Source organism: Passer domesticus, chromosome 17 (genome assembly GCF_036417665.1).
Source record: "Passer domesticus isolate bPasDom1 chromosome 17, bPasDom1.hap1, whole genome shotgun sequence".
Classification (NCBI taxonomy): domain Eukaryota; kingdom Metazoa; phylum Chordata; class Aves; order Passeriformes; family Passeridae; genus Passer; species Passer domesticus.
In genome coordinates, this window is record NC_087490.1 from 5,050,303 (window position 1) to 5,338,660 (window position 288,358).

The 288,358-nt window shown below is 43.1% G+C and overlaps 1 protein-coding gene and 5 long non-coding RNA genes across 10 annotated transcripts; 3 read left to right on the top strand and 3 right to left on the bottom strand.

Annotated features, from left to right (window-relative positions):
* Nucleotides 1-421: 421 nt before the first annotated feature.
* LOC135282779 (uncharacterized) lies at nucleotides 422-6,891 on the bottom strand. The gene is made up of 5 exons (XR_010348828.1): nucleotides 6,850-6,891; nucleotides 4,464-4,567; nucleotides 1,919-2,034; nucleotides 862-906; nucleotides 422-710 (listed from the first exon to the last, which is right to left on the bottom strand). It is a non-coding gene; the product is annotated as an uncharacterized LOC135282779 (long non-coding RNA).
* Nucleotides 6,892-18,943: 12,052 nt separating this feature from the next.
* Nucleotides 18,944-67,990, top strand: LOC135282690 (uncharacterized). 4 transcript variants are annotated; one of them, XR_010348755.1, is made up of 8 exons: nucleotides 18,944-19,009; nucleotides 39,573-39,689; nucleotides 54,098-55,302; nucleotides 55,414-55,600; nucleotides 57,020-57,222; nucleotides 59,147-59,470; nucleotides 65,217-65,437; nucleotides 67,123-67,990. It is a non-coding gene; the product is annotated as an uncharacterized LOC135282690 (long non-coding RNA). The 4 variants fall into 4 exon arrangements; XR_010348753.1 differs by having other exon boundaries at nucleotides 54,098-55,600; XR_010348754.1 differs by lacking the exon at nucleotides 18,944-19,009 and adding an exon at nucleotides 21,636-22,427 and having other exon boundaries at nucleotides 54,098-55,600.
* On the top strand, nucleotides 59,498-63,918 carry LOC135282691 (uncharacterized). Its single transcript, XR_010348757.1, has 2 exons — nucleotides 59,498-60,441; nucleotides 61,777-63,918. It is a non-coding gene; the product is annotated as an uncharacterized LOC135282691 (long non-coding RNA).
* Nucleotides 67,991-68,396: 406 nt separating the features above from the next.
* MED13L (mediator complex subunit 13L) lies at nucleotides 68,397-237,542 on the bottom strand. Of its 2 annotated transcripts, XM_064393120.1 has the most exons (32): nucleotides 236,767-237,542; nucleotides 217,547-217,784; nucleotides 206,747-206,851; nucleotides 156,005-156,089; nucleotides 151,701-151,784; nucleotides 115,377-115,522; nucleotides 114,058-114,252; nucleotides 113,482-113,673; nucleotides 109,740-109,902; nucleotides 108,804-108,908; nucleotides 105,857-106,585; nucleotides 104,977-105,199; nucleotides 104,441-104,546; nucleotides 103,730-103,854; nucleotides 102,455-102,554; nucleotides 97,761-97,981; nucleotides 94,535-94,740; nucleotides 91,327-92,273; nucleotides 90,510-90,689; nucleotides 88,710-88,933; nucleotides 87,932-88,124; nucleotides 85,918-86,353; nucleotides 84,422-84,641; nucleotides 81,910-82,098; nucleotides 80,270-80,493; nucleotides 79,651-79,793; nucleotides 78,339-78,497; nucleotides 76,976-77,152; nucleotides 74,717-74,871; nucleotides 72,680-72,841; nucleotides 72,264-72,376; nucleotides 68,397-71,241 (listed from the first exon to the last, which is right to left on the bottom strand). In XM_064393120.1, the coding sequence occupies exons 1-32, from the start codon at nucleotides 236,836-236,838 to the stop codon at nucleotides 71,109-71,111; spliced, it is 6,750 nt and encodes a 2,249-aa protein (XP_064249190.1). In that variant the 5' UTR covers nucleotides 236,839-237,542; the 3' UTR covers nucleotides 68,397-71,108. The 2 variants fall into 2 exon arrangements, with proteins under 2 accessions (XP_064249190.1, XP_064249191.1); XM_064393121.1 differs by lacking the exon at nucleotides 206,747-206,851.
* Nucleotides 233,897-236,034, top strand: LOC135282901 (uncharacterized). The gene is made up of 3 exons (XR_010348884.1): nucleotides 233,897-233,996; nucleotides 235,134-235,562; nucleotides 235,746-236,034. It is a non-coding gene; the product is annotated as an uncharacterized LOC135282901 (long non-coding RNA).
* A 1,665-nt stretch (nucleotides 237,543-239,207) lies between the features above and the next one.
* LOC135282497 (uncharacterized) lies at nucleotides 239,208-240,855 on the bottom strand. The gene is made up of 3 exons (XR_010348630.1): nucleotides 240,787-240,855; nucleotides 240,099-240,211; nucleotides 239,208-239,457 (listed from the first exon to the last, which is right to left on the bottom strand). It is a non-coding gene; the product is annotated as an uncharacterized LOC135282497 (long non-coding RNA).
* Between the last annotated feature and the right edge of the window lie 47,503 nt (nucleotides 240,856-288,358).

Here is a 288,358-nt window from a genome sequence, read left to right on the forward strand (position 1 = left end):
GGCTGAGTGCTACAAAACTCCCAGGCACCAGGTCAGCTCCTACGGGGATGCTGAACTTCTAGCAGCCAGTGTGAGGAACAAGGAGGTTCACATGACACAGGTCCCACAAAATCCCCCACTTTTATTTGTCTCAGTCATGGCTTCTGCTGACTCTCCATCCAGGTGCCCCTCCTGCAGCACAGGAGACATTCTAACATTCCTTAAGCCTCCTTCCAAACGACTTTGTGAGGCATGGAGACTGCTATTAATTGCACATTTTGAAATTATATGAAGTACAGAAATTGCCCTTCACGTCTAACAAATGCCTGGGTAAAACAAACCTTTTGTGGGCAGCTGTGAAATATCTCAACCATCACAAAATATTCATAATAATCCTTTATTGTCACAAATAGAACAGCACATCCGTTGATAAGGATCAGGTGTGTGGAATGGTGCAGAGAAACTACACCTCTTGGGGCACTAAGAGGTGGTTCTGCAACTGTGAGGAGAAATGAGAAAGGAACAACACAGCCAGCAGTTTTCTTGGCAAACCTCAACTTTAACTAGAGTGTTTGCTGTGCCAGAGGCAAGGTGGCAATCACACCATTTCCTTACCTCGCAGGGGTGTGAGGTGAGCTAGTTAATGTCTGCAGAGTACAAAGTCAAAGCTGACTATTATTGCTGGGGTATTACGTCCTACCAAGTTTCTCTGCGCAGTAGGACAGGGAACACTGAGTGGAAAATTGCAAATGTAATAGCTGAAGTTATTCATTTTACAAGTTACCTCAATGTTTTTCTTTTCAGCTGTCAAAGTGCTTTATAAAAAGCAGCTCAGCTAAGCAACTCTCACCCTCTACAATTTGGTTTTGTTTGCTTCCTAACCTGGAAATGGGCATCTCTTGTCTTTATTTCATTTCCAAGTCAAGCCTGAAAAGAAAAATGCTTGTAGAAAAATCGTGTAATTACTGGATCTGATTTTCATTTGAACTTTTTCTTAATTTGTATGGTACCAACAACTTCTGAAATTCAATGAAACTAATGTAATTACAATTTATATGGAAGAATGAGTGGGAAAGTCTTTAAGTGGGCACATATATGATAGACTGTATGTCCATACAAGAAAAAAAAATACTTACAGGATTAATAGAGAGTCATAGGAATAGTAATATATGAACCAGCTTTCCTGAAGAATCCAGCCTCCATTTGGGCATTAAAATAAGTGGCTAGATTTTCAAAACTCCCTAGCTTCCACCATGCTGAGCAATTTTGATTATCTGGCCATAAAAATGTCTCAGTGAGAACTGCTGGGTGCCAAGCACTTTTGGAAATCTGGGCTCAATTGTGGGCTCTGAGCATTTGAGAAACTACTAGCTCCAAATGTAAATAGTGGTTGTATGAAGCAATGGGTGAAAGTCATATAAAAAGCATATATGTGTCTGAAAGTATATGTATTTTCTTAGCTTCCCATAAACATCTAATCTGCATCCTACTCCTGCATGTTACCATGCAAAAAAGACAATCATGTTGCAAGTCTTTCTTCTGAAATGGAAACAAATCTCAAAATTCAACTGTGTCCTAAATAAGTTCTGCTTCAATGCATAATCTCACAGGAAAACTGTGAGGATGTTCCTTAATTTTCTGTATTCATCCAAATGACACAGGTTGGTGCCAGTAGAGGATAAACTTTACCATTGGAGGAGAAGTTCATAAAGTCATTAAGAGCTAGACTGTGACGGACAAATTCATAACACATTTGAAAGAGACACCTCCTTTCTGATGCCACCAAAAAAACCCAAATATACAAAAGAAATAATGTGATTGGAAACAACAAACACTGAAGTCTATCACACCAGTGAGTGCATGCTTATGAGCCAAGCAAGTCCTGCACCAGTGATCTTTTTAGCCACCATGAGCCTGTGTGGATTTGCTTTGCAGTTACCTGGTTGCTTCAGACACCAGCTCACCACAGCCCAACTTCTCTGGACAGGTCTGGTGAAGCCAACTCGTTCAGCAGTGACATGTAAAACTTGTCAGTCACCACTCCTTTGTTCTGAGCTATTTAACCAAAATGGAACAGAAAGAGGATCATGTGATCTAGATGGCCAGTAGGATAAAAAAAAATTTAATACTTAAGAAAAAAAGTCTCTGAAAACAGTTTGTAAACAACGCACAGCTTGAAGTATATTCATGTGCAATATTTGTTAGTGTTTTCCAGTGACAGGTATAATTATATCAATAGTTATGGAATATTGATAGATGGGATTTGACAAAATTGTCAACATTTTTCTTAAAAATAGTTTTCCCAGCTCAATTTGCAGCTGTATTACAGTAATGTTGTATTTAACTCCATCATCTTTAATAATCTACAAGAAAGTGAGTAAATATCAGCTGATGCAGAAAGCTGCAAAGCATTTGCAGTCACTTTATGAAGAGATACTTTCTGCTAACCCTACATGCCAGTCACTTTGATTTTGTGAAAAAAAAAAAGTGTTGCTCAGTGCCCCAAGGGACTCTGCAGCTTTGTACAGATGCTGCTAATCTCAATGGTCAGGCTAGAATCACAAAAAGAAATCAAACTCCCCACACAGACAGAGCGTCATTAAACATTAAATTAAACTGGCATTAATTAGCAAAGCGTTGGTTAGTAATTTAATGAAAAAGATGGAAAAAGAGATAAGAAGGTAAAACAGGAAAACAAAAGATGAGTGGTAAAAGAAAAGAGCGGCATGAAACATTTTCTTCAATTGCTTTTGATGCTTTCAGAAGAGAATAACAATTCAATGAAGTAACGTGAACAAAGAGTATATTTTTGTTCCAATAAATGCTTCATTTCCCTCAAATCTGGATGGCAATGCTTCCTCTTTTAAAAGTGCCTCTTATTGACTGGTAATAGTTAATCCCCTCATTTTTAGGTGACTTTGCTGAAGGGGGTGGAGGGGAATCAAGGAAAAGTGTTTTGTTACTAATTTTACTTCCCTCACTGTTCTCCAAGAGCTTATGAGAAGTATATTTTTACCTGTACCAAGCTTTCCAACAACTGTGATTTAAATGTGCTAATGGAAATGCTGGGAAAAAATCTGGCAACTTTTTAGTGTGTAACTATTTCTAAATTAAAACAATGAAACTTTTGTGGTGAAAGCCTTGGCCAGGGTTTGTTTGCCCCCCTCTCCTCCACTCTCCAGCCCCTGCCTCTCCTTCTCTCCAGGTGCTTAAGAAATCAAGTGGCTGTTTTGTGCTTCATTGTAGTAGCTCATAAGGCAAATGGATCAGATAGTGCAGATGATGCCCTTTAGGCCTTTACAACCCAAACCAATTTTTGCTTTTTAACTGTATAAGGCAAACATTTCTTCAAAGCACAACTATTAAGCTACATCAAACCCCTCTCATCTGTATCAGTCAGAGAGTAACAATCATATGCCAGAAGAGGATTGGTGCACTTCCACTCACCAGCTTTAATGAGGATGAGAAATTGTCTGAAGTTCAAGTGTGCAAAGCATTTGGAAATTTTCTCTTACTACTGCTGTAAACCATTCTCAGTAGGGACTGTTGGACAGAAAGGGCTTCTAGACAGCAGCATGACCTCATATGTGGACTGACTCAGCAAGCAATCCAAGTGTTCTCCACAATCCAAGAGAAGCTGGGCTCATGGTGCCTGCTCAGATCCCTGTGCAGCATGAGACAACCTACACGGGAGTTCAACACAGCAGCTGCTTCTCCCATAGCCGTGAATATTCAGCAACTGCAGCAAAACTACAATTCCAGAAAGGCTGTTGAATGTCAGGAAATCCTGGGCAAACAGGCAGAGCACAAAGTTCCTTTTCATTTATAAACAACATTTCAGGACAATTCAGATATATGGTAGCCCACACTGACAGTTATAGGGCACAGATTACAAATGATCACCACTTGAAAAAAGGAGCCCTTGGCAGCCCAGCATGGATGGTCCGCGTGTGCTTTTTTGGCACAAGTAAACATGCTTACACTGTGCTCCATTCTGCACAAATGGTCAGATTTTCAGAATGGCTAAGCTGCCTTTTAGGGTGACTAGACAGATTTTTGGAATGAGTTAAACCCACCTGATGTGTCCTGGATGGAGAAAATATTTTGAATCCTTTTTTATTTGCCCAGGTGAGAAGTGAAGCCTTTAGAAAATATGTTCCCCTAACATCAGATCGCAGTCAGAAACATACTTTGTTTTTGGCATCAGACAAGCCAAAACTTTTTAAATCAGGCCTTGCTAGTACAACTTCTACTAAATCAGATTGTGAAAGGTAAACCATCAGTTTATCTTTTTGCACTTCTTTGCTACTTTTTGCATTGAATTGCCTTGCAAGTCCCATAGAAGGAAAAGGGTCAAGACCCAGGTTATTATGCATTCTTGCAGTCCAGAGCTAGTCTGGTTGTTTTATCCTAGAAGGAGCCGCGTTTTAGTCGTGACTGATAGAACGTATCATATCTAATCCTATCCAGAGTGGCCACAGTACCTTCTCAGGAGGGAACTCTGAGGAAGCAGCGACTCCCACGATGGCTGAGCAGAAGCTGCGGGCAGAAGCTGCAAAGCTCCACACCCCTTTCATTCGGTGAAGACCTACAGAGACACAAAAATTTACACAGTAGCTCCCAGCATTGCACACCACAGACTTTCAGCAAGGAAAAGAGAACAGATCTTTTCCTTCTTCCCCGTCCATGCTTCTATCATGAACTTTTCACACACAGACATCACCAGACTGCATGGGGTTAAACTTACAAATACTTTCTCTCTGAAGTGCCTACGAATATATGCAGATATCTATTTTTTTAAAAAACTGGTCACACTACTCACAAAAGTGAGCAAATTTACTGGCAAGTATTTTTTACATATCAGGACAATCATGCCTATATCATTAAACAAAAAATCATATGCACAGAAAAGTGATCTGCCTTTTACAGCAGCCTGGTGACAATTTGTTTCATTTCATTTAGCTTTGTTTTCATTTTTATCTCAAGAAAACAAAAAAATGCATTTATCATCTCTGTGCATTCTTTCATCCCAGACATGCTAGGTCAGAGTCATAATGCTGAGAATGGCTCTATTTTTTTTAATTGTTTTAATACTTATTAATAATTAATGCCATGGAATTATAGGTAGAATTAATTAGAGGCTCATTGTGGGTGCAAAAGAAATTTTATGAGATGTGCTATATTTATGTGTGGATGCTGCTGACAAGCAAAGATAAAGGCAAAGCTATTTTTAGTGTTTGCAGAAGATAAAATTTGTCCGCATACATAAATATATGTGCCTGTAAACAACATGCAGAGGGAATTGGTGCCTTTGGCTGCTCATCAGCATGAGCACCAAGAGACCTTTCAGAACATCTTTGGACTCCTTTAGAGCATCTGAGTTTCACCGTCCAAAAGTAAAAATTACATCAAACCACTAACAGCCTTCCAAAATTTAATCAGCTGTGCATTCATATAATTTCAGTGTATAAGACTCCATTTTATGCTGAATTTCAGTTCTGTATCTCAGAAGAGTCCACTACTCTGCCCATTTTTCATTAAGTACACAATTATTAAAAAAAGCTATTTTTTAAAATTCGCCATTCAAATGTCTTAACAAAAATATGAAAATATAAATAAAACCACCAAGATTTCAATTGCAGCAAAAAAAAAAAAAAAGAAAAAGTATTTCTTAAACTGTCTTCCATCTTTTACTGTAATTGTTCTTCCAAACTATACTGATTTCTTTGTTGCTCATTATCACACAATGTTCCTAAGCCGGGTTTGTAAAGCTATGCATAAGATTTGAAAGGAAAAAGAGAATGTGAAGTGTGGATTTAAGTTGGCCAAAAGAGATATCTAAATAAATGCCCAAGAATTTTGTTCAGAAAAATAAAAGTTATTTCAAACCTGCCCCAAATATCTATGCATTTTACACAAAATTTATACACATAGGATCCTCTTTCAATGGTTTTCAGAGGCAGCAACATCATCTGCATTTAGCAGTTAGCTGCCAGCAAAGAGCCGTGATGGATTTGCAGTGTATATTTCTTTCCTATCTATTTCTGAACACTGCAAACATTGACGGTACCTTTGAATTTGATTTCCTCTGTCACTGGCTTTTAACCTGAGAGAAAAAGGAATATGAGCCCTTCTCTCTTGTGTACTTTCATGATTTGAGATATATGGAGGCAGAGGGTCTGTTTAATGGGAAATTATTTCCTAGTATTTTCTGCCTTGCTTGGATTTCCTTTCTTTCTAGTATTTTTAGATCCCAAGATAAAAAAACCCTTGGTTTATTTGTGTTGTAAGACAATCCACCAAATAAAGCACGGATCACTGGGAGACTTTCTTCAATGAAAGGTCCAGTTTAACTGGTTCACTTTTAATTTAATGAATGGCTCTCTCCCTCAGACAAGGAGAAACCGCCACAGACATTTACAAAGACACAAAGCCAACACTGGGCTGTTTTATGTTAGTGTCTTTTCTTAAAACATTTGTTTTTAACTTGAAATGTTCAAGGCAGAACTTGCAGATACAAATCCTTCCCCTAATAGAAACAAAAGTGTTTATATAGCCCACAGTAAATAAACCCTAATTAAATGTATGCATCAACTATATTCTTTTATATCATTTATTATTTGTTTCCAGAATGTAAGATAATGTTTGATGGAGACCTATAATTAAATCTTTATCATATAGCAAATGCCATTTTTCTTTTGAATATTACATAGCTTTTTCTTCTTTAGAAGGTTATAATGTCTGATAGATGCAGCTTCTTAACACCAAATCCAGTACTTTCTGTCCTGTTTGGATGTATTTTGACATAAAATATAACTACTTCATGCCATCAGTTGCTGCCTCTAGTGTAGTCCAAGTAGTGGTACTTACTGCGTATTTTTACCAAACATTATTTTCTCTTTTCCTCCTCCTGCAAAGTTAAAATGCAAACAGCTCAATGAATATAACAGAAAGGGAGGGGGGAAAGGGGAAAAAAATAAAAGAGAAAAAGAAGAAACAAGAAACAGGCCATCTAATACAGTCCAGAATTTTTTTCATTGTTTTTACAGAGGTTTACAGTGAAAAAGGAAGGAAAAATTCATATTTTGTTTTCTGCCTTTCTAGTGGTTTGTGCTTGTTGTAGAAATAAAGTATTACAAATAGAAACCAGAGAGAGAGAAAGGGGGGGCGGGGGAAAGCTCGTTTAGTTTCCCTTTTTCATTTCCTTTGCTGGAATCCTGGTTTGGAACATCTGAAGACGAAAAGGATTTCAAAGTTGGATGTTTTGTTGTTGTTTAAAGCAGCCCTTAGAGCAGCACGGCCCGGGGTTCGTGGTGTCACAGCGGCCCCTGGAGGCCGCGGGCCGGGGCACGGCGGCTCTCGGCCCGGAGCTCCCGAACGATGGCACACTGCTCCCAAACCATGGCACACTGCTCCCAAACCATGGCACACTGCTCCCAAACGATGGCACATTGCTCACAAACGATGGCACATTGCCCCCAAACGATGGCACATTGCTCACAATCGATGGCACATTGCTCCCAAACAATGCCACATTGCTCCCAAACGATGCCACATTGCTCCCAAACCATGGCACACTGCTCCCAAACGATGCCACATTGCTCCCAAACGATGCCACATTGCTTCCAAATGATGGCACATTGCTCACAAACGATGCCACATTGCTCCCAAACCATGGCACATTGCTCCCAAACGATGCCACATTGCTCCCAAACCATGGCACATTGCTCCCAAAGGATGGCACATTGCTCCCAAACGATGGCACATTGCTCCCAAACGATGGCACATGGCTCCCAAACGATGCCACATTGCTCACAAACGATGGCACATGGCTCACAAACGCTCTTCCCTTTTCCCCTTCAGCCCCCTTTAGTTGGGCTCTGACCTTGGCCGCTTCCCATAGATTTTAATCTGCTACCCGAGGAACTAGCGAAGGTGGGAGCATGCATGGAGAACTGCCCGGAGTTAGTTAAAGTCTTCATGACCAAACTGCTTTGGCTCTGTCCGTGTAGCTTAACCCCTATAGTTACAGACTTCACACATGTTTTTTAAACTCTTATGTTTAACAGCACCATACTAAAGCAGAGAAAGTGTTCATCATATAAAGCAAAGTCTGTCATATTTAAATATGATCCGTTTTTAAAATATACTGAATACAAACCTGGTAGTCAGATACAGGTCTAAATACCTGCATTACCCGACTGCCAATTCTAATTTGGGTTCAAACGGTGAAATTCAGTTACTTTTCTGAGAAATAAATATATCTAAAGTGGGGTAGACTATCAGAATCTAGCTTATTGTTTCATTAAGACACAATTCACTATGCAAAATATCTTGGAGGGTGCAGAGCAGAAAATGAATCATTCTGTTTTTGAGACATGAGTATCTGTTGATCCCAAGACTTTTGTTTATCTAATAAAAATTGCTAGAGAGGCAGAGAGATAACTTCATTATAATGTTTTAACATTAAAACATGTGTAATCAATCACAAAATTGGGCCAATAGATGCACAATTTTTATTGTTATAGAATTCCAGTTATTGCCTTCCCTGTTCTTCTTAATATTGTATCAACACTTTTCCAAACCATTCTTTCTGGAAAAATGGATAGAAGCTCACTACAGCAGGAAATGTGACTGTTTAAATTTTAGATTACTAGCACACATATTTGTTTTCAATGGTAAAGAGAATACTGGGCTCAAGAATTCTTAATTGGATATTTCATGTTCATATCCATAACTTAGATACTTCATGCGATGTTGATATTTCTGGTAATTTTTTCCTGCTCTTTATATATTTAAAGAAAATTTAAATACACATTAAATAAACCTAATATTATAGTATTTCAAAATGTTTACTTAAAGTGAGTAATCACAATAATGTCTCCCAGTGAGAACCTGTACAAATATTGTACATCCTCTATATGATCCTGCTTTATAGGACAACTAAGTGCAAAAACATCTATTTGTGCTTACAGTTATGCTTTTAAAGAATCTGTATAATTTAAACAAGGTTTAATATAGAATCAGTGGAGGTGTCTGCCTCATACACTGTCCAAGGAGTTACAAATGTAACAAAATGTGCACATGTGAAAGTATTTCAAACTCTGTTAACAAAATCATGAAATAGAAAAAACTCCAGCTATGTCAGATAAAAATGACCATGACTTGTCACTCATGCAGTTATGAATATACACCAGCTCCATTTTCCTTCCACACCAACAACGGAACAAGGATCTCGTCCTTCAGTTCTGCCACAACCAGGACCTGCATTTCTTACTGCAGCAGCTCCTGGATCCAACCTAAGCATTGTTCTGGGAAGGACAAAACAGATCCCACTCCTTCCATCTGACCTCCCAGCTTCCAAGCAAGTTCTGTGCTTCCTAAACCCGCCAGGAGAAAAGAAACGGACTCAGTGGCTCTAAATCAAATAAAAGCAGACCACCACTGAACCTTAGAAATCATTTGTAAAAACACCTTTAGTGGGTGTTTAATGAAAGGTACTGCTCCACTGGGAGGAGGAATTTTTTGGTCTCCAACAGCCATTTAAATATCAGATGGAAATTACAAACTAAAGTAACTGTACTTAAACACAGCTGGAAAATACAGGAGAGATTTTTCTGAGAAAATCATGGCAAATTCTCATTCTACTCCTGCAATAGCCAATGTTCTGCCTGGACAGATAAATTATGTTTGTATATAATACACCACTCTGGAAAATATATTTGCCCCCTTTTTGAGGAAACTAAAGACAATTTTTTAGCACTGCGACACAAACCAACAAAAGCCAGGAAATGCAGTGTTAGGACTGACGTGGTGCTCTTACCTCTCTCATCATTGTGCTTTTTCCTCACAATAGCATGAGGCAAGTGGGGAATATCAGTCTTAACTTACATTTCCTGGCTTCTTCCAGCTGCTGTCCAAAACCTTACAGTTGTTTAGACAGAACTGAGTTCTTTTGTATTTCAAGTTTGTCTTGTGCATGCAGGAACACAAAATGCATCTAATTATGAAGTCAACTAAAAGACTGAATACACAACCTTTTGCTGAGTAAAGAAAAACAGATAAATCATGGCTTTATTTCTATGTTAGGAATTGGAAATAACTAACAGGAATAGCTACCAATGAGAAACAAACCCTTTTCTGTCATGAATGCCACAATGCCGTGTACTATTTAACATCACAGAGCATTTTGAACTACATTATTTACCAAGGATAACAATGTGATGTAAAAAGAAGACCTCAACCTCTAAAGATTTTTGTTTAAGAGTACAATTGGTGAAACATCCAGGTATATTTGAAGTGAGTTGTCCAAAAGACAAGCTAAAAAGGGGAAAAAACAAGAAAACAAACAAACAAAAAAGACAGCTTGAATGCTAACACTATTACTTAGTGTTTAATACTTCAATAATACTGAGTGATGAAAGACTGAACATACAGGTTTTCTCCATGTTGATTCTCTGAAAGTTCTTTTACATATCTTCTTCTGCAAAATGTTTAAACTTTAACTACATTTTAGCATTTGAAGCATGATATATGTGCATGTAAAACTTCCAGTGTGTACATAGTTATTCATTAAAACAAGCTTTATGACACTCTCAGTTAATTTTTGCATTTTTAAGGTGCAAGCAGAAAGTTGTGGGGTTTTTTTTAACACATTTCGGTTGGATTTCCTTGAATGTGTTGTACACCTTGACATTTTAGGTACTTTAATGGGGGTTTTCTTAGTTACAAAAACGAAGTTCTTGAAAGAGAGGTTGAGAAAGGGGGAAATCCTTTTAGGAAAAAAGAGGGGGGCGGTATGGGTAAAAGGACTTTATTTTCTAAAGCTCAAATTCCAAAGGAGGAAGACGGGGAGAAATAGGAACTGAAACTAATTTACCTGCATTCCTTTGTCACTGCTTGGCCCTTGACTAGTAAATGATTCCTTTCACTAGCCAATAAAACCAAATCAAAAGCAGGCTTAGGGAGCAGAGGGGGAAGGGGGGCAAGAGAGTAGATGAGAGAATCAACTTAAACTTTGACAAAAAAAAAAGAAAAAGGGAAGAAAGCAAACTCACTCTTGCTTTCCAGAAGCTCTCAGGAGCTGTATGCCTGACTCCTTGTGCTAACTTCCCAGCATTAGCACAGCACAAAGACATTCCCTACCTGCTTTCTTGCAGCACTAGCTAAGGTTGTTCCATTGTTCCCCAGGACAGATAGAGCTGCTTTTGTCTCCATGCCATGCTGGTCCCAGCCCTGCCAATTTAGGTACGGGGGGAGGCCTGTAGAGCGGCTTCAGAGGTGAATGGTATCTCAGGATGGGTTTGCTCAGCACAAACCTGATGCCTCAGCAGCGGATCCGCGAGACCTGGGAAATGTTCACTTCAAAGGAGGCACGTTCAGTAACATGACAGCAGCACTAAGAGCTCTGAGGATGAGAGCCTGGGATCGTGGATACTGTGCAAACATGTGCCCTGGTATCTTCTCCCCTAGAGCACTTCACATTCTAGAGAAGCAAGACAGGGGTTTAGAGAAGACACAGAATGTGCTGACAGGGTCAAATTTTCAAAAGTGCCCACATGCTTAAGGTATATTGAAGTCCACTGAAAGATACTTTGAATTCTGATTTTAATTTTACCCTATTAATTATTTTTAATAAATGATTGGTGGAAAAATAGGCAAGATAAGCTCCTCAAAACCAGACAACAGTACGATATGGACATATTTTGTTCTTGAAACCATTACATCATATTTTTAGCATCAAAGGGGTTTCCTCAGAGCTCAGTATATAGCTTTTTTCAGAACTGGATTTTGTTTTCTTCTTTCATGCCTCTCTTGACTAAAAAGAAGAGTTGATTAGAATGACAAGGAGGCAGTAAAGAGCATAATGAACAGAAAAGCCAAATAGATCTCTTAGTAACACGCACATATTCAAGTGGTTGTAGCGCTGCCAAATACAAGTCAGGACGTACAAGCACAAGTGGAAATAACTGCTTTAAGTCCTGTCAAGGTCAGGATAATTTAAAACTTTGTATTTTAATTTTAAGGCATTATATTTTAATTTTAAGGTGTTACAAGTCTGTGGAGAGAGAGTGCAGGGACTGGGTCAGACAGAAGCAGAGCCTACCAGCTGCTCCAGCACCCTACATGTGTTGCTTCACCGACACTCACAAGAAGTCCTAAGGAGTACGAACCCACAATGACGTGGATCAGCAACAGAGTGCAAATTGGACCAGATTTTACCAAGACATCAGCCCTAAACACTCTCCGTGACCCTGTGGTACCTCTACAATAGAGGTTAAGATACAGTCAGACAAATACTTACCTATTTTCTTCCTGCCTAAATTAGTGGGTTGTGCCCAAATGACCTGTATTCATCCCCGTGGCAAACACCATTGGTGTATGCAAAGCCATGTGGTATTGTTGTCTATATCTGTACTGAAAAAGATATAGGTCCACCTTGGGGAACCTGGATGAACTTCCTTCTCAGGAGAGGGGGAGAGCCACCTCAGGAGACTGTGACAGTTCTAGCTGTGGTCAATCAGCAAAATCTTTTTAAGCTTTCCACCTTAGGGAAAAGCTTCCTCAATAAATTAGGTCAGCATTCGAATAGCAGGTGAAGCAAGCATACTTTCAACTTTCAGGGGTAGGGAATACTCAAGATTGCCATTGAGCAGTGTTTGGAATTTCATGCAGACTACAGGGTACTTATTCTAATAAGCAGTAAATATAACACATACCGTAAAGAATTCTAATAATTCAAAATTTCCCTTTCTATAGTATGTGTATATATAAAAACACACCAGGTTTTACAGTTCTGCTTTCCCAGATACTCAAGCAAACAATTACAAATAGAGGTGTAGCCTTGAACAACTTGTTAAAATGTTTAATATGGGAAAAAGATTACAGTAAGTATCAGTGTGACAGAAGATTTCAGGAGCTCTGGGTAAAATAAAATGAGAGCACTGTACCTGCAAAGGAACTATGCTCTGTAATAAAGGGTTCCATTGATAGTGATGAAGAAATAGAAAACTAAAATTCCTTGGTGTAGCTTGAAGCTGCACCTAGACAGGTGTACACACTTTGCGGTGTGAACAAAGAACGAGCTGTGGTGCACAAAGCACCCAAATATCAGACAGGATAAAGGTTAGTGATATCAGTCATAATCACCAGAGGGTGTAAGATCTAAGAGTTGCATAAAGATCAGTACAGTGACACTTATGTGCAGATTTATTCTGGAAATGACAGAGACACGTGCCAGCTCATACATCTGAATTCACTGGGGTCCCAAATGAGGACAGCAGAAACTCTGGACTGGTGACTACCTCAGTGAAATCCCATGGAAAGAAGGCTGCAAAAGAAAGTTATCACAGAAGAAAACCCATGGAACACAGGGTCACACTTCTTCCTGGCATCTCAGAAAATACATCACAGAAATTTCAGCTTTTCAGTGCAGATATTAATAAACAAAGTATATTTTTCCTTCTGTCAGAAGACCTTGACCAAATTTACATGTATGTCAGATATTCAGACTCATATGGAAGAATGGTAATGGGCAATAAAAATTATTATTAAGAGCAAATTAAATCAGTAGGAATCTATGATGTCTGTAGCCTACCTGAGAGGAGGTGTTAGGAGCTTGGTTCAAATGAAAGTCACTAAGCTCATGGCAGAGCTGTGTAACATAAATATGAACAGCTGAAGGAACTGCAGTCATGAAAATGCAATGGGAATGCTGGGAAAATCTTAGACATTTACTCTAACAAAAGAAATAGTGAAAAGATGGAGTATATAAGAAACAGGTAAAAAAAATCTCTTTTGAAAATAAATTAGTATACGCAGGAAAAGCATTGCCCAGACAACCAAATTCAGTCCAGACTGAGACACTGTTCTATTAAGCATGGTAGGAACATATAAGAAATCCTGGCCCCGTCTTGAAGTATTTGCATTTAAGATGATGAAAGGAATTCATAAAAGCTGAATAGTTGGGATGTTCTATGGTCTGTTTGCAGACAAACCATGAACAAAAATAGGGATGGAAAAAATTAAATTAATCAGGAGAAAATATGCACTATTATTTATCCTAGCAGACCTCAACAAAGCCAAGGATTTGGGTTTTTTTTTCAAAACACGTCACTGATCAATGACAAATATTTTTAACAATATCAGTGTACAAACATGTATTTCTTTGTGCATTCTTGGACACTAACTTGGAAGGTGGAGTGAGTCAGTCATCAAGTGTAGCTGTAGGAACTTCAGCATATTTAAGGCCTCTAATTTTTCCCACTGAATTCTGCAAAGTTTGTAAGACTAGCAAATTACAATAATATTTTGCTTTGTGAAATAATCTTCCTTGCTCTCCCTAATCTCTTTGTCTCCACAAAGTCTATAATTTAATGGAGCAGGATGCTTCAAAATATTGCCAAGGCCATTATCTCCAGTGGTATTAATAAACTTGCCTCCAAGACATGCCCATACTCACATTCCCACATGCACCCATTTCACATGGAAGGCACAGAGAATGCCTCAGCCCCTGCGGGCAACGTTTCCGAGTGCTATGAAAGAAACAGTGCTAAAGCAAAAATAGGTAGGGCATGGCAAACAAATGAAAAACCACTCTCATCTCCACGAGAAAACAGGCTGAGCAGCCCATTTGCCAAGCTCGAAGTTTCCTGGAGCAAACAAGTTGCAGGAAACTCCTCAAACAAGCCAGAGCTGGCCACACAAAAAGCATAACCCCTCCCTTTGGTTGTTACGTTGATAATGGGGCAATCCCTGGCCAGAGGGTTTGAGGAATAGGAAGGCAGGAACAGGAAATTTCAAAATCCAGTTCATGGGATACCATAATGAAACACTGGCTACCAGAGCACAGAAAAATACATATCCCCATCAACTTCCCCTGATCTAAAAGCATAAAATAAATGGTTCAGGGAGATAAAGTCTTCTCAAAAATGTATAGAACTGCTTTTTCAGTTACCCATAATTTGTCTAATAAATACACCAATACACAGCAGGTTAATACAGGCAGACACACTCAGAGAGGCAAGCAGTGAGCATCTCCATCTGCACAGGTAGCCAGTTGGCTTTCTTGGTTCCACAGAAACAGGTGATGAGGCTGGTCAGATACAATCATTCCTGCAGGAGGAAAACACCACTGATTTCTGCCACACAGTTCTGCTCTGAGCTGCAGTGCAAGTTCTTATTCACTGAAAAAAATACAGACACAACAGATCTCTTAGACCAACCTAGTACTCGTCATACCCTACTCTCTTCTAGATGCTTTAGGACAGCCTTGGCTTTAGCTAATAGCAGGATTACTTGCAAACACTCAAGATCTTGTAGCCTTTTTCCTCCTCTTTCTGCAATCAGGATTGTTCTCTTTGCTGGCTCTTAAACCATCTCCTAACTCACATCAGACACTTCACCTCTTCTCCACACTTTCTAGAGTGTCTGGTCTCTTAGATCAATGCAAGAGGTGTTCATCTTTATCCCCAGCTTCTCCATGCTCCCCTCACAGACCCTCCTTGCCACTGGGTAGAGCCCTGTGATACAGTGCAACAGCAGCAAAGCAGTACTTGCATAGTTTCACACACAAAAGCACTGAATTTACTGATGACAATGACTTCTCTGCCATTTCACACCTCACTGCTTCCTACCTGTTTCCCCTGCATCCTTTAGCACCCCTATACCCATTCCACCTTTGGCTTCCCCACAAACACTATCCAGGATGGTACAATCAGTCCTTAAACCACCTGCCTGCTAAAAACTGCAGAAGAATTGCAGATACTTTATTTTCTCTTAGGAATTCACAAAAATCCCTCTGTGCAGGCACTAGAGAGCTGGGCCAAGACACCATGTTAAAATAACCAAGCTTTGGGGTTTAGTTTTCACCCAGAGAAGGAAGTACATTCCATGCTTTGCCGTTTCCAGGCCTTTCTTTGAAAATCCTTTCTTTTCTTTAAATAACAAGGGGTAGCAGTCAAGTGAAAGCAAGGGCTACTTGATCCATTGTTTGGCCCCCAGCCAGGTTGTGCTGGTCCCGCTTTCCCTCTCAACCACCCGTTTTTCTATCGGTCCTGTAATTTGGGGAGATTAAGATGTATAGCCTGTAAATTGGCTAAACTTTTCCAGGCTGCTTTAATGAGACTTCATATAATAGGGTTGGCTTTTTTTTTTTTTTTTAATATTTTCCTTAACGTGACCCATATGGAAATAAAAAGATATATTTTTTAATGTATGCTAGATTACGGCCGACATTTTCCTCAAATTAAAATCCATGCTTCAGCAGCAGCATACATTTTCAATGATGTCAAATATATTTTTTCAGCCAACTGGCTGGGGTCACCCTTATAACTCAAAGTTTAAGTGTGCTGGATAATCAGTAGAACATGTGAGACTCTGTAGGGCACTGTGGCTGCCTCGGTGCCTGCTCAGGAGCACACAGGGCCTATTCTACTCCAAGGCACTCGAGGCAGGAGATAGGGAATGACACAGGGATAAAGCTCTGCCTCGGAACGGGCTGACAGCACATGGCTCACAGCAGGAACCATGTGGCTCCAGCCCAGGCTGGCATCAAGCTCTTCCAGCAGAGATCTCCAGGACACGATCACCACGCTCAGCTATAGGCTAAGACTAAATTTACAGGCTGAGCTAAAACCACCAGCGCTTCTCCATTGAAGATGGGGTGTCCTTTGTTCAGAGATGCCATACAAGCCTTGTCAACCTTTCCTGTTATTATTTTGTTGGGAATGACGCCCAGTGGGAGCAGCCACAACCTAAACAAGGGCTGTTCTTAGCTTTGTTCATAACATTACATGACTGAAGTACTTATTTACCTGATCTTCTCACCTGAAGAATAAAGTCAGAATATTACCTATATCATAGCAAATGTCTGGGCCCATTGACACCATGCTTTTAAACCTTGTTTGAAAGCAACTTGCATAGATTGCAACTGAGGCTGAATCAGAATTTAAATAAATTTCGTCTGACATATCTGTAGAGGATAAATTCAAAAAACCTGGAGAAACATTTTCCAAATACTAAAGCAAAAGTGAGAACTCAAACAATTTCCATGCAGAAGTTCAGTTTTCTAACAACTCTTTTAACTCACAAGAAGATGATAATGAATCCACAATTGCGTGGGGAGCCACAAGAAACACTGGGCTTTCAGCTTTAAATGGGTTTTCCTCTTTTTGTGGTTAGAAATTGCATTGTCATACAATTCAGCCTAAAATTCCCACTTCCATCAAAAGGATGTCCATTCAGCTTTACAGAAAAATATGTTTTAAGTTATTTCATAGCTAGCACAGGTAGAAATAGCTTAGAATGGAAAACTGAAACCTGGCCTATACTTTAAAAGTTGCATAAGAACACTGGTATTGACTGGGGGTAGAGAGTTTCTCCTGTAACCCTAATATGGATGAATTCAAAAATGGGCAAAACACCCAAAAGCAAACAACCAAAGTCAATTTGCTGCCAGGGCTTGCCTCGGGCATGAGGAAATCCTTATAAACTATGTAGACAAATGGTTCTTTTAAAGCTGTGGCTCCACTCAGAAGATTCAGTGATACAATTGTATCAGGGCATTTATGGCAGCAAATACTTTGTAGTTAACACATAAAACCCCATCAAAACCTAATTTACAGTGGAAATGACAGGTAATTAAGATACAAGGGATTATGTCACTTCAAATAAGATTCAAGAAAGTTATGGGATACAAGTATCAGGCTTCCCCCATAAATAAATTTGTTCAGTCACACCTGGCTTGCCCAATCTCTCCATCTTCCCATCACTATTCTACTCCTCTTCTGTTTAAATATTCATGCTGTGAAATATTCATTTTTAGCTCAGGTTGCAGAGAAATTGAGCTCGCTGGGGCCTTGCTCTATCACTGTACAGTTCTAATGGGGTTTTTTTACTAAACAACAACAAAGTTATTACTAAATAACTGTACTAAGAACATATTTGTGACTGCATAGATTCAGATTTCCTGGAGAAGCCAGTCCCACCTTACTGAGTGGAGCCCAGATGAGCCACCAACGGCTCTGGAGCAATTTTATCCCAGGATGCAGAGGACACAGTAGGAATTAAGGAGAAAATCATGCAGCCCTAAAGGTATGGATCTGTTGAACAAGAATAAAATAGTTTTGATATAAACTGTCTATAGTCATAAACAGAAATAACCACAGTATTGGAAATGCAGACTAGGACACAACCAAACCTTCAGAGAGGTTGTCATTGAAACAAACATGAAATTGACTGTTGATACCGAAACAGACAACCAAGGGTTTCAAAGTCATTTTAGCATTTCACAAACAGTACCCACGCGAACGGCCAGGAACTACAACACAAAAAGTTCCACCTCAGCATGAGGAAGAACTTCTTTCCATGGAGGGTGGCAGAGCTGGAACACCTGAAGTCTCCCTCTCTGGAGACATTCCAAAGCCACCTGGGACATGTTCCAAACCCCCAAAGGACATGTTCCTTCGTCACCCACACCAGGTGACAGGGGAGTGTGACTGGGTGATCTGCAGCGGTCCCTTCCAACCCTGGCTGTCCCGTGAGTGTGTGAAAGCCACACTCGCTGCTCCGAGGTCACATCCTCACCCTCAGCCCCTTCCCGCCGCCAGCGCTCCCTGAGGGGCCGCATCACCGCCGCCATCACCAACAGCGCTGCGTGTCCCTCCGCGCCTCACGGCCTCGCGCGCTGGAGACCTGGGGCCGCATCACCGCGTGGCGTACCCCTCCGCGCCTCATGGCTTCACGCGCTCGAGGCCGTGCCTCATGTCCCTCCGCGCCTCATGGCTTCACACGCTCGAGGCGTGGGGTCTGGTCGCCGTGCCTCGTGTCCCTCCCTCCACGCCTCATGGCTTCACGCGCTCGAGGCCGTGCCTCGTGTCCCTCCGCGCCTCATGGCTTTGCGCGCTCGAGGCGTGGGGTCTGGTCGCCGTGCCTCGTGTCCCTCCAGGCCTCGGCCGCCATCGCCCTGCCCCGCCGCAGCAAGTCACCCGTGTCCTGCCAGCAGCACCCTCCAGCACCAGGGACGTCCCAGGTGGGTTTGAGGAAGAGATCATCTTTGGGTGTTAGAGAAACACAGAATGGTTTGGGTTGGAAGGGATCTGTAAGTTTCATCTCGTCCCAAGCCCTGCCATGGGCAGAGACACCTTCCGCAATCCCAGGTTGCTCCGAGCCCCTTCCAGCCTGGCTTTGGGCACTTCCATGGATGGGGCAGCCACAGCTTCTCTGGGCATCCTGTGCCAGGGCTTCGCCTCACAGTGTTGGGATCCTGGAGGAGGAGAATGTGGCTACCCTCAGGTAGGTGATGAGGGTGACAATTATTTCCCAAACTCAGCTTTGTGGCATTCTGTTAAACTCGCTCATGGCATTGAATCAAATAAAATAAATCTAATTGATTAAATAAATTTGTCACCAGAAAATAGACAGAAAATGCTTTGGTTTCTTCTCCCATTGTGAGAGCTTGAGTGGCCTTTCCCCATCTCCTAATCCACACTGGCACTAGCAAGATTGAATAATTCAGATATTAAAGGCTGAAACTGAGGCAAGTAACAAGAATCTAGATGATTCCCAATAAAATTAGTTTCACTCTTGGTTATAGCTTGATGCTAGTAACATCAAGGTTGAAGGTTCTATCCCTGTACGGGCCATATATATTTAAGAGTTGGACTTAATGATCCTTGTAGGTACCTTCCAACTCAGAATATTCTATGAATCAAAATCAGTGTTTACTCTATACTGTTATATTGGTTGAAATGAAGCAAAAATACAGAAGGTAATTGAGGCAGTTTCCTGAAAATCATAAAATTCTCTCTGGGGTTCTCATTGTTCTGAAGTTTGTTCTCCTGTGTTTCTCCCTAAACTCTGTATTTAATCAACTTATTGTCATTGATCAGCTGCAGTTCTGATTGGATATTACTGCATTTTAGCTGAGCACCATAAATATTTCTTAATGATAGAAATGTTAGGCAGTTGCACTCTCTCTTCCAATGGAACTCACAGAGGCCCTGTTATTACAGCCAATGGCATATTCATTGTAAAAAATACTCAGTAGGCAGCGGTTTCAGGACAAAACTAAACTGATGTTCTCTCTCCAGGATTTTGGGGAGTTGCTCTATGAACCCTGGGAGCTGTGAAGAAGCTGGGGTTTCCTAGCTGCCTTGCCTAGATTGCTTACACCTGTGAATAATTAAGAGTTCAGTTCTGTAAGCTCTTCAGAACTTTCTGGAAGGTCACAAGTAGTTGACTCACCAGATCGTTGAAATTGTTCAATTTTCAGTGGCAGAGAAGGGTTGTATTCAGCAGAATCAGGTTCCTAATAAAATGCAGGACTGGGCAAGAGCAGTCTTGATTCAAAATTTGAGTATAGCATTGATATATTTATTTCTTTTGATCGTGAACTTTTTCACACTCTACAGTAGTAACAAAAATCATTACATTTGCATTTAAATCTCCTTATTCCATAGCTAACACGCTGAACTGTGAAAAATATTCCAGACTATTTTTCTCAGATAACTTCTAGGTGTCCTGTATCTGCTGATTTCATTTAGGAGCTGAAAGATGAAATGGAACTAAAAACTGGAGTGGTATCTTGAAATTGTCTGATACCCAGGTACACCAGAAATCTCATTAAAATATTATGTATCAGAGTTCCATAAAATGTTCTCCATCAAACGTGTCTATGGAAATATCCCTAACTATCAAAGTACAATACAGAAAAGGGTGAAGAGAAGGAAGGATGCAGATTTTTAAAGAACTTTGGGAATGCTGAACAGAATAGATCTCCAGTAAGAAACAGGGGAAAAAAATCAAGTAATTATTTTTTGCCTCAACACTAAGTATTACAGAAATACCCTGCTCTGGCTGATGACAGGAAAAGACAGGGAAAGAGAAGATGTTTTGAATGTTCCCTGCCCAGGCAGTCGGGTGGTTTGAAATGTGCTCTGGTACAGCTGTGTTTTGTCACGCAGCCGTGTGCAGGCAGCCTTTGGTGTGCCTGCCAGGACTCGCAGGTAAGAGTGAGCAGTGTCAGCTCCTGCCACCTCCCAGCCCTGGCTGTGCACTGCAGGTGCTGCAGGCTCGCTGCCAGCTGAAAGCCACCTTGTTTGCCCAGTCAGGCATTCCACAGGGTTACTGGAAAACTGCTTCAAGTGGCCATCCAGTACTAGGGAGTGTTTTTCACAACATGAACTGATTCTAATGGACCCTAGAGGGCAACTGGTATTTTCTAGTATTTGCTATGGCACTTCAGGAATGAAAATAACTCTTGCCAGACTAAACAAGGCTAAATTAATGAAAAAAGATCCAGTCTCTAGGACAAGTGCAATAACTTGTAGTTATAGGGCAGTGGAGGAACTGACAGAATAGTTTCTTTTGGATACGATGATGTCACAGTGCACAGCTTTGGTCTGTTGACTGAGGTGGATTTTGTATTCCCATGTATCTTATCATCAGCACTTTCAAATCAGCTTTACCCTTTTGAGGAAGGGAAGTGAGAGTTGGAGGTTGGATTTTTATTAGGCACAGCTGGTCCAAGGGACGTCATTTATTCCTAAAGCCAGGGCTGTCTTTCATATGAAACCGTGGGGTGGATGGTGGGCAGGGGGAATCACTCGAAGTGGTTTCAACAGCTGGGGGTCAAATTATAGGGAAAAATGGAGAGAAGGGAAATTTATAATCTATAATTTGAAACCAAAATAAGAATGAGACAAGCTTATTTGAAGGACTGGAAGGAAAAGGATGTGATATATGGCCTGATACAGCCAAGCAAAATGAACACTGCCATTGCACTATTACTTTGCAGACAATCCAAAAAAACCAAAAGGGCCTATTAAGGCTGTCTCTGTGGCGATCTAATTAGGTCATACAAACAATCTCTGTTGTTAATAGGACCCTTTAACTGTACGTGGACACCTTAAGAAGTCTGTAGCAGATATAGGAAAGATTCTGATCCATGATGGGAATAAGAAGTGAATAAGAGCAAAGAAATAACAGATGAGAAATTGGCACAGGAATTAAAAAAGGTCTATAAATAGAATTATTGAAGTAGGAGAGGAATGTGAGAGCCTTATTCTTCCCTAGAGGTTATGTTGGCCTATTCTGTGAGACACAATCTGCTTTGTTTGCTTGAAGTTAAGGGAATGGAGAAGAGGAATTGGTAGGAAACAATGCATTTTGAGGGCAAAGAAAAAGCTTCCAAGGGAAAGTGTGGGAAAGGTCATGTTGAAAGAATGTGTGTGCCTAGAGGGACTGATAGCAGTGACTACCTGTATCATCCTAGTGAAGAAGAGCTAGAGGACAGCTGGGTGTAAATTAAAATAGAATCACAACAAGTGCAGTGGGACCACTTCTGGCTTCAGGACATCATGCCAGACAGGTGTCAAATGTGTGTGGCTCCTCACTCAGTGCAGACTGGACTTGAGACAACAACACCAAGTGATCCACTCACCCTGAAGGTATGGTCCCTCTTTACACTTATCTTCTCTCCCTCTAAAGTTTCCAGATAGCAAATAACTGTTTCTCACCTGTTACTCCCATTATGTCCCAATAATATTCTGACCACTTCTCTAGCACAGAACCCCACTACTGTACTTGTTATAGCTAAGGGTTGAGTAATATTTTTATGAACATATCCTATAATCTTGAAAGAGTTATGGACTTAATCATAGCAGGATACTCTGTGGGCCAGCAAATGTTCATTGTATAGAGCAGTGTACCTGGATAAAGGAGAATTTAATATCTGAATATCTGCAGAAAGCACACACTGAATGAGCAGTTGTTCATGGCATACTTGGAATGTGCTGTTCAGTCACCGGTGGGTGTACAGTATTTCTGTCACCTGAGTCCTGTAACTGGCTCACTGGGGATGAATTTGCAGGTGGGATATTCACAGTGGCCTGGTTCTGAGCTATTTGCAACAAGCAATATTGCACACTAACACTTACAGGTAGTAAAGCATCAGAAATTTCAGAATGTCACAATCCACTTACCAGTGGTTCAATACTATAAAGAGCCTAATTCAGTACTCAGACAGAATCTTCCCTTGGGTATTTAAGTCCCAATGAATCAGATGCTAAGAGAGTCAAAACCATGAGAAAAAAACCACTTTGGACACCTTTATATGCATTTCAATCCAGCAGTGCATGGCCCTACAGCATTTCATCAGCAGTATTTATGCTCAATATCCATATGAAAACCAGAGGGGTCATACAGCTTTGCTTATGCTATGCTGAATAATTCCTGAAGATTGTGTAGGTAACCTGTAGTTCAGCTGGTTAAAAGCATCCCATCCCTCCCCAATCCTTCATTCCTCATTGAGGAAGACTGCAAGTATGGCTGTCCCAGGGAAAGAGATGGCTTAGGAGATTTGTTAGGCTTCCTTTCTGGCCTGTTTTCTAGGACTCTGTGCTGTGTTCCATAAAATAAGTCTGACACTCCACTGCTTGGATTTTGGAGCAGCCAAGTTATAACTAGTTGAAAAACCCCAGTGAAGGGACTGTGTCTACTCATCACCCTGGACAGTTTTTACTAGTATAAAACTGGTAACTTGCCTAGAACCAAGGGCAAAATAGGAATACTGCTAGTCTCAGGAGGAAGCCAGGAATTTTAGAAGCAGCATTGAAAATAAGATGAGCTACTTGTAGCAGAATTTCCTCAAACTCAACTACATCTGCATAGTAGTCTACAGAAAAGTACCCTCATTTTACATCACTTTATTCGCAAGTCTGTCATCTGTTGTTCTGTCTGCAAAGGAAGCAGTCAAAGAGCTGCCTGGGAGTTCACCCTGCCATGACTGAGCTGCATTTCACTTTAGATTGGGTTGGAACATCTTTACAATAGATCTTTGTGACCAGGGGTTTCAAGAAGGCCAAAAATAACAGATTTTAATAGTCCAAAAGCTAATTTTAAGTATTTATAACAAAATAAGTAATCTATATGCCAGTTATATACAGGCACTCTGTATATCAGCAGGTGCCACCACATATAGGAAACTCAAGGCAGTGATTTGCTAGCAAACCAACTGAGCTGATACCATGTTTTGTTGGTGACATCATCACTGCTGGATGGTTCTTTGGAACAAATAACCTCTTCCACATGCCCCTAAGCACACAGCTCCCAAAATAAATTTCAATTGCTGTAAGGCTCAAGAACGCCTTAAATCACCTTGGGTTAATAAGCAGCAGAAATGGAGAAAGAAGGAGTCCAGGATTTGTTTTTATTTCACTAGAAATACTTCAGATGAAGCAATTGTTAAATGCATTAAATACTATGCAGGGCAAGCAGGAAATAAAAGCATGAAGGTGGGAGAGATGTTTATATCAGATTAACATACTGAAAACCTGGCAGGAAATACTGCTCTAACTGGTGTATTGCCAGACTGGAAACCATGGCAGCATTCAAGATAAGTTGAGGTTCTGTAACTGTTTAATGAGCACTAGTTTTGTCAGGAGTCTTTGCAGAGGGTTGTGCTAAATATTTCAGAATATAGAGGAAGTTTAATGTGAAACTTCCCTGAGGAAAGAAAACGCCACAAGAATACTTGCATTCTCACTGACAAACAGCAAAATGAATTCCCAAGTAGATGATCAGTGAAGGATGAGCAAATATAACTTCCACTTAGACCTAGTCTGTAATTCTGGAGTGTAAATGGTGCCTTTATCTCTTGCTCTGAACAGGGAGAATTTAAGAAAGTATGAATAGATGTGTTATGGATGAGTAACATCAGTTTATTTAGAAGTGTCCAGAGTAGTTGGTCTTCCAGGAACTAACAGGTGAAAATGAGTCCTTAGCCAGTTTATGCTGCTTCTCTTTTTAAAGTTGGGTTTAATTATTCTGATGTGGTCTTTGCTTATCACTCTGTAATACTGTCTAGAGACACTTTTGCATTTAACATACCCTGTCATTGCAGCAAAAGGTAAACCCTATTTTAATAGTTAGCTTGTGTTTCACTGAGTTTTTGAGAACTTTGCTGCTTCAAGCCTTGCACATCTGTGTGATGCACCACAGAGAATAGCATGGTTGCGTTCCCAGAGACTTTTTGAAGCTGGAATTTTATTTAAATAATAATTGGAATGTTATTATTATTAATATTGATTATGTTCTAGTTTCTAAAGACATACAAAGCATAAGGAGTAGAGGTGTAAATAAATTATGAGTGCACAATATACAAAAGATCTTGTCCCTACAGCTAGAGAAGAGATGAGGGATTTCTCTCTGAATGTAGTGGATGCTTTCTAAACATCAGGTTTGCCTCCTCCCTCTGCTCTGTTATAGCTTTTTTCTTCTTACAACAGATAATAACAAAGCATAAAAACACACGAACCTGCCCTGAGTAGTGTTTTACTCTCAATAGCTATAGGGAAACCATTTACAGGAGTTGCTACCTCTGTACAAAACTGAGAAGGAAATAAAATCTCATGAAGTTGGAACCATCTTTCTGCTTTTTGTGAGAAAAACCAGGCTTAGCTTACAAGTGCAATGGGAGAAGTGACCAGTGTCCAACACAGATTCCCTTTTTCTTTTTCACATGTTGCATTCTGGAGCCCAACACCATTTTTGTTCATGAGAGAAAATTAAAAAGACTACAAGTGTAGAAAAACCACTTGCTAACCTGAACGGTGGGTGGTTTTTGATGGGTATCATGTGGCTTGTCCAAATAGTGGTGTGCAGCTGAACTGGACTGAGAAGCTGTGACAGACAGGCTTTCAGAGAAGTGGTACATTCAGAAGTCCCATTACACCACTCATCTCTGCTGATTTTTTCCTCACAATGCAGTATTTTCTCTTGTTCTTTGTTCAATGCTGTCTTGAAACAATCTGAACATAGTTTCACAAGTCCCTTGCAGACTGCACTTATCATTTTGCATTTCATCCCATCCTACTTGTTCTACTCCCCAGAGAAGCTGAGGCAATCCCTTCCACTGCCTGGTGTGTTCCCCTTGCCCACCATGGCTGGGGCAGCTGCCAGAGGTGGAGGTGAGCAGGAAGCAGTGATGGAGAGAGCAGAGGGGAGCATCTGGCACTGTGAGATCACACTAGTAAGAGCTGGTTTAAAATTTCTGTCAATGAAAGGCAGTTCAGAGACACTTGACAGTTTTATCACAGCAGAGCACACTGTAATTTCACTGTTTACATGGTGCATGTGCTTGCATTTTACTGGTGTTTGTCCACCTCCCCACCACAGTTACCTGAATGGTGTGACTTGAGTCACAAAGTTACTTTGCTCTCATTCTCTCTGTTCTGTACCACATCACACTGAAAATCCAGTAGGGAAGAATGCCATCTATTTATCCTATCTCCCAGGAAATACTGGCAAAGACTGCATGTTTTAAAAACTCTAAATAGCACAGGAGTTTGGGTGTTGCACTAAGTGGAATTTTCATGTCAGTTGAATTTTTTTTTAGAGACTTGTGCCTTTTATGAGTGTTTCACCACGTATTTGCTGTGTTGAAATGGTTCTCCCTGTCCCAAATCCAACTCCATATCCTCTGTCCCACCTCCCATGTTTACAGAGAATGCCATAATCATATGGTGCTATTATTGTGCCTGTCACAAAGCAGATATGTCTAAATGGCAGCCTTTCAGGATTTTAGCTCCCTCTTCCAGAAACTGCAGTTGCAATTGTTTTCAGCTGCATATCCTCAGCTCAAATCAGCTGAGATAGAGACCTTGGCAATCATTTCTTAGACGAAGAAGTGCCAAAGATGCCTGCATTGAGGCAGATTCTTGTAAGCCTTTAGCTGTTCCACAATCCTTCCACAAACAGTGGGACTTGTGTGGCAGACTGTAAGTGAGTCAAGATTCTTAGTGTATGACACCAGCACCATGCTTTTCCCTGGCAGCAGGCTCAGTGCCTGGGACATAGAGGGAGCAGAGCTGGTGGGTGACCGGGGTGTGCTCCCTGACCTCCCAAGAAGAGAACCCAAGTAGTCTCTGACAAGCCTCGTCCTTCACACCCCGAGACCTTGCTGTAAGCACTGTTCCTCCAGACCAGTCAGGGCAGCAGAGGAGGGCTGGGACAGAGGACAGCAAGCCCAGGGAAGTTTAGTTTAGCAGGCTATAAATCCCCTTTCCCCTCCTCCCTTCTTTATTGCCTGTCTTTGGAAAACACAATCCGATATAAACCAGAGAGAGTGGAAGCAGGGCAATAAAACTGTACGGCAGGAGCACGAGTGTCACAGGGGTGTTATATTACTGGCATTCCAAGTGGCTGATGTCAGGCAATGAGCAGCAGGGCCCACAAACCCACCAGGGCAAAGAAATGTCCCAACTGTCCTTTTCGTCCCTGTGACATCCCTTCAGATCCATTCTCAACTCTTATGCTATTCATCTCTTCTGCCCTTTGCTACTCCCAAGTCCTTGTGTTATGATTTCAGGGGTTCTGGTTTCCAGGCTGCTCAAGTTGAGCACTCAGGCTTCTGACCACGAGTCAAGAAATTCTTGAAACACACGATGTGTTGCCTGATCCTTGGGTAACAGGATCAGCAGTGCCACACATACAAAAAATATTTCTTGATGTGCACTTTTGGATTAAAATATATGTATTGATTTATTTTAAGGTTAATTTATGCAAACTCAACTCCTTTTAGATAGGCCCAAGAGTCTCAAAACTGGTTAGCAGTTCTGATTGCCCTACGTGAGTGATGGTTTTCACAGGACTGGATCCCAGCATTTTCTGAAAACCAGGTCTCTTTAAGGTACTATTAATTGTGCACTTAAAAGAGTTTTCAACTGTCTTTTCAATGTTTGCTGTTAAAAATTGAAGGAAAGACACTTAACCACAAGTTCTGAGGTATAAATATTGCTCAGAAACTCACATGTAGTTCCATTCATAGGAGCTGGCACAAGTATGATTTCTTGGGGCTAAGTTTCTTTCTCCTCAGTTGTCTTCAGTTAGGTGTTTGCTATAAATTAACTTGCAAAGCTCATATAATTGGTAGACTGAAAGAAATATCTCTGGAAAAGAATTCATCCTGCTTTTTTTTTCGGATACGGTCGCACAATCAAAATTAAGCCAGCTTAAGTCAAGATGCATAACTCATGTTTTTCTCTCTCTTCTCGTTGTTGGTATTGTTCAGAGTTGGTTTGGGTTGGATCAGTTTCCCGACTTGATTTGTTCCGCAGCTGTATGAATGTTTGCTGGCACATGAAACATGGGGAAACATGCAGCTAAGGACAAGGGAATATGAGGTGAACTTTTGGGGACAACCTCCCCTTATGTGGATCTACAGCAACCCTGTAACAGCAGCCTCAGAGATGGCTACCACGATGGCTTTGTCATCCTCTAGGTTTGCACATCTTTCTGTGGAGTTAAGACATGTAACAAACGTAGAGACCTCACTTTGGACAACCAAAGTTTGGTGAGGTGAACTTCACCATTTATCATTTAAGTATATTCCAGTTCTGAGGGCAATTCTGCAGTGCCAATACGCTTACTGAAATAGTAAATTCTAAATGTAGATTCACAGAGCTCTGTGCTTGAATTTCTCTGCCATTTTATAAATATGACACATGTACTCTGGGGTAGCTTCGGAGCATGTTGGGAAAAAATATCCAAATTAACTTTTGAAGTGGACCAATTAAAGCATAGTAAATCCCTGTGTAGACACTCTTCCTGAGTATCAAAGAGGCCTTAATTCAGGTCAACCTAATTTATTTTGTATTGAAGTAAAACAAATCAAATAAAGGTCCCTTTAATCCTAAATGAGAGTGCCTGTGCAGGCGGGTGGAGGGGGCTTAACGCTATTCAGAATTTAATGGCATTTGATAGCAATTACTTAGAATAATCTCCTTTATGAGGGTTTTTGGACACTCCTCTCAAATTCAGTTGCACTGTTTGTTTAATTATAAATAAAGTTGACATTGAAGAGTTAACGTTGGAAATTGAATTCCAAAGGGTTTTCTGTACATGAAATGTTGAGATTTTGAATGACCAAGGAAGAAGGAAAAGGACATGTGATTATCTCACAATTATAGATATGCATTGCTCTCCACCTCATTTATTTCTACACATTTTCTCAAGTCTGCATAGCACTGATTTTTAGATCTGAGTTAACTTTTTGGTTCAACACAGCACTCTGAAGAGAAAACTGTTAGAGTAATGATTGAGTTTCCTGGTCTACATATGAAGGGAAGTTCTCTTCATTCTCTTCATCCAGATGGAAATTTAATGTACAGAGTACCATACTATTTTGCATGAACATATCATATAACACCTTTAATCCTGTGATCCTAAAGGGCCTTCCAAATGTCAGTGAATAAAGCCTGCCCCTGAGAAAATCAGAGAAGTTCCATTATCCCAGGTTTACAAATAGGAAAGACACGATCCTAAGAAGTGAATTGTCTTGCCTAAGGTCACACACAAGGAGAGAATGACTGCACGGAATAAAACCAATTCTTCTAAATCCCTGTCTTGTGACTCAGTCACAAGACTGCCCTTCTCTATTGTTTTATAACAATAAACACAAGCCTTATTTCCACTATCTCCCCTTCCAGATATTCTGCTGTCAATACAGTCCTTTCTGTGGTAGCCACATTGTCTGGCAGTATCTATTAGGAAGGATGGAGAAGTTACTGGTGGTGTGCTTTAGGGCTGCCATGGCACTTGAGTGTGGTGGGGTCTTTCTGCTCCTAATCCATTGTATCAGCTCCTGGCAATTCAAGCCCTGTCTACTGAATTGCTGGGGGTGAAAGGTCAATGCATTAAGCATAGCAGATTAATACACTGCAGTAAATCCCAGAACCAGCACTTTAAGGAGCCAGTAATATTTCACACATGATTGTTCTACCAATTGATTGCACCATCTTGTGAGTGCGTTGTGTGTGTGTATTTCTTTGACTCCATTTACGAGTTTTCCCAAGCTCCCCTGTTTAGTGGAGATTGCTGTGTCCCACACTGGTTGCACTTTGATCAGGGAAATTCAATACCTGAGGTCTGGGCTTTATAGGAAAGCAAGGTCCAGATTAAGGGAATTAGCCACAGTATATCACAACTAATAAAAGAGTGATTGAGCCCCACCACAGCGCTGCCCCAGGGGACGGGAGGAAAAAGGAGGGGGGCAGTTAGTGGAGGGGGAGGAAGACTTGCAGATAAAGCCATGTCCATAATTAAAAATGAATAAACCTGCTATCACATCATGCCTCTTACTGTGCTAGCAACCAAAGCAACATCTTTTCACAAAATGTTGCAGCTATAGCCTTTTATTTACTTTTTTCCTTTCCCATTTCTTCCTGTTGACCTTGTCCATTCCCACATTTTTAGTAGAACTAAATGACAAGTCTTTTTAGGAATTTTGTGGAGAAATAAATTGCATATTTGACTGATTCTTATGTCCATTTCATGGCAGTGATTAAATGACTCAGGTCAGTAGGGGCTAAAATTTCAGACACTTAACAAAAGCAGGAGCAGGAGCACCAACTATTGTGTTGGTCACAAGATAACCCTTGAGAGTTTTGTAAAGGGCTGCCTGTTGTTATTATGAACCCAATCAGAATAATCAATCTTTCTTTATACATGCTGCTTTAAAGAAAATTTAAAAATCAAACCAGACCTGAGCATGTAGTTTCTCTTGGACTAAGAAAATTGGAAGGTTTTCATAGTAATATGCCAAGACACAGTGTAACATCTAAATCAGAAGAAAGTAGGTTTTCTTATTTTATAGACAGTGGCTGAGGAAAGATTATTGATCATTCTATCAGAGGGAATCAGAATGCTGCAAAGTCCAGATCATTCATTTACAAAAAGATTTTGTATCAACTGTCGTTGCTAAGGCTGTGAGCTTCTCTTTGTTCTAATTTCCTTGCCCGTTTTTTTTTTTTTTTTCCTGAGCTTTTAATCCAGACCAAACGTTGCTTGCATTTTTCTTATTCTTTTAAAAGATATTTGCTTGAACTGGGAGTGGCAGAAAGAGTAGAAAAAGACCCGGCACATAATGCCTGTGTCTGGCATCTCCTTGGTCATACACACGTCTGGGGCTGGGTACACTGTTAGAGGTAAAGTTGTACACGAACAGCCTCACTTTGTTTCCCAAACTGAGTACTTGCTTTTTCACGTTCTTTGTCCATAATGTTTGTTTGCAAAACAAATATAGAAAAGTACCTACTTTTATAGTATCTCTTTGCATTCAGAAATCTGATAATGTAATGAATTTGGAGCTTCCGAATTTGACTCTCCAAAAGCATTTTAGCATATACATAATATGACCTGTTGTGTGTTTTAGTTTTCCTGAAGTCAAACAGAGGGCTAAATGTTTCAGTGAGTCAGAGCCACAGCAATTTAAACTAAACACATAATGAAAGGAAGAATGTATTAGCATACTTAGTGCCTTGCAGAGTTTTAGGATTTCTGTGTGTTGGATAAACATCAACATCCTCTCCAATGACAAATTCCTATATTTTTTACTAACTCTTTTCATTTCAATACTCTTCAGCATTCCAGCATGAACAATGGCTCAAGCCAATGAAGTCACTGGAAAGAGTGTGTTCAACTAAATGCATATTTGGTCAGGTTCTTAGAATCCATTTTCACCTATTATTTATTATTACTGTTTATTATTATGGTGTAAAGTAGATGACTACATAAATAGGTATTCTGACTAATTAGGCTGGTCTGCCTGAAATCATCATTCATTTGCCAGATAATGCATTTTCATGCAAGTGGCACAACAGTATTGATTAATCACAGTAACTCTTGACAGTGTTTTTTAGAACACCTGACCATGCACAGTACTTTGAAAGCATACGCAATTTTTTTTTGTCCCTTGTGCCAGCTAATTAAATTTGTCCCAGGTTTTCAGAAGTAGATAAAGTAATTTTCTTCCAGGATCAGGATTTCCTGCTTTCTAACACTTCTGTTTTCCTTAAGGCCAGGAATCTTCATGCCAAAGTACACATTTGTTCTTGTCAAATTCCCTCTAAGCAAACCAGGTTCCCAGCCTCCTCAGCTTTGTTATCATTACAAGAGAAGTTACAAAAAATGAACAGAAAAGAATGTTCAATTCAAGTTTGTTATGTTGTGAAAAGCTATCAATAATTCAAGACAAATGGTTGGTTGACTTAAGCAGAAAATTTTGGTTAAATATCAGGTCCTAGAAAGATTTTTTTTCCTGGCCCAATTGAGCCATTTCTTTGAATTGTGTGTCAAAAGCGGGATAAACTCAAAAGCAAAATTATATGTATTAGTTGAGACAGTGACAGCGCTGAAATGTATTAAACTTGCTCACGTACAAGCAAACCCATTTTACTGTGGTCCAGAAGTTAAGCACTCAGGAACATACTATTTTATTTGAAATTAAAATGTAAATAAGGTGGAGAATTTCAATTTTGTAATCACTTGCTCTTAAAAAATTAAACCTAAACTTTGTGTCCCATAAAATCTTAAAAGATCATGTGCTCTTATGCAGTCTGTTACCTCACAGTAATTAAAGACCAGCTCAAACAACTTTGTGACAGCACAGCAACTCTTATTGAAGATGATCAATGCTGAGCAGTTTCTCTAATCCCCCACTGTCAACTGTAATTCTGCTGGTTCAGATTATCTGCTTTCATTATTCACCTGCCAAATAACAGGGAAAAATTATAAACCCCACTTTCTCTAAAGAACCCTCTAGCTGTCACATCAGAAGGTGCCTTTCATCCAGTGCCCTGTGCATGAATGGATTGTGGATCTGGGTATCAGTGAGACAAAGTTGTTTAGGGAAATCATGTCAGTAAACAAACAGGAAAACTTGTTTGAGAAACCCATTTAAAATTAAATGGGCAAGAAATGGACCTAATACAATTCAGCTTTCCTTAGCATCCCAGTCCAGTCCCTGCTACCCCTCCAAGCTACAACTAGTATAAGTTTACTTCACAGTCCTGAAACTTTAACATTTTAATGAGGCAAAGTTTTGTCCCATAGAAGCTAAACTCTACCAGAAATGCCTAGGTAAGAGCCAAGTACTGAAAATTTTTATGTACACAGTAATTCTTTTTCATACAATACTGCCATACAGCTAAGAAATTGGTTTCTTTCAGAAGAAAACAAGAGAACAGCACCCATTAGTTCTTAGTTAAATATTAGATGAAATTACTTAAATGCAAAATTTATGGCATTCATTCAGTACAGGATTCAGACTAGTTTTTTAACTGCTTTGTTACTTTTTCCAATCCATGAACAATTTACATGGTAAGGGATTAGCTACCACTTATTTAGGCATTTATTCCTGCTTCTATTCAAGTGAATGGTAAAATTTTGATGGGTTTGAACAATGAAGAATCAAGGCTGATATGAAGATTCCCATCAATACGCACAGTCTTTGCAGCAGGATCCCACATGAGTGTAAACTTGAAGCAGCTCAGTGGAGTTATTTAGAATAACCCAAAACAAGTCTGTTACTGTAACTTGAGCCCGTTTTATGAAGTGGCAGGAAATGAAGACACTGTTGATGGGCAGAACTCAGGAAATGGATTAAACCCCTCAAAATCTCTCTTTTGAGATCCATCTCCACAAGCAGCAGATGAATACTACAAGTGATGATGAAATGCCAGTGAGCAGGGCCAGCCCACATCAACTGTTTCATGACTGCTTGCCAGACAAACAGATTGGTTGTCAGAGCAGCAGGAGAAATAACTTGGACTGCTAATAACCAGAAGTTGAAAATCTGGCAAGGTCAGTCTCTCCCTCTGATCCCAACACTCAGATACTGACTTCTGATCCCCCTGACAATGTGATAAAATTCATTTAAACTAAAACTGCTTTTAAAGTAGATAGGTAGCAGCTAGGCATTAAAATATTTGTGTAAAGATATCCTAAGCTCTGCCAAACAGGATGCACATTGCTGTATAAAAGCCATCCAGACAGGACATTAAAGTTACGATGCTGTCATCTCCACATAGTCATGAAAGATACTTTTATGAGACTTCCACATCCAGCTCAGTTGGCATATCCCCAGTTCCAACAAGACTGTACCTTCTAGTTATGCTCTAAGTCCAGTCTCAGCTATCCAATAACATTTATCTTTCACTTGAACACTTTTTATCCATTTATGTCAATATATGTCTTATAAAGAAAGCCCATTTGTCCTTATCATTTCATAGGTAGGGACAAAATTATTTACTCAAAACACTCCAGTGGCAGAGCCATCAGTAAATGCAGTTTCCTGACTCAGTGCCCTTTTGCTGAACCACACTGTGGTGGTCTAACATTCCCTAATATCTGCAGTCTCCTGGTTATCAACCCCCCATTAACTGTAACAACATGTACTCTAGTGTTTGGCTCTTCTAAGAAATGAGACTAGCAAATATTAGGTATAATTTTCTGATTTTGATTACCGCTGCCCTAAATGGATAGTATCATAGTTACCACCTCCCGATCCCTGTGTTCCTACTCAATTATGTATTTTGAAACCATTTGCTAAATAAAACTTTGTTCTACCAAGGGGTCTGGAGAGATTTTGACCTATACAGTGCTACTAATATTTTGTTGTTGTTGTTTAAAATGGTCCCTTATTAAATGGGAACATCTCCTTCAGTCCAGATCATCAGTACGAGTTCTGTGTTCCTTTTACCTGCACTCCAGGTATCTCTGCTCCGTATTTACAGAAAACTGTAAACAATTGTTACTGGGACAGCTCAATGCAGACCTTTTGTCCATACAAGTGGATTTTTTCATGCTTTTCTTGAGCTGGTACCACTTATCCTCCCACTGTCACCATCTAGGACAGCACAGAGGGTACTAATGCCCTGTAGGAACAGATTCTGACTAAGCCCTCAGGCCTCCAGTTTTTCCTAAGGGACAAAGCACAGAACAGTCAGGGCTGTGGTTAATAGAAGGTGAGCAAAACGTTTCCCAGGTCATCTTGAAATCAAATGTATTGAGGAATATTTTCTTTGAATGTGTTCTCACAGATATTCAGAATGTTTTCAGTGCTTCCTTACATAATGATGACAGTGTGCAAGGAGCTTCATTGGCAAACACAGAATAGAAGTCTTTGGTTTGGGAAGCTGACAGATCTTAAACCTTAGAGATGACTATCATTTTACCCTGGCAGCTTGTAGTTCTAGGCTGCCACATTTGGCATGCTTTCTCATCAGCATTATGCTCTGGTAGACAAAATACGTAACATTTTTTAGTCAGGCTGCTATGATGAAAAGCCTTTTCTACACTGTGATTCTGGCTGATCTCCTCTTGCCTGGGGTAATCCTAACAAATGAAGTGCTGCAGTCAGGAGTGAATGTCAGTATACACATATTCAGAAAGGGCAAGTTTATTGCTAAAGATAACATGGAAGTAGCACAGCGAAGTCAGTATCTAAGTGTGGTGATGTCCCCAGTATGGACTCCTGTAACTGCAGACTCGGGCACACAGAGCCTGCTATAACCTTCCATTAATTTGTTTTCATCTGGTTTTGTAGCTACTTGGCCCATGAGAACATGTGTGTAGCCACAGATAGGTAAAAGATCTGTTTTCCCTATGATTCTGATGATGTGGAGGGTTGTGATGTTCAGGAGATCCCAGAAGAATCATCACAAAGGGGTGAAGGTTGTTTGACCTGAGCATCTTTGATCTTCTGTACAAGAGGCTAGTTTGAACTGGAAACAGAGGTATAGGTGACTGTAAAAGGCAGAAATAGAGAGAGAAAAAACCCTGCTGTTTGGGATCAATGTGCCTGGATTTGCCATGGTGCTGTGTAAACAACTAGAGAAATCCAGACTTCCACTGTATAAATGAAGATGGCTTTTCCTGGGGAAATCTGGCCTGGCCTTCTCTAGGCATGGAATGCCTTGAAGCAGTAATAGGAAGATGATAGAAAAGTCCAGTGAATAAAAAATTTAGATAGATACCTAGCACCCCAAGAATTTCTGTGATTGCACATGGGACATCAGAGGATCTGGGCAAGCTTCAAAACTGGGAAAGCATGGGACAACTTGTAAATTGCCCTTTTGTCCTCCCAAGTGGCACCACGTCCTCTGTCCCTACTCCACTGTTGAGTGATGGCACTTCCACACAATTTACACAGAAGTTGGTTGCCCAAGAGGAAGACTCTCGCAGAAGTGAGTCCTCAAGGCCATACTGAGATAAACTGAATGCTTATCCCTTCACTGTGATTCTGTGAAATTTTCCAGCAGGTACTCAGAAAAATATTTCACTGCCCTAAAGGCAGGTTCTTAATTTACTTCCTGCCCTGCACGGTGTCTCACTCTTGCTTGTGTTTTTCTCTTTATTTTGAGAGTAGGGAACTGGGTTTTTATGGTGGCCATGTTAATCGTATCCCTGGTGGTCACAAAGGGGTTTAATAAAAGGGGTGGGTGGCTGGGTTAATTATTTTTTCCATCTGTCTTAGGAGAAGAGTGTTTAAAATAAATACAGCTCTGTTGGAGCAGAGGGGTTGCAAGGGTAACGTTTTTTGTTTCCCTTTCTTTGTCACCCCACCACCCTCCCACCACTTTATTTCCTGCTGTGGAGACAAGTGACTTAATAAACTATTATTTATTTGTTAAAGATGTCTCTTTCCAGCACTAGCTTTCCTGCTGGGGAGATGAGTGTCTATAAAATATTTCCAAAGGTGTAGCTCCTTTAAAGATTTAGTGGGTTTCCCAATAGCACACTCCAAGTCCTGCTGCTGTAAAAGTTGCTGGCTGTTTATTTTTCAACATGTCTAAGAGCCCGAGTGATGGAACAAGAGGAAAGTTTTGTTCTTCCATATTTTTTTTAATCTGCTTCTACTTTGAGTCTCAGTCCTGTACAGCAGGAGCAAACTGCCAAGCCACCACTGAGCCCTATTTTGTTTAACAAGGCTCTGGTTTAGCTCAATTTTATACCATGCAGATTTGCTAAGCAGGACTGAGACCTTCATTTTAAACAACTTTGTGAACACTTGCTGAGCAGGGAGGCTTGAAGTTAAACTTTGGGCTGGAAGGCTCTGGGCCGCAGATCTCAGTATCACAGTGGTCAACTCAGCTTCTTTCATGTTTCAAGACAAGTTATATTTTTACTACACCAGCATCTATGGAGGAGACTAAATACAATATGTTCCTGCTGGAAAAAAAAGCCAGAATGGACTTTTTTTCACCACTGACATATCGATTCATATTTTAAATGACATATCTATTCATTTTTTAAAAGCAGACTTTAATTTCTAGTTTTTGCTCAAAAATTCAGTCTGTCATGCTTAGTGCTGTGTCCAGCACCTTTCTGCTTTTCTCACAGAAATCGGTAGAATATACTACATAAATACTGCATCCTAAGGGTATATATCCTCACAAATGGCATACAGTTTTTTTAACAATACTATAGAAATAGGAATTACTACTGTAGAAATCATGCAATGTGTGTAACACAACCTTCATACACACACAGCATTACAGCCTGGTAGACCAGGCAAGCTTAACCTGCCAACTTCGGGAGCAATGATTTTGTACAATATCACGTCATTTACTTTTTATAACTTCCCTGTGTTGCATCAATCCCAAAACTACAGGTGAAACCCCACATTTGGGTCCAGTTTTTCCTTGGGAGAAACCCTCAAGACTGATAGATTGGAGGTATGAGGACGTCAACCAACCCAGTGTCTCTTTCCTTCCCATGTGTGGTTTTGGTCCAAGTTCTGGTTGTTTACTGCTGGTGTTGGACCTGGCACAAATTTTAAGCCTGGAGTTTAGCATATTTAGGAGCTACCTGAAGCAGGAGAGTACTCGAAAACCTTCCAAAAATAAGGATCTCAGTGTGGTTCTCTGCTTCCCCCAGGTGGAGGTATCTGTGCTGGCATGGTTCTGAGATGGACATGGCCTCTGCTGAGAGCTTTCCTCAGCAGAGAGGAGAATAAATCACTAGGGGGTTCCTGAGACAAACTGGGTGGGAGAAGGAGGCTGCTGAACAGAAGTCTACCAGAGACATGAGGAAGGAGGAATTCCCAGCTTAGGAAGTAGGTAGAATAAGACTGAAATGCCCAAGGTATGACTGGTCACTCTCTGTCCACTGTTCTGGGTGAGTTGTATGTGAGTTTCTGCCTGACATCTTCATTGAGCAAAAATGCCATCTTGCGATCATAGGATGGGCTCAGCATTCTCTGTGTAAATGCATTACTGCTGAAAGTGTTCCAAGAATATTTGTGTTCACCACCTAGATGAACTAAGAGGAAGAGAGCTATGCAGAGGGGAGATAGGGGGAGCACTAAGAGGATTTGAGAGAAGAGTTGAAACATCACCAGAAAGAGGCAGACACTGACTTTAGTTCTTTTAAGCCTGGCCTTACAGAATTTGAGATAACACATAGGACTCCTGCATCATCTCACATTATAAGACAGGCCTACTGGATTGCCTTGAGCCACAGGTCCACACCAAGCTGGTCACTCTGAATGTAGCTCCTTGGAACACCAATTCCTTTCAGTTTGTGAAAAGTTGCTTCTCCACTAGGCACAAGGGGAAGGAAGGAGCCTGCAGAGGAAGCAGAAGATAGTTCAGGAGTGTAACTACAGAAAAGATGCAGTAGAATCTGCTAGGGGAATGCAGGGCTCAGTCCCCTGTGTTGATGCCTTGTGTTGAACAGAAAGAATTCAGGAAAAGTAGAGAAGGCTTGGAAATTGGTTCTTTCTTGACAACTCGATTGTCTAATCTCAGGAGGGCCCTGAAGAGAGATGAACCAGTGCATGATAAGAAACCAAGAGAGTGGGTGTTGGAAGCAGACTGTTAGCCAGCAACAACTGACAGCTGTATAAAATTCTGGAGACAGATAATTGTAATCAAGATTCAGTCCCAGAGAGACAATTAGTTATGTGAATACAAACCAGAGCATAGATAACTGAATGGAAAAGAAGTATTTCATTCCTGTATAAGACTGAAAAAAAGCTAGGAAAAATATGTGAAGAAACATCCTCTGTACCATGAATGAAATTATTATATTATTTGAAACTTCTAAATTTCAGGCATTATTCAACACCCTAACTATGTATACATCTACTCAGAGTAGCCTTATCTGCAAGGGCCACTTAGAGTTTGTGGTTTTACCCTTGTTCCAGATTTGGGGTTTTTTGCTTACTCAAAACACCGGTGTGAAATTGGAGAATTCTGAAACATCCCTGGATTTAAAGCAGTGGAATCTGAAGTCAGGACCTTCCCTTAGCTTTGGCATCACCTTTCTCATTTTGTTCTCATTGATTTCAACAGTATTGCATGTGTAATAAAGTAAACACGTCGAGATTTGGCCCATAGCAGGAGTCATAAATTCTTTGGTTTTGAAGGCCTGATCCTTCATCCACTGATGTTAATAGAGGGATTCTTATTTGACATCATTTGGGAGGAACAGATCCCAAGGCGTTTGTTCTCAGGCATATCAAAGCAACTATTTTGTATTGAAAGTAAATTAAAATGCAATATTCCTACATTTGCCAGGAGTGTAAATCTGAGCACCACAAATCAAATTAATTGTATATCTATGTCCAATATTTCAAATGAAACCTGTGACAGTCAGACAAGTTGTTCGATAACTGATCTTTCAAAAACATCAGAGCAAGATTATTCAAAGGATTACTTCAAACCATTTTTTAGTGGCTGAAGCACAAAACGGTCTCAATTTAAAGTTTAATTATAGCAATTTAATTTGAAGTTTCTCTGTATTTTCTCAAGGATGCTTGAGGACAGAATGTCACCTGAATGAGCTACTCCCTACACTAACCAGAAGGTGACTGGACAATTTACATCTGTGCACTTATTGAAAGGAAGGCTGAAGAATCATTTTTGTTGGTGAGTCTTGCAGCAATGTTATTATGTGGGAAAACAAGCTCTAGGAGAAAAAGGAAAAAAAAATTCTAAATGGTATCTGATCATATCCAGCTCCACAACAATGTGAGGATACCCAGGATAATTCTTGATGCATCACTTTTAAATCATTCCCCATTTAGTTTAGCAACAGACCTCCACCTCACTTTTGTTCAGTTTTTTTACAGAATATTTCTGACAATATAAATTCACTACATAGGGTTACATCCTTACTTTAGGAAGGAATAATTCCTTTGTTTGTCGTGCTAATACTTGGCTGTTGTACATGATTTATTTGTTTTACTTGTTGTGGAAGTCTTAGTGTATTTGTGTGTATACACATACTACATATATATATAAGTAAATGAGTTTCTTTTCTGTATTTCTGTAAAGTTTCTTTCTAGGGAAGGCTACTCTTTCTAGGTTTTTATAAGCTGATGGAACAGGCTTGTCAAATAGTCTTTATGAGAGAAGAAACAGGAAGATGGCTTGGTTTGCAGACAGAGGGTTATTGGGCAATTATGTTTTTTATAGAGCTGTTGTAGGACAAATCACGGGCCTGCTTTTGCCTTTGATGCTACGAGGCAGACGGCCCAATAAAGATCAGAACAAGGGAGGGCAAAGGGGGTCAGGGACAGAGCCTTCCCTTGGGGTCCCGCTTCTGCCGCTCGCCTCAGAAACCAGACACCCCTTCCAGATGCACCATAGCTCCACTGTGACCCTCCCGATGGGCTATGCTGGGAAACTGGGAATGCTCCAGGAAGTGTTCACCCTGCACAGCCAGCTCCAGGGTTACATGGGTGCTGGGGAGAAAGCTGCCCTCTGAGGTGTCCTGGCACAACCACAGAGATTGTTTGCTCCCATGACTATGAAAAAACAACGTACAAGAAATTTGTGTGGAAAAAACTAGCTTAGCTTATGCAAGGTTGTATAACTGGCAAGACTCTCCCTGCATTTGTCCCTTTCTTTATATCTATTTCCTTTTTTACTTCTGAACTCAACTTTCAGCTACTCTCTAACTTTTCTCAATTAAGAAGAATTCTTCTTGGAGCAAATTGTTCTATCGATTTTTATTTTGTTTCACCTTCATCTGTAGCAGTTGGGCCTGTAAGAGAATCTTGGCATACATAAACTACAAGTTATTTGTCTATGCCAATTCTTTTATATTTAAACAATGTTTAGTAGAAAGGAGTGTTTATTTTCATAATGGAGATTCATTATATGCCCATGTAGGGGACGCTGGGGAAATCTCATCTCTGGAGTGTTCCTAATTCTGCTGCCATTTAGAGATATTTCAGTTGGGCAGTTCATTCCAAATACAAAATATATAAATAAATTTGAGGGGAAAAAAAAGTGGTTGCACATTTTACATAATCTTTTCCTCGTTATTCAGAGCAGCACATGATATGAACCTGAGCTGTTTCTGTTCTGCTCTATTTTCCTTTGAGACACTTTGATGGCATTAGTTAGGTAAAGACCATATCCACACAAAAGCTGTGAATAGTGTACTGGAGTTACCTTTGGGAAAACCCTGCTCTGTTCTCAGGGAGTTGGTGACAGGGATAAGTGTCAGAGTCCAGAACTGCATGGAAAGGAGCCCTGTACCTCCAATGCTTGACTGGCCATTTTTATAAAATAAATACATACACAACAACACAGGTCCACCTAGGAAAGCTTGGGGCAGTAAATCTGTTAGAACGAAATTATTTCATAGGGCTAAAATTGTGCCTCAGTTACTTGAAACAGTTCCTGCACTGACACCTGGCACAGGCTTCCAAATTATCTATTTTGATCACTTTCACCACTTTTTTCCTCACAAGGAAAGTGTGTTGTGTCATGGATATTGGAGAGACCAAAAAGAGGGGACTAAGGATGCTGGAGTCGTACCAGTAGATTCAGTGTACATTATGTCAGGGAACATGGAAGTACTGAGTGTGCACGTATCAGATTTTGACCCCTGACTTTCCCTGCAAAAAGTATTGACCCCCCTGCATCCTCAGGCTATCACAAAATAGCTGTTTGGAACGAACTGAATTTAGAAAAGGGTAGGATTTATTAACTACAAAATTGACTGACAGGGTGGAAGCTCTCTCCCCTTCCAGCATGCCACTGATCTACTTGAATACCAATGGGAAAGGGAAGAAAATGTATTGTTTAATGAAACTCACCAGTGTTTGCTGTTTATTTGCTAAATGCTTGACCACTTACAGAGAAAGTAGAACACTGTCAAATTCTTATTGGAATACCAGTGAGATTAGCTAGAGAATACCTAAGAGAGATAAAAATGGATCAGTTCTGCCTGCTACATTTCCTTTTACTGTGACTAGTTTTCCTGTTTGATAAACCTGTAAGCTTTCCCTTTCCTCCACTACCAGTCATGGTTAGGCTTTTCCAAAGACATCTGCTGCTTGTTTTTGAGGAGTTCTTCAAATGATTGTTGGTCTGCGGCTGTTTTCAAGTGTCTGCTGTAAAACCACAACATGACTAGCTGATGTTCATTGTTGTTATTCACAACTCAACATCAAAAATTAAGTCTCATTCTGCACTCTGACAGAAAGAGAGCTTTGAACCACACATTAGAATTGCCACCAGATTCAGAGCCCTATATCCAGGACTCTCTGCAGGATATACAGGATTCTAATTTATATGTTTATAAGAAACCTAACTACTTCAAAATGTAAGACTTTATGGACAACTAATTAACATGTAGTGTATAAGAAAATAAGGGCCTCCTTAACATGAACATTAGAAGTCTGAAAGTCTAGAAGATGGCTCAGTACAGGGCTTACATCTTTCCCTCCTAGAGCTCAGGAATCCATATGTAGCCTATTGGCTGAGCAGCTGGTCCCTGACAGTCAGGAGAATTCCAAGAACAGTCCCTTAGGCCTCTTTCAGTAGAGTCATAGGCAAGAGCCAGGCAGAAGCACCAAGCTCTGTGGCCGAAACATCCTGAAGATTTAAATAACTGCACATTCCCTGCCCTCCTCTCTGCCTCTGCCCCCCAGTCATATTTCACCTACCTTGGGAAATCTGCAAAATTTCACCTGTGACAGCTCTGCTGACAAACAGGGGAGATCAGAGCTTTCATCTGGGTGATGAACTGCCAGGCTGTCAGAAGAGCAGAGTATCTGTGCCGTGGTGAGACAGGTCAGGGCTGCCGCAGGGGCTCTGCATCCTGACCTTGGCAAGGCTCAGGGGGGACTGGGCTCTACCTGCTCCTGCCTCTCAGGGTCTGCAGGGCAGTTGTGGCATGTGTTCCCTTACAAGGACACAGAGACAAACCAGAGACATCCCTGAGCACACACATGGCTTGTGGAACTCTCTAGGATTACAGTCCATTCCTCAAATGAGGGCCTTCTGCACTGGGGGATTAATTGGCAGGTAGGTTATAGAAATTGATAGTGAGGTAATTACATGTAAAATCAGGTCTTTTCATTTGAATATCTAACTGTGAAGCCATAGCATGATATTTCCCCAGCTGTTATACAGTACTATTTAGTCCACCTGAATTTTGGTACATTTATAAAGCACCAAGAGTAGTAACTTGTTTTTCTGTATGACACCATATACAGAAGAGGACTATGTGAGTATTTAAGGAATTTCTCAATATGTCCTCTTCCAGCTTCACTGGATCTGGTCTTTGAAAAAAGAAGGATCTTGTCTGGACATTTTGCTATCTACTTACATACAAGTGATCTGGGTTGGGAAAACCCTACATGGTTGTAACTTCCTGGATCAACCCAGAAAATTGGAACAGAAAAAGAATTTAGAAACCCCAGTTTCATGTCCTCTTTCTGTTTGAAGTAAACTGAACCCTCACCTAATTCTCTGACTGGTCTGAACAGTGTGCTTAAATCTTTCTTGTGCCTAAGCTAAATATTTTATTTTTAAAAATGGAGTAGAACTAAACCTGAGCATCAAGAACATCTCTATGTCCTCAAATATCCAACAGCCTTGTGTCAGTGCATTAATGAAGACACAAGATCCAGGGTTCAGTCAAAAAGCAAATGAGGGCTTTTAAGCCAGCTTATTAGTTCCAAAGATGAAGACTTTGTCAAGCCCTCAACTTTGTTTTAACCCCTCCCTACAGATGAAGTCTTCTGTCATCTCAACATTAATTTCTGTCAACACGTGGGGAATTTTGCTGAGAAATTTTCGTATCTTAACACATTACAGATGCATTTTTCTGCAAACATCTTGACTGCAGGGTGGCAGTTTCAAAGCAGAGACGAGAAGGTAGGAAAGGTGGGTCTCACTGCAGTCAAAGCCTGTTATGAGAACATTAGTCATCTAATCCCTAATTCCTGGGGGGACTGGGTTGGTACAAGATCACTTTATACATGCCTTGTTTCTTACAAGCTTTCCATTTGCATCTACAATGGTCATACCATTGTAACAGACAGGATGCTGGGATAGATTTAGCTGTGATCTGATCCAATCTGACTCCTCTTGTGTGATTTGATAATGGCTCCAAGACACTGTCTCTCCAGTGAGAAGATTTACAAGGTTTACCCAATTTGAGTAGTCTCCATCAGTGGAGCTGTGGTGCCTCTAAGTGCTTGACAGAAGGACAGTGACTTTGTTCATCTGAAGTGGGACTGAGAGGCCTCTCGAGGCAAGTGCCTCAGTGAAGAGCAAGTGCTATCATCATTCCCTTCTTGCTCCCTAAATTTGAGACACTGAACTGTTAAGATCAGTTGCCTGAGGTGAGAATGTTTCTCGGTGCTATAACAGGATTCTCTTCTCCTGGGGAAAGTACCGTGTCAGACTAGTTAGTACCTCCTTGCTGCTGGCAATTTATTTCTAATGGCAGGAGCCGGAATTCCCCTTTTTCCACAGGAGAAAAGGAAGACAGGAGGCTCTGGCTGTTTGTTGGGTTTTCTTGCCTTTTCAATACTGTTTAATACTTTCTAGGTGTAATTTTGCTCATTCATAGCACAGCATAGTGCTACTACACCTATGTATGTTTTCTCCCCCTCCATTCCCTCAACTGTACCAAGAAAGTTCACAAGTGAATTGCAATTAGAGTGTGAATGCCAGGTTACCTGGACCAGTAGTAAAATATAAAAAAACACAGGATCTAGCAAGCTGTTGACTGCAGAGAGAATCTATGAACAGTAGAAAGTAAATAGAGAGGGGAGCATTGCTGATTTGTGTCTTCAGATATCACAGAATCACCCTCAATGAACTCTTAACCCCTTAAAATTTTAGAAATAGATTCTTCAATGTGTTTTGAACCTCTCTGCTGCTCTGTTGGCACATAATACCTTTGCAGGACTGGCAGTAAGGGCTCAGGGGCAGATTACTGCATGGGGGGGCTCTCTCTCATCATCCAGTCTTGTATGGAGCTCTCTGAAACTTAAGAGCAATGGTTACACAAGAGGAACACTGGAAAATAGGAGTAATATGAGTGTTTGGATGGTTCTACACTAATGCTGTGGAGCAGTCCCTGGAAAGATGGTATAGTTAAAATGGAATAGTGTGCAGGTCATTGTCAAGGGCAAAGTGTAGTCTTCTGCATCTGTCCTTGCATTGGCAAAGGAACAAGAAAATCTGCTGAACATTAATTAAACCTTTGGTTTTTTATTTTCTTTTCCAATCACCTCTTGAATATAGATCTTTCAGATTTCAGATATGTCCCAGAAATCCGGCAGAATAGTGAAATATCATACTTACAGTGTTTGAGGAATCGAGAGGAAAGTGCTTAAACTCTTCAATTATCTGTTTTTCCTCTAATCTCCCTCCTTCTTGCCAATGTAAATTATACCATATTAAACTCTCTCTTGCTGTGGGGATAAAACTAAGTGCACAAGGGCAAGAGTGGGAAGGGAAAAAGGAAGGGAAAGAACATGATATTCATGCACTACAAAGTAAACAGGTCCAAAACAGTCTTAAGTTTTACAGGAAATGCACAGCATGCCAAGTCACCCATCTCCTGACACCTGCCTGCCCAGAGCACAAAGGGGAATCTCTGGATACACTCAATTTCATTTTGAGTTGTGTCACTAGACCCAGGAGCTGATGGGAAGAAGACATAGGTAAAAGAACCTTAATCTTAAGGCAGCCCTCTTTATTCCCAACTAAAAGCATCAGAGAGGGGCTTTCCTCTCCTCTTTGTAGAAAGGGCAGAAATCCCATTTCACCCTCCTGTTCAGAACTGCCTGCCTGTACCTGCTCCTCCTGCCTCTGCTGGTCTGCTGTGTGTGTTTGGAATGAAAGATTTTCCCTGCAAGCCCTGAACCTCTTCCCTCGCCTGTCAGGCTCTTATCAGCACAGGTTCCTCAGTGGGCCACAATGATTTACTGTCCAAATAGTGCTGTTCTTTGTCAGAGATTGTGATCGAAAAGCCTTACTTTGCAGCTAATAAGAAACTCTTCCCTTTCCCTCATGTTTTTTTACCTTTCTTCAAATATTGTTTTACGAGCCCATTGCTTGCTATCTGCCTGACACAGAAGCTGTGCCTCAGGGCATCATTTTCTCACCTCTAAGCCAGAGGGTTGTTGCTTTGATGCTGGGTTTGAAGAGTTTGGAACAGCTCCATGAAGGGTATCTGCCCTGTCTCCCCAGGGCAATCTGCTCAGGTGAGGAAAGTTGCCTTCATGGTTCACACTGGCACATTGCTGTTTTGTTTTGTTTTTCCCTGATACAAAAGAAAAACTTTTTATAAAAGGAGAGGGCTTGACATTTATCAGATGTTTGAAAATGGTAACATGAACAGGAATGGAAAATGCCTGTTATTCACTGCAGGTTTCTAAGGTTAAATTTCAAATGCTTGAGCACTTTGTTCTTAAGAGGTCAAAGTAGCAATCAGGGAAGGGGATTCTGGGCTGCAGTACACTTCCAAAAAACCAGGAAAGGACAACTATCCTTTCAGTAGTCCACAACTTCAGTTGCTACTTGCCAACTTTCTTCCCATATAAGAAAGGTGATCTTTTCTTGTTGATATCAAGCAAACCAGACATTCTACTGTTTCATTTTCATTAGAAGCTTCCTATTAATCATGGTATTTTCCAGAAAGATCCCATTTCTATTTCTGCCTAGAAATTCACATACTGAAAGTATGCCCATAACCTTTAAACCAAGTACTGTCCTGAGATGCCTTCAACCATACAGGAAGATTTGATGGCATGGACACTGCAAATGTTTTCATCTTTAATTCAAGCACAAATACAAGAAGACACACTCAGTTGAGATGATATTTCAAGCACAAAGCAATAGAGATGTCCAGACTACTCACAATTCCACTCTGAATTGATTTTTTTCTTTTTTTCTCCTTACTTTACATAGAGGCACGCAAGTGTGTATTTCACTATTTATCTTCATACTGTAGAAATGTGTATTTTACCTTATCGTTTTTCTCAAATGCAGGTTATTATCTCGGTGTACACCTGAATGGTGACTTGACAGCCTATCATTTGCACATGTTAGAACACATTTTAAAGTGTCTATCAAAGGAGCCTGTTCTTAGCACCAGCTCTGTCACCCTTCAGCAGGGTTGCTTATTAATCATCATTCACATAAAAAGCTGTTTCCTTTGTGCAGCAAACATGAGAAAAATAAAAGGGCAAAAAGGTAAAGATGCATAGATTCTTTGAGATTTAGTGAAGTGCAGTTGAAGCTTGCGTGCCACCTCAAGATATCTTGTCAGATTCCATACATTTTGAAAAGAATTCCAGAGCAATAAACGATAAGAGCTCCCAAGTCAATACAGCACTGCAGGTAGTGACGTAGATCAGCAGGGTTTCTAAACATCCTGCAGCAGTCTTTGTAAGTACAGAGGTGCTAAACCTGACAACCATTCCAAATTCCAGCTGTAATTGTTTTCTCTCCATTAATGTCTCATTGCATTTTCAATGGAGACATCATTCCTTGCTTTGTCCTGAGCTCACATGTAACATTCCTCCATCACATTAAACTGCTGCCAATTTCTGCCCTGAAGGGAGCTGGAATTAAGTGGAGGATTAATGCTATTCCTTGTTTGACCCAAAACAAGCTTGAGTCCTTGCTGAAGCAGAAACCTGCTCCAACTATTCTATTGGATTTCTTGATTCTTGAAAGAAAAAGCAAATGTGGACTTCACACCTGTGTTCAGACAAGAAAGTCAGGGGTAGCTGTGTATACTCTTTGCTGTTTAACCATAGGCACAGAGGCTTCCTATGGTCCAGAATGGGCAAATTACTGATGCAGTGTCAAACTTAACAAAACAGATCAGATTAATACCTTGCCATTTAGTTTCGTCTTCAAAGGGGTACTAAAATAGTATCTAGTGCAAGAAGAGCTCCTTCTAATACTCTTAATGTAGCTTTTACATTGAATTAAGAGCTTTTGGTTGTGGTGGAGTTTTGTTCCTTCAAGTCAGGTTTGAATTTGGTGTGTGTACGCCGAGTATTTGTGTGATCTACCTGGAAGTGCTTAGCATCAGTGATTTTGGTTGAGACATAGTTCTGGTTTTGTGGCTCTCAGAGGTGGTATTTCTCACCCTTTCCTGAATCTGAGCAGCACTTTAGAACCAATACTTTAATTAATCATGGCATTTCAGGCAGCTGCTGGTGGCGGCCTTCTTAGAGCAGAGTACATCTCAGGTCACATTGACAGCAGAGGGGGAGGGCAGGGGAGGAGAAAATGAGGAGACCAATGTGCACAGAATTGGAAACCTATCTTCTGCTTGATTGTGTTTTAGCAGTTAGAACTGAACTGTTTAGGACTGCTTAATTTTTTTTTTTTGTTCTTAATTGTTGAACAAGCAGTTCAGTATTTCAGTCTCCTCTGCAGATTTCACGTTGCTTGTGTCAGAAGGGATGTCTCTCATCAGCCAAGTGCCCACTGGCACAGGCACCGAGAGTGTCCAAAATGCCAGCTGCAATTAAGCATTTCTGTTGTGAAGCCCCACAGTTTGTGCATGGTGAGAACAACTTCCCTCCCTGAGCACCAACTGGAGCCTACCAACCTCAGCAGCAAGAAAACCATGTCCTTCTTCAGGTACTCACAGGCACACAATACAGAGGCTCACATGTAAATTGAGCAATATATGATCATTCTGTGCATCCATCCACTGCTTACAGAGAGCAGAGGTAGAACAAACCTCAGTGCTGTCCTTAGATTCCTCCCTAAACTAATGGTCTCGTATGTGACTGCTTACTTGGTGGCCTTGCTCCCTGTTACCAGTCATATTCAAATTCAGGGACAGATTTTTTTTTATTTATTTTAAACCCACCTGTTACCCCTGAAAAACAAGTACAGTCAAGGAAATAGTGCATTTTTATCACTGAATCTTTTGCTGATGTCACTGAGCTGACACAGGTTTTACTTTTGTCCATAACTATGTACACAGACAATATGTGATGGTGTAGTTTAGCACTGGGCTTGGCCTATAAAGCTGAGCTGAGGGAGGCTGAGGCATCTCCCCCTCCCATTTCAGTGTGAAGTCCTGCTCATCTGCATTTAGCCTGAGTTTGCAGAGCCAGCAGTTCAAGTTGCCATCACTTCACTTGCAGAGACAGCACATTTGAGCTGAGGTCTATGGAGTGCAATACAGAACAATGTTCCCTTCTCACTGGGGAATGGCCCAAAAGGCTGTTGCTCAAATCCTCAGGGTTTATGTGGGACTCAGAGTTATCACCTCACCAGGCCTGACCTACCTGGTTGTGACCTCCAGCTAACACAGTCCTTCATCCTACACAAACAGAGGGTTTTTCTCCTTGCTACAGAGCAAACAGGCTTAGAGAGTGCAGATTTGCTTCCTTCAGGGCTGAAGAAGACAGGAGGCTGGAGCAATAAAATCCATTATATATATCATTTTGTATCTCCTTATCATGAACTCCTAAGAAAGGGAACTAAGAGGATCACTACTGAGAAAAGCACTATAATTGCAGCTCCTGAGCACCACATGGAGAAAATTGCCAAGGCAACCAATCATTCCACAGCAAGGGCAGAGGTAGTTGAGTTAAGATGAGGTTGTTACAAACCCCTGCTGTGCATAATCATATAGTAAGCAACATTTTTAAAAGGCTCTTGTAAAAAATAGGACAGAGTGGAAAGGACCGAGAGAAATTAATTTAGTCCTATTTTTCTGCTTGTTCACTGATTGAGGTATAAGAGCAAATTATATGTGTGTCCTGCACCTGAGGACACTGGGGGCTGGCAGGGAACAGCTGCTTCCTTCAAAACAATGCAGAGCATCTGACACATAGGGCACTGGGCTAGTTTTACCTAAAAAAACCATACTTTTGTTTCTAATGTATTTTAAAGTATGAAACCTGAACAAAAGTGCTCTTCTAATGCAGAAGCTTAAGTCTTGGCTCTTTGTTACAAATTGAGTTCCTGGGGGATTGTTTGAAGCCAACAAGATCTTTGTGAATAGGATTTACTCCTGAAGTATGAGATTTGCAAATCAAATCTTTGAAAATTAAAAGGGTATATCCACAGCATCCTTCCACCATCAGCAAACTCCTCTGAAGCAGCTCTTTCCCTGGATTCCTGCATCCCATTACTCCAAGCTGTCTTCTGAGCTGCTAGAAATCAGCTGTATAGCAGTACAGCAATTCACATGGCTGGATCATCAGCTGAAGCAGGTAATTTTATTTTTGGTTCAAATTGACTTTTCCAGGCAGTTATATCAGTGGTTCAGCTGTACTGCTGCCCCACAAACAGTTAACCAGCACAACAAAGCCATGGCCAAGGCTAGGTACCCCAAGTACAAACAACTGCCAAAAATTCTGCCGCAATACTTCAGTGAACAGTACTTGTCACTTTTCCAATTCTAGACACTGCTTTCCTCCAGTGACCTTCTACTTAAACAAGGAATAATTACTGCTCCACAAATGCCTGTTTCCATTGGGTTTTCTTCTTTTTTGTTTTGAGCCATACTGGCTCCTGCTAAATAGTTTGCAGACCAGACTGGAAGCATTCTAGACCCATTTGTGCAGATTCCAATTTCCAAAAGTTGAACTGACCCCTAGTTTCTGTAGCTAGAACTGTATCCATCATACATGTGAGCATCAGAAGTGGGATTCACCTGGGATTGTCCCACTGTGATGTTCTTATTGCATAGCTCAGCAGTAGCCATATAGCAGGGAACAAACCAAAAACATAACCTACAAAACAAAAACCCCATTATCTGTCCTTATTTGTATGACCAGACAAGTACAATTAGTACACTCTGAAAAACTGAGCATAAAACCTTGTAGAAGAACAGTTGCTAGCTAGAAAGCTGAAGCACCACAGTAGTTTCTGCTGTTGTATGAAATTTTGCCTCAGAAAAGTCACATGTAATAAATATGATACTGATCTTTACTTTATTGGCAATTAGCAGGGGTGATTTTTATTCAGACTGGTATCTAGTGGCAGACTAACTACAGAGCTCTCCTGCAGTGTGGTCTGATTAAGTGATGTTACAGCTAAAATCCAAATAACACTTGCCCAGACCTTTCTTTTACTAAAATTAAACTCCAGCTGATTCCTTAGCAAGTTTGAACTCTGTATGTTTGCCCTTCCGAACCTCCAAATGAAAACTGACATTCAAGGAACTGAAAATCAAATTCTTTAGTTTGCACAGGACCCTCGAAGTGTTTTTTCCAGATACATTAGGTGACCAGAGAGATGGATGACTCTCTTCTGTAATATTCCAAACCTATGGAAGGATGTTTGCTTGGCCTACCCTTCAGGATTCACTTCAATATTGATGTTTTAAGCCCCCACCCCTTTAAGGGTCCTCAGAGTAATCTGCATATCTTTTCATTGACAGATTCAGCTCTTTTCCAACCTTCATTTTAGTAGAGTCATTTAGATGAGTCCCAATTTCACTGTTTCACTCTTGCTTTTAAAATATCTTTTCTGTTTCATTGCCTTCAGCCTGCAATACCACATCTTTCCATAAAGAATTTAGGTGTGGGGTTTGTTTGGTTTGCTGAGGAAGGATGCTTTTATGTCGAGGCAGAAAACTGCAGTTGAGGGTATTTAGGTTGTGCCCACAGGGCTTCTCACAGAGTGAACAGTGTGTGTAGCAAGTTATTACTTGACTGCTATGGCATTGCTAAAAAAGATAGGGATAATACTTCACTATTTCAAGGTGATACAAAACTAGAGTAATGCTTGAAATCATGATGAAACAGCCTCTTTTCCCTCAAATAGAAGGTGTAATGGAGGCAGTGGTTTGTTACTATTATGTATTTACCCAATCTCATCTAGATTTTACATGTTTTTGCCCTGTGGTTATGTCAAATAGGGAAGAATACGGGAAATATGATTATAGGCTGTGAAGTAAATTGCTCTTATTTGCTATTTTGTCCATAAAAGCTTCTTGGGGGAGCTAGGAGCTCAAAGGTAATTTTAGCTATGTCAGAGAGGGGTTTATGCACCAGTGAAAGCATTATCCTCTTCCCTGTCCTCTTAACAACCAGAAAGTGATTTGGGTTCCCCCTCTCCTTCTCCATCAGGTAGGAAGGAGCCTATCTGGAGTGGCAAGGCTAACTGATCTACTCAGAGCTAATTTGCTTATGAGGTGCACTTGCAAATTCATCTGTGGAAACACAAGCTCAGAGCTTGGCATGACCCATCTTTTAAGATCCAATGGTTCTCCGTTCACTCAAAGCTGACCACAGCCAAGTTCCCTTCTGGTATCACTTTGAATTACTGTGTTTGACAGAAATTATATAAACAGTATTTGTACAAAACAGCTCTGTGCCCACTTTGTCTTTTCGGCAGCCTTAGGAAAAGAGTTGGACACCACTACAGTCATCGACCTGGTGCTGCTTGGACTCTTCTGGAACTGAGCCATGGATTTGTGGGTTGGCAGCATTTTGCCACTCCTGCTTAGTTACTATGCTTTGCTTTACTCCAATATCTGCACAAATTGTGCCTAAGTGTGCAGAAGTCCTGAACAAAGCTAGAGAAGTCTTGCCTGTTTTTTCTGGCTTTACAGTCCCAGTCCTACACGTTGCTCCTGGAAGCCTGGACATCCCCGTGGCTTAGACTGAGAGAGCAAGACTCTCCTGGAGGCCTGGTGTTACAACTTAGGCTTGGCTCAGAGAAGTCAGGAGCTTGTCAGTGCTCCTCTTGAGGCTGAAAACAGCACTCCCAGTCCAGGGAGCAAAGAGTGAGAGACAAACCAAGGTGTTCTACACATCAACACAAGGCACTTTGTCCAAATTATTCCAGACAAAGAGCCTTATGTTTATGCCTGTGAAGTTTCGTCATGAAATGAGAACCTCTTTCCCTTCCCTTAGATTTGAAACAACACAGATGCAGCTCCAGGTCATCAGGCCTGAGATGTGCAAACCTGTCTTTTTTATCACTTCAAAGCTGTACATTCTGATGTTTCTCAGGTCAACCTTTATCTCCTGAAATATATTGTAGGAGCAAAAGACGTTATTAAACTCTGGGGAGAAACTGGTTCCTTTCCTGTGAGACTTTGCTCACTCTCCCATTCCCTATGAATGTCATTGTATCTGCTGTTTGCTGAGCAGGAAATGCATTATTAAAGCAGTTTCTCCTCCATAAACTGCTTTGCATCTGACTGTTCCATTGTAAATCCGTAGCCACAAAGTCAGGCCACCTTGGGATAACCCAACGTGAAATCTGACCTGATGAAAATGGTTCATGCCTCCCGGCCTGCATTGCAACCTGTGAGAAGGGCTTTTATTATTTATTCAAAACCTGTTTAAATCCCCCTTTTTCTGAAACAACCATTTTAAAAATATTAAAACACCACAGCTAAGCTGGGAGATTAAACAAGTTTAAACCTTATCATCGCAGGTGGGATATTAGTCCAATAAAATGAGGAGGGATAGCAAGCTGCGTGGTAACTGGAGCCCCTTCTACTCAGTAACTAATCACCGAGAAAGCATTTGGGGAAGGAGGGGGAGAGGGGATGCGGGACTGACACAAACAATGCATCCAGGCTCCTGGCAACCCTCTCTGTTTACCATGGTGATGCACAAAAGGAAGAATGCCACACGGAGTAGCAGACCTGGATCTGTCCCCATAACACTTGCCCTAGATTCAAGTGCTCTGGGAGGCTGAAAATGTGACCTTCAGATATTTTTTCTGATGGGTGATGCTGCAGCTGGACAGCACTGTTCCAAAGCTGTCAAAAGGCTGCACAGTATTTGCCTACATTTCTTCCATTACACATTTTTCTTTTACATCTTTAGCTATCAATGCCTCTTCCACTTTTCCACTCTTGTACTAAGGCTTTTTAAAGAAAGCCACAGTCTTTCTATGGGCCTTCTGCACTCAGAAGTGTAACTTCTTTTAAAGTATTTTAATTAAAACTCATCAAAATTCGAAGTTTTCAGGTGAGGGATGACTATTTAAAATAATATTCTCCTCTCTTGAGACTAATATTTTGTAATAGGGCATTCATGTTCTAAGGTACCCTAACTTCTGTTTTCCAGCAGGAGTAGCTTATGGGAACAACTTCAATGTCCTACAGCTGGATCAGCCCTTCCCTTCTGTCCCCAGACTTCGGCCCAGTAAGATCACAAGAGGAGGTACAGCCTGGAGAGCCCCAGCAAGAGATGAGACAATTCTAGCCCTGAGGCACAGATGTGCCAAGCAGGAGAATCCTGCACTGCCCAGCAATACGGTAAGAAAGGGGATTATCAGTGCAGGTACTTGACCATCTCAGTGGTGAGACAATCATTCAATGCTAAGAGAAATTACATTGGTTGCTTACAAGTTTAACCTCTTTTGTCACCAGCATTGAGACCTATGAAGCTGGCTCCTTTCTAGGGCATCTTTACACAGACACAGATTTACAGTGGAGAGGATCCAATGTAAAAACAAACAAATAAACAAAACAAGCAGAGCAAGCAAGATTTTCAGGGATGTAATTGTCCTGAGTGAGGGGCAGTAATCACTCTGTGATATTTCAGTAATTCAAATTCTCCAGCCTTGAGAAGTTTTAGGAGGAAAATTCCAACAAGTATAAAAATCCACTATGATCTTAAGTAGATGAAGACAAAAGGGCTAAAACCCACACCACTACTCCTGTCCCTCTCTGTTGATTCTGATAAAAATTTTAACCAGAAACTAACACTCCACACTCTCTACAAAGAAGAAGGAAAGTTTTGAGAGCTGGAAGCTGGCTTATTTGAGCTGGACAGGTTTCATCTGGCTGTCATTGAGGAAAACTTTGAGTGCATGTTCTTTTGTTTTAAACACAAACCTGTTTCTAACAGAAGAATTTGTGCTTTTACCGTGTATCACAGGTACTTAGGCAGGCAGTGTGCACTGTATAAACCTAAATCATTAAACAGCCCTTGGCCACTGCTTAAAGTGAGACAAGTATCTGCCTGAGCTGTATACTTAATTGCTTAAGAGAGGAAAAAAAGGGGGACTGAGTTACTAGAAATCTCAGAGCAGTAATAATGGAAATGTAGCCCCTAGAAAGAGAACTACTGAATGGTGCATCCAGAAATACTTAGGAGGAATCTGAAAATAGCAAATGAGGTGCTTTGAAGGGGTCACCAGTGGGTGTGAAGGACAAACACAGTGTTAGAGACTGATGGGGAAAATCCTCTAACCTTGCGGAGTTGCCTGAGACCAGAGGCAGGGAGAGGATAAATCCAGAGCAGGTGTGAGATGGTCCAGCTTTCAGGTATGTTGGAACACACTTGCCTGTAAGCCTGCTGCCCATGTTCCCAGCCCTTGATGATTGCATCTGCCTCTCCTTGTCATTAACACACCTTTTTTTGTGGGAATTGTGAAGAAACATTTAGTTGTGATTGAAGGAACACTCCACCAGGGAGTGTGAGACGGCTGATTTTGTTGAATTAGAGATTTCCATGAGATTCTAAGGACTAGCACAGAAGTGAATATACAGGGAGGATCCACGTGGACCACAGAACATCTGATTCCTTCTGGAAGATGGACTTTCTGCTCATGATGTAGTTCAGGTATGTTTCCAGCTCTCAGCTCCAAAAGATTGGAGTGATTCCCCAGAGGCTTGGGGTTGTGTTAGCATTCTTGGATTCTTTGGGGTTTATTTAACCTCCCTCCCACTAAGTATGGCCTCTGCAGTCTGAAATGTTTCCTTTTTCTGAGAGAAAGGCAGTTCATCCCCATTCCTATATACATGTATTCCTATATACAGTTAAATTTTATGTGAGGGATAATCATCCCTTCCTATCTCAGCTACATTAGTCTTTTCCTGTATACCAACTTACAATCAATGTAAGTTTGGGATATAATACAAGTTTAAAGCTTGCTGCTAAAATATTCTTGCACCATAGGTGTACAGAAAACATCTCAGGCTGATGTGTGTGGCTACATGTCCCCACACTACATTGCCCACTGGTGCCCAGTTTGTACTTTGCAAGCAGTGCCAGCCAGTGCTGAGCCTCTGTTCCACTGGCTGCTGTATTTTCAAGTACAGCTCCGGGGTACCTTTGATGACCACAAACGCAAGTGCATTCATGTCTCATTCAAGTCTAATAGCACTCAAGATGACCAAAAATCAAGTTAATTATATGGTGCACAAGATGCTCAATACTGCCTTCTGCTCTCGGGACACAGTCCCAGTATTCTACACCAACCAGTGAAAGCCTCTTTAAATATGTCTTCTTTAATACAAGTAAAGCAGCTCTGTATCAGATCTCTCTATATACATAATCTCTTTTTTTTTGTCTGAACAAATCCAAAATCCCTCTGGTTTTGAACATTTATTAGGCTTTAGCACAGAGGTCACCCACAGAACACAACCAGCCGGCAGCAGGGAGAGCCCCTCGCCCTCAGCCCTGCTGCAGGTGAAGCCCCAGGGGCGCACAGGGAGCGCTGACAACGGGGACGTGGGAATGAGGTGGGAATGAGACAAGGGGAGCCTCCGCTTGCTGCTGCCACAGCATCACACAGGAGGTGTCGCTGGAGTCTGGCTCTGCCGCCCGAGGCTGAGGTGTCCCCTGAGCGTGTCCCGGTGCAATGGGGACACAGCACGCGAGGACACAGCCCGTGTGTCCCGCGCCTCCAGCCTTGGGCTGCGGCGACACCTCCCGGGAGCTGAGGGCACAGGAGCAGCACCCACTGCTCCACTGCCCTGGCTCTTGTCCGAGCCACCATTTAGAGATAGCCTTTTGATATTTAACACGGGGTCCAGAAACTTTTCCTATTTGACATTTGTGATGTTCATTCCTCAGAGAAGCAGCCCTTTGTTTTACTACCAGGAAAACTTCTGATCTTGCACAAAAAACCGGTGTTAAGCTTGTAGGAGACAAGATTCTAAGCTCTCTTCTATAGAAGGTACCTGGAATTTAACTGCTAAGTGGGTGAAAAATGCTTGAACAGTGGTAATTAAGAGCCCTTTTTGCTTCTTAACCCAGCCAAAGGCGGAGAACATTTGTCTGTATGGACAAACGCTGGCGCTGGAATTGGATCATAGGGATCAATAAGTACCTGCACGCACTAGGAAAGTTGTTATGCCCAGTTCAGCCCAAAGGCTCACAAATTATACAAAGCCTTTGTTCCGTTTATGACCTTTGAAAGGTGATCTGTGTGATGGAGGACTCTCTTTGGGAATCCTTTGGTAAGTCGGTTGTGGTGTGACTGGGTAAATCATTCCCACACCAGCCCCTGTGCAGGTTCCTGTCAGTGGTGTCTGTCACACTCCAGAAAGTACTGAGAATTTAAAACTCCTGTCAAAGCAGAAGCTTCCAAAATCTGAGCAGCGGGGAAGAACACAAAATGTCCTTATCTTCCTGCTGATGACTTGGGCTGTCTTAGTAAAACCAAATGCCCTCTGTAGTTCCACACACCCCAGTGGGATGCCAGTCCTTTACCAGGGGAACAGCCTGGTCACCCCAGGGCAGAAGCCTCACAGTCCTAGCTGGCTCTTTGGGTGAATTCCAGTGTTTGTACACCAACATAGATCTAAGGAGGCACAAGTATCCTGCTAAGCTCCCTTTGTAAGCAAAACCTGGGATTTCACACAGGCTCAAGTTATGGGGAAACTGGCTACTGAGAACAAGAAACAGGACTGACTTCTTCATGTCACTGCAGAGACCCCTCCTGTCAGCTCAGTCACATCCTGTCTCCTGAGCATGTTTCATTCAGGAAAGAATGGTTCTTGCTACACTTCAGAAACAAATGCATAGCGGTATCATTATATTCAGACATAAAAAAGCAGACTAAATCATCTGAGTTCAAGCTGAAGTGGGACTTTAAAGTGTTCTGCCAACTTGGATGCTTGCTGTCAGTTGCTGTGCAGCGGGCAGTGGGACAGGACACTATCTAAGCACTCTCACTACCTTTTCCCCAGAAATGAGTGCTAGAGTTGTAACAGCAAGAGTGTTCCTAGATGCTTGTTTTTCAGTCTCAGCTCTTGGCCATAAGGGGTTTTTTTTTCCCCTCCCTAACAGAATGGCACAGTCTTCAGCCTCCTCCCCTGGTTCCCATCTTCTTTGGAAAATAAACAGCTCTGATTGTTGTGCACTTGAGATTATGAAAACATCAAGTCCATTAGTATTTGGCAAAGTGCTCTCTCATTTCCTTCTGATGTAATAATTGAGAGAGAGGGAGCGGAGACGGCAAAGATAGCACAAGGCACAAGTTAATGACCTTCTCGCATGTATGTGTGGGCTCTTTGAGAGGGAGCCTTTTCCAAGCCCCATCTCGCCTCCACTCATACTGTTTCAGCTGAAACACTGCTTCAATGTGGCTTTTATTATTTGATCTGATGTCCCTTGGCCAGCCTTCAGAGGCAGCTAAATGGCAGGCAGGTGTGGGGGGCTAAGAGACAAAAAGCAAATGGAGCTAATGCTTCAGCAGCCCTGCTGCACACAGGCCCTCGGCTCCAGCTCCCCAGGCAAATGCCACTGGTGCCCAGTTCCTCTTGCTTGCTTTGGTTTCACTTACACATTTAGGGGGGGAATACATCCTGCTTCGCTCTCTGAGGGAGATTCTTTGGAAGACTGAAGGCCTGATAAAAATCAGGACGTGGGTGGAATGGCTGAGTGTAGAAAGGGATCAGCTGTAGAAAGAAAATTAACTGAGGTCAGTGGTTGCTACTCTGTAAGTGTTGGACTGGCCACCCACTTATTTGATTGCCAAATTTGTGGCTTCACTTTGGGTGCCTAGAGCCAATTTAAAGTGGGATAAATTCCACAGAAGGGTAGTGGAATTTATCCATGTCCATAGTGTTTCCTGCTGGCTTTCTCAAGACTTTATAGTCTTTTGAAGTGCTTCTAGAAGCCTCCAGAGATGTGTAGTTTTCCACATTAGCTTAACTGGAACTTAAGCAAAAAATCTCATCTCATTTTAAAAAATAATCTGAATTTGACAGCTGAATTTTTAGATTAATAAAAGAAAATAAAGATTAGCCTTTGCCAAATGGTCCCCTTTGAGGGCCCCACCTTGAAGTGACAGTTCCCTGGGCTACCTGAGCCAAAAGGTGATAATATGGATACTGCTCTTCCTCTACGACATTGAAGCCCAATCCCACCCTGTTCCAGGTGTCCCTGCTCCCACTGGATTCACACAGTCAGCACCCTGGAAAGAGGAAGCATGTGAAGAATCACAAGTGGATTTCAGTAGGGTACTCCATGCAGCCAAGGGCTTCTGTCAAGGAATGAGTGGAGCTCTGAGCAACCTGGTCTAGTGGAAGGTTCCCTGCCCATGGCAGGGGGATGGAACTGGAGGATCTTTAAGGTTCCTTCCAACCCAGGCCATTCTGTGATAAAGGATTACTGATTTTTGTGAAGGATTGACAGCACTGCCAGAAGGCAATTCCACACTTCCTGGTGCCTAGAGAAGGAGTCCTTCCCCTTTCTCCCCAGGTAAGGATATCCACCTCTTCCCTCTGGACCTGAAAATGTTGCAGTGGGAGAGTTAAGCAAGTTAGTTTGATGTAATCCAAGTCTCAGCAGGTTTGATCTGGCCCCTGTTTGCCACCACAGCACCCTGGACTTACATGTTCCAAGGCAAACCATGTGTTCTTTGTGCAGCAGCATTGGAAGATTGCTGGGGAGGATAAAAGTTTTACCATCTTTTCACCTCCCATTCAAAAAGGAACTGACAAATGGATTATAGGATTGATCTGTACCAGAAGACACATTATTTTTAAAAGGTCCTTTAGAATGTCCCCCAGCTGGTTTCAGGGCTGTGTAACTGTCCTTCCCTGCCAACCTTTATATTTTCTCATGAAAAATTTCATATCAGAAAAATGCTCTTTTCCAGACCTAGCTGCAAGGATAGCTGTTTCCTTCCTCCCTGTACATTTCCTTCCCTCATATTTTATACATGCAAAGGCATATACATTCTTACTCCTTTCTGCCATCCTTACATGGCTGCAGTTCTGATTTCATTGATTGCACACACCAGTGTCTGCAGAGCTACCTTAAGTAAGTTGAAGCCGCTGGGAATTCAAGGTGAATACATTTTTCTCCTTCAGATGCATTGTTTTAGTTAAAAGCCATTGCGGCTGCTCCATAACAAAACCAGACACGCTGGGCCCCCATTGTCCGGCTCTTGGCCAAGGCAGCATGTATGGATTAAGTGATGAATTGCAAAAAGGGCCTAAAAGCCAAGCTGTAACTTCACAAAAAGGCCATTAAAGGTGAGCACTGTCAGTGAAGTGCCCATTCAGAAGGGCTTTTATGACCCTCGGTGTTCCAGAGACACTCTGGAGCTACAAATGGTTCAGGCTCCCAGACTTTCTGCCCAAGTGACATCCTCAGCCGAACCTGGCTGCGAGAGCTGCTCCTTGCAGGAATGGGAGTGGGACACTGGCACTATCTACACCCAGCAGGTGAGGAAAAGCAACACCTTAGTCCTGCTCAGACATAAGAAGTCATGAATTTAACCTCAAGGTGAAAAAAATGGGGATTAAAAAAATGAACAGAATATGAAAGCACACTCTTTTGGGGCTGCTTTTACCTCTTAAACTTCACTCTCATTCTGCATAAAATGTAATTTTGTCTCTTTTTATACATTACTTCATATGGTTTTCTGTGTATTTATAAAGCATCATAATTTCAATTATTGACACTTCTTTAAGCACGTCTTAGAATTTTGTACAGAGTGGAGGGGTCTGCATAGCTTAGGTGACAGAAAATAGCTTACCTGTGGACTGTGCTGTGCACATCCTTTAGTGGCATAAAGCTGCTAGTGGTAAATTGTGCCTGAGCTCCTTTACACTCCATATTAGTCTCTAAAAGATGAAGGAAGATGAATTAAACCTGAGCCTGATTGTTTCTATCAAGCTTTAAAAACACAGTTCATAGAGCAGCAGATTCATTGCAAATATTTTGATTGCTCTCTGAAAGAAAAACATTCAACTTTCTTCTTCGTAGGGGAACTGAGAGGAGTGGTTTGTTGACTTCTTTGTGGTGCTTTGAAATCTGTAATTCACTGCACTTGTGAAATGTTGGATGATGGTTTGAAATAATTTCAACTCAAAGCAAGTAAATCTACCCAGGCTGGAGCATTTGCTACCTCATAGAGCCGAAGTGAGGAGTCATTTCTCACCTGGAATCCACAGCTGAGAGGTGTTTTGGGGCGACTGCAGTTTAGCTTGACCTATATTCAGCTCTTGGCTGAGTTTAGTGCTTCAGACAAGACAAGTTTAGGGCATTCCTTTCTCCACAGCAGCAGCTGCTTTTCTCATACTGCTTTTCTGAGATCTGAGCTGTCTTTGCTGAGATCTCCTTATCTGGACCTGCACTGGCCCTTAAACCCCAGGTTCCTGCTTTGGTCCAGTTGTAATGCTGAGCCGAGATCAGCCCTCTCTCTTTCCTTGGCTAAGAGCTGAGGCTGGAAGCAGCTGGGTGAACTTTTACCAGTTTGGTTGCAGTTATTTGCTGTGATGCTGCTGCTCCTCCATCAGCAGCTCCCTCCCCAGCACCCAGCCAGACACAGGCTCTGCTCAGCCCCGAGGAAACAGCTCCCCTGGCAGCGTGCCTGTGTTTGGGGCTTCACTCTGACATGTCATAGCCTCACACATTGCTGGGGAGGTGTTGGAAAGGCACCACAGCCTCTCTCTGAGCGGTGCTCTTTAAACTTTCTACTGATTAGGGGCCTTTTAGCACTCAGCTGGCTTTTCCTAATGGATTTTGCCTTTTCATTGAGACTATTTTTTTTGCAGGCGTTGCCAAAGTAAACAGTCACGGATGGCTATTTGGAAAGCAGGGGAGAGAAGAAAGGGACACAGAGTCAGGACTGGTCCAAATGTGTCCAGACAAGCACTACACATCAGCTGATATGTGTTGGGGGCCAAGTGCTGCCAGAGTTAAAATTTCTGGGAAAAGGAGTCCATTTGTTGAGAGACAGGCACAAGAGATAGAATTGCAAGGTCTTCTCTTGGATCAAAGATGCCATGCCTGAATTCTTGAGCCTTTAGGGGGAGCAGGGTGTGAGCTTGGCATTAATCAGCCCCCTTCTGATTTATTTCATGGCATAAATCAGCCCCCTTCTGATTTATTTTATTTATTTATTTTAAGTCTTGAAGTCAGAGGAGGTGTTTGAGTAATTCCAAGCTTACAGAGTTCAAGCATATCAATCCTTCACTTCTCTGAAGCAGATAATTTAGCCTTCAGCCAGCTCCCTGTGTGGGAACCTATCAGGCAGTGTCCTAAATGAAACTCCCTTCCTCCGCGCTGTGCTGGTCCATGGATATCACACATCTCTGCAGAAGTTCAGAATTTGGTCCAGGCCAACAAAGAAAACTGTCCCCAGCTGGATCAGTGTGCCTGGTAACTTTTGTGTGGGCCCTGGATGCACTGCAGAAGTGTTTTAGGGATGTAATGTATTTATAACCTGCATTTTTTATCAGGCTCTGAAAAGAGTTCTAAAGTTCCTTCTCTGATGCCTTGACACAAAGTACAAGAGGACAAAGCAGACCTTTTGTGTAGGAATATCTTCTTTCCCTGTCCCATCTCCACACTGATTTGCTCCTTAGTTCAGCCAGCTGCTGAATGTCTGCTCTTCTTCCTTCTCAGATTAACTACAAGAACTCAGACTTTTTGCCTTCATCTGGGACTTGTTCCTTGCTGGGAGCTTCATCTTATAAAGCAGTGAGGGTTCACCTGGCTCCTTCTGGTCAGATGAGCATAATTCATGGACAGAGCTTGGGCTACTGACAGCTAGACCGGAGCGGTTGTCTCAAGTGCTTGAGACTCCTGCAGCCTCCTCTCCCCACAGCAGAGTCACCAGAATGTCCAGGGGCAGGCTCTCATGTGACTTTGATCCATGCCAGGGATGGATTCCAGATGGATACTTCCCCAGAGTTGGCCTACAGGCATGTTTCACACAGCATTGATGGGGTGTTAACGATGCTAAAATTTCAGCCAAGCTCCTCAGACATGCTGGGTTGGGAATGAGGAGAGGAGTTCTTTAATAAAAACCTGATGTAGACCGAGGGCTTTTACCTGTAGCACAGCCAGAGGAGCCATCAGAGCACCTGGAAGAGGGAAGTGAAGGTGCAGCCCCTCCGTGTTACCAAGTTACTGAAGCACCAGTGATCTCGGCATTTCCCAAGCCTCTGGCTGGAACTGGGCCTGGGATGAAGCCATTTTTTGGAAGTTGCCAGGTGGTGTGCAAGCGGTGGCTTGATCCTGTGGGGTCTGGAGGGGATTTGCCTCTGGGAGCTGTGAGGTGGCCCAGGGCGAAGGGAGCTGAGGGAAGGATCAGGCACATCCCCACGGAGCTGTGGCTGCACTCCTGCCTCCAGCTCCCCACAGGGCCTGCAGTGCTCTGGGACACACACAGAGCTCAGAGCAGTCCTGGGAAGGGGCTCAGGGTCTGCTCTCCCCTGCCCTCAAGTCCTGCCTGATTCCTGGGGTGGGGACATGCCACAGGCAGAATGGAGCTGAGCCTTTGGGCTGGGCTTGGGCTGCCTGAGTGGCGTTACCACACACCTGCTGGGGTCATTTTGGCTCAGACATCACACTTCTTTTTTCCTGAAGTGAATTATCCTGATCTATATCCTAGTTTAGAGGCCATTCCACATCTGTGCGTTTGGCTTAATGTTTTAGGTTTTGTGTGTGTGTGTCTTGTTATTAATTACTTCTGGTATTTTATTGGCCAGTTCCACAACATTCTGGGATCTTTCTGTAGGTCTTTGCAGAAGGCTGTAGTTTTTGTTGTCCTAAATAATTTTATATGATCTTAACTAAAGTTTGCAAACTAATGCTCTGTATTCTGCCGCCTGAGAGCCTTAAAATGAACCAGAACTCCAGTGAACCAGTGGCATTGATTGTTACACCTCAAGGAGTAGCAAAGCCAACAGTTTGTCCAAAATCCCACATGTGTTGGGGAGCTTTAGAGTTTTGATCTTTCCTCTCCTCTCAATCCCTTTAGCATGCCTTCCTTTCTTGCTTAAATTAAATCTGGAGCTGTTCTTCTGATTAACTGCACCCTTAATAACTGCAAAGCCATTGCTCAGGAGGCTGAATGGGTGGGCAGTAGTTGCACAGAAACTTAGAACAGCAGTTCCATTCCATGAGTGCTGGCCTCAGGCACTCTGAGGTTATGCATTAACACTGAGTGCCAGTGCCCCTCACCTGCACAGGCACCCTGGGCTGCCATCTCCAAGTCTCCAAAGGAACAGAGAACTGGGGTGGAGGAGCCCACACCAGAATGCTGCACATGGAGCAGAGGTCACCCCAAATACCCCTCCCTGATTAGGAATCTGTAGACTATAGCAAAGGATTTGTGCTTCCCTAACAGACAGGGACTCATCCAAGTCACCTAAATAACAAAAGCAGAGAGATTCTGAGAAAATAAGCAAAACATCCTCTCGACTTCTGACTGAATTTGTTTAGGGAGGGAATGTTGTTTGTGGAAAAGGATGCTCATTTGTGTGGGATATTTGTTTTAAATAAAAGTAACATTTCACTAGTGAAAGGGCCCAACATCAAAAAACAAGTTAGCAACATAAAGTGCAAAGAGAAGGGCAAACCAGTAATGATGAAAGGAATCCCCAAGCAAAGGAGGGGTGTCCTCTGTCCTTCTGTTGTCATAAAAGCAACAGGGCCCTTGCTGGCACGAGCTGTTTTCCACTTAGGCTCTCCCTGTTGTTTGCAGCTCAAGTCACCCTGAGACCAGGCTTGGGCCCATGCAGGTCCTTTTCTGTCCCCTGCCTGTCCCTGGGCACTGAGGCAGTGCAGCAGTGTGTGCCATGGCAGCATGGGGCACTGCAGTGTGTGCCATTGCAGTGTGTGCCATGGCAGCAGAACCCTTCCCCACACACCGCAGCTTAAGAGGGGGAAAGAAATCCAAGGGCAATTACTTGGACATGAAATGCTGCTGAAGCCAGGAGCCAGGGAGCTGCTCGCAGCACCGTTCTTTTAGCACTTCCATGGGCCATTACCCTGCTGGGATTAAGAGCCCCTGCCCTGCCATGCGCACCCTGCCCCATCACCTGCCTCTCCTGGCCTGTCTTTTCCCCAGGCACTAATGAAATTACCACCGAGACTGATTACAAGTGGGGTGGAGCACTTTGACCAATGAACCCACACCTGCTCGCGTGGTTGACCTTTAATGATCCAGCTCTGAAGCTCTGCAGTTTAATTTGGTTTTTTAAAGCCTGGTTTAGGGAGAAGCTGGAGTTTCATTTGCCATCAAAACATGACCCCTGCTGGAGGACCAAGGATGTGACTTTCAGTTCTTCATGTGGATAGCCCCACACAGAGAATGGCACAGATGTGATTAATGTGATATGATACAGCTGTCACTGGCTACAGGAAATCACAGACAACTAAAAAAAGGTTGGCTTAAAAAGACTTCTTATTCACCCAACTGCAAAGGTAAAAAAGTTTTTCTGGGTATTGTTTTTTGGTTGGTTGGTTGGTTGTGGTTTTGGTTTTATTTTTAGGGTTTTTTTTCATGCATGGGATTGTGTTTTACAGAATTGCAGGAACCAGTGAGCTTTTCCTGCAGGGCTCTGTGTATGTGTAATCTTTTTTTAATGGGGGTTCTGGATATCAAATCTTCTGGCAGAAAGTTCTCCAAACACTCGTAGTAGCAGCAGTGCATTTGAGGATGTAGTTTGTTCCTAGATTTATACCAGCCTGACATTTTCCCAATGGCAAAATATTTAAATAAAAACAAAGAGTGTCAGGCTGGTAGGAGTTTTTTAAACATATGTCTAATTTAGTGTGTAAGAAAAATAAATTCTGCTTGTGAGGGCCCTAGGGCTGCCCTGGATGCCACGTGGGCTGCAGCAGTTCCCTGCTGGCCTGGCTGTGTCTTTTAAAAGGGCCCAGCTGGAGTGAGCATCACTGCCTGGGGAGCAGCTGATGTTGCTGGGTAGATGACAGAGGTCCTGCAGGGACAGGTACTGCTGAAATGAAACATCTGACCAACAGGAAAAGGTGCGTGTGCTGCGGGAAGGAGCCCACATTCCTGGGATGTGAAGGTAGAGGAGGTGGCTGGGTACCGGGGTTGGCTAAGAGCTGAAAGCTTTGGGGAGCAGAGGAGGTGTCAACAGCAGAGGCTGCTGTAGTATCCTCAGAGCCACATGAGAGTGGCCATGGAGTGGCACCAGACCCTGTGGAGCAGCCAGCAAATTCCAACAGGTGTTGCAGGACCACAAAACCTGTTCCTGTAGACAGTCGCCAGCAGTGCCATGTCCTGCTGGTTTGCTGCAAAGGGGCCCTTGTGCTAAGCTGGTGTTTAACCATGATTCTGAGAGGTTTCAGTAAGTAGCTCTTACAGGGAAAGCTGATGTTTATCAGATAAAGGAGCTGTGTGGTTTGAGCTGTACTGGAGATGTGTGTCCATGGCTGCAGTGGCTGACAGGGCCTGGTGTAGAGAACAGGAGCTGCTCATCCAGAATGGCTCAGACTGGAGCCTGCCCTGCCTGGAGCAGAGCTCCTGTGAGATCCCTGCACTGACAGCTCAGGGCAGCCTGAATGCCCAGCTGGCCTCACACAGACACTGGGGCTGTCTTCTTCCAGGCCTCTGCAGAGTATTTCAGGTTGCCAACAGCCCTGAGGTTTCCACATCCCGTGGGATGTGCTGTGGGATCACTCCTTTGATACCTGGAAGGGGAACAGCCAGTGAAGCACAAACCAGCAGTGCTACATCAACTTTTGTCCAAGGGTTAAGGTTCAGGGTCAAAATAGGGAAGTGGAAGCTGCATCATTTTATAAATCCTGCTTTGTTGTCCAAGACCAAAGCCTTCCTGTTTGGGGATGCAGGGCTGTTCCACTTCCACTGTAAATGGTGAGAGACTGCCCATAAACCTCATGTTTACTTCACTATTTCTGATGCTTTCTACATGTGCTGAAACAGCTTTCAGGTGGCCAGGACATTTTGTCAAAAATAGAGATGGCAGTTGGGAAAGGAAAACTAGTTTAATGTCAGCCTAATCTTAAAAATAATTTTCTTTGCTGGAGTTAAAGAGCTGAGTCCATCACCACAGTGTTGCACCCATTTGTTGTAGACATTATTGTTACAAATCAACTGAGATTCCAGTTTTTTCTTTCAGGTTTTCCTTACAGGCTCATGGAACGGAATATTTGATTGGTAGGTTTTGTCTATGAAGCCAGAGAATTAGACACAAAGTAATCTTCATGTCACAAATACTGCTCTGCAGTAATTGCAGGTACTTGCAGCTCTCACAGGAAAAGACCAAAATGTAACTGTTCTGTACAAACTTGGATAGGGTAATTGAACTGTGTCATTTAGCACCATAATTTACAGTAGTACAGTGAAGTAAAATATACAAGCTTGAAAGTTTTTTTTAAAAAAGGGTAAAATCTTTGGGCCTATTTTTGTACCTATCTGAATTCAGAACTAAGATGCACCAAAATTCAAGTGGACATTAACATGTACTGAAGAAATGCCAAATGGCCATTAAAGAGGCATGGAAAGGAGTGGCAGTTCCTCCATCCAGTCACTGGAGATGTCATGGGATGCTCATGTGGGCTCCAGCTATCATGGAAAATGAGCTCTTTTAGGATACTTTTTTGAGGGAGTGATCCATAGAGATCAGCTGTGAGATCCTTGGAGTCTGTAGAAACTCCCCCATCCCCTTTTGCCAGCCAGCACTGCTGCACCAGGGGCTGTCCCTGCAGCTGGGGTGGCACAGCTGGCTCCAACTCCCCCCCATCCTGGGATGTCACAGCTGTTCTGTTCATTAAATGTCATTTTTGGCACTTCTGTGTTTGGGAATGACTCTGCCAATCCCAGAGTCTCGCTCTGAAGAGACCTCCTGGGGTCCAACCCAGCCCTGCACACAGCAGTTACACTTGGCACAGAACTCACAATTGGAATCTCAGAGTATCCTGGGCTGGGAGGGACCCACAAGGATCACGGGGTGCAGCTCCTGTGGGCTGGGGATCTGCAGCTGCTCTGGGAAGCCTGAGGCCATGGCTCTGGCCCCTCATGCAGGGCTGTCCTGCAGCCACCACGGCCCTGTCCCCACCCCTGCGCAGGGACAGGGGCCAGGCCTGACCTGCCCTGAGCTCCTGCTGAGACTCACCTGCTGCTCACGGAGAAGTTCATCCATCCCTGGGCTGGAGCTGCCCATGGAAAGCAGCCACTGCTCCCGAGGCACTGGATCATCCCAGGCTGCTCCCACCCACCCCTGGCAGGATTGTCCATCCTTGGCATCAGTGACACCCACTGTCCCCTCACAACAGCCATGTTTGAGACATTTCATTCCTGTTCCATTCACAGCTCTGCATCTGCACCTTGCAATTCCTTCCCTGGGAATGCCAAAACTCGGAGCTCAATGCAAGAATAAAACTGCACCAACAGTTTCAGTAATTCAATAATTTATTCATCTAAAAAAGTGTGTAAAAGTATATAGCTCTCATCCACAAGGTATATATGAATGACATTTAAAATGGAGGTCTTTTATTATTATTGTTTCTTTTTATCAAAGTCTTTTTTAGTGTATTGTACCAGCGATATACTGTAGATTTAAAATGAACTTCACATTTTTTTTTGTTTTCTTTCAAATTGTCGGCTATATATAAAAGAAGCTCACTGCAAAATGCTCAGAGGAAAAAAAAAAGAAAACAAAAAGAAATTCAGAACTCCCCAGAAATGTACAGCTTTTACATTTAAAAAAGGTTCTGAAATATACATACAAGCATGCTGGACATTCCCCACCCTCCCGCTCCCTTTAGCTCAAACAACTGTAATAATAATTCTGATTTAGGCATGATTTTCCAAAGTTAGAAATAAAAAAAAAATAATAATAACTTTCTTCACTCTGTAGGAAAGCCAGGGCTTGTACATTTCAGATTAATTCAGTAAAAAACTCACAAGTAAAATAATGCATATTTAAGAGAAATATTATACAGAACTTCTCACACTGAAGTACATAAGATTTTTCTTTAAAATCTATTGCCATTCATTTATTTTGCACAAAAACGTATAAATATGTCACCAGCTTCTCTTAACTTAAAAAAATTAAATAAAAGACACCAGATGAAAACTACTCCTTGCTGCCCTTTTTTTAATTTCTAATTTTTGCTTAGAACCAGGTTTGTGGGGAAGAAACACCCCTGGATAAAAACGGCCCATTTAAAAACAATAAGCAAAATAATAATCCAAAGTTCAGATGAATCCTGGGAACAAATAACCCCCAAATGGTAAAAGATTACAAATGTCTACTTTACATTTTTTCCTCCCCAAGTTAAATTTTTTTATACAAGTTTACAATCTTCATCTTTTTATGCTCTTCAAAAGGCCTTGAGAATTTTCTTTTCTGATTAAGAAAAAATAGTACTGCAATATTTTTAAAGTCAATTTTACACTGTACACATTAGATACAAATGGTTTGATATCAGATTTTTTTAACCTATACATTGCAAAGAGGACACCCACACAGAGGGGTGGAGCAGGGAAGGAAATAATCCATTTACAGGTTTCCTCTCCTGCCTTCACCTTCTCATTACACAAGCAATTCTTTTTTTTTTCTTTTATTATTTTATATAATTTGTTTTAAATGTTACATTATCTCAAGAAAAATACTTTTTAAAATCATAGAATTTAATTTTTTTTAACCAGAACATGAAAGTCTTTTGGAAGAACTCTAAACTTGGTAGTTTTTCTTCACAGCCAGGGGAGGGGTCACCCAGCCTGATGCAAGTGCCTGACCCTGGCCCCCTCCTGCTGCCCAGTGCACCCCCAGAAATGAGGGAATGGGGCTGGAATAGGAACCCCTGGGAGCCTGGAATGAAGGAGTCATAAAAATACTTCAATTAGCCATTAACCTTCCCAATGGCAATCATTTCACTAAACAAAGTAACTTTGCCACCACAGTGGTGTAACTTCAAGTACTAATTTAATGATATAATTTTTAAAAATTATTTCTTTGAAATAATATTCCTATAGTCAGAAAAAATACACCAGATTTGTGACTGATTTAGTGTAAACAAAAACCGTATTTTTGGATATGTACATGGACGAGTCTGCCCAGAATTCAAGGGCAACTTGGCTTTCAGTAAATACTTTTCTAGCATCACTAAATTTACTGGAAATATATTTCAATCATAGCTCTACAATAGAATAATTTGCCACTTTCCACTTGCCCTGAACTGGGCTTTAAAGTATTTTTTCCTCCCTACCTCCCTCTCACTCTTCTCCCTTAGGTAGTGTTATCCTTCATTAAACACTGGCCATTCCTTGCTTTAACCAGGCTAAACACAGGGGAGAATTCCTTAAAATAGAATATCTCCTTACCAGAACATGCTTTCCTTCCCAGACTTTGATTGTTATGAGCTTCTTTTGATTTCCAGGCCAGAAGAGTGAGAGGTCTGCAGATAAATAACCCTACAGTGGAACGGAGCTGGATTTTTAAGGTATTTCTACTGTTCCTGGTCCTTTATAATTTAATCCCTCCCCTCCCCAAACCTAAAAATAAATAAAGTATCTCCAGACCATTCATATCTACATGGACAGGTAACAAATGCATGCATTCATCCCAATCCACTCTGACAGGAACTCCAGGTAGACAGAAAACTCCAATATTTATACGAGACTACAACTGTGTGGTTTTGTGTTTGTGGTTTTTTCTTCCTGCAAAGTCCCAGTTTACGACGATCAAACAACGAAACACTTGAACTGGTCACTACAAGGTGGTTTTTACTTGGAGGGCTGACACTGCTCGTGGGTCTTTATCAGTTCCTAATGCAAAAAGATCCTGTAGTCTTCTTAAAAAAATAAAATATTAAAAAAAATAATCACGCTGACCAGTAGTTACTGAGCCACCAAACTAACACTGGCTTGAGGTTACTCTGTGTTCACTGTTCTTGGATGTTCCCAGATTTTGGACTGAAGCTGCCAGAGATGTTAATGGGTAGTTTAGTTTTGAACACTGCAGAATTCACATGTGCTTTTGGAGGAACAGAAGCACAGCACAGGACTGGTCTGAAGAGAAGCAAACGGAGCTCTTTGCAGGTCGTGGCACGTTCCCGGGCGGAGGGGAGAAGCAGCCAGAAGAACAAGTGCTTGTGTGTCCTACAGGATGTTCATGATGGCGTTGTAGAGCTGGGTGAGCACCACGAAGTGCACGGGCAGGCAGGAGCTGCGGTCCTGCGTGGCCGGGTTACACGTGAGCCAGGACAGGGCGTTGTACTGCTCCAGCACGAACCTGCACAGCGAGGCAGACACGTCACAGCCTGCCCAGGGGTGAGAATGGGCTCTCCTGGACCTACACCCCGACAGCTGCCAGTGTTGGCAAAGGAGGAACCTCACTGAAAAGCAGGAGGGTTTAGCTTTGCTATGTCTGAACTCTTTGCATGAAGGCTCTCCCAAATACACACATTCTAGACTCACAGTGGTTCAAATGCCACTGCTGTCAAAGCCCTGGGGATTGAACACCTCTGCCTCTCTGAGCACCCTGCACCAGTATTTGCTCACACTGTTCCTGTGATCCTCTATCTAACTGCAATTTATCATCTTGTAACTTGTATCTTTTGCATCTCATCCTTTCCCTGTCCACTGCGTTCTCCTTTTACTTAATACCTGGGACACCTGTGTGAGCATCCTCCAAGAGGATGGAAATTCAGATCTTCTAGAATAGTACACCCCCAGTTTCCTTAGATTAGACATTCCTGTTCCTTACTGATGTTTGTTCACTGGGGTGTCCCACACTGTGTGCTCTCATCACACAGATCTGTGTCCAGTCCCCAAAGGTGGGATGGAGGCAAACAGGCCCCACACCATCCTGAACAATAAAACACATACCCTACATGCATTCAGGAACAGTGTCTCCTTTATACCCCAGGGCTAGCACAGTAGCATCAGAGAGTGCTTTTATCTCTTCCTACAAATGCATTGGGTTTGGTGAGGTAACATGGTGGCACAGCTCAGCTTAGATGCCAGGAGAACAGAGCAGTCTGGGTGGGGGGAAAACCAGGATGTCCCCCTGGCAAGGCTGAGCTATTCTGAGTTTGCTTGGCATCACTGTGCACAACAGAGGGAAACCCAGGGAATTCCCCCTCAAAGCCCTGCTCTGGCATCTTGGAGGAGGAAATGCCCCAAGACACATAGGGCATGGCAGGGCTAAAAAGTGCTGATAAGTAATCGTGATAGGTTGGAAAGGTTACTCTGAAACCTCTGAGCTCAGTCCCCAGATGTTTAGGGCAGAAATGAAAACCTAAAGGGTGTTACCTCAAGACATCTGATGTAGTTTTAGAGTCAAGGGGGTGAGGAACTCGCTGAGAATTTCTGGCAGGTAGAAGCTCGTCTGTCTGCGCTACAGAGATGTGGTGATGGAGAGAGGCCTGTGCAGAGGGAAAGAGCAGAAATTAACTCCCCATACAGCAGGTACTGCTAAAGATTCCCAAGAAACACCCATTGTGAATCACCTCAGGACAGTGTGGGAAGTTGGCAGTTCTGTGTTGAGCCCCCCATGACCACATGTATTTCCAAATTAATGGTAACAATTCTGAATAAACAGACTGGAGTTCTGCAGTTCTGGAGTAGGAGGTCTGAGGTTCCCTCTGACACCACAGACTCCAACTGCAGCTTTTACAGGCATGGAAATAGCAATGGATAATGAGTGCTCCATGTGGAGCATGACAGACCTTGAGGAAGAGGGGACACTGGTTCTGTGCCTGAGGACAGGAGGACCAGAACCACTGCGGGAGGTTCTCCGCTTTGGCAGTCGACACGAAGTACCCCAGAGCCAGAGGCTGCTGCTTCAGCTCCTCGGGGGCTTCTCTGGAGAGGAGACGTTCACCTTGGCTCTGCAAGACAGGGAAAAGGCAGCTCTGGGGGTGCTGTCAACACAGCCCACTCCTGCAATGGTGACTTCATTTGCTAATTACTGTCCTGTGACAAATGAGCCCTCCTTTAGTCAGTCAGGAATCTTAGTCAAAGTTACCCAGGCCCTGCCTTATTCCCCTGTAGTTGGGTTCTCCAGGCTTATGTTTCAGAAGCACTATAGGTTCCCAAACAGCTGGGAGAGCAGTTCACTTCATCCATAAATGTCAATGGGTTAAGAAAAAAAGGCAAGATTCCACTGCACAGAAAGCAGCTCAATTACAAATCCCTCCCTCCCAATCCCTTCCAGTGGGTCTGGACAGGAATCCAAGGCAGGAAAAAAGCCTGGAGCAGGGGGCACTGGGAGCCCGGCACACGGGGCTGGTGCCCAGCCATCAATTATTGCCCTGACCCCAGGCCCACGGGGGGATGATCACACACTGCTGCTCTGCTAAAGCCAAACATTACACTGCAATTACCAGGCCTGGCTTAATGGTTAATGGGAATTACTCGGGTTCAGCTGGAAGGGGCTTGTCCAGGGCTCTGGGCTCAGGCCATGAACCTCCCAGGGCTGCTCCCAATGGATGCAGCTCCACTGAAAGCAAGCTCTGCATAGAAGTGGGACAGAATGCATTGCTGAGGGAACTGGGGAGAGAGAAAGTGAGGAGTTGTGGTTTATGTCTGCAGGGTTTGGCAGCAGAATTTAGAAGTTTTCATTTGCCCACACACCAGTTTGGAATAACTGGGACAGCAACGTGCTGTTATCGAGCCTTTGATGGGAGAGTTGCACAATCCACACAAGGTGGTTGTGGGCTGAGCTTACAAAATACAGGATTAGTATTTCTGTGGCTGAGGCAGAAGGCATTTCTCCCTCACTGACTGTATTAAAGCTCCACTGAGGTATTTTGGCAGAGTTTGCAAGGGAAATACAGGTAGGACTTTCTACTTCCAGGGGTGAAACTACCACCATTTAGTCAGTCATGTTCAGGAGTTAGAATTCTGATCTGGAGACGTCTCATTGACCTGTCAAAAATGGTATAAAAGTTACCCTGTTTCTCTCATAAAATATTCTATTATTTAGTAAAGAAGTAATATACTGCTACTTCAAAGTTAATACTTCTAGAACAAAACTTCACAGAAACTTCAACCTAATTGTGATGGAAACCATTTTAAGAGAACAGCTCAGTCTTACATGATTAAATGTAGGAGTGAAAGAGTTCCATCAAACCTGATCCAAGCTAAGCCAATTCAAAAAAAAATAACATGAACTACCAAAAATAATTTGCATTTTAAGTAATCACTGATGTTGGAACTGACTTTATAAAAGCCACTTCAAACAAAAATAACTCCCAAGCGCTGTGTGCTCTCGGCTAAATATTCCTAAGAAAACAACATCTGCATAACCATCCAGCACCTGCGGAGTTTCCACGGGCAGAGTTTCATCACTGGGAGAATTCTCTCCCTCTTGCCTCCCCTGAAATCCATGGGAACAGGGCTGTCACAGCTTCCCTTCTCTCCAAGACTTGTCACTTCATGCCAGAGACATTCCACAGGCTTTTCCAGGAAAGAATGGATGAGTGCAAATTAAATCTATGCAGGGTCATCAGCTATGTCTGTGCCACACAAAAATAGAGCTGCTCTCTCCCCCTCAATTATCCACCAACAATTAACTTGGAGGGTGCAAACAGCCATTGCAGAGACACCTCCAGCAGTATTTAACCTTCCATTTTAACCTAATTTTTGCTTGCTGTTGAGCTAATTATGTGTCAGGATCTAAAGGAAAAAGATTTTGTTGGAGGATTTGGATCTTTCTTTGTATTTTATTTTAAGTGCTGTTTCCCATGGTGCTCCAGCCTTACCCTACTGTGATGGTAGTGAGATCCCACTCCAGTGCCAGATGGTGATCCAGGGGAAGGAACTGGGGAAGAATTTGGTGAAGAGTGAAGATTCCCTGTTATCAAAATTCTAATGTCATTGTCCATGTCATCTGGGAATGGAAGGTCAAACATGTCATCTGAAAAGGAAAAGAAAGGAAAATAATTTCCAATGTAAGATATTCTTTTCTCCAAAATTTTTTTATAATGTATTATTACCTTTCCCTTCAATTTATTGACTTTCCCTTTTTTCTTTTACTTACTCCCAAGATAGATGAAAGCAGAGATAATGATTTTAATGTTTAATCCCCCCTTAGAACCTTTGACTGCAACCACACAGACATGAAAGGGAGACTTGGCAGGCAGCTATTGGGATAATGAAGTTTAGCAGTGGCCACAGAGTGAACAGAATTCCCATTGCAGCAACTCCATGAAATCCAGACTGAATTTTGTAAGAGAACAACTGAGAGCTCTGTGCAGCTGGTCACAGGGAACCCTAAACACTAAACCCCTAAAACTTGGAATCATCACACACAGCTGCAGTGCTGCTGCCACAGGTGCTGCTCCCCAGGCTCCAGAGCTGCACACCAGCTCCAGCCTCTGGGAACAGCCCTGGCAGCTCCAGGGAAACTGCCCCTGGAATCTGTGAGGACAGCAAGGCCTCCCTCACAGCAAGGGACTCGTGATTCTTTCAGACTGCACCAGGATCCCCAACAAAGCAGCCTTCACATCCCACTTTCACCTCAGGAGTTCCACATAGCTCATTAGCATAATTGGCTGGATTAATTTGGTTTATGGGGGAGGGCTAAAGATACAAGGAAGATGTGTTTGCCTTATGCATTCCACTACTCATCATCTGCACACAGGTTACAATACTCTGAGTAAGTTATGGGAGAGAAGGATATGGCACCATCAACACAGAGCCAAAAATTACAGCATCACAATATGGTTTAGAGGGGTTTTTCTTATCCAGATTTCTCAGCAGGCGAAGAAATCCACGTGTATAATGACATTTAAAGTACATTTCAGTGGGTAGACAGATATAGTGGGAGCTGTCTGAATTAACTGCATTAATTAGAACTGTAACCAAATTTATACTAAAACACAAAGCCCTAAATAGAAGTCATGCATCCTACATATAATAAACAATAAATAACAATTTATCTTGAAAGAGATGAATTTACTCCATATAAAGTGGAAAAGTCTGTGTGTCCTGAACTAGTGTGACCTGAAACCCCAGTACTGAAACAGGCAGGTGGTTGTTTTCCTTCATCTCCCAAAGAGAACCTCTGGATTGCTGGAGCAATGTTATAACTGAAGTTTATTAACTTGTGTCCTACAGCCTCAGTAAACAAACCAGAGCTAATATCATGCTCTGCTTGGCCCCTAGAGCAGAAATGAGCTGGCTAATGGCAGCAGGAAGCAGCTTAATCATTAAGTAGAGCAGAGTTAAGAAAATTAAATTTAACACCATTTTGGAAAAGGCCATTCTTGTACCTGACTCTAATTAACATCTGCAGCACCAACGGGCAGGTTAATGCAGGTTAATGTTTGTCATGCTCGGGAGGGATCCCAGTGCCTCCTGGGACAGGGATTGAGAGGGGCAACTTCCCTTCAGAGGCCCTGGGACATTCCAGGAGGGACAGATCAAAGCCTTCAAAGCAGGAGCCTGCCTTCCTCTGCAGCCCAAGTGCCCTCCTCATTAATACAGCCACTGTACGTGTTTGTAGCTACTCTTGGTTTAAATTGCTTTGCACTCATTTAAAGGATTTGGGACAAAGCAGGAAAATGCTTATTTGGATATAAAGCATTAACCAGAGTCTTGCTGACTCAAACTGCAGGTTCAGTGTAAAAGCACTCCGGGGGCATCAGGAAATCTCAGGCTGGGATATTTTCCCTACTCAACCACAAGTGCCTCCTTCATGTCAGCTCTGCACACAACATGTGAAGCACGACTGGAAACAGCAGCTGGCCTCAGCAAGTCACAACAAGCCAAAGCACGTTCTGGTCTGTGCCACTTGTGCACTGGCTGGTCCCTGTCCCTTCAGCAATAAACCAGTGTGACTCTGAAAATACACTCAGGGAGAGCACAGAGTCTCCCCCTGCAGCTGAAGCCCTGCGTGGTTCCCTTGCTGGGGTGGTTTGGGGTCTGTGCAGAACCCCGGCCCCCCTGGGGGTTCATCCCTGCCCAGCTCAGCTCTGCTGACGCCCTGCAAAGGCCCAGGGGATTTGCCCCTCACTCACCGTTGGTGGGGCTGAAGCCATCCTCGTTGGGGTAATTTGCAGGTGCCACCTGGATGGTGGCAGAGGTGGGGAACACCAGGATGTGTGTGCAGGAGGCGTCCTGGGGGGTGTTGAGCTGGGATGACTGCAGGTTCAGCGCCGTGCTGCGCCCGAACACCGAGCCCATCGTCACCGCGTCTGTGGGGACAGCACAACAGCACAGGTGTCACTGCAGCACCCCAAACACGTGCTCTGTGCCCAGGGACACCTCTGCCCATCCACCTGCTCTGCAAACGCACAGACACAGCTGAAGGGCCTTATCTGCAGAAGATTACATTGCTGCAAGAGCTTGACATTAAGATCACCAGCCCCACCTCTCCTGTCATTCTGCTGGCTCTTAATCAGAGCAAGTTAAATTGATTTTTCACACCCATCTCTGTAGAATTATGAAATACACCCCACTTTGGTCGATATGAACACAAAAATAAAGTTTCTCTCTCCTCCTGCTCTATTCTTCTCAATTACCCAGGAACAATTAACTTGGAAGGTGCAAATACTCAATGCAGAGACACATTCTTCAGCAGTATTTAACCAGCACCTTCAATTTTAACCTAATTTTTGCTTGCTGTTGACCTAATTATGTGTCAGGATGTAAAGGAAAAAAAATTCTGTTGAAGGATTTGGGTCTTTCTTTGTGTTTTACTGTGATATGAAAAAAGCCTCATTTGCCATCTGTTTTCTCACATTACAAAATTTCTGCTTTGAAAATATTCAACATGATAAGTAATTTTCAAGCTCAATTAATTCTGCTCTGTATTAGTCTTTTCTTTCTAAACTTAAAAAACCCCAGAGTGGTTTGTAAGGATATGTTAAGGATGCGTCACCACATACATTAAAAAGTATGTGCTTGGGTAAAACAACAAAGGGAACCTCAGCATTAAATTTCACTTTAACTTAAGCCCATGGACTGCTGCTTGTAAGTGAACTCTCTAAATAACTTCAGCATGTGAGAAGGCAAATGGGCTTATTCTTATTCCCATTTCCACAGCCTCCTACTCATTCCCACTGCGCCTCCTCCGGGCACGAGGGTGTCTGTGATGCCACTTCCAGCCCAGGGGAACTGGGCTGCCTGAGCCCATGGGCTCCCCAGGAACAGATCAGCACTTTGGCAGTGGCCTACAGCCACCTTCCCTCAGGAGACTGCTCTCCTCACTTGGCATCTCTCCGTGGTATTTTGGGGAATTCTGCTGGCTCAGCCTATTTTCTGCCACACATAGCCATGCTAGTCAAGTTCTTCACAGAAATCCCACGATTAATGTGCCTAAGTGTGAAATGTCATAAAAGAACAGTTTTTCTGGCATTGCCATAGCTGGCTAAAACATACCTGGCATCACCACAAATGATCCCTGTGGCTCCATGGCAACGAGGCAGGCACTGAGGATGGAGGGGGAATCTGCTGCAGAGATGCCGCACATGCGGCAAACCTCCTTCAGCTGCTTGCTGATTGTCTGCAGGGAGCACTCCCCGAGCAGGATACTCCAGTCTGCAAGGGAAAAGCATCATGGGAGGACAGAGCTGATGCAGAGCCAGCACCCACCTGGAAACAGCAAAACATTCCCAACGCTTGGCATTTTCCTAATCCCAAACTCTCCAGGACTGACTCCTGTGCACATGAGGGGTCTGGTCCTGCAAACTGAGTGCGTGAGGAGTTCCTGTGGAATGTTTTTATTCCACGGCAGTCTGTTGGCTTTCCTTTGTTCAGTAATTTTTTTCCCAAGACCTTTCTGTTTGCTTAGTGATGTTTAAGTGGAAGAATCACAACTGAATCCTGTCTCTATTTCTGTGTCAGGATAACTTTGTTCAGAAATTTCTCTAACCTCTAATAAGGCCTCCAACTTCCCTTGGAAGGACAGTGTGCAAATCCTGCACAACACGAGGGAGTAGCATCAGACCCAGGGCACAAGCAAGGAAAGGTTTATGGAAACCAATACAGGAACAGTGCCAGGGCAGGACTGCAGCCAGCCCTCCTGTAATCCATGCTGTTATGGCCCAGGAAATTACAGTTTGGAGGATCCTGGTGATTTCTCTGCCAGATACTTTACACTCAGATCTACTTGGTCAAGTGGGCATCACTATCAAGACAACAATGGGGACAAAGGGAGAGAAAGGGCTTCAGCAGCTCTGGTGTTGATTCTAAACACCTAAGCAGCCCTGCCTGGGAAGCCTGGATATCTGGCTTCCCATCCACGTTTGCCCTCACTAAACTCTGGCAAAATGAACAGCAGTCTCTCCTGTCTGTGGTAGAATTTGGCACACCTTGTTTACCTTTGGTAAGGTCATGGTTCTAGGAAGCAGAGACAGGACTTGGGAAGGTTAAGCCAAATTCACCCCATCTAACGCCACTGTGTGGTGGCAGAGTCTCAGCAAGTCTGCAGGTGATGCAAAACTGAGAGGAATGGCTGAATCCCCCTCCCTGGAAGTGTTCAAAAGCTGTGTGGATGTGGCACTTGGGGACATGCATCAGTGGTGGCTTCAGCACTACTGAGGGACAGTTGGACTTGATGAGCTCAGAGGGCTTTTCCACCCTAAACAATTCTGTGGTTATGTGATTATCACTCTCCATTTGGAAAGGTTTGTGATCAGTTCAGAGCCACCCTGCCTTGCACCCTGGGTCCCTGTCCCTGACAACTGCACACCTTTCAGCTCCCCGTGGCCCAGGCGGCCCAGGCGGCCGATGACGACTCTCCAGGGCAGGGATGTCATCTGCACAATGCCAATGCACCACTCCCACAGCTTCTGCAGCCCGATCTTCCGCGCAGACAACTTGCTCCTCCTTGACCTGCAGGGGAAGGAATTAAACACAAGAGTGAGAGGACAATCAAGGACAATATTCAGATTTCTGGTCTCTCTAATTATGTCACTCTTTACCAACTACAGAGTTCTGGGCAGTCCCTAACTTACCTTTTATTACTAACAAGAAAATCTACATGTCTGCTTTCAACACTGTTACTGCAGTGCCATCAAACTGCTGAGCAACACACCAGGTGTTCCTCAAGGTAAGATTTAAAAATACAAAAAATCCTAAAAAACCTCAAGGTAAGATTTAAAAAAAAATTTAAATCAAATGTAAACCAAGTGTAACTCAGTCATTTTTTCCCGTGCAGATCTGAAAATCTGGAAGCACCAACTGAAATGTTCTCACTGTAACACCAGCATGATCTCCTGAGCAGGAAAGGGGATGGAAGGAACATACAAGGAGCTGGTGAGGGATGACTCCAGGCATGGATCATGGGAGAAGCCAGGGGCAGTGAGTACCTGCTGGGCAGGTCGATGTTGACAATGCAGGTCTCCAGCAGCTCCCCGTGCAGGTCGGTGCAGGACGCCAGGAGCCAGCGCTGGTCGTGGGACAGGCAGTACCCGACAAAGAGCACGTTGTATTTCTGACTGGCCTCTCCAAATGTCTCTCCCAGCTCTGTCTGCTTGTCTTTGATGGGGGCCAGGATGAAAGGAGGTGAGTACAGCTGGATTGGGCTGGGCCTCTGCAACAGAGTCAGCACAACCATCAGGGGATAGATCAGAAACTACTGAACACAAGGAACACACACACACACTGGCAGCAAGTACAGAGACAGGCAAGCATGAAACAATGAGCAAATTCAAAGCATTCCTAGTCAGGAGGGAGATTGGGAAAAGGGGGGTTATAGACAATTCACTGCTGCCAGTTAAAGCTGATGTGTTCAAACCTTATCTAAAGATTTCTTTTTATGTACAGGTAACCCAGGGTATGAAAGCAGTCTTTGGACCAGTCACTGACACAGGCAGGAGTTTAAATCCCCTCAGCTGTCAGATCCTCCTGTCCCTTAATCATCTTTAGGGCCTTGGCTGGATTTGCTCCAGTGTATCCGAGTTTCTTGTTCTGAGGAGCCCAGAAGGGAGGAGGACAAGCACCTCCCTGGCTGTGCTGCAGCACCATCCCAAGGCAGCCCAACTGCTGCTCCTTGGGAGCATCCATCATGTCCAACAGGACCTCCAGGTCATCTTCTGCAGAGCTGCTTCCCACATGGGCACCCCAAACCCATCTTTGCCATCTAACTCTTCTCTGGAGAACACACAGGAGGGGCCTCACCAGACATGTTCCATAATTAAAAAACAGTCAGGGTATTTTCTTAATTCTTCAGCAAATTTTGGGAGTCTGCAGTGCAGACTGAGAGAAAATTCATAAAATGCAATAAACAGAGATTAATTAAATGCAGTAAGTAAATGCCAATAGGTTTGGCTTTGTATGTAGGTTTTCAAACCCTCCCTAGCAGCTCTTTATGCCAAGGTAAATGTTTAAGTGTTTAGTTGGTCCATTAGATCTAAATAAAATATTCATAGTTATCTTTCAAAGAATGCAAAACATTCATAGAAAGTAGGTTGGATTATTCTTCCTTTGAAATCCCTGAAATTCCAGAATCAGGGTTTTAATATTTACAGTTTAAAATAGATAAAAGATAAGCCCATTGAAGAGGGGGATTTCTCCATTACCTCAGGGAATTAATATAACATCTACAATTAGGCACAGGAACTCATTTCATATATATGCATATATATGTGAATGGAAATAAAGGTTGGGTTTAAACTCTGGTTGGAGCACTATAGACTGAAACCACAAACTGACTCAGAATCCCAGCTAATGATGTTCATCTTCTCTTCTTTCACACTTTAACCTTTTACTTTAGGAGTCAAAACCAGAAGCTTAAAATGTTTTGAAAGCGAGTTAGCCTGATGTTTTTGTTACTATTTTCTATTCCATTAATATGGAATATTAATGCTTGCCTTTTCTCTTTGTATCATCATTGTCTTCTAGATCTTGAAAAAAATCCCTCAACAAGTATTTTCTCTACTCTTTGATATTTTAGGGAAGTAGTTATAGTTTATTAACAGACTATGATTTTCTTGCCACCAATACCAACCTCAGGATTTTTGAGGGTCATCTCAATGCTGGCAGCTGGCCCAAAGCCTGTGAGGGACTTGATGTGGATCTGTGTGGGCAGGGGCCTCCTGCACTGGCAGTACACAGAGAAGGCCAGAGACTTCAAGTGCTGAATGTAGAAAACCTGTTCATCCTTCATTGTCTGCAGCATGTACTGGCAAGGCACAATCTGTGGAATTCAGACACACAATGAAACAGGGCTGAGAGGCTTCCAGGAGCTGCTCATTAATATCCAACCAGCTCCACACAGTCATTAGTCACCCAACACCCAGCACACTTTGGGATGCTCCACGATTTGCATTACAGCTCCCTTGGCAGGAGTGGCTGCAGCAGACAGGGACTGCATTCTCTGGGACAAAACTGCTTCTACCACAATGAGAGTGAATTTTAATCCATAAAACCCAAACACTTGTATTCAAACACCCTGAATTTTTTATAAGTGTTTTTCTGGCAACATCTTCACTTGCAGGTGGCCTGAACCACGCAGTCCCTGAGCGTTGTGTTCAGGCAGGTTTGGCTCCATGGCTCATGGCTGGGAATGGTTTGCTGTCCTTGTGGGAATTGGCACTATGGCATCATCCTTACAGAGGGGTGTAGAGGGCACAATCAAGATTCTGTTACAATGATTTGTGTGGTTATTTCCCCTTTTCAATTTAGTTCCCAGTGGAAGCCCAGCAGCCTCATCTGCTGCTCAGTTTCATTTGTTTTAGAAAGTCAAGAGAAGCAACCCCAAGGTTTCAACCAGCAAGAACCAGAGGCACAGGGAGATTTGCCTGGGAGATGAGTTTGGGGGTTAAAACCCACCTACACAACAAGAGCAGGAAGGAGAAAAGGCACAACACTCCTTCAGAAGGAAACAAAGCATGACAAAAACCCGGTTTTCAAATCAAACCTATTTTAAAATTATAATTAAATCCCTGTAACCTCACTGTTTTTATCTACTGGTTTTATTTTACAAGTCCTACTCATGGCTGTTAAAGTGTCTTTCCTTTTACAGTGAGATCTCTGGAGCAGAAGCTGTCAATATAAAACATTTACATTGTTGCCAACACTACAAGACCCAAACAAATTCCTTCAACAAATATTTTCAGTAGTAATAAAACTTAAGTGTCACAAAACTTTTAACTACTTTATGTTTCTTGCTTGAACCTTCAGAACCTTGGCAGCACATTCTGCTTACTAAATGTGCCTGTGTGTTTTTAAAAGCCAGCTTTACCCAAGGATTGCAGGAGCTGGGCTTTCCCCCTCTGTACAGGAACAGTAATAAAGCTGCAAACATTTGGGTTTGATTTATTTTGAAGTAACTGCATGTTGTGTGTGCTGTGCTACAGCTGTGAGAATACAGTGCTGGAACTGGATCATGTTTCCTTTGACTTACAGAAAATTGCTGTTTTGACTTCAACTGGCAAAATGTGTTTTGGGGAACACACAGTGAATGTGGAAACAAACAGCACTGAGAAAAAGGGTCAGTGTGCTACAGCCTCAGCTCCAAAGGCAGTGCAGAGCTTACACAGCTCTTGTGCTTCAGACACTGTGCCATCAGTGGCTGCTTTGGCTTTAGTGTTTCCAGGTCTGGATCAATCAGTTGCCTGCAGCCTAACAATATGAAGTTGTGGATCTGATTTTCATTTCATTCCCAAGCCTAAAATATTTTGGTGACAGTTTCCCCCATCCTTTCAGGGGACAATGAGATCAAAACTATCAAAAACAACAGTTTTCCATGGCCAACTTGAGACACCACAAGAATTTCCAATTTTATTTAACTAATTTGAAATACCTTTAAACCAAGGTGAGCAGACATGGAGAAGGTGCATAGAAATCCTCCCCGCACTGTTCCTACCTGTGCCCTCTGGCCTCCCATTCCCCCCACATTTATTGAGGCTCAGCCTCTGTGACAGGAGGCCTAGCAAAATGCAGCCAGCCTGGGCAAGAGGCCAAGAGCTGCCTCTGGCTGCACAAATTAAATTCTTCAGCAATTCCATAGTAAGTAACTGTTTTTATATGCCAAGTTACACGGTAAATTATTTTTAAGAAGCAGATAATAACAATACAATAGTTATATTACACATTAAATGTCTGGTTTCACGTACTTCTTTTGGTTTAAATAGTATAAATCAAGGGAATATAAACAGCAAACAACTCAACATGTAAAGTAATCAAAGGAGAAACTGGCCAGTTTTGGCAATGGCAACTCGAGTTACAACTTAAATAATTGAAATCCCTCTCCAGGAAGCATTGAGCAGATAGGATTGTTGAGACCACGGGACAGATTTGATGCTGGGATACTGTGGCTGCTCTAATTAATTTCCTCATCAAAACAAACACAAGGGGTTGTTTTAATATTCAGACCTGCACTGTCAACCAAATAATTTGTAAATGCCACCTACATTTCATGCATTATCTCTCATTTATCTCTTTTAGCACAGTGTCCATATCACAGGTGTGCTGTGACACAGAGACTCAGTGTGAAGATACAGGGAAGGCAGAATTACCTGGAGAATGAAAGAATTCCTCATATTCTCAGGCAAGTTGTCCAACATTTCTGTGTAGCATCTCATGAGGCTCAGGAGCCAGAAGTTGGTGGAGGCAGACTCCTCGTCGGCAGTGTAGGTGAAGGGGTCCACCATGTAGATGACCACGGCGGGGGGGTAGGCGTTGCTGTCCGCAGCGTCCGGCTCCGTGGGGATCCCGATGCGCTCCCGCTCCGCCGCGCTGCGGGCAGAGCCACGGGGTCAGTACTGCGTGTCTGGGGCCAGGGGATGGAAAGCACCAGCAATTCTGACAGCCAGAAGCAAAACTAAAACCCGTGAGGACAGGCATTGAGATGAGTTGTGCTCATAGCAGCTCCTAATCTGAAATACCTGGGGTTAGTCAGGCATCAAACATACCCTACAGTCTAACAGCATCTCACTGAATCAACCAGACCAGATTATACCTGAAGAATATGGAAAAGTTACCTCCTTAGCTGTGTGTATTTTCATGTAGGCGTCTGTCTGGGTTTTGGTGCGGTTTAGGGTTTGCTTTTGGGAGAGGTGGAAGGGAAACAGCAGGAGTTTAGAAGTACCAAAGCAATTCATGGAGCCTGGGGTCCTGCTCAGGTCCAGGGAAGGCTGCACTGGCAACAGAAGGAGCAATGGAGATTTTCTTACTTGGTGAAATGCTCCTTCCGTGCCTCAGCCAGGAGAGCAAAGCTCAACATCTGTAAGTGATCAAAGCAGCTCAGCCTCTGTCAGAAGCCCCTGCAGCTGCTCAAAGGGTGTTTTGCACAGATCAGGGAACAGATGTCTCAAGGACAAGCCCAGCTACAGCAGGATGTGGGCATTTCCCTCTCTGCAATACACACCAGGACCATCAGCAATGTGCATTATTATAAGAGTAATGAAAAACATGCTGCCTCAGGAACATACAATGCTAAAAAGCCTTAATTTTTATGTGACGGATGGCCATTCATAATGGAGTCTTTAAAAAAGTTGTGCTGCCCAAATTTTTTTAAAGTAACAAGACTACAATTGTGTCTCCTGACCTCACAGTGTGCCTGCTTGCAAAACAACACCTGCAATGCAAAAACAAATAGGGAAAAAAATTCATGGCTTGCATTTTGCATCAGTTAATGTTGCATGTGTGATGGAGCAAGAGGCACTCAGCTCCATGGGGTATCTGCAAGTGCCAAGCCACAGGTGTGGCACAGGGCCTGACACACCCCACGTGCTCCTGGTGCTGCAAGGACAGGGCAGGTGGAGGGTCCTAAGGCAGCTCCACATCCACGCAGCCGAACCCAGGCTGGGATTCTTGTGATGAAAAAGGGGAGGCACCCCTTTGTCAGCGAGTGCCTCACACAGGAACACGCCCTGCTCCGCTCCCACCTGCTCGGCTGTGCTGCACCTGTCAGAGGGGCCTCTCCTTGGAAGGGCTTCCCTAAGGCTTAGAGGCTGGCTGAGCACAGGACAGGGGATTAGTGGGCAGCACCCTGAGCCATGCGAGCACCTACCCTTCCTGTCCCTCCTGCTGCTGCTGCGGCAGGGCGGGGCCCGGCTCGCTGTCCGCGCCGGGGCCCGCGCTGCCCTGCGAGCGCTCGGCCGCGCCGCCGCTGCTCTGCCCCGAGCCCGCGTTGCCGCTGAAGCCCGGCGTGGAGGACGCGCCCATCTGGCTGGCGCCGGGCGTGGCAGAGGACGCTGACAGCTGCGGCACCGAGGAGCCCGAGGAGGACGCGCTGCCGGCCGGAAGGCTGGTGGTGCCCGCGCTGGGCGTGGAGCTGAAGGAGCTGCCCGTGGCAGGGGCCCCCGCGGCCGAGAGACACGAGGAGGAGCTGGAGGGAGCGGGTCCCGAGCTGCCGGGAGCTGCCTGCGGCTGGCTCGGAGCCGGCGCTTGGTACTTGGGGGGCAGCAGAAGGCTGCTGTCCAGCTGCAGGGTGGCCAAGTAAGGTGCTGGAATGGCATGGAAAGAGGGATTAAAGACAGTCAGATCAAAGGAACCTGCATCAACCTGCAAACTGGATGACATTCCCTGAACTTTTACAACATTCTAAGAGTACACAATTGCTAAGAGAATTGAATCTCCATGACCAATGTTTGCTTTGGAATCCATTTCTCAGGGTGTCAGTTCAAAGTGATATGAATCAATTGTCTTTAAATCCAGGCCTGACTTTGCAGGGCTTTGTGACTTTAAGCTGGTACTGGCACCTTCTGCTCTCTGGCCAAACTGCGTGGCAATAACAGCATTGTACAGTGCTCAGCTCTGCAGCCTCTCACAGTTTATCTCTGTCAGGCTGGAAACCTTAGAGTAGTTTATATCTGAGCAACAATCCTGGCAAACTTACAATGTAGTGATTTCTGCTGTGAGATACCACAGTGATAAATGAATATTTATTATTTATTTGCTCCCCGAGGTGGTGTAAATCACCAGCAGGGAAGATGCCAATGCTGGCCCTGCCAGATGCCTCAGGTGTGAGCTGAGCAGCCCAGTTCCTCACCTGGCTGTGCATATGCGGCTTCTTTCTTTGGGGAAGTCTGAGGTACTTCAGTAGTGTTGTAAAAATTTCTCAGTTTGTCGTAATTCTTGTGTCTCGTGCTAAGATCCCAATTTTTAGTCATAAACAATATATGTTGACTCTGGATCATTCTGGGAGGAAACAGCCATGTCTGTCCCCAGCTGAAACCAGATGACTCCAGGGATCAGGCAGGAGAAGCCAGCTGATCCTACCCCAGGAGATGCTGCACCCTTCCACACTCAGGATCTACAGTCCCTCACCAAACCAGTGCTCCTGACATTGGTGTAATACAGAACAGACAAAACCAGTCAGACTGATCTGTTAAAATGTCACTGTTTCAGAGGGAAATAAGCCAGCCTGAAGTCCAGAGGAGAAGGTGCCTTCAGAGTCATGTGGTTCCAAGGATCCACACACAGCAGAGTGAGGCTCCAGGCAAAAAGGACACCAGCACTTTCTCTTCTTCCCCTGTGTTATCTCATTGCCTTTGTGGAGTCCCAACGACCTCCCCTCTCCTATAAATAATACACCTTTACACTGGAGGCCACCGTGACACAGCTCTGTCACACAGGTGTGATGAGATGTATCAGGAGCAGTAAACCAGATCCATGGACACCTTCAGCCTTGTGTGGAACACCTGCCCTATCCTGGGAAGTATTCGGGACCAGGCTGCAGAGGACTTGGAACAACCTGGCCTGGTGGAAGGGTCCCAAGGGATAGAACAGGATGAGTTTTATGGTCCCAACCAGACCGTCAGTCTGTGATCTTTGTGATACACAAACACCTTATACTAAATGGACTTTTCTAAAAAAGATAAGAATTTGAATCTCTGACACAATCCCCAGAGTGTCAAACAACACAACTTTCTGAAGCAGGCAAATTTAACCTGGAAGAATTCAAGATAAAGCCTTGTAATATCTTTTAAACTTTTAAAGAGACCATAATCTGCATCTTTAGCAAACCCCCACTGGGTTTTCACATGCCCCTCGCCGTCCCCAGAGCCGGGGGTGTCACTCACCGAGGTGGTGGCGGCAGACCTGCGCGTAGAGCTTGAGCCTGGAATGATTGTCACAGTCCTCGGAGCCCCAGGGCTGGCTGAACCACTCGCTCACCAGCTCGTCCGTCAGCTTCTGCGCCACGCTCTTGCCCACCCGCATGATCCCGTCCCGCAGCACTTTGCAGATGGGCTTGTGCTGCCCAAGTCTGCACATCTGCCAGGGGAGGGAAGCACAAATGCCTGTAAGGAGATGCCAACCACCCCAGGATGTTACAGAGACTGGTGTGTGGCTTAAGCCCCTCATTCTCAGCACATAGCTAGGGGCTTCTTAATAAATATGTAAAAAACAAAGGTTACATTTATCTGTTAGCTTGAACTGCACTCACTTAGCACAACTAAGGTTACAAAGGAATCTGACATATTGGGGAGTACATGCTAAAGAAATAAATGCTTTCATCCCCAGCCTAGCAACTGTGAGAAAGCAACATCTTCTTTTAGGGTTGGTTGGGCCATCACTGGGAAGCTGCAGCTCTATTAATGCCACTGCTCCCTCCTCTGTGAAATGAATGTGCACTGGGAAGAGCAGACAGCAACAAACACTCCAAAATGCCCAGAGAATCCCAGTGTCACTCAGACAGCATTCTTGGACTCTGAAAGTGCAGAAAGCCCTCAAAATAAAAAAAAACCCCTTATTCTCATAGTTGTTACTTTAAACCCCATAGATTTCTCCCAGGGGACATGCACTGGAACAGCAATGACACTTAAGAAACAATAATTCAGTGGGGTCTCTCTTTCCAACCTCGTATACAGCACTCAAGTCCCTGAAGAAAGTTTTGGCTCCGTCGAGCAAGGCCTCATTTTCCGGACACACCACGATGTAGGCGACATCCCGGTGGCCCCCGTAGGGGTCCAGCAGGAGCCTCTCCCAGAAGGGCAGGGAGAATGGAGAGATTGTCAGGAAGTCCTTGTCATAGCCCACCAGCAGCGTCGGGATCGGGAGAGGCTCAGGAGATTCCTCAGAGCCTTCAAAGGAGAAAAAACAAATAAAGAAAAAATGTTGAAGTATCTTGTTTAACTGCAGTGGGTCTCTGATGGCACAGGAAGTGGGTTCTTTTACAGGAATATTGGAAATCACTCATCCCTTGCTGTTCTGAGTGTCCTACACATTTATTAGGGAGTGGAAATGGTTATCAAGGGTGTGCCATGCCTGATAAACCATGTGCTCCCAGCCTTTCTTCTTGGAAAAGATATTTAATAAAGGAGAGGGAAGATTTATATTGTACTTAAGGAATGTCATATAATCAAAGTTGTTGGCCGAAGTAGAGGGAGCTGATCCAAGCACCACTTAAACTTTCCTAGAAAGCTGCAATAAAACATCTCCCAGTGTACTCCAAGCTCATGTACTGCCCTTCCCGAGCCTTCATGTCCTGGTTTTCCTTTGTCATATCCATAACCACAGCCATGGAGCTCCTGTTCAATCACAAGTAATAACAGGAACACACAAAATCTGACCTTACAGCTCTTCATCTACCTCCGCCTGGTTGTGCAAAATTACTGATGCTTAGAGAAATTCATTCCCAGGTATATAACACTACACAAAGTTATAATTCTAAAAATTGCCTCCTGCCCTTCTCCATAGGATGCACTCCAAGTGCTGCTGTCCCCACAGAGAGGATTATTATCCAGTGTAACAGGGTATCTCCCAGACACTGCCTCAGTAGAAGAAATATTGCTGAAAATGTCAAGCTAAAATATACCCAGTAGTTCCTGCAGAATATAATTCAACTTTATTAAAAAGTCAGCATCCAGTAAAATTCACTGACTTTCCATCAAAGGTTCTGCTCTTCACTGTATGGGAATTTTGGTGCTATTCTCTGGTAACAACTGGTAAATCCTAACTCTTCAAATTACAAATGCTGGGAAAATTATTAGAAGTGCTGCTGGTGGGGCACAACAGCTTTAGACAGGAACTGGAGTTACCCCCGCTTGTCCCAGCCCCAAGGAAAGCAGCAATATATCAAATACCCATAGAGAGCAAAGTGTGGTGGAGCTGGTAGGAAAAACATTAAACCAGACTGCACTGGTTAAGCCTGAAATAAACTGCAAGCAAGAAATACAGATTGAAATGTCAGTCGTTATTCTGCAAACCTACACACACAAAATCTGGTTTGTTATTTTGCATTTTACAGAAGTGCCACTTACAGCCAGGAGATACTGAAAACTTCTAAAGGCTACAGGAACCTGCATGAAGAAAGCATTCCTAGTTTTTCAGGATTTGCAGAGCTTACAGAGGCTCTGTTCCCATTATGATGTGGCTGATTTCAGCAGCTCCCTCTGCTCCCATTTTGTCTATGCCAGGTTGCTTTGGTCTGGCCAGCCCCCGTTCAGGTGGGGGGGCTGAGCCTCACCCACAGTTTCTGCATCACCTGGAGGGGTAAAACCTTCACCAGGGCATCACAAAGGCTTTTGAGGCACTTTAAACCTCTGTGAAGAGCCCCCCACCCCAAGCTGTGAACAGCCCCTTCCTATAATTTCCAGGACAAAGTGCCCATTTCTAGGCAGCTGCACTCTAACTTGGCACAGAGCCCAGTGTAGGTACCATAGGTCCCCCGTCCTGCCATCTTATGGAATTGCTGCCAGGTGAGCGGTCCCTGCACGTGCTGGATGTTCTCCCAGGTCCTTCCCGTCCTCTTCTTCTGGATGGCATCCTGGAGAAAGGGCTGCAGGGAGAGCAGCATGCGCACCACGTCCTGGGAGGAGAGCATGCTGATGTCCAGCACTGCAAGGGACAAGGAGCAGCCATCACTTCAGGGAGGGACAGCAATCCCTCAGACACAGCAACAGCTTTTGTGGACTGTTCTTTGAATTGCTCTGCACACTGAATTTCAGTAACTCTAATTAGCTGGATGATACACAATGTGCCATTTCATGGCATTTTCAAAAACACTGCTGTCACCACAGGCCTTTTCACACACATTTCAGTATCACTGGTGTCCAGCTCAGGTCACAAGATGTGAGAGCTATATATCTTCAGTATACAAACAAGTAATATTTATAATTTTTCCCCCCGCTTGGTACTTTTCCCCCCCCAACTCAAACAGAGCAATTCTTTTCTGCTGACTGCTTATACCCTTCTCCAAAATCAAAAAGGGCCCTAATTTTGCCTCCCCCCAAATACCTGAATTTGCTTCAGATTTGTGAACTTCCACAGACATTCCCAATTTAGGCCAAAAGGCCTGAGGACAATTAGGTTATTGGTACTTTACATGTAATTTACAAGCTTTCGGAAATTTACTTTATCTCTAGAATATTTTTAGTCTTGTCATTTCCCACATAAAGATGACGTGGCTCACAGCTAAACAAATTTACAGAGGTCACAAAACATTCAGAGACAAAAGACTCAGCTGTGCATGTACCGTTGCTGTGGGGCCAGGAATGGACAGTGGCACTTCGGACAAGGGCTTCGTCCACCTTGCCCCCCGTGGGGTTGTCCACATATTGCCTGCCCTGCTCCAGGGCATTGAAACATTCCACCCAGGAGTCGTTGCTGTCAGCCTGCAGCCGGTCGTAGCTCAAGTTGACACAGGGCAGCGTCTGGCGGTTGTTGGAGGCCATGTAATCCAGGCAGCTCAGCGAGGTGAAGGGCTGCGTGTGCTGGTTCTGCAGCAGCAGCAGGAGGCTCATGGGAGGCTCCTGGCTCCTCCTGGCTCCCTCTCCCATCTGCGAGATCAAGTTGCTCTGGCAGATCATCAGTCGCCTTTCTGCAGCCTGGCCGATGTCCGAGGTCTTGCCGAAAATATCCAGCTCATCCTCGATGAAGAGCCCGGAGTTGTAGCCGAGCTTGCGGTTCATGATGGCGCTGAAGCCGCAGGTGCAGCGGTACTGATCCTCGTTGGAGGAGTCGGGGATGTACAGCCCCACGTCGGCGCCCTTGATGTTCATGTTGCAGGCGCAGATGCAGCAGCTGTCGAAGTTCCTGTCCTTGAAGATGTTGAGCACGGAGTCGGAGAGGATCAGGGTCACGTACAGGCTGTGCGCCTCCGGGATGGGCTGCACCGTGCCCGGCTCCACCGAGTTGAGCGGCCGCGTGGTGGAGGGCGTGGAGGCGGGGGAGCCCTGGTCCGTGCTGTCGTACTTGACGGAGCCCTGGCCGCTGGCGGTGCCCCCGCCCCGGGGAGTCCTGGGCGTGCGCGGCGTGCGCGGCGTGGGCACCGAGAAGCGCGGCGTGGCCGGGGACGGCAGCACCCCCGCGCCGCTGTTGCTGGCGGGGGCCGCGCTGTTGAGCGTCACCGGCGTGCTCATCTGGGGCGTGCTCATCTGCAGGTAGTCCTGGTCCGCCAGGCTGCCCACGCTGGGCACGTTGCTGCAGGGAAGGGATGGGAACAGAGACCCGTTCTGTCAAAGCTCATTTTTAAATACAAGGAGACAGTGGGATTCATTGAAACTGCAGTAAAGAACACTCTGCTCATAACCTTGACTCATGGCTCTCAACAGAACTCAAGAATTCTCACCACAAGCACCACTGTTTCTTATCATTGTGATAAAAAGTATTACTTCGCCCTCTTAAAGATTATTCTTATGGCTTAAAACTCAAATGCTCTTGAGAACAATCTCTAGATAAATGATCAAGTTAAGATTTAGAATGTTTGCAACATTTTTAGGGAAAAAAGAAAGAATAGTAGCTTTTATTTTAAATACCACTGTCTATAAAGAGATACATATTAGTAGGAATGAAAGTATTTCAGACAGATAGAAATCTTTATTTTAGAAATGATCACTTGAAATAACTGTCAAAAGTCATACATGTGGCTCTGATCTATGGTGTCACCTCATGGACACACTCTTGTATGTCTGATTCTATAAATTCAAATCCTCATTTTGGATTATACAGTCTATGGCACAATGGGATATGTTCCATTACAAACTCTTAGTCCAGTAAAGCTAAAAATCGTATTTTTGGGTCATCTTCATTCATGACTGCGTTTTATTACTCTGGTTTTGTAATTTCCTGCCCAATTCAAGTGACCACAGAATGGTTTGTACATTCCCATGAGATCTGTCATCCATCTGCAAGGACTCATTTCAATAAACAGGTAATAAGGGACCAATCAAAGAAAAAAATCTTACTTTTCTCTTTCCACATCACTTCTAACCTGCTTACTTTTCTTGTAATGTGTTAATTACATATTAGAATGAGGAAAAAGTGTCAGATCTCAATGAGTCTCTGGATAAGGAAGGGGAAACGGGATTTTTCCATATTTTTCTGTTCTCACAGTGTATTTTGTGTGTCATTGGAAAGGACTAGCATATGAATGCCCACCTATCATTAGTGACTTGAAAAGGAAAACATTGAAGACCTCTTTCCTTACAACCGTTTTATTACCTTGAACTGATGTGTGTCCAACTCAAAGCAGGAGAGGGGAAAATAATGAAGCAGAGTCTGAAGGAGCTGTGGAGCTGCAGCAGAGTGCGTGCCTCAGACTAATAAGAAAAGGTGACCTAGAAACCCTGATTGGCAATCACCACTCTGTCGGAAGCCTGCAGTAATAATCCTCACTCTAATTGGATTAGATTGAAAATGAAAGGGTTTTTTCCCCCAACAAATACCTGAAATTAATAACCAGCTCAGGCCCGGTGCATCAGTTACTATTATGAAAAAACCTGAGAATTAAATTGCTCCCTAGGCACTATATCAAGGGTTTACAATTTCTTCTTTGCAATTCTTTTGAGAACACTGAAGGACCCTTTGGGGCTGCAAAAGGACTGATTTAAAGGATTTACAGACTGATTTAAAGATACAGACTGCTTCCTCTAGAAGTGAAGTAGTGCAGCAGGAGACCTTTGTACTATTACTATGCTTTTTAAAAGGTTTTATTAATTTAATGGTGCAATTCTTGCTAGCTTTCAAAACCTCCAGCAATGAATTTCCTCCACAAACATTGCTAATTTCTGAGAACTAAGTGAGGAATCCAAGCTTTGAAAATGAATGTCAGTGGTTCCCTGTAGGTCACAGCACTCTCCTCTTTTGGGATCAGGAAGGGTGGGACAGGACAGGAAGGGACCAACATCTGTCTGATCAGCAGCTCCCCACAGCCCCACTCAGGGACAGCACAGGAGCTCAGAGGAGCTCCCATGGGAGCACAGACTGGGGAGCACTCACAGACCCACTCAACATTTCCAGAGCCTTCAGAATGGCAAATGGAATCATCAGGACCAGAGATCACCAGGCTGGAGCTCAAAGTGACACAAGGGAGCCTGGCTGGAGGCTGGACATGGAAATGGGAGGGCAGAGATGTGATGGGTTCAGTGCATTCATTTTGTTCCCCAACACTTGTGGTTTCTGTTGAATTACAATATTTTCCTGTATCAGAAATTACCATTAATTCAGGCACTGCATGTTCCTGTTCTTTTAAAAGCCCTGAGAGTGGACACACACTGTAACACTCCTGACTGCCAAAGCCAGCATTAAATGTTCCTGCTATCAGAACTGTTTTGATCTCAGTCAATGACAAACCTAAAAGGTTTAAAATATATTTGCAAGTTAAAGCACTGTCAACACAAGCAACCATTTCAGTTACCCAGCTTTAGGCCTGACAGACCCATTTCCTCCAAGGCTGTACTTACTTGTAGCCATCTCTGATGAAAGTGGCTGCAGGTGGCAATGGAAGTTGCTCAATTTTCGGAGGAACAGCCCAAGAAGGCCTGAAGATGCAGGCATCTGGAATCTTCAGAGGTAGGAGGCACTGGCTGGGCAGGATCTTCAGTGGGGCAAACAGGGAAGAGCCCACGAAAGGTTGAAATGATGGAACTTTGTGCACATACGAAAAATCCTGTAACATCCAAGTGACCTTGGTTACAAAAATGGGGTCAGGCTGCTCTTTAGATATTTTTTAAAATTAAAATCTATTGTAGTGTTTGAACCCTTTTCCCCCCAAGGCATTCAAGAGTGGTTCATTCAAGGAAACTCAGCTGAGGCTCCCTGTTATCCCAAGATGCTACACAGCTTTATGGCAGGAGGCTTCACAATTGGATCAGGCTCATTTCAGACAAGCTGTGCCTGAAACATGAGTAGTGCACTATGAAATTTTCACACTACCTAACTTTTAGCACCTCATTTAGGCACTTAAAAGATTGATCTTTGCAAGACTTCTTGCACTGACAGTGGGGAGAGGCTGTCAGTGTGAGGAACCCTGAGGTGCCTTGAGGCAGCCTCTAAATAACCCCCAATGTGGGGGTTCACATCACTTTAGCAATAACAGTGCACACTTTGCACATGCCAATCATTACAAGGAGTATTAAATACAAATATCTAAACAATCCAGCAAACACAGTATTAACTATCAATGAAGTTCAGCCCAGCTGGGCTTGCAGAGACTGTCACATTTGCTTGCAGAGAGTGATGACAAAAACTTCAGCCAGAGTTTCTAGAGCTATTCCAGCTCTTTCAGGAGAACAGAATTTGTCCTCTTGAGGCACTACTGCAAAGTAAAAATCAGCATGAAAACAGTAACAGCAGTCTCAGTATTTAACATCTCGTTAGAGCTTTGCATTTTTTTCCCTTGCACCTTGTCAAGCACTGAGGGATGAGGAATGTGTGGACTTCTATCTCCAGCTGCAGAATGCTCAGCACAAGGAATCTACTTCCATGTTCCCAGGATGATCAGCAATGGGTTTAGTGCTTGTTTCCCCCACTGGTGTGTATGAGCAGGTGTGACACACACAGAAGCAAGTCAGTTGTGCTGTTGGAAATGTTCTCAGGCAGAACTGAAGTAAGTATTTTAATACTCCTGTAATGGCTGTGAGGGAGATTAAAATATCTTTGGTATCAGTGATGCCCTGAAGTCTGCTCCCACTCCAAAACCTTCAGCGCAACAAATTCCAAGACAGACTTTGTTTTTCCAGGCCCAAGTTATCCTATTCTTAGATAATTTACTGCAGAAGCAGAAGAGAAAAACCAGCAAGGTCTGTGGCAAGGCAAAGTCTTACAAACCTCATAAAAAACTTATTTCAAACTCCTGTAGTGGCATAACAACTTGTGGATGCACCAGCTCAAGATGGGCAATGGAGACTGTCCTGGAGCCCACACTGAGAAGGTGCCTCTTCCCAGTGTGCCTCCAAGGGACAGCTCAGGGAGGAAGGAAGGGAGGAGAGATCTGGCAGTACCAAAGCAGACTCGTCCCATGTCCTGATGTCCAGCTGGCTTCTGCCATCAGGAGGGACACTGGGAATTCCCTCCCACATCTGCAAAGCCCCTTTCTCCCAGAACTGCTGGGACAAGCTCCCTGCCAGCTCAGCCCTTGGCAGGGGAATGAGCTGGGAATTCTGGGGTCTGACTGGACACACTGGACTGGCACCAAAACATGGGAGCACAACCCTGGAATGCTGTCCCACACGCTGTCCTGCTTCCTGCCAGGGACAGGGACTCCTTTCTCTCCCAGGGACAAAACTGAAAGCTCCTGTGGAAGAAGTCACCCTGTGGGATTTGCCACAGCCTCCCTTGCAGTCTGCCTGAGGGATGCTAATCCTGCTGGCAGGAAAATGTCCTGGTTGACAGCTGACCACACCATTTACACCGAACAAAGGTTTCCATCAGTACTCTCACACCAACACACAGCCACTTCTTGTCCATACAGCTGCAAGTGTGTCCCTGGCTCAGCAATGCAGACCCCTAAAATCAGCCCTCAATCAATTCAACATGGGCACAAAGGAGAGGGAAGGAGGTGGTGCTGGGGGAGATTAAGCTGCTGGAACAGAAGTGACAGGCTGTGGCACAGGAGGGACAGAGTGGGTCTGAAGGAGAAGAATTAGGCCATACAATCAAAGGCTGGGCACTACCAGGAAGCCAGAGTTAGAGTGGGCATCTCCCTTTTTATTCCCTGTGTACAAGGCAGCTTGCTGCAGAACAACATGCTGTGCATTTCCACACAAAAAGTGCATTTTTTGTCTCCTCAGGCTGTATGCATGGAAATATGGCAGCAGTACCTTCTGACAAAGGTGACAAAAGGCAGCCCAGAAGTTCAGTAATGCAGGACACACAGGCAGAATGGTTTGTGCCCTGCTCTTACCCTGTGATGGAACAATGACACAACCAATGTATATCAGTGCTGATGCTGGGTCCCTCCATGGGATGCTATGGAGAAATGGCCACACTGGGATGTCACAAGAACCCAGAGTCCCCAGCTACAAACAGCTCTTTACTGAGACACTACAGGACTCGAGAGAGGAGGAACTAGGTGACATTACCTGACCTGTGTTATACAGAAAGTCAGATAAGAATGGTCCCATCTGGCCTTAAAACTTGTGAAGTAACATCAGCTGAAGAAGAAACAGAGCAAGTTCAACCCCTGGGCTTTCTCAGAGAGTTTCAACCCTAACCAAAAAAGGAACATTTCAGAGAGATAAAGGCAGCCTTTCTACATGCACCACTTTGTCCCACTGTGTGCCAGCCTGGCAGCAGGGAGGGGGGCACAGCAAAGGTGCCCTAGAGAAATTATCTAAAGGAATATATCATTGAACAGCTACTTAGCCACAAGTGTGGTGTTTTCCCAGATATGGACATTCTTTCTGTTAGGCACAGGGCTCATTTCACAGACAATACTGTTTGTTTCCTGAGAACACCCAGAACCATTACAAACATAAAATTACAAAATGCCTACAGTTAAAATCAGAGAAACAATTAAAAAGCTCTTCTACTAGAGAAGAATACTTTTCCAGCTCCGGGGCTGACAAGTTCTTTACACAGGTCCAGTTCATATTTGTTAGTTGCTATACATACTACATGAGACTTGTTTATAAAAATCTAAGTGTGCATAGAGCAGTTTGTAAAAATTCCACATTTCTAGCATGTTACCTTGATTTCTTCAGGTTTAGGGCTACCTAATCCATCCTCCACCTCCATTTTAAACTCAGCCAGCTGTGTTGGAACCATGTTGACCATAGGACTCTCCATCATTCCCAAGGCAGTCACAGTCTCTGAACTTATTCCATCTTTGTAACTCATCACTGGGGAGAAGGCAGGGTGCTGTTCTAAAGAGGGTGGTGTTGGGAACATCCTTTGGAGGTCTGCCACAGCTGAAGAGGATGAAATAATACAGTTAATCATTCAAATAGAAATTCTCAAGGAAATTCAATAAAATAGAAGAGACCAATTCAATGCTAGCTCTTATTTAATCAGTTAAAAACCAGGAAAGCTTCTCCAGACTTACTGGGGTTCTGACAGCAGTGTAAGTGTAGGGCAAAAGTTAACTCCTAGGGATAAATTCCCCAAATTCCTAGGGATATTCTGCAAAGTTATTGTTCACCAGAAACAACAACCTGGTAGATGAACAAACAAATGCTCAGTTTACCAGCAACTAATAAATCCTTCATAACTGGAGAGCTGAATTGACATTAACACCAAGCTCACCCCAGTGACTGTTTCTAAGAAGCCACAGAGGAGTTTCCTCCCTTTGCCAGAGCTGACCTAGCCCTAAACCAGGAGGCCTTTGGAATTCATGTGCCCTGAGCTGGATTTCTCCACTCAGTCACTGCAGCCTTGTCTGGTCCATGGCAACACAACTCCTGCCACAAACACAAGCAGTTCTGCCCAGGAGCAGACTGCCAGGCATCCCGAAGTTCCAGAGCCAGAGAAACCACAAATTTATCATTTTCCATCACAAGACATTAAGCCAGGAAGATTTCTAAATGACTTCTCAGGAAATGAACGTAATGGAATCATCCACTGTGTATTTTTCTTCTTTAAGCAGAAAACCAACCCCAACAGAGATGCTCTATACAGTGTAATGCAATCAAACAGAAATCACAGCAAAGTCTTGCATGTTCTCCTTCCAGCTACAGCTTCCATACTTATTTTGTGTCACGCTCAGCATAAATGCTCTCTTTTCCTGACTTGAATTAGGACAGATCCATCAGTGGTTAACCACTATAATTAGAGAAGTGTGAATTCCCACAAGTGTCTCCTCTTAGATACTTTTTTGGACAGATTTAATGCCCAATCCCATTTCCATACCCAAGCTGATGGGACACAAGGACACTCTTATACTCAGTAACATCTGCAGCCTAAAGATTATGGAAAATTCATAAATTAATACAGATGAGTTTCTGACTCATAAACATTGTGTTCTGGAAATCCAATCAGGTAACAAGTACTGTTCTCAAAAACAAACAGAAAAAGGCAGAAATTAGTGGTGGGATTAGAATTATCTATGGACCATGAATACCTGCACTAACAGTACATTTGTGTAGGATGCTGCAGCCTCAGGATGTGTCTCCACTCTACCTTAACAGAGCCAACCTTGCATAGGATGCTTTTGTGCTCAGAGATGACACAGCCAGGCCACTGAACTCTTTAGACAAAGGGACACCACTCAAATAGGGGCAGTCCTCTCAAAATGCAGTTCTTTTGGTAACAGCTGTCCCTGCCGAACCCAGTCCTTCACAATCTGGAGCAGCAGAGTAAACAACAGGCTATGAATTATTCCCACTCTGTCCATATTCTTTTGTCTCCACTCTCTCAGTATCTGAATTTAAAAACCCTTAGTCTTTACAGGATAAATTAAAGCTGAAAAAAAGGTTCAGCATAACCGAAGAAACTCTTTACCACCAACATCAGTATGAAATACAATGTTCAGGGTGACAGCTGGATTGACTCCCTCTGTTTCTCAGCAGAGAGAGGTGCTTTAGGCACTGGAAGGGGACAGGGATAAAGGTGGAAATGAAGGGTGGCCAGCAGGAATTTATGCTGCTGTACAAGGCATTTCAACTCCCCAGACACTGCTGTGCCTCCACAGCTGGTGGCAAGACCACAGCTACAAGTGGAGTGTATCTGTTTAACTTCACACTACATCATTTTCTCACCTCCAGCTCACTCCACTTAGCAAAATTCTGCAGTGCAGATTCATAAAAAAGTTTAATTACAAAAAATCCCCCAACCCTACAGCAACAGGCAACTATCATCATTCATTTTCATGTGTGTCATGCTTGAAAAAGCTTTGCATATTTTAAAAAGCTATGGATCAACTAAACCTGTCAAAATCCAATCTCTGTATACTTCAGACTTCTACATTTGAGTAAATCAGCACAGCTTTTATGGGTCCATAAAACTCTGACTCATCTCCTTCAGACGAGTTTTTTTTCTTCACCTCAATTTGTTCTCATTACCAGCTGAAGTTAATGAGAAGGCATTAAAGAATGATTTGCAGAGAGATTGGATTTCTGCTTATAGTGGCCACAGAAATCAAACACTCTTCCTTCTCACCACAAAGTAATTTGTAATTTGATTTGTTACTATTATACCAAAAATTCTCACCTTCCTCCTGTCCCACAAACATAGACACATTTCTCCTTCATCTCAAGAGAAATGCCACCTACACCAATAGAATCAGAGATGTGTTCAGGAAAAGCCCTCTGAGACCATCAACTCCAACCACTGCCAGCACTGCCAAGGCCCCAAGTGCCACATCCAGGGCTGGTAAATCCAGAGATGGGGACTGCAGCACTGCCCTGGGCAGCTGTGCCAGGGCTTTACCAGCCTTTCAGTGAAGGAATTTTCCCAATATCCAGCCTGAGCCTCCCCTGGCACAGCTGAGGCTGTTCCCTCTCCTCCTGTCCCTGCTCCCTGGGAGCAGAGCCCACCCCCCATGGCTGTCCATCCTGTCAGGTGTAAGAAATGCAGCAAAGCCCTCAAACCTCAGAGTGTAAGTTACTATGCTAAACAGCTGTTGGCACAGTTCTTAGAAAAAAAGCCCTGTTGTTTTAATCTAATTTCATACCATTTCAGAAGTTTCCTGCACTCCAATAACCTCCCTTGTCCATGTGCACAGCCTGCACAAGCATCACTACCACAACCACCTACAAAAGGTCCACACTATGCCTCCAGTTTGAACCCAGTACTTTGATTTTAATCGTGCACTTCCAAATCCAGATTAAACTCTGAAGGTGATTTTAGTTTTAATTTGTCAAATGTTCAAAGCAATTTTCCTCCAAGACAGGTTGCACCATCATGGCCATGGTTTTAAATTCTTCGATTTCGTTAAGTAGAAGGATTTATACTTCAAGAGGGATTTGGTAATGGTGGAGGTGCCCAACAGTGAGCAGAGAAGAGAGGGGAAAGCTTCCAAGGGAAGATCTGTAACAAATCTCTCCCATAGTTCCAGACTAAGACGACAATGTCAACAGAAGAGTATCTCACATATCAGTAGGCTCATTAAAAACCCAGGTCTGTATTACCACTGCCCCCATTAAACCCTGGCAATTGCAGCAGAGGAGCACCCCCAGTGAGCCCAGTGCCCTGCAGGATGTGCAGTGAGCCCAGTGTCCTGCAGGGTGTGCAGTGAGCCCAGGGCCCTGCAGGCTGTGCAGTGAGCCCAGTGTCCCTGCAGGGCTGTGCAGTGAGCCCAGTGTCCCTGCAGGCTGTGCAGTGAGCCCAGTGTCCTGCAGGGTGTGCAGTGAGCCCAGTGTCCTGCAGGATGTGCAGTGAGCCCAGTGTCCCTGCAGGCTGTGCAGTGAGCCCAGTGTCCTGCAGGCTGTGCAGTGAGCCCAGTGTCCTGCAGGGCTGTGCAGTGAGCCCAGTGTCCTGCAGGGCTGTGCAGTGAGCCCAGTGTCCTGCAGGCTGTGCAGTGAGCCCAGTGTCCCTGCAGGCTGTGCAGTGAGCCCAGTGTCCTGCAGGCTGTGCAGTGAGCCCAGTGTCCCTGCAGGATGTGCAGTGAGCCCGGTGTCCTGCAGGGCTGTGCAGTGAGCCCAGTGTCCTGCAGGCTGTGCAGTGAGCCCAGTGTCCTGCAGGATGTGCAGTGAGCCCAGTGTCCTGCAGGGCTGTGCAGTGAGCCCAGTGTCCTGCAGGATGTGCAGTGAGCCCAGTGTCCCTGCAGGGTGTGCAGTGAGCCCAGTGTCCCTGCAGGGTGTGCAGTGAGCCCAGTGCCCTGCAGGGTGTGCAGTGAGCCCAGTGTCCCTGCAGGCTGTGCAGTGAGCCCGGTGTCCTGCAGGGCTGTGCAGTGAGCCCAGTGTCCTGCAGGGCTGTGCAGTGAGCCCAGTGTCCCTGCAGGGTGTGCAGTGAGCCCAGTGTCCTGCAGGGCTGTGCAGTGAGCCCAGTGTCCTGCAGGGCTGTGCAGTGAGCCCAGTGTCCTGCAGGATGTGCAGTGAGCCCAGTGTCCCTGCAGGCTGTGCAGTGAGCCCGGTGTCCTGCAGGGCTGTGCAGTGAGCCCAGTGTCCCTGCAGGGTGTGCAGTGAGCCCAGGGTCCTGCAGGGCTGTGCAGTGAGCCCAGTGTCCTGCAGGGTGTGCAGTGAGCCCAGGGTCCTGCAGGGCTGTGCAGTGAGCCCAGTGTCCTGCAGGATGTGCAGTGAGCCCAGTGTCCCTGCAGGGTGTGCAGTGAGCCCAGTGTCCTGCAGGGTGTGCAGTGAGCCCAGTGTCCTGCAGGGTGTGCAGTGAGCCCAGTGTCCCTGCAGGGCTGTGCAGTGAGCCCAGGGTCCTGCAGGCTGTGCAGTGAGCCCAGGGTCCTGCAGGCTGTGCAGTGAGCCCAGGTGGGTGTGGGCAGAGCAGCCTGTACTCACTGGGAGGGTAGGGCACGGCAGTCCGGCCGTCCTTGCCCAGCGGCCGCTCCTCGGAGCCCGCTGCCGGCAGCTTGGAGGAGCGCAGAGCTGGGGACACGGCCTGCAACACCAAACACTGCAGTCAGCACAGACAGCCCCTCCCAGCGCCCTGCTCAGCAACCCCACCTGCTGACCCCACCTGCTGACCCCACCTGCTGACCCCACCCGCTGACCCCAACCAGTCGGGATTTCTTCCCCTCTTTCAATACTAAAGACAAAAAGAAATATTTGCCTGTCTATATCCCCCGCATAAATTGATGCATACATATAACTATGCATTTTTATAGTTCTCTACACACACAAATTATATTCAAAATGTTATCATAAGCCCTGAGCCTGAAATGCACGTGATTGCTTTATTTATTTCTGTGTTTGGATTACTCCAAGGTAGTAATGGGAATACGACACGGAGTGAGCCCAACACAGACAAATGTTAAGACAGGAAAAACATTAGGGCTGTCCAGGGCAATTTCAGAGAATAAAGTAATTTTTTATTTTGACAGAACAGTCCTCTGGTAGATTGGCATATTAGCCATGGCATCTGAAGTACAGTTTGTGTGGGACCACAGTAAGAAAATTGGTGCACTTATAAAAGTCCTGCCAAGAATAAGGCAGAAGACTTTTAAACACTGTTATCTACTAACAGTCAATTTAAGACCACCTTCTGTATTATTATGGTTGTATTATATTATGCTTAAAGATAGTGACTATCCAAATATTTGCCTTCCCAGGCAATTTACTGCTCCTCCTAACTGATATAAATCTGCATTTCCCTCTGTATTTCCTAACATGCAGCAACTATTTCTCTTTGCACTGAAATAAAGTGCTTGGAGGAATATGAGGGAACATGACTCAGAGAATTACTGGAATCCTGTAAGGTTGAATTTATTTTTCTTTGGGCAGGTTCTCAGACAAGGTAAAAGAACTCATCACCAATTAATAAAACTTGGATCTTTTCCACCATAATTCTCAAACAAATAATTCTGATGGAAGTCCAGGACACAAAACTAGATATAATGGATTTATAAAGCAACTGCATGGCTCTCCCTGTGGAAGCTCCTCACAGCCTGTCCATGGAAGACAGATCTCCTGAGGGATCTCCTTGCCAGCAATCCTTCCTAGCTAAAATCCAAGCCTGCCTACCTGGAAACCCTCTCTCCCATCTATAAGGGACAATCATTCCCACTAGGAATCTGTTGCTTGGCCTACAGAACACTCATCCCCACAAGGACTCACCCCAAGCTCATCCTCGTCGGAGTTGTCGAAGATGTTGTCGAGGTCGTGCAGGGACGGGGCCAGGTCGGTGACCTGGGTGAGGCTGCCGGAGCCGGCCCTGCCGGCAGCGCCGTCCTGCCGCGGGTCTGCCACGCCGGGAGCAAACGGCACAGTCAGGAAACGGGGCACGGGCAGGGCAACGGGGCACGGGCAGGGAAATGGGGCATGGGCAGGGAAATGGGGCACAGAAACGGGGCACGGGCAGGGAAATGGGGCACAGAAACGGGGCACGGGCAGGGCAACGGGGCACGGGCAGGGAAATGGGGCACAGAAACGGGGCACGGGCAGGGCAACGGGGCACGGGCAGGGAAATGGGGCACAGAAACGGGGCACGGGCAGGGCAACGGGGCACGGGCAGGGCAACGGGGCACGGGCAGCAGCACAGCAGCACCTCTGCCCCACAGCACTGAGCCCTCTGCTCTGCAGGCTGAGCAGCGACCACCAAGGGTCAGTCGAGAAACAAGGAAGGAGCTGCTGCTGCTCATTTAATATTCTAAAAAATACAGCATTGTTTTTATAAAAAGGACAAGGAAAATCAAGTTTTTTCCACCTTGGGAGCTGTCTGTAGCGCTGATGTTACAGACAGAAGTTCAGATGTGATTTTTCCCTCCAGATGTTATGGCATATAGGTAATTTTTGCTTTGCAGACTGAATCAAAGAGCTTTAACTCACCAGTCTTAGGAGCAGAACTGAAAATGGACATGGCATCTTTTCCATCAGGAACTGGTGTGGAATGGCCCGGTGGTGGGATTTCCTTGGAACCAATCCCATCTTCTGACTATACAAAAAAACCAAAGAGATTTCATGGCTATGAATTTAAGCTGTGTAAGAACAAATGCTTTCCTGTGTCCAACCAGACTCAGGGATCTGAGTTAAATATGAGATTTACAAAGGATTCCATGGACATCATTGAACTCTGACAGCCAGTCCAGGTAATTAACCACCTCAAATTTTCCAGGAAAAAACATCTTTTAGAATGTTTGCTTGCACAGCCAAACACCAAAACAGCTCCATAAAGGATAAGATACATAAGAAGCATCATGCAGGTGATAATATAAAATAATTAAAAAAATATATATAAACATATACATGTCTGATTTTGTTTTGTGCAACGGACTTGTGTCTTCCAGAGAGCTGTAGAGCAAACACTGTGCTACAGGGTAAATCCTATGAGACCATTAATGCCAAAAACTGGATTTACACCTTACCTTGTTCTTTTTCAATGGATCTTTCTCAGCCCCAAGTTTGCATTTTTTATTGACAGTGAAACTGTACTTGATGTCTCCATCTTCGAAGGTGTAAGGATCACTGGTGTCTCCCCAGCCTTCTCCAGGGGGTTGTAGTAGAGGCAAGGGGTCAAGATAGTTCAGGGTCTGCACTGGTTTCTGCTCTTCCAAAATTTTAAACCGTTTATTAGGTTGTGCTAAGAGCCTGAAGTGAAAATAAACAAGCAAGGCCAACATGAAACAAAACCAGCACAATCTGCAGCTGTCACACAAACACAGCCCATGGCTCATACCATCCCCCTTGATCAAGTAGAAATGTTTTTTCTTCAAATAAAGGCTGTATTGGATACATTTAAACATTAAATACCTTACTGTATTAAGACCTACTTTGGGACAATGAAAAAAGAATCAATTTTGTCACTGTATAAATGAAAACACTTTGAAGTCTAGCCTTTTCAGGCTGAAACCCTTTTCAGCCTAGTAAACTCCATTGTAATTATCAAACCCAATAGTCTTTTAACTCAATAACTCTTCCTCAATTAATTTTTCCTAAATAGTTTCATTAACTACTCTCTCTGGTGCATTTTTTAAAATGCACTATCAGAATGCTACAGTAATTTTTAGGCTAGCATAAAACACAAAAATAGGTTACAAAGAGACTGATCAGTTCTTGTAGTGTCCAACAGAAAGCCAGACACAGAAAAGGCAAGCATCCTGCATTAGATTCTTTCTATTTAACTATTTAGCGCTGTCTGCAGCCGCTGTGATGGTGAAGCCTTAGCCTTTCCCAGTTGAAAAGCAGAAATTAGAGTTCAGTGATGATTAGAACTGCCCAGCTCCCCTGCTCAGAGTGCTCTCTCACCTTTTCAGTGCAGTGCTGTCGGGGTTGATCTCCATCCTGCCATCATACCTCTCACACGGCAGCTCCGGCGGCCGGAACTCGGGGTCGTCACTCGAAGGGACACTATAGGTCCTCCACATGTCCACGGCCTCGTTGCTCTGAGTTATGCCACAGTACAAGGCTGTCTCACTGACCTCTGCCATCAGAGGTAACCTCTGTCCCACCAGGACTGTCCTGTCATCTAAGCTGGGCAGCGGCTGCAGCTCCAGCCCGCTGCCGTAGAGTGCTGGGTTCACAGGAACGGAAGGGGGGTCCAGGTTCTCTGCCTCCTGACCTCTGGGCTGGGGGCTCAGGGTGGGAGGCAGAGGGGAAGTGGGGGAATGGGGTGAATCCATAGGATTCATATTAATCTGCTTGCTTGGATTTCTAGCAGACAGCGGGAGCGGCTTCTCGTATTTCCTGGAACTGGGCACTTCCAGCGCGGACTCCATCCCGGCCAGGCCCAGCTTCTGCCCGGCCGCGTCCTGCTCCATGCATAGCTCTTCAGTCACCGAGGGCCGATGGTGGAATGGCATCAGGGGCCTTTTTTGCAGTTTCTCTCCCTTGTCCTGCCGCTCGGTGGTTTTGTGCTTTGAGGAGGCAGGAGGGGGCAGAGCCGAGGCCGCGGCCGTGCCCACGGCGAAGCCAGGCTGGGGCAGCGTGGGCGGCCGGCCCGAGGCGCCGGCGCAGCGCTGCTTGAACACCTTGTGCCTGGGGAGGAGGAGAAACACTCACTGCGTGCTCTGGGCAGCTACACCTCAAAAAACAGCACTGAAAAACCTCCTGTCTGCTCCTCATCTTTTAACAGGCTTTTAATTTCTGCCCGATGGAGGAAGTTTGAATAAATATTTTTTACAAAATAACGCAGTAACATACAATCTTATTACTGGCTTCATATGGCTTTTTGACTTTGTATCCATTATCTTTGAGACTGAGAAGCACAGGACTGAATTTCAGTGTTTCAGGTCCTGCTAAAAAGTATGTTCATCATACTGATGATGATTCCTAAGGATGTGACAACAGGAATACAATTCTGCCCATACTTTTACTGTTATTTTTTTGTTGTTGTTGTTTAGGGCTTTTTGTTTAGCTGTTTATTTGATTTTATTAAGCTAAACAGAAACTGAAAGATGTGTTTGTGCTTAACATTGAAACCTGTTTAAAAATAAACACCATATCAAAATGAATCACTCCATCCCTATTTTATGAACAATAGGACAACAAAAACCCATTTCAAAACGTGTAATGTGCTTTCTACTTAAAAAGATAACTTACATGATCACAAGTGAAGTGGGCTACACTGGAGACACCCAACCCTGTCCCTGTTCCCTGGAAGCATCCAGGCTGTGTGGGGTTATCCCAGCTTTCTGCAGGGCTTTGCTGTTCCCAGGACATGCTGCAGATTCCCTGCAGCAGCAGATGGTCTGTGTCTGCAATCACCCTAATGTGCAGCTAATGCCCTGGTAACTGGAGATTTGCCTTAAGCATGTTCTTGTAACATTTCATTGCCTTAATTCTCCATCATTCACCGTATTTTAAGTGACTGCAGAGAATTATTTCAGACATTCTGCTCCTCACACACCAAGCTGGGTCTGCAGGAGACTGAATTTGATGCTGAGTACCAGACAGCCCTTTGAGACTCCAGATCTGAGATCATATCCTACATTTAGCCAGTACATGGAATGGGAACAGAAATGACTAAAACAATTTCTACATGCCAGTAGCTGCTCAGGTTCTGCAGCTACACAGAAAGTACTTATTGCTATTTGAAATCAGGTACTGCCTTCATTTTAAGGATAATGTTTCCATTTCCCAGCTGGTGTGTTCACCAACTCCAGCATGATGCAGTTATCACTGGAGGGATGAACAGACAGTGTGAAATTACAAGTGCAGCTGAACCTATCCATAGAACCAGGCTCCCACTGCTGATCCCCATGCTTTCCAGGCAAAGCTGGACCTCAGATTCCCACAGGAAACACTTGGCATTCTGACAAAACATTTATCTATTCCAAATTCTTGAGTATATAAATACAGCCAATGTGTATAATCAGGGTGGAAGCATCCTCTCACTTGGGATAGAGCAGGGAGTCTCCAGGTTGATCATTCCACCCTTGTAGGATGCACAGTCCCTTCATCCCTTCCTCTGACCACGCAAAGAAGAACTGCATCCTTAAGGAGTAACTTCTTTTGGTCAAGGTGCTTTATCACCTATCTTACAAGTAGATGGTGACCTTGGGAATTGGAATTTCAGTAGAAGTGTTTCACAGGACTACTTCACTGCAAACTGGGGGCTTTTTCTAGCCCTGAAACATCTCTCTGATAGTTTTAATGGTTAATCATATTGGTGATGATGGTTTGCCTTTCCTGAGTGAGGAGTTCTGGAATTCTAACTACCCAAAGATGACAGATAACTTTAATAACCTCCTGAAGTGTTTGTGTGAGTGAGCTGTGAATTCTTTCTGATCCAGTGACAGAGGGTGACCAGGCTGCAAAGGTTTAATATTCTCTTGTGTGGGTTTGGTGCCATGGCAGATTGACCAGAGGAACATGATTTGTAGGGATGTCTCCCCTCTTCCTCCAAATATCAGGATGATCACAAACTTAGGAAGATCCCACCCTCTTCACCACAAGCCTTAACAACCCAACCAAAGGTTACAGCTCTGAAAAGCTGCAGGATGAGTTCCTTATGAATGGGAACTGTTGGAGTAATCCTGGCCCCAGCACCATGGTTTTTCCACTTGGATTGGCTCCTGCAAGTGACAGCAGGCTGAGATGCAGATTCATCCCCCAAATGTGATCACAGGTTTGATATTACAATTTCCTCTTGTCTCAGGTAAAGCTGAGATAACTCCCTTCTGTAAGTGTCCCTCTGCCTGAATTAAGCAGGGCTCTCACAATATGACAAATGGTTATTCTCTTCAAAGCTCACCTGGAACAAGAACAACTGACTCTTTGGACTGGATCCACAAAATCCCATGAAACACTATTGTTAGGAACTTCCTCCTCCAAATTTGCAGCTGTAATTTGATTCCTCCTGAAGAAGAGAAAATTATTTTAGTAATCACCACCTTTTGAAGAACAACATTTTTAAAATGTACATAATTCATATATGTTCCCCTCAGACAAATTACTCCCTTCTACCTGGCCTTTGAAATTGACAGCAGATCCCTGCACTAGTCCTTAAATTTACAGTTTGATTTATGTAGGAGGAAGGTCTCAGCTCTGTGTCAGATAACTCTGTCTGGAGTCCGAGCACAAGAAACAAGGGGAAAGCCATTTAAACTGTTGCTGGAAATTAGTCTGACATACCAAATGAGGAAATTGCATGGATATAGAAAAAATAAATATTTCAGGGCTCACCATGCCATTATACACTTTACATCTCCAGCACTAAAGTCTGTGATACTAACATCAATTTATACACTCTTGTCAATTGAAATTTTAATCTAACTCATGTAAGGCTTCACAAATACTCCCCCTTAAAGCCCTAAATATCAAATATATACAATGTGCTCTGCAGTCACCCAGCTTTCAGTGTAGTAACTGCAACAGGATGGAAGATGCCATCTCTAAATCTGAGAACACTTGGCTGAAGGCACAACCTATGGCCTCAAGGACTGTCACAATTAGGGTACACAACTGCAAATTCAATGGGAAAGTGTCAGGAGTTCTCAGCTGAACAGAGGGACACATTTTCTTTGATAATACAACATTTTCTTTGATAATGGTGTTTGGCATCATTAGCTCATTAGCTCTGATTGGTGGCAAAGGAGCCCTGTAAAGAATAACATTAATGCAAACTATGACCATTTTATTTGTATAATATGTATTATAAATAAGCAAAGCATGAGGACTGCTGCCATACTTGGACTGTGCCCTGTTGAGGATGCATTCCTTCCACACACGGTGAACAATGCGGTTGTGAAATTTGGGAGTAATCTTGCTGGATTTCTTTGGACTGTGGACAGTGACTGTCCCCTCCTGCACAGCTGGATGGCTGATGCTACTCTGAGAGCAGCCACTTTCTCCTGCAAGAGAAACAAACCATTAATGTCAGAACTGTCCTTCATATTGTCACTTGCTATTTTTTCCTGGAAGTCTCTTAGCAGGCTGCTGACTACACCAGTGTTCACATTCACTGGGGAATGCTCAGAGCATCCTTACAGAATACATTTAAAGCAACACTCCCTTTGAGGTAACAAAGATGGCACTGGCTTTACCACAGACATGGGCAATAGAGCTGTGCAAGCACTGCACCTCATGTGATGTGATACACTCTGTATATTATATATATATATATATATATATATATATGTATCTGTTAAAAATACACTCTCTAATAAATGGAGGTACTTTAGATAGCCCCTACAGCCCTGGACTGAATCAGTAAGAAATAGTGAAGATAGAGCTTTTTAATTATTATCCTATATCTTAAACATGAATTTATACAGTCTTTGGTGAGTTGCTTTAAAAACGAAATTTATTGTAATATGGATGGTCCTAAAAGCATCTATTAAGAAAACTAATAATTTATGTAGACTATTTCAAAGCAGGATCAGTTCTTTATACTCAAAATTAAACCTCGCTGAGAAAATTAATGGATCACGGATGCTTTCCTACAGACACAGGCTGGGAGAGCTGGGGGTGCTCAGTCTGGGGAAGACAAAGCTCCAGGGAGAGCTCAGAGCCCCTTCCAGTGCCTAAAGGGGCTCCAGGAGAGCTGGAGAGGGACTGGGGACAAGGGACAGGACACAGGGAATGGCTTCCCACTGCCAGAGGGCAGGGACAGATTGGGAAGGAATTGTTCCCTGTGAGGGTGGGCAGGCCCTGGCACAGAGAAGCTGTGGCTGCCCCTGAGTCCCTGGCAGTGTCCAAGGCCAGGCTGGACAGGGCTTGGAACAACCTGGCATAGTGGAAAGTGTCCCTGCCCATGGCAGGGGGTGGATTGAGGCTGAGGTCCTTTCCAACCCAAACCACTCTGGGATTCTGGGCCATTTCTTCACAATATGCTTGAATTGAAATACTAAAATCAAAACTGGCTTTGGTGAGATTTTCCAGTTGAGATCTACACTACTACAGAAACTTCCAACAACACAGTATATGATATTCACAGTATGTATTTTCTGTATGGTTATCAAAGAGATAACAAATGAAGATATTACTTCAACATGTTTGAGAGCCTGCAAACTCTCTCCACTCCATTCCTTCCTGTGATGCAGCAGCTTTTACCACCTATTGTACAAGCAGATGCTTCTTTTTCTGCCCTGAAATGTGTTTCTGTTTAGCTGAACTGAACTCCAGCACATCCATCTTGGCAAGGCCGAGCTGCAGCAGCAGAGGGAGCTTTGGGTCCGCTGGCCCGGGCAGGAGTCCCTGCTCGGGGCTGGAACAGCAAGGAGGGATCTGCTGCATTTTCACAAGGTCACACCAGGGTACAGAACACTTCGTGCTCCTGCTGACGCAATCCAAGCAGCCTCAAGTGTGAAGTGCTGAAGGGACTCGGTGCTGCACATCACCGCAGCTAACAGGGAATCCTGCTGCTTGCCACCAGGTGATTTGTGAAACACAGCTTCTGAAATGGTGCACAAGCTGCCTAACCCTGCATCTTCTTTCATTCTTCACATTATGTATTTCTTTCTCCAGTTAGATCTTCCCTGATTATCTTTTTGTATAGTCAAAGATGGAAACCCCTGGCTATATTGAGGCTTGTGCCACTAACCATGTACTGCACTGGCTTTCAAATGTTCTCCAACAAGTGGGAACTTGACAGATGATCAAAAAACAAACAGGTCAGAACTTCAGAACTGGCAAATGTGCCCTCCTTTGGGGAAGGAATGTGTGTATAGACAAACACCACAAGGACACAGAGGCATCACGTGCCAACAGCAGGAGGAAAACAAGGATAAGTCTGATGGGAAGGGAAGGACAGGAGGCACAAGAGGAGCTACCAGAGCTTTCAAGTTACAATGGAATGCATTAATTATTGCTTTCTATAATTATGTAATATTTTTATACTATACAGTACAACAATATACAGCATAATAGGAGACAGAACTGCACAGCAGGCAAAACCACTTTGTTTCCACACACTGACACTAATTTTTGTCCATGAACATCCCTGGCACAGCCCTGGAACACACAGATCCCTCTGGCAGGTAATGGTACAGTGAGTGGAGGACTCAGCAGCCCCTCACCAGAGGCCACTGTACAACCCCTGCAGTCCAGACTGGTTCCACTGCTGAAAAGCATTACATACTGGTTGCAGAGAAAAGCCTATTCTTTTTCTCCTTGAAATTCCACTTCTCTAGGCTAAACCACCTCAATTCTGTCCATCTTTTCCTGGAGATCCTGTTTGCAAAATCCAGGATCACTCTCACTGTACTTTCTTGGACTCCAGACAGTTTGTCCACATGTCTGGATGCTCCAAACTGGACATGGCACTAAACCCACATTTTAAAGAGCATTGTGCAGAACTAAAGTATTATTTCCATGCCTCACACTAATCCAGTTTATGGGTCCCATTAGTGTTTCTGGACTGCATGACATGCTTTTCCAATCCATTTCTCCCATTTTTCAAGGTCTTTTAAAATGATTTTTGATAAAAAAGAATTCTTTCATTGTTTGCTGGAGAGGCACCCCTCTGATACAAATTCATACTGCCCTCAAACAATAGCAGAGATCAAACAGAAGCTGTTACTGCCAGATTCGACAACATGAACACTTTTATACAAAATATAGTTTATGAATATTCTAAAAATATAATCCCCTTATAATACTGCACAAGTGTAACAGGGTTCTGAAAATTTTAAAAATACAATAGCACATTAAAATATGCATCAATACTCAAATAGAGATTGTTATTTAAATGGTGATTGTCTTGCTTCAGATAGTTATTAATTGGCTTCTTGCTTATTTTAATTCTCAGTTCCCTTGAAAAACACCATTCCAAGTGAATTTACATCTCATATTCTGACTTATTAGCAGTAAATACTAAATACTTTGATTGTCTGCATCTATAGGCTCTATTCATGGACAAGTGAATCCAGACATGTTTTCTTTGCTTTTGCATCAAGATTCAAAGGTTGGACTTGATGATCTTAGAGGTCTGTTCCAACCTCAATGACTCTGCTGTTCCAGGACAGACCTGTTGATGTGACAGAACTATCCCATAAAGGCTAAGCTTGGGAGCTCCTCAGAGAGGCATAACAAGGATTCTTTAGCCCCATCTGGCTGCACAGTCTCACAGAAACTTGCAGGGCCTTTGTGTCTTTGACACTTCTGTTGCTCTGTGAAATTTAGTAAGTGCTGCCCAACAGGTTCAAAAACTCCCAAGTTCAAGCAGAAGCTTGCCCAGTGGTGACAGGTTTGTGTTGCTTTGCAGCACTGCACACAGATGTACCCACAGGAAAGGGAGCTGAACTGAATTCTCACCCTCTTTTGTGTAAAGGGGTGTTCACAGCACTGGCTTCCCTTCACCACAGACCTGCAAAGTCTTCCCCCAGCCCTCCTCCAGTGCCTGCCTTTACCCAGCCCCTGCTCACACATGCACTCCCCAGGAGCTAAGCAAAACCCAGAGTCTGACCCCATCTCCCCAGCCCACTGCTTACCCATAACAGCCTGCTCTGGAGAGGTGGGGGGAGTCAGGGGCATCCCACAGGTACTGACAGGATCCTTCACGCTTCCAAGCCCCTGCTGTCCCACATTTATATGGCCTGCAGCACTGGCAGCGCTCTGTGACACTGGGATGTCACTCTGGGAGATGAGAACAAAGGCTGAAGGATACACCATCCTCACACCCCCTGCAGAGAGATGGAAAACCACAAGTCTTAGACACACCTGATCATATCCAGCAATCACAGCTACTTTCACTAGTTTTCGATGTCAATTTGACAAAACTTATTATCTGAAATACAAAGAGCTAAGGAATTTCCATGCTAATACACATCCAGCCCTGAGTAACCAGTACAGAGCTGAAACAAGTAGCTCAATCCAATGAATAATGGCATGTGGGATACAGGGAGTACAAAAGCTTGAGGCGACAGAACTACTCAGATGTTCTGGTGTCAAGAGAGCTACAAGAGAATATAGGAAAATTATAATGGCTCTTTCTGATTAATTAGATGACTTTTTTTTCCAAATCATGGGGAGGAAAATAATCCTTCAGGCAGAATATTGAAACCTACCAACAATGACTTCAACTGCCACAGGGAAATCGTTGTCATATCCCAGCTCTTCCTCCTCTTTCATGCCTTCCTTTTTCTTCAGCACCATGGGGTAGAAGTACTGCCACTCCTCCATCAGCTTCCGAGTGGCAGGGTCTGACATCTTGTAGGACTGGCCCGTCAGGGTCCCGTTCAAGCCATAAGGACTCACCAGCACTGCAACAGAACAAAGAGCAGCCCTGAAGGACTCAGCAGCACTGCAGGAGAACAAGCAACAGCCCCACAGCAGGGCTGCTCCAGCTCTGCCTCTGCTGCTCTTCCACTGCCTGAGGGCTGAGGGGTCCAGGGAAAGCCACTGCAAAACCCAGTGCAGGTGTGAATCCAAACCTACAGAGCACTGAGCTAACACAGGAGCCCGTGGCAGTCTGGGTTCAGAATTTCCACAGCAAATGAAATTCCAGCAACCCCAGTGTAGTGAAACAGCATTCAGGGATGAGCACTCATGGAAAGAAGAGAGGACAGGGACATTTGAGACTTCTCAGCATTAAAAGGGATAGATAATACATAAAGAAGAGTCATAACAAATAAGGAAAATTACTTGCTTAACAACAGGTATTTCCATTATGACTCAATTTTGCTTTTAGTTGTATTTGATTTGAGTCATGAATTCAGCTCACTGAAATAAAACGTATGACTGAAGTGCCTGAGCCTCTGTCAAAGCTTTACACGTAGACACAAAATGTTTTCAATAAAGCTTCTATAAATTAACATCTCTATAAATGATCATTTCATGTGTCTCTGGGTGGTTTTTTTTTACTCTGTGTTGAACTTTAGTAAAATTCCTTGCTTTAATTGCTTTGAAATTATAATTTCAGATTGTAGTAAAGACAGCATAATGCAATGACTCAAAATTCTTAATGTTTTTATCTTTTTTTTTAGAGCATCACATGAAAACTGCATTATGAATTTACTAAGCCATCAACTTAATTCTGTAAAATTTTAATTTCTTACACTGGCAAAGAAATAGTCACAGATACTTAAAGTTTTTCATTATTTCTGCTACATTTTCACACCCACCCACCCCTTGTTTTTTAAAATAAAGCAGTAAATAATTGCCAATGTATGAATGAAAAGCAGTCCTGAACCAAATAAGCTCAGTATTTGCATCCACATAGGATTCACAGAGAGACCACGTCAGAAAACCACACGTGTGCACTGACTTCCTTAAACACTAAGTCTTTTTACACCGAAATGATTGATTTGTTTGGCATGTAAGGTTGCCACCAATGTGAACAGACAGCAAGTTCTGGAGCAGCATGCCCAGGGCCGAGGCGGGGTACCTTGGAAGGGCGAGGGGGAGGACTGGGCCATGTGGATGTGCTCCTCGGTGATCAGGTAGATGGGCTGGTGCTGCGCGATCTCCACGCTCGTGCACACGTTGCTCTCCCCGTGCAGGAAGAACGTGAAGGCACACGACAAGTGCTCGCTGCAGGAGAGAGGAGACAAAAGGAAACATTTATGGGGTTACTGGGCTCCGGGAGGGAAATTCAGGGCTCGGAGGTCAAGCACACACCCTCCTGTCCTGTTTGAGGCTCTCTGCCTGGACGGTAATCATACAAACAGAGGGATCTGTCACCACACAAATTACTGACAATGTTGGCAGCTGTCTCATCGATGTGTTTTCCTACTTGTTTCATTACAAATAAATGGGACTTTAACCAGAATTCAAGAAATAAAATTGAGTCTTTAGAAATTCTTCAAAGTTCACCCCCAGCAATGAGGTCCAGCTGAAAAGGAACAACAAAGGAAATATGTTTGCATAACATCTAATGAGAATCTTAATTAAAAAATACAAAAGCACGTGAACATTACAGAAAGCTGTCAACAACCTAAGGTGAACAATGCATTTGCCACTGCTGACCCAATTTAACTTGAAATGAACACTATTGAAAATGTTTTCACTTCGTTTTACCCATAGAGTGACTCACACCACAGCAAAGTATTTGCTTAAATATTCCTTGCTACAAAGCCACAAGAAAAAAAGAAAACAAAGCGTATTTCATGTTTTTAATTCTCATTTTAATCAACTAAAAATGTACAGAGCTGCAGTAAGTGTGCAGAGATTTTTCTGTCCAATTCAAGAGCTGTGCACAGTTTTATGGGTGTTGGCTTTGGCACAGGGCCAGCCCTAACGGGACCCGTGTTTTACACACAGCTCTCACTGCCTGCACCAAGAAGAAAAACCAGAGGCAATTACAACCATTTCACCTCAGCTTTAAGTCAACCAACTGCTCTGCTACTGCTGCCAGGTGGTTTTAAACAAGGCACTGATGGGTTAGAACTGGGAGCTGCTCCGATCTCACTAAATCTCTGAATGATTCCACACATTGGGCAGAGGAACTTCTCATCCTGTAGCCCAAGTTACTCTTCTGTGAGCCTCAAATCCTACCACAAAAGAGACCACAAGACAAAGTTCAGCTAAGAAAAATCTGGAGAAAAGGTTACTGAAATGATCAGCAGCAGCCACACTTCCCTGGTGCTGCCATCCACGATTCTGAAGTACTTTGTAACAATAATTCCACTAAATAAAAGGTTTCATTATGTTTCAATTTTCACAAAGGAAAGAAATTTCACTATCTTCAGTGAAGTGGTAAATGAATCCTTAAGTTACATGGGGGGGGAAGGAAGGGAACAGGACATGGGACAAAATGGATCAGACTCCAGGTATTTCTATCCTGCCCCAGAAGAGAAGTAAGTCAATTAATGCAATAAAACCCCCTGAACAGTGGATTTCTGCACATACAAGAAATACAAAATTACTGCAAAGTCCAATCATTTACTCAAAGCCCATTAGCTTCCTTACACAGCATGAACGCCTTTAATATAAAGAAGGCTTTAATAAATAAAAACCCCACGAGAAATCTGGTGTAAGATCAAGTAGGGATAATGTCTGCAGAGAGTTCAGGTGCAGCAGGTCAGCATTTCCAAAGCAGAGGGCAAAGCTCCTGCTCTCTGGTTTTTTCAACTCCTGTCTTTAGGATACACACAGAAACACTGTGGATTCTGCAAGCTTCCTACAGGATTTAACTGTGGGTCTTGCTTGGCTGCTACTGAACTGAAAGGAAAAAATTGGGACTCTCTCCAGTGTCTTGCAAAGTGCTCTGGCAAATCATATGGAATCTTATGCAATACTCACAAATACCCATAAAGACTGTGAGGATAAGGAATACGTGAAATCAGAGCTTGAAAGTGAAAAGATTCATTTGGTTTTTGCATGCCACTAACTTTCAACTGAGAACCACCTAAAAGCAGAATTAGTAATTGAGATGACAGAATTAGATAGCTTCAGACTAAGAGTGCAGACAACTACTTATGGGGGGAAGAGGTGTACAAATACAGTATCAGCCCATTTCTCTTCCCTGAACACCAGATTAAGGATTAACAGTAATGAATGTTACTGCTCACGCCCAGCAATAAGGACTTCATCAGTGAAAGATGGATCATTTCTAGGACTGGGCCCAAATTAAACCATGAATTAAACCATGCCCAGCTCTAGGAAGAGTACAACAAAGCTCACTCAGTCCAGCAGTGCTTTCCCTCAGACCAGAGCTGCTGGCAGAAGCCCCTGTGCCCAGCAGGTTCCTCCTGCCAGACCCCGTGTCCTGCTGCCCTCCCTGACTCCCCCCCAGCTCTGCCAGAGGAGAGGCACAGACACACAAGTGAAGCTCCCTCTGGTGCCAGTCACTGCCATAAGCTCAGCTTTCAAGACCAAAAATAATCAAGATCAAGGTCTGAGAACTTCCTGCAGCCCCCAGGTGAAAGTTGCCTTTAGTAACAAATAAGAATTTGATTTGAGCACACACGGCGGCTGTCCCACTCCGGCATGTGCTCCAGCCCCCTGACATTCCTGCATGCAGCACAGCTCACACCATTCCTGAAATACCAGCCCGAAGAAATCACTCTGGCTACAAATGTGAGCCAGATCTTGGAATAAAATCCAAGTGGAGAAACCTCACCCAGCTCCAAGCAGCCAGCCCTTCACGCAGCCTCAGCACAAGGCTTCACCGGATCCACCACGGAGCTCCACTGCACATTCAACCTGCTCACATCACATAAAGTCCCAAAGCACACAAATTGCTCAGGTCCTCACCAGTCTTCCAAAATTACCAATATCCAGTTTTCCTAGAAGATCCACTTGACTTTGCACCAACAAAAAAACTGAACACAAAATGCAGATCAGACCAGGGTTCCTAAAAACATTCAACACCATGTTCAGACTGATTTTTTATTTTATTTACATTTATTTCAACCCAGTTCAAAAACTGAAGTTGACAGACTTTTGAGAAGCCACTCCACTATCTCTGCAGATTTTTAATCAGTCTCATTTCTGTACTCTTTTTTGATCAGATGATAAAACTATCAGCAACCACCAGGAAGGCACATGAAATTTGTTCCAAATGTTGGAACAACTTGAGCTGCCAGCTCAGGACAAGCACAATAATACAAATATTGCTAATTTTGCACAGCTGTGCTATACATTCACTTTGCACACACTAACAAATTACACCAGGAACAAAGGGCACAGTTTGATTTCTCTGACTCTGTTAATAATAAATTTACTTTATACCTTTAAATTTGAGCCTGTTTTGCCCTTAAAGCGTTTTCTCCCAGTCCATAACTCATGAGCCCATTTTTTCCCCCTCCTCTGCCCAGCTGTAGCAGAGGACAGTGAGTGAACAGTTTTCGTGGGTACCGGGCATTTCAGCCAGTGTCAAACCACAACAGAGTGCAAATCTGTGCCAGTACTCTGCTCACACTATGCAGGAACTCTTTTTTACAGGTACTTTTTCAGAAATGTTTCTGTGCTTTCCTGGTGCCTGACAGCTGCCTTGGTTAGGATGTCATCTCCCCCTGTGGAATGTATGGAACATATACAGAAAATATATTATTTTCAATTCTGGCTGCATGAAAGGTGAGGTGGGAAAAATGTTGAGCCTGCAGCCAGCAGAACACTTTGGCACACACCTTCAGCAATATTGCCACTACATTCACTGAGACTTGTGTGCTAAAATTAAAACAACTGCTTAAATAAAAGGCTTCTATTAACAGAAATACAAAGAAATAGCACTGTCACATAACCTTCTGTAACAAAAGATCTGTGTCCTTTTAAGTATTCCAGTTACTTTTTCTCTGTAACACAGAAAAATCAAGTCTTCACTTTGGCACCTAATCACCTGCAGCTGACATTAGCTGTCTTTCAGGTGCTTCCTCTGGGACCTTAATTACCTCAAATAACTTTTGAGATGCCTAAAAATGTAGCTGAATACCTTGGCAGTGTAATATTTAGGACTTCCCATAAACTGCATGAATGCCAATTCCTCAGTTACTATAAATGACTTAAAGAAAACAACATTACATTACATTTACTTACATATAAACAATCAGATGAGGATTATGAAAACCTGACTACATATAAACTCCACAACACTGGCAGAGAAAGGAGAACAACTGATGATTCAGGTGTTGTTTCCATTTTTTTGGGAAGTTTGGATAAATACCCAATGGAACCTGTGCTGGTCTGCATTCAAACAGTACATGAAAAAAAAGCCAAGATATTGCAATTCCTATCAGAGTTTGGAATGTATGTACTAGTGTATATCTTGTATAAAGTTAAACTGCACCCCACAGATTTCAAAATGTACTACAAATGTAGAAATCAAACAGCCAGGAACAATTCCTTTGGGATTTGGGGACGAAGATGCAATGAAAAAATTAATTAAACACAACTGATTCTTTTTCTTATTAGAGGTTTATTAAAAACAATAGTTTTATGGTATGAATTTTATCCTTCTCATTTTAAGGACTTGAAACCATTCCCTGAAAACCTCTTGCTGCCATGCAGTGCACAGTGTCTAAGCCTCCTTTGTCCCAAACACTGCAACCTCCTGACACACCTGGAAAGTGCAGTTGGGAGCCAGATGCCAGGACTGACACTAAAGGTTCCTTAGAAAAACACAGTGAAAATTTAAGAATCCTATATTTATACATATCTATCCTATTTTTAAAAAATTTCATGGCTGAGCATTTTTAAATACTTATTTCTCCCCAGAGGAGCTTGAGCTCCCATACTCTGCCCTCCAGGCTGCAGACAACCTCTTGTTTCTCCTTTACTTTGTAAGCAATTGTCCACAAAGCCACTGACTGTGTATGATTAATTGCATTTTCTGACCAATAAATTGTACAGCGGCTTTAATTCTCCTCAAAGTTAAGACTGGGATCTGAAAGCCTTCAAATCACAGTTACCCCAAAATAGCTTCATCAAGTCTGATGTCAGAAAAGAGGCAGCAGCAAGGCACAGGCATTAGGAAAACTGTCAAATCACTTGTTTGATGAGGACTACAAAAAAGAGCGCACCAAAAGGCAAATTTGAAACAGAAAAGTAAGTAAGAGCAAAATAAAATCCTTTCCCTTAAGGTTGCTAAAGCAACAGGACAGGAGCAGGTCACAGTGGGGTTTGGGCAGGAGATGGCAGCACCTGGACACCCCTACACCAATAACACTCCAACACCGCAGCAAATTAACAGTCCAGTACGTAAATCACCTCTTCTCAAATATTCTGGAAATAAATATCCCCAGAGAAGCCTGGACTTGAACAAGCTCCCACTGAGGGAGGAGAAGAAAGGCTGCCTGCTTTGGTTTGAGAGAAGGCAGAGCCTCAGTGCCAGTGCAGAGTGGCTCTAAATGTGGCAGTGCCCAGTCAGGCACTCGAGGGCAGGGATGCCCTCCCAGAGCACCCAGATCCTCCAGGACACACCATGGTCCAGCAGGAGCTGCAGGGCCCTGCCAGGCCACTGTGGCACCAGGGAAAGCTTCCTCACACACGCTGAGAGAGCAGAGGAGCACCTGGAGCAGCAAACAAAAAAGGCCAGGCCATTTTCTGGCCCTTAGGGGAAATCACACCTTCAAAACCACAACTAAAGACAGAAGGAAAGCATTCCAGGCATGAGACAATTCCAGAGTTTTCTGGACACCACAGCCTCCCAAGAGCACCCAGCCCCCATTTCTGCACCAGCATGGAGCCCCCACAGCCAGGTTCTCTCTGCTGTGGCCCCAGACACAGATCCACACTGAAATTTGGAAACACCAGCCTGGAGCCTGCTTGGGGCTCTGTAACTCCACACATCAATCCCTGGGAAGCAAGGACTCCCTGCCCAACTGCATCCAGAATTCCCTGTGTGCTGGAACCAGAGCAGGGCTGAGGGCTGACACTGCCCAGCAGCTGGAGCTTGTCCCAAGGCCAGTGAACACCCAGCTGAAACCAGCTGGGCAATTACTGCACTGTATCACAGCACCTGGAACAACTTTTCTTCAGGCGAACACACTGCTGGCTCATGAACAAGGGAAACTGATGTCTGGTTACACATCTCTGCCCAAAGTCACTACTTTTTGTGTGGCACAGAATAAAAATGCAGGAGGCCAAGCTGCAGATTAAATCACATTGCTTTGGCAATGACTCCTTGTCTCTTGATTTTGTTATCTCTTTCTCTCCCCCAACTCAAAGAAATGAAAAGAAGAGCAGGGAACAGAACATCAGCTCCCACAACTACCAGATCTTTGATAATGGTATCTATAAGTCCATTTGTTGTCTCACATATTTGGTTGGATTTTTAAAAAAAATGTATGAGATGCAGAGACAGAAACTTTGTATATGTATGACTTGCCTTTAATGTTTTTCCAGTAGTGAAGTAAAGCACTAAGATAACAGTTTCACAATGCAGCGACCATTTAGATAACATTATCTAAACACTTGCTGTGTTACAGAATTATTGTCTCAACACTGCCTCGGCTGTCACCAGCAAAGCCCTTGCCAAGGCCGACACACACCTCCCTAGCAGGATTCCCTCCCTGATCCCATCCCCAGTACCCTGTGTATAAATGTTTGCACAGGGTGAGCTGCCAGCCTGGGGGACACGGGGGTTATTCCTCCAATGCATCCATCACTCTGCAGTGTGACAGGGTAAGAAAGCAGTACCTGCACGAGTCCAGGAGAAATGCTGCACATCCCACCAGCCCATTCTGAGCAGTAATTCCATTGCAGGATCACTTGGAACAAGACCCACAGCAAGTCTGTGCTGGAGGCAAGGTCACGTCCAGCGTCCGTAACCTTCGATGGGAACATGGGACAAACTGCTCCCATTTCCTACCCTGCCTTATCCTGATGTCTCAGGCTGGGAGAGCTCCAGGTTTGGGATTTTTGGCGATGCAGAACAGCAGAACAGGTTTGACCGTGAGTAAACACCACAGTGACAGTGTTCCTGCTGAGGAGTTAGCACCATAGGGAAGCAGAGCTTCACCCCACAGCTCCTGCAGGGAGGAACAGGTTCTGCAGCAACAGCCATCCCATGCTTGCTCTGGAAACTACACATAGAAATAAGCATATTTTTACACTGTATTGAAGCAGTGTTCAGTATTTGATCTCGTGGATCTCTGAAATAAAATTTCTGCAGTGAAATCCCAGTGAACATTCCTCCCTTGGCAGAGGGATGGTGATGGATGCAGTCAGGACTGTACCACACCATGTAGCTCGAGGCACTGAGGATTACTGAGTCCATTATTTGTTACATTTGTGCCACACTTCAGAGCAGTACTGATTTAGAACTGCAACTATTTTGAATTATTTAAGATGTCAGTACCAAAAAGTGATTCTGCAAGTTTATTATAATCATTATGAATTAAAATTCATTGTGATGAGACTCTGGATCCTGCCCTATTTAGAAAACACTGAAGTTGCTGTGACCATATTTCTACTGTACTACAGGATATAGACTTTAAAATACTATATAAATGCATACCAAAAAAGAAACATGGAGGTTATTAAAGTTATTTTCAGGTTAATGCCAAAACAAACACCTATTTTTCACTGGAAATTTTGAGCTTTTTAAGATATATGTCCTTAGGAATCAGGAACTTGCTTATATCTGTACCAGCATTACCAGGTATTCTAAAAACAATAGCACCAGCTGGTGAAAACTACAAAATGGATTATAATTAACTTAGAAGATTGTCAGAATGGATGCAGTATTTCTTGCTTTAGCATACTCAAAATACCAACACATCAGGAAAAATTGCATATAAAGCTTCTAAAATCCCTGCTGTTATCACCCTCCTGCCATCTCTCTCTCTGTCTGAAGCACTGTGTTTCCACACAGGGTCTGAAATGGGTCCTTTGGAAAACTGATTTCCATGAAAGATCTGATACCCTTTCAAACAAGAATGCAGGCAGATAAGCTCATATATTCAATGTGCCCCATAAGTAATTCATGGCACATGAATAAGTTACATGTTAGTTCTATGTGGAATCTCCCCAAAAGCCCTCTTTTTGTGCTGTTAGTCTCAGCATTTCTTAAATACCATCCAGGCCTCAGAACTGTCATGAGCAGTTGTGCTCTGGAGATCAGGACTGAAAAAATCCTTTTGAATATTAATAACCCCAAACTCCAGCACGAGCCTGACGAGCGCTGATGGAGGTTCGCCAACCAACTATTGCCTTTTTTTTCAGCCTAAGGCATAAACTGACCTTTCCTTAACAGCTCGGCCCTGCAAAGTTTAAATGCTGGGTTCCCTTAAATTGAAGCTTTCTGTGGCAGTTTTATCTCAGATAACACAGCTATCAGTTACTCTGGCTCACAGCTCCAGCCGGATGGTTGACTGGCACAGTCAAAATGATTTGTCTGTGGGTCACAGACCCAAACAGAGCTGAAGCTTTAAAAAAAGACTTCACTCTATCCCTCATAAAAGGGTAAAAATGTTGTCCTTTCTAGTAAGGTTTGTGTTGCACACTGGCCATCAGTGGGCAGTTAACTTTATCCAAATTAAGTCAGCTCAGTTTTCAGTCTCACACCTGAACTGCAGGAGTTGTGTGTGAAGTCAGTGATGAAATCATCTTCAGCAGAGAAACAAAAAGAGTATTTAACACTCAGGTATGGGGGAGTATCAAACCACATTTATGTTGGGAGCTTCATTTTAATAAATTAATGTTGCTCTAGGAGTAAAGCCACAAGTCATTAGTGGTCCCTTAGTAATTGCTTCAGACAATTCCTTACTTTAATATGTCCTTGTAGCACAGATTCACTCAAAGCCACAGCTGAGTTTGTCACCAGTATTTGCTCTGTGCTCTACTGGATTCAAAACTGCACATTTAAAAAGAGCATCAACATGGAATACCACAGAAATTTATCTGTAACAAATTATCAAAAATTACCTAAATCCTGTCTTGACTTCTATCACAATTAGCTCTGAAAGCTAGAAATTCAATGTATCTGATAGTCTGTTTTGGCTTGAAATGGCTTTGATCTCAACAGCCATTTGTCAGAAATAACTGCTCTGAAACCCCTGTAAGCTGAATGAACAGAATGAACACTGTGCCATGGATAAGCATTGCTGTGTGTTTACAGGGCTGCTCTGTTATTATGGAGGCAGAGTCTGAAAGGTCACGTTATTTGTTTATGTAACACACGGTGGTGTTCTTACAAATAACAGCTCTGAGTTCATCAGAAACAAACATTCCCTCACCTGGGAACACCGAGCTGGAACAACTGCCCAGTGCTCTGCAGACCAGGCTAGGGAGACCTAAAAAAATTAAAAATATGGGAAGAAAACCAGCTGTCAATGCTCTACAAGAACACTGACTAGCAGGTGTGAGGTAGAAAGGGAAATAAAACATGAACATCACATCATTCTCAGACTGCTCACAGCATGGGGAAGAAAGTGAAGCAGCCACTGACACTTGGTTCTACTTGCCCCACATGTTTAAATTAGGGAGGGGTTGTGTGAAGCTTCAAAATTATTTTCTCCAAATTCTTTCAAGATAATTAGTTCTACACAAATCCTAAAAATGAAGCTCCAAATTAATGCAAACTAAAATGCCACAAAAGAAAAGATGCATGTTTCTTACAATCAAAGACCTAATTTTCTCACAAGCAGCCAGGCTTCTCTCCCTGCTTTGTAAGTTAAGCAGCACTGGCATGGTAACAGTGCCCAGTAATTCACAAGTTAACAGACACCACAATTCATTTGCTGTCTCCCAATTTAAATTCCTGCAGTCTCAGTCACAGGGATGCTCTCCAGACGTGCACACAGGCTCTGCCACCACAGCCAGAGGCAGAGCACAGCCCGGGTGCTCCTGCCCAGTCTGAGCTGTAGAAATAAAGCCCAGCCCATCCGAGGCTCCTCCTCAGCTCTGCACGGCCAGCACTGCCTTGTTTTTCCTGCCTGCTAATGTAGGTTAATGCACCCTTCTCCCCTTCACCCATGGAGGCTGAGCTATTATCTAAAGTAGCATTATATTAGATTAAGGCCATTCAGAAAAGAGATTCCTGGAAAAAAAGACAGCAAACCAAAGAGGAAGAAGGGCCACACGTCCCTTTCTTGTTTTCATTAAGTTCATTCCACATGAAATTAAATTTATTGGTTTCATTCACAAAGCAAGTACATCAACAGGGGGAACTGTGGTTACCCAGGTTGTTCAACACAGAAATAATAATAAGAATATTGTTCTCAAAATCTCAAAACTATTAATGCCGTTTTGATTTGTGCTGCTTACTGTGGGCTCCCCAAGGGAAAAGGAGAAGTAAAGCATTTTATTGTGAGTTTTATGTCACAGATTCACACAACCTTTAAAAAGAAATTCAGACTCTCCAGGCATTAAATCCCTGTACCCACTCTCCAGTGTGAGCAAAGTTTAGTTTTTTGGGCAGGAGATCACCAGAACTGGGAGCTCTCCAGTGAGGAAGCAGCCCTGCTCTGAGAATGTGGGAGCTGGGGACCTTCAGAAGTGGCAACTGGAAACAGGACTTGTAAGTGCTGCAAGACTTGATCCCTCTCTAAATTAATTTCTTCCCACAAACCAAATCTTCTGATTTCTTTACATGATTATAAATCTATAATAGCAATTCAGGTATTTTCAATTACAGAACACAAAGAGAGGTGAATCCTGATGGAGAGCTTTAATATTCCCAGGACTCACAGCTGAGCCCTTAAATGTGACAGGACAACAGCACTACTGCAAAATGGAAGGAAAAAATGCTCAACTATACCCTGATAAAATTAAACAAAAAACCAAATGCCCTCACCCCCAAATGACAAACAAAGTCAAGAGCCTAAATCTCGCCACATTTCCTCACACAGCACACCTTGCTCAAGCACCAAGGACCAAGCATAAAATGCCCTTCACACTTCTATGGAAGAGCACAAGGTTTAATGAGCTACACAGAACAAAGTTTTAAGGGATATCAACCTCGTTTTACAGCATGGTCTAGGAGAAAATTTGTTCTCCTTTGCTGTGTGGTGTGCAAAAGAGCCTGCAAAGGCTGTAAACACCTCCTGATGCACACTGAAATTCTGCTGTAAGCCTGCTGCCAGCTGTCCTTTAGGAGGATGGCTGCACAAAATTATTTCACATGCGTCCATTATGCAGCATGATCACAATTAATGGAATAAATTTTATGATTCAAAACAAATTAAGCAACATGTAGAAAATTCAAAAACCATGAAAAATGCATTAATTTATTCATTGCCATGCATTTGTGATCTTTCCACTTTTGGAGTACGGTTTAATTGACTAGTTTAGAGACCAATTAATCCCTTTACATTTAAGTCAATCACTGAATCCTCTCCAAATAATTTAGCTCCTACATGCTGCCTCCCATTTGATGTCCCTGGAGAGTGACTGCAGTTGAAACAGGTGGCACACAAATCACATTTAGCAATGGAGAAAGAACTGCACTAGCAGGGACACAAAGCATTAAAGATGCACAATTCAGTCAACCATGTTCACTCTCTGATCTCCACTACTCCAGCTCCCAGTCACATCCTGAATATTTGGGGAGCTTCAAATGACAATTGCAGGTCACACATAATTATTTTTTGTTACTTTCTAGTCCTCACCTACCTACTGCTCCTCTCTTCATTTTTTTTACAAGGCACATGGAAATAATTCAGTGTCAAAGATAGGGAGAGATGGATTTTCACCAAGGGAATCATTCCTCAGGTGGGGAACAGAGGTACTGGACACCAAACCAGTAACCTCCAGCATCACAATCCTAAGAGGAGGAAAAAAATCCCAACATATTGAGGTTTCTTTCCTATTAAAACCATTCACAATCTCACTAATATTGGAATTGGACAGAACATTTTATTGTCTCACAAAATGACACCTTAAAAGGTATCAGAATGAAGGTAGAATTTTTCTATTTAAACAATAAAGTAAATCTGAAAATGAACCAGGGACTTCACCCCTTCTATAAGGTGCTCAACCAAGAAAAAAAGCTTGAAAAGAAAAATTATTTCAAATAAGCTAAAAAAAAGCTCCTGAAACCACATTAAGCTCAAGTAGAAATGAAAGTATTATTTTTGTACAAAAGTCCAAAGCTTGTTGCATTTTAAACATTTACAATAGACAAATAATAAACAAATTATCTGAAACCTAAAGAAAGTATGTTCCAAGAACATGATTTATGAAAAATCATGAGAAGGAAAAATAATTGTTCTCATATCAAATGTAAGATTATGTGTTTTCAGTTCCACCCAGTAATCTTATAATATAAATTATTTTCTGCCTCATTTTCCTCTTGAATTAAGAACAAGTTTCTGTCAGAAAATTAAAAAAACCACAACCCCACCACTGCAGAAAACATTTCTGTAGTGAAAAGCATTTTACAGAAATGCCTGAAATACCAATTCTGTGTCTTGGCAGAACTGAAACTCCACCCAAGTGAGCGAAGCAGACAGAGCTCTGTGGCCAGCACCCACCCACCGTGGGCCACTGACACAGAGTGACCCCCAGGGAAAGGGAAACCAGGATCTCTATCCATGCCCCACCTCCAGCAGCTCCTGATTTCTCCCTCCTGAGACCTGTGGGAGCTTTGTGCAGCCCTGACTGGGCTCAGCCCTGCAAACCCAGGGGCTGTGCCCTGGCCTGTGCTGCCAGAGTGCTGACTCAGGATCTCTGCCAGGCCAAACAATTCCTGAGGCAGGAATGTGCTGCAGCCCTGCTGTGTGCTCAATTCTCACCCACGGACACAACTCAGTGCTTCAAACTTTCAGGCTTGTTTTGTGCTGCTGCCTGTGCTGGTGGCACAGGTTTGTTTGATGTTCAGAATGACTTCAACCCAAACATGGAAATAAAATTAAAGAAATTGCTCTAAAAGCTGGATTAGCTTATTAATTACCAGGCAGAAATGACCCTGCTCTGCCGTGTGTAATGCCCAGCACCAGTGCACAGTGCAAACCCACATGCAGACAGCATGCAGGGGAAAAAACACACAGCTTACCCTGATCTTCCAACCACAGCTCTTCTCAGCAGACTCAGCACTGGAAGGGAATGTACCCACAAGGAAAAGCTGAGCTCCATAAACCCAGATGTTAAAAGGTAAAGCAGCCATGCTTATGTGGACTCCAGTGTTCAAACTGTTCAAGTTCACAAAACTTAGCTCTGACAACTCCTAAAACATCATTATACCTAACAGGTCACCGAGATTTGGCAGGATTTTCCTCAAGGTCAAACATTCTCTTCAGGCTTTCAATGAAATACTGTTAATTTCTGACTAAATTATAGAGTGAAAGAAAAGCAAATAACCTCTTCCCAATTCTGGTTCTTCCTCCTCAACCTGGTCACTTGACAGGCTGCCAAAATTTCTGGACATTCAAACTCCAGTGTGTGCTACAGCTATGACTGTTACCATCCTATTCCTGAAGGTTCCAGGAACAGAGAAAACAGAGGACTTAGCAGTGAGCATGGGAGAAGAGAAATGAGTTAGACTGAAATCACAGTGATACCCCTCAGTGTAGTCTGCACCTTCAGGATCCAAATTTTTCCTGTCTAGCCCAGAGAAACTGTCCTACACTACAATTAATAAATGGAACAACAAGAAAAGGAATTTTATATCCATTTCCTCTCCTCTTTTTTAACATCAACAAGAGTCTCTGGTGGCTCTTCAAACGTTGTCTCTGTGTTGGCACATCCTCCCCTCTGTGCTGTGGACCACTGTTCTGTGCCACATGCAGCCTTACCCCATCCTCAATCTGCTCTCCAGGGAGATCTACCAGCCCTGAGCTGCACCCACCTCTGCTCCAAAGGGAAGACAGCTGAAAGCAGAAAACAGAAATTTTTGGTAACACTGAATAGCTCTTTTTCACTCCAGGCACCTGAAGACAGGCTGAGTCTTCACAATGTTGTGTTTACCTGACCTGTGAAAGAGGAGGTGGCTTCCTTTTGAAAATATTCTGGTAAACGGTGGGACTGGTCACCAGCCTGATCTCTATCAGGAAACACGAGCAGGTTTTTGGGAGTGTGAGCACAAAAAGCTGCAAAATCTCAGCACTGTTCCCACAGAGATGTCAGGCATCTGTACGCAGGCCTGGCTCAGGCTCCCTGGTTTCAGCACAATCAGCTACTGCAGGAGATATACTGACAATTCCAGAAACAAGGACATGCAAATGCAGGTGAGCAGAGAGGAAAGTCAGAGTGAAGGTTATTTATAGTGCATGGTCTTTTGTGTGGAATTGGTTGGAAATGCTAAGACTGAAGATGAATGAAGTAAAAAACATGTAAATTATTCCCCTTTTTCCTCAGTACCCAGGCTGCCCACCCAATCTACCCATCAGCGAAACAAAAGCCTTCTTTGTTGATGCTCAGCGACTTATTCAAAACTCCCAGTGTAAAATGAGATGTTTCAGGTGCTGCAGAAGGTCTTGAGAAGCAGAGATACCATTAGTTACTGATGGCAGTGGCTACATCACACAAAAAGGTACCACCGAGGTCCTTTATTCTGTTTCAGAAACTTCCCTGACCTCACTGTCCTGGCAATGGCAGAACTGGCCTAGGGACATGTCCTTATCAAGAGAATGGCAGCAAGGCCAAGGCCACACTTGCATTTCATTCCAGAATTGAAGTCTAATGTGTAAGAAGAAATTGTTCCCCCAAAAATCCACAGATTTAATAGCAAATGGCCAAAATATGACAAGAATGCTTAAAAGTGGCACAAGCATCACCCTAAAAGAGTATTTTCTTAGCCCTGATTTTATCTAAAATTATTTTTAAAGGAATTAATCAGCAAGAGAAGATTCTCTTAGCAGTCCACTGAGAAAAAAAAATTCTGAATGGATCTGACACTTTCTGGGCAGGCAGAAAACACAGCCTGTAAAATAGACTACCGAGTTAAGGAGACACAGAACAAAGGAAAATACTAAGCTTGTAAAATATGTTTATTTTTAGAGAGGGAAACATCAAGATGCTTACTCTGGAAAGTGGAGTACAGTAGTTTTGTTTGTGGGGGTTTGCCGTGTTTGGGTTTTTTTGAGGTATAGGTACTGTGAATGTAGATTCAGACTAAGTCAAGGGTTTGCTGCAAAGAAAATCACAGGAGTGCTTTACATCCAAGAGCAGGGAATGTGTCATGAGCTATAAAGGATCTGCTGCTCTCCTGCTGGGAGCTCTCCTTGTTCCACACACCGTGCCTACAGTTACATCTTATTTTGTTACTCCCTCAAAGAACAGACTGCAGAAAGCACATCCCTGGGAACTGCACCTTCCTTTCTGGCAGAGAAGACAAAATAAACAATCCCACTGTAGCACCTCTTGTGTCACTGATGGAATTGCCTGTTTGTATTTTAAACAGCACTGGCATAACAGAAATTAAAACTGCTTTAAATAACAATGTAGTCCAGTAAGCCCAACAACAGTGTAAACAAAAGGTTTTGAATGTCCTAATTCAATATTTAGCAATGAACAACTTTCCAAATACCTACACAAAGCAGAGAAATGCCACTTCCAACTATCAGTATTTTGCAACTTCCTATATACAGCAATAAATCCACATAATGGAAACATGAGGAAAAATACTACTGCTCCTGGATGAGAGAAGCTAGAGACAAATCAGTTTAAAGAAAGCACCTGAACAACTGGCTTACGAAATGTTTTCTAAGAAACAACATGTCCTGTTTCAGCAAAAAAAAAAAAAAAGTTCTGCCATCATTCTACATTCAACAAAATGACTGCAAATTAGGAGTCAAAAAGGTAAAACAAAAACAAGACTCTAAAATTTCTCATTAAGTTAAGATGCTACAGTAAGCAATGAAGCAAAATGCCCAAATGAAAGAAAATGTTTTTTGTTCCCTCTCATCCTGTTTCAAGAACAAATCCAAAAGCAGGTGTAGGAAATCACTCTTTAGGTACCTCCATAAAGTTACATTCATGCTGTCTAAGTGCCCCAAGGCAGAGATAACGGCCTTGGTGCAGGAATCTCTCCAGGACGTGGCCCACACTGCGGACAGGAACACGGACAAGCAATGAACAGCCTCACAGAGGATTTGCTTCAGCTCTGCTCCCACTGCAGCACTGGCTGCCAACACTGACCAGCTGACAGGGCAAGGCTGTCACCTCTCAGGTGTCTGTGTTCTTGGCACTTAGAGCAGACTGAAACATTAGCACAACCCAATAAATGCATAAAAATCTGTTCCTTCATTAGTTTTCACTGGAGCAGGACTCCACCAGAATCAAATTCCTACCCCTGGAAGAGAAAAGGCTGAGTACATGAATGAATGAACTCAAAGAATTTCTACAAAAACAGAGGATTGGCACTTTAATGAGATAAATGAGAGCCTTGAAGGGCAGGCTGGATGATTAAAAGACTGGAGCTGGGAAAGGAAATTGATTTATATTCTCATGTCATCAATGTAACTTCTGGTCAAACACAACCATTTAGACTTAGGTACACAACTCCATCTACATTTTTCTGTGAAATGGACTTTATTAAGCAACTTCATAAAGTCCCTAGAGAACTCAAATGAAGCAAAAACAAACCAAGGAGCAAAACATTGATGATCTGGAGGAAGCAAAAGATCACACACCATGTCCCAAGCACAAACGAGCAGAAGCAGCAGTGCAGCAGCTTGAAGTTATGAAATGTTATTGTGCTTCCATCATCAGCGACAGAATTTGACAGGAATCACTCAAACTTCAAAAAGAAGGGAAGGCCCTCATGCCCAACACAGCCCCCCAGCTATATTACCCAGAGGCAAGAGGGATTTCACACCCTCTTGGTACTCCAGTGGTCTGAAGATCCAAGTACCTACATTTCTTATGCATTCTGTGAACTACATCTTCCCTCTTTCACACACTAAGACATTTTTAAGACATGCTTTCAGAGGAAAAAAAAAATCACTGAGAGTACCAAAGAACACAGTCCTTATGTAAAAATTAAGTGTAAAGATATAATTTATCAACATTAAAACCCATCAAGTGAGAGGTTTTGTCACACTGGCCAATAATCCCTAAGTGACAGAAGCTGTGAACATTTTCTATTCAGCTGGCCAGCAATTTGCAGCAAGTACCAGCAATGAGACAATTTGTTTCTGTCTGCATCAGAATCACACACAAATTGCTAACATCATATAAAAAAGCTACATTTTTGTATTTTACAGAAATGGAACTTTCAACAGGTATCTGCTAGAGGAAGACACATTTCCATGCTGGAAATGGAATGACGTGTTTATGAAATTACTTTTGTACACCTTCAGCTTCAAAGGGAGATCTGCATCCAAAATCCAGCAGGAATCTCCTGTTGTTTTACCCCAGCAGGAGTAAGGCATAAGTTCTGTAATGGCTGGAAACTGTCAGCTAAATGTGCCATGGATCCTTCTACAAGGAAGCCTGAGTGCATAGTGATGGAACATGATATTCTCATTTCAATCACACAACCAGTCCTGCACCAAGCTTCCAGGGAAGCTGTTCCTTCTGGGACTCCTAATAATATCCAGAGTGACTTCAGAGATTCACAAGCAGCTCCTCTCATTCCAGACTTCTTGTCACTTCTGACTCATTTCACTGATTTCTTCTTGGGGAAAAAAGCCCCACAAAAACATCAAGAGAACAAATACAATGACCCAGCTTAAGCTGAGATGAGCATGGAACACTTCAGGAGGCTTTTTAGGTGTAAAAATTCTACCAAAGCACAGCCAGCCCTTGAGAACATTTGCTGATGAAAGGAGCAGAGCTCCCACCTGTCTTCCTACAGACACAACGATGCTGGCAAAAGCTCCACTGGAAATTAAACTCTATAACCCAAGAGTTCTCTTCTTCTGTTAATACAGCTTTTAAAGACCTGCTTTAAACTGTTAGAATACAGTATTTTTGCAAATTTAAGCTACACCAAAATCAGACAGGTTTGGTGGTTTTCATTTCTTCATAAACCCTAAGTAGAGAGAGATTTTTCAGTACTCCTACTTGTTGGGTCACTGCAGTCAGCATCTGAGCTGGGAAGGGTGAAGTGCTGCTGAAAGCAAGACATCTGTCTTAGGGTTTTAAACACCTTGTCAGGGGTTTAAAATAAAAAAAAATGCATACACTGATCCTACAGAGAACAAGTGAACTGTAAGGATAAGTTCAGCCAAGTGAGAAAATACATTTTCTGGATTCCATACAGCTTCATTTTTTTCTTAACCAAACAATACCAAGATTCTCAAAGTACCTAAAAACAAGTGTCTCATGAGAACTTTGCAGTTAACTGTGTTTTTCCTCACAATTTTTCCTTCTGTAACATAAAGGCTGATGATAAGTAGTGCAATAGCAATCGAAGCTAGCCCTGAAATTTCCATTTCTAAACCTCTCTCCATAAAGCGGAAAGGATTTCAATTTTCCAACAGCCATCGGAATTCAGAGGAGCAGGAAGGGGGGGAAAATCATTCCAGAAAGATGCCAAATTTTGTCACACGTGGAAGTCTGAATGAAATCTAAATCTAGGAAAATTATTTAGAGAGAAGACACAGTATGTTTTTGTATAAAACTACCCAGATTGAATACCAAGGTAAGACACTGCCAGCAAATGGCTTTAGCAGGTTCTGTTTTTCTTGTGTTGGGATCAGTTCATGAGCTGAGCACAAGGGAAGACTTCCTTCAGGGTTGAAAGGGTAATTTAGTTTCTATGGTCCATTAATTTCTTGGCTTCTTTCCCCAGCCTGCTCATTAGTGTGAAGTGTGGTGACGAGGTTTAGAATATGGAAGTCGAAGCAGCACCTACAAAATTTCTTCACACAATGATTGCAAAACATCTATCAGAATCAGCAGAGCTTTGAGATGTTTTGACCTAGAATACAGACTGGTGGCCTGCATCAATAACCATTTCTACCTTTAAAGATGGCACCAAGTCAGTTAATGACATTATTAATGGCTCCTCACGATTATCCATCAGCGTTTGCTCCAACAGCCTCCAAACAGACAAACTAGTTTTACTTCAGCTGAATTAGTAACAGATGGAGGAGATGCATTACCCTCAATCACAAGGTTAAACAGATAATTATGAAAAAACACCCGCAAGTCTCCGATATTATCTGATCCTATTAATGTTGCAGGCAACGGAGTAACACAGAGCCGAGCAGAGGAAGCAGCAGAATTATTTAGGTCACTTGAAGAAACAGATTTCTCTCTGATTTCTCTCTTTCCAGAAGCACAGACTGCAAGTGAAGCAGCCAAATTTGGCAGCATGGAGGCAGATAGAAATCTGGGTGTGAGTTCTAGACTCTCAGGAAAAGCTCCCACTCTGCAGCAGCACTTCCCTGGATTAAACACTAACAGGATTTGACCCTTCCCTTCCAGAGGGCAGGATGAAGAGGTTTATGTTTCATTCTGCTGGCCTGTGTAAGCAACCCTGCCTTAGACCTTTGTATTCTCCACCTGTAACACACAAACAAGTGTCATCCCACGTGGAATTAAGTGGTTAAAAGTATAACAACATTAAAGCATAACCAGAACAAAAAATTAGGATTGTTCCTGATGCTATTCCCACCCTGTACTTCAGGGCAAGGTTGTTCAATTTCTTTCTGAAACCTGCAGTAAAAAAAGGTAAAACTCATAAATCTATAATTCCTTTATTAGAGCCCACATTAAATCTCAATATTTAAAGAAGATTCTCAGCAGAATAAAGGAAAAGTTTGAGTAAAACCAGATATACATTAAAAAAAAAAGTTGAATTCAACCACTTTCTAGGCTTGGCTGCTTCACTGACAGCACTTGATGAAAGAGTATAAACTTCACTAATTCCTGCAGCCCAAGGTGTCCTGCAGGATGCACCATTCCTGACTGCAGGCACCTGGGTGGGTGCAAAGCCCACCCCACTCCTGGAGGAAGTGTCTGCTCCCTGCTCTGCAAGAGAACCGTGCCTGTGTTTTCCTCAGGGGAGGTTTCTGTGACTGCCTGGAGGCCAGCCCTGTGTCACTGCTCCACACAACACTTCAGTACACCTGACTGTGGAGAGGCAGATATTAAATAAGACCTCTGCACTGGGATAATTTATTTCTTTGGAAAAGAATCAGACTAGGTAGTTCCTTTCTTACTTTCAACAACAAACACTCTACCAATATTAAAATAGCCTGGGTGGAACAGCTCAGCTCACATTTTTCAACCATTAGGGAATGTTTTCCTAATGCTTCTGCTGAAAGACAAAATTTTAATAAAATCTGTTAAGATTCTTCAGATGCTACTATCTGTTAAGAAGACTAGGTCAGAGCAAGTAGCAGACAAGAAAAATCTAAATATTGACTTAAAACTATGTTACCTGGCCATAAAATTGACACATAATATTAAGCTTCTAAAAATACAACTAAATATTTGAAGTGCTCCTTGAAATGCAAGCTCTATTGTGTGCACTCTGCCAGCAAAGTGATCCCATGGAATCAATTAGGAAAAAGAAATACAACTGTGAGGAGACCACGGCATTTATAAATATACATACAGAGCTACATACACAGCCATTTCTCAGCAATCTCAAATCATCACCGGGACAAAATCTAAAGGTCATCAGGGGAGTAGGGAGGAAGCAAACTCCCTTCATCCTGTGAGGAAGCCCAGCCAAAGTTTTCCATACACACTGTGTACTTTGGAACCCCATGTCATGGTGGGAAGTGTCAAGTTTGCAGAGGTGCACGGCTGGTAGCAGATACATTAATCCCAAAACCATGTGAATATAAGCATTTAGCACAAGACAGAAGGACAGGAATACAGAGTTCCTGTTCCTAAATGTGTCACTCCAGCAGGAGGGGTTTTGTTAATACCCACTGAGGATTGCTGAAGGGCTCTGCAAGTGGAAAGCCCAGCAGTGAATTAGGCAGCTTAGATGCTGGCTAAGCCCTCCCATCACACAATATTCTACCCCAAACACAGCTAACACCTCCCTGAGGATGCAGGCCAAAAGTTGCCCAATTTTAAACAGAGCCACAGTTCTGCACTCAGATCAGAATGCTGGAGGATCCCTGGCAGCAGACTGGGCTGGGAAAATCATCTCTTTGAAGCTGCTCATGGGTTTGGAATGTACAAATGAAGACTGTACCCTAATTCAGCCAGACAGGGAAGGCAGGACATAGCTTTAAACAATCATGTGGTTACAATGGCTTCACTGGAATGTGATAGCCTGAAATTATGTGCAGCTCAAGTGTTTTTTAAATAAGAACTTGAAGGAATCCAACCGCAGGGAAGGAGGCAGAGCAGTCAAACCAGCAGGCATCACACACAGCCCTCTGGAGCTGATGGTGCAGCTGAGCCCTCGGGCTGCAGCTCCAGCAGATCAGAACTCCCTGCACTGCTGGGTGCTGCTGGTGCTCCCTGGGAGGAGTTCACCCCCAAATCCTGGCTCCTGAGCACTTCACTTGTCATTACTCACGAGGCTTCCCTCAAACCTACAGCAACATTCTTCTATTTCCAAGAAACTCACTTGAAAGACAGAAACCTAAACTGTGGTTAAGTATTCCTTTGCTCTACGATTCTTAATATTTTAGGACAAGTCTTCTGTTGTGTTTGGGGTTTGTTTGTAGATGAAAACACCAAGTTTTAGGGTGTACTGGTACAGTAGGTCTGTGGTTGGGGTTTTCCAGCCCCAATCTACAGAAGCATAATTCAATTTTTCAAACATACCTTAGTAAGGTTTTATAAGTAACCCCAATGGAACTGTTGTCATGCAAAATGAACTAAGAGTGAAGTGTTCACCACATATTGATCTTAAGGTGATTCCATTAGGCTTAGGAAATTTAAATTACTTCTAATTACTGTTATTTCAGTTTTTTAATAGGAAAAAATCTACATAAAAATATTCATTTATTCAACTACAAAACAGAAAAGAGGCTCTGTATAAGCATTTTGGTTTTCAACTAAAAATATCTGAAAACTATTCTCCTTAACAAAAAATCTAGTTGAAAACAAGAGCAGCAACACATTTCTATCTATAGGGATGATGTAATGTGTGTGCATATGCAGCAAGGATCTACAGGCACAGTCCAGCATCCGTAGGCATCACATTTTTGGATTGCTTTTACAGTTTATTTCAGTATAAAGGGCCTCTCAACTAATAAACAAAGCATAAAAACAAGGGGCTGTTAAAAAGATAATCACATGCAGATATGCCATTTGTATTAAGGCAGAACTTGAATCTCATTTGATCAGAGCCATTCTTTGGAGCATGGAAGGAGCCATCTCCTAGCTAGAAAAGCCATTATCACAGGAAATCCTTTGACTTCACTGACAACACAGATAAAAGCACCTCATCGAGGGTCAGGTTTGCATGGTCAGCAAAAAAGAAAGTAAAACCAGCTTTCCACTCCCCCTTCTCCTGGGAAAGCTGAATATTAGGCTATTAGGTAGTCAGATACATTATTTTATAGCTTGCAAAGCCCTTGGGTAATAAAGAATGAGTGCAACTGCCACAGGCAGCTTTACAGGAAATTGTGTGAAACAATGACAGATGCTCCAGAATTGTTTCGAAACAAGAAAGCCAGGAAGAGCAGTGTGTCAGCTCAGGGGTTTTGCCCACAAACCATATTCTCCAACAAGCTGACAGAAACTGTGTGCATAAAATTTGTGCTTGGGATTATGTGCACACGCACACAAACAGCCCCATGAATGCAGAGCTAAATAATTCTATCCATAATGAAACATTTCAAAAATATGTATTTCTATTGCCACTCTCAGAAACAGGTGGATTAGCCTCACTCATTTAACAAGAATTACTTGAGAAGCTACAAAGGAAAGTAAACAGGAGTGACAAAATTAAAGCTTTCATCTTGAACTCGAGTTGGATTGAATATCCTTTACTCACTGAACACAGGACTTACATCTAGAGCTAGATTTTAAAAGCAATTGGTTGCTGTTAGAGAGAAAAAGACACCAAGCAGGATCTTGAAGAAACAAAGAATGCCCAATTCTCGCTAAGAGAAACATTAAGTAGGTGCCTAATGGTGCCAGCAAACCCTACAAGCAGCTACCTGCACATTAAATTACAGACATGCTCTTAACTGCCTCTAAACCCAAGATTTTTAACTACAACATAAAAATCTCTTACAGATTTTGGAACAGTAGCACAGAGATGATTCTTTCACCCAGCCCAGGTGGCAATCTGCTGCTTTTGGCACAATGACACCGATATTATTTTGCAGTGCCATCTGACTGTTTAATAAATAGGGCTGCTTCTCTGTGATCTCCTGGTTGGTTTGTGTGTGTAACTAACCACATCTTTGTCTTGCTTAATACGTGTTTACATTTCCAGTGTGCTTTTTACTAGAAACTGCTTTAAACTATTTATTTGGTTTAACACGCTACCAACGCAGTATGTAAAAATTCACTTGACTGGCTTTTATAGAGACTTTTAGAAAAAGTAATAATGTTTAAAAGCTTAACAGTAAAATCACATCAATAAAGTCGGCTCACTACTTTTTCAGACAAAGCAAAGGAATTCCAGTGCAGGATGCATCCACAAAGAGTAAAGACAGGTGACATTACTGCAGCATTGCCAACTGCCTAAGTACTTGACTTCAGGTGTGATTCTCATTGTTTATTCACATTTACAGAAAATATTGTTATTTTTAAAAGACTTTAGTCTACATCATTTCTTTAAATAATCAGTGTCTTCATTTAGAGATTATTGCTGAACCTTCTCAAAAGATCTCAGAAACTCTTGAAGTGTGAACCAAGTGCAGTCCCGAAGCTCCTGTAACCCAGCACAGTGAGGACAGAACATGCCCCAGCTCCAGAGGTGGTGGATGGAAGTCACTTCTTCCTTGTTTAATCTCTGGAGTTTTACAGCAAGGAAATTGTGTGCTCAGCTTTATTAGAGCAATTCAGACCATAACAGGGAGCAAATTGCAAAAAATCCACCTCCAAGTAGCAGACAGGTCACACGAGCACGTCAGTGACACAAAGCACACTGCCAGAAAAGCAGAGAGGCATCAGGACAGCCTCAAATAAAGCACTGCTATTTTTAGTTCTTTGTTGCTGTTCATTGCATGGTACCAGAAATAGATTCTAAAATTAGTGTGGAGGTTTGGGGGAGACTTTATTGGTCCATCTGTTCCCCAGGAGACTTTGATTTTTCTGCAATACTATACAAATGACAAAGCTGCAGCACATGAAGATGTAAATATATATATGTACATAAATATAAATATGTAATCAAAAGAATTTTCAGGAAAACATGCAATAAACCAAAGTCAGTCCAGCCTCAAAACAATGGTTTGCTGTTTGCAACTTGAGCAAAACAAAACCCCACCAAACTAACACTCTTACTTCAAGATCTCTGTTGTGACAGTGTACTGCAAAAGGATTGACTGGTTTATTTTTTAACTCAAAGTAAATCATCTCCACTCATGCAAAACCGTCATTCAAAATTGGAACATTAAATAGATTTCTCTTTTTACACTCTTGAACTGGTAATTTACATCCAAAATGAATCTTCAAAGATCATAAATGCTACATAAAGGGAAATGGAAATGCAGTTGAAATTACCAGTGTGTGTGTGTGTGTGTGTGTCACAAATGGGAACAATCATGGATTTGTGAGAAGAGTGGCCTCAAGAATAATGCAGCACAACAGCAAATCCTGCCACACTGCACCCCTTATTCCAAAGAACAGCCACTGTAAGAGAAGAGAGATTTGGTGTCACTGACAGTGTGAGCCCCTGTAAATAATGCACAGGGTGGGGGAATAGACAGTAAAACTCACTGGCCAGCAGAATTTCCCAATCAACTGGTTCACAATATTTCATTCCTTCATTTAGAACAGCTTTCTCTGTGCTAACTTCTACCAGTGAAATATTTTTTTCCCTGTAATTTTTACCATCAATACAAGTGCCTCAAGTTTGGACTGAACTGTATTAAACAGGTCTGTGTGGGCAGTTCATAAAGTGCTCCAGCTTACTTTAATTAGTTCTTTTAATTCTCTCACTTATACAAACACTACAGCTACTTAAGTGCCTCTCCTGAGATCACTTAGCCCTCTTTGATTTCTTCCAGCATTGAGACACAGTCCTTGACTTAACTTTGCATTTAAAAGAGACGTCACAATTATTACAGCTAAATAATGAAATTAAAAGAAGAAGGCAAACAGCACGGAAACAAATTTTGCTCTGATTATGATATTGGAAAAACTAGAATTTAAGGCAACGAACTGTAGTACAACTAGCACAACTTCAGAGAAGTCAGAGACTGGATGAGGGGAAAGAAAAAAAAACAATAGGGGGGAAAAAACCCACCAAAAAACCCAAAATTAAATGCAATAGAAACAAACACAAAGAAAAGGAACAGGAGGCAAAAATAATAATTCTGTACAAAGAACATACAGAGTTTTCATTGTGAAGGAGATGTACTGAACAGAGAGAGCAGATGTGTACTAAAATCAAAAGGCTTGAGACAAAAAAGGATATAGAGAGTTACATTCTCTCCATCAGACAGGAAGTAGGAGCCCTACAGTACACTAATGGATGAAAAAATTAAACCAAAAATCCCAACCTTTTTTCCACCCATTGCATAGATGAGCTATGGTATTAATTACCAACAAGTATTTATGCAGGCTAAAAGTCTGTGTGGGTTCAAACTCAATTAAATGCACAAAAGAAAAATTCATCAACAGTTGTTGAACATAAAAATATGTCAAGTTGTATTGTCAAACCCAGCAGGAACCTGACCGAGTGTACAGAAAAACAACCGAATTCTTGACATGATCTGAAGACTCTTCCCTGAGCTGTCCCATTTCTGACCACTGCTGGAGACAATTTTTATGGTAAGGGATTATTTAGGATCTGGGTATATTCCTTTTTAAGAAATTAGAAGCACATAATCGTAGGCAGCTTCCTGAAATGCCCAGAGTAACTTTTACACTGATTTTTATCTGACTTGGCCAAATGCTACATCTGTCTCATGGCTGGGGCCAAAGTAGGCAGAATCTGATACTCTTCAGGCAACATTTCCACTCCTTCCTAAATTAAATCTTTTTCTAGGAATTGGGCAGGGCAGTAAATAATTTCTCTCTATGTGTCTGTCCTAGGGAACTGCTCTCCAAAATGTCAGATCTAAACATGGTTTCAGCAACACTGTGTGCAAACATACACGTTCCTGGTTTTCAGATTATGCAGAAAAGAGAGAATTCTGTACATTAGACATCCAGTTCCATATTTTAGACTGTTGGATCCTTCAACAAGGAAAACAAAGGAAGATATTTTATGTTCTTCCTTCAGCTCTTCTCTATCAGCTTTCCAGTCAGCAGATGGAAATTATATAATTAGATGTACTGACATCATCATCCAAAAAACACTTGCAGTTCCCCATGTCTTTAACAGCTGGCAACACGAAGAGATTAAAAAGAGATGAGATCCCTCCAAGTAATTTTTGCAGCTTGCTTTCCTCAGGAGACAGAAAATCCCCTTGGCTGGTGGAAAATTCAATCTACCTCTGCATTACCACCTTGTCCTTCAAGACTCTGCTCCCCAGTCCTGCCATGCATGCAGATATCCCAGCCATCAGAATTAGTCTCTCACTCGGCCACGTCACATCATCAGTTGTGGGACCATATTCTGGAAATCCTTGGATCCTTCACATAGGCACCCATAACTCCCACTTCTCTCAGAATGCCTTCCCTCTTCCACTCCTCCAAGGAGAAAACTCCAAAAATTGTCACCATGACATTCAGACTGACAGAAACCAGGGGAAGGCAAAAGCCCTCCATGCAAGTTTCCATTTACCCAAATATTCTAGTGTCTAGTAGCACATTGCTGCACTTAAAGATGGCCAGCATTACACAATGTACAGTAAGAAAACTGTTTTTCAGTCCGAAACTGGACTGGTTCTCAGAAATCCAGATAAAACTTGAACAACAAGGCAAGAAGAAAGGGTGGAGGGAAAAGGGAGAAGTCTACTCCTGCAGGAAGAAAGTATCTTGCAAGTCTCACACAGGTGAGTTTCACACAGGCATTGCTAAATCTGTGGTGCATGAGGAATTCCTGTTGGGTTTTTCCTTAGGGACCACCAAGGATTTAAAGGCACTGCCACAGGTGTGGCCTGGGATCAGAGGATACTTCATCTGCAATTCCCTGAGCAGGGGAACCTGGACCAAAATACTCACTGAGAAATCTCTGCACACAAAATGTCAGGACTTAGAGCCTTTTCCCCGTGTAGTGCAAACTCTCTGTAACTCACAGAAGCTACCCCAGAAGCAGTATTTCCCATCCTGAAGAACAGTATCCACATCCAAGCCTTATAACAGCAAATCTGCAGAGATGCCATCACAGCCAAGAAGCCTGGAGCACACGTGGTGCCACAGAGAAAAGCCATGGTTTGATCCCTGCTGCATGCCCAGACCTGATGGCAGTAGATGGCAGCACCAAGCACAGCATTGACAAAGATTAGTCTGGCAATGCTGGAACAGTATCTTGCTGGGCACCTGGAAAAAAAGGTCTGCTCCTTAGGAGTTATCCACTCTTAGCTTTATTAACAGGGTAGAGTTGAGAGACTAAATGCAGTCTGATTTATTACAACAACATTTTATGTTTATTGATTTTTCAGAAAGAAAACTTGACATAAATGCACTGAGTGCCATGACTATGGGCTGCCCACATGCAGGTGCAGACAAATGGGTCTATCCTACCTTGAGGAATCCAGACAGCCCAGACACACACACTGCTAGAGAATCCAATTCTTGTTTCCAAAATGTTATCCAGTCTCTCGTCCAGGAATTCTCAACTTCCAAAGTGCAGACACTCAGAACACAAAAAGTCACTTCTCTGCCCAAGTGAGAGCACTTGAGAGCTGCCCAGCATTTGGGATTGAGAAAGGAGCTGCTCCACACGTGCTCCTCACCCTGCCTCTGGCTCAGGCTACATGCAAATTGTGCAGAGTTCAAATTGAAGGAACAAGGTCTGCCCTGCAATCCCAAGCAGGAGGAGAAGAGGCTTTTTCCTGAGGATTTGCCCTTCAAAGGGCAAAATTTTTCAACAATTCACCCCAAAATCCCAGTTTGTGGGACGTATGGCAGCAATGGATCACCCATCCATTGTCAGAACCTCTCCCTGCCTCCTCCTCCTGCCCCACTCTTTTCAATGAAAAAGCTATTTTTAACCATATGAGATTTCTCAAAGAGAAGTAAAAACCCTGTCACCAGTCAGTACTTCTTGCTACAATTCAGAGAGAACATCCAAGAATAACGACCAGTGGCTTCTTAATGCACTTTACTAATCCAACTCTACCCAGTTTGTCCCACCAAACGTAACTGCTCCAACTGCAGCTCCTCCCATTCTAGACAAGTTTAAAAATAAATATTGCTGAGCTCAGGACAGAGTTTTGTTAGTGATTATACAGGAGAAGAGAACGAGCCATTGGAAGCAAACAGAAGGGAGAAGCAGTGAGCATTACCTCTGTCCTCTCCCTAACATACTGCAGCCAAAATTCAGAATTTTGCTTTCTCAGTTGCCAACAGAGTTCACAAATGGTGATGCATTTTAAGACGAATCTGCTGAGTAATTGTTTGTATCAGCAGCTTGGTCCTCTGCAATGTTCACTTCAGCCTTGGAAAGGCTGGTCTACCATTGTTCAGATATGGGTTTGTTTGTGCTAGAGGCCACCCAGAGAAACTGGTTTAAACAGCCTTATTTAGATTACACAGGATATACCAAGTGTTCATTCAAGATTGCTGTCTTCTAAACCAACAGTAAATTTCTACCAAAGCTACTTTAAAGCTGTGCCATTATGTTCAATCTGACCATTTAGTAAGTTAAAACAGTACAGGCATTCAGAAGACTAATAGAGTTTTTGCTCAACTTTAGAAATGGTTCCAGACAATTAGTGTTTAAGAATAAGCATTTCCAAAACTCTTTTGCTGCACAGCAGTCACAAAATAGTCAATTTATATTCCTATCCTTTGAGGATTTCTTAAACAGGGGACCTGGTTGCACAACACCTAATGGATCACGTGGTATTGCACAAAAATCACATTATTTTGCAGTATTTAAAGGACTTGTTCCACCCTCTGCCATGGGCAGGGACACCTTCCACTATCCCAGGCTGCTCCCAGCCCATCCAACCTGGCCTTGGACACTGCCAGGGATCCAGGGACAGCCACAGCTTCTCTGGGCACCCTGTGCCAGCGCCTCCGCACTCTCACAGGGGAGAATTTCTTCCTAACATTTAATTTAAACCTACTCTCTTTCAGTTTAAAACCATTCCCCTGTCACCACCATTTTAGTCTGAGTCTTCAGAAAACAAGGGTTTGCAAAAAATTTTAAGGGAACATAAGTCTCAGAAAACATACCTTGAGAATAAAGAACCTACATAACTGTTATAAAACAAAGTTTTAATTCAAGATTAAGTTATTTAAAAGTGATATAAAAGCGTCAGAAAAATAAATGAAAAAGGTATTATTGATGACAGAAATAATTCAATGGAATTGCTTTCAATTGGAGTTTTCTTTCCTTTTTTGGAGAGAGATTGAAGATTTTTTTTTTGGCTTTGGACACCAATTTTATTTGTGAATATGAGAAAGTGTATTTACTGAATTGGACTGAAAACAAACCCCACAGTGGTACTGTTTTTGCAAAACTCACAAGACTATATATGAGGATTTTAAACCAGTCTAAGCCCTGAATACAGCTTAATTTTTAGACACCCAGGCAAGCTATTCTCTCCTGTTCCTGGAGGTTCCTGCAACACAGGGAGCAGAACTGCACTGCACCTACAATTAGAGTTGCAACAGATTTCAATATTCCAAACTAAGGCCCTCCAAATATCTACAGAAGCCCTTAAGTCAATTCATTACTGATACAGTAAGTGACAACACTTGTGTTTGGCAGACAGTGCAACTGGGAGCCCTGACAAATCTCATTAACAGCACATCAGGGGCACTTAGATTATCCTTTACACACAGTGCCAGTACTGAGTGCATAATGAGAAAAGGAGCTTAAACTTTAGTAGGACTGCACTAATTGGTCACCAAGTCCTGATTAAGCCAGGCTTCATATATAATTACTGAAGTTCAAGTAGCTGACACAAATGTATCCAAAAACATTTAATGAAGATAGTCACTTCTAAACTATAGAAATAAAAATAGGGCATGAAAAAGGAAAGAAACAGATAAATAGGCAACTTATTTACTTGAACTACCTGCATTTTGTACACTCCTCGTGCAAAATATTTCAATCATTTAAATAACTATATATTTTTAAATTATGTAAGTGTGAAGATAATCAATTGCATTAAATAATGCAACTATTTAGAATATACACAGGCATTCCAATAACCTTATATATATAAATACCATTGCCCAAAAAAAATAACTACAAGAAAAGGTTTTACAGCATCCAGAAGTTAAATATTACTGAATCCACTTTATATATTTGTTCATTTACATTAATTAAATCAGTAAAGAAGATCCTTAACTTCAAAACTGCAGAGACAACTCTTCTGTCTTATAAACTGGAATCCACAAAAGTAGTGCCAGCACAGCCCCCCTGAGATGGTAAAAGAGGAAACACATGGAAACATACCCTAACACACATATCCTGGATATGTGCTTCCCCAAAATCCTACAAGGAAGTGGTATTCACAAACACACACTGAAAGTAGACGGATTCTGAGTATTTCAGAGAGGAAAAGGCAATCCAAAGTCTCAGGTACCTGACAAAGATCAGACTGTGACACTGTGACAGCACCCTGACTGTCTGTCCTGGCTCAAACACAGCCCAGGGATGAGGGTGCCTTTGGAAACAGCAAAACAGCAGGCACGATGGAATTCTTCTTTCTCGGGACAGAAAGGGATGAGAACTCTGCTACCAGTTCATTTCAGACTGGGGGATGCTGGTCAGGAGTATCTGTCTCCTGTGCTGGAGGCTCATGAGGAGCCAAACACCTGGAGTTTGCACAGATCCTTTTACAAGACTCTGCCACACCAGATTATTCTGTGCGTACCAACCCTGCTGCCTCCCGCTGGGAATTCCGGGGTGAAGGGAGGGACCCCGATCTGCCTGCTGGCTGCCAGAGCCACACAGGCACTGCAGACACAGCGGGCAAGTGCCCCACCAGCTGCAGCAGCAGCACTGACACAATCCAGACAGGGTCATTCCAGTCACAGAGCCTCTCTTACCGAGACAAGGGTGGCACTTGTGAAGAAACAATTTCTACCTCACTTCTATCACTAAAATATAAGCTAGGACATGACTGAACAGCCCCAGCACGCCTACCAACATCCCTGCTGCTTTATGTGAGGTGGCTGGCTCAGGTCTATGCCCTCGGCAAACAGCAGGGTGAGACACTGCACAGCATCACCTGAACTGGCTGAAGCAGGGACCTGCAGCAAACTGGAAGCTCCAGTGACACCTCACCAATGACCCCATGCGGGGAGCCCTTCCATTGTTCCGAGGACATTATCCTGATTGGCAAGGGGCGAGGAATCCGAAGAATCGGTGCCTGGGGTTGCTGTGCTGCTGTGTTTTTAATGGTTTTAGCCAGGAGAGGAGATGAAAGGGCCGGGCCCCGAGGCTCGGTTCCCCCCGAAGGACACGGCACAGAGCCCGGCGCGGCCCTGCACAGCCGGGCACAGCGCTGCGAACTGGCTCACACATTCCGGACGGGCAGGGGAAATCCTACAGCACTCCAGCACGGCTCTTACCAGCTTTTACAAAATACTGGTTTATTATTTTCATTATTAAACCAATAAAAAGACAACTGAATATCACATACTCCTTAATTTATAGCTTATCTGGAAGGTTACTCTGCTGATAAAGCACATGAACATTGAGATGTTCACTCCAAAATGCTTTTTCCCTGCACAGTGTGCTAACGTTTTCAATCAAGAATTTTACATACAAGTTTCCAGAAATACAAACACACAAAATAATCCAAGACTACCAGTAGCATATATAAGAATAGATAATAGTTATTAAAATGGTAATGTTTGAATAGCCTTTTCCCAAAACATCTTAATAGTATCCTTAAGTAACCCTAAGCTGCTAATAATATTTTGCTGTTTTGCCTACAAAACATAAAAATATGTTATATTTATTAGTGGTATTAGATTAATACACTTGAATAAAATGATATTAAATTGCTTGGAAAAGTCTATAAACATGAACATGTTGATAGCAAAAACACCTTGGATATCACCTCGATAGATTTGCAGCTTTTGCATGAAATATGCATGTGGAAACACCTATTTTAAAATATCTCTATTTTAGAACTAGTCCTTCTGCTGAAATACAAATGCAGACTATATCACACTGGGTACACTACATAATTTTTCAGAGTAATAAGAGTTAATTCAGCTTTAGCACACACAAGATTACCAATTAAAATAACACCAGCCACAGATATAACACACCAACCTGGTGTACGGTTTTACTGAAACCATAAGTAATCCTCAGAAGAAACTCAGCAAAGATGAACATAACATTTCAGAACTTAAACCTTGAAAATATGAAAATATTTCTCTGGGAACTAAGCCTCTTAAACTGAAATAGAAAAGCTTATTTTTACAGAGGTATGAAGAATTATTTGAAAATACACAGTATTTCTTATTACTCCATATTTCTACCACATTTACTTTGACAAGTCAGGAATAAGAACACATTATTTAAAATTAAGTCAGATTGATTTTTATTATTTTGCTGCCTAGTCTTTCCTCATTTATAATGATGTTGGCAATACTGTACATATATATTACTATAGCATCACTAGACACCATTTTCAAAGCACATATATGATCACATTACTGAATTTTTTAAGGTGGGTAAAATATAAGTACACAAATGTGCAGAATTAACTTATAAGACTTCTTTTTCTCAGAGTCAAGGAAATAAAACCCTCCTCACTACATCACAGCAAACTGCACATGCACAGTCAGTTACTTTTCTCTGCTGAGGAATTCAAATCTTCATAAAAATTTAAATAGAGCACTTCAACTTATTTTACTGTGCTTTTACTGCACTATGTCACCATGTAATGAAACACCTGAGTGCCATTTGCCAGAAGACATTATCTGTGCCAGGAGCAAAGCTCTGTGTGGGATTCAGCCAAGGTGCTCTGGTGCTTCCACTGCTCCTGGCACAGCAGCTCTTCTCCAGGGCTCCCCAACTCTGATGTTTCCATGTGAAGAACTGACCTGACTGGCAGGAATTCCTGGCATGGCACAAAGCAAATGCAGCTTGCAGCAATGCTCAGGGTCAACTCTGGTATCACTGATTTAGCTATTCCTTGAATAGGTCCTATGGCTACTCCCAGGAAATTGAAGGCAATGATGATTTCTACTGCTGTAGGATGACAATAAAATGTGTAGAATTATTTAGGAAGTGACACATAATACTGAAGATACTTGGGAAAGGAAACCGAGAAGTTCTGCACTAAATTTCCTGTGAAAAGCATCTGGTCTGCACTGAAAGCAAAGCAAAACACAAGCACACAGGGATCTGTCTTGAACCCCCTCTGCTGTTCCCTCAGTCCTCCTGGAAGGGCAGGAAAGCTCATCCTGCACTCAGTTCCCAGCAGTGCCTGGCAAGGCAGGCCAGGCCCTCTGTTGTTCTCAGGCCTCCCTCTCACATCTCAGCATAAGTAGGTCACGGTCACTGCCATGCTCCACTTCATCTTTGACTTCATTCTGAAATCACAGCCCTCCCATTCTTCTCCTTTAATGCCATTCACAAAAACCACAGGTCCTGAAGGACTTTACTCCTTGAAAGGCAGCCCGTGACTTTTAACTCCTTCCCTGTTCATTTACACCCAGCCCAGGACTTCTCAGTGTATTCCTGAAATGGCATCAGTAACTCTAGACATTGGAAACTTGAGATGAGCAACTCTGCCACAAGCAAAAAAGGAGAAAAGCAGACTTTAGAGATGGTTCTATTTCTTTAGCAGAAAGACACCTGCTGGTTTCCACCTTCAAGGGGGAATATATCCATACAGATCTCTTCCCACGCTCGAGGAGAACAGAACAGGTGTTTTCAACAGGGACTGCCAGTTCCCAGACTCCAATCTGATCACTGTACACACATGCAACTTATTTCTATTACTTTATAGAATAACATGGCTTTAAGTAATATTTTACAAAATGCCTTTTTTTGGCTATAAAGGTTTTATGTTAAAATACCTAAACATCCTCAGCTGGCCTCTTTCTTCTGCAAGTATTCCTTATTGCTTTATCTAGAATAAACTGCTGCTTAGACCAAGAGCTTCACAAAGAATTTATCTGGAATTAACATGAATCAATTTGTGAAGATAGCTTTTTGTGCTATGTTGAGAAAGCTTAAAAGATTAAATAAAAGGTGTCTGGACAGATTAGTCCCCCAAGCCTCCCTTGTTGCTACTGTCCACGATTGACTTTACTGTCCATTTTTACAGTCTTTACTGCAATCTTTCAGGAAGATTAGTTAATTTCATGTCATTTATAGCAAAAAAAATAAAAATTAACCTGAAACAACACAAAACCTATTTCACATTAGGCACAATTATTATTGTTAAATAAACACTTTTGAAATGGTGCATAGCCAAAGGATCTCTAGTGACAAGAACTTTCTAAAAATAAACAGAGAAACCAACACCCCTCAAACCAAAAACAAACATTATCTTCTCCAAATCAAGAGTGCACCCTCCAACCCTAAATCCTCAGTGTCAGATTGATATATGGAATACTTTAAACACAAACTCAGTTTAACATGAACTCAGGTTTTGTGACATCTTCCAGGCCAGCTTTCTTTATGTGCAGACTGCACTTGTGTTTACAAACACAATCATCCCCTACAGAAGCCTCACTATGCAGGCTGATCTGTGTTACACACATGTAAATCAGACACAGGACTTACTAATTTGTCAGGATTCTAAGGTGATATTACCTTCCACGCCAGTGCTGCTGCTGTTTTTGACAGACATCATCTACTGTATCAGATGCTTAATTTATTAAATTGATACACACCAGGAACAGGCACGAGACTCACAAGCACATTTAATCTGAGCACTCAGGCTGCAATGACGTGGATAAAACAAACAGCTTTGGCTGAAAGGAGCTGCCTCTCTTTTCCAGAAACTGGAATTGACCCCTACTTACGTCACTTAAGGGAATTAATCTTGCAGAAAATTAAGCTGAGGTTGGTATGATCAGAACAGCAGCAGGGAAAACACGAGGGAGAAAGGTGGCCACGCACAGCCAGGACAGGGGAAGGTATGGAAAAACCTGGACCTTTCCATGGCTCCTTGCCATTAGATCAATGTGAAATCAAAGGTTACACACACACAGTGTCAGCCACAAAGTAAACAGTAACAAAACAGGTAAACTCCAAGCTACATTAACACTTTTGGGTTTAGAAGGGAGACAAATCCACAGTTAATTCCTGCATTCTCTCAAAACCAAATGCGGTTTGTAAGCAGCTGCTTTGCACCAAGTTTGCTACAGAAGGAAGCCAATGATTTGTAACATTGCACTGTCACATTTCTGCAGCTAAACCTTGCAGTGAGATCACGATGAGAGGGAAAAGACAGGTCTGATGTGCAGGATGATTTCCACCTGTCCCCACCCTGCCATCAGACGCCGTGTGACTGCAGCTGTGCTGGATGGATGAAGAAGTTGCCACCCCACTTCATCTCCACTGCTCATTACCTTCAAATCTCCCAGCATAACTGCGTGTTTAGTCACTTCCTAACCCAGTTCTGTCAAAATGATTCCCGTTAGAAAATCTGTGTTTCAGCTTAACTCAGATTATTTTTGACAGAACTTGTTTAGCGGATGACTATAAATGCAAGTACCAGAAGATCTGAGAACATTGTAACCTTTAGAGCTCGAGAGGAAATAGCGAGCAGTGGAGCCAGCTACCCCTGTTCCATAGCTGTGTTGCTGTGGGAGAAGCACATTAATCACTCCTATAGGTCTGATCTGTCAGCCTGCCTGAGCAGGGAAAGCCTTGTATCGAGGGTGGCATCTTTAAGCAAAATAAATCAGGAAATCTATAGACGACTTATTTTACTGCTTAAAATGTCAGGCTGGGGTTTAGTGTCCAGAAATTAAAATAATTCGTTATAACTGCCTGCAATTCTGTTGTATAATGAGAGGAAGAGGCAGATGCTGCTCAAAAGATATTAATAAATGTGACATTTCTGTGGAGCTAATGGATAAATACCAACCTCGCCTTCTTATCTTAAATTATCATAACAAGGCCTGAAAACTTACTTAATTGCTTTCTATGTATTACTGATGTGAACACGCTGTCTGTGTTTTTACTTGTTACACGGCAAAAGAAGCGGGAAAACTACCACCAAAATTCAGCATCCAATTACCATCCCACAATCCACAACACTGACAGGAGCAGGACTGGATGTAGAGATCTCCTTACCTTTTATTAACTGGCTTCTCATCCTTGTCATAGGGCCGTATGAACCATTTCCCAATTCTTACGAAGTTTTTATCCATCAGGCATCTAGAAAACAATTACAGCAACAATTACTAGTTACATCTTACAGTGCAATTAAAGGGAGTCTTTGAAGACAGTGACTCTGAGGGATTAGGCAGCTGCATTTCAATCAGACTGAAATACAAGTTTGTAGGTCTTGTGCTCCACTTTTTGTTTTCCCACATAAGTCACAAAAAATCCCTTCCCCATGTCATGATGTTGTCACTGATGCTGAACTTCACACATGCATTTCCCCTCACCTTTGCCACAATCTTTTCCACTCTGTGCTACTCTTTTTGCCGACTGATCCCTTATTCTACTTTTTACACTCCTCCTCTGGAACAAAGGCCATTCATTAGTACTGATTCTTTTCTACCCAGTCTTTCAGATTTCAGACGATAAAGAACCTGCATTCCCTTATTTTTGGCACGAAAATGGTACAGTATAGGAATGACAGAAAATTGCACTAAGGAAATATTAACAAGGATTCCATTTTCCCTTCACGTGATCCCCAGCATGATTTCAGGTGCTGAAACTCCCACAATTACTGCTTCCTCTGTCAGAAACCTCACTTCATCATACTCCCACAACACCAAAATTAGAGCAATAAGTTCCATTTTCTGTGGTCCCTTTGGAAGTCCACAGTTTCTTTTTAGAAACTGCATATTCCTCTTAAAAAAAATTCCAAGAGTGAGGACTCAAAGTGATCAATACCCAATTTAAATGGACAAGTTAGGGAGTGCCTGGTGCCTTTCTAGGTCCACCTGTACAGATGAATCACAGGAGCAATTTGCCAACCCTGAGTATGCCTCATACATTAAACATGTACTTGAACATGCTGCCCAAGGGACCACACACAGAAATTCATAATTAAGGCATATTTTTCAGTAAGGTAAATAATATGCTTCCAAAATTCTGTAAAACTGGTTATTTGTTGCTAGTGGTTTATACACCATTACAAGTAATATGCAAGCCTTGCCCATACATTTCACATCTATTCAGTATTTTCTATTTAGATGAAAGAACTGGATTTTTCCCCTCTTCTAAGTCTTCCAATAGTTTATTTCTATAGCAGCTGCTAGAGATTAGCCAAAACAAAGGAAAAAAAATCTAAAAATCACATGAAACTTTCTGGGCAAGTACATTCTGCAAGGTTCAAAAAAGCTGTGTGATCTACACTTCAAAAGCATACCTAGAAGACACAGGAAATGGACGACTGACAACGTAAATACTAATATGCTCCTAATTTTTCTGTATAAACTTGGCAGGACTTTCTAAAGTTAAAGCTGAAGAAAATTCTACCAGCACTTTCTCAGTTAAAGCAAAAATAATCCATTTCAGTTGAATAACCAATATCTTAAACTGAATATGAAAGCTAAGGCAGCAGAGATCTAAAGACATTAGTAGAAGTGGGGAAAAAAGCTTCAGCAACTATTTCCCTAGGAAATATTTGCTATCAGAGAGTCTGTCAGTGCCAGCATGTTTTATACAAACAAAAGGAAGTCTGTGAAGTTTACATCAGATCCCTAAAGAAAATAATCTGTAGTAGCAAAAAAATGTAATAAACTCTTCCCATCACACACACTTCAATGCCACATCACTGTGTCTCACCACAGCAGGTTTAACTGCCTCAAGCTAATGCTGCTTTCCTAGAAAAAGTCTTCATGGGAAGATTTGTCCTTAAAAATCAGTCAACCCTCCATGCTAAACTAAATCATGGGTTATTTAAGGAATAATCCCCTATAAAATCAGAGCCGTGCCTGCAGCAGCGCGACCTCAGATGCGGCTGGGTGAGCAGTTAACAAAAGTATGGTTGTTTTTGCTGTATAAGCATTAAAGGTAACTAGTCTTTCACAGTGAGCTGTAACAATGGACTTGTGACAAAAAAACCCTTAATATATGGTCATAAAAAGCAGTTAGTTAATGATACAAGGACATGAAACACTCTGCAGGTCCTGGCTTCTCTCCCTCCTCAGGGCTGGGTGATCCCTCCCTCAGCAGCGCAGCTGTTCCAGCACTTCACTGGCGCCTGACCTCCTGAATTTCTGATTTTTCCACGAAAAAATGACTTGCCAAGGGCACACCAATTGTTACAAAATGACACCGTAATATTTTGACTACTCATCCCTCAAATCTTGTAATGTTTTCTATACTGCAAATTACCATAAACTAAGCATAACCGGGGCGGGGGGGGGGGAATATATATAACCCCACAATCAGTTGTGTAAAGGCCCTTTTTCTTGCCTTTGCCAGGGTCAGGTCAAAGTTGTCCCCAAGTTATCCCCAAAGGTCCCTCGGGCTCCTCCATGAGGGGCCGCTCCCCCCTCACGGCTCCTCCTCCTGCCATTTCCTTCCCCCTCAGCCTCCAGCAAAATAACCACAAAATAAACCCCAAACCCTGCAAAACCCCAACCGCCGGCACCACCAGCACTGATGGGCCAGAACGGATTGGAGCCTTCTGCTGTATGAATGGGGCTTTTCCTAAACACCGGATAAAATGGGGCTTTAAAGTTTGAAGTGCTATTTAATAAAGCCTGCACACATGTTGCTATTACTTTAAATGAAGTAATAATTATGTTAAATTCAGATTTGGTACAGCACACAAATTAAAAAAATACATAAAAAGTGAATAACTTGAATTAAATTCAACTATGAAAGTGTAAAAATTGCAGTCAGCAAAGGAGTGAGAGGATGCTCATGTCCAAGGCTGGGACTGCAGCAGGAGTTGTACCAGCTTATTATGATATGAATCATATCATCTTATCACAACATATATAATCTTATCACAACATTGATAGTATCATATTATCACAACATGAATTATATCAGCTTATTGTGACATGAATTGTTTCAGTTTCTCAGGACATGACCCGAGGTGTGTTCACCAACTACTGCTGGAAGAAAAAGAATTTTCCAGTCACAGCTGGATAGAATAGTTCTTCTAACTCTGCCAAATAATTTCAATTAAATTATATATTAGAAAAATTAAATTTATTTCACAAGTTTAAAGGGGTCCAAAGAATAAAATTAGCCACTTTACACTTAAAAGTCAGCTGGCTGGATACCACAGATTAATAAACACATATCAAATTAATTTTCCATTTTATATTATAAAGCTGCAAAAGAACTAATGAACATCCTAGACTTGGAATTTAATTTTTATACTTTCATTCAATCTAAGTAGCCCACAACTTTTATAAAAATCCCCTGAAGAGACTGATGGGATAAAAAACAGGGAATACAACAACTAATCCTTGTCCCTGCGGATATGCACACAGGTAACTCGGTCACCCCCTGGAAATACAGCCTCGGGAACATAATGCAAACCTCATCACCAGTAAATCTACATCAAAGCAAACAGGACACTAAATGAGACAAGATGAAAGTGTTCTCCGTTTGCTTATTTTCTGTAAGAAAAAATATCCAAGGCTGTATTCTATAAAATTACTGCAACATAAAGGTGCATTCTATTCTGTTGTTGTTATTATTATTATTATAACCTCAGAGAAAGTGGGAATAGTGTAATAACATTTAATTGTAAGAAGATATCCAAATTTGTAAGAATTAGAATGTAATACAGGAAGGTAATGATGACCTGAGGAACTGTACAAACAGAATAAAATTATATAGCACAAGATACCATGTCCCGCTCATTGGGCCTAGAGAACAAGATAATCTTCAGTAATCTTAAAAAGTGATAGCTGGATTAAGAAGAAAAAGGGCATAAGTGTATTAACTAATCACAGAATAACTCTGCAATCAAGTCATATATATATATGGCTCAGAGCAAGGAACTGTTAAGCTTCACCCTGAATATTGTGCACAAATGTAGTCAAATTTTAACATTCATGTAACCAGGATAATTGACAGAAGAGAGTTAAGAGCTTTTAAGATATGTATCATTTAACCTCATCAAGGCACTGAAGGTCAGATACAATTACACTCACTAAGCACTTTCAGAAGGTGAAAACTCCCCCTTCTTTGCTTTTAAAACAACTCCTTAGCAAAAATCCGAGCAGAAATACATATCAACATTATTGTTTGCATGAGTTTAATTCGTTTGCGTAGCATTTTATGATAAATGACCAGAGTCAGTGACTTAAGACATCTATTCTGTTCTCTTGGACTCAAGGCCTAACTCTAAAAAATGTAGTTCAAGATCCATAATGATATAATTGCTCTGTAGGTATCCTGTATGATTTGAAGCATCAAAATGAACTATTTGAGCGCACTAGAGCTTTTCTTACCTTTCCAGAAGATTATGAATTGCTTTGAAGAGCAGGGTCCTACACTCATAGGAAAGTCCATTCTCCCAGAATCCTTCTTCCACCACTACAAAAACACAAAATGTCAATATGCTCAGAATAGGGATACACAAACATTTATCCAAAACATATCTTCAATAGCTTTAATTTTCAAAGTAGCATGTTTCATTAAACTATTTCAACTATTACCTATATCACCCAAGCAGCTTTAATCTTTACTTGCCGAAGCCTTTGAATTAAAGGAAAAAAAAAAAAAAAAAGCAAACACAAAAGCATAAAAGCAAACCCATTTGTTTGTAGCATTCCGTATTCAAGTACAGGAGTGAGGAATGCACGATCATTCTTTGCCACCACTGCTGAGAGATCCTTTAAACCTTAACCACAGATGCCGACAATCAAGAAACAAAGTGAATCATTAAAGGTGTAAAATCAATTTACATAACTGAAACTACATGAAACAACTCCCCTGAACCTCTCGCTGTCACACTCAAGTGCAATTCCTCCATTGTACTGACTTCAACTATTGCAGTTTTAGCAATACACAGCAGATTTTACACCAAAATAAAAACTGTACACTCAGTACTGAACTGCAGAGATGTTCAAAAAAGTAAGTCTAATTATCTCTCAGAGTAGAGTGCAGCCTGAATTAGTCACCTGAAGGACAGACAACCCTCAGAAATATCTTCTGTCCTTACTCATGGCTTTTGGGTGCTAAAACTACCAGGAGTAGCACTATTTCTGGTATGCCTGTACCAGATTCTAAATCTTACTCAGCCAGAAGATGCAGAGTGAAAACAGATGATAAAACAACTTTTTCAAGGAGTAAGAATTGTCTGAGTTCTGTCATTTCAATTTCACAGGAGTAGTCGGCAGATCTTTAAAAGTGCAAACATAAAATTCTACTGCACCTTAGCGCTGAATACTTCACACCCTCCCTGGCCAATTTGCAGGACGAGACCTCCCAGCAGCGCGTCTATCGCAGAGATGATTATCTCAGCATAGTTTACAACCACGTTTAAAGGCAAGCTTCTAAGGAGTTAGTGCTCCATGGAAAATACTAATATATTGTCAGCAGCCTTCAAAGCCTCGAGCCACTGTTCGGCTGCTTCTCCAGGAGCTGTAACTCACACACCCAGACAAGAAAAGGCATATTTTTTGCATGTGCAGTGTTGTGATATGTTAATGTCGGTAACAGAGCCTCTCTCTTCGTGCAGAATGCAAAGGCCGGGTTTTAGTACCTAAAATCACCTTATCGGACAGCACAGGGCTTGCCGGGAGAATGGAGACACAGACCTGTGCCCCTGGGCACGAGCAGCAGCCAAGGAGCTTTTCCTCAGAAGCCACTGCAGGCCCTTTAATGCTTGCAAGCCCTCCCTGACACGAGGGTGTAATGGGCCACGGCTATTTACTGCACACAACCCCGCGTGGCCTCGGCTTTCACGGGTAAAACACTGGGCTTAAGGGACTCAGAACCCCCGTGCACGGCCGAACTCTTGATGTGTAAATTCTCAGCACCTCAGAGCTACTGAAGCCCCAGAAGCTGCAGGGCAGGTTGAGTCTTGCACTTTAAAATTTCATAATCCTCAAATATATGAAAATCTACAGATTAGTTACACTATGAGAGATCACACCCGCATGAAAATTTAGTATTTAAATTAAAAAATCAAATTTTTGGGCAAGACCATGAAGTTGGCAGAACCTGTAAATTCACTCTTACACAGCAGTGAGCTCTTGTGCAGTTTCACCCTATCCTAGGCTGTACTGCCAGTATTGCCCCTGCTTTAGGAACTTCATCCAAAATAGGAGGGTCAAGAATCAAGTCTGATTTTACAGGAAAGTTCCCAGTTCTGAAGTGCTCAATCCTAACTCCCTACCTACTCCCAGGTATACACAGCAGACTAAGTGGACCCTGTTACAGCTTATATAATCTCTCAGAACTATTTTCTGCAAGTACAATTTTGCCATTTCAGAAGAATTTAGATCAGATCATGCTGCTTTACTGCTACACTGAATGTAATATTTTGTAGAGTTGAGAAAATTTAATCCAGAATTCTTTTATGTCTGGACATCACCTGTATTCTTTTTCCCTGCTCAGTTTCCCTGGGCTACCCCAGCCTGTTATTCCTCCACAGACATGAAAGCACTACACATCCCAGCAGGAGGGACTGGATGAGGGAATGGAAACTGGCAGCACTCCCCCTCCCTACCCACCACCACAGCTGCATCCATGGCTGTCCTGCACTCAGCAGAGGAAATGGTTGGGAGGAGGGTGTCCAAAATCCTAGGAAAAGCAGGGAAAAGCAATGTGAACCTTGCAGCCAAGTCCCGAGGGTCAAGTGTGCCATGAGGTCAGACTGGCTGAGGAGCTGCAGTGCAGTGGGACAGGGAAAAGGGTATCAACCCTCAATATTGCAATTTTCCAAACTTTCTTAGCACACAGAATTCACATAAATTATATATGAAATGCAAATAAAATTACTTCCCTATTAAATTTAACTCCATCATAAGACATTGCCATAACCATTTTCCTATAATAAATAATGCCTTTAATTCCCAGATATATTAAAGCACTATACTTACTGTAATTATCTTTAATGCTTCTTTATCCTACTAAAAAAGTACATCTTACAATTAAGAGCGTGTACATATGTCTGATGCCATTAAAATGAGGAGGAAAAATGAGAAGTGCAGCATTTCACCTCCTCTCTTCTGATCCAGACTCCACAAGAAAAGTGTTGAAATAACTGCAGCAAGTTACAACTTCAGGATGCATATGGTGACCAATAAAAAAGCTTGGCAAAACACTAGAAGTTAGACTATCCCTGTAAATTCCAAAGTTCCTGACACTTATAATTTAACTAGATTTTAGATTTTGAAGAGTATTTTAAATTCCTTATAGCAAACTGAAGCCTAGGAAATAGTCTCTCTCTACATGATGATTTCTAATGCTTTTAGCACTCAAACGTCCAGCTCCAGCCCCCTCAGCTTTCCCATACTCCTGACAGCATTTCCAGGCACAGCCAGCAGAACACAGGTGCTGTGCGGGTTCCAAAACTTGGGAACACCTCTGGCCTGTCCTGGAGGCATTTCTCTTTAGACCCAACAAATGCAGCACTGAACAACAGGTGTGAAAGGCACATCCCAAAACAGAGAACTTCTAGGGGAACAATCAAGGACAGATGGAATGTTTTAGTGGGAGAAAGCACAACAGAGCACAAACTACATTTTCCTCCCTGGCTTGCCAGGCCACAGGGAGGCAGACAGCTCATCCTCTTCTCACTGCCCTGCAACAGAGGGAGAACTTCACCACATCATTTCTCACCAAAAGAAGCAACTGCTTTCCTGCAGTTATGTTTTGTTTTTCTTTTTTTTTTTTTTAATGAAATCATCTCCCAAAATAAACCACCAAGTCTATTAATATTCTGTCTCTAAAAATCTGGATTCTCAGGAAAAAAACTATCAAGAATAGCAGAAAATCCAAAACAAGAAAAACGTGTATCTGACACTTATAATGGATTACAGTAGAAGTGTTAATCTCACTGCTGGTGTTCAAACAGAATGGGAATTAATCAACAGCCTTCATATATAAAGTTTTTAGGCATTTGTTATGATTTTGTTTTCATAGGTTCAAAAAATGAATAAAACGTTTGTGCTGATTTTTATGTTTATTCTTGCAGATCAGATGGTAAAATAATTAAAGGCAACTACAATAATTTAGACTTACACGGGAAATTTATAATTTAAACATACATTAATGAGCAGATTAGTTGGCTTGGGATCTTTTTTATTTTCAAGTCAGAGATATTAAGGTCTTCAAAGTGTCCAACGATTTTTATGAAGCCAGCCATGTTCTCAAAAAAAAGATCCATTATAAAAATTTCAAGGAGAGAAGTCACAGCAAAATATCAAAGCAAATACTTCAATAATTTTAGGTCTCCCAGCAGAGATACTGGAAAGATAATAAGATCTCTGTTCTGCTTCAGTGGCCAAACTGACATATTTTACTTAAAAGAAATATAGGAAGGAAGGAGAGGAGGCAAGTCGAGGCTGTGTCGGCGCTGCAGAGACAGTTATACCTTTAAGAAATCCAGCCACCCACATTTTAATAATTCAGGTCACACTGCCTTGTGCAGTTTAAAAGCAGAATTAGTTTCAAAGAATACATATTTCCTCAGAGCTATGTTACATATTTCCTTTTAATGTATCATATTGCAGCAACAGCTGAAATGAACGTCTAGACATCAAAAACAAGGCTTTGTTCCCACCTACTGCTTTTTTACCTCAGGCATCAGAGCTAATGAAACCCATTATCCAGAACACTGCCCTCAGTTACCACATTGGCCACTGCAAATATGAAAAAACACTCTGGGACAGCACCAGTTATTCAGCCATTAAAATTACTGAAAATCAATTTCTTGCTGCACACTGCAGAAATACTGATAGATTAAAGCAGGACACATGGGACAAGGAGATTACTTCCAGGGAAGATTACTATGTCAAACTGCTGAGGACAGGGACTTACTCAGCTCCTCAAGATTCACATTCAGAGCAGCACATGCTCCTTCCTAGCCTTTGATATTTTGCCTCCTCGTTGCCATGAAATATGAAGGATGTGAGGTTTTTTCAATGTTTTAAAAACACATGGCTAAACAACTCCAACACAATCAGACATAAAATTACTAAAAGCAAGCATTTAATTTTTCATCTGTATTTTTATTAGCATACTCTTAAAACAATATTTCAAAAACCAACGAGCATTTTGAAGCATCATTTCTCCTAAAAAATTGAGTTAAGAGAGTAACAACACAATGCAATGGTACATTAATTCTGAAAAACTACATTATACCCATAAAAATCCAATTAAAGACAACGCCATTGATCGATCATTGCTATACTGCCATTGATCACCTTGTAAAATCTGCGTTTGAAGTCATTAGTGATTAAATTGACTTATTACTAAATCAGATTCAACCCACTTAGAGATCTAATTTCCTTGTGCTGGTTATGATCGTAGGGAAATTGTGCTGCTCACTCGTACAGGCCTGAGAATCCATCTTGGCTCCCTTCCCCAAGTCAGCTCATCACAAAATGAACCAAAACAGTGCAAATGCTCCCCAGAATGACTCATTTGTGTTCTCCCATTTCCAAACACAGGGAATATTTACTGGACACGCACAGAAGCATTTTCAATCCGTATCTTCCCAAGGTATTCTTAACAGCTTCCAGGAAAATCAGAATATTAATAGAGACCATGGCTGGAGATTGCTGCTCAGGCACGGCCCGAGTTTGCATCTCAATGCACCGCAATTTTCGATATAAAAACCAACACTTGCAAGCAGAGTTGACTATGAAACTAAAATTGTTGCACTTCAGAAGGATAAATAAAACCTTCAAAGGCAACAGCTGTTGAATATCACAGGAATACTCCAAGGCTTTAATTGTTGCGCATTGAAACAGAAATTAGCATAATAGCTATTTATTGAAAAACAGATGGTAGGTAACTATCTGCACTTAGATTGTGTTAGCACTACTTAAAGTAATACTTTTATCGCTTCCTCAATCCCAGTAGGTACAGAGTTGTTTTTTATAAAATATACATTAAATGTTACATCCTCTCCCTGGCCCACACACTCACATTCCTGAGCTCCCGCACGGCCTCTCCTGCCTTTCACCGGAGCACACCACAGCCAGATCTTCACAGGGAAGGTTTCTCAGCAGCTTGGTTAACCAAAATTATTATCTATGAAATCAGAACGAGCATTTCTGTGCAATTACAGCTCGAGTCTGCTCTCTCTGTAGGAATGCAGATGAGCTGTGCAGAGCTCAGTTGCTCACTCCCGAGACAGGACAGATTCCAAATCAAACCATGGATTTGCCGTGTGGTTTTTGTTTTGAATGCTTTCTACAAGCACCAGAAAGAGCAAAAGGAACAGAAATAAGACACAATTTTATGTGGTTTACACAGTTTCCCAAAGCAAAGCAGGAAGTTGTATGCAATAGGAAACCTGCTCTCGCATGCCAGAAAATCCCCTCCAATCCCTGATTTACGCTGCTTCATTTGTCCCACCATGTGTTTGTGTTAAGCAGGCTTATTTCCAAAGCACTTTATATTTCTTTGCAGAGGTATTTCCTATAAATGAAAAGCATAACCTGACCATAGTGAAAAGGCACTAAAGGTTTGGGGAGATTTTCACCATCTTTTCCTAAAATGTACCAGGCTAAGGATACCAGTAGAAAAGAAGTATTTTCTTAATTTTATTCTTTGGAGTTTCTAGAATTTCCTCTCGCATTTTGAACTTTTCATTCTCTATTACATCTTCAGCTCTTTAGAATAAAGACATTAAAGGTATTTTGTCAGAAAGCAACATAAAAGCAACCCAAAAAACTTTGAAGGAAAATACAATTTTCAAAAGTATATCATGCTTTCCTAATCCCAGAAACAACCTGCACTCTCCAAACCTAATTTGCTCTCTTCTTTCCCCTTCCAATTCTCCCAAGTTTTCTTCATTTCTATTTCCAGTGACCACCTGGGCCTTGCAGCCAGTGTGACCCTCAATTCCACACATCAGCTGCAACCCCCACGTCTGCCTTTTGATCTCCCCAGGTTCAAAGAATATGGAATTCCTGCAGTGCCTGTGCAGCAGGAAGACCTTCCTCAGCACATGAATGCGATGAGGAGGACTTGTATTTTTCCTCTCTGAACACAACTGGTGTTTACTAGCACTGGTGGGACACTGACTGCATTCGCTGTTCCCAGAGCTCTGCTGGAGGTAACGGAATGTACCAGGGCAGCGAGTCTCTCCGGAGAAATCAGAGCGAGTTCAGCCATCCCCGAGTAACACAGAGCTTGTTCTGAGGAAAAATGCCGTCCCTATTAATCCCTACTTGGAAAGCGAAAGGAACCCGGCGTCTTCCCTCACTTCCCAAGAATGCAGGACGTCATGGCTGGAGCACAGCTCAGCTCGGAGCGCGGCTCCGGCCCGAGCTCTGCCGGCGCTCCCACACGGCTTCGCCTCAGAAGCGCCGGACAGGCCATTCCGCTCCGACTGCAATCCCGTCCCGCTCCCAATCCCACCTCTGATCCACCCCCACGTCCCCAGGAGCTGCCCCCGGCCAAGGGGACGTGGCAGTGCCCGCAGTGCCCGCCGTGGGGCCGCTTCCCGCCGCCGTGCAGGGCAGCGCGGCCCGGCCCGAGGGGCACGGCCGGCCGTCTCCATCCTCGTCCCGCAGCATTCCTCGCTGCTCCACGACTGCTGCGTGCCACAGCCTTTAATCGAGATGTTAGGATGGCAGCTGGAGGAAAGACGAGATCTCCAACACATCCAAGGAGACATTTATGGAGAAATCCCGGGTCTCCCCAGGCCCCGGAGCTCCGCTTCCACCCAGCTGGGCTCGCCACAACAAGAACTGGTGGTATTTCCACATCAGCTGTACGCTGACTTAACCAAGTCAACATTTGGGTTTCCATCAGTTCAAATTTAAGTTTACCCTTCTGCATAAAAATTACGAATTGTGTTTATTTTTCCTCAGTTCACATTTGGTTTTGGTTCTGTATCACTATTTGCAGAGGCTCCTATTTTCTTCCTTCCTCCCCCCCAACCTAATGGTTACAGAAATAACAACTTTCATTAGAAAATCTTATTTTCCTTACCTTACTTGTAATACTATATTGTGAGAAAACAAGATCTGGATTTAAGTAAGGGATACAGGAAGTATTTTTAGAGCAGTTTCCGGTGTTAAATACACATCATGTTCCCCACACAAAATAGCCAAAGGTTGTACGTGTGAACTACAACACTAATTCCATTATACATGGAATATATCAGATAAGTCCTCCTTCATGTTACTGTTTGAAAACAGGGAAAGACGTGAATGAATATACATTTTTCTAGGTTGTACATACTTTCAAAGTAATGTTTTAAAGCTTCTTTTACTATTTGTTTTCTTTCCTCCCTGCTGGAATTCATTACATTTTACAAAGGAATAAACAACAAAATTGACTTTTCAATTTGTATACTTAAAACCTTGCTGCAGCAAAAGCTGAAGGATGTAAAAAACCCAAACCCCAACCAACAATCCCCAAAAATACAAGAGCAAGAGTTAGCAGCAGGCAAACCCAAATTTTAAATTGCTGGCAGGTTGTTTGAGTAGCAAAGTTAAGCAAAGTTCCCTTCCAATGCAAACCATAACATGATCCTGTAGGTCTTTCCAAACGTGACTTTCAGCTTGTGATTTTTATCAATTAGAAAATAAATTTTAGCTTACAAGGTTTATATTCTTCAGAAACAGAGGGTGGGGCTTGAGCAATAACCAATATCAGCACAAAAATGGTTGTGGTCAGAGCTTGTAAATAAAATACTTGGAAAACATATTTTCAAAAGAAAATACTCTCAGTTTTGCAACCATTTTTGGAAATTAAAAAAAATGAAACTGCATCTTTAGTTGAGGTATGAAGAACAGTGTAAATGAAATATCTTTTTATAAATGTGCCAGTGAGAACCTTTTCCCTCATATTCTCATCTTTTTGGAGAGGCCAGGAGCCTTCCAAAACCACAGGCACAGAATAAAAACACAGAACAGACTTCAAAGACAAAACAAGCATATTTTTGTCATTTTGTTTGTTCTTTACTCCCCATAAAACATGCCAAAATACTTTGTGCTCTTCTTTAAGCAAATGTTTACTGGAGTTTGCTGCTACTTGAACGGAAGCAAAAGCGAAATAACAGTTTTGTGTTGAGCTGTGCCAGTGAAGGGCCTGAACTGGAGGCAGCAGAATGTCAAGCAGGTTTTTAAGCAGGTTTTTAAATCTATTTTTGTCCTTTGAGGAAGCCAGCAGAGGGAGCTGGCTGGGATCTGGTCTGGGCTCTTCACCCAGGGGCTGCTTTTTCAATTAAGAAAAGGATCCAAGATCACACAGGCTAAAAATAAAACTTCAGGGGGAAAAAAAATTGACCACATGCAATAATAAACATATTAGGAGAGAGCAGGTTTGGAGTGTAAGTGCTCGTCTTAAAATAAAACCCTGCATACAAAACTGCTTTGAAAGCAGAGAAACTTCCTTGAAAAATAATCTGATCAAATGTGTGATCCCTTGGGAAAGGCAATGGAAGATCCATGAAAATCCTGATGTCCATTACTTGTGCTGGCTGGACAGATACTGGCCCCAAACAGGTACCAAAAGCTCAGTGTAGGAAAACAGCCCCTCTGCCTCCCCATCCCTGCCTTTCTAAGCAGGGACTACTGCAAGATGCTCTTTCAGATGGGACAGAAAAACAATTTCTTCAGCAGCACATTCTTATTTATAATAACATGTTTATTTACTCCTGTTTATAAACAGAAGGTATTACAGGGGAAAAATAATGAGGTAGTCACAACATGGCATGGGGAATGGAAGAAACAAATTACTGAGGCCTGGAAAGCTGTTCTAAAATACAGGAGTCCTTGGAATCCACACAGAAATAAATTAAAATACAAGATCCTACAGACTGAGACTACCAAGTACTCAGCTTTTCTCATGATCTTTAAGGCTGAACATATACACAGCAATTATTAATTTAAAGCCAGAGCTGCTCTGTAAGATCTCTCCTGTGAAAATTACTGCAAACAAGAACCCAATTGAGCAGGATTCCCCTGGGGATGAGCAAGCTCCCCGAGGAACAGCCAGGAATAGAAAGTTGTGATTTAACTGTCTATTCAATCAAAAAAAGCACTGCTACTTCTGACTCCTCTGCACTTGGGACTCCTTCTGAAGATCACTTTTATAAAATTTGAGCCAACTGACCACATTTGACCACTACAAAAGAATTCCCCTTCCCAGGCATCCCCTGTGCTCACTGCTGGAGTTCTTTCCCATATCCATATTTCAGCAGGAGCCGTCTCCCTCACTGCTGGTTCTGCAATGCAAATGCAATATGTTGTTCACTTTACAGGCTGTTGCCATGGATATTAATGTGATGTCATAAATTGTTACATCTTCATTGCAGAAACAAAATGAAAGGGCTTGGAAGCAGGAGAAGAATAAGAACTCATCTAACCAAGCATATTTAAGAATAAGCAACTGTTGTACAAATCACAAAGAAAAAAGAGGCACATAAATGTGTATTTTAATTTACTGCTGTTGAATGTTTCTCTACATAAGTGCTTCCTATAAGATTCCAAATTCCTTATTGAATTTTTTACTGGACTGTTACCTGCACAGTGGGACCTCCTCAGCAACAGATGGAACAGCACTTCTGACATTCAGCTTTTCACCACGGTTGGAAATATATTTTTCTGTTGGAAAAATCAGTTTCTCAACTCTACTTTAAATGATCAGGCAGTGGCCAACTACCCCAGCAATGCCAATATGCCTTGCCCCTGCTTTTGCTTTCATTCCAGACAGTTTTTGACTGACCAATTCCATTCATGGCATAGCCAGTACTTAATTTTCGAAAAATCAGGATTATGGGTTGCCCTTAAAAAATATTACTGACAAGTATTCCTGAAGTTTTTCCTCTCCAAGGACTTCAGGAATCAACAGTAACAAAATGTTCCTTTGCCTTATTAAAACAGTAGCTAAGATTACAACAAGTTAATCTACTTTATCTGTAGATATACACACAGAGAAAAGAATGATTTAGCTTAGAGAAAAGCAGAATACAGTACAAAGCACACCCAGTGTTCACAGTCACAGAGGATTTCCCTCATTTTCAATTAGTCAAACTGTCTGGTTTAATCTTTTTCCCAAACAGTTTAGCTTTGCTGAGAGTGGATTTAACTAAGTCGAAAGACACACAGCAAGTGGGGAATGAATGGGCACCTCTGCTGACCTGCCAAGGAATAACTGCCTGGGAATGGGGATAAACACATCCCACTCCCTTCCACGGTCACAAACAGGCACCCAGAGGCAGAGCTGCACTTGGCCAGTGAGAATCCTGATGCTGTCTGACCCTCTCCAGGCTGGGGTGCCAGGAAACCCAGGCACTCCTCAGCTCCTGAGCATCTCCTTTGGCAGCTCCAACAGGAGAAAAAAGTCTCACACCTGGCCTTCATTTCTGGGGTCTTGTCTACCCATTCAAAGGTGAGGAAGTCATCCACTTACAGTGGTGAGGTCTTCCTCCCATTTCCAAACTCCCTTGAATTGCATATGGAGTGGGATAGATGCACACCCTTCCACTGAAACAGAGCATCCCACACTCCCACAGTTCAGACAACAGAACAGATCTCAGCTTCAACAGCCCAAGAGTATCTTCCCTGGTCTTGTCTGTGGCTTCCACTTCCACATTCCACCTAATCAGGAGTCTTAAACTGTTCCTCCAAGTCTCTCACCTTTAACTCTCCATCATAATTCATTAAATACCTTTTGTTCCTATGACCCCACTCATTTAGGGGAGGAGGAATACTCATCAAAAGACATGCTCACCATTCCAATATCTCCAAGACTTAAAAGGCTACTGAATAGCTGAACAAATAGAAAACAAAAATAAGTTTATTGACATAGTTTTTAAAAAGGTGTTCTGCAACTGCAGCTTTGCTAGTTTGGGAGATGTTCAACTCTCTTAACGTGTTTAATTCACTTGCTTATGAGAGCTCCTGGTGCCAGTAAAACCCAGTGAATAGACCCCCTCTCAGTTTAGCTCAGTCCCTCTCACCAGCTGCATTTCTTGGTGATGGCACCACTCCCACTCCATGGCAGCTGCACTGGTGCATCAGGTGTTTTGGGCAACACAGGGGTCACCTGTACTCTGAGTTTCAAATCCTATTTTTAATTCAGGAGCTTAAAGGGCAAAACGGCCTCCAAATGACATCCCCCAGTCACCCATCTATCCCTGCCCTCTGGCAGTGGGAAGCCATTCCCAATGTCCTCTCCCTCCATCCATTGTCCTAAGGCCCCCTCCAGCTCTCCTGGAACCCCTTGAGGCCCTGGAAGGCTGTTATAAGGTTTTCAGAGAAACCAAGTCTGCAGATCCCCATTAATTGCTGACTTCTGAAATACTTCTTGATTGGAACTGTTTAATTCAATTCCCAGACCCAGTGGGTGTTACTGTTCTGGGGGGAGCCACCCAACACAGAAACTCTGCCATGGCCCCCTGCTCTGAGCAGTTAAGCAATAGCTGCTATGTGAGCAGTAATATTGAGAATTTATTACCCTTGAAGGATTTGCCTCCTACAGTCCTACAGACTGAACATCCAGGGTCAAAGGGCAATAGAAGGTCAACGAGCCCTACAGGGCAGCCTGAACACAGCACAGCACCACGCTGGAACAACAGACAGTGGGATCAGACAGGAGCAGGGGCAGCCCAGGTGTTGGAAGAACACTCTGGGATGCAACATGAAGTGTTTCATCAAATTCCTCACCCAGAGCATGCTCCTGTGCAGCATCCCACAGCTATCCCCAAGAACAGTGCTCTGCACATAGCACTCTGCAGCTTCTCCCTAAATCAGGAGGGTTCTGTGAATGTAGCCCAGGGGTTCACTGCACAGGAGAATACAAAATGCTATTTCTAAAATAAAAAATAACTATAAATTGAGCTTTTATTAAAAAACGCAATTCTGTTTAAAAACGCAGCTATAAGAAGATTACAGCTCCGCCTACTTAATTTCCCCTAATATTTAAGTAAATAACAACCATCCATTCCTGCATCTCCACAAAAGCCCTTGGCTGTCATGCAGAAGGAGGCACCCAGAGAACTCTCCAGAGACTGGGCTGGACTGTGGGGTGATCCTGTGAGCCCCACAGGGCTCTCGGTGTGCCCTGGGCCACAGCACAGCCTGGCAGCACCATCACTGCACATCAGCCTCACCCCGACCCCAGCCTGCTGTGCTGTCCTGGGCACAGCCTGCCCTGGGTACAGCCTCCATGGGCACAGCCTCCATGGGCACAGCCTTCCCTGGGCACAGCCTGCCCTGGGCACAGCCTCCATGGGCACAGCCTCCATGGGCACAGCCTGCCCTGGGCACAGCCTCCATGGGCACAGCCTGCCCTGGGCACAGCCTTCCCTGGGCACAGCCTCCATGGGCACAGCCTTCCCTGGGCACAGCCTCCATGGGCACAGCCTGCCCTGGGCACAGCCTGCCCTGGGTACAGCCTCCATGGGCACAGCCTGCCCTGGGCACAGCCTGCCCTGGGTACAGCCTGCCCTGGGCACAGCCTGCCCTGGGTACAGCCTCCATGGGCACAGCCTGCCCTGGGTACAGCCTGCCCTGGGCACAGCCTGCCCTGGGCACAGCCTGCCCTGGGTACAGCCTCCATGGGCACAGCCTCCATGGGCACAGCCTGCCCTGGGTACAGCCTCCATGGGCACAGCCTGCCCTGGGCACAGCCTCCATGGGTACAGCCTGCCCTGGGTACAACCTCCTCAGGACACAGCCTGCCCTGGGCACAGCCTGCCCAGAACATTGGCACGGCCCCTGGACATCCTAGCAAGGACCCAGCACTTGCAGGACCCTGAGCCAGTGTGACAGAGAGTCCAGAGGATCATTCCTGGTGGGACAAGGAGGGAGGGATCTGCTGCCAGGCTGTGCCAGCTGCCACTTGCAGCCTGCAATGGACATTGGCATTTTGCCTTTCTGTCAACAATTTTAGTGTCAAAAACCAAGTACACACATGGCTCCATCCCCACAGAGTGCCTGCAACTACCACATTTTTCTCTTGTGGAACAAAAATAAGCTGATTTTCCATCACTGATACATCTTGCACTTCAGAACACCTACAGTCAAACCCAAATTCTCACCTACTTACCCCAGAAGCAGCAAAGCCAGACTTAATTGACTTTGTCACGCTAGGGATGTAAAAAACAACTCCAAACTACTGCAAACCATGGCTAAATACAAATCACAGCACTTGAGTTTCACTGCAAATTAACAGGGAAAAATCCCCCTGTGAAATCTCCAGCACCTTGACAGCCCCCCCCCAGCTCCATCTCTCTGGGCCAAAGAATTGCACTCACTTGTAACATTTACACATAATCCAACAGCAAATGAAGCTTCAGCTGAGGATTAATAAAATGCTGGGTTTGCTTACTTGTCCCCCTCAAGTAGAATATAAAACAGCTGGAAAGATATCCTCTTGGAAATGTACTCCATTACATATTCTTCATCCTGATAACAGTTATCAAATACAACCAACAGATCAATGGCTGATGCTACTGACAATTTATTTTCTTTTATTCTTTCCTTCTTGTTTATGTGATACCCCCATGGCCTGTAAGAGGTCTTTGCCTTCAAGCACAAAGCATCACAATAACTCCAGACATTATTTTCCTGGCATAAAACCCCAGCTACAATGCATTTAAATTTCCACAAAACATGCCTGGGTTGTTTAAAGAGGGTAGCAACAGGGAGATAATCCCAGTTTAATAACTCTGCATGTAATTGCTCTGAGCTACCATCTTAAGCTGTCTTACATAAAACCCATGCCCTGGGTCACTCCTTGTGGCCCTTACCTTGGAGCACAGTTTGTGTCTGGCTGCACCTCCCAGCCCAGCTGTGCTCCATCCCCACCGCCGGTGTCCTGCACCTCCCTGAGCTTCCCACATAACCATGGCAGAAATGGGCCCCCCCTAAATTAATTCTCAAGATTTTGTAGAAAGTATCACATGAGAAACAAAATAAATCTTGATTTCACATTTAATACCTAATATCTATGTTCTGTGGTGCTTTCTTTTTATTTCATTGCAGCATTAGCACACTAAAATTATCAACATGCAGTTTCTTTCTACTAAAATTGCTAGAGAGGATTTAATGTCTCAAGTAACTGCACCACCTCTGTTTTAGTTAAAAATACAAAAATAAAGGTCTCTACTGCTGGTATTTAACCTTTATCTCCAAAACTTAACTTTCAGCAATAACAGTGGTGAGTTTCACCTGGGCTATAAGAAAGAAATAATAGTCAGATCAGTGGGGGTAATTCTGGAAAATCATTGATATTTCTCATTTATGCAAAATAAAATCAGGTTATGAAAACCTACAAGAACCTTTGTGGAAAATGCCTAAAGTTCCCATGTTCAGGGAAGAGAAATAATTTCACCATGCATGAGAATCTTTTCCAAGACAGACCAGTAAGAGACAGACAAATTATTTAACCAGTCCTTCACTTCTACTGGGGTATGTTTTGGCAAGAGATTCCTACTGCAGTGGGAAAACATGCTTGATGAGCAGTGTTTTACACCTAAAATTCTCCTCATTCCCAACAATTTCCCCATGAATTGTCAGCAAATCTGTAAGGCAATAGATCCCTGTTCTCACTGCTGTCACTTTTGCATTTCACAGAAGTGGTCTGAATGTCTTTCCTTGCCAAGACATCACCATTGGAATGCTGCATTTATTCTGCAGCTAAAATAAAATACACCCTACTCAACTTCCTTTTGGTCTCTCTATATTTTAAGTGCATTTTCATGTGATATCAGGCACAAGTTAGTCCAGAAGACTTCAAAGTTCCTGCATCGTTTCTGACAGTACCGGGCAGCTTCTCCTTGTCCCACCCAGCCCAAACCCTGGAGGTGCTCACTTCCAAGAGCTGAGCAGCCCAGGTGCCAGGGACTCCCTCCTGCAGCATCCCAGCCCCATGCTTATTTGTAAATAAGCTAATTTTGGTGAAAGTTACACAATCAAATACACACAAGATTAGCTAAGAGGAAAAAACAAATTAACTTCTCGTTTGGCTCATTTTCAAACTCCAAATTAAGAAAGAAGTGGAAGTAACTGGCTTCATCCCACTGCTGTTTAATAAGCTCTTATTTTGGTGTATCAAAGGAAGATAAGACTCTTGTGTGTGTGTATATATATATGTATATATATGTATATATACACATATATACATACACAAATATATATGTACACTCACACATATATATACCGAAGAGTCTTATACTCTACACCATTCTTTAAAAAACATTAAATAAATTCATTATTCAAGAAAACATTATGGACAGCACCACAGATGTTTTTAAACACAATTTTTAAGACAGTACTTAATGTGTTAAGTACTCCTAATGCTAAGGAATGATCCAAACTCAGATACTCACATCAAACCAGTGCACACACAACCCTGTCACTGGAAGATGTTTGTTTACTCCTGGCTGGCTCCCCAGCAGATAGCAGGATACATCTGAATCCAAGCAAGAGAATGGGAGGGAGGAAGCTCGGAAGCAATTTCAGATCTATGAAAATTGAAATACTACCTCAAAACAACAACATTTTCACTTTGGGAGTTCCCTGCAGTAACTGTTGCTCTTTGGTGTGGTGCTTGTATCCAAGAACCATCTTCCATGATCCTGCTGGTGAGCAACTACTGAAATCTCCACACTTGGACGTGCCTTAAAATCTACCAAACCCACTGGATACAGCAACTGGGCAGCAGGAGCCAAACAGGGAATTGGACAGGGATGGTCAATGGAAAAAAAATAATGTGGGAAGGCAAGGGAACCAAGGCTGGTGTCCCTCTGCTCCTGAGGCTCCTCTGCTCCTGAGGCAGCACAGGTTGGGGACATTGCACTAGGCATCAGCACAAAGTGGGAACAGCAAAACAAACAGAAAAGATTCATGGAACAGCAAAACAAAAGGTACTTGTGATTCTGTCTGCAAGGAACAGCTCTCATCAGCATCTCCCAGTTTAACCCAGTTTAACGGGGAGCCATTTTTACAGTGAAATTACTCAGCAGAAAAAGCCCAACCCAAACGTGAGAGGAAGGGCTCAGGGTGAGTGCACTGTTGAAGGGGCACATTTATCTCCTCATGACTGTTCGAGAGGGTTTGCTCTTCATGGATAAGTTATTTATAGCTCATCTGGGCAGCATCCACATCTTTAATTCTGTAGCAGCTTCCCTTGCCTTTTGAATTAAAAATTGAACTTTACTCCAACGGATTCTCAAGGGGAAAGCATTAAATGTGCCACATCCTGTTCTTTGTTTCAAAGCAGCAGTGTGAAATAATGTAAAGAGCTCACACAGCCCTGATGATTACTGCATATTTCATTACCACTCCAACACTCTTTGTCCCACTTAGAGCTGCCTACATGCCTTGGGCCATATGGAGCTGGTTAAGCAGGGCCTGTGATTACTACTTGGAAAAATCTACAACAATCATTCTCAGACAATTCTCAGCATTGTGATTATTTAACTTCCATTTTTCTAAACCTAAAAAAGTAATCGACCATGTCTGGAATATAAGTCAGCCCCAATTTTTCAAAATTTATTAAAAGATGCAACTGATTATATAAATATATCACAGAACAAGTAACTGAGCTGAGGTGCAATGGGCTGTATTTATTTTTGCCCATCATTTTGGGTAAGTTTGGGGAAATGTATGACTTCAAAGTCAGAAATGAGTGATCTTTTATAGCCAACACACATGGCTGGCAGGTGACACACATTATTTTGTTGTCTGTGCTGCCTAAAACTTCCAGACAGCTCAGTTTCACTGAATCACTTTCGGGTCTGTAACACGGCCAATGTTAAAACCATGGATGAATTTGTGGCTAAAACAATTTCACCTGGAGCCTTACAAAGAACTGCCCAGTGACTCCATCCCAGTGCCACCCCCGTGACTCTGCAGGCCCCAGACACAGCAGCATCTGCTCCTGCTCTCCAGACAGGCCCCTCTGCCAGATCCTCTATCCCACTGTCCAGATATATTTCATTAATTACATCATGGTTGTGCAGCATCCAGGAAAGGGAGATGATGTTAATAATGTAACCCCAGTTGACAATTCTATTTCAGTTTCCATGGTCCTCTGAAGGCAATCATTCCATGGTGCTCATCCCCTGCAGGCCTGAAAAGCTTTCCAGGGCAAGTTTCCAAAGGAGAGGCTTCCATGCTGCTCACACACACCTTGGCCACAGAAAAGGGCACATTTAGGGGCACCTGTCAGCAGAAGGAGGGTGGGCTGATCTGTCTGAGGGCTGCCTAATTCCACAAATGAATCCTGATCAATCCTCAGGATACAGTGAAAGCACTCATCTTCCCTCTCCAAGGAGAGCCCTGCCAGGGAGGTTTAGGTTAGGTACTGGGAAAAGGCTCTTCCCTCCCAAATTACCCAATAACATTGAATTAATCATGAATTACACTGACATGTCCAGTGGTTCAATACCACTTCTACCAGCACATAACTCTGCTTCACACCATGTCCCTCACAGGCCTGCAGTGACATCCTGTTACTTCATGGCTTATCCTGCTCCCAGGATTATACTGGATACTGAAAAGCAAAAGTAAAGCATTTTATGCAGAAAAACAACACTTGCAGCATATGCAAAAGCTGGTTGCAGAGCAAGCCCAGAATTAGCTATACAGATATTTTTCCAAGTTTGACAGTTGAGCCTTCTGTGCTTGTCATGCATATGCCACATTAGAAAAATAATGTTCTTATGTAGTAGTGAACACATGTTTATTTAATGGCATCTGCCCAGAGGGATGAGATATTTGCTGGGAGCACTCACAGAACTGTTTCTCTCAACCCAAATCACGTTTGAAATATCTAGGTTAAAACCAATCTGGAATGGGTTGATTTCTGAAAAACAAGACCTTTTTAACTTTCAAGAATTCAAACCCAGGGTTTTTCTACACATAGCTGAATTTACCATGCAGGAAAATATCCCCCTCTGAAAAGAGGGAGAGGAAATCAAATAAAAATATTTTAAATGTTATAACATTTATAAACAGAAAATATGGTTTCAAAGAAAATACTAGGAAATTTTATTCTTTCTGTTCCCCACAAAACCACATTGTCTGTCCTGATCTATGTCTTTGGGCTACAGCCACAGGGAAACAGAAACTAATCCTTCAAATAAAAACAGATTTGCTAGGGTTTGCCTTGCATTTGTGGGAGGGTTTTGTGTGGGTTTGGTTTTTTTCCTTTGGGTGGGGTTTGGTTTTTTTAATAAAGCAATGGAATATTTATGACTTAGAGTATTTGTTAAAGGAAATCATCAAAATGCAGGGGAAAAAAAGCTTTTTGTACAGGACTTACTACCTTAAAAGATTTTAAAAAATACAGGAAACAATGGGTAAGGCTCTAAAAATAAATAAAAATGAAAAAGCCTGTGTTCTATTCCCTCTCTTCTTCCCAAAGCGATGACTTCAGCTGAGTAACTCAATATTTGTGCTTTGGCACCACCATCCATAAAGACCAAACAGAGTGAGTTCATTCATCTTAAAAAGACACAAAAGAACTCCATCCTTTCCCATCCATGACTAACACACACGTGTAAGAGACTGCAGACACTCTAAATGTGATGGCATCATTCAAAAAATTAGGAACTACAGGGATTTTGGTGTCAAACCCAGACTGAGATCTGGCTGAAACACGTGCCAGGGGTGCAGCAGTTATGGGGACCTGAAGGAAGGGACAAAACACCAGCAAGTGTTTCAACCTTTGCATGGAATGAAGATTAAAGTAAACCTTGAAAAGGAAAAATTAGAAGATTTAGGTCTTCTTCTCTTTTTTAATCTGTTTATGCCAGAGATCCTTGTGGGGCAGCCTGGCCTGGCAGGGCACAGGGGAGTTGCTGAGGCACATCTGGGCACAGCATTCAGGGATGCAGAGTGAAGTCCTATTTGAACTTGGGGGAAGCACTTGAGCCTCCACTCTTAAGTTTAATGCACTTGAGCTTCACTCTGAGTTTAATGCTGCTGCACTGAGGCCTCCAGGGTATTCCAAGGTCTGCAATTTCCCAGGGTGCCACCCATGCCAGGGCCCAGGCTGGACGTGGTTCCCTCACCGGGTGACATTCGCTCCCCAGCTCTCACAGCCTCACCCCTCTCAGTATCACCTTCCTCTCCCCTCTTTTTCTCCCATTCTTGCATCCTCACTTTTCCCTCAAACTTATTCTGCCAGCACAGGGACCTCTGGAGAGGTGCAGCCACAAACAGTGACAAAGACTGGGGCAGAAAAGCCCAGCTGGGAGGAACTGGCCCCTTTTTTTGGAAGCTGAAATTCAGATGATCCTGCAAACACAGCTGGAAGCATCTTCTCCTAAAGGCAAAAGCAGCCAAGCCTTCCAACAGCACTCAGAATGTGAGCTGAGGGGGAAATAATCTAGAAATAGATAACAAATTGCCTGATCAGTTGGTGTTTAATCAGAATTTCTGCTGTATACATGAGTGTTCTTCAAGGCTCACATGCTGTAAGCAACACGTCCCTGATCAGAACATTGAAACAAGCTGGACACAGAACACACACAGCAATTACAAATAAATGTTGTGTTTCTGTGCTGCCTAAAGGGCTTAAAAACAGCTCCCAGAATATCTAAAATATTGTGATTCTGCTTCAGTGGCAAAAAGCTGCAATGCATAAATAACTGCTCTGCAGAGCACCCAGACAGGCCTAAAAAGGACATTCTATGTTATGTCATTTTTAGTGCTTTGTAAGAACAAACTTTGGATTTCTGCTGTTACAACGAGGACAAAAGTCAGGAGCCACATCCCCCCCTTGCCTGTTTGCTCTGCTTCCTCCTGGGAATGTGGCCAGAACTTCTGGAGAGCTGGAAGATCTCAACTGCTACAGGAATTTAGGAGCAATTCTTTGTCCTTTTATCAGGATTAGGGTGAGGATTTGGGGGTTTCTGTCCATTTTGCACTATTTCCTATCATGTTACAGCTAAGCTAATAATAAATTGATGATGAGCTCCAAGATCCATCATGTATTTCAGCTGGATAGCTGAAGCTGAGATGTTTGTCATCCATTAATTAATCTTTTGGAGGGTTTCAGGGATGAGAGAGAGAAACAATGAACCGCTGAATAAATGGGATTTAATTCCCTTCCCCTCTCATCTTCCATTACTCAGAACACACTCAGTAGGAGAAAGTCTATTTGACAAGAAGTATCAACATATTAAACACACACAAAAGCCATCCATCCTGCCAGTGCTTCCTGCAGCAGCAGCCACTAACTGTGATTAATTTACACTAATTTGGAGTTTAAAGAAAGACACTGATAAAATAATGTTTCTCCCTCTATTAAAAATATGGAGAAAAATACATAGAAGACAGCCAGCAATTCAGCCGTGTGCAAGTCAAAAGTAAATTTACAAAAACTAAACTCTGTGTGTTATCATTGCCACGCTGCACCTGAGGACTGTCAGCATTCCAGGCCCTGGCAAGGACATTTCACCAAGGCAAGCCCATCCCACCCCTGGGTCTCACCTCCCTCAGAGCCTTTTTGCTTTCTGAACCTTAAGAGAACACATGAAAAGGAAGGAGAACACTGAACCTCCCCTCTGTGCAGGCAAACACAACCATTTATGAAAACAGCACATTTCTGGTTTTAATTTTTTACCTGCACTCAATAGATGCTGCTTAATTTTTGTAGCTGTTCACATTTTTTCATGTAATGAGAAAAAAGATCTTAAATGTTTTATTAGGTTAGTGTTTGTCTGATTATTTATGAATGTCTCATTTGCCGAAAAACAAAACATAACTTCCAATTATTCATTCTCCTTCTGTACCACTCTTCCATCCCGAGGGCCAACCTGGTTTTGATAAGAGAGATCATTCAGCAGCACTGCCCACACTCAAAGGCTTGGATGAGCTGACACCATTAGCTGGGGCACGTTCTCTTTCCTGGAGAGCAAAACTAGATGTTTTTATTTAATTGTGGCTTCCTTGCAGCTTGCAATAGGAAAATTGCATTATTAGTAAGATCTGAAGTTGTAATCCAAACTGCACCACTAAAGCAATGGAATCCTTATCAGCTCAGAAGCAAATCAGAACTTCCAGATAACTCTTGAACTCCATAATGACTTATCCACCTACACAATAAATTGAATTATTCCATTATTTTCCAGTATTACACTGATTTGGGTGGTTGTCAGGCAGCAATTCCATCTGCAATGACACCAAAATCTGCTGTCCTCTTACATCCAGCTGTGCACCCAACCAGCAGTGTCAAAGCACTCCCAGGTGGTGTTCAATCACAGCAAGAAAACAATGGCTCACATTTTATACCCTTACCCTTTCCCTGGAGCCACAACTCCAACTATCTTTTATAAAGGCACATGCTATTTAAATTAGTTAAAATACATAGATTATCTATGTGTTAATTTGAGGGTTTGAGATCATATTTACTTTGTGTTTTCTCCTCTATCTCAACTCATTAAATTCTTTACAGCCATTAATCAGTGCAACAAGTGTCTGGAGCTATAAGAGAAATATTCCCTGTGGATCTCATCTGAAGCTTACCTATGGAAAAGAGGTAAATCAACAAACAGGAAACCATCACTATCTTGTGCCAGCACATCTGGAATTCCTGTAAGTCGAAAGCATCATTGCCCAAATTTAAGTTATTGGCTGCCCTGAGGTTCCAAAAACCAGGCACACTTTATTCCAGTGGAGTTTCACAATGTGACATCAGAGCTTCAGTGAAAATCTGGGTCCAGGAGACAAAGCTGGAACAGAAAACTGAAGCAGAGGGAAAGGAGGAGGTCTGAGCCCTGGTGTAAATGTAAATACTGCAGGTGCTCCCTGACTTCTGTGCTTCTGGAATGGGAACTGCACTGCAGACAGTGCTCACAGTGAGACTGTTCTGGGAAGACAATCCACACATTAAAAAAAGGGACTTTTTTTTTTTAATTAGCATCTAATAATTCTGCAGGTTTCAGAACTGTTTGGAGCTGCTCTATGGGTCACTCCAAAGTGAATTTCTTACCCGTACCTCATTCTATAGCAATTTGAAGTCCAGTGCACTGGGCCTGTATAAAGTACAAGGAGTTTCTAACCTTTCTTTTAATAATTTATATACATGTTATCAATAATAATATTTTCAAACACACAGTCCCTCCAACAGCTTTAGGATAACAGAAAACATTGGAAACACAGCCGTCCCTCCATGGGAGCTCCCACAGGAGCTGAGTAACAACCAAATCCAACATTTCTAGTTATAAATCTCATGCTTTACCCCACAAACCATTCCAGCTTCCCTGAAGGCACAGAGGGATATCCAAGCAACAAAGAATTAACAAAAGCTCTCCTAAGCTGTTTTATCTATTTATCACAGCAAGAGGGATCCAGACCTGAGTCTGGCTGGCTGGGGATGTTCTGCTCCTCAGAATCAGCACTGGCACCCCGTGCAGAGGTTTTATTCCCAGAGCAGGAGACCACGACTGGATCCTGAGCTGAAACCAAACAGCACTTCAGGTCACAGCTCCAAGTTTCCTTCCACTCAACAAATGATCCTAACAGGTTCTGATTTTTTCTTAAGGCTCTGTTCCAAAGGTAATTCAGATCATGGCTCCAGCTTGCCTGGCCCTCGATACTTTCTCTGCCTCCCTAAAACCACCAGGGGCATTCCTGCTGTGTTACCTCCAGGAAAACCTTCTTTCACCTTGCCTGGTGCACCTCTTGCTCAGCCTTTCCAAAATCCTTATGCATTGACAGAACTGGGATCTACAGCCACCCCAAACATAAACATGGTTCTATTTAACCCTGACCTCCCTTAAACTTGGGGACTGCATTACATAAACCCAGCCCCACTTCTTACCTTAACTCCTCTTTAAGGACAAATTAATTGCTCCTTAATTTCAGTAATTTTCCCTCCCACAGATGTGTGCCAAGCAATCCCACTGGAGCTACCAAACCACTCTTCTTTGGACACTCAACAACCTGTCTGCAAGCAAAGAACAACCAGTTCTGCCCCACAGAAATTGGTGAAAATATCCAACACAAGAAAAGCCAGGACTTGGCTGTGCATTAAAAAGATTTATGGTTGTGCTCTCACAACTGAACGTAGACTTGACAGGATGAATTGGCCTTTAAAGATAAGACAGGTTAAAATCCCATTTCTGCCTAATTAGCAACTTCCCCATGAGCAGGAGCTCTTTCAGAGTAGAAAATCCCATGAAGGACCTTTACATGATGATAGTTCAGAGGAAGTATTTTCCTGAAAGAGGAAGCAGATAACATGCTAAAAAAAAATAGCTTGATTGTATCTCACAAATTATTTGCTCCCTCTTACCAACTTCCTGTAATTTTATGACATGTAATTCCAAGGTGGAAAACAAAAGGAGCCCAGGATCTCACACTAACTGGTCACCACCACCAAAACAGCAATAACAATAAGGGCCCCTCAAAATATCTTTCTGATTTAAAAAGTTTATTTGAAATCACAGAACATTCTGATGTTTAAATTCCAGTAGGGAGAAGGAAGGCAGCAGGAAATTAAGGCACCATTCTCCAGGGAGGAGAGGAGATCTGGCACAGCACACACATCCCTGCCAGGTAGTGACCAGGTAACATCCCCAGACTGGCTCAGGCATTCCTAATTCTGATGTTTGGCTTGGAATTTTGATGTCTTTTGTATAGCCCAGTGGAAAAACCTCTTTTGGTTCAATTTACATCATCCTGAGTCCTGAGTGCTGTACTGCAGGGAATTACAGTTCTAAATTCCACCCGAAAGCCCATTAAAAAGGGAGAAAACAAGAGTGAAAGGACAGAGGGATGGTAAACGCTGTGCTCCTCCTTCCAGGCTGTACTATGGAATAGGAACAATGCTTTTTGGGATATAAAAAGGGTCAGAGCACAATGCATCACCACCAGTGAATGTTCCAAGAGCTCTAAATAGCAAATTGGGTGTCTCAGCTCAGATAACTTTAATTTCTTTAAGATTCAAATAAATACTCTAGGAAAAATGTTCCTGCCTCAGAAAACAAGTGAAATAAAAGGGGGAAGATGCACACTGTCACAGAGGGCACCTGGCAGGGAAATTCTATTCCTAATGTTCATTTGCTCCTTGTGTCCAATCTCTTGACAGCAATCTTGTACCAAACCAAAGCAGCTTCTTCCCACAGCCCAAGTCTGCAACCACAGCTCTTCTTGACTGAGGTGGCAGCTTCCAAAAAGCAAAGGAATCACAGTAAAATTTAACCCAGAACCCTCCTGAGGCCATGGCCTGTAACCAAATCAAAAGTTAGCTAACACTGCTCACACAAGTCTGGAGCATCTCCAGGGATGAAGATTCCATCATCTCTCTGGACAACTTGTTCCAGTGTTTGAACATCCTCCCTGGAAACAAATATTCTGATCCAAAATGGAAATTTCTGCCCATTGAGGTATCTTTTAATGTTGTTTTTCATTTTCCTTGAGCACATCCAGAGCAGGAACCTGCTTCCCCTGCCTGCTGCCCTCACAGCCTGCCCACCTGAGGGGTTCCCATGGAACCCAGGGCTCCAGGTGGTCCCACCAGTGCCTAAGAGTGAGGAATAAGCCATTCCCAGAGCAGCAGGGAACTATCCACAGGGGAACTGCTACTGATCCATATTCAGGTCCTTGTCCACCAGGAGCCCAGATCCTTTCCTGCCAAAGCTGCTTTGTTGTCCCCAGGCTATAAGTGGTTGTCAGTGCAGGATTTTACTCCATCTCAGGTGCAACCTCTGGCATCAAACCCAGGACTGACTCTGGAGAAGGGTGTTGCTAACCCAGAATGCCAAGTGGACCCTGAACCATTCCCTCAGCCCAGCAGCTCAGCCTGTGCTCCATATGCCAGAGACCAAAACCATCCCAAAAGCACTGTTTGTCCAGAAGACAGCAGTGAAATCAGAAAATTCCAACATCTCCATGTCCTGTTGCCCCTTTGAAGGCTTTCCAGCTTTTTAACTGGCCCAGGCCAAAATTGTCCAGTAAGAACAAAATATCCATTTAAAAGATGCAAACATACTTGGTACCGTGCTCCTGCGCTGAACAGATCTCCTTCACCATACAGCAAGTTGTGTATGCTAATATATGCTAATTAGGCAAGCTAATCCTCTGAGCTGAAAACCTGTTTCAAGAGGAGGTAAACTTCAAAACATTTCTCAAAAAAGCTTCCACTGAAATCCATATTCATTACCTTGCAGGCATGGATGTACCACAGCTTGGTTCATTTGCAATTGGGCTTGACAGAAACCTGAACCAAGTGCATCCATTTGTCCAGAACTGATGGAGAAGACAGACTTGTGGAGGAAAAATCATTTTCTCTCTAAAGAAGAAATGAGACTACTCCAAAAATATTAAACACTGCCAGTTTCCCTCCTTGTACAAAGTAGGGAAGCTGTGCATGGTGATTCTCCCAAAGATTTTTTTCCAAACCACCACTTCATAAACGTAAGGAATTTGTACCATGACTTCATTAATAGGTGGCACATACAAATGATGTTCTGCTCTGAGTGACACAATATTTACTGGATCACTGCAGAGGCTGCTCCCTAAGGAAGCAGCCGTAGGAAATCCATCTCCATGAGCATTGTTAACATTCAGTGCCCCAGGAAAAGCAAAGGGAATGCTGTGGCAGTGGCCAGTGGGTGACCATGCATGTGTGTGTGTGCCCAACCCCTGATTTCCATGGATACACAGGGAGCTGCACAGGCACATGGCAGATCAGGCCTTGGAATCGCACAGGTTGTGCAGAAAGGAGGAGCTGTCACATAAAATCTGGAATCTGTTACCGATCCAACTGTTCCACTTAATCAAAAGCAAAGAGACTTCTAAGAGCTCTCTTGCTACTTCTGACAGCCAATTTCCCAAAGAAAGAGCAACTGTGCTAACAGATCTTAATAATTCACAGGGCCTGGAGAGCTTTTGCTTAAAAAAAAACAGGAGGGAGGGAGGGAGGGAGGCTTTTCTTTTTGACAAAAACCAGCAAATGGCCTCTTGAAAACAGCAAGAAAAGAGTCTGCCCTGCCTACACGGAGTCTGCAGAGGAGAGGGAGCCAGAGCAACGCCACATTCCTCATTCATTCCCTGGATTTAATGGCTTTTTCATGCCTGGAATGATGAACAACATGGCTGTCTCCAGTGGATTACCTATCGCACAAAGTGCTTACCTCCAGGACTACACCCTCTCTGCTGCTGCTGCAGCCTTTTATGGATGGTATTGTTCAGTGTATGACCTTGTTAGAAATGATTAAAAGAACAACTCCTACCACAGCTGATTAATCTGGATATAAACAAAAAAAAACAAAAAAACCCCAACTCTGGTAAGAGATTTATTTTCTCTCAACAACAGGAACAGTACATGCTATAACTTTGGTAGATTATGGTAAAGCACTCCCAGAACAAGTAATAACCATTGCCTAATTCTTGAAAGAATAACCAATAAAAATGGATCAAATAGAAAATGATTGAGTATCACCCCATCAGATAAAGTTTCCAGGCTCTGATAAAATGAAACTCACAGAGGAATTTTTCTATAAAACTAACTAAATTTTATTACCAAACAGTAGAAAATTTCTGAAAATATTTGCAATAGAGTATACAGCTCTGAAGAAGTGTTCAACTTTATTCATCTTTATATCAAAACCAGATGTTGCTGCAAAGGGAAAGGAAAGACTAACTTGGGAGAGAAAAAAATCCACAGGATCCATAAAAAACCCATAGGTAAGGAAGCAGTGTTTGACAGCGAAGGTAACGCAGCTGTGCACAGCCACCGAGAATTCCCCAAGCACTCTGATAAGATACTTTCATTGGAAAGGGATTTTTCTAGCCAGACACTTTTCAAAAGGCACAAGTGCCACTGCTGGCTGAGCTGTGGCCCTGCAGGCAGGCCCAAGTGGCAGAGGTCTCTGTCCTCAGGTGCCTCTCAGCCCCGCTCCGTGTGGAAGGAGCTCCCGGATCCGGCCTCCCGACAGGAAACGGCTCCAGGCAGCAGATGCTGGCTGGGACAAAGCCCATTCCCTGCCAGGAATAACTCCGAAACACTTCAAACAATAACATTTTTACTTTTTTGAGCACTGCCCAAAGAAAAATAAGTACAAAGAGGCCTGGAAATTCTGGCGTGTTTATAGCAGAGAATAAACTACAACACAACCAAACCAACAGTGGTCACCAAAGTCTCCCTTCTCACAAAAACGAGTTGTAAAGTTTTGGAAACAAAAGCAAAAATAATAGGGCAAAAGAGCTTCATTAAAAAATTCACATAGCGAAAATTATTTTCTCAGCTGTTTTATGAAGGAATAATAAGAGCAAAATAATAAGAACAGGAGCACAATAAATGAGGAATCTAAGACTAGCTGAAAGTCTGTTTTATAGATTAGTGGTAAATGTTTTGTTTGCTTGATTTCTCCCTTGATTTAAAAGCAGGAACATGCCACTGTTCATCTTCTGGAATTTCTGTTCATTTTGTTTTCTTTTACTTCTGGAGAAAGATAAGACCTTGTTGCCAAGCCCATAAATCATGAATGACTACATGAATGCCTTCGGGGTCTCCTGTTGTCCACAGGCACTCCAAGCATCTCGTCTGTAAGGACACAGGCACAAAAGGTGGAAGGGAGGTTGCACAAGGGAAGGAATCAGGAATATACCCCAAACCTGCCTGCTACAGCTCCCCCTGAAGAGCAGCACAGCACCACAGCTAAAATATCAGAAATAATTGTAATTAGTCCTACAGGACAGTTGAGGCAAATCAGTTTTATGTTCATATTAAAACTCCATCAGTTAAGCTCAGGATCTGCAGAATTCAATGGAATTCACGTAGGATACCTCACAATGGCAAAGCCTCCCAAGCTGCAGTAGCATTGTGACATCAGAGTCCGCATTTCCCAGATGTCACATTGCTGAACATGGAGTTTGAAGCTTTCAAGGAGGAAATATTTAAGCCAAGACTTCCATGGAGAGCATGGAGTGCAGAGTGTGTGTTACACTGCACACTCTCTGCTGCTAGGGGAATTCAGGACTGAAATTCTGGGCTCCCTGCAGTAGAAACTCAGCCACTGGCACCCAGAACTGTCAGGCACTGCCCAAAAGAGGTGGCTGAGCTTTGGTCTTCCAGCTCTGTGGGTCTGCCAGCCGTGCCAAGGCTCTATAAGAAACACAAGGTACCCTTTCCATGAGTTCAGACTTGGGATCCCAGAACAGGCAGCAGCAAACAGCAAAGGACCCAGCATTTCAGCTCCTTGACAGGCTCTGCTGCAGGCACAGGGAAGAATCTTGTGAACAGAATCCCAAAGCCAGGCTGACAACTCCATCCTGTACAATAAATTAATTCATTTATCTGCCATTTTCCTGTCAGGGATGGAAGCTGTACACAAACCATCCCTGGTAGGACACACAGTTCCATATATGTCTACTCCATCTTTCCTGCAAACAAAGGAGGTATTTAATATTTTCATACTCATTTTGAGTTCATGTTTTGTTAGTAACAAAACTACTTCTGAAATTTGGAAAGTTGAAAGTGTGAGGTAAAGCAGAGGTGAAACATCTTCCAAAAGAAAGGTATTCCTGCAGGAATGGCAGAACTGCCAATGCCTGCCCATTCCCACTCAGCCAATTCACAGCAGTGAGTGATTCCAGTCTCTAGGTCAACACAATCCAAGAGCAAAGAGTTTGGTTGTTGCATCTACAGAAAGGCTCTTTATCAGGCTTTTCTTTATCAGAAAATTATTACTGTGCAGCAGTTCATCTAGTGCACTAAGCAACACTAAGAATACAGAATTTACATTAAAAATACATAATTATACTGATTATTATTATTAATATTATTATTATTGGCTAAAATAATTTTTTTAGGTAATTTCTCAAAACAATTCATGGAATTCAGATATTCACTGCAATTCACAGGCGACTGCTTGCTCTGGACACCATTAATAATTCAATTTGAACTATTTGCAACTGCTTCTCATGGAGCTCTGTCAAAAACCTGCTGCACCATGCAATGAGGGTGTTTCTGCAACACACATCATTATTTTCAAATACACCTTCCACTAGTCGAGGCTGTTGTCACTATGTTAATAAAGTGTACTTTTCAAAGAACCAAATAAAGAGTCTGTAAACAGAGGCTCATAAATAGAAGCAGCAGCACAGGTGATCATTGACTTCTGACATCACAGAAATTACCACTCTTTTCCACAAAAAAATGAAGGAATGCTTACAATAATAAAAGGCCACAAATTAAAGCTCATTCTCACCATTCAGGTAAAGCCATTAAAAAGATGTACAGGGGTTCAAGAGTACTTGAATATCTTTCTAGCCCTTACTATTCCTGACTCAGGCAGCGCCAGTGTCTGAAACTCCACAGAGCACTGGGGTTTATCCTCAGCTTCACCTCAGCCCCCTCTCCAGAGCACTGAGCACAACTACTGTGAGAGCAGCAAATTTGATTTAACAGCACCAACTGACCTGTAATGCCATTAATGATAACAGTCAGTCTAATAAAACACTTACTGCCTCCAAACTCACATTTTGAGCCCATAAAGGCAGGAGAAAGGCAGATAATTAAACAGCTTTCCTATAAAACCCAGCCCCATCTGGCTGCAGCTCATTTTCCCAACTGCAGGATCATCAAGCACAAGACTCGACTTTTCATGAGGATAAAGGGAATGGAAAACTGGTTTTGTTGCCTTGCAAAAAGGCACTGCCATCCATATGGATACCTGTGCTGGATTCCAGCTCAGCCTGAGCTACAGGTGTGCAATATCCCGAGCTGCAGGAGGGGCAGCTTACAGAGGAGCAGTTATTACTTTTTGGGGGCTTATCAAAAACCATCCATAAAGGAGATTTTCTGCTTTTTATGTTTTCCAAATCCTTGCCTGCATTATTTGATCACAAACAAATCCAACAAAACCTACTCACAGTATGCTTTTAACAGCTCATTTTAGACTGATTTACATTTTAAAGAGTCCACCTACACATGACCATCTCTGCTAACTCTGAAAGATGATCCGACTTTTTCCATCAAGTCTGTGCATGTTCAAACTCTTATTTTCAATTTTAACACCGAACAACACTTAAAAATTCCTAGTAAATTATATCATTGTGTTTCTCCGAGGTGAGCCAGTCCAATTGTTTCAACAGGCAAGTGGGAAGGAGCTTGAGAATTTCAATCTGAAAGTAGGTTTAAGTGGGATACTGGTAAGGAATTGTTCCCTGGGAGAGTAGGGATGCCCTGGCACAGGGTGCCCAGAGAAGCTGGGGCTGCCCCTGGATCCCTGGAAGTGTCCAAGGCCAGGCTGGACAGGGCTTGGAGCAGCCTGGGATAATGGAAGGTGCCCTTTGCAAGAACATAATGAAAACTGATTAGGGATTAGAAGCACTAAGCATTACAGTTATGGAAGATAAGAGAGGGTGAAATCCAACAGTCAGGTCACACGTTTGCACTTGTATCCCAAATGTGAGTGATTCCAAGTAGAAATAATGTAATAATTGAGTACATGGCCTCTCCTGCAAACTTAGAGTGAAAGTAACATTGTGCTCATCTTCATATATAGGATTTCTTTGGTTTCTTTTGCAGCAAAATAACAGCAGCAGAACTGTACGTTTCAAGAAATGATGATATGGATCTCAGTACCTACAGACACTGTTCTCAGGGCCAGGAAAGCAATTGGCCACGCTTAAAATCCTTAAGAAATGCTTATCTGACAACATCAATTGCAATAAATATAAAGACACAGTTCCCAGGGGACAGCATTGCCAAGTCTGCACTAGAAGGGTTATTCCATGTAACTCCAAGGGCAGTTTGCCTAATGTATCCACACCTCAGCCAGCAGGCCTTAATCTTGTCAGTCTTCCTGGGCTGCCATCCCAGTAAAATTGGATTTGCTCTACAGGAAAAGCCTCCTTTCAAGTTCTTAAAATGCACCTCTGGGGCAGTAAGAAATTAAGAAGGAAAAGTCCACTGCAGAAGGGCCTGGTAGGGGAGAGCAGGATGGATGCACCTTTGTGGAAGTCGCAGGAATTCTAGAGGCTGCTTTGGAGCAGCTATAGACTGGAATGGAAATGCGCCGATCAACATGAAAATAACGGCAAAGGAGGAAGGGTGGGAGTAAATTAAGTCCATTAAAAACAAATAATTAGTTTTATCTCAGTCTCCTTTAGGACAGAAGGCACAGATATTTCCAGACCTCACTAGGGAAACCGGAGGAGGGAAATGGTGCCTTCCCCAAGTGACTTCCCCAGTGATGGATTCACCTTAGCACCACCACATTTCTGGGGTAAAAACAGTCTGTGTTCAGGAACACTGATGGCTCTCCAAGCCAGTGCCCACTTCAGCAAGATTGTCCCTGCCTGGACACCCCAAGCAAAGCCTGGGCACAGCCTGGCACCCTTGGCATCACAAGTCTTCTGCACAGACGCCAAACACACTCAGACACTGGGGAAAATTAAGCTCCTCCATGCAGTTTCCAGTGGGCTCCACTGCAGAAGGGGCAATGGGTGAGGCCCTTTGTCACATCACAGAGCCCTTGATGATGCGGGACCTGACGGTGCCCACAGACCTTTGTGACATCAGAGAGCCCCACCATAGCTGGGGGTATATAAGGGCTGCAGAGCCCTGGCATGCCCACTCCCGTGAGAGCCACCCTTGCACAAGGAAGCAGCTCCCGGGATCCAAACGTGCGACAGGACTGCAGCGATGGCAGAGAACGAGGAAATCCTCAACTGCTTCCCGTCACCCAGCCCCCTGCCCTGCTGGGAGCAAGACCAGGCCCTCAGCGGGCACCTGGTGGGGGCACTGGGTGCCTCAGCCTGGCCACAGTCAGCCACTGAGCAGGAGGAGAGGCCCTGGGACATCTGGGAAGAGAAGACACCTGACGTGGAGGACAGCTGGGGAGACACTGGTGCTCAGGAATATCACCTTCGGGGAGGAGCAACTGGCTGTGAATGGTACAAGACGGTACAGGTGATGCCAGAGAAGGAAGCGTCATCACCCACAGCTGGGAGTCCCCAAGAGCTGCACCAGGGGAAGGCGGCTGTCAGGGCGCCCTGGAGCCCCAGTGAGCAGCAGGAGGAGGCGGAGCAGGAGGCAGTGCTGGCAGAGAGAGGGAGTGAGGAGGACTGGACCTCAGCTGAGGACGAGGAGGACTGGGAATACCACACCCAGATTGACCTTTGCCAAGAAGGGCAAGGCGAGGCAGAGGCAGAGCTGTCCCAAGGAGAGGTCAGCAGCTCCCAAGACCTGTCCGAGTGGGAAGATTGCAGTGAGCCAGAGCTCGTAGCCCTCCAAGATAGTTCCACGGAGGAAGAAAACAGCCAGGACAGCGGTGAAAGCTGCAGCATCTTCAGCTTCGGGCCCACTCCCTTCCTGAGGGCGGACTATGAAGATGACTGGGACGAAGTCAGCGTCCTCGAGCTCTGTGAAGGAGCAGGCAGTGCCCAAAGGCTCTCGGCTCCTGAGGCAGACGAGCTGCCCGTGCCCCTCCCTCTGGAGGCCTGGGTGGAGAGCCGGGCACCGCAGTCACTCGGCCCCTCGCTTACCACCCTGCACAGCGAAGCCTCCGAGGGCCAGCAGAGCTCCGAGGCAGGGCCGCAGAGCCCGGAGCCCGCCCCGCTCAGCCCTCGGGCCGCCTCAGCTCCCCAGCCGCGAGCGCAGGCCCCCAGGCAGCAGCCGGCTGCCCTCAGCAAGCGGCCCGGCCGCCTCAGGCGGGCGCTGCGGGCGCTGCGGGCGCTGTTCCGCTGCCGCTGCCTGGCGCCGCAGCCGCAGGAGTAGCGCCCGCGCCTGCCCAGCCCGGGGCTGCAGATGGCGGCCGGCCCGGGGCCCAGGGAGCCCTGGACATGGCCCCGCAGCCTCGGCTGCCCCGCCAGCCCTGGAGCGGCCCGGGGCCGGCTCCCCAACTCCCACGGTCACCACAGTGGCCAGCCCCACACAGCACGCCGGGGACACGCCGGGAGCCAGGCCGCTCACCACCGAATCCTCCACAGTCATCCAGGTGGGAAGAGACCCTGACGCTCACCCAGGGCCACTGGCACCCTGGCAGCACCACCATCGCCCAAAACCACGTCCCCAAGGGCCACATCTGCACCACCATTATATCCCTGAAGAATGGCCAGACGAGACCTGCTGCTCCATGCCTTTCGCTGCAGGACTTCAACTCGGACCTCCATTCCCGTTTGAGAAATAGTTTAAGTGTTTAAGAAGTAGTAGTAGTAGTAAATAAAGAATAGGAATAAGAAGATGAAGAAGAAGTAGTAGTAGTAGTAGAGAAGAGGAAGACAAAGGAACAGAATAAAAATAAGAAGTTTAATAAGAATAATAAGAATGAGAATAGGAATAAGAAGATGAAGATGAAAAATAGTAATATAAGAATATTAAATATAAGAATTATAGTAAGCATAAGAAGTGAATAAGATTAATTAGAATGATAATAAGAAGAATATTTTAAAGAAGAAGAAGAGCAGTAGCAATTAAGAAGAAGATGGAGAAGAAGAAGGTGAAGAAGAAGAAGGAATAGTACTAAGAAGAATATTAAATCAAAATGCACATCGACACATCTAGAATCCCAGAATGCAGGAGAGGACCTTAAACAGTATCTGCTTCCAACTGATCATCTTCTCAGCTCACACTCTCCAAGACCTCTTTCCTATTTCTAGCTCCCCAATTCCCATTTCTTGCTCAATAAAATCCATGTCAAATAAAATCTGGTTTTGTTCTCCTATGGTCTCATTTCTGCCTTCCCTGGGGCACAGGCACCTCTCCCTCATGGCATCTTACCCCTGCATGGAACCATGGGCAGGGTCCCTTCCAGCCACAAGCCTTCCCGAATTCAGGCACTCCCTTCCCCAATTCCCTCTGCTTCCAGCTGGAGAATGTGCAGCAAAGCCACCTTTCCTTTGCTCTCTGCTCTGGCAGCCCCCCTGCTGCTGCAGCTTGTCCCTGCCCTGCACAGCTCCCTCGGGAGGCATGGCAGGAGCAGCGCCCTGGCAGCCTCACAAATTGCCCTCTGAGATCTGCGGCACACACTGCAATGGGCTGGAATTCCAGCTTCCCGCCAGGAAATGATGTTCCTGCCCTTCAAGGCAAAGCTCTGAAGGGGCCAAGACCCAAGTGGAGCAAGACCTTACAAAGACATTTCACTGACAGCCTCCATAACTTCATCCAGGCCTGTTTTAGCACCTGGATTGGGAAAAAAAAAAAACAGGGGATGGTCTTTGGCTGGCAGCTGCCACAGGTAAAGAGAGACACTGGAAGAGCAGACAAAGGAAGGCAGGAGAGAAAGCAGGACACAAATGGCAACCAGCTGAGAAGGTGGCACTCTGAAAACGGAACTGGAACTTATGGAAAAGGAATGGGACAGAATGGTAGAATTCTGAAACTTTATTTATTATCCTTCTCTGGGCAACCTCTGCCAGGACTTCACCACCCTCTCAGGGAAGAAGTATTTTCTATATCCAACCTGAATTTCATCCCTTTTACTCTGAGCCAAATAAAACACAATGAACTCATTTGTGGTCATTTTCATAAAGGGCCCATCTCTTTTTTCCAGCACATGCAGCAAGCATCAGGCAGGACAGCATGGGAACCTAACTCACAACTGAGGGACTCAGAAAATCTAAACACCAGCAGGGCACATTTATCATTTTTGCTACAATAGACAGCAGTGAAAATGATAGGCAATGACAGCCTCCTAATCACCCCAATCCTTTCTCCCTTTTAAACTTTCTCTGAAATAACCAAAACAGCTCTTAAAATTCCTTTATCTTTGTCAATCACAGATCTTTTGAGAGCAGACTCAGGAAGAGAGCACAACATCAACATGTTGTTATTGAGACATGGCTTGTTGTCTGTCTTTCCCTACTAAATTGCAGCAGCAGATATTGAGAATAACCAGGTATCCTGAGGAATTCTTCCTGCAGCAAGTTATTTTCCTATCATGGTCCATCTGTAATTTTATTACTTATCAAAAGACCACTATAAATACAGTACAGCACCTTGCCATTACTCTCCCTTTTATTTTTAAGCCTCAAAGTCGTTCACGTCTTAACGAGAGGAAAAACCCTGTGTCACTCTTTTGGGATATTAACATATTTAGGATCTGGACACATCCTCTGCAGGACTAAGTATAAAAACAGCTGAAGCTCCAGCAGATCCTTAAAAAAACTTTTGCCTTCTGGGTATCAAGAATAAAACCGTTATTTCAGTGTCTTGATTTTTTATTAATTTAGTTATTATCTATTAATTTATTTTCTCTTTTTGACTTTTCAAAAGCTGATGTTACACAAAAAAGTGAACTGTGGAAATCTGAAGCAAGCTGGGCAATTAGGGCTGAACTGCTCCATCTGCTTCACAGAGAATTTTTATTTGACCCCAGGAATGCTGGCTACTCAAGCAGACTAAACAACTTTGATTCATTTCAGCGTGTGAGGAGTGGGGTGTGCAGCTCCAGGCTAGGCTGGCAGGGTTGAACAGGAATTCCCAAACAGCACTGGAGTCATGATCCTCTCAGCATCCCCTGCTCCACCCGGCCCCAGCCTGCTGGGAATCAGACTCAGCAGTAAAAGCATGAATTCTGAATATCTCAGGATTGCTGTACAAGACATAATGATCAAGCTCTGTCATTCCAAAGTCCCATCTCTGATCTGGGCTAAAGGCTGGATTTTGGGTCAGGAACAGGCTGCCTGACCCGGCCCCAGCTCTCTTTGATAGTTATCAGCACCTGGCTGCTCTCAGGGTCTACAGGAGCACAGAGCCACAGATAAACCCTGCACCAATCTGTTTGCCTAGAGACAAAACTTATTTTCTTCTGTACACCCAAGTTCCTTTCATGCCACCTGGTTTAGATAAGCTGCTCAAGTTGTGCCTGCTTGGATTTGAACAGCTGCTCCCTGAAGATGAAGGGACAAGGCCAGGAATAGTTAATAACTTTCTTAACTGGAAACACTGTTGAATCATTCGTTTCCCTCCCCACAGATTGCGTAAAGCCTCCTCAGTGTTTGAGTCTAACCAACCTTTTAACTGGAAATAGCAACCCTTTGCAGGATCTTCCTGTCCTGGCACCAGTTTCTCTCAGAAGTGTCCACCTGGCTTCTAGCCAGAGGTATAAACAGCATTTATTAAAGCCAAATTTTGAGATAGGGGAAGGTGTGGGTGGAAAATTCAAGACAACAAATGAACTCTGAGTAGGTTTATACCTACAAAGCACCAGGGTCTTCTCTTTTCCCTCATTCATCTCTGTTCCCTTATTCACTTTATTTCCTATCCTGCCTTTGACTTTAACACTCATTTTCTATACCAAAAATATTGTTCTCTTTTGGCTTTTATAGCTGCAACTGTTCTGGTGTCTTTGTAGCTCTCCAAAGCCTTCAGTCTCCAACAGGACACCTGATTTTAAAATTCCACCCCATGTATTCATATACGCTCCTGCCCCAGCACCCCAGCCCTTCTCCACAGAGCTGATTCCCACAGGTCACCCCCGCCTCTGCTGGGGCTGTTCCTGCAGGACCTGCATTTGCCTTTGTGGGATTTCCAAAGGTTCCTCTCTGCCCATCTCTCCCACCTGCCCTGGTCCCTCTGACGGGCTGCACAGCCCTCAGGGGATCAGCCACTCCTCCAAACCTTTTATCACCAGGGCCCTCCCTGAGGAGCCATCAACCTCACAGGCTCTGCCTGTCCTGCTCCACCTCCCAGCTCCCATCATCTCTCCTATGTTTTTCACCATTCCAGTAGTTCTGTCTTTTCTTACACAGCAAGAAAATAAGAAAAAAATCCAGGTGGATTCATGCCAAATTATGCTGGCATATTACAGAGAGCATGAAAGACAACAAAACTGACAATTTTCTAAAGCAAAAGCACTACTACAGTCACAATAACACCTATCAAGGAAAAATCTGTTCCCTAAAGTAAGGAATAAATTTTAATATAAAGTCCCATCAGCTCAAGGTGGTACCAATTAATCAAAACAATTCACTTGCAGATTCTTCACAGTCACTGTTTTTTAAATGGTAATTCTTTTCTTACTTGCTATTCCAGTGTTGGCACAAAGGAGGTTTAAGCTGATTTTCACCCAATCTTAAAAAAACAAATCATAACTGTAATTTAAAATAGTTGGGATTGTTTATTTCTCTCAGTTCTACATGCCAATTCAAATACTGCAAAAATGATCAGAAAACAGCACTACTGCCAAAATGAACACCTGAAAAATGCCAAAGTCATGATGCACAGTGCAGAGCAATACTAAAATCTGATTTCTAAAATACAGTATGAGTAGCATACAAATAGCAAACTCCAAGTATTTTCAGGATTCACATGCCCACACACACTCCAAGTGTACACCTTAATAAAATTAAATACTCATTAACTGTGAATAGTCCTGGGTATTTTTATGAAGATGTTGAGTTGCTAATTGAATTTGAAGAACAACAGATGCTTAGTACTCCAACCAAATGCCGCTTTTCTTATAGATTAAATATATATATTTGTGTGGATACATATAAACACTCCTCAGCTACTAAAGTAATCAAAAAATATCACTCAAAGGGTTTCTGCTTCCCCATGGCTTAAGAACTCAAACCATGAGCTAAAAACCTCAGCAATTCCAGAAAGGAAACACTGCAGTGATGCCATAGTAAACAGCAATTCTGATTAAAACACCTGAATTTATAATGAATATTTATTTTAAAAGTTGAAAAATATGTTTGGGCACAGATTCTGAACAAAAATCTTTTTCCACAAGTCTGCCAACTACTACAGAACTTCTCACAGTTTAAAGTGTTACTCCAGGTTGCGCTGGGGCCAGCAGGGCAGAGGTCAGAGCTCTGCAGTAAATTCCTGGCATCAGGCAGCTCGGAGATAAGAGTGGGGAAAAGAAAAAAGAAAACAAACACAACAAACCCCAAAGCCCCACTAGCCACATCTCCGTAGGTCAGAGACCTTGTAAAATATCACCTCTGTCTCTCTTGATGCCAAACTCCTGACAGGAGGCTCAGAAAAAGGCACAGGGGCTGTGGAAAGAAGAACTGAACCTCCAAGTGCCAGTTCTGGAGTGCTGGGAGCAGCCATGGAGGTGGCACCAAACGGACACATCTGAAGGTCTCTTCCAGCCTGGATGAATCCGGGATGCAGGAATTGCTCCGGGCCAGGTGCAGCACCTGGCACTTGGCCTTCTGGGACCTCACGAAGCTGTCAGATGAGGTTGTCTCCCACTTCTCAAGCTTGTCCACATTCCTGTGCATGGCCAAATCCTGCCATGGTGCTCCTGCCCCGCTCAGCTCCTCCATCCCCTGCAAATGCGCTGAGGAGGAGATTGATCCACTGCCTGTGGCATTGGGGAAGCCATAACAGAGCCCCAGGGCCACGGCAGAGCCCTGAGGGACACCCCCATCCCCAGCCTGCAGCTGCACATGGACCCACTGCCCACAAGTCCCTGGCTGTGACCATCTGGCCAATGGCTCGTGCCCAGAGTAGCCCATTCTCCAAAGCCAGGGCTCTGCAGGGGGCACATCAGGCTGTCAGGTGGCACCATGGCACAGTGGGCACACTGTGGGACAGCGGGAGGGGCCTGGGCACACCAAGGGCTACAAAGGCCCAAGTCCAGGGGCTCCTCCATGCAGTTTCCAGTGGGTTCCACTGCAGAAGGGGCGATGGGTGAGGCCCTTTGTCACATCACAGAGCCCTTGATGATGCGGGACATGACGGTGCCCACAGACCTTTGTGACATCAGAGAGCCCCACCATAGCTGGGGGTATATAAGGGCTGCAGAGCCCTGGCGTGCCCACTCCCGTGAGAGCCACCCTTGCACAAGGAAGCAGCTCCCGGGATCCAAACGTGCGACAGGACTGCAGCGATGGCAGAGAACGAGGAAATCCTCAACTGCTTCCCGTCACCCAGCCCCCTGCCCTGCTGGGAGCAAGACCAGGCCCTCAGCGGGCACCTGGTGGGGGCACTGGGTGCCTCAGCCTGGCCACAGTCAGCCACTGAGCAGGAGGAGAGGCCCTGGGACATCTGGGAAGAGAAGACACCTGACGTGGAGGACAGCTGGGGAGACACTGGTGCTCAGGAATATCGCCTTTGGGGAGGAGCAACTGGCTGTGAATGGTACAAGACGGTACAGGTGATGCCAGAGAAGGAAGCGTCATCACCCACAGCTGGGAGTCCCCAAGAGCTGCACCAGGGGAAGGCGGCTGTCAGGGCGCCCTGGAGCCCCAGTGAGCAGCAGGAGGAGGCGGAGCAGGAGGCAGTGCTGGCAGAGAGAGGGAGTGAGGAGGACTGGACCTCAGCTGATGATGAGGAGGACTGGGAATACCACACCCAGACCGATCTTTGCCAAGAAGGGCAAGGCGAGGCAGAGGCAGAGCTGTCCCAAGGAGAGGTCAGCAGCTCCCAAGACCTGTCCGAGTGGGAAGATTGCAGTGAGCCAGAGCTGGTAGCCCTCCAAGATAGTTCCACGGAGGAAGAAAACAGCCAGGACAGCGGTGAAAGCTGCAGCATCTTCAGCTTCGGGCCCACTCCCTTCCTGAGGGCGGACTATGAAGATGACTGGGACGAAGTCAGCGTCCTCGAGCTCTGTGAAGGAGCAGGCAGTGCCCAAAGGCTCTCGGCTCCTGAGGCAGACGAGCTGCCCGTGCCCCTCCCTCTGGAGGCCTGGGTGGAGAGCCGGGCACCGGAGTCACTCGGCCCCTCGCTTACCACCCTGTACAGCGAAGCCTCCGAGGGCCAGCAGAGCTCCAAGGCAGGGCCGCAGAGCCCGGAGCCCGCCCCGCTCAGCCCTCGGGCCGCCTCAGCTCCCCAGCCGCGAGCGCAGGCCCCCAGGCAGCAGCCGGCTGCCCTCAGCAAGCGGCCCGGCCGCCTCAGGCGGGCGCTGCGGGCGCTGCGGGCGCTGTTCCGCTGCCGCTGCCTGGCGCCGCAGCCGCAGGAGTAGCGCCCGCGCCTGCCCAGCCCGGGCCTGCAGATGGCGGCCGGCCCGGGGCCCAGGGAGCCCTGGACATGGCCCCGCAGCCTCGGCTGCCCCGCCAGCCCTGGAGCGGCCCGGGGCCGGCTCCCCAACTCCCACGGTCACCGCAGTGGCCAGCCCCACACAGCACGCCGGGGACACGCCGGGAGCCAGGCCGCTCACCACCGAATCCTCCGCAGTCATCAAGGTGGGAAGAGACCCTGACGCTCACCCAGGGCCACTGGCACCCTGGCAGCACCACCATCGCCCAAAACCACGTCCCCAAGGGCCACATCTGCACCACCATTATATCCCTGAAGAATGGCCAGACGAGACCTGCTGCTCCATGCCTTTCGCTGCAGGACTTCAACTCGGACCTCCATTCCCGTTTAAGAAATAGTTTAAGTGTTTAAGAAGTAGTAGTAGTAGATAAAGAATAGGAATAAGAAGATGAAGACGAAGTAGTAGTAGTAGTAGTGGAGAAGAGGAAGACAAAGGAACAGGATAAAAATAAGAAGTTTAATAAGAATAATAAGAATGAGAATAGGAATAAGGAGATGAAAAATAATAATATAAGAATAATAAAAATAAGAATTATAGTAAGCATAAGAAGTGAATAAGATTAATTAGAATGAGAATAAGAAGAATATTTTAAAGAAGAGGAAGAAGAAGAAAGACGAAGAAGAAAGAAGAGTAGTAGCAATTAAGAAGAAGGGGAAGAAGAAGGAGGTAAAGAAGAAGAAGGAATAGTACTAAGAAGAATATTAAATCAAAATGCACATCGACACATCTTCTAGAATCCCAGAATGCAGGAGAGGACCTTAAAAAGTATCTGCTTCCTGCTGATCATCTTCTCAGCTCGCACTCTCCAAGACCCCTTTCCTATTTCTAGCTCCCTAACTCCCATTTCTTGCTCAATAAAATCCATGTCAAATAAAATCTGGTTTTGTTCTCCTATGGTCTCACTTCTGCCTTCCCTGGGGCACAGGCACCTCTCCCTCGTGGCATCTTACCCCTGCATGGAACCATGGGCAGGGTCCCTTCCAGCCACAAGCCTTCCCAAATTCAGGCACTCCCTTCCCACATTCCCTCTGCTTCCAGCTGGAGAATGTGCAGCAAAGCCACCTTTCCTTTGCTCTCTGCTCTGGCAGCCCCCCTGCTGCTGCAGCTTGTCCCTGCCAAAATGCACAGACCCACCTGGGGTGCTGCTGTCATTCCTTATCCTCTGCAAAACCTCTTCTACCCGTTTTAGGCTTCAATATTAAATGTTGCAGATACTGCAAAGGCCATTTCTTGCAATTTCTCTTTGGCAGACATTTGTGCAGGTCCTTCATCCTGGTGGAGGGGAGGCTGTTGCTGAGTATTCTTCCTCCTGAGCCCCTCAAGTGACAGGAATTTCAGTTGGGTTCACAGCTGTTCACAGCTACCAAATCGGCTGTCACAGACCTGACAAAGTACTGGGGTAGGACACTGCAAGTTTCACACCAAGGACACAGCAAGTTTCACACAAAAGACATTACGATCTCACAATATAAGAAGCCACATATGGACAAGGAGGAAGGTTTGCTTTATGCAATTTGCAAAAAAAAAAAAAAAATCAGATTTAGACACTGTAAAATGAGCTTTAAAATAACAAGGCTGCAACAGATGCTCATTTAATGAAATAACAGCAAACTTGCACATTTTCAAGTGTCTATTTAATCATAACACAGGTTCATCCTAACCATCATCCACTAGATTACCACAGACATATTGCAGCTTCCTGCAAACGTCATCTAATCACTTCCTCTGCAATCCCAATTAATTTCCCATAGCGCAGCCCCAGCTGTGGCTGCTGCTTTGTTTCCTGAAGTTCAAGTGTATCCAACTCTGCCCATGGTTACACGTGTTGTCTGTCACTGAATTACAGAACCATGGACTGGGTTGGGGAGACCTTAAAGCCCATCCAGTGCCACCCCTGCCATGGCAGGGACACCTTCCACTGTCCCAGGCTGCTCCAAGCCTGATCCAACCTGGCCTTGGGCACTGCCAGGGATCCAGGGGTAGCCACAGCTGCTCTGGACAAAGCATAAGGAAAGTGGTTGTGCTTCCCCACAGATGCAAGTCAACCACAATGGCAATAAAACCCTGGGCATAAGGATGTACTTAAAAACATCAGAGATGGTCCTTGTGCTTTTATAGGTAAAAGAAATCAAATGTTATATGAAAACAGTCAGGACTTCAATGCGTTCAGAAAGGCCTTTCATGAATGTTAGGCAAGAGGACACAAATTTGAAAATACCTTCAGCCAAGTAAAACTGGCTCCATTCACTGAAACTATAGTAACCATCTGCTTTTTGTTGCCTCTGTGCTCTTACAATACTGTCCAGAATGACCATGTTCAGAGAAAGTGAACACAGAGGGGGGAAAAAAAGAATTATTTACAGCAGTTCTACAGCCCTCCTTTTACTTCGATGCTCTATTTAAATATTCTGGCTATTTCAAGGGCTTGGTAAAACTGGCTTTTGTAGACTGAACACAAAAAACAAACAGGAGAAAAATGCAGCATTTTCCCCCCTCAGCCAGAATGCAGTCAGAGCACAGTGGTTAAGCAAAAGTAGAGTAAGCTAATTACCAAGTATACAGCTGCTCCTACCTGGCAGAAAGCAAAGGAAAAAAAATCCTATGAGTCATCAAATGCAGTTCCTAAATCTGGAAAAGCCTTACAAAAATAAACTTCTACGAAGAAGGGACTAGCTTCAGAAGAAAAAAGAATGATGCAGATAATAAAGATCATTATTTCAGAACAAAAAACTATTTCCAGTTTGAAAGGAAAAAGTTTTTTTGGCAAGGCAACTACTAAATATGTCATCTAGTTAAAAGCAGCTTCTCTTCTTGTGGTTTGTTGGGGCAGAATGAGCAAAGATATCTTCTACCAGATTCTTTTTTTATATCAAACACTGAAAGGGGGTGGGAAGGAGTCATTTCTAATTCAATTTAGAACAACTTTATTCCTCTGCATGATCATCAGCACTTCTTATATCCACTGTCAACACATACAGAGGTCCAGATATTGACTAAGAACTCAGGGTAAGTTATGTCCTGCTTGAAGCAGGAAGGATAATCCTGACTTCCCACTTTTGCAGACACACAGGGATAGAGATACACAACTGTTTATGCTTTGGCAGAACTTCTGTTTTGCAAAGCCTTTACTTGTGTAGTTTCTCATATATTTTAGAAAAGAGCAAATGAGTCTCTAAATTACTAGTAGCAAAACAAAAGAATTTGTAGCAAGCGTTGCTTGAAATTTTTATTGTTCAATTTTGTTGCTAACTTTAAAGTTTCCCTGAGTTCTTTTGGGAGTCCTTTCTTGTACTCATGCATGGCTGCTGTTGAAATTACATTACATTGGCCAATACATTTCCAGGTATTTAAATTTTAAAATTAAATTTAAAAAGAGAGGAGCTGAAAACTTCAAATCAGGTGTGAGCTGTTGGGGGAGAAGGATGTTGTGAGCTTTCTGTGTGTTGGGTGCCAGAGGAAGCGAGTTCTGACCCACCTGTACTCACACACTAAATGAGCACTGATTGACACAGGAGCCACTGCTGCCCACACATTCCCCCACCAAACCCAGGAAACCAAAACTGCATTTCCTTCAGTTTTCCAAATAGATTTTTTTGATCCAATATTCCAACAGTTTTAATTAAAATTATTTTTGAGGAGAAATGCATCAGCTTCACAACCTGATCCCATGAGCTGTTCCATTATAAGCTGCAAAATATTCTGATCTCAAAAGTCTTTTTCAGCCTAAATGATTGTGTGACTCCATGGAACACATTTAAAATAAAGCTATGGAGTGCTCTGAAACAAAATCTCCCTTTCAATTATCCTCCAAAATGTCTTAGAAATTGCAGTGGAAAGTCTCCTTTTTGCCCAAAACACCAGATCCCCTTTCAACTACCCCAAGTTTGAGCCACTTTATACTCCCACCTCTCTTTCCTCCTAATAACAGTTACTAGAAATTTGCTTCAGGTTCATTTTAGAAGGAAATAATTAGATTTACAATTAACATTCCAAAGTATTTCTTGTGTAACATTTTCCCATTGCTAATCATTTACCCAGTGGCAAGGCACAGGAATCCACACAGGGTGAGTGTGCAAGGACAAACAGGGGCTCTCAAAATGCAGCATTTAAAGTGAAAAAGACCATGTTTACAGCGAGAACAACAGTTTCCCAACTTCCTTTCAGACTGGCCTGTAATTTCCAAATCTTTCATTTCCAAACAAAATTGGCTGACTACTAATAAGTTTCCTTTTGATATTTTCTTCCCTTGATGTCTAGCTGGATTATCAGCACAAAACAAGTTCCTTTTTTCCTTACTCAGAATTATTTGACTGCACAGCATCTCCTCTGAACAGACAGCAGGAGACTGACACTTACAGAAGTAAAAACAGAAACCCCAACAAAACAAGCAAAGAAGAAAAGAAATATAATCACAGACATCATTACTGAGCAATGCTACTTGACAAAAATAATTATTTATGCTCAATTGCAGTGTAATTCTTCCTTCACCTCTCCTGCATTTCACAAAGTTTTCTTAGCAGGTTTAATCAAATTTTCCAGAATCTTGTTGGATATTTAAATAATGACATGCCCACTTAATTTGCACAAAAGAAAAGGCATGGATTAAGGTTTGCTTTGATTCATTGGTTAAGCATTAAGTAATTAGATTTGCCTTGTTGTTAAGGAGAGGATAAACACGTTGCTCAGTTATGATCTAAACCCAAAGCTGCCCCTCTATGTTTTTTTATCCTCCAAAAAGTTTCTTCCAAGTGGACACTCAGAGATGACCTAAATGAAACAAGGGCCTGGAGGGACCAGGCACGGGGAGCTACTTGCCACTGCCAGAGGGCAGGGATAGATGGGATACTGGGGAGGAATTTTAAAGAGATAAGTTAAATTAATGTGCTGTGCTCTTCTTCCAACACAGCCACAAATCTTCACACAGAGAGAAATTATCATCCCTGACTCTAAACCAGCTCTCATAACTAAAAAAATGTAACTTGGCTCCAAAGTTACCTTTTTTTCCATCCTGTTCTTACTATGTACTACCACACAAAACAAAAGAAAAAAAAAAAAAGAAAAGGCAAAAAAAAGATGGCATCACCTCCTTGATTGCAAGCACAGAGAAGCTGGAAAAAAGTAATTTATGCAGTGCAGGATCAAGTGAGGAATGGTGACACAGCCTAGAATTGAGAATACACCAATCACCCTGTAAAATAAAAAGAAAATTTGATGCTTATTATAAGTTAATGCCCACCAGATTGTTCACAAAATACAGTGTCTAGAGACATCTTGTTCACAGCATTTACTATTGAAAAAAAGCCACAGAAAATAAATCTAAAAGCCTCATATCTCTCTCTATAAATCTACTCCCAGGGCAGAGCTGTAGAGAACATTTGTACAGGGTTTGAGCTGGGGAAGGTTTCCACACTCACTCTGCTTTATACTTCCTGAAAATGTTTATTTAAGTTGCTATTTTCCATTGCTGTTGTGACTCCTGTCATTTGAAACACCACAGAAACAGCCACAAAGTGTCAGTACAAAGCCAGAAAAACAACAAGACAAAGCTCAGAAAGAACAAAGCCTGTTTTGAAATCTGAAGACACCTGTACAAATACTTTTTTTTTTTGAAGAAAAATAACCCAAAACTTTTTCAAGTGAAAAATAACCCCTCCAAAAACATATAAATTCAAGTGAAACAGTCAAGATAAAAACAAGGAAGTTCAAATGCACTTACACTGGATAATAAAAGAATCGGTTTGTTTGCTATCTACAGTGATTTTTCCTAGGAAAACATTCACCAGAAGACAAATATTTAATATTACTCAAAAGCAACAGTCCCTGTTTAAAGCTGTTCTGTAAGACCAACAACTCTGTTGAGCAGGCAGTGTTTATAACAAAAACGTGCTTTTTATATCAGACAGTTTGTGCTAACTCGGCAACATTTCCAGCTCAGTACACTCTGTACCGGCGGGGCTTGCCAGAAACTCGGCTCTCCACGAGCATTTTCCTATTTGTTAACTATTTCTTCCAAAAGAAAGGAACTAATCCCAGTGTTTCGAAATCCTCTTCCCAGCCATTTAACAAGGAATTCATTTGCCTAACAAATACACAAGGAAATACTAATGTAAATAGAATAATAGCAGAATAATTTCTGCTATGTAAATCAGAGAATCCGGTGGTTTAGCTTTAAACCAGAACAACACAAAGCCAAGCATTACCACGTTTCCTAAAAGGCTAAATCAGAGAGGAATCCAAGAGGCACTAAAGGCTTCTTATTTTTTCCCAACTCTATTCCAGATAACAGCCAAAAAAGCCCCTTTACATTTGGATTCCGTAGTGCGGGTCGTTTTTTATTTAATAAATATTGATGAAATGTTAAAATATTTATTAACTCAGAGAGAGAAGGGTGGTTGATGGTCTAACTTAATGGATGGGCCGGAGCACAGGCAGCCCTTCACAAAAGCACTGCTGTTCAGAGTAGAAAATCCACGGAATCACGAAGGAAATGTGCATCCACAGTCAAAATCCACACACCTCCAGTGGCTACATCTTCTCAAACCTCAAAGCCATGCTGAAACACAGGGATCTCAGCATTTAGGGGTGATTTGCAGCCCTTTGGCAGCTGCCCCCGACCCTGCAGAGGAAGAACTTGGCTACAACCAGCTCAGCTCAGCCACACGTGCTGGACACGTTTGCTGTGCTTGCACACCAAGGTCAGGGTGCAACACATCCCTCACACACCCAAACCAGGGCATGTGACACAAATACCTGCTGTCACAACAAATGGTGCCTCCTGAGGGGAATAAACACCAGGACCTAATGCCACCCATGCAATGCACCCACTGCAGATGAGTGACAAACCCAACTACCACACTGGTACTGAGGAACAGTAAATGCTGGGCAATCACCAATTCTCATTGCTCTGCCCTTCTGGTATGTACAAAATGGGTTCTTTTAGCAGCAATGAAATACTGACCTCTGAAAAACTGAATCCATTTCCCCAAAAACCTGGTGATGGGATTTCAGGTTACGATGGCTGTGCCTGCCACTTCCTTTGTGTCTCACCCTCTTGGACACTGCACAGCACAGTCAATTCTTTGCAAAGCTCCCATTAAATAAACTATCATTACATAAAACAGCCCCATTTTCACAGCACATATGGTTTTGAAAACTCCCTTTATCCACTGGGCAGCTGCAATGCTGAACAGAAGCTATGGCCAGAGTTATGGTACATGGCAGAGAGTTTTGTAAATCCCAAGTTTCTGTGTGTTTTTATTTGATTGCAAAATGTCACATTTCTGACATATGATGGGGATTTACATCTGCAAATGTTCAACATGTCACAGTGACAGACTGGGGCCATGCTGACTGTATGTTTTGTTAACACTGACAACAACCACAGCCAATAAAACTCTGGGAGTCTTTGTACTCCAAACGCATTCTGTATTCTTTTCTAATATATTTGTACAAAACATCTTAACTTCCATTTTCCTCAAGCACTGTATATTCAAAGGCTTTTAAAAAGTTACAGTTCATGGGATTTCAGGGTTGTATTTTCTTTTGTTCTTTTTCCTTTTAATTTATTTATTTATAATCTCATCCCAGATGTGGCATCAAATGCACACAGCGGGATATCCTTAAGCATTGCTTTGTAGAGTTCTTTGTGTCACCATCCAACATTCTTAATCATGTGAAGATTAGCAGAAAGACTTAGCTGGGAGTAGTGTGAGCAGTGGGAGGGGAAACTGGATATCTGCTGGTTTAAAAGAGTTCCACACCAGCTCTGTCTCCTTTTCCCAATTTCCGCAGCTCCCAGAACACAGAGACAAGGTGGAGCAATAACCAGCCTTCCCTTCCATTCACTATGCACTGCCTGCTTGTTCAGCACAGCACCTAAACCAGGGCTCCCTCCTCTTCCTCCATCCCACATCCTGCACACACATCCTGGATAACTTCACAGCTCAGAGTTGGTGGCCAGGGGGGAAAAGCTGAACACAAAAGCTTTGGCTGAGGCAGCTCCCAGTTCCTGGTTCCAGTCAGATCAGCAGCTCCAGATCCCAAAGCAAGGGCAGCCACTGGTGTGGTTTGCAAACCAGTGCAGGCAGCCCGGTGAGGGAGGGTGTAAGGATCTGAGAGCTCAGCATTCCCACAGAAATCGTCCACTGCAGGAGGAAGCCAGGACACCAACAGCTCCATGTGTAAGACAGGCAAACAAGGGGGCTGGACTGATTATTGGCCCCACAGGCATTGGAAGGTTGTGGATTTCCATCATAGGTCACTGTTCTTAAACAAAGACCATTTAACATGTGCAAAGTAACCACAGAAAGCTTCTAACAAACTGTACAAATGACAAGAAAAGTCATTTTTAGGATGCAGTAATTCATTCCTCATCCTAACATGTTAATCTGAATTGATACCTGGGATTAAGTGGCCACAAGCCCAAAAATGCAGAAACTGTAATTGTCATAGGGAAACTCCAGAAAAGAAGTGGATCTGCTGACAACACAACTTCAAGAAGACGAATGACAAATTTTGCCTCTGACACATATGGACTAACAGGAAAACAAATTAACAGCAGCCTGTTCTCACATGAAATTATGAGACAGCACAATAGTGTAAAAGTCATCTTATATGCAGAGCTCTTAAACCTGAATTAATAGAGGACTATTGCATAGTTACTGCTAGGTATAATTTGGAATACATTAAAACCTTTACTTCCCCAGATCAATATTTAAAATAAACAAGAAGCAGTGAGCAGGCACAGCCACTTCATTAAAGTGATTACATAAACTCTCAAACCAAGACTTAATTTGAATTAATAGTAAAGATAAAATTGAATGCATAAACATGCCATGCAGAAAGAATGAAGTTCTGAAAAGAATTAAGTGGTTTGATGATATCACATAACAAACACCTGATGAATTCATTAAATACAAAGGGTTGCAGATGCCACGATACAGTGAGCAGTTCCTACTTGAAAAATCAGATGGATATCAAACTTACAAAAAACTAGTGAGTCTTAACAGCTGCAGAACACAGGCAGACATTTTGCAAAGCAGCAGCAGCAAAATTTGAACCCAGGACTGATACAGCCAAAATATCAATATTAGTTGATAATCAACATGATTAGTTCCAATGAAGTTAATCCAGTGTTTGAGGGAACAGCTTCTATTTCTGCTTGGAAGTGCCAAGAGTTTCTCCTATAGAACTGCCCTGTAGCTGAGATCCACTTTCCCCAGACACATTCCCAAGGGGAGACCCTCAGCTCATCGATTACATAAACTACTCTCTAGTCTTACTCACCTTTGCAGGGCAGCTAAATATATGCACCAAGACTTAAAACCTGCAGAGCCATCAAAGCACTTCTGCTGGAACAGAAGAGCCGACAATTTATGGGCTCTTCAGTTGTGCCTGCTTTTATCAGGCTGGTTAGTTGAAAGAAAATGCACACATAATTACTTAATCCCATTAAAACAAAGACAAATGACAGCAGAGAACTCCCAAGCTCAGCAGTTTGAGCACTGGAAGATTCTGAACTCACACAGAAATGAATCAAGGAGCCTCCTCTGTGGGCAGCTCCTTCCACAGCCCCTCTTATTTTGGCTACATCAGCATCACAGCTCAATAATATCAAGCCAGCTCCAGAAAATGGCATCTTGGACAATGAAGAGCTTCCAGATTTCCCAATGTACCACTAAGCCAAGGTCTCCACTTTTTCAGTGATTACATTTCAAATAAACAAAGCAAGTAAATTCACAAGAAGCTACTAAAAAAATTCAGTTGCTTCTTCCAGCATTTGGGGAGCACAAGCAGGAATCCCAAAGAGGCAGCAAATGGCAGTTTGGGGTTGGTGCTTAATTTTAACATTTTGAGTTTCAGAAACTTACAGGAACTCCTGTTCAGTGCATTAATGACAAAATGCAAACTGTAGTCAGTACCTGAAGAGGGAAAATGAAGCAAAGCAAGTTAATGTTTCTCATGGGGATTTATAACGCAGGTTTGCTGGCATGTTTACTATGCAGGAATAAATAAATGTGTAAAAGAACTGTAAGAACACATTGAAGAACTGAAAAATGAACTTATGTAAATTCATATTAAACTCAAAAGTCACTTATTTTTAAGGCAGTAATGATTTTTTTTTAATACAAATATATATTTAGCATACCTCTAAGCACCAGGATTTTTGTCTCTGCTGTTCCCACACAATAATCTGTGCCCTTGAATGTGAGCAGTGTCTCACCTCCAGGCTCAGCCATCCTACAACAGCTGTCTGGGACAGGACAAGCAAACAGTGCTGAGTGTAATGTTTGCTCACCAATTACCCCTTTGTGGGCTCACTGAGAACCTCCCAGGACAAGGCCAGGCAGGATCCCCTATCCCAAAAGGGGAGGGATTAGGAATTTCAGTACTAGAGCACATTACTTTTGAGACTAAACAGTAACAGTCTTGCAGGCAAAACATTTTTCTTCACACTTTCCAGGCCTTAACTGTGGTTTGCAGCAAAAGAAATGGTAATAAAATAATGCTTCCTGCAGTCTAGTTTAGTTTAGGAAAAAGGCAGAGGGGGACTGAGCCATAATTCCACATACACCTGGGACAGGGGATATCTGTCTGGAAGTTTTCCACTTCCAAGGACAGCTTGTCCAGGTACAAAGGCTCTCTGGGGAGATCTCTCAAGCATGCTGCTGTTTATTACTCTCAGCTTTACCTCACCTGCTTATTAGTTCCTGAATATACTATTTCCCAAAGAACAGGAATAAATGAGTGGGAACTCCTGTATTTGGACTGCAAAACCCTGTGGGTATAAATTCCATGGGTTTGTGCAGAGGACCAGAGGGCCTGGAAGCACCATCACCAGCAGAGAAGCAGCAGCAACGATGGTGACATCGCTTCAGAACACCCCAGTTTTAGTGAAGTATTTCATTTATTTCAGTATGGTGCAGCAACATAAATCTTACTTTGCTTTGTATAGAAAATCCAAATTAGACTCGCAACTCAGGGCTGTTAGGGATGGCAAGAGAATCCTTAAGTTACTTGTAAGTTATTCAAACAATAATGTTAGTACAAAATAAAAATAAACTGTTATCTTTCAATAAGCCAACTACACATTAAAGAAAACCTATAAAGCTCTCATCAGGAACAAAGATTCCTCTTGACCAGCAGCCAGTTAAAGTGGCAGAACTCTCAGGAATATCTCTGGAAAGGGCAGGATTGTCAGTTAAGCCCTTCACCATTCTATCCCAGCACAGTCCTACATCACCTCCATCCCTTAATAAGAGCAGAGGACATCACTCAAGTACAGAAGCCAGCTTGCTTTACAGTCACACTGCTCATTGCCACAATATCAGAAATCACATTCTTTTCATACAGAAGAGATGAAAAAAATGACAGAGCAGACAAACACCACACACTTCCCCTTCAGCTGCTTTAGAGAACAGATTCCAGGGAATTTCATTGACATATGTAGCCAAGTGTTGCATAGAATAAATTTTGTCAAACTCCAAAGGGACCAAGAAATTTTCCTTCCAGCTCTCCAGAACCATAAACCCATCAGACTCCAAGCCCTGCTGCTGCCCTGTTGACACAATAGCACTGTCCATACGTCCCATCTCTTTTGAGAGCTTTAAAGAATAAGTATTAAATTCTTAAAGCCATTCCAGTAAAAAAATCCTGTACAATGACCCTTTCATCATCTGTGACTGGAAGTTTCCCTGGTGGGAAAGGTGTTCTATTACTTGTGTTTCAGAAACAACCAGAATGAACAACTACAAAATAGAAATGTTTTACTGCAAATCTGAAATTTATTTCCTGCTTAGAAACTGCCACACCTGCCAGCTTCTGCTCCTCCTTCTACGACCAAGTTTATCAATATAAACACTTTAATATAGTAAATTCACACTTCAATTTCTCTGGGAATTTAAGGTGCTACTTGTGCCTGGTTATTTGTACAATCCACCCATCAATTTCTTGTAGAAAGTTGAAGCATTTCAGTTTGACTCCTCTGGCTCCCTGACTATTCCAAAGCAATAAATGTCGCAGGATTTGGTGCAAACACCATCCAGGAGGAGCAGAGAGACCAGGGCTGGGAAGGGGAGCAGGAATGGCTGTGGGGACAGCCAGGGAACACCGGAGGTGCCCGTGCCAGGGCCCAGCCCAGCACTGGGCTCGTGCCAAGGCAGAGGCAGGGCTGGCAGGAGGCAGAGGCAGCTCAGGGAGCTCCCAGCCCTCAGCACTGAACAGAAACTGAAACTGTGCGGGGCTCCCAGCAGCGCTGAGCTGAGGGAGCCAGGGACCGCTGCAGGGCACTGGGGGGACCAAAGCAGCACCGCAGCCTTTGCTGCTCTGAGCCAGGCCTGGGCTGCAGCTCCTGCTGCCTCCGCTCAGCCCCAAGGACACATTTAAACGTGGTTTACATCACAAAGAGGCAAAAGCATTTCAGCTGTGCCCACCCTGCAGCGTGCCTTTCCTCTGGTTTGTACCTTCACTTCAAACTACTGAGCATTTCAGCCTTGGAAAATCAATTTTACACTGTTCCACTCAAAGCTCTACTTATCATTATATGAGTGACTGCAACACACGGGTGCTTGGTTTCTTTGGGTTTTTTTTAACCAAGAGACTAATATTTAACTAACAGCACAACTCTACCCTTTTCCTTCTGACACCCCCATTTCCCATGGGCAAAGAGCAAAGGTAAGAATCCACCTTCATTCTTAACCTATCCCACGTACTCAGTTGTCTTCCACTTGCTCCTCCTCTCCATTCCACGCAGAAATATGGTTTTGTTTGCTTCTTTGGAAAGGCCGTGTTCCAGTTTCAGGGCCCTGAGGTTTCAATGAACATCAAGAACAAACTCCACATTTTCAAAGCTGCCTCTCCCCCCATTTTCCTGGCTGACCACTGACACCCCCAGCCATGGATCACATCTGGGAATTGCCACAGGGACACACTGCCAGGTATCCAAGGTACTTGTCCTACAGATTACAGTCAAATCCCAGGATAAGTAAGTGCAGGTGTATAATGAAGCCCACTTAAAATGAAACCAGTCTCAGGCTTGGGGTACAAGAATTCTGTAGTAAGATTTATGACCTTTAACAGGAACTTCATTATAAAGAAAGTGACTTTTATATAATGAAAACCATCTCTCTCTAAAGAGGAATGATGTGTTAACATCAGCAGAGCCGTGTTTCAGTGCTTTTTGTTTGCAATCCAGCACCATCATTGTCACTTAAAGTTCATTAATTATTCTAAAAATGCCATTACTGAAATACAATTGTATGCAATTTTTAAATAATTTTCTTCAGAAGGTGGCATTTCATCTATTTTTAAAGTCTGAATTTTCCAGTAGAGCTTACCCTGTGTTCTTAGAATTACTCAATACATCCAAATACAAACATTAGTAATGAGCCCTATTAATGCAGATTTCACTTCAAGCTAACTTAGATTTACTTCACACAGTTAAGTGAGTTCATTTCACTGGAAAAAGAGATTCCCTAAAGGAAAAAACATCAGCGACTGTGGCTGATATTGCCCAATACATTGCTGAAAAATAAATTCTACTGATTGGATTTTTTTCATTTCCCCCCTCCCTGAGCAGCACTTTTAAAAATACAGTATTTTAATGATTGTTTAATTTTCATATAACTAGAATATAAATCCTTTACATACTGCTTTGCTGCAGCTGCAGCATGATGTCTCGTTTTTCATGGAAAAAAACCTAATTACGTGGTTCACCAAATTGCCTGTGGTAACACATCAATTTTATTTACATTCAAAATTTGGATTTGAGTTTGTTCTCAGCAGTCCAGTTAATTCCAAGCCCATTTTACACAATAGTTCTCCTGGATTCATTAGTAACACCTCACTCTGCTGTTATTGGGAGGGATTCCCAGCTATTGGAACCTTGCTTTGGATTTCCAGTGCTTTCCTGGCAGTTCCACTCCCACAGTTCTATCCCAGTTTAAATATCCTGGATTTGCTCTAAGTCTGGCCTTGCTGACACAGTTCTGCCAAAGGACCATCAAATGTCCACCCAGAAGGCAGCTGTTAATATTGCCTCTGGAATACTGACTCCTTTTTTCACAAAAACACCAGAGATAAACAAGAACTATTGTGTGGCAAATAAAACCTAAAGGTTAATTACACAAAATTTCAACTATTTCAGTTGAACTGAGCTTGTGTTTGGAAAGCAGAAAGATTATGAGGAAGCACATGGATTCAGTAAAGAATGTCTTGGCTTTGCCTTCCATCAGCGTCTTTCCTCTGAACTGTTTTCATTAGGTAATTTGTAGCAATCAACAGGAAAACCTCCAAATTCTCAGCCATGAACAAAATTAAGATATTAATTCTTGAGTGATACAAATAAAATAAAACAACAAAAAGCATTAGGCTTTTTTACATATGGCCCTTTGGAAGATTTCAGACTTTTTAATAAAGACCAGACTTTTTAGCTTTAGATATTGCCAGCTGTAAGAGGGAAAACACACTATGTGAGAATGATCCATGGAATATCCTGAGCTGGAATGGACCCACACGGATCAGTAAGGTCCATTTCTTGACTAGAATTGGTAATGAATTCATAAATGCCACATTACTCATTGGATCCTACTCTGAACACCGAGATTCCCTGTTCATGTGGAGACAAAACCACTGCAGGAAAGAGGAATTAAGGCAAAAGTAAGTGCAATCAGAATTCCAAACAGGACACTCAGTTTTAATTTTATTTTTAAAGACTCCCATGACCCAATTTCAAGTAGAAAGAGTAGAAGTGGAGGGAAGAACATTTATTTTTAAAAGAAAGCAAAACAAAATGAAGACATCTCGCCCAGACACAATAAGGCTCTTGTCAACTTCATGTGTATAAAAGGAGTTGGCATTTTCCCATGAAGCAATTCCTTAATCCCAAATGATGGCATAATAACCTCATTTAATATGCCTGCTTAAAAGAAAAAGTTTATTTTGTCTAAGCTGAACTTCAACTGGCAATCACCGGACACCAATTACCAGTGTCAGATATAAGGGTCACAGAACAATTCTGCGGGCTGAGAAAGTAGGAATTCACTTTTCAATCCCATCTTCTGGCCGAAAGAATGGAAAAGTTGAACTCTGTTTTCATGTCTTTGGGAATAATCTATGCTAGGCAATTAAGAAAATGCAAATTACTTATCTTATTGAAAATAATCAAGCCAGAAACAGACTTTTCAGTAACTTAATATTCCAATAAAGTCTTCTGTCACAGGAACCTACTTGTTAATTCCACTCTACGCTCAAGAACCGGCAATTAACCATTTTCAGATTTCACTTCAAATTATTAATAAGTGGTACTCAGCTGCTTGATATTCATTGCTGCTTTTTTAAATGGAAAGCCTTCCAAAAGCCTTGCATTTCAGATCCTGTATTCCTTGTTCATGAACTGCTTTTCCAAGCCCTGGCTGCTCTCGTTCCTGGTACCTCTGGGCATGACAAGAGTTCTGGGGTTTATGGAGTTACTCAGAGTGCAGAAAATTGTTGTAATACACATCCCATGCTTTCACCAAAGCCCAGGGATCCCAGGAATAACCTTTGGGCAAATCCAAAGAAGTCTCCAAGTCATGGGTAATGCAATTCCAGCAGCAACTCCCTCCCTTCTTGCCATAATCTCATAGTAGAATGAAAAGACTGAGGAGCACTCTCATTTGAACACCCATTTCACAGCAAGGGGGCTCAGTCTTCATTTCACGCATTGCTTCACACACTTAAAATGTGTTTGAATAGACAGGAACATCTTCTCATTCAATAATTAACATATCTCACTACACAGAGCTTAGAAAATACTCTAATTCCTGACAGAGCTCCCAATTCCTCACAATTGCAGAAATAAGACAGTACCCTGAAAAAACCTTAAATAGGCTCAAACTGAAATGGAAAGTAGATTTTTCACTACTTTATTCTCTTTTACATTAATGGAAACAAAAAATATCATTTTTTTCCAAGCTTTCCATTGTTTTTCTTTTAATCTCTACTAAATGCTGACAAGCACCAACTACTAAACATTTACAGCTTAAACATTGACTTGATTTAGAAGACTTGACTGAAAAATGAAACTTTGAAATCTGGCAGTTCATAAGAGAGCATCAAGAACCCTTCCTAGCAGGAATAAAAACAACTAAACTGAGTTCTGGGGCAAGTTGTTCTCCTCAGGAAAGATCCTTAAAAACAGAGCTGACAATGTTCTGCTTTCCTGTAGGTAAAAATCAGCAAATTTCAGATAGAGAAACAATAAGAGAAGTTAATTTTGGGCACAGCCACATGGGTTAATGTGGGTGCCCTGCACACAGCTCTTCCTACAGGCAGCATTTTTCCCTCCTCACTTTTATCAGCACCAGGGGATTACGGCTGCGCCAGCCTGATATGCCAAGAATTCATAAACAGGAACGAGCCGAAGCTCCAGGTTTTTCCTGTCATAGCTCAAATTTCAGCTACGTTTTTAAACTTACCAAGCTGCAAAGATCCTGTACAATAATCTTTCAGGAAAGAATTGCCTAATTCATTCAAGATCATCTATTCTTCATAAGCATTTCCATCCAAATTCTTATATTCTACACAGCAGAAATTGAAATAGTATCATTTTTCTGGGGAAGCAGCTCCAGAAATTAATGGATCATGTGCAATATATAGATGGAAATCCCAAATACCTACCAGAATCAGTGAGTTCAGGGACACAAGCTACTAAGCTGATGAAAATATGTAGTTTTACCTAAAGAACTATCAAATACCCAGAATTTATTCATTTTCAAGCTCCTATCTCCTGCCAGCCTTCCAGAGTCCACCTCCAGTGCTGTGCTTACAGCCACCAACCTGTATTCTCAGTAGTGGTACACATCATAATCCCTGAGAATGCCAATATTCTGTACCACAAATGCAGCAGACCAAGTGGAATGTATCCATAAATCCAGAACAGAGATTATAAATTGATAGACAAAACTGTCAGAGAATTACAGATTATTCTGAGTTGAAAGAGACCCACAAGATCATCAAGTCCAACTCTTGGAGTGGTGTAAAATGTCAGGGCAAAGTGCTCTTTGCAAAAGCCAAGAAGGGAACTGAGGAACAGATCTCCCTTCCCTATAATCTCTGTGGAACCCACAGGGTCTAGGGCAGGGGTGGGAGAAGAGAGAAAACCCAAGAGTTGAGTCTAAATTCTCCGTGATGCTCCAGATGGTATTTGGTCACCAAATGCAAATGAGAGCTCTGCAACTTGCAAATCCACAAAGTTCCTGTCAAAAACGCTGCCAACAGTCAGACACTCCCTCCTCTCCTTCCACTTCTTCTGTCGGATGTACAAAAAAATGGATTTATAGGAAAAGGTACTGTGGCTGGAACAGTTGCCAAACCTCTCCAGGCAATATCATTAAATAGCATTTATCTTTCAGAAAACCAAACTTCAACAAACTTAAGCACACCAAACTTTTTCAGATTTATAGAGCCACTCCAGTTTTTCCCCACTCACTGACCCCACCCCAATCAGCTTTTTCCACCCAGGACTGAATAAAGATCTTCAACCTCTCATCCAGTTTTAAATGCCAGCACAATAAAAACCAGAACACCACAGTCAAGGCTGGCAGGAAGAAATGTAGGAGAATGTGCAAGAGAGACCTCTGAAGTTCCCAGCTGCTTGGTTAATCCAACCACTCCACTGATCTATAACTGCTCTGCAAATAATTGTTTTTACTTAATCTCCCATGACAGCATTTAATTATCCACAGTTTTGGAAAGCTACTACATAAACAACTCTGCTCATACCTCCTGTTTACAACCACTAAGTTGTTTTCCCTATGACTATTTGAAATTCTTTTATTAATGGCAGATTTGTTGTTTACCAAATCTTCAGTGTTATAAAGAGAAAGAGTTCATGAGCAAAAGTTTTTGAAGTGCTTCTGAAAACAAAACCTCAATTTGGACTTTTCCTCTGTTTACTGAAAGCAGTAAATATCACACAGCACTATTGGAGTGACTCTTATCCAGAAAAAAAAAATAAAATTATAATTTAGACTTGAATTAATAAAACATAATATTTAAAAATTAAATTCTTTAAAATTTAATTATCACTAAAATATTTCACTTTCAAAGCACAAGTCCTAAGCAGGAAAAAAGAAATTCAAAACTTTATAAGAATTCATGACCTTACTAACAGGCATTATTCCCTATAGTCCCTATATCTCAGATGTCAATGTTTCAGATAGACTCTAGTCTTCCTCTTGGATTTGCAGCATCAAATTCCTGGGACTTTTGCTCCTGAGGATGTGAATACAGCACAAGAACAAAGTTCTGGCCATGGAACTCGAAGTCACAGAGACAATCCAACCTGCAGGAACAGCATTTAAGCCAAAGCAGTTCATTTCCTGAGCATGTTATACCAGAAAAAGGCATCGTGTTACCTGGCCCAGCTGACAGGCAAGGAAAACTCTGCTTCAGTAATTTTCCTATTTTCTGTTTGTATGCCCACATGGAAAAGCCCTTTATATTTTCAGGAAGCTAATTTCAAGTATCAAATAGCTCAGTATTGTGGCCTGTTTATAACAAAAAGCAGAATAAACTTGTTCCTTTTGCCTTCTGGCTGCATGAAGCAGTGAACACAAACTGTGTCCTTTGTCCTATCTCAAGGAATCAATGGACATAAATGCCTTGTTCTGGCAGAATTTGAGGCTCAATATTAGTCAATACTGATGTTTGAACTCTAAAATGTACTGAACAGAGCCCAACAGCTCTATCAGCGGAAAATGTACAACACTTACACAATTTACATCACTTTGAACTATATCTGATAAGTCACTACAAGTGTTTCAATGTGCTTTTAATACAGAACAAGGAAATCTATCCTTGTAGGATTTACACACATGACAACAAACGAGTTTCAGATTGAATTCCACTTAGAAGTTACTGCTCTGAAGGCTCCAGCCTGGATGCAGGAACACCTTGAGTGCTGTGTCCAGTTCTGAGCCCCTCAGCTCAGGAAGGACCTGGAGGGGCTGGAGCGTGTCCAGGGAAGGGAAGGGAGCTGGGAAGGGCCTGGAGCCCCAGGAGCAGCTGAGGGAGCTGGAAAGGGGCTCAGCCTGGAGAAAAGGAGGCTCAGGGGGGACCTTGTGGCTCTGCACAGCTCCTGACAGGAGGGGAGAGCTGGGGGGGTCAGGCTGTGCTCCCAGGGAACAGAGGCAGGAGGAGAGGAATGGCCTCAGGTGTGCCAGGGGAGTGCCAGGTTGGACACCAAGGAATTTCTGCATGAAGGGGTGTTAAACATTGGCTGGGGCTGCCAGGGAGGTGGTGGAGTTCCCATCCCTGGAGGTGTCCAAGGAACACCTGGATGTGACACTCAGTGCTCTGGCTGGACTCAATGACCTTGGAAGTCTTTTCTGAACTAAATAATTCTGTGATTCCACATAACTTTGAACCAGGCAAACAATGTGTGACAGTGCTGCTTTGCTATACTCTGCCCCATACTGCACCCAGCAGAAGCAGGTTCAGCTGTCCAGACATTTAAGTGGATTTCCATACCACCACCCCTGGAAGCAGCATCACATTGTTGTAACCAAGATGTCAGATATAAACAAGCTCCATCAATTTACAACACAAACAGAAGCATCACCTGCAACTCCCCTCAAATAAAAAGATACTTAAGTCCCGTCTACTGCATTTGAAATATTAAATAAACTATATTTCACTAAGAGAAAAGCATATATTATTAAAGCTTTGCTGGGTAAGTAGAAATATTACCCATTCCCTCATTCAAAACAGGTGCCTCATAAAAAATGAATGTCAGTGGAATGGCTCAGCACAGCACTTGTGAGCCATCTCTTTAATTATACATGATCACAGGGCTACCTGCATGGAACACACCCCAAGGTACCCAGGCCTCCATATCTGTGATTTCACAGGCTCTGGTGCCAAATAAACAATCTGGCAACCATCAAAGCAGGAAGTTCGGAACAGTTCTTAGAACAGAAATGAATATACCATAACCCAGGACTAAACAGTGCAGGGTACAGGTGGGAGATAAGGGACAACTCAAGCACACTTGATGAACAAAATAAACTGTGTACTTGAAACAAATTTTATCACCAAGTCACCAGAGGGTCTAAAGGCCACAAGCATAAAAAATTATTGCAAGAAGCCAGAACCTGATCCTTATGATTGACTTGGGCTTTTTTAACTACTGTTATTATTCTAGAACTAGTAAACTTCAGTTGTTTTCTTGCAAGGCACAAGGTGAAAATAGAGGTAAAATTCATCAGCCTGATAAAACACCTTTTAGTTCAGGCAAACTAAGACTTGTCATAGCAACAATACACCACTGAAAAGAAAATAATACACACTGGATATAGTCAAACCCAAACAGGATCACAACAGACACAGTAGGAGTAACTTTATCATGTTAAAGCTCCACATGCTGGTGACTCTGAGGACAATCCCAGTTACACAAAGCCTATAATCACCAACTTATCACTGTCACCTCTGACCTACCTGCTTCTTCCTGCCTCCTATTCCACTCACTTGTTGCAACTCGCCTTGGATCATGCTCAAATCCTGCAGCACGAGCAAGGAGCAAGTCCTGACCTCACAGATTTTACCTGGGGTGCCATGGAGTTCACCTAACTTAAGGAGAGGTGATTTATTCCATCAGCTACTACCTTACGGCAGAGCTGGGGTATTATTATTATCATTATTGTCATCATCCCTTGAAACTAGAATTTACTTTCAGAGGTTCCACAAAAATTCAAGTCATGATGCTGGCTACAGGTCTCCTGAGTTCAAGTTTCACTTTGCATTTTATCACACAGCAAAAAAAGTCAAACTTACAGGTTTTTTGTTTTCCTGTAGGTCTTAAAACATGAACTATGACAAAATCACATAAGGTAGCAAGTGAAAGCATTATAAAAAAACTGCTTTTTCACTGGCAAAAATGGAAGTAACTGAGAAGCAAAGAGTGGCTTACTGTGCAGCTCGCGGTGGATGACATCGACCAGGTTGGGCTCGTCCCCCCACCAGAATATCCAGAGCTCCTTGCAGTCGGGTTTGACGTCCCGGCGCCACACGCACAGCAGGTTGGCCTGCAGGCAGCGGATGAAGCTGAGCAGGATGGGATCATCCTGGGCTGGAGCTGAAATGATGGGCCCACAGTCCCCATGGCCTTCAAAGTTGTACCTACGCCATTTGATGCCTGTGAGTTCGGCCTTTGGGAAACACAAAAAGAAAAGAGTCACTGGATCACTTCATAATTTAGTTATGGTCATAGTTTGTTTTATTTTCATTGGTTAATTCCTCAATTCAAGTTCAAAAATCCTCCTATTCATATATTTTCCTTTATTGCCCTTCAAGGAAAAGAATTTAGAAACAGCACTGAATAAACCTGGCTTACCCCTGCCTTCAGCTTTTCACCACAACCTGACTCACTTCTATTAACTTCTACTCTATTCATTTCCAACAGCTTCATTCAACCTTATTGTCATCTTATTGTCACCTTACAAGTTACAAAGGAAAAAAATAAAAAAAAACAGGGAGAGGAAATAAGGCTCATTTCCTACAGGCTGCTTGGTGGCCACGTGAGCTTGGTGTCAGCCCAAAAGTTAGTCACTTGAAAGTCACAAAGTACCACAGTAATTAAGAAAACCAGTGACTTACTGGAAAAGCTGTAACAGTTTCACATTGTGACATTACAGGTTTAGTAAATGGGGTTTTTATTTTTATTTTGTCCAAATGAACAAAAGCAGAATATGGAAAGTTGCTATTTGCTGCCTCTCAACTAGACAGAATTCTCTTGTTAACCATCAAGGAAAAATGAAAAGAACATATTTGCTATCCAGACATTTGGAAAGGTTTTCTTTGGGCACTGAACAGCTTCCCCAGGGAATGGGCATGGCCCCAAGGCTGCCAGAGCTCTAGGAGTGTTTGAATGCTCTCCAGGATGCACAGGGTGGGATTGTTGGGGTGTCCTGGGCAGGGCCAGGAGTTGGATTCAATGATCCTGGTGGATCACTCCCAACACAGGGTGTTCTGTGATTCTGAGATTTTCCTCCACTCCCAGTTTGCCCCACCCTGCTGTAGCCTCCCCTTTCTCTCCCCTCTCCAGCAAGGGACAGGGAATACCCCCAGGAAAGTCTGCCTGTTATCAAACACAACTGGTGTGTGTATACCCTGCTCACAGTGGGCTTGTACTCTACTCTCTACCTGTTACCACATTCCTGCTGCTGCTACTCCCTCCACTGCTCCATTTCCAGTGTTCACACCTTCCCTTGGCTGCCCAGAAGCAGCTGGTGCTCAGCTCCCAAGTGCTCCTGCAGGAAGAGCCAGCTGGTCTGCCACAAGGAGTGCAAACACTCCAGGGCAGCAGCTACACATCTGACAAGAGAGGGCATTGCCAGGGACAAGGGAAAGACCCAGCACTGGAAACACTGACTGCAGGAATGAATTTTCACTACTAAATAAAACCAAAGACTTGCATATCATGTATTCCTCCCATCGTCATCACCTGTGTAATGACATTCAACTTCTCCAAAACCCAAATTCCCCATCACATACAAAAGGATTTCCTTTTTCAAGTCCACAAACTTAGTCCATTGACAAGTTTAAACTCTAAAAATTACTTCTGTCCACCACAGTAGGTGAAAGGAGCCTGCCTGGTTCAAGAGCTGGCTGGTGAACTGCTGAGGAGATGAAGGTGATGCTCATCATACCAACAACAGAGCAGAAAGCACAAGCATTTCTTGGATTTTGTAAAGACATTCTCTGAAACAGTTTCACCTCATTCCTGTATGCTGCCTGGCACAGGAGGGCTCTGGCCCATGGCTACAGCTCCTGGGACTCTGCCTCAAGGACTATTTCCCCAAACTCTGATTATCCAGATTGCCCATTTAATTGACCTCTGAAGAGGCCTCACCAGGCACATGGTCACTCAATACTGCACTGGGAAGGAGAAAAAGCCTATGGAACACTGAACAGCAAGGGAATTTGGTTTATTGTTTGCAGGCCCCTAAACCACCAGGCATCTTTAGCTCCACAAGGCAGGAGGGACTGCCATCCTACATCCTCCCTGCAGGACACCGGTCCTGGATTGTCCCAGCTGGAGGCTCCCTACAGCACTCAGCTCTTGCACTCAGACAAATGCTGATCAGCCACCCAAAGGGTTGGGAGCTATGGAGAAGGAAATGGGAAAAGATAATCCAGAGTGGCTGAGATACACAGCCATGTGCCACCTTCCTGGTATGACAAGGGCAGGGGAATGCAGGAGGAAGAGGCAAAATGGAAGAAGTAAAGTTATTTTTTCCATAGTAGGGTGCTAGAACACCTCATACACTAAATAACAGTTTAAGAAAAAGCACTCCTCCAAAACATGTACATCTGTTCTGCATGCATCCCCAGCTATAGCTTGGAAAAGGAATGGGCAGAGTTTCTGGAGCAGGACAATGAATGTAACTACAGACCACAAAACACCAAGAATTAATGCCAGCATAGGCAACCTGTGAAAAAATGATGTTAAATGTTTGTGCCATAACCAGCTAAGAACACATGCTAAGTCACAAAGATCATGGAACAGGAAGATGATGAAAACCAAAACAAAAAAACCCAGCTGAACAAAGGACGTTACCCAACAGCAGCACTCGCTCGATCCACACAGCAAAAGCCAGAGCTCAGCTGTTTCAAAGAGCAAAGAGGCTCCTGTGGCTTCCTGCCAGCTCAGAGGTATCACCCCAACATCCCCCCAGAGGAGGGATGAAACAGAGTCAAGGAAAGCACAGCGAAATCAGCAGAGCTGCACCCAGTTTAATTCTGCGCTAACTCCTGGAGTCTGTAATTCTGTGGACTGTGAGGAATGATAAACTACTAACCTGGATCACACCAGTGCCCACCCACACACACAGAGACTCCCAAAAAAAGGGAGAGATGAGTCCTGGGGCTTTGGACTCAGTAGCAGCATTAAATGAGCTCTCACACATCATTTCCCAGTTCGAGTTGCAGAGATGTGGTTCAGCACATGTATTGGGATATGTCTGTTTCTGTTTAAATTTTTAATAGGTAAGCATCAGTACTAATCCCTCAGAACTTCTGGATTGTGTCCTCATGTTAATTAAAACAGAATTCAAATAGAAATTTGAATCCAGAAGGGATACACAAGAGCAGACTACACCCAAAACACTTACACACATTCTACGCCTCTACTGATGTTCTGTGTAAAGTATTTAACACACTATAGGGAGAAGAGCTGCATCCACATGGGGATTTATTTACATTAATTTCTTTAAACAAACCAACAGCCCTGGTTTGAAGAGGCCTCCATCTGTAGCAGGGTTTGCACAGACAAGACAAGCAGTGGGCTGTGGTTCTGAGAACTGCTCTGAAGAGCCAAATGTGGTTTCATTTGTGCTTCACTGGCACTGAGCACAGGCTGATCCAACACAGCCTCGTCCTCCTCCTCAGCCCCAGCCACACATTTCCATGTCCCAGTCTGACACTGGATCTACTGCTCATGGAATCACTCAGTGAATGGGATCACTTCATCAAATTAAACAAGAGAAAGCAAGAGGAACACAAATATTTCCACACTTAGCACCCTGCAGCCAGGGAACCACTGAGCAGCCCCAGGGGAGGAGGGAGAGAGGAGTGGGATCTCCCCTGTCAGGGACAGCTCCAATCAGATAAAACAGAACCTTCAGTGCACCCAGACCGCTGCTCCTGCACACCTCAACCAACACAAGCAAGCCCTGTGCCAGAGCAGGCTTGGCCTGGGTGCCTTCCCTGCAGCCCTCAGCTGCTGCTCAGACATTCACACTGAGCTGGGCTGACTCAAACCCAGAAGAGCTGGATTAAACGACTTTTTCCTCTACTCAGATCAGTCCCCACACCTGATTCATTAAGCAGCCACAGAGATGCTTGTACCGGGAAGTCTGAGGACAGCAAAGCAGGTCAGGGAGGGCAGAGATGCTCTGATTAGTAAAACTGCTGGTTTGAAAGCAGCCTGAAACACTGAGACAGAAACCAAAATTGCCAACCTGAGGACAAAACTGTGAACATGCTGTTTAACTCACAACTGGCTAGAAATGAATGCAGAACAAAGCAGAACTCTTGCCAGGTGATGTAACTGACTGTTTCTTGCATCTCTTCCCATATGCATAGTTTTGGCTTATTGCAGTTGCTACAATGTCTTTAAAACTGCAAAGCCTCACCAAAAAACCAAGGAACTTACATATACTTATTATTATCCAACACTGTTAGCAAATCATGCATTAAATGAGATTTTTGCTTTGGTTTATAAAGGAACATGTGTTATGGAGGACTGTGCTGTGAAGGGTTTAACTGCTCAGATAAGTGGGGCTGTTTTGAAATGGAGTTTTTTTCTAAGCTCAACAACTGCACTTGGACACAGAATATTTGAGAGACGCCAGTTCTAAATGCACTGGGCCAAGCGTGTAAGGAAACAGAGAAATTGGATCTCTAACAGTAATACCCAAACCCTTCACTAACATCCAACTTCTTACAGAGTAATTCCCAAGACACAAGAAGATCTGTTTCTGATGTTTTCAAAACCAGCTGTCAGGGTAGAAGAGTGTGTTCAAATTCCACACAGGCATCCAAAACCACCCAAAACATCCCCAAGAAATAGGCATTAATGAAAACAGTGCAGTGCCAAAGTCTTTATTCAGATGCATAGCCTTAGAGTGATCACACAAAGTCCCTTGGAAAGGAACACAAACTCAGGTTTCAGCGACCATCATCACAGCCTGCAGAGTGAAACAGCCTCAAAAGAGCCGAGCTGAGAGTGTTCAAACCTCTGATCCCCCCTGCACACGCAGACAAACAGAGAGACACAGAAAGAAAATTAGCACTTTCTTTCACACCCTGCTGCCCTAAATACAGACACCTCCACATGTACCTGCCACAGCTCAGGGATCCAGGACACCATCCACGACTGTGAATTCCTAGGAGACAGAAAACCTAAGCTCTCATTCTTTTCCCCCTTCAGGCTTAAATCACGATAATGGGCAGGCTGGGAGGGTCTTCTGCTGATCTCATCGTGCTCCACTCAGATTGGCAGAGTTTAGGCTGCTAAAAATCACAATTCCCCAGTAACATTTCACAGTGCACAACTTGGTGCTGGCATGCTCCCAGCAACCCTGAAGATATAATTAGTGCTGGGTAGCCACTGTGACTGCTTTCCTCTTCTGCAGCCCTTGCAGATGGAACACAAACAAACCCATCTTCCACCTCCTCTTTTATTTCCCATCTCCACCAAATGCTTTTTGGCCTCTGTTTTATGGGAAATGGACAGGCCAACTCCAAATTAACTTCTCCAGATCACTTGAGTAATTCCACCCATTTTAATACACAAAGCTCCCTTGGAGAGATTATACAATAATATAGACACAACAGAAGGAGAAAGAGGAAGAGTATCAAAAGCTTGAGAAATTCTTGTATTTGGCCACATCAAGTGTAAAACAGCTATTTTTGAACCACTTTGTGCTTCTGTACATCAAAAACAATTACTGAAATTATAGAAATGTGTTATTTTCCCTGCTTCATATCATACACAAAAGTAAGAAAAACTAAGACAGAGTCAGGCTGCAGAGTGTAGAAAATCATCTGGTATTTTCAAAATAGGAAGGATACATTGGAAAGGAGATAAGATCATACCATGAATAAAAGAACCAGATATCAATCACACAGGCCCTCAGCTTCAACCCTGCTTCCTCAAAGACTTTCAACATGGCACATTTCAGATCATTTTATTTTTCACACTTCCCCAATTTGAAACAAAACAAAAACCAAATATAAAACTATTTCCCAGTCGCTTGCCTAAAAGGTGCCACTCAGACAAATTCAGGTCTGCCCAGTGCCTCAAATGTAGCTTTCTTTAATGATCTTTAAAATCCAATGCAAGCAATGTAAAAACCAAACCTCACCTCACCACTTCTACGAACACATTTCAGTTAAACAAAGGGAATATAAAAGCTTTCATCAAATGTCCCTCCAACCCAGGGGAAGATGTTAAACTGCCAAGAGTACCTTAAAACATTGTATTTACCAGCCTCTGAAGTTAGGCTCAGTCTAAACAATTCCTCTAATCTAGAATTTTGTTTGCTTCTACATAGGAAAGAAGTTGCTAAGTATCTTTAGTCTACAATTTATGCTTCAAATTGGAACATAAAACATGTAAATGCCATATATATGTTTGCCAGTTTTATTAGTGTCTCATCTTGAGAGCTTCATTCAAGTAAGTAGCTATTCTGAAGCCACCAGAGACTCATACTAAGGACTACTCACATGAGTGAAAATCTGCATAAGAAAGCCCTTAGTTCATAGTCCAAGAATTTAAACTGTAGTTAAAGGTGTCATGGGAATTACACCACCATTTTAATTAAATGCTGTAAGATCTTGCAGACAGACTCAAGATTAGCACCATCTGTTTTGGTTACAGTGTCTCATTTCACTACATCATCCTCACACAGCAACGAAATATCATTGCACACTCCACTCCAGCCATTTAAATACCAGATAAAAGTTATGTCATGTTGATACACTTCACTAGGAAGGAAGGACAAAAGGACGAGGACAGGAGGACTGAAAACTACTCTGTAACAAAGTGTGGCTTGTGGGGGAGGCAAACACCATCCCCTCTCGCAGTGAAATAAAGTATTAAGTAACATCTGCCTAAGTCCCTGTCAAGTGAATTGAAGGAATAGAGGAGATTGCTTAACTAAAAATTCATTTTCTTCACAGCTTTACAGACTTTGTACACCCTGAGAGAGGCTTTGATTCCCACAGCACAACTGAGCAGTGCCAGCACCTGTCCACAGACATTCCCCATCTTTTCTGCTGGGTCTGAAGATCTCTGGGGTTTGAAAATCCACAGCAGACTGACCATCTCAGCCCTGCAGTCTCCTGAAATCAGATCGTTCCCTGAACTACATATTAACATTCTCCTCTTCATGCTTTCCATTTTAAAAAAGCAAGGAATGGTTTGTGTTGCCTTCCCTCAGGGCTTATCCCTTCTGCCCCTTGAGAGGGAGGATCACACGGCAGGGCAGAGGCCTTGCATGCACTGAATGAGCTCCAAAAGGACATTTCTGTGAGGCCAAGTATTGCCATAACCGCACAAAGTCCTCCAAACTTACTCTGAAATCAAGAATAGACAAAAAATAGCACAACAAAAACTAGCTAATTCTGAAATGGGTGTCCCATGGCAGAAAAAACACCATGCCATGGTTTGTGCTTCAGTGCCCAGCACTCAGCCTCAGCCCTCTTAGTATGCAACTGAGCAGCAGCAGAATGACATGTTTGACTTTAATCCTCTCCCTGCATAAGCACACAGTCAAGTGGCTGGAAAAAAAGGGATAAAGGGCAGCCACTAACAAGCTTTTAAAAATGAAGGATGAAAAAATTACCTTTTTTTTGTTGTTATTCCTTGTCTCTTAAAACCAACATGAAAGTGAGCATGCCAGTGCATGCAGCACATGTGGCTGGAACAGCTTTCTGCTGGATAAATCCCTGCAATCCATGATGCCTCCTTCCCTCATGCCCCCTGGAACAGATTATCTAAATGCTCCTACTCCAGAGCTGTTTGTGACAAGCAACAGTGTCAGGGCATTTGTGTGTCATCTTTTACCTTTGCAAGTCTCAGAGAAGGATTTAGCTGTAACCAAAATCCTATTATCATATATCTCCCTGATGGACTTCTGTACCTGGGGACATCTGAGATCCCATATCACAGTATCTAAGACCAGCAAACCAAGGCATTTCTAAAAAAATAGATTTCACATTATTAAAAGCCACAAACTAGCAGCATGAGCTCTTATGCCTAAAAAGTAAACAGCACTGACAGAAATGAGGTATTTTTTCCTCTTTCTCCCCAGCGTGAGGGTGACTTTGCCCATGCGGGAGAGGAGGCAACCAGAAAGATTAATTGCTTCTTTCAGAGAAACAAAAATCAGACCCATCTCAAAAAGAATTTGAGGTGGCAACCAAGTACCATCTTTCCCAGTGGAAAATATAAAAGGACTCCAATACTAATGCTCAAATTTCAGCAGCTCTGGCAGATGCAGGAGTCACCAACAAAGGCTTTTTGAGTGGCAAGCATAAAAGAAAGAGCAATCTGGTAAAAGCACCCAAATTACTGATATGGATCCAAACCCTCACTGAATTTCAAGGTTAAATACTAAAGTAGATGACTACAATCAAGCACAGCAAAAGGAAAATGAGCACACACTGACACACTGAAAGAGAAAGTATCTTCTTCCAGTCCACTGCAAAAACAGGTTGGCAAAACAAAACCAAACGTGAGACATTCTTATGAAAGAAACAGAAGGTGACACAGAAATCGAGGCCATTACAATTCATCTGTAGCTCTGCAAATTCATCACAAATTGCAGCTCTTTCACAACATCAGAACCAGAAGAATTACAGGAATTGTCAAAAAATATATATTCCATACAGTTAAAAATACATACAGTTAAAAAATGCATACAGTTAAAATATAATCCAAGGATTAGGTCTGGTTGGTTTACAAGAGACAGAGGTTCTCTAGAGAACAGTTGCTGGTTTTCTTCCAGATATCAAATTAATTTAGCAGAACACAGACACAAACCAAAATGAGGTGGCTGAAATTTTTGTATCAGGATAAAAACTTATGTCCTAGTTTCGAATTTGTCTATAAAACATCTGCCTGGTTCAAGAAACCTCTCAACCAAATACACAGAGAGCCTGGGAGATAATTCAAGGGAAGTGCAGTTACATCCACTTCAGCAAATCCAGCAGGCCAAACAAACACTGCCCACCACTGAGACAGGGCATTTTGGTGGAATTGTGATTCCACAACGCTGTTCCATGCCTCTTCATTTAGCCAGGCACCAAGAGGTACCACGGAAATCTCATCAGCACACAAAGTACTCAGTGGTCACCCTCAGAGCTGCCATCCTCAGCCAGGGCCCTATGTCCTCCTATAAAGCAGCTATAGGCATTCAGGACTAATGGCAAAAATTCTTCAAAAATCATTTAAAAACAATAAAAAATTAAAGAGGAAATTTTTTATAAAAGACCTTTGAGTTATATCAACATCTTTCACCTTCAGTGAAGGCTTTGGTTAGCAATCTGCAGCCCTTAACCAACCCAGCAAATTCAGAACATGGTCCCACGCTGGTGCCTGGCTCAGCAGCTCCTCTCCACTGTCAAGGCTGTAACCCAGTCCATCAGAGACAGGACAGGATAATGGGATAAGCATGGCTAGAAGCCAAAGGGCTGAGACTCAGCCATCACTTGAAAAGATACTTTCAAGCCTAAAATATCCAAGACATAAACATAAGGAAATAGAAAGATGGCACCAGCACTGTCCCTGGTCAGTGTGGCAGTGAGACTCACCCAGGCACTTCCACACACGTGTCCTGCTGGCTCTGGCACAAACACAGCCACACAAAATGGGAAGCTGCTGTGCCAGAATCCCATCACCAGGAGTGAGAAAGGGAAACAGGAAAGCCAATCTGCACAACAAAACTGAATAGGCAGGAATCTGGGGTTCAGAGGATGCACAAACCCTACCTATGTCCAAACATTTACTCATGGCAGAAAAAAGTAGCAAGGCATGACTGGGTTTGCTTTGGTTTGGGTGTTATTACTGGGAAAAGGGGAAGAAGAGGACTTGATCTTGGAGCTCTTTTCCAACCTTAATAATTGTACATGGAATGAAGTTTACCTATGGCAAAGCTGCACATTTACCCCTGTAGGCTGTATGGAAGCACACAGTGCCTGGAAGCAAAAATGCCATCTCCAAGACAAAAGACAGAAGGAATTGAAGAAATTCTTTTCATATTACCAAACCCTGGGTTAAAGTAGTGACCCACCCCGCAGCTCAAGTCACAGACACTATTTTACAGAAAGGCATCTCTGAGTTCTCCATCACTTCAGACAGTTTCTTACACAAAAGAGAATCAATTATATTTTTAACTTCTGAGTAGATGGTTGAGAACAGATAATAAAATGGAAACTACCACTGCAAACTTCAATAGCACACAAAGAAAAAAAAAAGAAATAAAGATGTAACTTGCCAGCAGTCAGAGTATCCCTCCCTTGTTTACAGACAGGGTGAATGATGAGGTTTGCCTTCTTTCTTCAGAAAGAATCAGAACTGACTGCCTATTTTCCAAATTTAAAAGTCCCCTCTTGGATAAAGGTGGACTACAGAAAAGCAGTCCAACATATGAAAAAAAATTACAAAATCAAATCAGCAAGAAAACAAAAGAATCTTCTCTAATTCTTTCCAAATTTAACTTTCTTTTCTAGATTTTTTTTTTACTGAAAGAGGAAGGAAACGTCAAACATCAGAGTCATACAATGGACTATCAGCTGTTTCCCAAAGCAAGTAATCTGACATATGGGCAGAAAAAGCAGGGGGGAGGGTGGGCTGGAGGAAGTAACAACCCGAGCAGAGTAAACTTTGGCACAGTGAGTTAAAAAATGTGGTTCCCTTTCTTCCATTACACAAAAAGCTGCACTGAGGACTCAAAACATTCCCGTGCCCCACATCTGAGCAGCACAGCAGCTCCCACGGGTTCACAGCTGTGTCCATCCCTGCCCTGCCCAGCAAAGCTCGGTTTTAACCCGTGTCCATCCCTGCCCTGCCCAGCAAAGCTCAGTTTTAACCCATGTCCACCCCTGCCCTGCCCAGCAAAGCTCGGTTTTAACCCATGTCCATCCCTGCCCTGCCCAGCAAAGCTCGGTTTTAACCCGTGTCCATCCCTGCCCTGCCCAACTAAGCTCAGTTTTAACCCATGTCCATCCCTGCCCAGCAAAGCTCGGTTTTAACCCGTGTCCATCCCTGCCCTGCCCAGCAAAGCTCGGTTTTAACCCATGTCCATCCCTGCCCTGCACACTCTCTCCCTTCCCAAAGGGGCCCAGCCCAGCTCCTGCTCCAGGACAGAGCACAGGACCCCTTCCCCAGCCCTGGTTCTTCACCCCTGTCCTCATCACTGACACCCAGCAATGCCCAGCTCGTCAGGAGCAGCCAAAATCCCTCAGCCCTTCAAACCCCACCACCTGGAGAATCCTGGTGTATGAATCTTCTGTAATATGGAAAGCAGTAAATAAAGCCACTACATGACTGGTCATGTAGATTCACTTTGCCAGCTCTCTCACTGTCATTCCTGCAAAAACAAGAATCCAGCACCGCCTGCCAGAAGGGAATTATGGAAATTCACAGAGAGTTCCAGTCAAAATTTTATTAAAATACACATGGAAAATTAAATAACTAGAAACACTGGTCTAAAACTGAAAGCAGCTTTTTCAGAATAAAGTAATTTAACCAATTCACCTTTTCTCTCAGTAAAGAAATTACTTTTTTTATAAAAATACTTGACATGGCCACTACAAAATATTCCTGGAATCAATTTTGTGTCTCACCAGAGCCGCCTACAAATCCAGTAACATTGTAGACATACATGAAGTGAGACTCATAAAAGTCCAACACTAAGAGACTGCAGATATATTAAAGTAGGTTTGAAAATTTTTAAGTAAATCAGAGACTCCTGTAAGTGAAAAGTAAGGAGTCTATAATGTAAAAAACCAACACATTTTGAAACTTACATCTCATAGCTGTCAGCTACGAATGTATTGTTATCAAAAACTGGAAGTTTGCCAATGCTTGATCAATAGGTAAAGCAGAGTTTTCCTTTAAATTTTGCTTTCAATCCTCTGTTCTCACAAAATATTGTATTTTATGGGCAAATATGGAGTCATAAGAACAGGCAACCACAAGGCCCTGACCACAGCATAGCTCTTTTAAAGCTAAAAGATGAATGAAATAAAGTTTTACTGAACAAGCTTTAAATTTCCTTCTCTAAGACACGGATTGTGGTTACAAAGCCACTTTGATCTCCGTTCAATCCGCGCCACTGCCAAAACGTGGTGGGGAGAGAGGAATGAGGGGAACAGAGCTGCCTTGGGAGAGAGAAGGGGGGAAAGATTTGCACTAGGTCAGCTCCACACTCCGGGCTTAAATATCAATTTATAGAGCTATCTGGAGCCACCAAGGCATGGAAGATGAGTGAAGGGGGAGGAACAAAAATGTACGGTGGGAGGGGAACCCAATTTTTTTCCACTGTAATTATAATTTTTATAAACAAGAATACACTAAGCTGCAACACTGGCTGATGAAAGAAAGCTAAGGTGACTCACAAGAATGATACAGAAATACAAGTGTCACATCTTATTACTTTTGTAATAGAAACCTGGCCATTTTTCTCTATTTTCATAAGCTGATTAATTACATTCCTTAATATAGGGACAAGGTCATTGTGTATGTTTGAGCTCATCTGTGTTAGTCACACAAATGTAAATATTGCCTCAGGGCACCTTATACAACAGCACCACACAATAAAATTCCCCATCTCAAAGAAACAAAAGGGAGGATGCCACTAAAAGCTCCAGCCACACGTCCACATGCACTACTGCAATTCTGCTCATGGATTAAGCCACACATGGATCAATGAGAAATAACATATTTTTACAGATTAAGGTAGAAAGTGAGAGTCAGAATACATCAAAATTAATGAAAATTCACACACAAGCCAAATGAAAGACTGATTAAATCTTTTACACTTGTGAGTAAGGCAGCTCCTTACTACACGAGGAAATGCTGAGAACCCTCCCAATGTGAAAAGCTAAACTTCTTCCCTGGTATCAGAGCAGGTTCTGCTCATCCCTCGTTATCACCTGCAGTGCTGGGATCACACTAATGCACAGCTCTGTAACGAGCTGGGCCACAGGGGGAACCACAGAAGCTGTCATTGCCAGGATCCCAGTCCCCTTATCCTTGCCCTGTGTGCCCACTGCACTACTGTGGGCACAGGGAGCCCAACACCAGCCTTTAGCCATATTTTGAGGTCTGCAGAGCAGAATATTTTTATTAGCTAGTTTCTCTTCAAAACTACCAGTTGATGTCAGGGAACTCAAGGAAAGAGGATCTATTTTTAAAGCAATACTCTGAGCTCAAAATGAAAGCAGTGGAACAGCCTGGTCTGAGGAACAAAGATGCCCCCATGTAAACACACGCTCCTTATAAGCAAATCTTCTGGATTTGGGTTGGGATCTTCTGTTGGAAACACTTGTGCACTTTTAAAACTGGCAAGTTAATACTAAAACAAGCATGTTTTCAGTCAGAGCAGTATTTTTGCTTATTATTTGTGTTACTATGGCACCAACAAGATGCAAATGCCACCGTGACAGACTCTACACAACGAAGTACACGACTCACCCACAGAACAGTAAATGAACACACACAGGCTCCAAAGTTTTGTATAAACTGCACTTGTCAGCCTTAACAACAGTGGGAACAGCCCAACCACCTATCCAGTGTTACTGGGCTGTCCAGAGGATCCCACACAACCTCAGCAAAAGGGGTTTTGCAGGTCTGTGGACAGCAACTGTCACCTTCCACAGCTACCATGGAACAACTAGAAAAAACCAAAGGACATAAATTTATAATGAGATGATCCTGGCATACACTGGAGCCAGCACTCAAGGAAAAATAAAAGGCAGAGGGAGCTGGGTGTAACAGCAGAGAGACAATGAAGGAATGCAGCAAGGTGCCAACCATTCCAGCCACGGGATGCAAGAAAAAAATTTGTAGGTGCATCCCTGCTGCAATCAGAGCAAACCCAAGCCCTGAGAAAAGTGTGCTGCCACAACTAGGATGCCAAAGTGGGCTGGGGCAGGTGGGGAGGTGGGTGTAATTCCATAGAGACATCAAGGAAAGTGGAGACAGCAGGTGCATTCTCACTCAGTGAACAGGAAGCCTCAAACCAGCTCAGGTGTTCACCCCACCACAAAGTGCAACAGCCCCCCACCACTGATGGGGTTTGGTATTTAAAACAGTGCATCTGCATACACACAATCCTTTCATTTCTTCTGAGAACTAGAGAGATTAAAAAATTAAAACAAAATCTATAAAGATTCCTTCTTCATCTAATGACCAAAGTTATTCAAGTTAACACACTCAGTAAATATATCTCATATGAACCACACTTATTTCTTTCCACTGAAGATCAAAACCTTCAGTTTCTTTAGATTTTCTTCAAAAGAACTGCATTGTCCAGAAGGAAAATAATAGAAGAAAGGATTAAAAAGTTATATCTGTAGATCTTTCTTTATTCTTTCCTATGAGGAAGCGCTCTCAGAAGAAGGCAAAAAAATTCAAGATCAAATGAGTCAGGGTGGGGAGGGTGTTTAAGAACTGGGGTTATGATGTCAATTCTATATTAAAAATGTAGAAAAATAGAAAAATCTATTTTCAGAGAGTGTTACAGTAAATTAAAATTCCTGTTCCTAAGGTGGTTACCTAGGATATTTTTTAATACTTTGCCCTGATACTTGGGTATCAATTTTTTGTGCTGATGTTCCCAACAGCAGTCACAGAGCTGGACTCACAGTGCCACCATAATCAGGACAGAGTCTCCGGGGAAGGATTTCCAGCCCCAGGGCATGTGTACATTCACAAGATACTCAGGATTTCACAGAAACCTGACTCAAATATTTCTAAGTGATTAGCTTGGGGCACACTTAGTCTGAGCTGCAAATGTCACTCCTGCACCCCCCATTTTCTTTGGGAATATTCCCAAAAGGTTGGCTATTCAACAGATCCCTCAATACCCCTCCTGGAGCTGGGGATACTGGCTGAATGTCACTGTCCCAGTCTCTGCAAATCTGGGTCTGTTCTCTTCAAACCTTCTCCCTGGCACGTCCCATTAAACTGTCAAATACTCTGACAGGACATAATAAAAACCTACCACTGAAGTGATTTAAAACCTGAAATAATCTTTTATTAGCAAGAAGTGAACAAGCTTTCTAATGTCATCTCTCTACTTCTGTCTTGTTACCTAATAAAATTCAGGATAAAGATAACTAGAGAATCTAATACTTTTGCACAACTTGAGAGGTTAATTCCATTTCTTAATTATTTATGCATGTAAATTCACACCTACATAAAATTCCAAACAAGCAAGATAAACACTGTGCAGTGCTGAACATTCAGCATGCCAAAATCCCAGCCCACTGCTCGGAGCACTGCATTTATGAAAACACAACAAGCAAGGACTACTGGTTAATTCACTACTACTGAAGGCATTGAGCAATCAACATTTACTATGAAGTCCTTTAATGACAATTATGCAACACCAAGGAATAGCTCACAGCAGCCTCTGCAACCTTCACTTTCTGATGCCATGAAGAACCTTTAGGAGAATAAGCCAAATGCCACCTCAGGTTGCTTTAATTCCTTTTATTTTATTCTGGAAACATCAACAAAATTCACTGACCAAAAGGGACAACTTCTGTTCCTGGATGTGAACTGCAAAAAGCAACAGTAACGACAGCCTTCACTGTTTTCAACTTTGCCTTTTAAACAAGGGCAAACACAATTCCCACTGCCTGGACCCTTCTGGCAGCAGGTTTCTGTAGGAATGCACTTCTGCAAGAATGTGGGACATCTTCCATAGCAGCTTCTATAACCTGGTCTCACTTCCCCAGAACACAATCATGTCTTTTCCAGCATGAAGATTCCTACAGTACCAAATCTTTCTACCCCATGAAAGCTCCTCCAAATTTCAGGTCATTCCTGACACCTTTGACTGTACTCTTTCCAGCTCCAGTATATCCAATGTTATGCAACTTCACCTCAATTTCCCAAGACTGACTTGTGCCTTTGGATCCACCATGACAGCAAAGTTGGATAGTTGAGGAAACCTCTTCATGAAAGCCCTTGCTGTCATATGAGTAACCCTTACTCACAGGAAAAGTCAAATTAATTTCAGTAAGACTACTTTTATGATTAAGGATTATTCACAGGAAGACTGCTTGCCAGCTGAGGCTGAAGTTTTAATACAAAGCATATTACCTCAGAACATTTTGTCTCTAAATAGTTATTAGACAGCTCTTAATTAGTATTTAAATAAACAGACCCATACAATGGCTTATTAAATACTGTTTATCAAAACAGACATTGTTTTCAGAAGCACCAGCAGACATTTTGACTACAGCAAAAACAGAGGGTAAATATAATTTTTCCTACTGCTGTGCTAGGAACAGCAAATTCAGACAGAAAGTGTATTTTTAACAAGCAAGACTATTATACTTAGCAGATTAAACAAGTTATTATCTGAGGAATACTCTGATAACAAAGATGCAAGCCAGCCCTTCCATCACCTTACTGGGAAAGGCTCCACGCTTAGAGCAGGACTGGGGATGTCTGTGCAGGCTGGCTGGGGCTGTGCCTGCCAGAGCACACCAGCATTAACCCATTTTCCATGTGCTGCTGGAGAACACCACACACCCCCGGTGTTGCCAAGCGCTGCAATCCAGAGGGACATTCCATGGAACCCAGCCCTGCCAGCCCAGCACCTGCACAGTCAGAGGTAACTCCAAAACCTTCACTTCAGACCGTGCCCTCCCCTCAGGTGACACATTCTGAGCCCACACCACTGAGTGCCTCCACAGTGTCTGGACGTTACCAATAAAAGAGACTCAGTTACTAAAAGCTTTAAGAAATCACTTCCCATCAGAAGATTCAGAAGCAGCAAAGGCTCCTAACCTCCCCAGTGTGTCTACAGCTGACAGAAAAATAGAAATCATGAATTGTTAAACCAACCCAAATCCACCACAGCAAGCAGACAGAGCTGACAGAGCTCTGGCTTCTCCAGGGCAGGGAGACAGCATCCCTGCTTCCACAAAACAAATGTCTGTGGCAAGAAATATCATTAAACCATGAACAAACACTATCACGGTAGACTATAATTATCTCAGAACTGTAATTCTCCAGTCACGAACACTTCTTTATGATTCACACACAAAACAAAACCTGCAGTTGAAAAACCCCCAACTTCTAATAGCAGAATCAATTTTCAAAATATTTGTAATCTACCTCGCTGTTAAAGAACAAATGGATTCCCACCAGCTACTGGTTTAGATTTTGTTCTGTTACACTGAAAAAGTAAATGATTAGCAAAAGTTTCTCTAACTACTATTCCAGACTACTGTAGCTTTAACACTTCATAAATTTTGAAATGAATATGACAATCTGAGGTTAAAGGGTCAGTGGTGTTGGCCACATATTTTCAGTGTTTCAGATATTTTCAATATCTTTCTCTGCTACATAAATACCAAAAAAACCTAACACAATATAAAATAGATCTTCCTAATAGTTTTCATATAGGCTGTACTTTAAAAATACTACTACTTGAGTCCCCCTTTTTTTGTACAGCCAGAGTACAATAAAAACAGAGTTTCATACACAGCACCACATTAAGGCACAGATACCTCCCACAAAATTACATGGGAGATTAAAGGGTTGCACATTAAACTCATTATTATTAAAGCCACTTGCAAAAGAATTTCGTTTAACTTATTTCAGTGATATTACACACCCATTTAAAATTGAACATTTCCCTAGCCTAGTCAGGTGGGAGAAAAAAAAGCAACCAAACCACAATAACTATGAAATAGCTTCACTTTATAATTTATGCTAATCGCATGCCAACAATTATTTTTACCAGTGACAGATTTGCAGATTGCAACTGCAGGAGAAGTTCCGCCTCTCCAAACACACACTCCAGCCTGCATTAATGAACGGGGACTTCACAACTCTGCGAGGAGCAAACCCTCCACTGCCTCCCTTCTACAATCAGATACGATTGTTCCCTTCATGCTTCCCGATTTATTTTCCTCCCCGGCTAAGAGCAGCGTAGTCGAAATCACCATAACAATCCCCCAAATCACCCTTCCTGCATCTCGATACACAGAGCACTGCTACATATTTATAAATATTACTACATGCCTTCCGACAGAAGCACCGATACAAACTTACATAACGTAACAGTTCAACAAAAAGCCGAAGTAAGAAATGTATCATTCGCACAGAACAAGCTCTTGGGGCAGTTTCCCAGCAGTGGAAGACTACAGCTCTTGTTCCAGATTCTTAAAAGGTACGAGCAAAATATACACCAAACATATGTAGGTTTAAAAAAAAAAAACAAAAAAAACCCAAAAAACTCTGAGACAAAATAACAAATACACTACAATAAGTTAAAAAGCATAAAACAAAGAGCTTGATCATTTGCATTTCTAAGTAATTTCCTTTTTTTTCCCCCTCTCCTTATTTTCATAAGGCAGCTAAAAACAATCTCTTCCGTTCTATCAGAAGAACATATGCACCCACCTCCAATTCTGGCAGAGCTCTGCGGCGGGGAGGGGGCACCCACCACAACCCTTCCACACATACTACCCCCAAAGTTGCATCACAAGGTTTTAACTCCACCACACCACGCGCGGAACAAGTCCCTCCTCCCCTCCGACATTATCCCTGGAGCCCTGGAAGGCTCCCGATCCAGCAGCCCTCTCGATCACTCAGCTGCTGCCCAGCCAGAAGGGATAATGTTCCTGTTCGTGCCAGGTAAAATAAAGCAAAGTATTTCCAAATGACTTTGCCATTACACGCAAATTGTTTTCGTATTTTAAATTTAAATTGCCGATCTATAGCCAGCCAAAAGTGATACCATGATTTCTGCAACATTAAACCACGCAATCCACGTCGGAAGTTCCCAGTGAGATGGGCAGACAGCATCTATGCAAACAATCCGGCACGCTACTGTCAGCCGCTGTTGTTCTTCAGAGAAGAAAAAATTAAAAGGTTTGGGTTTTTTTTTTTAACCTCTTGCCCCCGAGCACGATGTGTGCAAAGAGGAGAGCAGGCTGTAACAGCAGCTGACACGCCGTCACAGGAGCCCAGAGCTAAGTCCGACAGTCGATCACACTACATGAGCGTTCGCTGCTGCTGAAATGGCGTTTGTCATTGTGAGAGGAGAGAAAACCCCCCGGTTCGGTGGCACAAAGCGCACAGGGCACGGGGTGCCAGGGGAGGCGGGGAGAGGAGCCTGTTTACCCAGGGAAGATGGTCGTGCAGGGGACACAGAGCCGTCCCCTCCCCGCTCGCCAGCTGCGAGCGCGATACACAGACCCGCAGCAAACCACGCTAAGGAGCAAAATAAACACGGGGACCGGGCCGGGGGAGGGGCCAGCGCAGGAGCAGCCCCGGGCCCTGCCTATAAACCCCCGGCAGCTGCTCCCGACCGGCAAACCCGGCGCGGAGCCACCCCCGGGCGCCCACCGCCGGCTCACTCACTCACTCACCAGCGAGAAGAGGTTGGAGTGACAGTCCTCCAGGCTGGCCCCGTTCGCCACCCAGTTCGCTGCCGCAGTCATGATCCTCGGCGAGCCGGGCCGCCACGGCGGGGCATGTCTGGGGGGACGGCCGGGGGGCGAGGGGCAAGGCGGGCGGCCCCCGGGGCGACCCCGTCACTGCCCGGGGCGGCCGCCGCGCTCCGGCCCCTCGGCCCCGCGGGGCCCCGCGGCCGGGAGGGGACGCGCCGAGGCCGGGGCGGGCGCGCTGCTCCTCGCTACCCGCCCCCGCGCCGATAATCCTCGAGCCGGGAGGCCCTTCTCCGGTGCAGGCGGGGGGGACGCGTCCCCCGCTCCTCCGGGCCGGGAGGAGAAGAGGAGGAAGGGGGGGCCCGGGGCCGCCCTTCCGCGTCCAGGTGCGGCCCCCCCCGCTCGGGGGTCGCGCGGAGGGCGGCGGGTCCGTGCGGGACGCGGGGCGGGCGAGGCCAGGGGGGGTCCCGGTCCCGGCCCCGTGCGGAGGCGTCGGCGGGCGGGGGGCGCTGTGTCCCCTCCCCGCCCCGCCCGGCCGCCCCTCGCTGCTGCCGCCGCTGGCTGTGCGTGGATGGTGTTTTCCTCCTCCTCCCGCTCCCGCCGCCGGCGCCGCCGCCTCGTCGGCGCTGCCCGCGGGGTGACGGCGGTGCGGGCGCGGCCCGGCCCGGGCAGGGAGCGCTGTCCGCCCGCGCTGTGCCGGCCGTGCCCGCAGCGGCCGCAGCTCCGCGCCCGCTCTGCCTCCTGCGCTCTGACAGCAATGGCGCCCGGGCCCGCACCGCGCCGCGCCATTGGTCCGCGCCGCACCACGTGATGCGGGCCCGGGGGCGGGGCCTCGGCGCCGGGGCGCCTCCCGCCGCCGCTGCGCTGCGCCCGCCGGCCGCTGGGGGCGCTCGGGAGCGCCGGGGGGCCGGGCCGGGATGGGCCCGAGGCGGGACGGGCCGGGCCCTGCCCCACGAGGGAGCTCGGGCTGCCCGGGGACCACCTGAAAGCCTCCAAGTACCGCGGGACATAAGATAACCAGTGTCTGAAAGAGTTTTACTTTGTGATGTTACAAGTTTACCAAAGGGGCTTTTTTTTTTTTTTTTTTTTTTTTTTTTTTTTTTTTTTTTTTACTAAATAAATAAAGAACGGGATAAGGAAAGTTACCATTTACTCTCCAGGAACCACACAGAATTCTCTTGTTACCCATCAAGGAAAAGCAAAAAGAACAAAAGTGCTGCCCAGACATTTGGGAAAGGTTTTCTTTTCCTTCGAGGCTGCCGGAGCTCCAGGTGCCCTCGGAAGGCCCGGGATGGGGCTTTGGGGTGGCCCTGGCAGGGACCATCCCGGTGGGTGCCTGCCGCCTCGGGGTGGCACAGGGACCCTCTGAGGGAAGTCGCTCGGGATGCCAGAATCACGATCCCAGCCACTCCGGGAGGGTTTCCCCAGCACCTGAGAGTGCTCAATGCAATTTTAAAAAGGCCTCAAAACTCGTCCGTGGTCGCTGCCGCATCAGAGCACGCCGAGCTCCCCTTCCCAGCCCTGGGGCCACCCCACACTCACCTGAAACAGCTTCGAAGACATTGGGTGATGTCAGTTATTTATAAAGGGAGTTCAAAAACACCTGAGTTAGATAAACAAATGAAATTCATTCCCAAAATAATCACGGTCTGGAGAAGAGACACAGATTATTCTGAGTTGCGAGGGGCCCACAAGGATCATGGATTCCAACTGAAGTCAGCACCATGCAAGAAAAAGATACTGGGTTTAAAAGAGATAATTAATCACAAATAATGTTTGTAATGACCCGTTGATTTGAACCAGTGGGAGCAGATTTAGGCTCACCTGCCTGAGTTTCTTCCTGGCTGGAGAGTTCCACAGATGGTAGAAAGCAAATATGGTGCTTAACAGGTGAAGATATTGAGCATTTCAGCTTAAACTTTAGTACAGAAATGCTGCACGTTTTCAATGATGTGATTCAGTGGAAAAAGTTCTTACTCTGTGCTCAATGGCAGCTTTCCTTATCATGATTTTAATCTCATTTAAGCGTCTTTTTTGCAATTTACTTTTCTTGGCAATAAATTAAGATTAGCATCTCTTGCAATGGCTGACTGGAGTTTGTTTGGATTTACCTCAGAGTAACAAATCTCTCCCACAAACAGGCATCACATTTACCTGAATTACGTACACAGAGTAAGAGACAGAATTTAAGCCAAAAGAAAATTTCCACGCAGCTCAGAGTTCTTACTCTGTGTGTGTTTCCTCTGACAAATCCATCATCCATTCAATCCCTTCCCTGCCCCATCGAGCAGGAATTCTGTCTTGCAAAGACTGGGCCTGTACTGTGAGGAAAAATGTTTTCAAATACAAATTATTCGCGTTCAGTTACAATTGCAATTTATTCAGTCCAAGTGTCACAGCCTTGAAACTGCTTGTTACGTCCTGGCACCCGCAATCAGGGAAGTACTTTGGCCCATGTTACTCCCCTTCCTTTTGGCACAAGTCTTATAAACAGAGAACACAATCTGACACTTGTAAATATGTCAAGCAATGTGTATTAACCAACCCCAAACCACATCCTTCCGCATTAAAATAGTACAGCTTTTGTAACTGCACTGCAGCACCACGCACCCATCCTCTTGCTACAGGGGGCCCGGGGACAACAAACCATTTGATGAAGTATCCATCCTGTTTCTGGAATAAAAACATCTATTACCATGAAAAAAATATTATTTTCTTATTATAGAAAATATTTTGGAACTGCAAATTGTGTTATTGCTTATCCAGATAAACACTGTGCAGGATTGGGCTCTGCAGAATTCCTGTTCCTTCCATATGCTGCCTAGCCCCCAAATGGTGTTTCCAGTCAGCACCATTCCTCTTATCTGGATCTTTCAAGTAGTGGTGACTTATTATGCTTTATTTTGTCAGGAAAATGTGGGGTCTAACAGATGATTCAGGTCCATTCTCGTGAGGAGAAATGTTAACATACTCATGCTGTGCTGCTTTGGCCACCTTCCAGTATTCTTATGAATGTTAAATACTTTATACATTAAAAATTGTGAAATCCTAGAATGGCCTGGGTCGGGAGGGGCCCTAAAGCCCATCCAGTGCCACCCTCTGCCATGGGCAGGGACATCTTCCACTGTCCCAGGCTGCTCTCAGCCCCATCCAACCTTGCCTTGGGCACTTCCAGGGATGGGGCAGCCACAGCTTCTCTGGGCACCCTGTGCCAGGGCCTCCCCATCCTCACCATAAGCAATTTCCTCCTCCCATCTAATCTAAATCTCCCCTCCTTTAGGTTTACTAAAAGTTATGTAATGTAATTAAATTACCTGTTTTGTGGCAATGTTCTGAAGTTGAGTAGCTGGTTCTTGCATTTTGGAATTGGTACTGGTCACACATTTTGACCACAGCCCTGCACTGCCAAGTCCATTTTGGCTTTAAACTAAAAAAAAGGTAAAATTTCTTTTCAAGTACCCTTTGCCAGGTACTTAATTTTATATTGCATTCAGTTATCACAGAGAAAGGAAATCATTACAGCCTAATCCTTCCCTTCCCAGTACCAAACTAGGGAAGTTCCCGTGTTGTCCCTGACAGCAGCACCATTTCAAACAGACACTGTTCCACTTACAGATATCACACACAAGTGACACTTCCTTGTGCATAATTACCTGAGATGGTATGTGGTGGAACGTGTTCCTCAACTCAGGGCATTCCAGTTTTATTCCCTGTTTTCTTTTACCTCTTCTCAAAAATCAATTAACATGAAGAGTAACACTGGGGCTTCTACTATACAAAATAACCATTTTTCCATAGTGGGAAGATACAGTCTTAACTAATTCTCTCAATGGATTAATTTGCAATTCCGAAGTTTAGCCACTGAAAATTCCCAAGCTCGTGGAGATCAGTTGGGTCAGTCTCAGCCTTCAGCACAAAGAGCTGGGAATGAGCCAGCCCTCACCTTGACAAAATTACTGCAAACAGTGATAGCCCAGCTTATTCCATTCTAGAACAACTTACCCAGAGCTCAGAGCAATGATGAAACCTGTTCTTCCAGGAGGATGGCTCAGCACTTCCATAGCCTTTGTTTTCACCAGCAGGTGCTGCTTAAACTTCAAACTAGACATGGGGGAAGACAAAGGTGTCACAGGAGGCTCCAGCAAAGATGGAATAGTGAACTGGGGCTTGGCTTTGCTTTGTCCCAAAGTCTGGCCCCTTGGCTGTACATCCAGTCCGTGGGAAGAGCGTTTCCTGGAGGAGCACAGCTGGCTGGAGCAGCAGGCTCAGACAGGGCTCTCCTGTCCCTGGGTGTAGAATTTGGTCCTTCTCACACCAGGAGCAGAACTGGAGTTCAGCCAAGCTTTGCCCATGTCAAAACTCAGCAGCACTGAAGATTCCATGACAAAGACAACTCATCTCCAGGTGAAACATATTTTTCCATGCATTTTAGCTGAACATTGTGGTTACTCCAATGGCTGCAGTGCCACTAAGGATTGTCTTGTGTCTTATTCAATCATGTGTTATTTTTACTGTTTTCTGTGTTTTCCTCCCCAGTAATGGAAAGAATAGGGAGGAGAGGATGATATGATACCCAAATTATGAATACCACATAAGCAAGTGATCTCCAACTGTTCTGTATAGCAAAAAGCAAAAAATAAACCAATTCTGTTTTCCCCTGCTCTTGGGTTGGTCTTAAATAAATCATACTCAATGAACGTGCTCATTGTCAAGGATTAAAAGTCACAGAATTTTAGAAGATTTTGCCCATAATTTTTGTAATCTCTTTTTGTATGTTCTCGTGGTACAACACAGCTGAGTATCCTCACTCCAGGAATGTTCTCAGTGGTCTCATTGTCCACTTTTTATGAGATTGCATAGAGTTCTTAAGTGTTTTCCAATTCATTGAATACTTACATATTTTTTCAAGTGTTTATAAACAACAACTCAAAATTATTTTGTTCTTAAACCAAAAAAATTTACTTCCCCAAATTGGAGACTTAAGAGGGAAAAAATCCAAAACCAAACCAGCCAAACTAATTCACTGGCTTAATTAACAACAACTAATTTTAACATCAAAATAATTTTAAAATACACAAAACAAACCAGTACCCAATAGTTCTTTTTTTAAACACTGATACAGATTGCCTGTAAACTCACATTTTCATTTTAATTTTATTAAGATACACGAATAGCTTCATTAGCAGGTTTATTTAATCCTGATAAAAATAAAAAAAGTTATCTGATTTTTAAAAGAAGGTACTGATTTTCTGAAGGGATGGGTACTTCTCGAAGAAAATTAAAATCATCAGTAAAAGGTTTGTTTGCAGAGCAGTTTTTCATAGACCCATAGTTTAGGTCCTGCCAGTGATCAGACCATGGTCTTTGAATCAGCCAGCCTTGTCAAGGGTTCCACATGCTCCCTCGAGTCCTACACATGAAAATTCCCTGAGAATTATTTTATTTGCTTTGAATTTGCTTTATTTGCCTCGATCCTATACTAACAGTGCCTATTACAGACTAGTTTGAGGAAAGATTAATGACCTGGAAAGCCAGTCTGGGGATGTTTTTCCACCTCCAAAATAATGTTGAAAGAAATCTGCAAACAGTTGTAGAGGACTTCCATTAACCGAAGGTCACATCATTAGGAAAGCGAGAAGAGAAAAAGTTCAAATTAATACTCGAGTTCTAATGACAAGAATGAGACGTCTAAGCTGACTCAGGAGCAGATGTGCTCCCATATTTTTATCAAACAACAGACAAATTATCTTAGAAGCCGCTTGTTCTCTGGGTTGTAAAAGATAGAAGAGAGGCAGGAAAGGAAGCAGCGGCAGGCAAGGGGAGATAAACAATCCTGTGCTTTCTAGAAAGAGAAAAGATCATCCCTGACTGCTCCGGAGGGAGGAGCAGCAGGAGCTCAGTGAGAGCAGGGAGGGGTGGGATGGACAGAGAAGGAACAGTGAAAGAAAGGAAGGTGCCAAAGGTGCCCAACTCATTCTGAAGAGCAATGCTTGTAGCTGGGTGCCTTTGCTGGTGATGGAAGTGAGAGGCAGCCAGGAAAAAAGGATGGCTAAATTTGTCTGTGTGAAGTTTAAACTGCCAGCAATGAATCCGAGAAAATCTCTAGAAATGTGGCTGTGGATGAAAGGATAAAAACAGTTCAGGAACAGAGTAGATTGATTCCTTCCCTACATCACTGTGATATTTAGATGACATTTCAGGTATAACTGGTAGGGATGAAGCAAGTAGTAAATGCAAACTGTTACTTTCAAGCAAGTGTAATGCTAAAAAATAGAAGTTGTTGGAAATAGAGATAAGATTTAAAAATCAAGCTTCAGGCAGTCCCATATATGCTGACCCATTTGACAGTCAAAATGTGTCAAAACCTGTGAGCAGGTTTTCACTTGATTTTTTAAAAAGGAAGAATAAGAATGGTCTGTGTTTCACAGAGGATTTGGGAGCTTCAGGTGCAAGTGGGACAGAGAACTGGCCAGAAGACCTTGCAAGGAAGGCAGAGGAAGGAGGCTATTTTCAAGTGGAAGTGAGGAACAGTTTTGTGCTCCAGCTTGTCCTGTTGGTTTCTGTGAGACACTATTGCAACTTGACATTTAAATATTCTGTAGAACCAAAGCAAATGAGCTGCTTGGAAAAACAGGGAGAAGCAAATGACAACTGAAACTATTCAGGAGTAAAAAGGGAGTGTGATTTAGGCAGAGCTAAATGGCAAATACTTTTAAATTGTAAATTATTTTTGCACTCAAAAGAGGAAAGAATGGTGATTTGGCGAGATACCTTGCATTAGGAATAAACATACCTGAGTTTCTGAAGCATTTAATAATCTAACATGAAGCTCCCAGTAGCCCTGCAGGCAGAGGATGGGCCTGTTGGGTCATGGTTTCATACCATCAAAGAGAGAGATTTCATCTTTCAGATGTTGTTGTGCTCGCTTGGTAAGAATTCAGCTTATTAAAAGGTGTTAAATAAGACACAGGATAAAAATACTACAAGAGAAAAAAATATTTAAGTCAAAAAGGCAAAGTAAATATGGAAATAACATTTGGCAAACACATTCTGAGAACAAAACTTGGAGTTTATATGTTGGAATGGGTTGTGGGGTAACTCTGGATGGGTGATGCAGCTTGGTGTGCCATGACCCTCCAAGCAGCCAGGCAGGCAACACCCTGTGCTGCACATGTGGAATGTGCAGCTTTTGGCATGGGAGCCCAAATATTAAAATTGGCCCATAAATCTGAGTACAGTTTTCAGGGTTTAAGAATCTTATTTTATCTGGATTAAAGTCCTCTTCCCCTCTGGCATTAGAAGGTGTTTATGACTGTAAAAACAAGAAATGAGAAGTATTGCACTGAAATATCTAAGGGCTTCTCCTGCCAAATTCACAAGGTTTGCTTTGCAGTTTGAAATTAAAACAAACAAAAAATTAATCTGCCAGTATGGCCTTTGTGGACAAAGTGCAGGAAAAGAATGGGCAAATGAAATTCATCACTCCAAATATTTTTTTGAATTCTAAAAATAATTTTCTTTTCCTGTGGTGGGAAAAGATAAGGTGAAGTTTTTCTTTTAAGTCCTAAGAAATCTTTGGGGTTTTTGAAAGTCATTCTCAAATAATGTTATAAAAAAGATGAATAAAAACTGTGACTCCTGTCCATGATCAGTGACACATCAGAGCCTGGATTAATGCAGCTCTTTGCCCTCTGTTATCTTCCAACAATTCCTCCTTCAAATATCCATAGGTGGAAACAGTTACCACAGTCTGGAAAGGTATAAAAATCACTTTCTAGGCAACAGCTCTGGAGCTTCAGGCCATCATCAACCACTGTGCAGATTCTTTTGTTCAAATTCAGATCCTTATAGGCAGAATTTAATAGGAATTTCCAATTTCTCCTCTTCCCTCTAGATTTATTTTTCTTGTCATTAAAACATATTTTATTGTTGTGCTCTTAAATTTTGTACATCTTGATTTCCGAGAGCACAAGGCTATGTTGTAGGCTGAAAAGAGAACAAACCATTCCACAGGTTTGGGATCTGAAGAGGGGAGGGCAGCTGTGCAGTCAGCGAGCATTTATGGGATGGAGAGCAGAGGGTTTGAGTAGATGTCATTGCCATGGACTTCACCATTTAAAGAGAGATTGAGGTTCAGGTCATACCCCTGAAAAGAACTCATCCACAGACTAAACCAGCTGCTCAGTGTCAGGTGTACTGACTGAAATGCAAAGGCCATGTCCCTGCATTGCACTCAGGCACACACATTGGGATATTTGTAATGATTTCTATATTATTCACATTGAGATCTGTTCTTCCTTCTGTCATTGCTTCCTCTCACTCCATTCCCAACCAGAGCCTGAACAATCCAGTGAAGGCTCATCAGTAATAATGAGATTGAATAAGAAATGTTCTGTTTTACATTCTGTTACCACTGTGACCTCATTAAGGCCCCTTTGTTCTGGAACCTCGGTATCAGGACTTCCCTTCGGCCATGGAGCTGTCAAGTTCACTCACAGCTCACTTGTAAGAAATGTAAATCAAAGCAAATAGTCAGCTCTGGCTAAATTCTGCCTTCAGAACATATATGAACTGTATTTTTATGGGAAACAAAACATGCAAAAGGCGAAGCTCACTCTGGTAAAGATCCAACCATTAAAATAATTTACTGGATATCTTTGATGTTCATTTTCTTCAGCTGTAAGTATTCAGTGATCCATCAACTGAAGATAAATGTTGTGCTGAAAGCTTTCTCTGAAATTATGAGAAGGAATAAAGGCATTAGAGCCATAAGACTTCCAGAGATGCCCTGTGTTGACATCCCTGTTTCCAAGCCCTATTAACAGAAACAATGCATTTTTCTGAGGTTTTAAGGTTGCACATGCCCTAATTTGCAATGGAATTACAGAGTAAATCTTATTTTGCTACTACTCCTACTATCAAAAATTTAAAATATTCACCTTACAAGATAATATACTCATACACAATAAAATATTTCAACTGCTTTTAATTTAATCAACTGCTTTCTTGATTACTCAAGAAACTATCCATGCCTCGGAATATTTGTGTAAAGGGAACCTATCTTTCAGTTTAGAGATATGTGTTCAGCCTTCTGTTTTCCTGCAGCCCTGTGAATATTGCTTTTTTGGATTTTTCTGACACTCATTTCAGGAAGAAACTGAAATGTTTGTCTTTCCTTGACATAAGAAGAAAGGAACTACACCGGGATATTTATTATTTTCCTGCAGCCTCTTGGCCTTGTTTAAGTCACACAACAGAATGAATACCTGCATTCCCTCTCAGCCAATCATTTTGGCTGAAAATCCTTTGACTGAGATTTTATGCAGAAGAAAAATTTAAAATTTGAGTGTGTTTGCAAAGGAGGAAAGGGTAACACTGACCCAGTCCTGGCAGGAAAGTGTTCCCTGGTCCAAACCAAGGAGCTGTCCCTGCCTCCCCAAGGTTCACCTCCTGATCCAACAGGGGAGGGTTCACATGAGCCCTGTATTTTCTGAAACCACAGAGGATCCTGGTCCAGTCTAATCAGAGGTGACCTTCAGTTTTCTGGCACATGGACCTAAAATGGACAAAGACCAGCTCTGCCGATTTAAAAAAACCCTCCTCCTCAAATTTGAAAACAAGTGCTGTTTGCACTTGCTGATCTGTGGCTTGATGGATACAAACTTATTCTGAAATGTGCTTGCTTTTGCTAAAGAGATTTTTTAAAAATGATTGACAAAGCTACAAGTCACAGTGCTCTGCAGAGCCTAAATTCTATTCTACACCTTCAAGCTAATACAGTATTTTGACAAAACACAGTTGGTGTTCCAAATCCGTATTTGGAAGAAATGTGTTTGTGTAAAATCTAAACTCACATCAGAACTGTAGAGTTTGAGTAAAAGGAGAAACTTAGGAGTAGCAATTCTACTGAATCTCTAGGTCTCAGTATTAAGCCACTAAGATGGACTGGATGAAGGCACACAAATCATTGTTTTGTTGTTGTTTACATTGTAAATACACAAAATCTTTGCTAAGATTCAACTGGGTGCAGACCCTGGGCTGCAGGAGCACATTCCCAGTCTACATCCAGGCATTGGAATTATTTGTGGCTGGAGGTCAGACACACCTCTCGTGTCCCTGCGGTACCTGCCAGGGAGGAGCTCCTCATCCTGTCCCTCAGTGTGAACTATTCCAATCACTTATCAGAATGCTGACAACTTGGACGATGTCAGAATGGAAGGAAGGATTTGGAGCATGAGAGCTGGGCAACAGTTCCAGCACAACCCTCAGCTCACTTTGTGGTTTCAGGCAAGACTCCTGGCTGCCTGTCTGTGATACAGGTCAAATATTTCAGGTGCTACTCACAGATGTTGAATGAAGGATTACATTATTACTGTACCAAGTTACTCTAGAATACTATTTTTGAGGTAATTACACCATTTATGAGCCAAAATCCAATTTGTACCCTTAGAGCCAATTTGTCCCTTTGGAGCCAACTGCCATCAATTTTCAGCCCCTGTGTCATAGTGTCACACTTCTGTCCCAAGTTGCTTCTTGAGGTCAGATTTTCCCATCACTGATGCTGCCTGCTCCCTGTGTGTGCCCTGGCTCCAGCCTGGGATTAACCAGCTACCCAGGACAGTCTGGGAATCACTACCAGTCCTGCCTCTCAGGCAAGGAGGGCACAATCCATGGGAGTTTCTGGCCTGTAAGCCCTCATTGTTCCTTCAGGAGGTACCACACTCAGTCCCTTTAAATCGAGTTTTCATATATAATATGAGCTGTGGTGCTTTGACCTGAGCAAAAAATTTACATTGTAGCAGTTGGAAAACCCCTCCGGTCCATTTGCCCCTTATAATGGAATCTCCAGAAAATGCAGACATATTCCATAGGCTGGAATAAGTGAGGTGATGTTCCACTTCACCTAAAGAGAACCCACTTTTAAAGAAGCAGAGTTTTCACATTTAATTTAAGCAAAGCAGCCCAGAAGTCTGTCTGTGTATCCCACCCAGTGCTTGGTGAGCTGCACTCCCTCTCTGGGAGCTGTAGGCAGGGAGCTGGGCAGTGCAGAAATAACTCCCAAACTCTGCTCTCTGGACTGCTCCTGTCTCTTGTAATTACTTCTACTTGGAGATGTCTGCCAAATTCTTCCCAGTGGACATATGGCCTCAGCAGGTAGGAACAGGCCGAAAGTGCTTTTCTTGCACTGACGTCAGTGGGGGAAGCGTGACTGAATGCAGCTCCCGTGAAAATTAAATATTACCTGACTCCTGCCCTTTTATCAAGAGAACAGCAGCATGGCCTAGTTATTCCTACAGCTTCTTGAGAAATCTTCAGGCTTTTGCTTTCATATAGAAAGTGTCTTTACACTTAATTAGACGATAATGCCAGTCAGCTTCTGCTAATTATTTGTATTTTTGCTTAACGCTTATAAATCTACTTGTTCAGGTATTATTACAAGCTAATATTTGTCTTGTAACACACATTAGTCATTACAATTAGCAAGTAGAAATAGATTAGTCATGCGTAAACAATCTCATAAATGAAGTATTTATGCCCCCTTTGGGGATGGAAAGGAAGGTAATTTGAGCCTTTTATGATTATCAGGGGAAACCTGACTGGTATCTTCTATTCATACTGTTGTTTCAAGATTTCTTTTGGGGCAAAATCACTGGCTGGGGGCTTCCTTTAAAGTCCAGTAGCACCACAAGAAATGTTATGGATTTAATGAAAACCATCAGGTGTTACCTTATCCTAAACTGCTGGTCTGCATTGTTCAAAACTCATCACTTTTTTCTTTCAAAAACCTGTTTCATTAATATTTCAGCTTTTCCTGTGGCTGCAGGAAAGCTTCTGCCTTTCCCATCTCTGAATTTAGATGTTTTGTGCAGTGAACAAGAACATTTATCCTCAGATTTAGGGCTTCTGTCACCTCTCTCTGAGAAAGACAGACTGGAGATTACAAAACTGTCACCTTAATCTGTGTGAGTGTTACCTGTGGCATGGAGAGCTCCCTGCTCAAAGCCAATCCAAGCCATTAGCATGAACTTCAAGAGGTACCTTCCAAGATAAAGGTTATGCAATGAGTTGATCAAAAATGTGAGTTACCAAGTTTGCTTTGAGCAACTGTAAAAGGAAAGAGTCTGCAGAATTCCATACTTTTTATTCCATTTCCCAGAGGCTTTTCTGTGTCTCTTTTACATAAAATCTCATCCTGTTTCTTTCCAGTTTGGTGAGCCACTCAAAGTCACTCTTAGTGTGTGTATATAAAATCTCCTAAAATGTCATTTTAAAAGTAATTGGCCTAAGCCAATCCATAAAACCATTTCAAAATGAAAATTCCAAGTAATTTCATGGAAGTGAATTTAGCAGCTACGGATTGTTTCCCCACTTCTTCCCTGCACTGCCCACAGGTGAGGGCACTGTCCTGATTGTAACAAACCATCCTATTCCCATCCAGACCTTCCTTTTTCCCTTTGCTCTCTTTATTTTCATCTAATATTTCAATGCAAAATCAAGCACAGCTTTTCCTCAAGGAAACATTTTCTCCAGCTAAAGAAGTTGTCAAGCTTCCCGAAGGAAGGTGGGAAGAAGGGAATATTTGTTGCTATGTTTAGCACAATTACAGAAATAGGTCACATACTGTTTCTGAAGGAAATGGATCACCAGCATAGAGGCCCCCACAACTCATCCTGGTCTCCCTCCCTCCACCCCCGTACACAGTGCTTGAAGCATTCCAACCTCCTTGCCAAATTCCCTCACAAATACTTTAATTCTTTACGTGCATGTCTCATTCCATCTGTTCCACATGCTCTTTATGCCATTTACATTCACTGGCAGGGGCTGTGAGATGACACCACACAGTGTAAATTTGCTGGGGTTTGAAGCAGTTTTGGGATCGCACGAGTGAAAAGCAGAACAGCTCCAGGTCTGGGGTTTGCTCCCTGAGCCCAGGGTTTGTCCAGCTCGGGGCAGAGTTGTGGGAGTGTTCTCACAGGTTCTCACACCAGTGCCTGCAGGATCAGGAGGAAAAAAACCACTCTCCTGCAGAGGATTTGTGATGGATTGCAGGTGCAGGAGACTTTGTGCCCAAATAAACAACAACGACAAGGCAAGTGTGATGTAAAGGAGGAATAAAGGAATGCAGCACTCAATGGGGAAGGTGGAATCACTTCTTAACAAATGCTTTCCGTGTGCTCCTCCACCACAGGAACAAACCACAGCCTGGGAGCTTTCAGGCTCTGCCTTTGGGAAGTATCCATTGGCTTTGGGGTTTGGCAGTGTGGTCACCCCAGCTCAGAGCCAGCTGTAAAGTCTGGAATGCACAGAGAGATCATTGCAAATGTCTGTGGGACACAGATTTAAGCGTATTTTTCAGGATAAGAATAGGGGAAACCCCCAGCTCTTCAGGCTTCATTTACAGGGACATTCACACCACAAACCCACAGATCAGCTGTGAGTGTTTGGCCACAGGCCTTCAACTCCTTGAACAAATTTTATGACAGCCTCAAGTCCCGAAATTTCAATTATGCCATGAGTGCTAAACGCCAAACCCAGTCACCAAACCTTTTCTTTCAGCTCCATAAGAGAACCTCAGGTGAAAGAAACATGCACTTAAGGAACATGTAGGAGTCCAACAGAGATTCCAGGGAAAAATGCTAAAATTGTGAGGCTTGGCCACAGCCTGCCTTGTGTAAGGCACCTGCAGCAGCCCCCCAGGACCCCAGTGTGCCCAGTACGAGGAGTTTGGTGTCCTGGCAGTGACAGCACAGCTGGAGTGCTGGAATGTGGTACAAGTATCCATTTCTCAGACCATTATGCAATACAACTACTTTACTGCTCTTATTAAGAGGTTGTGAAAGTACATGCTAGATTTCATCAGAGGTCAGTCAACAGTTCTAACCTTCCCTTTTCCCAAAGAGAGACAGCTCAGCTTGCTTGCCTGAAACAGATTTCTCAATCTTTACCTCTCTATTTTTCCACATTCCTTTCCTCATCCTAATTTTCCTGCTTAGCTTGTGTGCTGTATCCCATACCCTGTTATCTTCTATCCCATCTCTCTCTTAGCTCCCTGTCTGTTATTGCTACACTGTCTTTAATATTTGTCTGCTCCCTTTTTCTGCCAATCTCCAGTTTTCAACTGCTGTGAAAATGTTTGATTCACACAGTTCATTGTTTCTTCTTCAAAGGAGTCATCCTCCAAAATAACCTGCATGTGCTGGAGCAAAGGCAGGGAAGGGAAGCCTGGCATTCCCTGCTGACTCTCAGTTTGAAGCTTTGCAGGCAACTGCCCAGCAAATGAGGAAAATAAGGAAAAGAACAGCCACTGTCCTGGAGGGGAAAGGAATTGAGTCTTTGCAGCTCAGCAGTGGATTTTTGATCCAGACTTTCTCAGGCAAAGAAAAAAAAAAAAAAACAGCTAGATTCTCCATTGTTCAAACTCTCTGTCCTGTATACATGTCCCAGATTAACCTGGAATAATATGTCTTGGATTCCTGATCACTTCATACCTGCCTGATAAATAATACCCAAGGGTCAAGAGTTTGAGGGATGGCATGAACCTGATGGTTGGTTTGGTCTGAGGCTGAGAGCTCCCAGAGATGTTAATCTGTCTGGGAAAAAGCTGAGGGAGAGCCTGCAGTGGGGTCAGGCTTGTGCATCACTCTGTCCAAGGGAAGGCACGGCTCTCTCAGGATTTCCTTGGCACACCCGTTCATGGGGAAGGTTTGGTTCCTCAGCACAGGGACACAGAGACAAAATGTCAGTGGAAGCCCTGAAGGGAGGGGGGTGTTTGAAGTGTCTTCCTACAGCAAGGTTTAAACCTTGTGGTCCTCAGGTACAAAGTGCTGACCTCTGTGGCCACCTCTGCTCACCTCCCACAGAACTGGAGCTCCATACAAGATCATTCCCCTCTAGTTTAGGTACCTGAGGTGATCCTTTTGGAAAACATGCTCTGCAGTCACTGGGACAATGTCCCCTGTCACTCCAGTAGCAGGGAAATGGGAGACATCTCCCTGAGGAGGTTCAAGCCCACATCTCCCATGGAAATGACCTCAGTCCTAAATTATAGGGTGTTTGTTCCAGGTGGAGCATTCCCCACCCTTGCTTTGATGATAGCCCAGTGTGCAGCACTGTGAGAGATACACTGGGCAAAAGAGAAGAATTATTAAAGCCTAATGAGTAAAGCACAGACTTATTTTGCCTTATTTTGCCACTGACTGCTTTACCTAATGGCCGGTAAGGCCCTGTGCAAGCTCATCTCTTTGAACCACAGAACCACTGAAACCATGGGGAATAAGCTCATCCCATGAATTCCACTGACCTGCAAGGATATTTTCCTTCTAAGGTTGTTATTGCACCTTTTAGATTTTTCTTCTCTTTTTAGGTGTCTATTGTCTCTGCTAATCACTGCACTATCTTTACCTTTGGACATTTCATCCTTAGTATGTGCTGCTTTCAGAATTGTGGAAAGAAAGAAATCCCATCGTCAGCTCATTTAGTGTCCTGTTGGGGGGAAGAAACCAGGAGGGTGGGATTCAATAAATGTTCAGTAAAACCATCCAGGTAAGTGTGTCCCACAGGCTCCATTTCACCAACTTTAAGTTATTCTACATTACAAGTGATTTCCCTATTTTACCTTTTGTCTTCTTTCCAGACAGATCTGAAATTTTCACTTCTTCTCATCATAAAGTATCACAGAGCCACATGTTATACACAGTATATATAATTTATGGCTTCTTATACTATTTTTGTGACCTTATAGCTGGAAGCCAGCACCCCTTGAGAATGACAACTATGGGGAATATTTCCTATTCTCTACCTGGGCCATTACAAAACCAGAAAGATAGGTGAGAAAAGTTTCTAATACAAATATGTCAAAAAAAATCTTCTGTGTCCTCAGCAAAATAATTCTCATTAAGAAATAAGCATGGAATAAAATCACCACCCAAATAATATAGAGGTGAAATATCAGGAACAAGGACACCAGGAACAGCAAGGCTGCTTATTGTTTAGGGTAGAGTTCAGTGTCTCCTGTGGTTTAGGTACAAAAAAATCTTCTGAGTGGAGGGGGGAGCTGTTCATGTGCAGAATAAGCAGAGGAGAAACAAGAGTAACCAGTTAAGGCATGAAGAGAAGCTGCAGCCTTTGGAAAACACAGTGTGTATTCACACCAAGCACCAGGCACAGAGTGAATTGAATAAAATAGTTCTGAGTAGTAATCCCAGTGGGACTTGGGCCAAAGGGTGAAAGGAAGGGAACACATTGGAGTTGTGATTCAAGATGTCCTGGAATCCTTCCTGACCCGCTGGGTCGGAATTTCTGACTCGACACCCTGCCTTTACTCAGAATAGGAAACTGGATCCTAACTGCAGGTTTCTTTTTATAGAGCAAACTTTATTGCCAACTTCCTTTGGAGCACAAGTTTGTCCCTCCTGGTCTTTAGGCACTACACCACTCACAAGACACAAGTTGAAGAGAACGTGAACTCTGTTCTCTAAGACCCAGCCATTCTCCAGAAAGCAAACAAGAGGCCCAGAGCTTGTCTTTATTCCCCGTGTAGGGAATACAGAATGCACTGAAGGGTTTAAAACCAGCTGGCTCATCTTCAGCCTCCTCCTTCTCCCCCTCTAAACTTGGCCAACATGAAAGGACAGCGACGTGGGCCAAGAAATGCTTGCCAGGATTAGAGGCTAAATTGGAGATTTCTTGTGTAATGCAGTAACAGGCAGGGGATGAGAAATCGTGCTCTGGGAGAGACCTTGATCACCAGGATTTTCACTGAATTTCTCCCACAGGACAGAGTCTGTCCTGGGGGATCAGACAAGACCTTTCTGAGCTGGGGCACTGCAGCTGATGAGTTTGCACACCACAGTCTGGGGTGTGTTCTAGCTCTGGTGTTGATTACAACTTAGAAAGGGAAAGCTTTGAAATAATTGTGGTTCCTTTTGTATTATTCTACAATTGAAAAGGAGAATTTTATCCCTTCATTTCCACTGAATGGCAAAGATCAATACTGCATTTAAAATGTATGAATCATGTGAGCAAGGCAAAACCTCTCAGAAACTTTTTTCATGTTGAGACAGCACCTCCTCTTTTAAAACCAACCATGTACTTAAATCAATATTTATAATATATTCCCGTTGTATCTCACATGAAATTTTTGGAGTGAATTAATCCCAGAACACATGATATTAATTAATCTTGCAATTTCCTTCTTATTGAGGCAACTCCTCAAGTCTGTGATGAAGGCTGGCTTAGCAGGCAGGTTCCAGCTCTTGGCACCCAGTTTGGGTTTGAATGAAATGCAGGTATTAAGTGACTTGCCCAAGGTTATGAAAAAAATTATAGAGGTGCAACCTAACACAGACACCACAGAACCAAGTGAGGCACTTAAACAGAGAGGCCTCTTGTCTCATCCAAGAAATTTAAAAATAACATCTCTTATAAAGAACAAAATTCCAGACAAAGGTGTATGTGATACCACATTTAACATTTGCTGTCCTATAAAGAAAATTCATTTTAAGAAGTCAGACAGAAATTTAAGTAGTAAGCCAGTAATAAGATGCAAAGAAAGTCTTCCTATTCTCCCCACAGAACCCAAACTCTCTTGTTTTATGTTGCAATACATTTTCCAAGGTAAGATCTTGGTTTTGGAAAACTGGAAGGAACTGCACCAGAACCATTTTCAGCACTAGTTCCCTCCATGGCTTTAGCCCCTTCTGTTTGCAGTGCAGGAAGAATTTGAATGTCAGGGATTTGTTTCATGAGTTCCCCTGGACTGACTTCAGTCCATGCACCAGGAGAAATAACATTTGAAAACTACTAAAATAACAGTTTCTAAAACTACTAATGTGTCCAGGCCCTGCTCATTTTTAGCAGGATCGCTCTGATCTCATTTTAACAAAAAACTATTTTTCAAAATTTTCCCCAGTACCTTCAATTATTTGCCAACTCTGGCCCAGAAACCTGGACCAGGTGACTTTCTTCTCCCTCTTTTTCACAAATACAATGATTTACGGAGAAGAAGGAAATTGATTCCAACATGGATGAACAAATATTTCTGCTGGAAATTTCTACCAAAATAAATTTCCACTAGTGTTTGTGATTTTTTGGTTTTTCACACTCTCCCAGACATAGATGTTCATATACAAATTTATTTGTATGCCTGTATAGCCAAAAAAGCAATTGAAGAATTCCAACTACATCTAGGTGAGATTTGGGGGGTTATTTCAATTAATATTCACTGTGATTATTTCATTAGATTTATTCATTCTAATTAGCAGTGTTTTAAAGAGAAAATCCTGCTTTCATTGCCTCGAGGCACACAGAGCCAGCAAGTGGGGCTGGCTTTAACATTCTCCCTCACAGGGGAAGGGACTTTCCCCAGTACAAATACCAAAAGGATTCAGACCCACTTCATCCCGAGGGCTGCTCCCTGCAGGACTTTTCCATGTTATCTTAGGCATGTGACAGATGGGATGTGTAGGGGGACAGTGGTAGGATGGAAGAAGTGGAAGGACACAAGGAACTTGAGGGCAGCACTGTGGGGAAATTAATTCTTCCTGCACATAACACAGACTGCCAGGATTTGGGTTTGATGGCAAATTTTCACTCGTAGGTTTGCAGAGCTGTCACCTTGATTCAGGAAAGGAAACCACTCACAGACTTGTGCAAAGCCTCGCCAAACTCCCAGCTTCTCCACCAGATCCTGCTCAGTTATTCCAAGGAAATCTGATTGCAGAAGAACCAGCTTAAAATGGCTCCTCCCAGCACGAATTCAGTGTTTGTCCTGATTTGGTTCTGGACATGGGAGGTACATCAGGGAATATTCTCCCCTGTGGCCCCTTCCATGGAGCTCCCATGGAGGTCAGGGAAGTTTTCTGCATCAGTTGAAAGCAGGAAGGCGCTGGGAATCTGCTCTGCGGTGACGGCATCTGCATTGCAGATTGGAGAGGGGAATTTTGCCCTAAGTGCCAAATCTCATCTTTTAGAGCAAAACTATTTTTGTTTTATACAAGTGCAGAAAATTATCATCTGGGTAATACAGAACTGAGGAGTTTAGAAGCAAAAAAAACCAAGTAACTGCCCTGCCATTTTGGTAAGCAATTAAAAAATACTTTTCTTTCTAAGATATTTTAAAAAATATTTTGTTGCCACACATTTCTAAGACTAGCAGTGGTGGCACAGGGCATGTATATTTATTTTGTTGCTAATTTTAAAAACTGCTTGGGAAGCTTGATCTAATGTGTAGCGATAACTCTTCACTATAGATGTGGTAAAACCCAGCACCATTCAGGAGCAAACTATAATCAACAAAGTTAGCAGAGATTTTATTCTGATAGGAACAGTGAGCAGTCATATCAGTACAACATTTCCTGTCAGTTTAGAACAAGAAGAGAATGCAACATAAAATTTAAATGCTGAAATTACAACAAAAATTAAGTTGTGGATAACTCCCTCACACGAGTTTTGGGATAAATTTCAGAATTAACACATTTGGTCAAGACTAGCATAGGGACCATGGAACATTCCATTCCACCTTTACAGCAACAGACAGTGTTTGAAAAATAAAACCCTTCCTTTTTATTTATTCCTACTCCAGACAGTGCTTTGTCCTCCTCTCCCCCAGCACCCCCTTAATGATAAACCCAACATGTAATTTTCTGCCATTTCAAAGCCCAGTTTAAGTATAGGTTTAACAAACACTGACAAGGAGTAGGTACATTTACTGATACACCTGATGATCTGAAAAATAGCTACTTTTGCTTCCCCGGTAAGTGTGGTGGAAGCTTTGTGTTGTGTTTCAGCTGGAAATTCATTTCTTCAGTACAAATGTGTTTTGTAGCAATAGCTTGGAGTGAGGAGTGTGGTGGTGGAGCAGCAAGAGGAGCAGCTTTGGCAGTGTCAATGACCACAGAACTCAAAAAGAATTTGCTTTGGCATGCAAACTGCCTTTGAAAATTGCATACAGTGAGTCCATGCAAGAGGCTTCAGCCTCAAGTGCACTGTCAAACAATCTGTGGGGAGAGTGGCAAAGGACAGCCTGGACAACGCCTGGAGCAGTCCCTCCTCCTTTTCCCTTGCTTTGAAGATGGTGATTCCTTTAACCTGCACCAGTGATAAATTATATTTCATACATTTGTAAAATCCTGTGTGTGAGCAGCCAGCTCTGAACAGCTCCCTCTTGCCTGACCTCAAGAAATCCCAACAGATTTTTATGTGGGCACTTGAGCCTGTGAATTGCAATTTATTCTGGCATCCACTGAGCAAACCAGTGTACCCAGCAAAGAAGTGGACAAGACCACAGACCCAGATAATTCTGCTCCATATCAATGCTCAGGGATGCTGGGTTCCACCACTGGGTTTTTCTTTCTCTGTTGGTATATATGTCCTTTAGGCTGATGCTCCTCCCAACAACCCCTGTATTAATCCCGACTCTGTATGGCTTGGATGAAGTAGATAATGACTTAATCTGAGATTTGGTGTAACAGCAAATAAAATTTAGCCCTGACACCGAAAGCATTTGAAGGAAGGGACAGTCTTAATAATTGCCTGTAGACAGTCCATCCGTTCCCCTGAAAAAAGGCCTTTACACTCTTTTCAGTGTCTAATTTCACAAGATGGCATTCTGTGATGTTTTCTGCATCAGGTGGCTCTTCCTCATCCCTGTTATACAGACCCTGAACTGTCAGTTAATGAGCAAAGAAATAAAACCCACCTACCCACCAGGCACTGCCTGCACTTTTCTATCAGAGAAACAATTACCTCACTCTGCCTCAGAAAATGAAAACAGGGGAAGGAACTCTTCCTGACATACTTGTTTTGAACACGGTGTGCATTTCTCCTGTCCTGTATCAATACAGTTAGATCATGTTCTGTTTTCATCAGGTTACAGAACATTTCACTCTGTCAGCATGAGATAATTTGCAAGCAAGGTGATAGATCTCCCTTGCTGAAATAAAGGATCTTGTCATGCTACTTAACAAAGCTCTGATTCTAATCACGTCTATCACTATTTGGTTCTGAAATTTGCTGGAGTATTTACATTAAGTAAAACAAAGTGATCTGCACAGGCAATCTGAAAGGGAAAAAGAGGCTTTCAAGATTAAAAAAATGAGTACAGACAAACCCTTCAGAAGAGAACCCAGTAGGACTTTGAAAGTTGCCATTTAAACTCTTGTAGTAATCTCTCTTTCTAAGATTTAGCGAGGAAAAAAGGGTTTTGAAAGAGACAAATCAAAATTTAATTATGCTACAATGACTTAAGAAATACTACACACTTCTCCTTTCATTTGGTCCAGGAATGATGGATGTCTTGCAAGAGCAGTGAGTCATGAGACAGGCGATGAATAAGATGTGGGAAACTCTTCTTTCAGTTTATACTGATTAGTTCTGAATGGGCTCACTCTATGCCTTTCTTACATGCAAATATTCATATTGCAGAGCCAAGAAAATTTTGGGTGTGCATGCTGGGAATTATGCACATGACCAAATTTGCAGAAGTTGATGTCTCTAATTGATACCTGTTTTTTGTAAGAAAATCCATTTCTGGATGAGAATGATCAAACTGTGCTCAAGTCACCTGTATTCATCCCTGAGAATTAATTTATAAGCAGCCTTTGGAATGCTGCAATAACAGCTTTTCTGTGTAATAGTCTTTAAATTCTTTACAAGCATCAATTGTGGTGTGGGGAGTGTTGCCCTCATTTCACATACACACAATGGAAGAGCAAAGTCAGGCAAGGACTCTGCATCAGTGACAAAATCTGGACTTACTCATTATCTTCAGCTCAGAGAAGAGAAAATGAAGACAGAGATGTAAATCCCAAGTGCCATGGATAAAATGGATGAAATATTATTATTTGCTGTTTCTCACATTACAATGATTAAGGAGCCATGGTGAAGAAATCTGCTAAATCCGTTTTAAACCAGACAAAACATGGGTTTTTCTTCATAATTGAAACTGTGGGATTCACTGATGCAGGATGTTGTGGAGGCAGTAGGATCTGAAAGGACTTAAGCTATTTCATGGAGGAGTGATCCACTGACAGTTATTAAACACGATGGTTTATGTGCATCCCTCCTGTAGGGACACACATAAACCAGCACCTGTCAGGAGCCAGGAGGATTCAGCAGGAGGATCTTGTGCTATGCAGAGCCCTCCCACAGCTCGAGTTTTCCCAGTTTCTGGGATTATGTCATTTGTGTGCCAAAGACACCGAGGTCAGAGGGGAGTCCTGGGGTTCCCAGGGAGTTTTTTCAGAGTGTCTGCTTTGAAAGAAGTAGAGAAGACATGGAGCTGTTGGAGTGAATCCAGATGGAGCATCTCTTCTACAAGGAAAGGGTGAAACAATTGGAATTGTTCAGCCTGGGAAAGAGAAGCTTTGGGGTCACCTGATTGTGGCCTTTTAGTGCCTGACGGGATCAGCAAGAAACATGGAGACCATTTACAAGGGCCTGGAAAGTCAGGACACAGGGAATGGTTTCCCACTGCCAGGGGGCAGGGTTAGATGGGATATTGGGAAGAAACCTTCCTCTGTGAGGGTGGTGAGGCCCTGGCACAGAGAAGCTTTGCTACCCCTTTCCTGTAGGTGTCCAAGGCCACATTGGATGGGGCTTGGAGCAACCTGGGTTAGTGAAAGGTGTCCCCGCCCATGGCAGAGGGTTTGGAAATAGATGATCTTTAAAGGTCCTTCCAACCCAACCATTCCATGATTCTGATTCTATAATCAATACAAATGCCTGTATCAAAACATCAGAAAGACATCTGGATTTGAATCAAGTCCACAGGACAGATTTGGATTCTATGTTCTGGCCCTGGGGACGGAGACTCCATTGTATAATGGAACCAGCAGGAATATTTCCACGACCTGCTTTCTAATGTTTTCCTGTTGCAGAGTGACATGGCCCAAGTGCTACTCAGTGCTGGGGTTTTAACGTGGCAGGAGCTGCTCAAGTGCCACTGACCAGGCTCCCCAGGGAATGGGCACAGCCCCAAGGCTGTCAGAGCTCTGGGAGCGTTTGGACAATGCTCCCAGGCACAGGATGGGATTGTTGGGTTGATTGTGCAGGGCCAGGGGTTGGACTCAATGATCCTTTGGATCCCTTCAAGCTCAGCATATTATGTGATTCTTTTAAACATGTATGGAATGGCACAGTGCTCGTGAGCTCTGTACAGATGCTCAACTATAATTTCCTACAAAAGAGCCATTAAAAAGCATGTTCTCTGCTGCTGGAAGGTCCCAAGACATTGCAGCAAACAGATTCTGTGTAGTCCTCTGTTCCTCAGCCTCATCAACTCTGAAGTCAGAAAAGCAAGAAAAAAGCCAGACAGAATTTTCCTCATGGCTTTATTAATTAAGCAGCTGCTCCTGTGGGATCAACATGTGCACATCTTCCTCCAGAGGCAAATGTCTGCTCTGCCCTTGAAGCACAGCAAGGTATTGGCTGCACCACATGCAGCTGCCAGAAGAATGACCATGGTAAAGTGTCTTCTGTCCTGCCTGGTTCAGGGATCTGAACTGGTACTCTGATCCTTCCCATTGTCTGTGGATACACTTTTGCAGGAAGGCTGTCCTCAAATCGCCCTGGGCTCTGATGTTCATTGCTCCAGACACCCCAAACACTCTAAGGAGTGGCCCTGCCTTTGGCCATGCAGAGCATTGGGACAGGTGTGCTGGCTCCTTGGAAGGCTGAACTTTCCCAGGAAGATACACTATAGGAAAGGTGGAAGTTTCACCCTTTTTAAAGTACCCAGTGCTTTAATTCTGCCAGCCTCACTCTTGAATCCATTTCACACACCAGGCTGTAGGTAATAGATTGTATCAAAATCCCCAGAGAGAGATTAGAGAAGCCTCTTGTGATTCAGACAAGGACTAGAGACACCTCACAGCAGATCCCTTTGCCACACGTGATGCAGGCAGCGAACAGAGGAGCTGTGCTCCTGCACAAGTTTGGTGCTAGAGCCAAGAGCATTCCTGCTGAAATCAGTGAATTAACTGGGGTGGGATGGAAAGATCAGCCACACACTGTTTTATCTGAGGGCTGGCTTTGGTTACCTAATGCAATGAGTGGACTCTCCTGGTCACAGCCATGTCTTTATTGGACATTTAATAGGTCTGTAAGTCAGGCAGGAGCTGACCCAGCACTGCTATTTAACTGACATGTTTGAACTGACTTATCTTCTATTTTAAGTTCCTTTTGAGATCAGAATAGCTGAGTTTTTCCTTTTAATTGTCAGTACAACTTTAATTACTGTCTGAACAGCTCCCAGCAACTTCTCTACATTACTGCTGCTTGAGAGGACTGTAAAAGCAGAGATATACCCAAGAGCAGGAAGTCTCTGCCTTTGTGGCCATTGGCCACAGCATTTAACAGGAGGAAAAAGAGGAACAAATCCCAAGCACCAGCCAAGCTGGAGCCTTCCCTGGGCTTCAGTCACAAAGTTTCCATCTTGTTTCATGTGATGCCTTTTTGTTCCCCAGACATTTCTCCAGTCTCTAATATTACACAGTCCCGGCATTTCCTGATGGAGTCCTGAATCCTTCTGGAGTCCCCTGATCACAGCCTGAACCCAGCCACTCTCATTTAGCCCGTGCTATCCCCCTGTTCTTTCTTCTGCCACAGTTCCAAAAGGCAACACCACTGGCAATGGTCCTGCAATTCCCATCCCTCCACTGCCACTGCCGCTGACCATCTCTCTGTCCTCTCTGCACCAAAAAAAGGCTACACTGCTCTTCATGTGAGAAAAAAGTCATCCTAGCATCTGTAAAAATGGCAAATGTCATGTAGGAATGCCCCCAAAAATAATCAGATGTACATTTTTAAAAGGACTATAAATTATTAAAATGCTTGGTTTGTCTACGGGCAGTAACTTGTTTTGTTCCTTTGTGGTTTATGTTGAATAAATGTTCAAGGAACTCAGAGTTATGTAAACCTAAAGGAATAATCTTCACAACTTTTTTCAAGAGAAGCCAAAAAGCAAGGACAAGCCATATGAGAAATTCCTCCATAAGACAAATGTTTTGAGGTTATAATAAAACAAAGAATTACCATCAAGTGAAACTCATCCCCAAGTTTACACTGATATTTTTGCATCTTTTAAGCACAAGTACAGGAGATTCATTCCACCCCCAGAATGTACAACACAACCCCAACACTCCTACTCCAAAGAACAGGCAGGGAAGTTGTCAGGATGAGGATTGTTAAGCTTGGAAAACACCTCCAAGGTCATCACATCCAACCTTTGACCCCCATGCTCACTAAAACACATCACTAAGAGCCCATAAGTCTCCACTTAGTTTTTGAACGTTTCCAGGGATGGTGACTCTACTCCTGCCCTGTAGAGTCTGTTCCAGTGTTCAACCACTCTTCCAGTGAAGGAATTTTTCCTGGTATCCAGCCTGAACAACCCCTGGTGCAACTTGAGACCATTTGCCAATGACGGGGATTGGAGGGTGGCTGTGTCCTGAAGAAACATTTCCCAGGCTTCTTCTGAACCAGAGAATGAAATTGTTGGAATAACTTGAAGCTTAATACTGGTATACATTTAAAGACTTGTGTGTTTTCAGAGGCTAAAGCACTTCCAAGCCTGGATCATCTCCACAGTCAGGCTTTTTTGGAGCGCGTTTGGAGCCTTCTGTGCACCCTTACTGGACCCCCTGGCTGAGGCTGAGGAAGAACCTCCCTGGGAAAAATGGGAATACAGGGGGGAACAGGTGAGCTGCTTCAGCTACTTCACATCCCCGCAAATAGAACAGGATAAAACAACCAGAAAGTGAAACTACTCTGAAAAATCTGAGGCAACACCGTGAACAGTTCAGAGCACTTCTTTAGAGCACAAGGATCCCCGGCAGCAGGATCTGTTTGTTCTTCCCTGGTAAATTTCTCTCCTGTGGAAATCCACAACAAACACTGTTTAAAGAGTTATAGCCCTGAGTAATCTCGATGGCACCCAGCCAGTATCACTGATTCTGTAGGAGGCCTCGTTGGAGACATATTTGGAACTAGTCTTGACTGACACTTATCCTTCTCTCTCCTGCTATAAAAAGAGTGCATTTGCCTGTGTTGTTTTTAAATGAACTATTCTTGTTCATGTTATGGAGGAAAACCCAACATACACATCATTAACGAGCCACTGAAAATAAGACAGTGGGACTGGAGTAGCTACATTTCAAGTTTATCATAACCCAAAGGGAAACACTAAAGTGGTTCGTTTATTGACATGTAGAAAACACCAGAATTCATCACCAACTTTTGACTTGCGTTGTTCTTTCCAAAATAGATGAGAAAAAGAATTCACAGAGATGTTTCCTAGAGGCAGAGCACACACTGAGCACAGACCCCAAACTACAGGAGAAGCTGCCTTGGCAGGGTGAAATGCCTGGGGGAGATCTGTGCCTCAGGATTAGGCAGTGACTTTCCCTTCTTCAAATTCGTACCTCTCTAACCCTGCTTTTCCAATTCATCCATCACCAAATATCCACATAAGGATGCTCCCCTGTTTGTGAAGCAGAAAAATCAAACATTTCTTGTAGTATCATCTTTATGATTCCTTTTGTTCTCTATAACAGGAGCATTTTCAGCACTCAGAAACCAGAAAATCTGTCACGAATTAAATGTGTTTAGGCTTAAATGATTTTAAAACACTCACTCCCTATAAAACTACTGTAGTAGTACAATTTTATGGTATATGTAATTAACTTATATTATAAGTTCATGGAATGCTTTAATAAACATGGCATTTTGCTGGGCTTTCTCCTTCTGCTCCAGCTCCAGCCCAACTCCAAAGTAACCATTCCTGCACAAAGGGATATGAAATGTTCAGAGTCTGGGGTTGCAGGTGCATCAGAGAACACTTTGGGAATAGCAGTGCAAAGAAATTGCTGTTTTGTTCAGAATTCTGTCATGGCTCCAAACCCAATGCTTGGAGGAAAACTGCCAAGCAGGAGTGGGTAGGGGAGAGTGGTGAGCAGGAACTTGGAGTTGGAGTAGAAATCTTGGAGTGACATAACCAGGGATGTCAGTCCTTATAGTTTCAGTAAAACAGACACAAAATTTGTCTTCCGGAAACTCACTTTGTATTGCTGGGCTGGAAATAAATTCTTTTTTCCACAACATGATTTTGCATACTGAATGTGAAGGGACAGGGGATTCTCTCTGCTCCCTCCTACACTGGGGCTTTCTCAGCATTACCTCTACTGTGCTGGAGACCTCAAGAGCAGGAGATCCAAAAGAAGGATGTCAGGGCATAGAGAGCCACATGCATCTCTCATGGAGAAGAACTCATGTATAAACCAACAGTCTCCAGGGAATTTGCTTTTCCACCTATGTTGCTACTTTTAGGCCTGAAATCATAACTTTATAAGGAGACTGGCCTGCAAACACTGAGAGATTTAGGAACACCTGCATCAAATTCTTACTCAGAATTCAAACAACAAAAGAAAAGTAATAAAACTCCTAAACAAACAAGGTTTTACTCCACCTTCTTCCATTCCCCTGGGAATAGGAAATCCATCCCTAAGTTCCCCTCTCTAAGCTGCTGATGCCAGGTTTTTCTCCTCTTACTTGATTCCACTGGCATTTCCATCATTCAAGAGCAGTTAATTTATGGCCCTTGAGTTTCCTTTCTTTCAGAGCCAATAATTTCAGCAGGGAAGGTTCAGCACCAGGTACTGCTGCCATCACTGCCATTGGTCTGTGCTGACCTTTGGCAAGTTATTTAACCTCCCGATGTCTCCCTTTGCCAGCCTGATGAATGGTGATGAAAGCCACCTCGCAATAATGTACTTTTTAAAAAAAGCTATTAAATACTTGGCAATTACTGGATAAAGATGATTCTTAGCCCTTCAACACGGCTCCATCTCTTAGTAGATATTCAAAGTAGCTTTTGTCCATGCTTGGTGCCCAGCCACTTTTGAAGTGGCAAGTTAATTTTCGCAGGAGAACAACACCTTGTGCACATCTCAGTTGCCTGTCCTCCTTTCCCAGACACACAGCCTCTGCTGCACGGTGAAATTTCTCAAGCACAGTGAAATACACACAGTCCTTGTTTCTAGGTCAGCTAACCATGACAGCTTATTTGAAATGGGAATAAAACAAAAGATGGGTGGATTTAATTTTTTAATGTATCAGTGTTCCTTTAATTCCTCCTTTTACTTATCATTCACCTCCAAGAACCATCTTTGACTTCACTTGCTCTTGTGTAATGCTCAAATTACCAACAGCTGGTCAAATAGCAGTTCCTAAGCAGTGACCCCAAATTCCTGGAGAACCACAGAAGACACAGAAATGTGACCTGACCTGCTTAACCCTGTCTGACCTCCCTGGCCATGCAGCCTGACCTGACCTCACTCCTTTTATTCCTCACAACATGCTTTAATAGATTCCACCAGAGGAAAGCAGTGGGGGGAGAAGGAGTCAGTCTGCCTTAACATCTTATTTCAGAGAAGTGTTTCCTTAGCTAAACATCATAACTCTCAACAGTGATTTCCAAATTGCTGGAACATTACCTCCCACCTTGCCGCTGCAATCACTGCTTTGCCTGGGATATTCAGGAGTATTCCAGAGCCACTGTGCCTTTGCCAGCAGCACCTCAGAGAAAACACAACACATTCCTCAGCAAGGATTTCTTGCTATCACAGAAAACTTCTTGTTCTGCAGAAAAGAGTGTTTGGGAATTTAATCCATCAGTCTGGTAGACATTGCCACTTCTGCCTGGATTTGTTGGGAGAGGACAGGGAGGTGTCAGTTTGCTGCCATATAATCCCCATCATAACATAATAATAAATAATCCCAGAGAGTTGCAAGAGCAAACTGTCCCTCATAAGACAGAGCCAGGATTAGCACTGACCACACCTCTGGATTTCAGCCAGGGGCTCCTCATCACTTACTCCCTGTTTCCAGAGCATGGAGATCCTCCTGTCTTTCCAGGAGACCTGTATTTGCAGGCAGGCTTGGAAACTCAAAGACATAACAGATGTCTCCCTCCCCTTTAAATTTCTGCTTTTTCTCCACTTACATAATGCTAATTAATTTGGGCTGAAATCTCTCTGATTCCTTACTTGCACAGCACACATTCCAGACTTGCTGCTCTCATAGGCAGTCTGAGCAGCATTACACTGAATGTCCCTGCCAAATTCACTGTGCTCTTGTAACTAAACCCCAGGTCTCCTCTTGTCTCCAGAATATTAAATATCCCTGGTTTTCAGTTAGGAAGTAGTGTAGCATAATCATTTCCACTGAGAGGTAAATGCTGTTTTCCAGAATAATCATTCAAAAGCATTTCTTAATTACTATAAAGAAAGTATTCTGTCATCCCAAGGAGAAAGATCTTTAAAATTAGGTGCACACACAAGGGAAATAAAACCACTGAAATGGAAGAAATCCATGCCAAGGAGATCCTATGTATGGAAATTCAGTCACCCAATGAAGTTCCACCAAAGGGTAGAGAGGAACTCATGGGAATGTCAAACAGTTAATCTGAGAAAATGGGTTATCCCATGTCACTCTGCTGATCAGGATGATTCTATAATTTTGGCACCACAAGATGTGTGGGAAGAGCTGGAACCATGAAGCTCTGCTGCTCTTCAGGCTCAGCTGGCAGCAGCCAGGCCATGTCTGATGGGCAAAATGGATGCTGGAAAATCCCAGTACAGGATGACCAGAGACTTCAGCACATCCAGAGAGACAGAGCTGGGCTGAGGGGATCCAGCACCCAACGCTATCGTCAGCACTGAGGAAATTCATGTTAATTTTTAAGTGGGCCCTCAAGGGAGGTTTGGAAAACAATGCAGCCCTTCCAGCAATTAGAAGCAGACTTCTTTAAAAGAATACGAGAAAGCAAACCAGCTAGCCAAAAGATGGCTTCCAATGTCCAAGACTTTTACAAAATTTGTCCCAGTAGTCCAGTAATAGAATGAAAAAAGTCATGACATTGGGCTGGGTATCTGATTTAGAAATTCCCAATGCCCACAGGACTGTGTTTGCCTTGCAACAGTTCTAAGCCCACGGTAATGAACAAATCCCTATGATCAGCAAGAGTCTGAATATCTGTTTGACTGCTGAACTTGTGCACTGGGTTCCTTTTATTTTGTACACCCATTTGCTTCATGTTGGAAATCGTCCAAGACAACTTGGTTTCTTGTTTGGAAAGCACAGGGCACAGGAATAGTGTCTTACTCCCATCAAGCCTTTTTTTCTCTGAAGAAAATCAATTTTAGCCCAGTCAAAACACATATCCAGCCCTAAAGAACAAATTCCCACAGCCTCTCTTTTCCTGAAGTGCCTGTTCTCACTGATCTCTGGGCTGCTGTTCACTCAGAGCCTCTAGACTTTTAGAATCTCCTCACAAGTGCCTGACTCTTCACTTTAAAGAGACATAGGTTGAAATTAAAATTACACTTCCGGAATAATTTAATGATTTGACATCAAAACTGTGGGGACAACCTCCCTCCTTAAGAATCCTTCCAAAGCTGGCAGCTGGGCACAGATATACTTTCCTAATCACTCAATAATTTGGGAGAAAATAATTTCTCATTTGGAACTGATACAATCCTTACTTCAAACAGACAGCCTTGCCTTCAGAGTCCAGGCAGAGTTAGCATGAGAGAAGAGGAGGATATGTTTTCCTTCTCCACCACCCATTGCTTACACATGTGGACACTCAGAGAGGGCTTTACTGCTGCAGTGCATCCCTTTTTTGAACAGATTAAACAGTTGCTGTATCTCTGTTAACAATTGGATTGGGACATCCCAAGAGATCATCAGTCCAGCTCCTGGCCCTACCCAGACACCCCAACAATCCCACCCTGTCCCTGAGAGCATTTTCCAAATGGTCCTGGATCTCTGGCACCCTCAGGGCTGTGCCCATTCCCTGGGGAGTCTGGGCAGTCCCCAGAACACTCTGGGGGAAGAACCTTTCCTGATATGAAGCCTTGACACAGCTCCAGCCTTTCCCTGGGTCCTCTTCCTGAGCTGAGATCAGACCTGCCCTTGGGAAGAAGCTACAGACTGATTTGAGGTCTGCCCTCAGTCTCCCCTTCCCCAGGATAATGAGAGTTTGAAACTCTGTCTCCCTGAAACTGCAGGGGGAATCTCAGCAGGCAAAATATAAGAACTTACTGCGGGCTGGAATCTAGCCAGCTACCAAATTTCTCATCCCTTGCAGAAAGTGCTAACACACAATGGGAGGTCAGAGCTCCAGGTTTAAGTCTCATTAGAAAAAAATGGCCCTGTCAGCAGCACGGGACCCTGTAACTCAGCAGTGACCTGTCTGCTTCCATCAGATGTTTCCCTTTGCTGTGGCTTTGCCACCGTAACTCCCACACTGAACAGCACAGGCTGCTGGCACCAGCTGAGCTCAGATCTCCCCTTCCTGGGCTCCTGTGGCTTTTCCAGCATAGAGGCAAAGGCTTAAAGAGCACTGCTGGAGCAGTCAGGCTCAGTTTGTTGGGAGGAATAGGCTCTGCCCAATCCACCCTGCGCAAATCAGATGAATAATTACAGCAAAGGGCTTCAGGCAGTTCACAAAGAACCTGGTGTGTAAGGCTTTGTTCAGAGATGAAATTTCCTCCTTACCAAAGCTCATAAATATCTTTCAAACCTTAAGCAAATAAATTTGCCATTTTTCTCATCATACAGAACCAGTTTTTCTCAGGGCAAAGCAATGGTGGCTCAGTTCATACAGAAATGTGGGTTTTGTACTGTTCCAACTCAGGGGCTCTCAATGGGGAGAGAGGAGGAGAACACCCAGCACTCCATGTTGACATATCTGGTTCACTTGCTTTGTGCCTGTGGTTATTCTGGCACTGCAGAACAGTTTAGATCTCTGGGACTGCTCCCTGAACACACTGGAGGGCAGTGTCCTTGTCAGGCCTGTAAGAGAATCATGGTTTGGGTGGGATTAGTCCCTAAAGTCCATCTTGTTCCCCACCCTGCCACGGGTGGGGACACTTCCCACTAGCCCAGGTTGCTCCAAGCCCCATCTAACCTGGCCTCAGACACACTTCCAGGGATGGGTGCCACAGCTTCCCTGGGCAACCTGTGTCAGCACTTTCCATCCTCACAGGGAAGAATTTTTTCCTTATAGCCAACCTTACCCCACCTTCTGCCAGGAGAAAGCCATTCCCCTTTGCCCTGGCACTCCAGGCCCTTGTCCCAAGCTTCTCTTCTCTCGCTGAAAAATCCCAGCTGTCCCAGCCTTTCCTCCCAGCAGAGCTGCTCCATCCCTCAGCCCATCCTGGTGCCTCCTCTGAATTGCTCCAGCAGCTCAGGTCCTCCCTGAGCTGGGCGCAGGGCTGGGGCAGCTCTGCAGGTGGGGTCTCACCTGAGGGGGCTGAGGGGCACAAAGGGAGGCACAAAAGCCACTCGCTAATAACACCACAGCTGCTTTCACACAGGCATTGAGCAAAATCTGGCATATTTCTAGGCACTGCCAGCCATCCAGGAAGATTGTATTGGAGCTGGAACTGTTCCTGGCCCACACTGCAGTCTCCAGCAGCAGCCAGACCATCCTTCTCCCAGTTTCCCACAAAACACTTACTGTATACTCACAAAATAAATTTTAAAATATGAATAATTAAAAAGCAAAATATGTCTTAGAGTTTAACAGCTATGAAGGAGAATGTTCAGCCACAAAAGGTATGGTTTTAATAATTAATTGCTGCTTTATTTAGCACAGAAGCAAATGTCTTAGATAAGAATTAAAGCCTTGTAAGTGAGTTCCTTGAAAATGGCCAAGCAAAAAGTAGGATAAAAACTTAGTCACAAAATGCAAAAGAAGAAGGAGAAAAGAGTTCTATAAAAGCCTAAACTGTATAACGTAAAAAAAGGCTTATTTAAAAAAAAACACATGAAAATTTTCTTCCCAGTTCCAAAGAATGGATGCAGCCCTCATGGGTTTGTGCCACGTGCCATGCTCCTGTTTCCATTTTCCTGCTGGAATGCCATTTCCTGGGCAGGCAGCGCTGCAGGAACACAAAGCCCTGGATCCCCTGAGGTGAGCACAGAGCCCAGGCTGTGCCCACCCTGCTCCTCCCCAGCCCTCCCTCTCCCTCATCCAGCCATGCCTCCACCATCACCACGTTTTGCTGGAAAAAAGCAGCTTTTGGGGCTGGAAGGAGACAAGGCAGCAGAACGTCCCTCACCGCAGGAAGCTGCAGGGAGGAGAATGGGGCAGAGCACACAATAAATAGCATAGAAAGAGGAAGAAAATTTATTTGTCTTGATTACTTTCCAGTACATTAATAAAACCTGCTTACTTCATGTGCCCCTGAGAACAGTAACATATCAGATGTGTTTGCAACCCAGTTACCACAACACTGAGCTAGTGCATAGGACTGAGAAAAATGTGTTAAAAAACCCTAATCCTGCTTTCTAGCTCCCTTAACCACTTCACAAGCTAAACTACATGAGTGTAGAGAAGAGAAACATCAGTAGCTACCAGTTTGTAGCAATAATTTATTTTGTATAACAATTTGCAGCATGGCTACAAATTTTCACTGTTTATTTCTGTGTTTTTAGTTTCCAAGACTGAGCATGGAAGCACAATAATCTTTTTGTTTCAAGAATTCCTGCAAACTAATGGAGGAGATGCCTTTCCACTGCAGTCTATTCACAGCTAAAATGTAAAATATATTCTGCAAGCCCCCAGATGAAAAATATTAATGTACTTTCAGGACTAGATTCTCCCACTCCTGAGCTTCGTGTGAAAGGATGTTCAAGAAGGAGTGGAGTCACAAAGTGGAATCACAGTCCGGCCTAGGGACATCCTTTTCAAACTGCAGTTTCAACTAAGCATTCATGGAAATAGTTTTATGGTATTTTTGAGTAATTTTATTTGCTTAACCAATCTTCAGAATTTTATTTTGAGTTGTCTTTTCTCCTATATTTTCAATGTAGTCATCACTACACATCATTTTCTGCACTCTCAAAACCAATTCACGAGTCAATATAGATGGTAATCAAGTGGAAAAAAGTACTGGAAAAACAAAGATATCCCTTAACAGAGGAGACCTGAAGGCCTATAACAATGCTTCTGCCTCAATGTTAAGAAAACATAGAACTGGCTGCTTTGTCCCTGTTTTGCTGTTTCTCAGGAGAAGCTTTGTGGCTGATGCAAAAGGCAAGCTGCAAATCCAGCTCCAGGTGCACATGACAGAGGTGGGACTGGAATAACAGGGATATCCCAGTCTCAGGCTCAGAGAGAAAAACAGGAGCTGTATGAGAACCACAAGATGGGATTATAAGGGATGAAATCTCTCTGCAGAGAGGCAGCATTGCATGCAGGATTAGGGCTTGGGAACAGAGAATTCCAGAGAGAATGAGTTGAGGAGTTTGAATGTGCTCTCTTCCAGGAGTTCACAGTGAGCAGGAGATCCCTAAGCTTTTTCCTTGAGTGGTCACCTTGTTTGGGGCAGCTGGAAAAGAAGAGACAGGGACTGGTTTCAAAGGGGAGGAGTTTTCCTTATGAGATAATTCTGCTCATGAGAAATAAATTAAAACCATTTGGAAAATAGGGTGTGTAAGCTATTACTGCCTTAGGGCAGCAGGAAATTATGAGAATAATAGTGTATGCATGTCTTTGGCTATTATTTACCTTGGCATTCAATAAGCCATGGGGAATTGCCAGAGCAGCTCCTACACCAATGGTACTAAAGCTCCATGAACATTATTTCTCCATCACAGAGACACCCACACCCACACACCCCAAAAAATTGAAATGAAAGGGTGATTTTGAGAAGGAATCCTGGAAGTAGCAGCCTCAGGAGGATCTCCTTCTTTTACTGGAGTAAATAAATGACTTCAAGGAATTCCTTTGGCCGAAAAAATGTTCACTTCTAACCCATTTGTGAATGCTGTAAGTGCCTTTAGTTGGAGCCTGAAAATGGCCATGGTGCCACAGAATATCTGCATTATCACACACTTTTACCAAATCTTTTCCATCAGTCACTTTTCGCAAGTGAATCCTATACTGGATACTGAATCCTCAGTAAATCATATTTCAATCAGACATCCCTCTATCCTCTGTTTTCAGCCCATGATGACCTAAATTTTTCAAAGTCCAAACCAGAAAAGATATGAAAATCATGAAAAGGGGAAAAACACAGCAGCCAAGGACAGGGGCAGAACTGAACTGAGCAGCCCCTGATTTACACTCCACTGTGGGCACCAAAGGGCCTGGCACCTCCACCTTAAAGGCCACCCACGGTTATAAACTTGATTTAGGAACTAAGGGGCTGAAGGGAGACTTGGAACTTGATTCATTTTTCATTAAATTATTTTGAAAATTTATGGACAAGTAAAATATAATGATTTAGACAGGACACCCTTCCCAAAATTAGATCCTTGTGCACACTTTACATAGTTGGAGATTTTGAGGGTGCTCCTGCAAACTGCTTTTGCAGGACAAAGCCACTCTGCAGAGCAACTTTGAATAAAAAGAAAAAAAAAAGTAGGGAAACATATAAAAAATGAAGTGGGACCAGAAGGAGGCCAAAAGGAAAAAGAGACAACAAAAGTAGTTGCTGGAGATGGAACAGTTTTACATCTACCAATTCAGTGGGGGTTGAGGTGGTGTTAGGAAAAGCCTTAAGCTGTGGATGGGTTTGTGATTGTGGATTGAATATCCAGCAATCCCCAGCGGGTGTTTCCTGCAGTGCCAAAGGATGCTCACAACTGCAGTGCTGCAGCCACTCCAGCACCCCCTGAGCTGTGGCTGAGCACAAAGGACAAACATGCAGACACAGGCTTGGGACAAAGAGCCCGGGCTCAGACTCCAAACCTGGAATGCCAGACGATGAATTTCTTTTCCAAGCCTCACTGCACTGTGGTGGGGAGGGACCCCAGGGCAGTCCAGCAAGAAGAACAAATCCCAGGTCTGCAGGGGCTGTGTGGTGCCAGCACCTCCCAGGAAACCTGCACCAGCTGGATAAAGCTGGGATGGAACTGAAACATTGCAGATTTACAGCCAAAGGACAAAACCATCTTCCTTTTCATTTATAAATGATACCACACAGAAAAGCTGTCCTTCAAATTACATTATTGAGTCTAAGAAAAACACTTTGATTCTGGACAGAAAAAGGAATGCAATGTAAAGATGAGCAGGAATCCGGTGAAAGAGATAAATCAATTATTACCAAATTTTTCATTAATTTTTCTCATGCACAGTGAAGTTCACTTTCTCCAGACTCTCTGAACTTTATTTCTCATTTTGTGTTTGACCTTAGGATCTCAATCCAGTTTAGAAAAAATACAAGTCAGAAGGCAGATGGAGGACATTAATACAAATAAATAACTTGGGGGATTTTAAATTATTTGTTTTCCTTTGGTTGCACTGTGGGTTTTTTTGTGAATTTTCTCCCAAGCACTCACCATGTGTGGTATTTGGGTTTTTGTTGCCTACTGCAAGGGCTGTTCCATGGGGGTGAGTGCTTTGTCCACTCTCAAGGTCTTGTAATTAATCCCGGTTTTATAATGTTTTCTTCAAGCTCTAGTTTCTGTGGCCACACAACTGGAACTTTCCTCTTAGAAAAATTAAAAGCAAATTTATTAGATTTTTTCCTTCTGTTCTGGATAGTGGATAGAAAAGGGGGAAAAAACCCCAAAGGATCACAGTTTCAATAATCCCATGGTGGGTTTTAATTCATTTCTTGAACATTTGAACATCCTTGCCATAATCCAGTTTAAAAAGTAGCACTCAGTGGGCAGATATTTATGAAAGACAAGCACAAGATCAGTGCTCCAAACCTGAACTGATGGTGAGGTCAGTGTAGGTGGCCAAATGAAGAGCAACATGGAAACAAGTGAATATTTCACAAAATATGCCAATGAATGGAGAGAGATGCAATGGAGGAATTCATTTTCCAGGGAGAGACAAATCTCCAGGAGACAAGTCTGTGAGCTGAGGAGGTTTCTGGAGTGACTCTGCAGCAGCTCCAGTTCCTCTAAGAAATACTGAGCACAAAGGACTGTTGCTCACTGCAGCTCAGTGTAACCCAGCACCCAAAAAGGACTCAAAATCCTTCCCTTGGTTTGTGAGCTGGGAAACTCAGCACCACAAAGGTGACCTCAAACATCCTTGAAGCCTTACCTTCCCTGCAAAAGAGGTAGGATGTCTTTCCTTGTGGACTGGGCCCTTCAGATATGTGACAGCTGTCAGATGGAAGAACAGACGTGAGATTGCACAGGCACCTTTGTCCCTCACCTGCACACAGGTGAGCAGCGCCCCGGGCTGTACCAGAGTCTGTTTGCTACAGATAAACCAATCTGTGACTTTGTTTCTTCCCTTGTGAAGATGGTAAATATTGATTTCACTGGATTCCCAGCATACTCCTACAGCAGTCCTGAGATCTTTTCTGTCTCAAGACTTCAGTCTTACTCTCTCACTTTCCAGAATGGAATTTTATCCCAGAGTGGGGCATGTTGGGCCTTGTTCTGAGCCCCTCGTGACGAGCAGCACCTTGAGGGGCTGGAAGTCCAGGGAAGAGAATGGAGCTGAGGAAGGGCCTGGAGCCCCAGGAGCAGCTGAGGGAGCTGGAAAGGGGCTCAGCCTGGACAAAAGGAGGCTCAGGGGGGACCTTGTGGCTCTGCACAACTCCTGACAGGAGGGGACAGCCAGGGGGGTCGGGCTCTGCTCCAGGGAACAGGGACAGAAGAAGAGGGAACAGCTCAGGCTGTGCTGTGGGGGATGGGGGGAATGGGAGTGGGTTAGGTTAGATATTCTAAAAATTTCTCCATGGAAAGGTTGGTCAGGGTGGCACAGCTGCCCAGGGCAGTGCTGCAGTCCCCATCTCTGGAGGGATTTACCAGCTCTGTGGATGTGGCTCTTGGGGACATGGGTCAGTTGTGTCCTTGGCAGTGTTGGGGAATGGTTGGAGTCCATGATCTCAGAGGGCTTTTCCAAACTTAATGATTCCATGACTCTGACATACTGCTGGCTCTTCCCAGTCTGGAGGAACCCAGTATGGCTCCTGTGCTCTCTGAGAGAGAAATTACCCCCTTTGCACTGTGCAAAATCAATGAAAATGCTGCAGGGGACTGTGGCCACCAGCTGGGAAGCACTCAGGAGTGCTATTTACTGACAGAAAAGGGACATTCTCCTGCCTCTACCCTGCAGCTAAGGAGACATGCAGGGCAGCATGCCTGGAGGAGTGGCAGCGCAAGGGGAGGGAGCCTAAAATCAACTGCTGAGCCCTTGGAAGCTCCTGGAACACAAGAGGTATGAGTTCACCTGCATAACTCCTGCTAAAAGCAAGGGAGGAAGGAACAGGTCACGTAAAAAACCAGACTTGATGCTCATCTCAAATGGCAATTGCACCTTTAAAGCCAATTGCCAAATTATTCCTGTTCAAATCAAGAGAGATCAAGACTGGGAGCTAAGTGGGGGCAGCAGCTGGAGAGCTCTGGCTGGCTGAGGGTGGAATTCAGCATCAGCCTGGCAATTACTTTTTTCTCTTGCACATATTGCAAAGCTTCTGGGAAGATTTCTGGAAAACACCCACAAATGGAAGGATTCATTATTTGATGGAGACAATTTTTAGGCTGAGGCAAAAATCCAGTTTTGCCCAGTGGGTTGAACTGAATGTGATGCACACGGTTGCAGCCAAATCCGAATTTCTAAAGCACCTTGTCTGGGAAGGCTTTCTCTCACTGGCTTTCCTGTTTTACCCATGTACACACTGAGAAAGACCCATGTTTTATCTTTAGAGCAGGATTTAGGGATCACAGGATTACAGAACAGTGAGGGGTACACACTGGCAAGCTGTCCACAGACTCCTGCATTGATCCATGATCCTGTACTCTACCCTGGAAATCCTGGCATTCATTCCCCTTTTGCAGGAGAAGTCTAAGGTAGGGGAGAAAATGTCAAAACTAATTTTACCCAAGTTAATTCTAATGGAAGACTTGCATAGTACTGTCCTTGTGTTTTCCTCCCTAGCCCCATGTCATCCTGCTTACTCTTAGGTGGAAAAAATATTGTTTTGAATGTGTGAAAGCCAGACAGTGGTGAAGAATTTAATCAAGATTTACAGCAACCATGATGGTCATAACTCAAAAATCACATTTTCGGGCTTTTGGGGGGAGCTGGTCTTGCACTATTTTATACATTTTGTATTTCTCACAAAGACACAGCTCCTGGAATTAAAAAATTACTTGCCAGTCTTCTCTGTCAACTACAAGATTGTAGAAAAGTCTAGAAAACTGAATCCTAAAGGCCATCCAGAAAGTAAAATCCTGAACTCTGTTTCTTGGATCTGATTTATGACTTTGAATGGTCTGTAGTCATATAAAAACATTAAGTTGGAGTTTTTCCTGTGCTTTAAAAATCTGGTTTATAAATCAGTCTGAAGGAATGAAACTGCAATGTTCTAGGTTTTTTTCTATAGAAGTGTTAAGCTAAAAGACTCAGCACATTCCAGAAATGATTCCTGCATGCAGACAGGGTCCCTAAAACTCTTTTCTATTTCTACACACTCTTCTGAGTTCAGATTCTCAGCTGAGAATCTAAAACCACCAAAGCTTAGTCAACAATAATGTATTTTTATTACATCAGAGATTGAAGACACAGATAACCCAACTCTGACAAGTCCATCAGGTACCACTGGGAATGGTGTGGCCAAACATCCCTGTGTTAGTGTAGAAAGGACCATAGAAACTAAAAATCATAATATTCCTGCAAAAACACAGCAAGAAGCAATAGCATTAGGAGGTAATAATTTAGACTGGCTCACCATGAAATTTCCTAGGACTAAGGAGAACAAAAACTGGAATTGAAAACAATGCCAGCACTGCTTTTCTGTGAGAATTCCTTTGTTCCCTCACCCTGTCTGAAGCACTCCATATGGCAGAGCCCCCTGTCCTCTGACAGGATTCCTCCAGTATTGCTCCATCCAGTAAATCCATTGTGTCCCATCTCTCCCTGTGTGTCTGGGCTGTAATCTCCAGGCTGTAATCTCTTATCCTTGCACTCACACTCAGAGTGGAGCTCCTTCTGTAACCAGCAACCCAATACAGGATCCAAGGGATGCACATTAATGATTAAAAAAAAAAACCAAACACAACCTTCTCAAAAACAGAAACACAACCCTTCTCAAAAGAACCAAACAATTATGTTCATGCTGGTCATGAAGCATTAGGAAATCAGGGCCAGCCACAGGGCCCAGAGCATCTGAATCACCCCAGCTGTTCCCTGACTCCGAGATGAAAGTTTTTAAATCTTTTCCTTTTTAGAACAGTGGCAAAATTGATGGCACACAGCCTGCAGCAAAGAACAGCTGCCCCGCCCCAGAGACGAAAAACAGGAACATTTACCTCCAGCTTCCTTCTTCATAAGACCTTTGTGGGGCATGGAGGGAATTGAAAATTCAAGTTCCCTCAGGTATCCCTGTCCTTTGAACTGCAGGGAGCCCAATCTGCAGGGAATGCTTAGGCATGTGGGACTCCCACACCACAACTTTTACCCTTCCCATTTTTGATATTAAGTTTTAGCCTTAATTCTTTTCTGATAAGTGAATTTTCACAATTTTTCAACTGACAGTTGTACTCCTGTGTGGAGAAAAGAGGGGCTGACTTCAGTGCAGGGATGTGGTGTGGAAAGGTGACCAGCAGCTTTTGTGTCTGACACTGATACAAGGCTGAGGGACAAACGCACGGTTCCTCACAACATGAAACACTGGGATGAACTGATGTATTCCATGGGAGTCATTCTTGTTTCTCCTGGTCCTCATCTTTACATTTAATTCTGACATTTAAACTGCAGCCACTTCTGGCTACATCCTGTCAGTAATTTTGTACAATATCAGCACCTCAGTGGACCAAAGCAAGCACTAAATTCAGCCCTGGAATTCTGCTTTGGACTAGGTTTAGCCTGGTTCCATGCACAGCTGTGTGTTTGGTTTAGGAGGATCTGCAAAACCAATCCTTCGTTTGGGTCTTTACATCCTGGCTGGAGGTTGTGCTACTCCTAAAGCACATTTTGTGTTTAAGTGCCTCCAAAATAAACTGATTCAATGCATTCAAAGCCCACTCCAATGAAGAGAAAGCAGAACTGATGAGGGGACTCCCTTCAAAAGTGCACTCTTGCTGAAATCAGAACACTAATTCAGGTAAAGCTCCTTTCAGCTGAAAAGTAATCACAGAGGCAGGAGCTTAGCCAGTGGTGTTTGATAGGAGCTCATTATGATAGCCACAGCCATTCCAGGGAATCCCAGCAGCTCTGTACCTTCTCACATGTTACCATCCTTAATTTCCTTAAGTCCCCTGCAAATCTTTCCCCAAACACAGGAAAGCCTCAGACTACACACAATGGAAAGAGGGATGGTTTGTGGTAAGACAAGGTCTGAACACACCATATCCCTTTCCTGAACAACAGAAAGAGGAGGGACTGTTCAAGGAAGTACTTGGATATATTCCCTTTGCTATGCATAGGATATGAGGACTCCAAAACATTACAGTCAAGGCTGTGGATGAGAACCATCAGATTTAGGAATCTCCATCACATCAAGTGTGAATGCAACAACCTAAGCTGGCACAAAAGCAGGGATTACCCATTGAAAGGATGACAAGAAATGGAGGCAGAGCAGATCTGTAGTTCTTCACCAGAATCAAGGAGTTTTCTCTGCTTCTACATCATAAATGAACAGAATTTTCCCTGGGCTTCCAATGCAGCAGTGGCCACAGGAATACTACACAGTCAGTACTTTTAGTCCCAAATATGATACGTAACAGGGCAATATAAGGAGCTGAACCACCCAGCAAAGGCCCCAAAACCCAAACCCCAGCTCAGAACCCACTCAGCAAAGGTGCCAGGTGCATGGCAAGGCTGGTACAACTGAGGCTGCACTGGCTTTTCTTCCTCAGCAACTCATTTGCAGGTTTTTGGATAAATGTTCATATTTGTATTGTACAAGACCCTACCGGGGGAACACCAGATGAAACCTTTCCTTGGCTAAACCTCCCTTTGAACTTCTAAAAAACTGTCTATGTGAAGAGCAGATTTAGCATTAGCATTTTGCACCATAAGAAGACAAAGGCTTGCATGTTAAAATTAAAAATTATTTATCTGTAATATGACCCCTGCCCCTGAAATCACTCACTGCCAGCTGGACAGCAAACCCTACACAGTTCAGGCTGTCTCAGTGATCCTCGAGGATTCTGTTCTGCTGCACATTCTCCCTCCAGCAGCAGCTCTCAAACCACCCAAGGGCAATGCTCTGCTTCAGCACTGGCCTTGTTTAAGTGTCTGCACTTGTCAGCCATCCTCCACTTGGATGGAAATAGATAAGACCCCAGACAAGAGCCTTTCAGGACAGCTCCCTTCCCCTCATCCTCCTTCCCTGCCTACAGACCTGCCCTCAGCAAAGGGCTTCTCAGTATTTCTCCTGTCCAACCCAATCAGACACTCCAAGTTCAATGCTCTCTTTTTATCCTTCTACATGACAGGGAAATGGGGAAAAGAGCTGAGAGGGCCAAGGAATGAGAATCCTGATGCTTTTGTGAGCAGTTAAAATGAAAAGGAAGAGGGGATGTTCTGCTACTCTATGTTATTTTTATTAAACCTCTTCATAAACCTTAGCTTGTTTTCACAACTGATTTAAGACCCTCTTTTTCACCTATCAGGAACTCCCAGATACTGTAGCCTGTTATTTCTGGTGCATCCTAGTATTCCACACAAAATGCTCCTCAGGTCTGAACTCAATTTCTTCACTGACACTACCCACTGGTGCACCAAAAAAAATCCCTTTTCTTCAGGGCAGACATTCACTGCATTACCTTTTTTTTTTTTTCCCTAAGAGATCCCAAATGTGTTTCTTTCATGCGTCCTTCAATTTCTGATTAACAGCTAACTACTTCCACTCTGGAATATCAGCCTATGTATTCCTTGCATGCTGTACATCAGGCTGAGACTGTAAATTCCTGCAGGCAGGCATCTGCTTAACCTACGTGTTTGAAAAAAAGAGAGATTGGGTCAGGCTGATTTTTCTCAGCTGACAAGGGGGAGCCAGGCAGAAATAAAGAAAATAACCATGAGGGCAAAAAGGGAAAACAAAGAATGGGGAATGAAGGTAAGGAAGGAAAAATGAAAATAAAAGGATTGCTGGAGAGTGGGAATAGAGAGCGAGCTAATATATTTGATGAAAATGCAACATTAGCAAGCACAGTGTGATTTGACAAGTGTGAACAAGCCTCCACCAATGTTAAAAAGCACTACATCTGGCAATGTGTCAATGTTTAAGCAGCACTTTCCTTCTCCTTCCCATGCTGGGATTCTGCATCCTTGATATTCCCTCAGATCCACTTCTAAGCTGTTTAGGTCTACAGGAATACGTTTGTAGAGGTGGATTGGACAGAGAGCAGATATAAATTTGAAGTAATTACAGTCACTATAATTCTCTTTCTCCCCAGGTTACCTCATTACAAAGGAAAAGATCAGCAAAATATTGTGAAATGCTGATATCCATCCAAAGATAGGGAGTCATTTAAAACAGGAATGTTGGGGTTAACCATATGGCATTTAACCTACCTATCCCCTTGTGCATATTCCTTTTACTCCAGCAAATATATGGCAATGAGATCACTTGTCTTTCGAAATACAGCAACAGTGCTGGGGCACTGAATTCAGCAGCTGCAGAATCTTAACCAGGGCAGGATACGTATGTGAAAGGAATTTTAAAATTTCCTCAAACAACTTTCTCTCAGAACCCGTGTTGATATTTTCCTTAAGGAAAACTGGGCTGTGTGTAGATACACATTCAGATTGGATTGTAGGACTTGGCAGTGCATGTTACCAGTGAGCTCATACACCACACACTTGCTATTTTTATTAATCTAAAACTACCAGATTTGCTCCATGTTAACTGTTAGTTTTCAGCAGCTTGATCCCATGTCATTGTTAGTAGGATTTGAGCATTATTCTACATATTAACCGTGCTTAATCACAGTATTTTGGGGTTTTTTGCCTATGGGTCCACTGAATCCTTCATTCGTGCAGGTCTCAGTACAAATTATAGACCTCTACATTTAATAACATGAACTATGAAATCTGTAATGAAATTCGATTTTGGAGGTATTATAGAAGCAAAATTTGAATCCTCAGTACTTCATTCTGCTCATTATACTTCATCAATTTAAAGCAACCAAGCCCACAGCAACACAAACTTCCTGTTACTTGCTCCTGCAAAGCTTATATGAGCAGATTGTTGTTTCTCCTCATATGCTAAAGCATTTGGAAGCTATCAGTCTTTTGGAGGGGGAGACAAGAAAGGAAATTCCCAAGATTTTGCATGTAGGGAAAAATTCAGTCCCTGATTAACAGGTGCAAGGGTTGTTGTTTTTGCCAGATTTATTTTTGCTTCTAGCAGGACAGAGCTGAAAAATCATGGGTCTAATAAAGCAGATTTATCATCTAGACAAAAATAGTTTCTTTATCCTCTGCACTCTGTGTCCTGTGCTGCTAAAGAACTCTTCAAAATTCTTTTGTTTTTGACAATAAAATAGTTCCCATGGCAACACCATCTGATGTCACAGGAACAACACACGTGAAGTCATAAATCCTTCAGAAGAAAAAATAAAATCACAAAGGAGGCTCAAAATTTTACATATCTGTGATTTGAGTTTGATATTGCCTTCTTTGTTCTGTACAGCTCGGTTTCACTCTCTTGCCCTTCTTTTTTTTCCCCCAAAATATTTTATTAAAGAAAAAAAAGTGGAAAGATTTGTCCCAGGAATTTCCTGTTGGCTGTTGTTCAGAAAGCAGAGAATACCAGCAATAATGTGAACAATGCAAATTTCTCCTAGGCCTGCCTGGAGCACAATTCCAAACCCTTCTCGAAGTTGGCTGAGGTTTGACAGTGCTTTGGAGAGGTTACTGGGCTCTGTAGCCAGAGGTTTGTACAGAAACATTTCTCTCCCTCCCGCTCCTTCCCCCTTCTCCAGGCTCCAAGTTACAGGAATCCAACAGTGCATGTTATGGAAATAAACATCCTACTACTGCACAGTGAGGAATCCTGTAAGCAAATGGATTCACAAGGGAAAAACACAAGCTTGGCTGTGGGATCTGATGAAACTCAGGCTATGGCCAGTGTAGGGGAGAGGAGGGGATGAGGTGAGACCATCAGCCAAGTATTGTGTCAGTGGTCAGTTCCAGGAGCTTAAATCCAAGAAAACCTGCAGAAAGTCAGTAGTTGGGAAATAATTTACTCACCATTTTTTCCCTGCTCAGTGCTTTCCCTGTTTCCTGAAAGCTCTGTGCTGGAACCACAGGCACACACAGACTTTTCCTCCCTTTCCCTGCCATTTTTCTCTCTCAACTATTCCCTGTTCCTCCCTGCTCCTAAGAACCAGGCAGCTCTGAAGGGGTTTGTGGACTTAAAGTAAGAAATTAGGCAGCTCCTCGAGAATCTGCCTTCAAGAGTCAAAAGAAACATCAGCAGATATTCAGGTCACGTGATGAAGATTTTAAGGGCTGAATTTTTAATGTGCTTTATACATTAATGCATATTTAAGAGGACAGATGTGTTTTTCACAGCTTCCATCCAAAGATCTCAAAACATTTTCTTAAATAGGTTTCTAGTTTAATCTTCACTCTTTTATGAGGTAATGGAAAGGATGTTCTACCAGTGAGGGAGGGATATCCAAGCACCCAAGTAAATCATGGCAGCAAAAATAAACAAACAATACCTTGTTATCAAGTGCAAACATTCAAAACTTACCAGTCATGCTTAAGTTAGAGACTTTGTTAAAAGAATATACCTTTAAATTACATTTTTCCCCAGTCTTACAGTGCACTGAGTTGCTAGTTCAGACTTTTCCCCAGCTGAGAAAACCAGAAGTGTGCCCTTTATGTAATGAAATAGAGTTCACATATTTGCATTGCTTCAGGAGCTGGGACTTTTTGAAAATACAGCTATCCTGAGACTCCATAAAATCACAAGAGCTGGCAGCCCTGAGTTTCGGACAGGAAGTAATGAATGGTAATGCTTTCACTCAGAACTCCAGGGATAGGTAGAACACAATTACTAAAGTATGAATTTACACCAGGCTGTGCTTAAATATGCTCTCTGAAAGAGAAAAAAAGTCTCTTATTACCAGAAGAGGCCAAAGTTACCAGGTGTGTAATACATCATTATCAACAAATAGCTCATACTTCAGTGTCTCCTGGAGCTATGCAGGAGCTACAGGTCAGAACTGGCTTCAGGAATACTTTCTACTCTGCCTCTGCTTCCTGCAATGTTTGGCATTCACCTGTGAAAACACTGACTCAGAGCAGGGCAGCTAAAGAGATAATAGGATCACAGCCCAGCCTCTGTGGCTGCTGTACGAGAGGGATGGGAGCAGAGTCATGGGATACAGACATGGAATATAGGCATGGAATATAGGCATGGAATATAGACATGGAATTTAGGCATGGAATATGTCCCTGCTGGAGTGACCAGTGCAGCCCCTGTTGAATGCTGGAAGTTAAATCCAGCGTAACACAGAGTTGTGCCTACCGGTGTAATTTTCCATAATAATTTTCCATAACAACCAAACTTCCTCAGGAGGTGACAGTGGATGGTGCTGAAGTGCCTGGCTGTGGATGTCAGAGAGCTTTGTCTGAGCTGTAGAATTCCAGCTGCCATCCTTTGGATGTTGGCAGCAGAGGGTAATTACCAGTGAACACATAAGAGTGCTATATATACTTATACCACATATGTGGTTATGGGAACCACCACAAAACTGCTGTATTTTCAAACCCATGATATAAATTTCCGACTATTATATAAAGTGGCTTTCTATTTCACTGCTAGGGTGCACTAGCCTCTTTCTATATCATTCCCAGCATAGTTACTATAGTAACTAATGCATTGCAAAAGAGAGGAAGAAGCAAAAATTTAAAAAAAAAAAAAAAAAGAAAAAGAAAAAAAAAAAAGGAGAAACTTTACAAATTATGGAAACCAAATATGGGAATTGTCTTTATGCAACCCAAAACCACACTGTGAAGATTGCATGCACAGTTGTGTGGCCATTTGTTTGGAGCTGCCAGCTCAATTTCACTCAGGATCTTGTCACTTGATTCACATAAAATGTTCAGCCCAACAGTTCTGTGGCCCTGAGTACTGCAGTACCAGACAGTTCTGGACTGCATGAAACAAAGATTTTATTCCCTTCATCAATGTGCAGAACTGCAAAAAGAATTTCCTCCATACTCCATTAATACTGAAAAGCTTTCTGATCCAGGAACATTTCTATAGCTTGCAACAAATGATCATCTTTAGGAGAGATGAGTGCCTGAAATCCATGAAGAGTTTAAAATTTCACATTTTCAAATTTCATGTGTGAAGCAACTGTCTTTGGCTTTAGCAGAGCAGTGTGGGAGTGACAGATCGACACACAAAGTAACAGAAACTGTTACATAATAGTACATACTACTGAGAAGACACCTCAACAGAGCACAGGGCTGTCTAAAGTCAGGCATTAAAGAACTCCTAAGCGTCACTTTACCTGTGTGCATGTGCATATTCACGCAGAGCAGTCTGGTTTACACCACCACATGCAAATCTTCATGTAAAATATCACTATCTCAGCCCCAGATTCACCCTGTTGCCATTCCACAGCTACAAAAAGCAAACCAGTCATGGGACAGTAAAACCAAACACAAGAATAGAAATTCAAGAGCTTCAACCTCATCAACATTCCCTTGCCTAAGGATATTCCTGATAAAACCTATAGCTTACTCTCCCTGTCAGCAGTTCTCTTTCCTCAGCTTTCTCTGACACTGTCTTCTTAACAGCAAAGCCATCATCTGGTTCTTTTGTTTGGGTTTTTTGTTTGTTTGTTTTTTCGTTTGGTTTGGTTTGGTTTTTTTGGTCTAAGTATTATCCTGTTCTCTGGAGTCTCCGTGACGCTGTCAGGAAAAGCCACTCTCTCCATCATGTCCTGGAGAGTCATTACAGGGATGCTTTCTGCAAGTGACATTTCCCAAACACTTTTGAGAAAATGTGAAAAGCAGTAAAAATGGTTTCCACTAAATCTCTTGGGGCTGGATAGGTTGAGCCATCAGCTATTCAAAGGCTCTGGCAGCTGCTCCAAAGTCTCATGTCAGCCACACAAGTGAACCCTTTTGGCTCCAAAGCAGACAAAGAACACATGGAAAACTGCCAGCACAATCAATTCAAGAATAAAAACATAGCAAACCAGTTGGAAATTTTTTTAAGACCTTCTTTCATTTTGCAAATATTTTGCAAACCTCAAAAAAAAACAAGGGAAGCTCAAAAATAAAGGTTTTGCCACTTGTTGTTTGGGTTGGCTGCAGGAAATGTGGCAATAAAGCTCAGCTTCAGCCTGCTCTAGGTATCAAACCTCGCAGAGAAGAGGAGAGAATAGAATCTCACTGAACTAATGGCTATACAAATAAACCTGGAACAACTGGGGAGGGAAGAAAGAACTACACAGAAACTTGACTCTTATCCCCTTGTCTAGAAACTCACGGGAAGATCTCAGAAATTTAGAATGCAAAAACAAAGAAATTGCATTTCCTAATCAGCCAAATTACAGCACATAAAGAGCATCTAACAAAGAGTTCTAAGCTTTTCCCAGTGAACTTGAATTGACAAGTTCACCTGTATTTCTCATTCCTTTTGATTTTCCTCTTTCCCTCAACACACAGAAAAGATAGCACATACTCTTCAGACAGTCTAATATTTTTTTAATCAAAAGGAAATTAAAGAAGAGGCAATGATGTACATTCCTTCTGGGGAAAGTAGAAGCCTCATTCCTATCCTGTCTTAAAATAGCCTGATTGAACTACAATATTTGCATTACAATTCTGGGTCAGCTGCACCATGGGATTAGGCTGCAGATCAGAGCGTTGTTTAGTTTTTATTTTCAGCCTTGTAGATTTTTCACATTATACCCATTCTCCTGCACATTCCTCCTGATATTGTATATTGATGCAGTTTGGAACAATTGGAGAGATTTACTCCCTGGATATTTGGAGGAAGAAACAAGCCTAGGGCAGTTTTATTCATTGGAAGTGGAAATCTTTGCTGCAGAGTATCAGGTGTCAAAGTAGACAAAAGAGCCTTTGATTCTTTTCAAACATTGATTCAGATTCTGAGATTCTCTACTTCTGGGTCAAAATGCAGCATTCTTCACTCCAGTACTCTGGATTTCACCTGGACTATATAAAATGTGGACGAAATAATTCTTATGAGGTGTCATCTGGGATAAAACCTTTTCTGTCAAGAACAATTGAACAAATGTCTACCACATCTCAGCACAAGTTCCCAAATAATTTCACTTTCTTCACACACTGTACGTCAAATTTTTAAACATATTTTTATCAGAACAATCAAAACGTATTCACTGGCAGGTCTTGGTGGCCAGTTCACATGTAGAGTTGAGGCTGAGGTGTTTGTTTACCCAGCCCAGGTGTTTTCCCATTTCTCTTTGGGCAGCACTGACTCAGCAGTGCCCAGACCTTGGAAAGGCTCATCCCTACAGAGCTGCACTTCTCACTCCTCTCCCATCCCCTGTGTGAGAAAGGAGCACAGCATTTGTTGATCACAAAGGGAATTTGAAGCATTATTAAAGCTCTTAAAAATCACTTGCTGAAAGGAGCTGCAAGAATATGAAATATTATCTGCTATGTAGTGAAGCAGTGAACAAATCTTTGAGATTGAAGAGAGTCTCTAGTCCCTAATCCCGAGCAGTGCAGCAATTAAAGTATTCTAGGAATGATACTCAGTCCTAGTCAGTGGCTGTACTTCTATCATATTTCTTAGAAATGTGCTCCTCTGTGCGCTCACTCAGTCAAGAACAAATTTCATCATCTCTTTTTACCTTGAGAAATTACACTCCTTTGTATCATCTTTAATGGATCTTCCCCAGAGTTTTTTCCTTTGGGTTTTATGTTGCATTTTCTGGATTTTCTTTTGCAACCTCACAGCATTTGTGTCTTTGTGAAACATTTTACATTATAAGACTATTTCTCTCTTACATTTCTCCACCAAGCTGTACATAAAAAACTCTTTTGATTTGCCTTATGAGTCAAACCTCCAGGTATTTCATGCTTCGAGTTGATGCTGATTTTTCCCTGCTTTGCAAAAATTTTTCTTGTACTAGAATTTACACACAGATTATAATGCATACATTTTTAGGGAGAAAATCACTGGACAGGATCTGACTGGAGCAAGGAACAGCCTTTCCAAGGAAAAGTTAATGTTCGTGACTGTACCACAGAAAAAGTTGTTTTATTTTCATCAGATACTTTATCCTTATTACACCACTGCAATTTCAAAGTGACCCAATGGTGAATCTTCCTGTTCTGAGCAGTGAAAACACTTGGATTTATTTTGATAGCAAAAGTATTTCCCTTTATTAACATAAGAAATGACCTAGACAAGGCCAAGTGGTTGATGAGCTGCAATCACTTTTATGATTGATTAACAATCCAAGTGTATATCCTGTTATTTTTGTTATTCCTTTGCTATCATTCCTGATACACTGATATACAGGAACCTCAGTCTGATTTCTGTACCAGTGTGATCTGTCATGCAAACAGAGGAGTAAAAAAGGGCCATCCAGTTTCAATTCTGTTAAGATGTTTGATTTTCTGTGATAAGAAATTCTGATGAAGAAGCCAGAACATGACACACATTCCAACATGACACACACCAATTTGATTAAGAGCTGGCTGCCAAGCCTGAAAATTTAACAATTTGGAAAAAAGCTCTCCTTCTCACCCTGCTTGACACCAGTCTCTGCTTTGAGTGTCTCCTAGATATGTAACATATATTCTACAAGAACAGAAAAGATTGGGTTTTTTAAACTGCCTACACACGGACACAAACCATCTTTCTCTCCCACTTCCCCTTCCCTTTCTCTTTGTCTCTCCCACTTTCACACACACAGCTGAGATGGAAAAGCCCCAGTTACCTCCTCAACAGAAAACAGGAACAGCATTTCATGTATATTAATGAAGATGCATTAAACATCTTTTGCTGTGACTGAGCAAAACAGTGATTGAAACCCAGAAGTTATTGAGAGGGGGAGAGAAAGAGAGCAATATAGAAACAAACACAACAGTCTGAACATGCCAAGGGCAAAGCACAGATTTTCACCTCCTTCCTGGGAGCATTTGTAATGGGGAGAGCACATCCCAAGTCTCATCAGGTTCTAGTGCTCGCTCGGAATACGACACTCCTGAGTACTTTTTTATGGCTTAATTTTGTTTAATGTTATTGTTGCTAATATCCACTTAGAAGCACGGAATTAAAATGGGTTTTGTTACTACTACCACCACCATATTTTTCTGTTTGGTGGGCTGATTATTTAGCTTTTCTTCCTAATGGGATCTGAAAGGAATATGATACTTAGTACTTTTGTGCCCCAGGTTTTTTTTCTGGCCATCTTCATCCCACGTTGCCCAGGGATGTTCAGTGTTACCTCACACTCCCTCTGCTGGCTCTCAGGCACTGGAGCAAAAACACTGTTTAGGTTAGGTCCTGCAAGCCCCAAATATGTTTATTATTAGTTTTATTTTAAAAATAGTAGAATTTAAAGGAAGTTCCTGCTAGGACCATTCAGTCTTCCTTCCAAGAGACCCTTCAGGGGA

Coding starts and splice junctions, on each gene's coding strand:
- MED13L (XM_064393120.1), bottom strand. CDS start 236,838: ATGACTGCGGCAGCGAACTGGGTGGCGAACGGGGCCAGCCTGGAGGAC. Junction 217,785..236,766: donor ACTCCAACCTCTTCTCGCTG/GTGAGTGAGTGA, acceptor TGTTTCCCAAAG/GCCGAACTCACAGGCATCAA. Junction 92,274..94,534: donor TTCATCAGAGATGGCTACAA/GTAAGTACAGCC, acceptor CCTTCCCTGCAG/CAACGTGCCCAGCGTGGGCA.